We start from the raw sequence: 288,358 nt of genomic DNA, 5'->3' as shown, positions 1-288,358 counted from the left end.
TTGCAAATATTTTCTCCCAGTCCATAGGTTGTATTTTCATTTTGTTTATGGTTTTCTTCACTGTGCAAAAGCTTGTAAGTTTGATTAGGTCCCCTTTCTTTATGTATGATTTTATTTCTATTGCCTTGGAAGACTGACCTAAGAAAACATTGGTATGATTTATTTCAGAGAATGTTTTGCCTGTGATGTCTTCTAGGAGATTTATGGTGTCATGTCTTATATTTAAGTCTTTAAGCCATGTTGAGTTTATCTTTGTGTATGGTGTGAGGGAGTGTTCTAGCTTCATTGATGTACATGCAGCTGTCTGACATTCTCCACACCACTTGCTGAAGAGACTGTCTTTTCTCCTTTGTATATTCTTGCCTTCTTTGTTGAAGATTAATTGTCCATAGGTGTATGGGTTTATCTCTGGACTCTATTCTATTGCATTGATGCATATGTCTGTTTTTGTGCCAGGACCATGCTGTTTTGATTACTATAGTTTTGTAGTATTGTCTGAAGTCTGGGAGGGTTATGCCTTCTGCTTTCTTTTTCCTCAGGATTGCTTTGACAATTCTGGGTCTTTTATGGTTCCATATAAATATTAAGATTATTCTAGTTCTGTGAAAAATGTCATGAGTATTTTGATAGGTATTGCATTAAATCTGTAGATTTCTTTGGGTAGTATGGCCATTTTAACAATACTAATTCTTCCAATTCAAGAGCATGGGATATCTTTCCATTTCTTTGTGGCATCTTCAATTTCCTTTATTAATGTTTTGTAGTTCTCAGCATATAAGTCTTTCACCTCCTTGGTGAGATTTACTCCTAAATAATCTTTTTTTGTGTGATTTTATGTTCCCTTTCTGATATTTCATTGTTAGTGTAAAGAAATGCAACTTACTTCTGTATGTTAATCTTGTATCCTGCTACCTTGCTGAATTCATTTATCAATTCTAGTAGTTTGTGTTGAGTTTTTGGGGTTTTCTATATAGAGTATCAGGTCATCTGCATATAATGACAAGTTTACCTCTTCCCTGCCAATTTGAATACAGTTTATTTCTTCTTCTTGTCTGATTGCTGTGCTTAGGACTTCCAATACTATGTTGAAGAGAAGTGGTGAGAGTGGGCATCCTTGTCTTGTTCCAGATGTTAGCAAGAAGGTTTTCAGCTTTTCAGCATTGAGTATTATATTGGCTGTGGGTTTATCATAAATAGCTTTTATTATGTTGAGATATGTTCCCTCTATATCTACTTTCATAAGGGTTTTTATCATGAACTGATGTTGAATTTTATCAAATGATTTTTCTGCATCTATTGAGATGATCATATGGTTTTTATCTTTTCATGATGTGGTGTATCACATTGTTTGATTTGCATATGTTGAACCATCCTTGTGACCCTGGGGTAAATCCAGCTTGGTTGCAGTATATGATCATTTTTATGTGTTGTTGGATTTGGTTTGCTAATATTCAGTTGAAAATATTTGCATCTATATTCATCAAAGTTATTGGCCTGTAATTTTGTTTTTTGGTAGTGTCTTTGGTTTTGGTATCAGGGTGATGATGGCTTCAAAGAATGTCTTTGGGAGTGTTCCTTCCTCTTTAATATTTTGGAAGAGTTTCAGAAGGATCAGCATAAGTTCTTCTTTGTATGTTTCGTAGAATTTACCTATGACTCCATCTGGCCCTGGACTTTTATTTGTAGGGATTTTTTTTTTTTTTTTTTTTTTTTTTTTTACCGTACACGGGCCTCTCACTGTTGTGGCCTCTCCTGTTGCAGAGCACAGGCTCCGGATGCACAGGCTCAGCGGCCATGGCTCACGGGCCCAGCCACTCCGCGGCATGTGGGATCTTCCCGGACCAGGGCACGAACCCGTGTCCCCTGCATCGGCAGGTGGACTCTCAACCACTGCGCCACCAGGGAAGCCCGGGATTTTTTTTTTTTAAATCACAGATTCTATTTCACTTCTAGTGATCTGTCTGTTCAAATTATCTATTTCTTCTTGATTCTGTTTTGGTGGGCTCTATATTTCTCAAAAGTTGTCCATTTCTTCTAGGTTGTCAAATATGTTGGCATACAATTGTTCATAGTGTTCTCTTATGGCTTTTGGTATTTCTGTGATATCAGTTGTGATTTCTCCTCTTTCATTTCTTATTTTGTTTATTTGGGACTTCTCTCTTCTTGGTGAGACTGACCAGAGGTTTGTCAATTTTGTTTACCCTTTCAAAGAACCAGCTCTTGCTTTCATTGATTTTTTCTATTTTTTAATCTATTTTATTTTTTCCTCTCTTATTATCTCCTTCCTTCTGTTGACTTTAGGTTTTGTTTGTTCTACTTTTTCTACTGCTTTTAAGTGGTAGGTTAGATTGTTTGAGATTTTTCTTGTTTCTTAAAGAAGGTCTGTATTGCTATGAACGTCCCTCTATGCAGTGCTTTTGCTGCATCCTATAGATTTTGCATGATTATGTTTTCATTGTCATTTGCCTCAAGGTGGTTTTTTTTACTTTTTTCTTTGATTTCATTGTTGACCCACTGTTTTTTTAGTAGCATGTTGTTTAGTGGTTTAATTTCCATATAATTGGTTTTTTTCTCATTTCTTTTTCTGTGGTTGACTTCTAGTTTCATGCCATTTTGGTCAGAAAAGGTGGTTGAAATGATTTCTATACTCTTAAATTTGTTGAGGCTTGTTTCTCTGCCCTAGTATGTGGTCAATCCTAGACAATGTTCCATGTGCACTTGAAAAGAATGTATATTCTTTTTTTGGATGTAATGTCCTGAAATTTCAATTACATTACTGTTCTATTGTATCATTTATGTTCTCTGTTGCCTTACTGATTTTCTGTCTCAAAAATCTGTCCATTGATGTGAGTGGGGTGTTAAAGTATCCTACTATTATTGTATTCCTGTCAGTTTCTCCCTTTATGTCTGTTAGTATTTGTTTTATGTATTTTGGTGCTCCTATATTGGGTGTATATATGTTGATGAGTGTAATATCCTCTCCTTGTATTGATCCTTTGGGCATTATAGTGTCCTTTATCTTTCTTTATAGCCTTTGTTTTAATGCCTGTTTTGTTTGATATGAGTATTATGACTCCCACTTTCTTTTCATTTCTGTTTGCATGAAATATCTTTCTCCATTCCCTCACTTTCAGTCTATGTGTGTCCTTTGCCCTAAAGTGGGTCTCTTGTAGGGAGTATATTGTAGGCTCTTGTTTTTTTATCCACTCTGCCACTCTGTGTCTTTTGATTGGAGCATTGATTCTATTGGCATTTAAGGTAATTATTGATAGATATATATTTATTTCCCCTTTAATCTTGTTTTTCCATTGATTTTATATTTCTTCTTTGCCCCTTCTTGTTTTTCCTTTTGTGCTTCAATTTGTATTATAATTATGTTCTCTTCTTTTTGGTTTCTGTAAATCTATTGTATGTTTTTGATTTGTGCTTACCCTATTTTTCAAGTATAGTATTCCCTTCCTACATCTACTTGCCTTAGACTGGTAGTCATATAGACTCAAACATATTCTAGAAAAAAAATCTATATTTTATTACTCTTCTCCCCCACACTTTATAATTTTGATGTCTTCTTTTACATCTTCTTGTATATCCTTTTGCTGTTCATTGTGGTTATCATTGCTTTCACAGAATTTTTTTGATATTTTTTAATCTGTGTACTGGCTTATTTAAGTTACTTACTTTTCAATTGTGATTTTCTCTTTCCTATAGATTCCTACTTCTTTTCTATTTAGAGAAGACCTTTCAATATTTCCTTTAGGATAGGTTTAATATTGCTGTATTCTTTTACTTTTTGCTTGTCTGAAAAATTCTTTATCTCTCCTTCTATTCTAAATGATAATCTTGCTGGGTAGAACATCCTAGGTTGCAGATTTTTCCCTTTCAGTACTTTGAATATATCTTGCCACTCCCTTCTGGCCTGCAACATTTCTGTAGAGAAATCAGCTGATAGCTTTATGGTTCTCTTGTAATTAACTCTTTTTCTCTTGCTGCCTTAGAATCCTCTTTAAATTTTGCCATTTTTATTATAATATGTCTTGGTGTAGGTCTGTTTGGGTTTACCTTGTATGGGACCCTCTGTGCTTCCTGTACTTGGATAGCTGTTTCCTTCTTTAGGTTTGGGAAGTTTTCAGCCATAATTTCTTCAAATACATTTTCAATCCCCTTTTCTCTTTCTTCTCCTTCTGGGATCCCTATTATCAGTAGAGTGTCCTGCTTTATATTATCCCAAAAGTCTCTTATATTGCTTTCATTTTTTATCATTTGGCTTTCTGTCTGCTGTTCTGATTGGGTGATTTCCATTATTCTATCTTCCAGGTCACTTATTCCTTCTTCTGCATTATTCATTCTGCATTCATTGCCTTTAGTTCAGCTTTCATCTCTGGAAATAAATTTTCTAACTTTTCTTGACTCGTCCTTATAGTTTATAGTTCCTTTTTACAGTAATTTGCATTTCTGTTAATAGCCTTTCTAAATTCCTTCAGTATTTTTATTATCTCCTTTTTGAAATCAATGTCTATTAGACTGAAGAGGTCTGTTTCATTGTTTATTTTTTCAAGAGAATTCTCTTGATGTTTTAATTGAGAATCGTTCCTCTGATTCTTCATTTTACTTTTTTTCTCTTGCTCTATGAGTTTAGGAGAAACAGTTATCTACTGTGATCTTGGGGGACTATTTTTATGTGGGAACATCCCTGTGTCACCTGCATGGGTTTAATATATTTGGTGTGAAGGCCGTTTTTAATATAGATGCCTTGCCACCTTTTTCCTCAGTATATGCTGGCCATTATCCCCTTGATAGGAGGTGTGACTGGTGTTGTGGTGACCAGGTCCTGCACTGGAGGTTGAGCAGGTCCTCCCCTTAGCTCTGTGGTTGTCACTGCCTTGTCAGGCGCAGGATCTGTTCCCAAGGTGTTGGAGTAGAAACCCCAGATCTGTTTCTGAGCTGTGTTTGTGAGCTGCAGTGTGAGGTAGGCAGGATTGGATCACACAATGCCTCATGTCTCTCAGGCACTGTTTCCACAAGGCCACCAGTGCAATGCGCTGAAGTCAGGTCCATGGACTGCAGTAGTTACGAACCTGGACCCACTCTGGGAGCTATGGAGGCAACTCAGACCCAGGCCCAGGCCAGCCCCCCGTGTGCATGCACCCACAAAGCCCACAGCTGCTAAGGCCAGCTCTGTCCCAGCTGCAGGAGCACCCATTGTCTATTTGGTTGTCCCACAGGTGATGAATTTACAAAGCCAGAGGCAGAGGTGTAAATCCATAGTGCACGCAGCCATGTTGAGAGATTTCAGCCCTGCTTCCTGAGTCACACAGCCCCTGGGGCTCAGCTGTGGTTTCAACCCCACCTCTGTGAGTGGGCAACCCACTGATGCCTGCTCCCAGGGCCCGCTGAGGTGGTGGTTGGAACAGGAACCCTCCTAGGAGGCAGCTGGGGTGCACAGGGCAGTGACACGTGCATCCACGTAGGTCTCTCTCTTTTCTGCCTGCCATAGATAGTGGGCTGCATTCTGCAGAAGGAGCAAAAGGAGCCTCTGAAGCTCCTTTTCTGTCCTGGCTGATCTCCCTGCCAGTGAGGGGGCTTCCCAGAGTGTGGTAACCTTCCCTCTTTTTCAGCTCCCTCCCAAGTGTGCAGGTCCCGTCCTGCTTCCTCTTTTTTTTCCTGTCATCCTACCTGGTTACGTAGAGATCTTTCTTGTCCTTTCAGGTATTTGAGGTCTTCTGCTGGTGTTCAGTAGGTGTTCTGTGAGAATTGTTCCATTTGTAGGTGTATTTTTGATGTATCTGTGGGAGGAAGTGAGTTCCACGTCCTACGACTCCACTGTCTTGAGTGGAGCACTACCTTTCAATTTGATAAGTCATTTATGAAAAACCTAGAACTAGTATATATTTAATGTTGAAGGACTGAACAATTTCATTCTAAGTTTTGCAACAGGGCAAAGATGCCCCACTCTAAAACTGTCTTCAAACCATATGATAATCTTTGTAAAAAAAAAAAAACCAAAATCAAACTGAAAGAAATCTAAATATATACAATAAAGTAAAGTGATCATGGCAAGATTCAAAATAAAAGAGCAATAGATATTTTTTAATCGCAGTTTTAGACACCATGGACAAAATATTTCAATATAAAATTAACATAATGACATCATTTACAGTAGTATCAAAATCAAAATACTTAGGAATGAATTTGACAAAATAACTAAACTATAAATTACAGCTAGCTATGAACTACTTACTACTCAATAGACGAGTAACCTTGAAAAATTAAAATTTAAATAAACAGATTATTGAACTACATACATAGCTTGGAAGACTTTATAGCTTCGTTTCAATCCCAGTCATAATCTCAGCAAGAAATTTTGTAAACTTGACAAACTTTACAATTTATTGGAAATGCCATTTACCTAGAATAGCCAGAAGTATTTTGAAAAATAATTTAAAGGTGGTCAGACACTTACCTTTTCACTTTCAAGACTTACTATAAAACTGTAGTAATCATGGCATTGGCATGAGAGCATTTTATTGTATTTGACTTATATTAAAATATTTAATTAAAAATCTAAAGAATATGGGCTTCCCTGGTGGTGCAGTGGTTGAGAGTCCACCGGCCAATGCAGGGGACACGGGTTCGTGCCCCGGTCCGGGAAGATCCCACATGCCGCGGAGCAGCTGGGCCCGTGAGCCATGGCCGCTGAGCCTGTGCGTCCGGAGCCCGTGCTCCACAACGGGAGAGGCCACAACAGTGAGAGGCCCGCGTACCTCAAAAAAAAAAAAATCTAAAGAATAGTGATGTGTAATTACGGTGACAGCTTCTCTCTCCTATAATCTAGCAAAGTATCATTCCTTACATTTAAAACATGTCAGAAATATTATGTTTCATCTGAAAGGCATATTCTTGCTGGGATGGGTAAATTTTGATGTTTCCCTTTAATAACTATTTTCCCACCATTGTATTGTGCTTCTCGAATAACACTAAAAATGAGGCTGACAGAGACTCTTGCCTTCCTGTCCTCCAAACATTCATTTGCAGTTCATACTTCCTTGTGTCCTCATCCACCAATGATATACCGGTTGGACAAAGAATTAATGATCCTCAGCACTACAAGCTGTAAGCAGCATATGGAGACTGAAGAGAGCAAAAGATTTTGATAACAGGGCGACTTAAAGAACGTGCTGAAACTGTGGCCAGAGCAATAACCAACTCTTTTCTCTGTAGCCCGAGGGGGGGAAAAATTCACTTTTTAAAGTAAAATTTTAAATTTTACTGTAACTTGTATGTTATATCAAGATGAAGTAGAAACAGCCAACCTCTCAGGCCATAGAAGATGATTTAATCAGGAAAAGACTGAATTGTGAAATGAGTCTACTTTCAGTTCTTATCTAACTCATGTACTTTGTGAAGTTTTTCTCCCATACCCTTAGACCCGGTCTCTCAGGTTTCCAAATGTTGCTGCTACCAGATTGCTACAGAGACTGTTTTTTTGCCCCAGGTCCCTTCATACTGTCCTCATTCCACAGCTGCAGGTTCTGACCATCTGGCAGGCTCCTTCTAAATAGTATCAGTGTGTCATCTGTCACATCTCACATCCCCTGAGGATATCTTGAACAATTGCTCATCCTAAGCAATAATCACACCTCTTAAGGCCAAGAACAAGTTGTTTATATATCTGCACTGCCCCCAGCATTATCTATGCATTTAAATTGAAAACTTAAATAAGCATTCTACAGCTAGCTATTAACTGCTACTCAATAGACCAGTAACCCCTAGGTGTGTCGGCCAGATAATATTAATGCAAACTACAAGAAACCATCCCAGGTTATTTTGTTCTGGTGGGCATTAATCAAGAAACGTGATATATCGCTTCGGGTACAGAGATGAATTATGTGGAAATGTTAGGACATCTTTGTATAACAGGCTTCCCCTTCAAGTGACGTCTTCTTTTGAGCAATGAAAGTGTTGAGTAATGAGCACAGATTTCATGGAATTTTAAGAGAGAAAATTAAACTTAGAAGCCAATCGTGTCCAAATGTCCTCACCTAGTTCTCTCCTGTATAATCGAGCAAACCATTAAATCTGACCTCGTGTGACCTTCTAAGAACTTTATAAATATAATATTGTATTGAGAATGAAAAGGTGTTCTAGCAAATCTATGAATAAAGAGAATAAGTTCTTAAACACCCCCAGATAATACTGATGACATTTTGCACAGGGTTGATATGGAAGCAGAGGTGTGAGGTTTGAGAAACCACTGGTGATAGCAGTAAAGCATCTAACCTAAAAGCTCTGACCCCCTTGGTAGAATGAATGTCGTATCAGAACAGAAAAAGTAAATATGTGTGTACATATATGATTACATATGTCTACATGTTGTGCTTTAACAGAAATGGTACTTTTCAACAATGGATTCTTTTCCACCAGAATTACTCATATTTGATTTTAAAACTAAATGCCAACAATTTGCTACTTGGTTTGCATCCCCTTGCCAAATTCATTGCCTATAAAATGAGTTGCAGGCTGCACAGAGGGGGCGCTTTCCAGTTGTGTCTTCCTTTGCCACAGCCACAGCCATCACACACATACACACAGGCCCACACCAATGTATCTTCCATCTCCCTAGCCGACAAAACCTTCTTCAGGGTAGATTCTCCAATTGCTGAGTCTGAATTGAGCACGGTAGAGACAGTGGTGCAGGCGGTGGAAATGTCTTCATCATGAGATGACAGGAGTAAAAATATTTTCTGTGTATAAAACGCTTTTTTAAACAGAAGGCAGAATATCTATAATTGTAATCCATTTACTCATTATAAAATATTTTGTAATTAGGAATTGAGTAACAAAATATTTTTAATTTTGCCAATGAATGTAGGTATCATTAGCCGGATTATGGGAAAGGAGAATTACATGTCGAAGCTATTTTGCAGCATTAAAATCCTCCCTTTGGAGGTCAATCCTTAATTTCATGAATATTATACTTGATTTTATAACTCCCCATCAGTGATATGATCCGAGGTCTTGGTGATAGCATTAGGCAATATGGCTTTGTGTGTAGCCACATTACCACAATTATGCAAAGACTACATTGTCTAATCTTCCAGTTTCCTAAGTCAGTTCATCTTGAGTGATCTTTTATGTAGCTATGAGTGTGGTCACTTTAGTCACTGAAAGATGTCTCCTATTTTCAGGAACTTTGTTGAAATATTATTTGCAATATTATTCAGACTTGATGATATAAAACACAAGTAAATTATTCATAAAAAATAACAAAAACAAAAAAGCAACACTATCCATATGCATATGTCTGCAATCAGTTTGACCTATGAAAGTAGAGGTCAGAAAACTGAAAGTAGAGTTGGCTGTCATTCACATAAAGTGTTGTACTATTTGGACTCTTGGAGCCACTCTTTTATTTATTAGATAGAATCCATAGATAGAAGAAAGAAATGGTGGAATACAGTTCTAGTAAAGAATATGTGTATTTACTGGAAGATAGAATAGAAATAAAAAAAATAAAGAAATGAGGGAAATAGTTTTCAGAAGAAATAGAAGAGGGGTCAATCATAAACCTAGGCAGGTAAGCATTTAAAAAAAAAAACCAAAAATATATGGTTCATGGGGTGGAATACCAGGTTGAAAGTGAAGTGATAGGACTTGAAAAATGTCATTATCGTTGGTGTCTGTTTTCAGTTGTCCTTCATAAACCATAGAATAAATTCACCACTGAATGTTAATAACACCTTACCATCTACCTTCTGGTAACACCAAACACAAATCTAGGTAATCGCATTTCCTTAACGGTGCACTTATTGGTTTTTCAATGTCATGTTCTTAAGTGCTATACTATGTTGGAATTTCCTGTTGAACAGAGCTATAGCCTTTTGAAACAAATTGTTTCATGAGAGCAGAGACGTAGACTGGAACCAAAATAACAGTTTACTGATGGTGATAAAAATTGAAAACAGGTTGCAAGAAATAAATTTGGACACCTAAAGATATATTTCTATACTCTTACCCAAATCCTCATAATGAAACTGGAAAACATGGGGCAAATACACATTATTTCCTATGGAGAATAAAGAATTATTTTACATACATACCTGTGTACATACACAAATATGAAAATATATATACATAGTATAAATTGAAAATGTCATAAATATATTAATTTTATAAACATAATGAGGGATCTTAAGGACAAGGCAAATGGAAAAAGCTATTCACTAATTCATAATAAAATATTATTAAATATTGTATCCTTCTGCAATATTAATTACATAATCCCTCAATTGTAAGATGCACATTTTCCCATATCTTTATGTATCTGTAGGTAGGACACATCTTAAGTTCAATGGCATATTAAAATTGTCATTGGCAGGTGATAGTCACAATGACACCAGTGTCACAGCCTGCATATGGGGGAAACCTTACTATTTTTGTTAGTGTGACTAGACACCCTCAGCCATTTGAAATTTCAATCAACAATAATTTAAGGATTATTTGAAGAGAAACCATGAGTCTTGCCTACTGTCCTGCAAACATTTCATTGTCACATTTAGAGGAGGTAAAAAATCAGGATCTCAAAAATTGGGGGACAGATATAAATGTATTGGGGAGAAAAAATCTCAGCTATTATAAAACATTTTTTTTAATGCCATACCACTAACAGTACTGACAGCACAGAGGAGGATATGGAATGGAAAACAGACGTTAAAAACTTTAGGAGAAAAATTATTTGGAAGAGTTGGATTCTATAAGTGAAAAAATATATGAGTTGATTATATTATAGAAATCTATGTCTAAATATAAATGAGTTATTTTGTAAATAAGTCATAAGAAAGCACCATGTTATAGATAATTGTCATTTTTGTCCCTTTTTTCAATAATCTTAGCCCTACATAAAATAATTGTGTATTTTAAAATGATGGTATCTAAGATTTGATAAAACGTGTCTAACAGCCTAGAATTTTTCACTCAGGACAAAATGGTGTTTTAAACTCATAAGTACAAATGTAGTAGTCAAAAAGCAAGAAGAAGAGTATCAACTGAAGAGAAAACACAACCTAAAAGTTGCATATTAAGTTTTATTTGGATGTCTTACTGAATACTATAGCCTGGGAGACAGGCCTCTCAGGTATCTCTTTGGAGCAGTTCCTTAGAGTTAAGGGAGGAGTCAGGAGTTTTTTGCTGGGGGGAAAAAAACATGTAGTTGAAGATCAAAAGATTACTGCTAATCACAAAGAACAGACATCTCAAGTTAATAATTTTAGTGCTTTTCTATGTAGAGGAAGATGCAAGATTCTGGATTCATTGGAACTATTCCTTAGATATGAAGCTTAACTATCTAGGGCCAGTATCCAAAGTCCAGAATGCTTCCTGTTTGTCTCCATCCTGAATTCCTTTCAGGGCATACCATGGGTGGAAGGGAGCAGCTGTAGTGGCTGATGGCTTGATCCTTGTAGAAGAAAGATAGGCAACATTCTTTCTTTACTGGAATGGCAGGTAACAATCCCTGTCTGCAAGAGAAGTCAGAAAACTATTATCCTGCACTAAAATGTTTCCAGTTTTTAACTAAAGTTAAAAGTTGTGAAGTTTGAAATGGATAACATTTTATGTTGTATTTTAAACAGTTATATTGTAATATGGGTATGAGAATTTCTTGTACTAATTATATTGAATTATGGTTATTTTCATCAATTACCTATTTTTCAGGGGCATTGGGAGACTACCTGTTAAAAAATTTAATTTTTGTTACACCACCTGAAGTTTAATTACAGCTAGCCGCTCAATAACCTGTTGTTTTATTACAATGTTTGCAAATTTCATTTTAAGAAATTAATACATCCAAGTCTCAGAATCAGCAAATAGTATTGCAATACAATTCACATGTTAATGTAATATTTATATAGTAATATAAGAACAGATTTAACATAATTTATAGATATAACTCCAAGAAGCTAATGATATTTGAATCATCTAAAATAATTATATATGCACATGTATGTCTTCAGGTGGAACTTCTTTTTCTTTTGTCATTTTTAACTAATATTTTTAAAGTTTTTTACTGGTTCATATTTAATCCCAGTTAATTAATGTTTATTTTTAAATCACTGTAAGAAGAAACACTGCTTTTTGCATATAGTTTAAGTCTAACACCTGCCAATTATTTATATATATACACTTAATTTTAGCTCCAATTATGCCAACTTCTTGAGAAAATTGCTTGTAAAAGGTATCACTGGCACTTGAAAATCAAGGGAAGACTCAACCCTAAAATATTCATTAACCCACTGGTTAAATTTCAGAGAATAGTTTGAAAACTTTTACTAGATCAATTTGTTATTTTCAGAATAACCTAGGTAATTACTATAGCGGAGAAAATTTGGCACCCCAAAATGTCTGTTTGGCATGTGAATTATTTTGAGCTGAAAACAAGGCCAAACAGACTCAGGAAGAGACTTTGACCTTTCCCCTAACTGCCTAAAGAATGTAGATAGAGGACTTGTTCCAGGAAGGGAGCTAACACCGTACATAAGTATAGGATGAGCTAGGTGTTTAGACAGGGAAGAGTCTATCAAAATTTATTTAAAATTCCTATGTCCCATTGTCTTTGTATGGCCCACCAAACGCTTATTTACGGAACACTTGCTTATGAAATATTTGCTTTTCCATCTCCTTGTGAATTCCCTTCCTTCCCAAACCACTGCCCCCAACATCTTTTGTCTTTAGCTCAAGATGGTATTTAAGGTATTTCAGTCATTTTGGTGAGTTACTCTGGAATTTTTCTGGGTCTCTCCAAAGTATGTATGTTATTAAGCTTTTGTTTGACTTTCTCCTGTTAAACTCTGTCACATCAATTTAAGTCTTAGACCTGCCAGAAGAATCCAGAAGGGTAAAAGAAAATTTCTTTCTCCCCAACATTACCTTTCTAGAAATTTTTGAAGGATTTTGAAGGGCAAGACTAACGGCAGGTCAAGCTGAAAGTAATCGGAGTTCCCTGTCTGTGTTTCTGTTACCGAACTCAGGTTCAGCTGCTCACTGCTTGAAAGCCAATATTCGGAAAGACAAGTGTTGGTTGGAAACAAAAGTTTGCTTTCTTCAGGAGGCTGGCAACCTGGAGAGAAGGCAGACTCATGTCCAAAAATCAACTCCATGAGCTGTTTGTAAATTTTGGAGACTAATCCCTTGTCAGATCATTTGCAAATATTTTCTCCCAATCTGTGGGTTGTCTTTTCATTTTGTTCATGGTCTCCTTTTGGCCATGCAAAAGCTTTTGAGTTTAATTAGGTCCCATTTGTTTATTTTTGCTTTTATTTCTATTATTCTGGGAAATGGATCAAAAAAGATATTGTTGTGATTCATGTCAGAGAGTGTTCTGCCTATGTTTTCCTCTAGGAGTTTTATAGTGTCCAATCTCACATTTAGGTCTTTAAACCATTTTGAGCTTATTTTTGTGTATGGTGTTAAAGGATGATCTAATTTCATTTTTTTAGATGTAGCTGTCCAGTTTTCCCAAAACAATTTGTTGAAGAGACTTTCCTTCTACCACTGTGTAGTCTTGTCTCCTTTGTTGTAGATTAATTTACCATAGGTGCATGGGTTTATTTCTGGGCTTTCTATCCTGTTCCAGTGATCTATATTTCTATTTTTGTGCCAGCACCATACTGTTTTTATGACTATAGCTTTGTAGTATACTCTGAAGTCAGGGAGCCTGATTCCTCCAGCTCCATTTTTCTTAAGATTGCTTTAGCTCTTTGGAGTCTTTTGTGTCTCCATACAAATTTTAAGATATTTTTGTTCTAGTTCTATGAAAAATGCCATTGGTAAGAGGCTTAATATCATCAAAACAAACAACCCAATCAACAACTGGGCAGAAGACCTAAATAGACATTTCTCCAAAGAAGACATGCAGATGGCCAAGAGACACATGAAAAGATGTTCAACGTCGCTAATTATTAGAGATGTGCAAATCAAAACTACAATGAGGTATCACCTTAACCAGTCAAAATGGCTATCATCAAAAAATTCACAAACAATAAATGCTGGAGAGTGTGTAGACAGAAGGGAACCCTCCTACACTGTTGGTGGGAATGTACATTGGTACAGCCACTATGGAGAACAGTATAGGGGTTCCTTAAGAAACTAAAAATAGAGCTACCATATGACACTGCAATCCCACTCCTGGGCATATACCTGGAGAAAAACATGGTCTGAAAGGATATATGCACCCCAGTGTTCATTGCAGCACTTTTTACAAATAGCCAAGACATGGAAGCAACCTAAATGTCCATCAACAGAGGAATGGATAAAGAAGATGAAGATGTGGTACATACATATAATGGACTATTACTCAGCCATTAAAAAGAATGAAATGCCATTTGCAGCTACATGGATGGACCTAGAGACTGTTATACTGACTGAAGTAAGTCAGAGAAAGAGAAATATTGTATGATATCCCTTATATGTGGAATCTAAAAAGAAATGATACTAAGGAATTTACTTACAAACAGAAACAGACTCACAGACTTAGAGAACAAACTTATGGTTACTGGGGGGATGGAGTGGGGGAAAGCATAGTTAGGGAGTTTGGGATCGACTGCTGTGTTTAAAGTGGATAGCCAACAAGGACCTACTGTATAGCACAGGGAATTCTGCTCGATGTTATGTGGCAGCCTGGATGGGAGCCGAGTTTGGAGGAGAATGGATACATGTATATGTATGGCTGAGTCGCTTTGCTGTGCACCTGAAACTATCACAACTTTATTAATAGGCTGTACTCCAACATAAAATAAAAGGTTAAAAACAAACTAAAAAACAAAAATCAACTCCAAAGATTCTGCTGAACCATGAATGTTTTTACAGGGAGAATCATTTGCGGAGGGGATCAGAGTCTTCCTTATCTTCCACTGTTTGCAGACTTTCTTTTGATTGGTTTGTGGTGAGGTAAGAGGGCAGTGCTCCAGGAATCTTGTGCTCAGTCTGAAGTTATCATCCTCCACCTGGGCTGGGACCTTTGTTCCCACAGAAGAACTTAAAGATATTGTTATGTATATTCCTTGAAGAGGAACCAGGACCCTGCCCCATGACTGAACTATTGTTTCTTTACTGCTGCTACTTTGTTTCTGCATTCCTGCCCTTCCCTGATAAGCAACTATTTGAATATTCCCTTTGGAACTCAAGGAAGGTCAAGGAGGGTGAAGCCTTTTCTCTACAGACAAGAAAATGGGGGACCTGGAAAGGATTTGTACCCAGGAGGGCCCCATATGGTCCTGCTCCATTTCATTTCTTCAACAACTTCAGAGCTTTTCTTTCTCTCTTTTAGAGTATTCACGGATTGGATAGGACTAAATTTTAGGAGACCACACACCTAGTGATTTATCTTTTGTTTGCAACATGTGTATTCCCAGCCCTGGTGAGGAAGAAAGTAAAGCCAGGTATTTGTCAAATTGACTTGATTCACCTGATTGTTTTTTCCTACTTTTCCTAGGTGTTGACCATTCTTAAAGTTAGGTAGGTAATATAGTATAGGTAACCAGTAAGTAAAAGCTTTCCAGAAGCTAATTTTTCAATGTCAATTCAAATTCCTCTGTTGGAAGATTTAGGCAGTGATTGTATATCCCACATCTGCTATTATTTCTTCGCTTCCCTGTCTTTTATTTTCCACTTTGTACCTTTCTCCGCTAATGAATCATGTAAACAAAATGAAAGCAACAAGAATTTGTTTTGTTCCAGTTTCCCAGGTTGGCCATTCATTTCAATTCAGTGAATGAGTAGGTCAAGTCAGTAAAAAATACCTAATTTTACTAAAAGACTGTCTTAGAAATCACCGTATAAAAACACACTTCAGGGCTTCCCTGGTGGCGCAGTGGTTGAGAATCCGCCTGCTGATGCAGGGGACACGGGCTCGTGCCCGGTCCGGGAAGATACCACATGCCGCGGAGCGGCTAGGCCCGTGAGCCATGGCCGTTGAGCCTGCGCTGCGGAGCCTGTGCTCCGCAACAGGAGAGTCCACAACAGTGAGAGGCCCACATACCGAAAAAAACAAGCAAGAAAAACCACTTCAAAAAGAATAATGGATGCTTAATCCACTAGTTTGAGTGTCAGAGCTATTGGACCATAGTGTACAAGAAAGTTTATATTAGGGTATTTCTGTTACAGCATCACTGGAGAGAAAATATTTACATAAAGAAACACTTAAGTGAATATGGACTTATGCATTCTGTAATTCTGTTTAAAGGTGTTCAAATTCTTTGAATCCATATAAATTGGCATGTCTACTGTTTAAATTTTACTACCAGAACATGCAAAGCCCTTTACAAACTCCTGTTTTTTCCAAGCTGACCCCACCTTATACTTTATGAAATATTACTTATCTTTCAAGACATAGCTCAGGTATCACATCCTCCAGCACATCTTCTGCAAGCTAGAATGGATTGTCAATCTTTACATTTAATCTGTGACCCATTTGAATTCATCTCCCTTCTCTTATACTCTTTAAATGCTTTATAAATATGTCTTTTCCTACTATACAGCCTTTAAGGTATTGCATCCTAACCTTTATCTAGTCATGGGTTTATTTGAGATAGCCATCCTTGAAGTGGATGCCTCTTTGAAGTGGATGCCTTAGCAATCAAAGCATAAGTCAGGCACTTGCATTACCCCAAAAAACCCCCCAAAACAACCTGCCAAGGCGTACACTACAACCATGCACTACTCCTTTAAAAACACTGAATGAGGGCTTCCCTGGTGGTGCAGTGGTTGAGAGTCCGCCTGCCAATGCAGGGGATACGGGTTCGTGTCCCAGTACGGGAAGATCCCACATGCCGTGGAGCGGCTGGGCCCGTGAGCCATGGCCGCTGAGCCTGCGGATCCGGAGCCTGTGCTCCGCAACGGGAGAGGCCACAGCAGTGAGAGGCCCGCGTACCACAAAAAAAAAAACAAACAAACACACTGAATGATAAAGAATCCCAGGGGCAACACACATTATTTCTCTAAATATTGGAAAAAGAAGTTTTGATTTCCAATAACTGACATTTCAAGAACACTATGGTCAGTACATAAGCAAGATGATCTGAAAAGTTAATATAGACTATTTGATTGCTTCAGTTTTACCTTTTATGTAAAAAGCTTTTTCAGGAAATGCAACAAACCGAGAGGAACTGGTAATCTACTCTTTATAGCCTGGCTAATACCTTCTTCATAATCTCAGTTTTAGAGTTCAGCAAGGCAGAGTAAATATCGCTATAAAATGGAAATCAGTATACATTTACTCTTTTGCCACAAAATTATTTGAATTTGCCAACATTCAGCCATGATTTAGTGATGTATGCTTTGAACTTACTAGTTATTAAGCAGACTTATGAGAACAATGAGAATCTCATCCTTTTGAAGGTGAAAGAACCCAGAAGAAAAATTGTTCACATTCTAACAGTGAGAAACAGTCAGTTAATCTACAGAATCATGTTTCCTTGAACCTGTAGAGAACTGATATTTCAAGGCAAACAAGTAAAATAAATTCCAGAGGGTGTTGAGTCTCCTCAAAGATAAGGCACATAAGCTTTTTCACTTTGGTAGATAATGAGCCTGCCTAAGGCTGGAGAAAGAAAACCAAGAAACTACTCCTGTCTCACCATGAGCCTTCAGTTAATAAGAAGAAACCATTATCTACTGTTGGCTCAGGTAGAAGAATGCAAGAGAATCACTTTCTGGTGCATGTGTGTTAGACCTGCTGAAAGCTGAGGGTAGGAAAGGAAAAGTGAGAAAAATGCTCTGGATCTCTAAAACTCCACAAAATGCAATATAAAGTGGAATTTTTAAATAGCAGTAATCTCAAAGCAATTGTAGCTCATGCCATCTCCCCCCAAATAAGAAGCTTAATTGACTATATTGACCTTGCACTTCACGAAAAAGTTCCATCAAAGGAGAGATGGGTGTGCACATTACCAAGTATAATATTTTTCTCAGCCTCTCTAATTTGATACACATTTTTGGCATTTATTCAAAAATTGAAACACTGAAAAAGAAAACAGCATCAAAACTGACTTATTAAGACATAAAGCCATTAATAGCTCTAGAGCCATAGAAGAAAAAGATTTTGGAAGTGACAGACAAGAAAATTAAAATAACTCTGAACTATGTTAAAGTGCCAAGTGGGAATGATAGGAGAAAAAAGAGATGAGGAATTTTAAGACAAATGGAAATTGTAGATAAAGAATAAAATGAAAACACAATTTTTTAAAAGCACTATTTCAGAGGTGAATTCCTACCATGGACTACTTTGGATACCTCAGAGAAAATCTGTATACTTGAAAACAGGACAACAGAAATTACAAAAACAAACACAAAGCAAAAGAGAGGGAAAAGACAAAAAAATAAATAAAGAGCATCCAAGAGCTGTGGAACAATATCAAATAATCTAACATATAGTTGAAGTCCAGGAAGATGATGGTTAGGAATCCAAGCTGACTAAGACAGTTTGCAAATATTTATTTTTGTAGAAACTACCCAACTATCTTCAAAATTGGCTGTGCCATTTTGCATTTCCACTAGCAGTGAATGAGAGAGAATTCCTGGTGCTCCAAATCCTTGCCAGCATTTGATGTCAGTGTTCTGGATTTGGGCCATCTAATAGGTGTGTAGTGGTATCTCATTGTTTTAATTTGCATTTCTGTAATGACGTATGATGTGGAGTATCTTTCAATGTGCTTATTTTCCATCTGTATATCTTCTTTGGTGAGGTGCCTGTTAAAGTATTGGGCCCATTTTTAAATGCGGCAGTTTGTTTTCCTATCGTTGGTTTTAAGAGTTCTTTGTATATTTGGAATAAGAGTCCATAAGATGTGCTGCACATATTTTTGCCCAGTCTGTGGCTTGTCTTGACATTTTCTTTACATTGTATTTTATAGAACAGAAGCTTTTAATCATAATGAAGTTTAGTTTATCCTTTCTTTCATAGATTGTACTTCTGGTGTCATATCTAAAAAGTCATCTCCATACCCAAGGTTCTCTAGATTTTCTAAGTTACCTTCAGGAGTTTTATAGTTGTGCATTTTACTTTGAGGTCCATGACCCATTTTGAGTTAATTTTTGGGACAGTCTTAAGTTCTGTATCTAGATCCATTTTTTGGATGTCGATGTCATGTTGTTTCAGCACCATTGTTGGAAAATTCTTTGAACCATTGTGTTGCCTTTTTTTCCTTTGTCAAAGATAAGTTAACTATATTAATAGGGGTTTATTTCTGGGCTCTCTATTTTGTTCAGTTGATCTGTTTGTATATTCTTTTGCCAACACCACACTTGTCTTGGTGAGTCTTGAATATGGGTACTATCGGCCTTCTAACTTTGTTGTTTTCCTTAGTCTATTCTGGGTCTCTTGCTTTTCCATATAAACTTTAGTATCAATTTATGAATATTAACAAAATAACTTGATGGCATTTTGATTGAGATATATTGAAGCTATAGGTCAACTTCAGAAGAGCTGACATCTTGGCAGTATTGAGTCATCATATTCATAAACATAGAGTATCTCTCCATTTATTTAGTTCTTTTCATTTATTTCAGTAGTTTTGCAGTTTTCCTCAAATAGATCTTGTATCTATATTGTTAGATTTTTATATAAGTATTTCATTTGAGAGGGCTGCTAATACAACTGGTATCATGTTTTTAACTTCAAACTCCACTTGTTTATGTCTCATATATAGGTAGGTCATTGAGTTTTATAAATTAACCTTGTGTCTTGCAACCTTGCTATAATTGCTTATTAGTTCCAGAAGTTGTTTGTTGATTCTTTCAAATTTTCTACATAGCTAATCAAGTCATTTGTGAACAAAGACAACTTCATTTCGTCCCAATATGTATAACTTTTATTTCCTTTTCTTGTCTTTCTGCATTAGCTAGTTATTCCAGTATGATGTTGAAGGACAGTAATGAGAGGGGATATCCTTGTCTTGTTCCTGATATTAGTGGGAAAGCTTGAAATTTTTCATCACTAAGTAGGATTTTAGCTGTAAGTTTTGGCAGATGTTTTGTCAAGTTAAGGATGTTTACTAAGAGTTTTTGTGAATGAGTGTTGGATTTTCTCAAATTCTGTTTCTCCATCTGTTGATATGATCATGTGATTTTTCTTCTTTAGTGTGTTGATATGATGGATTACATTAATTCATTTTCAAACATTAAACCAGTCTTGCATACCTGGAATAAACCCCACTTGTTTGTAGTGTATAATTCTTTTTACATATTGTTGGATTTAATTTGCTAAAATTTTGTTGAGGATTTTTTGCATCTGTGTTAATTTCATTATCATATCTTTGTCTAGTTTAAGTATTAGTGTAATGCTGACCTCATCAAATGAGTCAGTATTTTTTCTGCTTCTATCTTTTTAAAGAGGTAAGAGAACTGGTATCATTTCTTCCTTAAGTGTTTGGTGGAATTCATCAGTGAATCCATCTGGACCTGGTGCTTTCTGTTTTGGAAGTTTATTAATTATTGACTCAATTTCTTTAATGTTATAGGCCTATTCATATTGTCTAATTTTATGTGAGTTTGTCAGATTATCTTTCAAGAAATTAATCCACTTCATCAAGGTTATTAAATTTTTTCACTGAATTGTTCATAATATTACTTTATTATCCTTTAATGTCCATGGAATCTGTAGTGATGTCCCCTTTCATTTCTGATATTAATAAGTTGTGTCCTCTCCCTTTTTTTCTTAGTTACTTGGCTGGAGGCTTATTGATTTTCTTCATCTTTTCAGAGAACCAGCTTTTGGTTTCATTGATATTTCTCAACTGGTTTCCTGTTTTTAATTTTATTCATTTCTGCTCTAATTTTACTAATTCTTCTGCTTACTTTGGAGTTAATTGCTCTTCATTTTTCAGTTGCCTTAGGTAGAAGCTTAGATTATTAATTTCATTTCTTTCTTCTTCTCCAATATGTGTATTCAATGCTTTAAATTCCCAATTAAGTACTGACTTTGCCACATCTCATGTTTCTTTGATTTTTAACAAATGATTTGTCATTCTTCGTGACATAATTCTAAATTCTAAATTTTTTTTTCAGTTTATATACTTGAAAATAAATTTGTTTTTCAGAAATAGCCATTCCTTTTTCTCAGTTATGTTGTTTTTTTTTTTTTTTTTTTTTTTGCGGTACGTGGGCCTCTCACTGTTGTGGCCTCTACCGTTGCGGAGCACAGGCTCCAGACGCTCAGGCTTAGCGACCATGGCTCACGGGCCTAGCCATTCCGTGGCATGTGGGATCTCCCTGGACTGGGGCACGAACCTGTGTCCCCTGCATCGGCAGGCAGACTCTCAACCACTGCGTCACCAGGGAAGCCCTCAGTTATGTTTTTATTTGAAATTTGGAAATACATTTTTTTTTTTTAGTTCTGGGTGTTTGCTTTTGTTTTTGCTCTAATTGTATTTTCTTGATAATTCTTTATTTCATTTTTCTGTCTCTTTAATTATTTCATTTTGGCCTTTCTCCATTAGGTTACAATAGATAAGATTTTTCTCTACTTACTCAGGATGACATGGTTTCCTAATACCTGTAGAACTCAATTTGTTGACATTATGGAGCAATAGCCAAGCAGCAGGAGTAAGAGGAATAGAAGCTTCTGCTCTTATAGGCTGGGAAAAAATTAACCAGTGTATTGTATTCCTCCAGCATGTTCTCTTTTCTCAGGTTCATCCAGATGCAAAAGACAGTTCATTCAAAACTTAAACGTTTGTGAAGAATTTACATTACCAATGCAAGTTTTGGTTTATCCATGTTAGGCAGATTGAGTGCTTTCCCTTTCCCCACCCCCAACAAATCCTGTACACTTGATTAGAAAAAGGTTTCTTAAACCACCATGCATTCTATTACCTATCATGTCACCAAAATTTTGGTCCTGTGTCAGCTTTCTTACCCTTGAGTTCCTGGATATGTTGATTCTTGATGCCTTAGAAAGCCCACTCAATTTTCTGCCACTGTCCCCTTATTTATGGTATTACATCCATAAAGGTAATTGGCAGAAAAAGGGTGTCTTGACTGCACATTTAATCTCTTTTTCCAGAATGTTTTAAAAAATAAGTCCATTTGGTGTATTAGCTTATCTGCTGTCTTAATAAATTTTCACAAACTTAGTGTCTTAAAAAACACGAATTTATTATCTTACTGTTCCATAGGTAATAAGTCTGATATGAGTCTCACTGGGCTATAAACAAGGTGTCTGCGGGGCTGCATTCCTTCCTAGAGTTTCTGGGGACAAATCTGTTTCCCTGTCTTTTCTAGCTCCTAGAACCCCCTTCTTCCATTTCTGAAACCAGAAATATTGCATCATTCTCTGCCTTTCTTCCATAGTCACTCTTCTGTTTCCCTCTTCCACTTTTAAACAACCTTGTAATTATATTATGTTTATCTGAATAATCTGCAAAAATCTCCCTATTTCAAGGTCAATTGATTATCGACCTTAATTTCATTTGAAGCCTGAATTATTTTGTAATGTAGCCTAAAGTATTCACAATTATAAGATTTAATATATAGGCCGTTTCAGGAGGCCATTATTTTCACTATCACATTTTAATTTTAAAATATATTTAATTTGTACACACACACATATATGTATATGACTTATATAATCATAACTTTGTGTTACGTAATTATAGTGAATTTAAATTGGTTAAAAAGATAGATTTAAAAATTGAGAATATAACAATCTATAAATTGATAACTAGTCAGTATTAATTTATGGGTTGGAAAATCATATTGTTATAAAAATATAACCAATAAAAAGAGTTCAAAAGCCTTTCTCTAATATCATAAAATTTCTCTATAGTTGAAATTAATCACTCATAATTTTAGTTTTGTATTTCTTTTCTGTTTTCAAATACAGTAAATTGATAAAATAATATTAAATAGAAATTATTGATAGTCAACTTAGCCTTAATGTAAATATAAGGTAATAGTTCATGGTATTTTAAATTTTCTAGGCATGTATTGCTAAAAGGCTTTCTTTACTCAAAGCTGATAATTTATAAAATAAAACACTGTGTACTCATTTTTATTGCTTGACACTTCCTAATTTATGGTAAGTGATAAGTCACAAGCCATGTTAAAACATAGCATCAACATTGCAGTCTATAACAAGATGACAAAGATATAAAGATAACATTATTTGGCATTGATGTTGTGCTTTCAGCATTTGTTTAGAAAATGTAATCTAAAAGCCCATTAATTACATTGTTAACAAAAGAGCAGGCTTAAAAAAAAAGTTTTTTTTAGGAGTGGCAAATGCAGATAATATATTGGAGAAAAGAATAGCATATATTGAAGAATAATTATGTTATCTTCATTAGCTCTTTGGAGTTACACTAATTATATCGACTAATTTTGTTGACTTTAAAAAAATAGACACATCAGTACTAATTAGATATTTTAAAGAATTCTAAGCCTAAAGGAGGTAAAGGCTATTACCTCCTCTACATTGCTATTTTCCTAAACACTTGACTTTCCTATGTTAACACTATATGATCACATGGAGAATTATAAGTTTGGTGAATAAAAAGGAAAATTCAATGTAACACCTCTCATATTATTTCAAAATATAAATCACAGTTTCAGGTTATTTATAGCTCTCATTTGATCTATAGGATTTGACATCATTTTGGCAGTAAGGAACTAAACTTCTCTCCCATCATGAATGGCCCTTCCAGGGAATTTCTGTGAACATCATTTTATGTCAGATGTACTAAAGTTATAAATGGGCATCCTGAAAGAAAGTGGCAGAGAGTAAATGTAATTATGTACCATAAAATATGAGAGAATAGACAGGGAATTTTTTATTACTCATCCAAATATTTATATATAATGTGGAATTATTATTTGAAAGTTTAACTTAAGCAAATGTTAGTTTGTAAATAATAATAAGGAATCATTTAACTAATGGGGTATATTTTATATTGTGTTATTATTTATTGACCTAAAGTTTGATTAGGGAAAATGGTTCTAAAAAATAAATCTGGATTGCATGCAGAGGCACATTTTTAGTTGACTGTTATTATTTGGTATGTTGGAAGTTGAAGTAGCCATGAATGTTGTAGAATGTAATAATATATATATATATTTATAATATAATAATGTATGTAATAATATTACATGTATATGATAATATATATATATAATTGACATATACATGTTCCTGGTGTACAACATAATGATTCAATATTTGATATATTGTGTGAAGGATTATCACAATAAGTCTAGTTTATATCCATCACCATACATAGTTACAAAAGTCTTTTTCTTGAGATGAGGACATTTAAGATTTACAGTTAAGTCCCCTACATATGAACCTTCAAGTTGCGAACCTTCAAAGATGCAGACGTGTGTTCACATGTCCAATCATGTGAGTTCTATTTGTGGAGGCACCGTTAGTTTTTGAGGCACAGGACCTAAATGTAGAATGGTACACGAAGGCTGAAGCCACTGTTTGGAATGTAATACAGTGCTACCGTGTCATCTATGATGGGAAAAAAAGAGCCTAGTATTCAGACATCACTGGATTGTTTTTTCAAGAGGGTAGATAGAATTGAATCCAGCAAGGAACCAGAACCTGTGCCATCAACGTCAGGCGTGAGTGAAATTGCAGCTTGCCCTCTGTCTCCTATTGCTGACGATCCTTCAGCTCTACCATCTCCCACCTCCTCTCCTTCCTCCAGTCAGTAACTCTTCTTGCCTGTTCACTCAATGCCAGCCCCTGTATGCCAGCTGTTGTACTGTACTACTGTACTTTCCAAGGTACTGTACTGTAAGATTAAAAGTGTTTATATTTTGTGTTTGTTTTTTATGTATTATTTGTGTGAAAAGTATTATAAACCTATTACGGTACAGTACTGTATAGCCAATTGTGTTGTGTACCTAGGCTAACTTGGTGGACTTATGAACAAAATGGACTTATGAATGTGCTCTCGGAATGGAACTTGTTCGTATGTAGGGGACTTACTGTATGCTCTTAGCAATTTTCCAATATGCAATACAGTATTATTAACTATAGTCACCAGGTTGTACATCCCCATGACTTATTTATTTTATAACTGGAAGTTTGTACCTTTGATCCCCTTCACTCATTTCACATATCTCCCACCCACTGTCTCTGGCAACCACCAATCTGTTCTCTGTATCTATGAGCTTGTTTTAGTTGTTGTTTATTCATTCATTCGTTTTAAATTCCAGATATAACTGAGGTCACTTGGCATTGGTCTTTCTCTGTCATTTAGCATAATACCCTCAAAGACCATGTGTGTTATTGCAGATGGCAAGATTTCATTCTTTTTAATGGCTGAGTAGTATCTCGTGTGTGTGTGTGTGTGTGTGTATATATGTATGTATGTATACCACTTCTTCTTTAACCATTCATCCATTGATGGACATCTAGGTTGTTTCCATACCTTGGCTATTGTAAATAATGCTGCAATGAATACTGGGCTTGTATATCTTTCTGAGTTAATGTTTTCATTTTCACTGGATAGATACCCAGAAGTAGAATTGCTGACTCTATTTTCAGTTTTTCAAGGAACTGTTTTCCATATTGGCTGTACCAATTTATATTCCCACCAACAGTGCATGAGGGTTCCCTTTTTCCACATCCTGGCCAACACTTATTTCTTGTCATTTTGATAATAGCCATTCTAACAGGTGTGAGGTGACATCTCATAGTTTTGATTTGCATTTCCATGAAGATTAATATTTTGAGCATCTTTTCTTGTATATATTGGCACATCTGTGTTTCATCTTTGAAAAGTCTGTTTAGATCTGCCCAGTTTTTAAACAAATTGTTTGGGATTATTTCTATTGAGTTGTATGAGTTGTTTATATATTGTAGATATTAGCCCCTTACCAGATATAGGATTAGCAAATATTTTCTTCCTTTTAGTAGGTTGGCTTTTCATTTTGTTCATGGTTCCCTTTGCCTTGCAAAAGATTTTTAGTATGATATAGTCCATTTGTTTGTTTTTCCTTTTGGTTGTCAGATTGAAAAATCTTTACCAAGGCTTATGTCAAGTAGCTTACCATCTATGTTTTCTTCTACAAGTTCTATGGTTTCAGGTCTTACATTCAAATCTTTAATCCATTTTGAGTTAATCTCCATGTATAGTGTAAAGTAGTGGTCAAGTTTCATTCTTTTTCATGTTGTTTATCAATTTTCTCAACACCATTTATTGAAGAGATTGTCCTTTGCACATTGTATAATCTTGGCTCCTTTGTCATAAATTAATTGATCACATATGCATGGGTTTATTTCTGGGCTGTCCATTCTGTTCCATCTATCTATGTGTCTGTTTTTATGCCAATACCATACTGTTTTAATTACTATAGCTTTGTAATATAGTTTGAAATCAGGGAGCAAGATGCCTTCATCTTTGTGCCTCTTTCTCAAGATTTCTTTATCTCTTTGAGGTCTTTTGTGGTTTCTTACAAGTTTTAGGAATATATGTTCTGTTTCTCTGAAAAATGCCATTTGAGTTTTGATAGAAATTGCATTGAATCTGTAGATTGCTTTGGAGTACACATATTTTATCAATATTGATTCTTTCAATCCAAGAGCACAGAATATCTTTCCATTTATTTGTATCTTTTTCAATTTATTTCATTAAGGACTTGTTTTCAATATGCAAGTCTATTATCTCCTTGGTTAAATTTATTCCTAGGTATTTCATTCTTTTTGATGCAGTTGTAAATGGGATCATTTTCTTCATTTCTCTTTGATAGTTTGTTTTTAGTGTATAAAAATACAACAGATTTTTGGATATTGATTTTGTTCCCTGTGGCGTTAGTGAATTTGTTTATTCTAATAGTTTTTTTTGGTGAAGTCTTTATTATTTTGCTGTATATAAAATTATATTGTCTGCAGATAGTGACAGTATTACTCCCTTCTTTCTGATTTGGATGACTTTTATTTCTTTTTCTTGTCTAATTGCTCTGTCTTAGGACTTCTGATACTAAGTTGAATAAAAGTGGCAAGAGTGGACATTTTTGTTGGTTTCTGATCTTAGAGGAAAAGCATTCAGCGTTTCTTTGTTGAGTATGATGTTAGCTGTGTACTTGGCATATATTGCCTTTATTATTGTTGAGTTATGTTTCTTCTATACCCACTTTGTTTAGAGGTTTTTTATCATAAATGAATGTCAAAGGCTTTTTCTTCATCTATTGAGATGATCATATGATTTTTACCTTTCATTTTGTTAATGTGGACTATCATCTTGATTTGTGGCTGTTGAACCATCCTTGTATCCCTGGAATAAATCCCACTTGATTTTGGTGTATGATCTTTTTAATGTATTGTTTTGGTTGCTAATATTTTTATTGAGGATTTTTACATCTATATTCATCAGCAGTATTTTCCTATAATCTTTTTTGTGTGTGGTGTCCTTGTCAAGTTTTGGTATTGTGGTAATGCTGGACCCATAAAATGAGTTTGGGAGCATTCCCACTACAATTTTTTGGGATTGTTTGTGAGGGATAGTTATTAACTCTTCTTTGAATATTTGGTAGAATTCACCTGTGAAACTGTTTGATCCTGGACTTTGTTTGATGGGGGTCTTTTTCTTACTGATTCAATCTCCTTACTAGTAACTGGTCTATTTAGATTTTCTGTTTCTTCAAAATTCAGTCTTGGAAGATTGTATGTTTTGGGAATTTATCTATTTCTTCTGCATTGTCCAATCTGTTGGTGTGTAATTATTCATGTTAGTCTCCTATGAGTCTTTGAATATTTTGGTTTTCAGTTATAATTTTTCCTTTTTCATTTCTAATTTTATCCTCTTTTTTTGTTTGTTTTAGTGAGTCTAGTTAAAGGTTTGTCAATTTTATCTTTCAGAGAATCAGCTCTTAATTTTAAAATTTTTTTCTACTCTTTAAGACTCTATTTCATTTATTTTCTCTTTTTATTATCTTCTTACCTTTATTATTTCCTTTCTTCTACTAACTCTGGCTTCATTTTTTCTTCCTTTTCTAGTTTCTTGGGTTGTAATGTTCAATTGTTTTTTTGAGACTTTTCTGGTCATTTGAGGTAGTCTGTATCACTATGAATGTCCCTCTTAGAATTGCTTTTGCTGCATCACATAGATTTTGGCATATGGTATTTTCATTTTTATTTCTCTCGAGTTATAGTTTGACTTCTCTTTGATTTCTTTGACTCATTGCTTTTTCAGTAGCATGTTGTTTAACCACATATTTATTATTTTTTTCAAGTTTTTTCTTGTTATTGATTTCTAGTTTATTACCTTTATGGATGGAAAAATGCTTGATATGATTTCAGTCATCTTAAATTTGCTGAGACTTTTTTTGTGGTCTAACATGTGATCTATCCTAAAGAATGTTCCATGTGTACGTGAAAAGAATGTGTATTCTGCTTTGGGATGGAATATTCTGTATATATCTATTAAGTCTCTCTAGTCTAATTTGTCATTTAAGGCCTGTGTTTCCTTGTTGACTTTTCAGTCTGGGTGTCCTATTTGCAGTCTGGGTGTCCTAAGATTTGCTGTCAATTTCTCCCTTTGTCTGTTAATATTAGCTTTATATATACGTACATCAATACTGGGTGCATGAAAATTTACAAATGTTATATTTCTCGTTGGATTGACCCCTTTATTATTATGTAATGCAAATCTTTGTTTTTAATGACAGTCTTTGTTTTAAAGTGAATTTTGTCTCTGATATAAATACAGCTATCCCAGATTTCTTTTAGTTTCAATTTGCATGAAACATCTTTTTCCATCTTTTCACTTTAAGTCTGTGTGTCCTTATATCTGAAGTAAGTCCCTTGTAGGCAGCTACAGATGGCTCTTTTTAAAATTCATTTAGCCACTGTATCTTTTGATTCAAGAATTATTCCATTTTTATTTAAAGTAGTTATTGTTAGTTATGTACTTATTGCCATTTTGTTAATTATTTTCTGGCTGTTTCATAATTCTTGTTTCTTTCTTCTCTTGCTCTCTTCCTTTTTGTTTGATGCCTTTTTTTAGTGTTGTGCTTAGATTTCTTTCTCATTATCTTTTTTGTTTCTACTATAGGTTTTTGCTTTGTGGATACCCTAAGGCTCACATAACAGCTTTCATTTAACAATCTATTTTAAATTGATAGCAAGTTAAGTATGAACACATTCTAAAACTTTACATTTTTACTCCCTATCCCTGTGTTTTATGTTTTTGATGTCATTTTTATATCTTTGTATTTTGTGTATCCCTTAACTAATTATTTAGTTACAGTTTTTTTTTTACTTTTGTCTTTGAACCTTCCTACTAGCTTTATAGTTAATCCACTATCTTTACTATAAATTTACCTTTACCAGTGAGATTTTTACTTTTCTTGTTGTTGTTACTAATTAGTGCTCTTTTTTTCCAGCTTAAAGAAGTCACTTTAACATTTCTTATTAAAGTCTTGTTTAGTGGTGATGAACTCCTTTAGCCTTTCCTTTATGGAAAACTCTTTTCTCTCCAATTCTGAATAAGAAGTTTGCTGAGTAGAATATTCTTGGTTGGAAGGTTTTTCTTTCAGCATTTTGAATATATTGTGCCACTTCCTCTGATATACAAAGTTCTGCTGAAAAAATCTGCTCATAGGCTTATGGGAGTTTCCTTGTACATAACAAGAAGTTTTTCTCCTGTTGTTTTTAATATTCTCTCTTGTCTTTACCTTTTGACACTTTAATTATAATATGTCTTGGCTTGTGTCTCTTTGGGTTTATCTTATTTGGAACTTTCCAGTTCCTGGATATGAATGTTTGTCTTCTTTCCCCAGTTAGGGTAGTTTTCAGTCATTATTTCTCCAAATAATATTTCTACTCCTTTCCCTCTCTCTTCTCCTTCTGGGAGCCCTATGATGTGAATGGTAGTCTGTTTTAAGTGGTGCGATATGTCCTTTGAGCTATCTTTACTTTTTTAAAAAAATTCTTTTCTCTTTTTCTGCTCTGACAGGGTGAGTTCTACTGCCTTGTCTTGAGATGACTGGTGCTTTCTCCCGTTTCATCTAGTCTGCTCTTGAACCCTTTTAGTGTGTTTTTCAGTTTAGTTATTACATTTTTCAGCTCTGTGACTTCTGTTTGATACTTTCTTATATTTTCCATCTCTTTGTTCATGCTCTTACTATGTTCATCTATTCTGTCCATTCAGTGAGCATCTTTATGTCTATAACTTTGAATTCTTTATCAGATGAATTACTTATCTCTGTTTCATTAAGGTTTTTTTCTAGAGTTTTATCTGGTTCTTTCATCTGGAACATATTGCTTTGTTTCTTCATTTTGCTTTACTTTCTGTGTTTGTTTCTGTGTATTAGGTGGAAGAGCTACCTTTCCCAGACTTGAAGGAGTGGCTTTGTGTAGGAGATGAAACTTGTCATTCAACCTTGTTCTTACTCTTGGTTGTCTCTGAAATCTATGTGATTGTCCAAGCTTCCTGATTTATTCTTCATAGATTCCAGTAGTTAAGGATGTGCAACACCTGTCAGTGTTCAAAAAAAATTTTTTTTTTAGTCTGTACTTAATTTCAGTCTGTTTGGGAGCCAGTTTCTCAGGCAGCAGCTTCTAAATTATGCAAATATATACAGTCCTCTGGGACCTCAATTTTAAACCCTGCTGACCTCCAGACCAGTTGATCCAGAAGTGTTTCCTTGACAGTGGTTGCAAAAATCAGGGTTTTAGACAAGTGTAAAAGCTCGTTTCTGGGAGGTACCAGTGAGCTGTAGCAAGGCCAAGGGAGAGTGCGAAGATCATGTTCCCTGGGCTATGTTTCCTGAGACCTCTTCTGTAGCCTCTAGATGTGTGGTAAACCTGAAGCCTGCCCCTCAGGTTGAAGCTCCAGGACAAGTAAATAAATTCCTTTTTCATAGGAAGACTGGGATTATGTCTCATTTTGCTTTCTGTGGTATGCCCTGTGGGGTGGTAGCCTGCCAAGAACTCTCTCTCCAATTGTTTCAGTCCTGTAGGGCTCAGAAACACTAACTCTGCTGGCTACTAGTGCCAGATGCTCAAGGGACATTCCCTGTGTGGACTGTGTGTGCCTGCCAGCTTTAGCAGTGACACAGGAGAATGTGGAGGTACAGCCTGCCTGCTGGTTTTGGCAAGGCTGCAAAAGAGTATGGGGGGAGGGCATGCCCCCTGGCTTAACAGGGCTGCAGGAGAGTATGGAGGCAGGGTGTGCCTGCTGCTGTTAACAAGGTAGAAGGAGAGTGCAAAACTGGTACCCACCACCACCTCCATCCCTAGAGAGAACCCCAACAGGCCCTTGCCCCTTCAGCACACACTTTAAGATTAGCAAATGAATCTCCTTTGCATATAGTCTAGGTGCTTTTCAAATTGTTGTTTTTGTGCTGGGTCCTGGGGTGAGTAAGCCTGCACACAAGCCCTTTAAGAGAGCAGGATCTCAATTCCATATAGCTCTTTGGGTCTCCTGGACATAAGCCCCACTGGTTTTCAAAGCCAGACAATTTGGGGGCTTATCTTTCCAGTGCAGGTCCCAAGGTTTGGAGTGCCTGACATGGGGAAAAAGTCCCTCACTCCTCAGGGAAAAGCTCTTTACTTGTGAGATTCCTCCTGATTGTAGGTCACTGTGCTGGGCGTGAGGTTTTGGCAATCTACCTCTCTTACCTGTCTCAATGTGGCTCTTTTTTCCTTTGTTCTGGAAAAACTATTCAGCTAGTTTTCAGGTCTTTTCAAAGGGAATTTTTCCATATGTAACTAGATTTGGTGTGTCCATGGGAGGAGTTCAGGATCTTCCTACACCCCTGTCTTGAACAGCTGCCTCTGAGTAAAAGTTTTAGAGGACAATGCATCGTTCACTCAGACATTATGGAGTATGTGTGCAGGTAGATCACAGTTCATTCTGGGTCTCTGGGTCCTCCAACCATTGCTGACCTTATATAGCATAAGTAAAGTGTAACTTTTTTGTGTTGCCACTGAGATTTGGGGGTGTTTATTATACTTCAGCCTACACTAGCCCATTCTGAGTGCTACAGTTGGTGATACAGGTTTGAAATAGTAAAGTTAAAATGTCTCCATATTTCAGAAGATAGAAGAATTTCATAGTGACAGACATCTGTTAGTAAGAGCTAACTCCTAGTGATAAAGTGAATGTAGATACCAAAGAGCCAGTAGAGTCACAGTAGTCTGAACCAGAAATATTTTGTTGGTCTTAATTGTGGAGTTTCCAGAATCAAAAGTTATGAATGGCCACTTAAGTTTCAACTTAGCTTATATAACCTCAAATTTCCATGTTTGTAAGGTATATCCTAAGCCACCACAACAGACCCTTGACCCCTAAGCCAATTTCTAGCTCTAGATAAGTTAATAGACCTAAAATCAATTGAGAAATGGAAGTTTAGACACACCTGAAGGAGACCACACAGTAACACTATAAATATATACTAAGGTTATTTCTCTTAATTATTACCAAGGGACTCTAGACAACTGTCAAAGTCATTGGATATGGAAAAAAAATTCAGCACTTTGAGGAAATATTAGACCTGAATCTGAGCTATTATAAATTCTTGTGAACTAAAGAAAATTTGTAGTTTATAACTAAGTTTGAGAGCATATGGGACTTAGGTGATAATTACAATTTTGAGAGAAATGCCTCAGTATGTTGTAAATCAACTATACTCTAATAAAAATTCAAAAAAAAAACCTGTAGCCATACCCATACACAACTATTCAGATTTTCCATTTTTATGATAATATTTCATCTGATTTAAGTGGAAACTATCAACTCTTTAGATTTTTCTATATACACTCAATTGTGTACTGAAATTTAAGAGCTAATTTTTTTTTTTTTTTTTTGCGGTACACGGGCCTTTCACTGTTGTGGCCTCTCCCGTTGCAGAGCACAGGCTCCGGACGCACAGGCTCAGCGGGCATGGCTCATGGGCCTAGCTGCTCTGTGGCATGTGAGATCTTCCTGGACCGGGGCACAAACCCGTGTCCCCTGCATCGGCAGGTGGACTCTCAACCACTGCACCACCAGGGAAGCCCCAAGAGCTAATTTTTTTTTTTTTAAGAGCTAATTTTTGATGCTTTAAAAACAAAAAAAAAAGAAGAAATGCCTCAGTATGTCCAAATATATCACCACATATATTCTCACTGTAATTTCTGGGACTTTGTAATTGTAAACATATATAAATATATAAATATAAATATATATAGCTTATTTTGGAATCTGTATTTTGGAAGAAGAGTCAGATGGAAATCCCTAGAGTTTACAGTCCATTTAAAAAAACAACAAACCAAAACAAACAACACACATACAACCCTCTACAAATGGATCATTCTTGGAGGAACTGCAGAGATCTGTCCACATTAAAACCTTGAAATACATGAAAATGATGATTGCTAACACAGTCTCATTAAATTATCCACTTCAATTGGCTCAATAGACAGATGGGAATTAGAGAATGACAGATAATCATCAGTTTAATTGGGTGATGAATCTGCTTACAGATGCTGTCCAGATGTAGTCTCCCTACTTGAGCAAATTAATAAAGCTACTTTTATCTTGTATTATATATCTATTGATGAGATTAGTTTTTTTCCCACCCTTGTGATAAGAATTAAGAGGAGGAAATGTTCTCAAAAGACAGTGACAAAAGTACATATTTCATTCTACTCTTAGGGAATGAATTACCCCTCTAGTTTTGTACCAAAATTGAGTCTCTAGGAAGGATAATTGCTCATCATCACAGATATTCTGTTCAACATGTTGATGACATCATCCCTCACGACCTGAAGGGCAAGTATCCGACCTTCTAAGAGAGCTATGATTAAGTCAATTGTCACAAAAGAGAGAGATGCTTTAGGGATAATTCAGTGGTCTGACACTTCTTTAAAGTTTCTTGTCCAACCAGTGGTGTAGACAGGGTAAAATATTACCTTATAATTGAAGGAAAAAGTTATACTCTATCCCTTCCAGCACTAAGAGGACTAAGTTTTAGTTGGACTGCCTTTGAGGAAAAATATATTCTATTTAGATATGCTATTTTTACCTATTTAGTAAGTAACTAAAGAAGTTTCCAGCTCTGAATGCATTCAGAAGGGTTTCCAGCTTTTCACACAGTGGTAGAAGCATTTGACTACGTGGACTATATGGACTAGTTGTGGAGACATGATTAATTCAGTGTCTAAGGCAAATTCTGTTGCAGCATGGGACCCATAGCAATCATACAACTGTGCTTTACTGTTTTTGGTCAATAAATCTTCTCATTTATTTTTAAATCTTATTTTTAAATCTTCTCATTTATATTAGGGCCAGTGGTTTTCCACTGGCCCTAATATAACATGAAGCCCAAGTGAACATGAAATCCAGGCTGCCTCTCCCAAACTTACTCTGACCCACCTAGCCGTTACATTAGGTAAATCTAATTAACAATGCCAATTAAAGTGTACAAAAGAGATTGGGCACAAGAATGTCCTGAAGCCATATGTATACTGTGTAAGCAGATTCTTCACCTTCCCACAGTGACTTTTCCTGCTGAAATATCCTATACGTGTGCTGCAATGGGGGTTATTTTTAACTAGTTGCCTGCTGAGGGTAAAAAACAATTGGAGTTTGGTAAACGGAGAGTTATTTAATTTATTCCCATCAGCCAGAGTGACCTGCTACAAATTTATATCCCGGCTCATTAGAATCTCTGAAGCACCACAAAGCTGTCAAATACAAAGATTTATCTTTAAACAGTACATCTCTACTCTGCTTAGAGTGTGAGCTCCTGTATATAAAGAACAAATGAATTCATAGGAAGGTGGAGTTTGGGGACATCTCAGAATAAGTTAAGGGTTTGCCCCTTAGGACTTCTATAGTGAAGATACCTTGAATAGAAAGGTTAGCAAAATGACTTACTGCCTGAATGTTAGTAAGCTTTTATCCCAGTTCTAGATAGTCTTGTCCAATGAGCTCATGATCAAATTGTCATGATGGTAAAAATGAAAACTGAATAATATGCATGGGTTAAGTACATTTAACTTGTACTTAATTTTACTGCTAAATGTTTCATTTGCTGGCAGAAGGACAATTCATTGGTTTCTATACTTAATCATACTTTGGAAATGCCAGCCATTTACCTACCAGCAAATCGACAGTACCAAACTCCTCCCATCGTGAAATGGAGTATTATTTACTCTTACTGAAAGAGACACTTACTCTAAACTAAGGTGTGATTTCCATCTGTGCATTAATCTACCATCTGTGAGCATACTAAATATCACTAATACAAAATATATTTTCCTATATAACGTTTCCCTGACCAAAGATATGTAAAGCGTCCAATTAAAAAATTCCATTAATTGGTATCTTGGAGACAGTATTTCGTGAAGTTGAGATATACAAATGTATGCTATGCTCTGACCCAACACACAAGATTTCTTTTCTTCCATTATCAGAATATTTAGGTATGGAACAAAGAAACATAAATAGGGGGGAAAATCTCTTAAGATTACATCTAATGACCCACTTACAAAAAGTGCTTTCGTTTTCAGATACTCTGGGCTCTGATAGTTACAATATTTTATGTTTTAATAAATGCTTAATATTTTATTAAATAAATGCAAGCATTCAAGGAGACAAATATTGCCAAGAGTCAAAGAACAGAGATGTGTGAAAATGTTTGCCCAGTTTAAAAATTTTAAAGTAGTTCAATATTGATAGATAATTTATAACCATTCAAAATATATATTGAATACATACTGAATGATAAACATTATTAGATGCTTAAAAATGACTACTGAACAAAAAAATTCGAAGATCCACATCTGTTAGAATAATAAAATTGTTTTATACCAGAGTTTTGGGGTGGTTTATTATGTAGCATTAGATAATGAAGGTTTTTTTTTAAAGTTAATGAAAAGCCATCATTTTTCAAGACACATATTTTGTGTATAGGATAATAGTCAAATTGAATATGGCTGTGGTAGAAATCACTACTCTTGCATCTTTCAAGTCCTTCAAGGCAGCATTACTCTTTGGAGTCCCTCTATATTTGCCTTTAACTTACTACTTGTGTAGATAAAGGCATTTGGCCTTCCCTACAGTATAAATCATCATTCCATGGATCATAAAAACCAATGAGAAATTGCTGCCAGTTGTTTAGTATGTCTGTTGAAACAATACATTCTGGAACTGGGGAAATAACCACAGAGAGGTTTGAGGAAGACCTGGGCCAACTGTAAAATGAACCCCAGTTGAAACTCTATTGATTACCAGATATTCGTAAAGCTGTTCTCTGACTGGTTGAATACAATGACAGTTTTGGTCTCCAGATAGTAGTTTCAGTTTAAAGCCAGCATTTCATAAACTCTGTTTATTTCCCCTTCGCTAATGTACAATTACCCTTGTAAATTGTCCTCAGGTGCCTCTTTTGTAACTGTGGTAAGAACATGGGGTATGAAATCTATCCTATTAAAAAAAAATTTAAGTGTATGATACAGTATTGTTAACTATAGGCACAATGTTGCACAGCAGATCTCTAAAACATTCACCTTGCATAGGAATTTTATATGTGTTGAATAGCAACTCTGTATTTTTACTTCCCTTAGCCCCTAACAACAACCATTCTACACTGTTTCTATTATTTTGATTACTTTAGATACCTCGTATAAATGAATTATGCAGTACTTTTCCTTCTGTGACTGGCTAATTTCTCTTAGCATAATGTCCTCAGGGTTCATCTGTGTTGCTATCTATGGCTGGATTTTCTTTTAAGGTCTACTAAAGGGAAAATTACAGGGTAACACATGGTTAAGTAGCAGGATACTTCTGTAAGAGGATATAACTTCACCTTTATTTAAAGTTCTTTGACTCTGTTAGCTGGCTCAAGTCTTGGAATTAAGTACTATAATTGTAACCAGTATGGTGATTCTAGTCAATTCTGTTGAACAGATATGGATATTTCCTGCATATGCAAAACAAATATAACTTCTGTAGGCTGCCCATCTGTTTCCATTGTTGGGATCTTGGTCAACCAGCCACATCAAAAATCTCTGTGACCCAAACGATTCTAATTCTTTGACTCTGCTGCCCATTATGGTAACCATGCCATTTGGCCACAGCCACCACAGATTCTGTCATCTCCATTCATTTCAGTGAGCTCAGTTTCATGGCATCACTTCCACTGGCATTCTCTGCCTGCAGATAGTAGCCCCGTGTTGTTTGAAAATGCTGAGAAATCTCAATCACAGTCTTTATAAAGAACTCTTTTTTCCTTCTAGAGAAAATGGGTAGAGAATGATTAAACAAGTTTTGTATGACAGATCCACTTTAAATTTCTGATTTCTCTCACTCCCTCTTTTTCTCTTGACATCTTTTTCTACAGAATAACAAGGAAGTTCAGGAGTTTCAACTATATTTTGTTAAATCACCTTTGGGTTTATGATTACATCAGCCAACCAAGAAAAACGCTAATCATTCCCAGGCACTTGAGTCAACACATGGAAACCAGAATTTCTCCTTGTTCTGCATAAATCAGCACATTTCAAGCTGATCCAACACTACATTCCTTAGATCCTGATACAACTCCTTTAAGACCTGTTCCTATATTTTTTCCACAGGCTTAGTATTAAAAACATATTCAGAAAAAGGTAAAATTTGAAATAAATTGTTAATTATAATTTTATGAATTTGGATGATATAAGCAAATGATAAGCAAATCCCAGGGAAGTAGAAAATCGAAAATAATTATATGACTAAAAATTAAAGAATTTGAAAAGAAGAATTAATAGAAAAAACAATCAAAAACATTAGAAATTCTTTAAAAATACCAATAAATTTGAAATAGGAATTAAAAATTAAACTAAAAAGGATTGTCAAAATACCAAACTCAGGAATGCAGGTTTTATTCCTCCAGATTCTACTGATACTAAAAAGATAAAAAATAATAATAAACGTGTGTAAGTAAATCAATTTAAAAATTAAATAAAATTACAAATCCAGAAAAAAAGAGAACTTAAAACCAACAAAATAATAAATTTAACACACACATGTGCATGTGTGCACACCCACACACATATATAATTCCAGACCAAAATTATTTAAATGATTTAAGGGTGAATTGTGTCAAACATTTAATAAGCAAATAACACAAAACAATGAAATATGGAAAATGAAGCATTTTCCAACAAATTTTATGAAAACCCAATAACTTTGCTAAAACTAAACAAATAAAATAAACAAAAGACAAACCTGAAAAAGGTAGATCATTTTGGTTAATAGCTCAATTTCTGTCATGAACATGATATAAAAATCCTAAGCAAAATATTAACATATCAAACTTATTGATACATAGGACACTATGCCATGGCAACTCTAGTTTCCAAGAACTTAAGGAACCTAAAAGAACCTCAGGAACCTAAATAAGACATTAGGAATAGCTAAGTAAATGGAATATATGAAGTTCATAAAGCTGAAGCTTTTAAATGGAAACAACTTTAATCTTCTTCAAACATGAATAATTACTTTAGTCCCAGTAAAAGTCTTAGCAGGTGTGTGTATTCACAATCCAAATTACATATCAAATTGCGAGCATCCCATGATAACCTAAACATGTTTGAAAGAACAAATTTGAGGGCTTAGGGTAGCTTTTTGAAAATTGTTAATATCTATTTAAGATAGTGTGGTTATTGTCACAGGAATAGCTAATTAGATCAAAGACACCAAATATAGAGATCAGTACACATAAGGTGGCACTACAATACATTGTGAAAGGGATGGTACTGATACATTCGATTTCCATATGGAAACAGTGAATGGTGTATCAAAGATTCTAGAAAGCAATAGTATAGCCTCTTCAAGTTCAGATGGACAAGTATTTCTTTAAAAGGACTCAAATTTCTTGCTGTAAAAAAAGATAAATGAATTCCATTAAAAAATTTTAAGAATTTTGGTGCATCAAAAGGCATACAGAAAAAAATAATAAAAAGGGCAAAGAATAAAAGTGGAAGAAATATATATGTAATGTTTTATATATATGTATAATGTATAAATGTATGTTATATATGTGTGCATATGTACACACACACATTGGGAAAAAATGGTTATTATTACTTTAATTTTTCTTCTCATCCCCACACTGTCCTCTGTTGCTTGGTCTGCAATCACACATATGTTGGACAAATGGAAATTTCCTCATGGATTACAGAGGCTCTGGTACTTTTTAAAAAATACTTCTATTTTATTATCTTGCTATGCCTTTACATTTACTGATACACTTTTGGGAAATTTTCTGCCTCTTGTCATATTTTGGTAGGATACTGGTCATGGTATTTTCTTGTTGAGTGACTGGATTTTGTTTTCTTTCTTAAAGAGTGCTGTAGTTTGTTTTGTCTGGCTGTTAAATTATTTGCAAGTCAATGTGATACTAGCTGTTGTAGAGAATATAAACTGTAACATTTACTCCAGGGATAGTTCAGCCCTATTACTAAGACATGAGTCTTCTGGTGTCTCCACTAAAGGGCCCAGGTGGTCACCAAAAACTATTCATTTGGCCTGTAAATACCTCCAATAGCTACTTGCCCTGCATGATTAGTGAAGATAGTTTTAAGTTTACAATTTTTCACTTTTTCTTTTCCTGGGCTTTTAGAATTATTCTCCACACTTGCATAATTTCATATTCAGCAAATATCAATTGGGACACTAAGCATATTTCTGGATTTATTTTTCTTCGTAGTTCCCTTTTTCTAGAACCTAACTTTGTAAGTTTCAGCCATCTCAGCCTCTCCAGATTTCTAGTCTCTACCTCCTCATCTCAGTAAGGCTTTGGACTCTGCTTGGTTTCCCATACCTGATCTTAGAATAAAAAAAAAAACAATGTAATAGGCAGAAAACCTGAGTTAATATCAAAGATAACATTTGTTTTCTTTGTGTCTGTAATCAAAATCATACTTTAGTGTCTAGTGCCTGAAACATTCGTTTGTCTCTTGTCAAGCTTTTTTTGTTTGTTTTTACTATAGTTATTTTTAGGGCATAAGTATGTCTTGTTCTTGTTACTTAATCATGATGTAATTGGATAAATTACCTTAAATGTAGACAAATAAAATGAGAATTAAAAGTATGGTTTCACAGTATTTTATATTTTATAAATACAAGTGCAATGCAGTCATTATTCTCAACATAAATGTTATTAATTCTCCTAAAAGCTAGCATGACAGAATTTTGGCAATTGGCATGTCACCTAAGTAAATAAGTAATACCTGAGGCATATTAATTTTTTATGGTTTTTATTGTAACTAATGACAAACCTGTGAGTAACTTGGTGGAAAAAAAATTTTTTTAATGAAATATCACTGTTTTATGTGATCTTCATGTGAAGAGAAACTATATCATTTCCCATCACGTATTATATTTTAATAAAGTCAAGAAAAAATAAGCATAACATTGGTTAAAAAGTAATCATTCTTTTCAAAAATCTTCATGTTAATTCATAGATTTTACACTGCAGTCAAACAGAAACATATATATATATATACATAAATATATGTATGTATAGTTGAAATGTCAGAATAACCCAGAACAGTACACAGTAGGCAAACTACATTATTCTTTATTGTTAAAATATTGGTTTCCTACTTAATAACATATTTAAGGTTCTTACTTAATCCCTCAAATAATTTTAAGTGAGTGTATTTATTTGTTCTGATGGTTTTATAAATATGATAATTTAAACCAATACATTTCTTCTTTTTGCATTAAAATGTCATTTATTTGTTAAATTTGTCTAACACGCTGGTAAAAGTAAGAAATCATTTTGTGTAGCATGCTGGTAAAAGTAAGAAAAGCTCAGTTTGAAAGAACTATGTTATTTCACATTAATGTTTTTAAGAAGCTAAGCCTTGCAACTATACTACTTGTGGCAGATTGACTCATCTTTCTTTAAAGAGCATAATTAGATATTACAAGCACTCCTTTTTTGTTTTTCCTTTTTTTAAACATTTTTATTGGAGTATAATTGCTTTACAATGGTGTGTTAGTTTCTGCTTTATAACAAAGTGAATCAGTTATACATATACATATATCCCCATATCTCTTCCCTCTTCTGTCTCCCTCCCTCCCACCCTCCCTATCCCGCCCTTCTAGCTGGTCACAAAGCACCGAGCGGATCTCCCTGTGCTATGTGACTGCTTCCCACTAGCTATGTATTTTACATTTGGTAGTGTATATGTCCATATATACGCTACCACTCTCTCACTTTGTCCCAGCTTACCCTTCCCCCTCCCCCTGTCCTCAAGTCCATTCTCTAGTAGGTCTGCGTCTTTATTCCCGTCTTGCCTCTAGGTTCTTCATGACATTTTATATATATGTGTTAGCATACGGTATTTGTTTTTCTCTTTCTGACTTACTTCACTCTATATGACAGACTCTAGGTCCATCCACCTCACTACAAATAACTCAATTTCGTTTTTTTATGGCTGAGTAATATTCCATTGTATATATGTGCCACATCTTCTTTATCCATTCATCTGTTGATGGACACTTAGGTTGCTTCCATGACCTGGCTATTGTAAATAGAGCTGCGATGAACATTGTGGTACATGACTTTTTGAATTATGGTTTTCTCAGGGTATAGGCACAGTAGTGGGATTGCTGGGTCGTATGGTAGTTCTATTTGTAGTCTTGTTTTTGTTTTTGTTTTTTTGTGGTACGCAGGCCTCTCACTGTTGTGGCCTCTCCTGTTGCGGAGCACAGGCTCCGGACGCGCAGGCTCAGCGGCCATGGCTCATGGGCCTAGCCACTCCACAGTATGTGGGATCTTCCCAGACCGGGGCACGAACCCGTGTCCCCTGCATTGGCAGGCAGACTCTCAACCACTGTGCCACCAGGGAAGCCCTAATCATTTGTTTTTATATGTAGTCTGGAACTTTTCCACAAGTAAATCATGTATATTAGAATATTTCTGTCCCCATTGGCATAAAGTAAAGGGAATCCTTTATGATATTTGGCTACCCTTTTCAGTGTTTCACAAAGGTATTGGAATCTATGATATCTTCTCTGTGTCTTGCATCCTTACAAATTTTAGGTGGATTCTGTCTGTCTGGATAACTATATAACAGTGATGGTGATGACAGCAGTTATGAATGCCAATCCTCTTAACAAACATAATTTACTTTTTCTCAATTTATTCATACTTTGCTTTCAGATTTATCCAATATGCATATAGGAAAGATAATAGCACATGGACAAATTAATATGAGCACAGTGCATTCCAGGTGGCTTACTCTGGGAGGAAAGAATTGTGACCAGAAATGAGTTTTCTCAAATCTGTACAAAAAGAGCATTTCAGAACAATACAATTTAATGTAATGTAATGGACATATATGGTTATAGAATTTTAAAATTAGTATTCGTATTAAAAAAGATTGATTTTAAAATTAGTATTCGTATTAAAAAAGATTGATTAAATAATGCAAGAAGGGCTTCCCTAGTGGCGCAGTGGTTGAGAGTCCGCCTGCTGATGCAGGGAATGCGGGTTCGTGCCCCGGTCCAGGAGGGTCCCGCCTGCCGCAGAGCGGCTGGGCCTGTGGGCTGTGGCCGCTGGGCCTTTGCATCTGGAGCCTGTGCTCTGCAATGGGAGAGGCCGCAGCAGTGAGAGGCCCAAGTACCGAAAAAATAAAAAATAAAAAAACATAATGCAAGAAAAGGACTCAATGAGTTAATTACTGACATTAAAAATAAATGTATATATGCAAGTCTTACTATACAAGGCATAAAAGAAAATACACTATAAAATTCTGATTATAAATATTCAGATATAAATCTAAATTCCATTTTCCCCAAAGGCTTGTGGTTTTGATGGCATTATTTTGGATAGCACATTAATTTTAATCAACATGTATGTCAGGTTTTAGCAAAGCTGGATGTAATTGTTATGAATTTGCTGAAATGAAGTGATAAATGAAAGAAATAGAGGAAGAGAGGATGAAGCAGAATGGAAGACAGGAGAGAGGAATGGAGAGAAATGTAGAAAGAAAGTTCCAGGCACTGTGGTAGGGAACTTAGCATGTATTAGTTTATAGAGACAGAGGGACAAATAACTTAAGTATTGATGGATATATATTAGATAGGTAGAGAGTAATGTGGAGGGTGTTAGTGGTGGGATGAGCATCATGATCAATATTTGGGAGTTGAAATGAGTACTGTAGAAAGATCAGCTCTCTAATCAGTGCACCTTTACTCCCAGAGCATGGGATTTTTCTAAGAGCAGTTGTTAAGCTTTGAGAATATTGTTGATTTAGTTCTGTCTTCCTGTTGAATATCAGCTTTCCGAAGGAGTAACACATTTATCTGAATTTCTATCTTCAGTGTGTAACATTTCAGTGTCTTGTAAAATCAGTGTCTGATGTATAGAATATCAATAGATTGATAGTGAGCAAATTAATGGGAGAGTCAACATAGGGAAGCAATGTTGAATAATTTTGAAATGCAAACTGACTTCTAGTTTTGGAAGCCTTTAATGTAACATTAAATGTTTAGCTCCATTAATCTATAACGATTGACCAGCTGACATATATTGAGACTCTGATGTGCCAAGCAGCTAGCTACTAGACAAAGTTAAAAGAGAAAACAAGATTCCTCCTAGAGTAGTGGGAAAAAAACATACAAATAGAAAAGTTCAATAAATTCCCATATGGGCTATGAATCATTTATGTAGTTGCCATATTAGGACACTCTTATGGGTTGAATTATGTTTCCCTAAAATTCATATGTTGAAGTCCTAAACTCCAGTATCTCAGAATGTGACTTGATCTGGAGATAGGATCTTTATAGACTTAATAAAATTAAAATGAGGTCATTAGGATGGGCCCTAATCCAATATAGAAGGGAAAAGTTGGACATACACACACAGAGGGAAGATAATGTGAAGAGACATAGGAAGAAGACAGCCATCTACAGGTCAAGGAGAAAGCTCTAGAACAGAAACTTCCCTCACAGCTCTCAGAAAGAACTAACCCTGCCGACACTTTGGTTTTGAAATTTTGGTCTTCAGAATGGTGAGAAAATAAATTTCTGTTGTTTAAGGCCATACAGTCTGTAATACTTTGTAACAACAGCCCTAGACAATTAGTACAGGCACTCTGACAGATATTGTGTATTGGTTCCAAGTTCTGTTCCCATCCTCCTTAGCTCTCCACAGTTTCACAGGGGACCTAAAAACCACACTGCCTAGACTCCCTCAACAGCTGTTTTCTACTCAGTTGCTGTTATTGGGATTCCCTGATAGGAAATAAGGGAATATAAAAGAGAAAGTGTCATTTCTCACTCTGACTGCAGTAGAAGAATCAGCAGATTTGGGTACCTCCAGGAAACTGTGGGCTGCAACACCATTGGCAGTACAACAGGGGAGGCTCCAGATGAAAAGGTAGACTAGTGGGCTCCAGCTAGGATGGTAGCATCTTCCACATTTCTATGAAATCTTCATTTTTCCTTTTTGCAATTTTAGGCCATCTAAAATAATTTGTGACTAAATGTTTATGTGCTTGAAACATCCAGAAGATGTTTTAGTTCTCCTGTCTGTACACTGACTGATACAGAATAGGCTACAGAAATGAGTAGAAGAGAGAGAAATTCAGATGAAGAAACACCTTCAATGGGGAAATAGGATTACAGGCTAGAAGGTGTGAAAGTTTCCAACTGGTTGTGGTAACAGTACATAATATAATAAAATTACAATAGCCTACTTTGTTGAATAGAATGTGTTTGGAGGTGAGGATGGTAATATAGGGGTAGGCCAAATCAAAAAGGGCAGCACAGATAGATTAAGGAGGTTTGATTTCTCCATAGTAGTTTATATTTTCATATTTGTCAACAGCTTTGATGTTGTAAAATTTTTGTGAGGAAGGACAGGCAGGCATTATTATTTCCATGTTACAAAAAAGCAAATTACAGGTCAGTTGAAGTTAGCCAGTTGTATGGCTAATTTAATATTCGAGTTTTACTATTTTTTTTCACAATTTTTAAAAAAATTAACAAAAACATATTTTTGAGGCATTACAACTGTCTTATATTGATTTGGTTCTGAATATCATTCCCTGTGATGTTATCCAACATGTTTTAGCCTGTTTCTCAATATTATTTTTTAAGAAGATATTACAGCTTCTTTCTTATTCAACTACTTTAAAAAGTAGTTGAAACATGTTAATCTTAAATCTCAATTCTCTGTTTTCTTCAAATTTTATTTAAAAAATCTTATTTACACAGATGTTATAAAGTAAATTCAAATGCAAACTATCAGTAGAGAATATACAAGGGAAGGATGGAGAGTCTCTTTTATGCTAAAAATGAATGTCTAGATATTAGTCCGTTCAAGAAATATTTAACTCTATTACAAACTAATTTATGGTAGCATTCAAGAAATGATGTGGAAGCTGAAAGTCATTCTGCTTTACAAACTTCAATCCACATAATTAAACTTACTTGAGACGATATAGTTTGACAAAGAACATCCTTGAATATCAGAGACCACAAACTATATACCTGGGGAAAAGCCAAGCTCAAAAGAATTTCAGAGCATAAGAAGTGTATAAAAATGAGCAGGAATTAATTACATTTCTGTGATTGTGTGTCTGACTGCCAGCACAGACTGCCCTGCATTTGATCTCTTCTTTATAAATTATGTCAGTGTACATAAAAACACATTTGACATCCTGGGAAGCAATTAAATCAATAGAAAAGGTAATAATTATATTAGACTTAGGCTAATATTTTAAAACATTTAGGAAGATGGACATTGTGAAATGACACTAGCCACAGTAATAAATATTCTTAGGTTAACTGATATGTACACATGGGTTTTCATTTCTCAGTAATGAGAATGGGTGGGAGAAATTTGGGGATGTCAGTGGGCAATGAGCTCATTCTCTAGTGGAAGAAAATATTGAATTTATATTCTGGATAAGTCACTTACTAACTGGATAAACTTCAGTGAGACATTTATACTCTGTAAATTGAATTACTTATTTATAAAAATATGGGATAAAAAACCTCAAACATTTGTGATGACTGAGATCTTATTTAACATATTAAGATTTAGGAAGTGCTCAATAAATATTTGTTAATAGCCTATTTTCAAAATGCTTTCATCTTTTATGAAAGGAATTATATATGGTAAAAAACTGTTTGGAGGAGAAATAACAGTGAGCCTGATAATGGTAATAAAAATGTCAATTGTTAATGTTCATTATATTTACTTTATTTTGTCGCTAAAATCAGCCTTAAAAAATTGGAAATTTCTACCTCAGTCTATCCTTAGCTTTGCAGTACAAATTCAAGTGTTTTCACTTATCACAATTTAGAATTCTTAGTAAATATTTCACAGTAAACTCGAGGAAAAGGCTACCCATAAATTAAAGAGTGATTAAGATACATAAAATTTAACTTTTATTATTTCCTAAATTAAAAATTTTATTTTCCTCTCTGTTTTTTTCTACATGACACCAAAATAAACTAAGTGCAACTAATTAGAGGGTGATAGGTTTATGGACAAAACCTATGGTGATAGGTTTTGTGTGGATCTATAGTGGTGTAAGGCCAGGGGAGGGGGATGTTGAAATTTTCGATAAAGGCAAGATAGATCTGAGTGAGAAGGCAACATTTGAGTGAAGTTATGTAATAAGAGTGTGATCCAAATGAATTTCTGGTACAGGAAAGCTCTAGTAGGAGGGAAGAGCCAGTGCAGGAGGAGGGCCTGATGCAGAATTATGCCTGGAATCTTTGGGGAATATCAAGTTCAGTTTGAACAAATGGGAAACTAAAAGGAGAATGAAGTAAGAGAAGTCAGTGGGAAGTAGGGAGAGAATGGGTGCAAACATTTAGGGCTTCTTAGGTACCTGCTACTGAGAGATAATATATTATCATGGCTGGAAGCGTAGACTCTGCAAAAAGACTTCCTGGCCTCAAATCATATACTACCATTATTAGCCAGAGAGTATGGGTCAAGAAAATGACCCTTTTGTGCTTTAGTTACTCCATTTGTAAAATTGTGATAATGCTGCCAACATAATAAGATTGTTCTTAGCTATTATTTTATACTAGAGACATAGGGAGTCATAGACTTTTTAGCAGAGCAGCAATATAATCTGACTTATTAAAAATTTACTCTGGTTCAAGTATTGATAATATGCAGTAGGAAGGAAGCATGAAAAAGTAAAACTAGGAACACTCAGGAAGCTATTACAATAATTCATGTGAGAGACAATTGAATACCTTGTGCTGATAGTGGGGGTATTGAGAAGTTTTAGATTTTAGACATATGTTGATGAAATGTAAACAGGAGTTAATGACTGATTGGATATGGAACTATGATAAACAAGAGTCAAGGAAAACTTCAGTATTTTTCACCTGAGCAACAGAAATGATGGGACCACCTGAAATGGAAAAGAGTGGTATAGAACAAAAAATGAGATATAAAGCCAGTAAGTTTTGAAAGTAGAAAATTTGAGCTTTCTATCACATACTGATTGGACAGTTGGATATAAATATTGACTAGACAGTTGGATTGTATGAGTGGAGAGGGAATAAGGCTTGAAATATAAATTCTTAAATGTCAGAATATTGATGATATTTAACCCATGAAACTATATGAATTCACGGACTAAATCAACATGCACACACATGCTATATATATATATATATATATATATATATATATATATATATATATATATATATGTAATTTCCTAAGGAGATATATACCCACACACTTTCTTGAACATAATTGATGAACTGATGTGTTTTATAATATACACCTGGAAGAAAACCCTTAACAATATAGTGACTTCTGTTATGAATCAGTCATTAAATTATACAAGTTTCTTCCTGGGCAAACTTGTCTTGTATATATTATTTGGCAAGTGGTAGATACTTGAAAAACAGAGAAAGCCAGTATCTATTTCTGAATCATGGCTTATAGCATGAAAGGACAAATTGAGTGAAGTGTCAATAGAGCAGAGCTGAGCACAAGATCTCTCCTGCTGTGAACACAGACTTGCCATGGATGTCACATTCAGCTTCTTGAGTAGCTTCAAAGTGTCACTATGAGCCATCCTCACCATCAACTGAAAAAGACAGCCTCACAAATCAACCAGACCTCTAATGCTGAATTCCTAAGGAGGTGCATGAAAGTAGGTAAAGCTAGAAATTGTTTCTCGGTTTATTACAGAGAATCCGCTAAAGGATAAGCTGGGAGCACAATGTCAAGCAAAAAGATATAACTTAAGACACATTAGAATATTTCCACCTGGTAGATGAGAAGATAGAAAAAAACAGAGTTTATTTTGAGGACTGAGAAAATCTTTGCCTAGTGCAGCAAACCAATAACCAATGTAAATATAGGTCTAAAGGATTGATTGAGATGTGAACAAATATAGTAGCACTAAAAGCTTAGAGATTTTCATAAAGGGTAATGAAAAAGGAAATACACCCCAGTCCTATTTAGTAAGTTCTTTATCTTGATGAACACATATCACTATTAAGAAATATAAATTATGGTTTCTTTATAACATTACTTAAATTGTGTGTTGGACTTCAGTAATAGAATTGCAATTATTTATTTTTATTCTGAAAAACTAGATTACAGATAAAATGATTTAAAAATTTATGCAATAGTTTGCAAAAAAAAAGGGGGGGGCATTCTAAATGCCAGAAGTGAAGAATGCACTGAGCACTAGACAGAGGTAAATAAGATGATACAGCAACAGTCCTGTGAAATTATTGAAATAGTGATGGTTTGAGTACTGTGCTTTCAGGCGTACAAAATTCCTATAGAGTAGATTCTGTCAAAGGCCTTTAGTATTAGTGGTAAGGGAACTAACTAAATCTGCCACCAGAGAAAATTAAGCTTGCCTTTGTCATAACTCTGTGTGGGGCAACAATTCTCACAAGAAATCAAAAGAGTAGCCCTGCAACTTTGATGTGTTTGAACATGAATTTACACTATGCTCATAATATGGGGATATCCTAAGCTGAGAAAGTAGCAATTAAAAAATGATCCTGGTGTCATGAAAATCCTAGGGAGTCTAGAAATCAAATGCAAAATTGTTCTGGAGGGACACATTGGTCCATGTAGGATTTATAAAGGGGAAAATCAAAAGAGGCCAGATTAAGATGAGCTCACAAGCTCAAAATCAGAAATTACAAAGTTCATAGTAAGTGAAAGTCATCAGTCACAAGCACCAGGAGAACTCAAGCTATTGGATTTAAAACCTCAAAGTAAAACCCAAGAGCATGAGATCATGGGATGACAGAAAAACTGCACACACATGTATACATACATATAGCCTAAATGTCTAAAAGGATTAAAGAGATAGCAGTGCCTTCTGCTTACATGCAGTAAGCTTGGGAAGACAGAACCTTAATTTAGCAGTGGGGAAATTTAAGAATGAAGTAAACCTATCCCCATAGAGCTTCCAGAAGCCATACTAATTGGTGGCAGTAAACTCTGAAAGGTAAAGGAAGGTGACCTTTACAGCAGGTGGACTGGTTGAAAGTCTAAGTGAGAAGAAATTATACCCAAGTATCCTCCCCCATTCCAAGCAGGCAGGAGATTGTAACTTCCCTACTTAAGAGAAGACTCAGAATTATACTCTAGAGTGTAAAATATAAATTTTCTTTCTTGGAGGAAAAGTTGAAGCTTGGGAGACAATCACATGAGGATTAAGGAACACCCAAGGGCTTTTTCTGCTACTTGGTATTCTAACTGGGACAAAGGTATTCACACTCAAGGCAGGAGACGGACATTATCTTCTCTACAATATATGGGAAGTCCAAGCAAATGAAAAAATAACTAAATAAAAAATATTATCACCAGGGATTTCTACACTAAGTGCCAGCAAGATCAGTCTACAGTAAGGATAGAGAGGCCAAGTATTCCCACACACCTGTTAGTTGACCTTGCTTTTTAGTATCCCTATCTTATACATAAGATGCTTGATCAAGATCACCAGGAAAGAAAATAATATGAAAACAAACCAAAGCAACTTGAGAGAATCAATTTATTTATGGGGAAGAAATACTGCTATTATCCTTAAAGATATGAGAGAATACTGCATCCTTCAAAAGTCAGATGTAATATACCTTTATATTAATATATAATACATATATATGGCATAAATATATATATGTGTGTGTGTATATATATATATACACTTCTGATACAATGCTGAATAGAAAGCAGACAGTCTTGTTCCTGAGCTCAAGGGGAAAGTATTCGATCTTCCATCGTAAGGAAGATATTTGTTGTAGCCTTATCAAAGATGCTCTATATCAGGATAAGGATGTCTCTGTGGCAGCCAGGGGAGTGCTCCACTCAGAACTCTCTTCAAGAGAGAATCTGTGTTGGAAAGAGTAAAGTTACTTGAGAGCCTCCAATTGCCATAACTTAAGGATCTTCCAGAACATTTTATCAAACCACACTCTTCCCAGACTACTCCCAGCCAATGACTGAACATTGTTCAGGTACTTGAGCTATGATACATATTCCTGCCTAATATGTGATTCCTTAAATGGGACATCTTTGTCCTGAGGCTCTGATCATCCTGGCCAATACTTTGTCAGAGCTGCATTACAGGCTGAAGCTCTTTCTATCCTTCCTTTTCTTCTCTCCCTGCATTTAGGTTTGAGGGTCCATTTTTCTCTATGCTCCATTTTTCCACTACTGCTCCATTTTTCTCTATGCTCCCCAGTGTAGAATTCTATACCTAGTTAAATATCATTTAAAATGGAAACAAAATAAATATTTTATAACATGAAATATGAGATAATTATCTCCAGGAGATCCATACTGAAAAATGTTAAATGTTGTTCTTCAGACAAAAAGAAAGTAACAACCAAATGGAAATAGGGATCTACACAAAAGAATAAAGAGTACTTGGAATAAACATGGGTCAGAAAATAGACTCTGCTTAAATTATACTAATATAGAGTTGTTTTTATGGTCCATCTTATTAATTACCTTAGTTAATTGTACTATGTACACTTGAGAGGAATATTTAAGCTTCAGTGGTAAGTTGTATTTGTCCTTTAGATGTCAGTTAGGTCAATTAGATCCACAGAACTTAAGTTGGTTGATAGTACTGATCAAATATCTGTATCTTTACTCATTTGTCTACACTTTCTCTATCAATTACTAAGAGAGTATTATTGAAATATTTAACATTTATTATGGATTTGTCTACTATTTTTAGCTTTGTCAATTTTTCTTCAAGTATCTTATAGCTCTGTTAGTGGGTAAACACTTAAGATTGTTAGATCTTCTTGAATAATTGATCCTCCTTTAATTATAAAATACCCTTTTTAACTCTGGTAATACATTTGACTTGAAATCTACCTTGTCAGGTATTATTATAGCCACTACAGCCTACTTTAGCTTAGTGTTTTCATAGTATGTAATTTTCAACATTTTAGTTTCAGCCACTATGTCTTTTTTTTTTAATGTGTTTCTTATAAGCAACATATAATGTGGTCTTACTTCATCATCTGGTCTGAAAATCCTTGCCTTTTCATGAAGAATCTTAATTCAAACATATAAAATTAATAATGGATTTGTCTGGGTTAAGACTCCTGTCTTGGTATTTGGTTTTAATTTATCCCATTTGTTTTTGTTTTTGATTTTTTTTTGTTCATCCTCTTGAACAATTTTATACAAGTTTCCTGGTTAAATATTTTATTCTTCTTCATTAACAATCTTGTCTCTTACTTTCCTGGCAATACCTTTTTTTTAAAAAAAAATTTAATTTTTTATACAATTTTTAAAAGTTACTTTCCATTTACAGTTATTACAAAATATTGGCTATATTCCCTGTGTTGTACAATACCTCTTTGATCCTATCTTACACCCAATAGTTTGTACCTCCCACTCCCCTACCCCTACATTACCCTTCACCTCTCCCACTGGTAACCACTAGTTTATTCTCTTTATCTGTGAGTCTGCTTATTTTTTTAATATTCACCAGTTTGTTGTATCTTTTAGATTCCACATATAAGTCATCTCATACCATATTTGTCTCTCTGTCTCACTTGTTTTACTTAGCATAATGCTCTCCAAGTCCATCGATGTTGCTGCAAATGACAAAATTCTGATCATTTTTATGGCTCAGTAGTATTCCATTGTGTGTATATATATACCATATCTTCTTTATCCATTCATCTGTTGATGGACACTTAGGCTGCTACCATATCTTGGCAATTGTAAATAATGCTGCTATGAACATTGGGGTACATGTATCTCTTCAAATTAGTGTTTTTGTTTTTATTTCTTTGGTTTTTGTCCTCTGCCTATTTGTGGTGAGTGTACCCTTTATTGACTTATTATCTATATATTTTTGAGTTTGCTACGCTAGAGATATTAATACATAATAATATGATATTTCATAATCATTTTACAAAACATCAAACCATATCACAGTAAAATATATTTACTTCCCTTCAAATATTTGTGGACATCTTATATTTTACTTCCTTCTGTATTATAAACCCTCTAACATATTTTACTCTAAAGAGTCACTAGGTTTTTAACAATTTAAAAAATATAAAAATACAAATACTAAAACAATGATGTTCTGTTATTTCCCTAGAGATATTCTTTTTCTGGGTCTTCATCACATATATAAATCTGGCTTTTTATCTGTTTTCCATTCCACTTGAAGAATTTAGTTTAACCATTCATTATAGTGCATTCACTAGATGCAAATACTTTCAGGCTTTGTCTGGAAATGTCCTTTAAAATCCATTAAAATTTAAGCAATATTTTTACTGAATATAAAATTGTAGCTAAAAATTAGTATTTATTTTCTATTTATTTATGTTTTATTTTTTATTTATTTATGTTTTCCCTGATGGGATGTTGACATCATTAGTCACTCGTTTTGTTGTTCTACTATATGTAATGAGTATTTTTAGCCTTGTCCCTTAAGATTTATCCTTTTTTGGTTTTAAATAATTAATTTATAACATGCTGGGTGTGGTTTCCTTTGTATATTATTTGCTTGGAGTTTTGCTGAATTTCTTGCACATATACAATAATATCTTTCATCAATCTGGAAATCCCCAACTCTTTATTTCTTCAAAAAGTTCTTCTGGTTTATCCTATCTTTCCTCTCCTTCTTGGATACTAGTTACATACAAGTTTTTCATTTGCTGATGTAACACATATCAGCCATGCTCTATTCTTCTTTGTTTCTCACTCTTTTTTCTCTTTCTGTTCCACTTTGACTAGTTATTTTCAACCTGTCTTCAAGTTTTCTGGCCTTCCTATTTCAAATCCAGTCTGAAGTTAAGGCTATCTAGTGGAAAATATTCAAAATGAAACACAGAGAGGAAAGAATAAGGCAGCACAGAAAGGAGCATTATAGACAAGTGCAAAGTGGTGAAAAAGTTTAGCCTGCATACAATTTGATTTATAGGGGAAAAGGAGAGAAGAAAATGGAGTAGAAGTAATATCTGAAGATATATTCACCATGAATTTTCTAAAACTGAAGAAAGATACCAAAACACAGATTCATAAAGCATTGTGAACACCAAGTAGTATAAATGAAAATAAAATGACATCTATAAACATCATAGTAAAATATTTGGGAAAAACAGGGAAAATATTCAAGAAAACAATTTTTTAAAGACAGTATTTTAAATTAAGAACCAGTAAAACTGACATCTGACTTCTCAGCAAAATCAGTGGAATCCAGAAGACAGTGGAATTATATCATTAAAGCAGTGCAATAAATATAAAATTCTACAAATAGTAATCTTCAAAAATTAAGATATTTTATAATACTTTAAAACAAACAAAAATAAAAGTAATATTTCATCAGCATTCCTATACTACAACACAATTCTGTAGAGTGAAGGAAAAATGATCCCAGTCAGATATGGGGATTAAGGGGAAAAAAGTGTACTTGACAAGGAATTGAATGTCAGGGTAGACAAGTTTGAAATTTTTAAATTAATGTGCCAAGTAGATGAATGGATTGATAAAATGAATTTAAAGCAGACAAAGATAAATTAACAGAGAACTAATATACAAAGAAGATAGCTGTATAAAGGGAATAGAAACAATTATTCTACCACTTTATATTTTTAACTATCCCAACTTTAAAAAGTGATGAGATTATGTGAATTGAAAGGGACCATTCGTTTTCAGGGAAGTGAAATGTTGAGGAGCAATGTCCAGGCTGCCAGTATATTGTTCCAGGGAAAGTTAATGAAAAGTGAAGCAGGTTGAAACCAATCTTATTTTTTTGGTTTTTTGTTTAATTAAAGTGCATTTTAAATAGTTGATCATAAACAAGGGGAAGGGAAGCACAATAGCAAAATAAAAGCAAAACTATCATAGCTTTCTGAAAATCTTCTTCAAAATATTTCTGGTTTAGTACCTTCTGATTTACTCATATCCAAGATGAGAGATGGGTCTCAAAATTTCAAGTTTGTTTTCTTAAGTCCATTAGTGTCCATTTATTGGATTCTGTTGAAATGTGACACTAGTATTGCCCACCCTTACTTAATTGCACTCTCCATAACTACCAGCTGATCTACTTGACAATCTAAAATTGTCATCATTCTTACGATACTAAAGTTTTGACTGCATTTATCTCTACATTCAGTATTTCTCAGGTGGATCAACCTCCCAGAATGCAATGTTACATTATTGGCCCCTCTCACTCACATCCTGTCTTGTTTCTTAAAGTGTCACCACACAGGGACATAAAATAAAAGAGCTACTAATAAAGGATAGGTACAAAATCCATTTTTGAAGAAAAGTGTGGCTGCCATACAGCAGCAATTGCAAGAGAGGTGTGGCTATTTGGGTTTGTAACCAGCTTGAAGGCAGTAGAAAAGCTTTTTTTTTTTCAAGCAGCAAAATTTCTGTATAGATTAATTAGTCAATTGTATCCTTTATTTATTGCCTATAAAATGTATTTATCTATGAAACCTTGAAAAACTGTTTAACACTTTTCATTGTATCTGTGCCTTTGTGTGCCTTAATTTATCATTTTTCAAGTGTATTTAAAATATGTCTTTTATCTCATTTGATTCTTACTCAATGCTCTGAGATAAACTAAGTGTTACTAGCCACATTTTAAACATAAAGAAACTAGAGACTAGTGAGGTTTTAATAGCTTGCCCTGGTGAAAGAAAGAAAACGGGATTGCAGAGGTTGTTGTCATTTCTATTGGGTTGGCCAAAAAGTTCATTTGGGCTTTTCTGAAACATCTACTCCTGCCTCTCTGTCTTAAGAATAAAATGAGGCCAACTGCTTTTTTTGAAACATATTTGGATAAAATATAGATCCAGTTTTTAAAGTCTATACTTCTAATTGCATCTATTGATATTGTCATTTAATTTGCTTTTAGTAGGCTACAGTTTGAATATATGGGAGACTTTTTGTGTATTCTTATGTTTCGATTATTTCCCCCAGGATTCCTTCCTTCCAGAGTATGATCTTATTTAATCAAAGAGAAATAGTCCATCATCTCAGTACTTAACCCTAATATAATGTGCATCCTCAGCAAACAATATATAAAACATGATGCCAATATAATACATACTGGTTTCTATCATGAGAATAATGTTATGGAAAAGTAGCAATGACAATGTTTTACTGAGTGCTTACTATGTGTCAGAATATTTCTATGTCTTTTACATACATTAGATCATTTAATTCTAAAAAAAAAGAGCAAAATAAATTAGAAAGGTATTATTGATTGGTATCCATCCTCTAGAGATGAGGAGTCATTGGGAGGAAAGCAAATAATTTGCCCAAGGTCATCCAGCTAGTAAGGACAAGGTTAGGATCAAAACCTAGGCAGTCTGGTCCCTGCTCCTCTACCTTCACACTCATCCACATTTCCATGTCCAGCTCCCAAATCTGCTTCTCCCCAACTTGTCTTATAAGCAGATTGAAAAGGAATTCCTTGATACTCCTATAAAACTCAGCAGTTTCCTCTAGGTTGCAACAAGATGTGTTGTATTTCCTGTTTTTGGCTTCATCACACTAAGCTCCTTGACCTTATTTATACTTTGCAACCCAAGCACATCCCTAGGTAAGAATTCTTACTCAATAAACTATGGTTGAATAATAAATGATAGGATGAACACATTATCAAATTTTATTGAACACCTGCTATGTACTGGGCGTGATCTAGATACAGTGAAAGCAGCATTAAACAAAAAACTAGCAAAATATTTTGTTGCCATGGAGATTATAATTGTTCCAAAGGTCTTAAACAGCTTCATATGATCCTGAAAGACTAAATCCTATTTCAAATTAGTTGAGTTTCCTGGCATCTGAGGCTGAAATAGACAATATTTACTAATTTCAAAATGATGCAAATGTCAGTTCATTTAATTTTTTTAAAAGTCTAAACCTGTGAACCAAGCTTGTCAAGATGGTGCAACATAAGTCTTTCTCCATACAGTTTAATTAGACTTTGTTAAGTAGAGTCATTTGTGCTTTTACTTACCACTTTTTTTAATCCCACATTAAATAGGGCTACTCTGCTGTCCTTATCTACTTTTTCTTTCTGTATTTTGTTTCCACTCTGTATAAACACCTAGTCTTTGACTATTTCAATTCAATCATAAATTTAGTTAAAAAAAATCTTCTTCTGCATGATCAAACCTATTTGAAGTGCAGGAATCAGAAATCATCCTGGTCGATCTTATAGTTTTTGTCAGAACTGAATTTACCTCTGAGAAGGGAGCTAAGTGATTCATTGAAATATTGTAGAGTTGTCTCCTAAAAACCTCAGTATACTTGTGTGATTCAACTCATCACAAAAATCATCTATTATTTAAAAAATATATGTACTTACCAAAGGAAATAATTTATTATATCATCTCTGAATAGATAAGTTCAGTTTTTACTACCTTTAATATCACTTGTATATATATGAACGTTTGCTAATTTATTTATAAAAATACATTTTAAAAAATGCTTTAATTTTTCTATGCTTTGTCATTTTACGTTCTATAGCAATAGGGTGCTACAAACTACGAGCCAAATTATGTGTCTGAATTTACTTAGCGTTTGTGTACTTTCTGTGATACCTTGTGTGTTCTTTCTTTTTAAAGTTATCTGGTTGATTCCCGTTGGTGTGTTGAAAGACTTACCATTTCTCAACCATATAATTTTAGGCCTTTTACTTAATATCGTAATGGCTTATTCCCTACTGCCACCACTAATGTAGAGATAATAATACTTGCCTCAAAAGGTTATGGAAAATGTCATCATATTAAACAACTAAATGTGTGAAGTATTGCCTAACATGTAGTTAAGTATTTATTAAATCTAGTTTTATTTTCATATCCTGATTTCATTCATTCATTCATGAAATCTTTTTGGATAACTTTTCATGCCAAGAACTGCATAATGGTTGGAAATTTTAAAAATACATATATATATAATAAAGCATTCTCTACTTCATGGTGCTCCCTGGGTATCATAGGCGTTTAAGATGATGACACAATACAATATGCTGAATGTCAGAAGTGGAATTATCTGCAGTCCCAAAGTAGGCCATTCCATGTGTATGGGCACACAAAGAAGGGGCATTGATCCCAGTTAGAGAACTAGAGGGAAAGGAAGGAGAGGAATTGGGATTGGTAGGAAAGAACAAGAAAAGCATGTACGTAGGATGAAAATGTGGTGACCACTAAAATCGCTGATGTAAATAGAGAAATCTAGAAAGCAGTTGAGATACATGTCAGAATCTAGAGAATTATTCTAAGCATGAAGTATACTTGGAGATGTAATCAACATCTAGAGTGAATAATAGCATCAGGGGAGGGGGGCAAGTAGAGTGAAACAGCCAGTTAGTGGCTAGCGAAGGGAAAGCTAGGGAACCCTAGCCTTTAAGGAGCATGGAGAGGAACTCTTGAAGAGTGAGAGGAGGCAGCCAGAGCTGTCTCAAAACTACATGATGGGGCTTCCCTGGTGGCACAGTGGTTGAGAGTCTGCCTACGAATGCTGGGGACAGGGGTTTGTGCCCCGGTCTGGGAAGATCCCACATGCCGCGGAGCGGCTGCGCCCGTGAGCCATGGCCGCTGAGCCTGCGTGTCCGGAGCCTGTGTCCGCAATGGGAGAGGCCACAACAGTGAGAGGCCTGCGTACTGCAAAACAAAAAACAAAAAAAACAAAACAAAAAAACTACAAGATGGGTATAAAGTTTCCAAATTCATAAGAACTGAGGAGCAAAAAATTTTGCAAAAAGGTCAGTTGATTTATATAAGGATTGAAAACCTTTTCAGATTTAGAATTAGAAGTTCCCCAGAGACTTCATTTTTTTTAGTAGTAATTTTTAAAAATTTTATTGGAGTATAGTTAATTTACAGTGTTGTGTTGGTTTCAGGTATACAGCAGATTGATTCAGTTATACGTATGTTCATTCTTTTTCAAATTCTTCTCTCATATAGGTTATCACAAAATATTGAGTAGAGTTCCTTGTGCTATACAGGAGGTCCTTGTTAGTTATCTATTTTATATTTAGTAGTGTGTGTATGATAATCCCAAGCTCCTGATTTATCCCCCCCCCCCCATTTTTCCTCTTTGGTAAACATAAGTCTGTTTTCAATATCTGTAAGTCTGTTTCTGCTTTGTAAATAAGTTATTTTGTGTCATTTTTTAAAAATTAGATTCCTTATATAAGTGATATCACATGATATTCGTCTTTGTCTGACATACTTCACTTAGTATGATAATCTCTAGGTCCATCCATGTTGCTGCAAATGGCATTATTTTGTTCCTTTTTATAGCTGAGCAATATTCCATTGCATACATGTACCACATCTTCTTTATCCATTCCTCTGTCAATGGACATTTAAGTTGCTTCCCTGTCTTGACTAGTGTAAATAGTGCTGCAACGAACACTGAGGTGCATGTATCTTTTCGAATTATGGTTTTCTCCAGATATATGCCCAAGAGTGGGATTGCTGGCTCACACATTTGTTCTATTTTTAGTTTTTTAAGGAACTTCCATACTGTTCTCCATAGTAGTTGTACCAACTTACATTCCCACCAACAATGTAGGAGGATTCCCTTTTCTCCACACCCTCTTCAGCATTTATTGTTTGTAGACTTTTTGGTGATGGCCATTGATTTTACATTTCTCTGATAATTAGTGATGTTGATCATCTTTTCATGTACTTTTTGGCCATCTATATGTCTTCTTTCGAGAAATTCCATAATGATGAATATAAAAGCATCAAATCTCTTTGGACAAAAAAGTGTAGAGACTGTGAATGGCCTGTGTAGTGGAAAATACAAAACAGTGGAGGAAAGTGTAAGATATGGCATTCACAAAAACTGATCTAATTATATGCATAGAAGGATGGTTTATTATTGCCAAGTAAAGGACCTGACAATTATCATCCTGTTTTTCTTTCTTTTTATCCTCTCTCCAGAGACTTTAAAATTTGAAAATTTCAGTAAGATTATTTTCTAGATTATTTCAGTAGAGTAAATGTAAACTACTCTCTCAAAACACAAGATAAAAAGAGAACATATAGGTAAATTTTTCCATTTGGGTTATCAGTCAATATTATCACTAAATATTGACCACATGCAATTTAAAAGCCTGTTTCTATATTTTTTCTATTTAATGTTTCTAAATATGAATATGTAAATTGTAAATGTAAATTTTTAAAAATTGTTATTAAATCTAAATATTTTCTGAAAAGTGAAGATATTCCTTTTAAGTTCTTTGCTCAAACTCTCCTATTTGATAAATTCTCTAGTTGGATTTTAATGGAATTTTTCTTCCAAATTGTGCATTTTTCCTATATAAAATTCAGGTCATTATCATTCATTTCTGCATTAAATTTCTTAATCTTTGAAAATTTTTTCATTTAAAAATTAATAACCTATATTCTGTATAAAATTCATATTCAATTTTTCAGAATAAAGAAAAAATTGAGTATTAGGACTTCAAATTGTAAAAATTTACATATACATTTTAAAATGTTTATCTTTGCTATGATTTTTTCACAATCTATTGTTTTTTTCTTTACAGGTACCCACTTACTTCCTGACCTAGTAAGGCAGCTATTCTATTTCATATACAAATGAAGAGAGGAAGGACGAGCAAATCTGAAATGTTAATTGTATGTGCTTTAAAAAGTCAAACAAAAACCCTTAAATGATCTTGGTGCTTAGACTATAAATTCAGTGACCCTATTTTGGTCTTTTTGGTGGTTAGTTTCTTAAAGTCTGAATATCATGTATGCTGAGTTGATAGTTATGGATTTTTTAAAAATCATAAACCACTCAGGTGATTGTGGGCTTCTATACTTTTTCTGCACCTATTATTCCTATATTCTACCCTGTCTTAATTTTTTTTTAAGTTATAAAAGGAATTCTTTGTATCATCTTTTTGTATTCTCTCTCCCACGTCTGCCTCTAACTGTAACCCATTCTCTCTCTATTATCACTTAATTTTAGCCTCTAATTATGTCCCTGCTGTCTTTTTATTTCTCCCTCTTTGTCCATATTAGCCCTTTGAACCATAACTTTCTGAGAAGATGGAAATGCCCTCCATCTGCACTGTTCAATATGGTAATGAGTAGCCATGTGTAAATACTGAGCACCTGAAATGAGGCTAGCAAGTCTGAGGAAGTGAATTTTTAATTTTATTTAATTTTAATTAATTGAAATTTGAATAACTTCACATGGCTAATGGTTACCATATAGGACAGTGCAGCTTTATACCCCTTATTCGTTCTCATTTTCTCATTCTTTCTCCTCTGCCTTGGTATATATTTCTTCTTTGTCTCTGTCTCTAATTCTAACTGTAGTTATTTTTTTTTTTCAGAACTTAGGGTCACTTGCTTAACCCAAATGAAAGGCAGAAGCTATACTTCAAGTGCAACCACAAGGCAATGATCCTGTTCATAACATTAACTCCTCTTCCAGCACCTCCAGGGGCTGCTGACTGGAGCTGTTTGAATCTTTTGCTGGTTCAGTTGTGATAAACTCTGAGGGGGTTTATCATACACTACTTTTTTTTTTGGTTATTGTTCTTGAACTCCACAAAAATCAGAAGCCATTAGGACACTTTCAAGTTTATGATTCTTGAAGTGAGTTGAAGGCAAGGAAATGTTGCAAATGACTTTAAGCTTGAACAATGTAGGCCTTTACTCTCATGATCTTTTACTCTTTCCAACATTGTTCCTCGCATTATTTGCCCTAACTCACTTATCGATCTTATACATTTTGCATCTCCTTTCAGATACTACTCTATTAAAATACATCTTCAGTCTATTCTTTCAATACTTAAGCCATGTCCAAAATTTGATATATCCCATATTTTAGAGATCAGGTGAAGCCTCAACTGAAGCAAAGACCATTCAGTTTTAACTTTTACAGCATTATTTCTAAAACCACTGTATTATAAAGCTGTTTACTTTTCAAATTCTTAGATCCATGGGAAATTTTATTTTTGCTTATATACATTGTAGGATTTACTGCTTCGTTTAAGAAAAGTTAACTTACTAATCAGGAAAATGAATCAAAAGCCTTTAAGTATTTTGTATAACACTAGTAAGAACAGGCTAAGGATTTTTTAAAAGGGCTGGCTAAGCTTGGTCCCAGAAAACTTGTGAGCACATTACAATTGCATGTTAAATTGTAATCTCTCAGTAAACTGATTCTGTCATTTTAAATTGTGTGAATCTGTGCCTTCCTAATGATTTTATTTTTCTTTGTGATAGAATGCCTCCTTTTCCCTTTCTGTCACATATACATGTGCAGACACACACACAAAGGTTTTCAAATTCTTGTGCTGGATTTGAAAAGCTCTGAAAGCCAACCAAACTAGTTTCACTCCCTTTGAAATAAAATAAGCAACCTGTCATCTACTGAGTTTAAAGCACTATTCCAAAAATATGTTCAATAAAATTTATATGTTTTAAAGTTTAACTTTGGATTTTTTTCTTTTTGTTTTGTTGCTTTTTAAAAATGGAGACATTCATATTTCATGACTATTTTTTTGGAAGAATTTTCAGAAACATTTTAAAGAAGAAACTTTAAATTTAATTCAAAATTAATTTATTTATACATTCACATTTATAGACAAGTTTTAAGATTCCTGAGAAGCCCCAGTTTCCCAAACAATACTAACGCATTTATTTTCACCACAAAATGAAATCGATCCAAAAAAATGACTTTTATGATTCTATAAAACCAATGCTTATCATCTTACCAACAATGACCAAAACTATATTTGCCTCTGAGAGGTGGGATAGGGAGGGTGGGAGGGAGGTGCAAGAGGGAGAAGATATAGGGATATATGTATATGTATAGCTGATTCACTTTGTTATACAGCAGAAACTAACACACCATTGTAAAGCAATCATACTCCAATAAAGATGTTAAAAATAATAAAAGCTAAAGTGATATACACAGTGTTTCACTGCTCCAACTTCAGGTAGTGGGTAAATAAGAACGACAGTAAAATACAGTGTGTGACAGGATGAAGTCAGGTAACAGGAATCCAGTAGATCTTACTGAAGTCACCATTCATCCTGCTTATACAGGTAACAAAGCTTGGCTGACATGCAGGTGATAGATGGCTGGCTCTATCCACTCACTGAGTGGAACATGTAGATGAATAATCGTGATTCAGATCTGTGCCTTAGTTATTCAACAAGTTACTCTGTATAGTGATTTTGGGGGGTATCTTGTGGGTATCACAAGAATAAACACAAAAGTAAAATCTGCCAATATTAAATATGTAAATTCTAATTTTTTCTTATCTGGACTATTGTCTCCTGTAAATAAGAAAATTTAAAAACTGTCAGTGTTGGCTAAGAGAGTTTCATATATACTGTATCCATACTTTTTGTGCTCTTATTGTTGTTTTAAGATTTTATGATTTTTCTTGTTTCTGTTAACTCAGGCCAATTAAAGCAATTCCTTTTGTGGGCATTTGGGTCATTGTTTTCAAGTTTATTGATTCAATCGCATTCTATAAATATTTGTGAAAAATCACTTCTTGTCATACTCCATGCCAGATGCTGGCAAAATAAAGATAAATGAGGCACAATTACTATGGTGAAGGAAGTAACTAGATACCATAGTAGATGATGGAGTTCTACAACTTGAGTATGGAAGAGGGCTGCAGTCTGTAGTACCTTATTACCCACAGAATTATGAAGACAGAACACATCAGTGTGGAGATTTTGGTGTGTATATTAGATGTCACCTCCAGAAAGAATTGCAGTCTTTTTTTCCAGTTTGCCTGGTGCTATTAAGAAAGTACAGATCCACTGAATTCTGAATACTAATCTTGTGACAAGTACTTTCAAATGTATGACAACTATAGGTTTCATGTTGTGGACAGCTTGGCTACAAAACACTAAATAAATGGAGAGCCTAAGTATAGTGACACTAGGTGGGAACACTTAGGCTTTCCTGAGAGTAGAGTAATGAGTATCCACACAGATCTGCATTGCTATCAAGGAGCAAGGCTAACAGTTTCATTGATGTCACTCCCCACTCCTTGATTGCAAGTCTGTTAAATAAAACAATGTAGGCTGTCTTGGACACATCATGTGCTATGTAAGATATTAAGTTTCAATTCCTTGTCCCATAAAGTTGACAGGTTCTTATATTATACCATAAAAAATCCTCTGTCTCTAGCAGAAACCAATCGACATATAGGAAAGAGAAGATACTTAATATTATAAAAAGAATGTAAAGTTAAAGGCAATGTAGTAAAGAATTATTGGCAAACAGTTGCTATTTGTGTTGATCTTTCCTTTCTTTCCAAGTTTTGATTTTAGATTTTAAGGATTTTTAGGTTAGCAACATCATATCTAGGTTTTCTCATATTTTTGTATATCAGCAAGATTTCACACTTCTTGATATGTTATGATTTTAGACGTTTGTGCTTTAAGAGTCCCCCCAAAATGTATCTTGGGTATTGAAATTCACAGAACAGGGACCATGTCTTATTTTTTTTTGTATCCCTCACAGATTGCTTTGTAAATAACTATTTATTTACTAAGATATAGGGTTTACTAAATAATATCTGAATGACAAGTCAAAAATAAGTAGTTTTTTTTTCTAATTTGTCCAGGCACTTAGGAAAAATTCTCGCTAACAATTTATAGCATAACACCAAATGTAACACGTAGGGAACATAATGCATATTTAAATGCTATATGTAAGCGGGATTAGACATGAATTATCTGTGGAAAGATCATGTTTTCCTTAATTTACAATCCCTAGGTACATATTATTTATTATATGTGAAACAGTGTTCTAACACACTGTTTTTCCAAATAGTCTGAGACTTGGTAGGTAAATTAAATTTCACTGGTGCTACTTTCCTAGTGATGACTCACACTCCTGTTTCTTGAATTCAATGCTGCCCACAACCTGGGGTTATGCTTTTGTTATTTGATAAAGCAATGACCATGTTATTGAGGAATAAACATCTAAGTCCCTAAAATAAGCTCATATTTTTCTCCACTTACCCCAAACATAACTACCGTGTAATATAATAGATGCTGAAGAACTGAACATTTCCCACTGACCCTTGCTAAACACTAGACCCAACTATTCCTCACTACCCCTCTTTCTTAAAATTAATTTTTTATACTGGAGTATAGTTGATTTACAATGTTGCATTAGTCTCAGGTGTATACCTATTCAGTTATACAAATACATATATCCATTCTTTTTCAGATTCTTTTCCCATATAGGTTATTACAGAATATTGAGTAGAGTTCCCTGTGCTATACAGGAGGTCCTTGTTGGTTATCTATTTTATATATAGTAGTGTGTATATGTTAATCCCAAACTCCTAATTTATCCCTACCCCACCACGTTTCTCCTTTGGTAAGCATAAGTTTTCAAAGCCTGTGAGTCTGTTTCTGTTTTGTAAATAAGTTAATTTGTATCATTTTTTAAGATTCCACATATAAGTGATATCATATGATATTTGTCTTTATCTGACTGACTTCACTTAATATGATAATCTCTAGGTCCATCCATGTTGCTGCAAATGGCATAATTTTGTTCTATTCTATGGCTAATATTCCATTGTATATATATACCACATCTTTATCCATTCCTCTGTCAGTGGACATTTAAGTTGCTTCCATGTCTTGACTATTGTAAATAGTGCTGCAGTGAACACTGGGGTGCATGTATCTTTTCGAATTATGGTTTTCTCCAGATATATGCCCAGGAGTGGGATTGCTGGCTCACATGTTAGTTCTATTTTTAGTCTTTTAAGGAACTTCCATACTGTTCTCCATAGTGGTTGTACCAATTTACATTCCCACCAACAGTATAGGAGGATTCCCTTTTCTCCACACCCTCTCCAGCATTTATTTTTTGTGTGTAGAACTTTTGATGATGGCCATTCTGACCGGTGTGAGGTGATACCTCATTGTAGTTTTCATTTGACCACTCCTCTTGTTATACCCAAGTTGACTCACCAACAGAGGCTAAGCCTGGCTTCAGACATAATGTCTTTATATATGATCCTGTATTTGTCATAACCACATACAAATACTCAGAACAAACAAATCTGACTGATCATCTTCAATCTAAGGTATATAGATTTGGCTGAGAATCAGAGCATGGCCAAGGAAGACAGAAGGAGAAACCAGAAAGTAGTTAGCTGAAATACAGGGCAAAGCTGATGAAATTGGAAACTTGAATTTATGTGGTTTTCAAGGTCACATATAATCTTTATCAAAATTGTCTATATTGGTTGCTGAGAAGTTATTAACAAAGATTGAAATCAGATATATATATATATTAATCTATATTTATCCCCTTTTCTATAAGTTATTTACATGTTAAAATGACCAAAAATTTTTGTTATATAAAGGAATGATCAGGGTTGAATCTGGAAACAATTTTAACTTTTATCTTTTGCACCCTCCTATATAGTAATATACACATATGTATATCTTTATTTTACCATGTATATGTTTATATACATATATGTACATATATAAAATATATCCATATGTGTGTCTATATACACACACATATATGCAAAGATGCACATTTTCTAGAAATATATCCCAAAATTTCTATCCCTGTGCTTCTCCTAAGTGTATAGTACCCCAAGTTAGTTTTCTTTGACTCTTAGAAGCATGTAATCTGTTGGAAGAGAAGATATTGCATTAATAAGTAATTTTTATCTTTAAATGTATAACTTCCTATGGATACTTACATTTGTATACTCAAAAATAGTTCAAGTCAACAAAACCCAGTAGCAAAAACTACAGTTGATGGCCAGATCTTGTTCCGTAATACCATTCTCCAAAATGCAACCAGTACTCTTTGGAGAAATGGCTGTTTCTAGGACTGGGACAGAAAATGTGTATGATGATTGTAGAGTATTTTGTAGTGCCAGAGAGTAAGGAAGTGACACACACACACACACACACACAATGATGAAGAAATACAAAAGTGATACAGGGGCCAGCCAAAAGACCTGGCACAATTTGAGAAACAAAATAGAATACTTTTAGATTATAAGGTATAAAATATCCATGCATTCATGTTGATATAAAGAAATGGTTGAATAAATGAGGAATAATAGACAAATTTCCTGCACAGAAGAATTTAAAACCATTTATGTAGATATGCTACCCTTCAGAAGGTACAGATTAACTCCCCACAGCTTAAGTGTGAGCTGTGCATAGTGACTGTTTTCAGGAGTACAGTATGGAAAGGGAAGAAAGTTACTTGACAGTGGAGAAACCTAATAAACACTACCTCAAGTTACATGAACAAGGTTAGCATCAAAAATGGTGTCATATTGACAGTATATACTCATGAAGCAATGTGCTAAGGATGGCATTTTACTTCTGAGATCTTCCTCCAAAAAATACACAACCCCAGTCTAATCATGGGACAAAAGTCAGACAAATCCCAATTGAGAGACATTCTACAAAATGGTGAACAGTAATCAAAACTGTTAAGATCATCAAAACCAAGGAATGTCTGAGAAACTGTCATAGACAAGAGGACTCTAAAGAAACAACACTATTAGATGCAAGATGGTATCCTGGATGAAATCCTGAAACTGAAATGGGGCATTAAGAAAAAAATGAGGAAATCATAATAAAGCATGAACTTCAGTTAATAAAATATATCAATATTAATTGTGACAAATGTATCATACTAATATAAGATTTTAATAATATGGGGGACTGGGCATGGGGTATATGGGAACTCTTTATCTTCACAATAATTCTGTAAATCTAAAATTGTTCTAAGTTTATTAACACAAATAACTCAATTTACCAGAAAAATTATATTTATATCAGTCCTTAAAGCATATTTTTGTGTATATGTATTAGTTCATAATGTTATTTGCTTTCACCCACTATTCCATATCCCTTGGGGTATAGTATGCTTTTCTTCTGCACAGATTAGGGATTTGCCTTTGACTTGGTTTGTTCAATGATCTGTGAGTGGTGTTGGTTCTTGTGTGGTTTGGCTTGAACTCTTTTACTCCTGGGTCGACCATGAAAGTAATATCCCTGGGTAGTGCTTGCCCACGGAGAATGCGAACACATGTGGAATATATCTGAACCCTACTCAAATCCCAGAGCCAAGTTGAGCTCACTGAAATATGATGCAGTGTCACCCAGTTGTTAAACAGACCATGAGTAGAAGAATAAATGCTTGCTAGATAGGCCACTGAATTTTCTGGTGGCCTGTTAGTTTATTGCAACAATAACAGAATAATTTAGTGTGTAACACAAATCTTCATGGAGATGACCGTTGCTCTTTGCTGTAATGTATGTGCATCCCTATTAATTGTGTGTGTGTGTGTTCAGTATGAGCACAAGTCAAATTTCTAAAAAACTTGTTCTACTGGGAAAATGCCAGCTAAGTGTATAATACTATTATAACTAGTATTCAATAAATCAGTAAAACCATATGTAACTGACATACTTTGATTATAGTCTTTTATTTAGGAAATAATTTTAGTTCATCATAGTTACGTGGTTTTTTTATTCAAGATTTTGTGAAGCAGACCCAGTCCAATTTCACAGTCATGCCATTTGTAAAATGGTGTAATCCAGTGAATTATGAATGTTGGAATGGACTCATATATTAGGGGCTCTCTCTCTCTGTGAATATTGAAATGTATTTTGCTGATATAAGTGATAATTGTTTAAAAAGAAATTTAACAGCATCAGCAGTAAATGAAGTACTATTTGAATATATGTATATGTCTTGATTTTTTAAACACATGGTGCATACCCACGATATGTTTTTGTGCATATATAACGTCATGCATTTAACACACAGAGATATATAAAATCTCATGTACGCCTCCCTCCAAATATGTATAAATGAGTAAATACCTAGGCAGTGAGCTAGATGGCGATATAGCATATAAAAATGTAATTTTACTTTAGAATCCATGGATTATGACCCCATAGGTCTAGGTCTTGAGAAACTCTAGCAACAATAGTCTGTATGAAATGCATTAAGTATTATTTTTCTCTTATTGAATAGAATTTAATTGTAAATATATGGAATATAATCTTCCTGAGTCACATAAAAATGGCACTGATAGTAAAGGAAAAAGTTTTAGCAAAGAGTATTTCTGTTATGCTCCTTATATGTTGAAACATTTTTCATAAGAGTTTATATAGTTAAATACTGAACTATCAAAATGTGTTATTTTTGGCAATGTGCTTTGCTGATGAGATAAGCATATGTTTATTGTTTTAATTTATATATTTCACTTTTTATTTTTACAAGCTTCTTTCTTTGAATAATGAAAAATATTGGGGGCATAATATTTAACTTAATATATGATATTACGTTGAATGGCAAGTAAAGTGTTTAAAAGTTTTTCTTACTGTGGTTATTATATTAGCCATAATTTCAGGTTTCAGGGCCAAAAGAAGGATATCCTAAAAAGCACAGAATGTTTCATAGCTTTCCATCCTTCTTAACCTTCTACATTGTCCTCCTGGTAACACATCACCTGTCAGGAGATCATTAGGCAAATGCAGATAGTTGGCAATTTTGATTAAACGTGAAAAAAACTATTTTGTAAAGAAATAAAAACATGTATCATAGTGGACTAAGTGTCCCTAATAACTGTGAGTAGGTTGACACATATAGTAACTAGAAAATGACTCTAAAATAAGACATTCTGTACACACACAGACACACACCCATAATTCCATTGATTTTTAAGTTACATGTAGCATCCTGAAGGAAAACTAACAAGAATAGTAAGTCAATACTTTTACAAAGGTCTGAAAATTTAAGGGACAAACTTAACAGTAATATCCAACATCAAATGTATGTGTGCAAAGCATTTCCTGAACAGAAAGGAAAGAAAAGCCATGGTGAGAACAGGTTGAGGATGGAATAATAATATTTGTGGACAGGGAAATTATTTGTCCAGTACTGTGTTAGTTTTCTTAATATTGACTATAATTGTATCAAAACTCCTTTCATATTTATTTTCTAGCCATCTTTCAAATATGCCACTGAGAATTATTCTATTCCCAAAGTGATTTTCAATGTGTTTATTGAGATGTCAAATACCATAAAATTTGTGGCCCTTGTTTTCTAACAGTCACCATCGTGGAGGGTAAAAGTAGTTGGCTCTGTACTTTCATGATGCTGGATGTCAGCAGTGGAGGATTCCATGCTTTATAGTAGGAGATATGAACCTCCCTCCCCATTTTTAAAAAAATATTTATTTATTTATTTTTGGCTGCGTTGGGTCTTCATTGCTGCACGCAGGCTTTCGCTACTTGCGGCAAGAGGGGGCTACTGTTCGTTGCAGTGCACGGGCTTCTCATTGCGGTGGCTTCTCTTGTTGTGGAGCACAGGCTGTAGGTGCACAGGCTTCAGTAGTTGTGGCACGTGGGCTCAGTAGTTGTGGCTCGCGGGCTCTAGGGCGCAGGCGCTCAGCAGTTGTGGTGCACGGGCTTAGTTGCTCCGTGGCATGTGGGATCTTCCTGGACCAGGGCTTGAACCCGTGTCCCCTGCATTGGCAGGCGGATTCTTAACCACTGCGCCACCAGGGAAGCCCTCCCTCCCCATTGTTTTTACCCACTCTGTTATCTTATCACTCTTAGTCTTCAGTTGGCTCTATACTTAGGGCCACACGGAGACAATTCAGGTATCCCTTTTAAGTTGCACCCTATTAACAGAGCCTACTGAATTGAGAAGTAGGAGTGTAAGGCCAATTAATAATCAAATGCTTTTGCTTTTTGTTTTTGTTCATGTTTGATGTTTTTCTCTGTTGAGAATCTCAGGAGAAGGAGTGTTGTCTTATCTGGTAACAATCCAGTATTCAGTAGTCTTAGGATCATCATATCTTATATTACATTTTGCCTAAAATGTATAATTGTGGGCTCTAAAAATAAATCTAAGATTAAAATATGATTGAAGTAAAAAATATATATATAAACAACATTTTTGAATGCTGTCAGAGACAATTTTCTTAAATAATTTTCTCTAAAAGAGAATAATAATGGTGGTTGAAAATGTTGTTTCATGATCCAGGCAACGCAGGAAAGCAAAATTTTAGAATTGCTTAGAAAATAACACATTGATTAGAATTAAAAATTTTATTTTCTGCTTTTTAAAAAAATTTTGGGTTTTAGTGTCTTCACTCCTTTATGTCTTGCCTACTTTTGACTTTTTCTTTTTACCTGGATTCAGTTGTCATCTCCTAGATGAACCAATCTTGCTTACCTAAACAAGTTATACTTAATTAATTGTAATATTTGTACTAGTGTTATAAGCTGAACTGTGTTCCTCCAAATTCATATGTTCGAGTCCTAACCTCCAGTACCTCAGGAAATGACTATATATGGAGGTAGGGTCTTTAAAGAGGTAGTTAAGTTAAAAATGAGGCTGGTTTGGTGGGCCCTAATCTATTCTGACTTGTGTCTTTATAAAAAGAGGAGATTATAACATACAGAGAGACACCAGGGGCACATGTGCACAAAGGGAAGACCAGGTGAAGACACAGAGAGAAGGTGGCTATTTGCAAGCCAAGGAAAGAGATCTCAGAAGAAATAAGACCTGACCATATATTGATCATGGCTTCTAGCCTCCAGGATAGTGAAAAAATAAATTAGTCTTCTTTAAGCCACCTAGTCGGTGGTATGTTGTTATGGCAGCCCTTGCAAACTAATACAAATAGTAAGCATTAACCTTAACATTTTGGAAAGTTGACTAATACTTTATGCATTTTACGAGTCAATGCTCATGTGAAAAGTAGTTTTTCAATCACATAGCACATTTCTCTTCTTAGGAAATAGTAAGATGGGCTGTTTTGCCCAAGAATCATGGTAGTTCAATATTACTGGCATGGTGCACATTTGATCATGCTCTTGAGTTTCCTCCAGTTAAATATTATGAAAATGTAGATGTCCAACATGACTAATGATATCACTAGTTTATTCCTTTTGTATGTCCTGAATTTACGTTTTACAATTTGATTGTATTAATCAGTAAATATATATATATATATACATTTAAAAAATTCTCTCTCTATATATAGATATAGATAGAGTTTTAATACTTTCAAAGCAAACGAAAACCCTGCCGCCCTCCACATAAAAGAGTTTGTTTCCTTATTGAACAATTTGTTTTCTGCTTTGTTTACTAAGTTCCTAAAATATCACAATAATATAAGGCAGGTCATAGAGGAATTAATTTCTAATATAGCAAAATTAACTTTAGTGTTAAATAAAACCCACCAATATTCATTCATTTATTCAAAAAAATACTCAGCACCTCTTAGGTACTAAGCACTGTGTTTTACATTGCAGATACAATTTTGAACCAGACAGAAATGGCCCCTAATCCCCTAGAGTACAAACCATATTGACTGAATAGAGTGTGATTTTCTTTTCCCGACACTGATAAGTAAAAAAGTTTTGAAACAGTGCCATTTATTAATAGTCTTTTATACCTAATGATTATCTAATTTATACGTGTACCTCAGAAAATCAAACATTAATAATTTAACCTGTTATTATGATTTAATAGAAGAGATTGCAAAATTTGGAACGAAGACATTCCTTAGTTTACAACCTAGCTTTGCTGTGTCATAGTTTTATTATTTTGGGCAAATTACTTAAACTATTCAAACCTGTTTGCTTATGTGTAAGCCCTCATTATTAATATTTACTTTGAAGCTTGACTTAAAGTCAGAGATCATAAGAAGTACATGGTGGGCCTATAATAATTATTACCTTTATTTTTATATTAAAATTAATAGTATTAGGTTTAATCAGATAAAATTATGTCAGAACACATATGTCAGAATTACTTTCAAAGCAATCTTGGGTTCCAGATCAAGCTACTTGTTTTTTGATGGTCAGGCTTTTAACCATTGTGCATTTTACTTAGCAAATATATAAATTTTTTAAGAGACAAACAAAAAAACCTTTTATTATATTCACCAGAATTAAACACAGTATCCGATATGGCAATATGGTTCCAGTTTTTCATTTCCAAGTGTCATTCTAACAAGATTCAAATATAATATTTGTTAGTGAGGTTCTATATAAATTCACTAATGAGAACAGTTGTGTTGTTTTAGCTTAATTTTTTTTCTGCCTCACATTGTGCCTGAGAATTCTTTTTTATTCTTATGGTGTGTGTGTGTGTGTGTGTGTGTGTGTGTTCATGCATGCATGCATGTGTTTGTGTGTGTTTAGTGTCCTGTTCTGATTCTATTACCCTAGGGCTTGATTTTCTTTTGTGAGTTTTGAGATTCCGTAGAAAGAAGACTGCTTTCAACATGTAAATGCTTCTGCCACTTTACATTTAGTGAAGCAGGTCGTTTTAGCTTCCTTCCTGCAGTAAGATTCATTATTTTAGTGAGTTTTGACATAGGCTCTGATTGGTTAAAAAATCCATGTTCATCATTTGCAGTTTTACTTTTGTTTTGGTATTAGGAAGAATATAGAACATATTCAGCAGTAAAACCCTAGTCAAGTGATTTAATCTGTAAGAAAAATAAGCCTTACCTTGAAATGCTTTTAAATATGTTTTTTGTTTATTTAGGGGTTGGAGGAGGGAAAGGTCACTGTTAATAGAGAGCTTTAACCAATTCTGACAAATCTGTAAACTAAAGTGATGGTTCATCGTAAGATTATGAAAACTCCTAAAAAGGACACAATGAAATATTTAAACTTTCTACTTTAGGATAAATGGTATTAAATCATGACCCTCATAGTCATCCTACATAAAGTTATGCTGCGATCACTGATCTTTCCTCAATCTCCTCTGGAAAGTGGTATCAACAACATTGACACATTAAAAAAGGAAAGATAAACCCACTAGCATTTGATGAGTTAATGTGATAATAATTGGCATTATGCTATTCATTTAGAAGTATTTAGAAAAAGAGTAAAAACCTGCAGAAACCTATCACCTTTATATGAGGCTCCCAAGCTGTCTCTAAGCAGACTGGCTGTGCCTCAGTGGTCACATGAAGCCCCCTTTGTCATATGACTTTAGGGGCATGAACATATAACTACCCTCTTGAAAACTGTATCTGAATTTAAGTTTTAAATGATACTAATTAAAATGGTACTAATTAAACGTAAATGGTACAATTACTCTCACAAGAATAGGTACAAAATATTTTTGAAGTAATCTGCACTTCTCAAATTTAGGACTATGTTTCTAGTTATTTTTGTATATTTTCTTGAACATTCTTGTTTTTCTTATCTTCCAAATGATGCGCCACTGGTTCTTTTTTTTTTTTTTTATCTTTATTTTTGGCTGCGTTGGGTCTTTGTTGTTGCGCGTGGGCTTTCTCTAGTTGCAGCGAGCGGAGGCTACTCTTTGTTGTGGTCCGCAGGCTTCTCATTGCGGTGGCTTCTCTTGTTGCAGACCATGGGCTCTAGGCATGCGGGCTTCAGTAATTGTGGCATGGGGGCTCAGTAGTTGTGGCACATGGGCTTAGTTGCTCCGTGGCATGGGAGATCTTCCCGGACCAGAGCTCAACCCCATGTCACCTGCATTGGCAGGCGGATTCTTAACCACTGTGCCACCAGGGAAGTCCCATTCCACTGGTTCTTGTTTTGGATTTTCATATTACCATTACTCGTTTTAGTGACTCTAATTCTTATTGAAAAAATTAAAAAGCTACATACCCATTCCTAACAAAAACAATTGGACTTCCCAAAAAACATAAATGGACTCCATAGATCAAGAATCCCAACTTTGACAACCTTTAATAAACTTAGAAAATGATAACCCATTTGTCTTAATATATTTATTCTAATATTTTCTACAATATACATTTTTGAGGCTGCTAAATACTCTGTGTGTGTGTGTGTGTGTGTGTGTGTATACACACACACACATATATATTTCTGAGATTAAATTTGACCAGCTCCTAAATCTGAGACTTGGAAGATTTGGATATACTTTTCTCTCTCTCTTTTTTTTTTTTTTTTGCGGTATGCGGGCCTCTCACTGTTGTGGCCTCTCCCATTGCAGAGCACAGGCTCTGGACGTACAGGCTCAGCGGCCATGGCTCACGGGCCCAGCCGCTCCACGGCATGTGGGATCCTCCCGGACCAGGGCACAAACCCGTGTCCCCTGCATCGGCAGGCAGACTCTCAACCACTGCGCCACCAGGGAAGCCCCTACTTTTCTCTTTATGTTAGAAGATGAAAGTCCCTTTGCATGCCGTGGAAAAATACACAATTCCCAGGCTTTTAAAATACTATATCCCATATAGTAGTATTTATTGATTTATTACAATATAACACAATTTCCACTTCATTGAGTGGACATTTATTACTATCTAGCCTTCAAGTTAATTTCAGTGATATTATTAGGTCAGTTTTAACTTTTTGCACAAAATGTGAGCCCATATCCATTATTGGATGTCATTAACGTATCTAAAGGTGTAATCTGGCCATTGAATGTGAAAATAGGTATGCTTTTCATCGCCTGTCAGTGCTATTAAACTACAGTATTTTTCACTTCCATAGTAATTTAACTGTATTTTTTTACTTGATGTTTCTACTATGATTTTTTTTAATTGAGCTTCATACTATGTCTGCCATCAAATTTCATCCAAAAACCTATCTCTGCCAGACTCAAATGGATACAACTATTTTCCTAGAAAAAATGTGAGCCTGGAATATGTCCACTTTGCTTCCGTTTGAACTAATCTAAGCTTTTATGATTTTAAAGTTCTCCATGGATATTCTTGGGCATGTCAGAGATCTTTTACCTTTGTTCATCAGTATATGTTGCTGTGAGTTGGTTCTGGTTTGTTAAGCACTTTAAAGAAATGGAAAACTTTAAATTCTACAGGGTTAAGAAAGGGAATCTTATAGAAGAAAATATGCTTTACTGTTATCCATGAATTTAATCTTTATCTTTTAAATATTTATTATTTATACTAAGTGAATTTAACAATATATGTGATCAATAATGAACTTTTAAATATAGAAAGATGTGTGGAGAACATGAACTGAACATTTTATGACTATTTGACCAATGTGAAACTATCCCTGGCTAAAGAAATTTCATTTTCTGGCTCCTAAATCTTGAAATAAAGAATGTTTAACATAAAAACATCTTTATAATTGGCTCTAATATGGGCAGAAGGAGACCGAACACACAATTAATACATAATCTCAATTTAGGAATGATTTCAGAAATTTCTGGAAAAACAAGTGATTTCACAAGAAAAATAATAGTTGTAGAGCATCTTGGTCTGATTTCTCTGAGCTTTATTTGCAAAGGAAAGAAGTTATGAACGACTGTTGAAAGAAGGTAAAGTCCTATCTGATCCAAAAAGACTAAGCTTCCTGAAACACTATTTTTTATAATACAGTCAGGCCACCATTCAGTATGGTGTTAAAATAACAATCTGAACTCTTTTATTTAACTGAATATTCGCAAATAATAGATTTTCCTGTGACCTCACCAAGCTCTACAATGTCAAGGCTACCTCCTTAAGAAAGGAGGCAGAATTAATGCCCAAGCATGCCTTCCAGTTATACCTCACTTTGGCTTTCCTGTGTCCAAGGAAATACATTTCTGTCTCTTGTACCCTGCTTTGAGTGGCATTAATTTCTATTGATTGATTATTCCATTTCTAATTATTTCCATAAATGATACAGGGAAAAACATTAAATACATTTTATCTTCTAATTTGTGTCTGTAAGATATTTCGAGTAATCCACCTATTTGTTATTTGTGTTAAAATTTGACAGGTCAATTTGCCCAAATAAGGGTAACCTGGATGCCTCAGGATCTGAAAATAATATCAAATGAAAAATGATTTAAGAGTTGGAAAAGGCATTTAATCAAAAATCATGTGACATATATGGACACCTTATCTTTGATAAGGGTGCCAGGAAAGTACAGTGGAGAAAGGACAGCCTCTTCAATAAATGGTACTGGGAAAACTGGACAGGTACATGTAAAAGTATGAGATTAGAACACTCCCTAACACCATACACAAAAATAAGCTCAAAATGGATTAAAGACCTAAATGTAAGGCCAGAAACTATCAAACTCTTAGAGGAAAACATAGGCAGAACACTCTATGACATAAATCACAGCAAGATCCTTTCTGACCCACCTCCTAGAGTAATGGAAATAAAAACAAAAATAAACAAATGGGACCTAATGAAACTTAAAAGCTTTTGCACAGCAAAGGAAATGATAAACAAGACCAAAAGACAACCCTCAGAATGGGAGAAAATATTTGCAAATGAAGCAACTGACAAAGGATTAATCTCCAAAATTTACAAGCAGCTCATGCAGCTCAATAACAAAAAAACAAACAACCCAATCCAAAAATGGGCAGAAGACCTAAATAGACATTTCTCCAAAGAAGATATACAGAATGCCAACAAACACATGAAAGAATGCTCAACATCATCAATCATTAGAGAAATGCAAATCAAAACTACAATGAGATATCATCTCACACCAGTCAGAGTGGCCATCATCAAAAAATCTAGAAACAATAAATGCTGGAGAGGGTGTGGAGAAAAGGGAACACTCTTGCACTGCTGGTGGGAATGTGAATTGGTTCAGCCACTATGGAGAACAGTATGGAGGTTCCTTAAAAAACTACAAATAGAATTACCATATGACCCAGCAATCCCACTACTGGGCATATACCCTGAGAAAACCAAAATTCAAAAAGAGTCATGTACCAAAATGTTCATTGCAGCTCTATTTACAATAGCCCGGAGATGGAAACAACCTAAGTGCCCATCATCGGATGAATGGATAAAGAAGATGTGGCACATATATACAATGGAATATTACTCAGCCTTAAAAAGAAACGAAATTGAGCTATTTGTAATGAGATGGATAGACCTAAAGTCTGTCATACAGAGTGAAGTAAGTCAGAAAGAAGAAGACAAATACCGTATGCTAACACATATATATGGAATTTAAGAAAAAAAAAAGGTCATGAAGAACCTAGGGGTAAGACAGGAATAAAGACACAGACCTACTGGAGAACGGACTTGAGGATATGGGGAGGGGGAAGGGTGAGCTTTGACAGGGGGAGAGAGAGTCATGGACATATACACACTAACAAACGTAGTAAGGTAGATAGCTAGTGGGAAGCAGCCGCATGGCACAGGGATATTAGCTCGGTGCTTTGTGACAGCCTGGAGGGGTGGGATACGGAGAGTGGGAGGGAGGGAGACGCAAGAGGCAAGACATATGGGAACATATGTATATGTATAACTGATTCACTTTGTTATAAAGCAGAAACTAACACACCATTGTAAAGCAATTATACCCCAATAAAGATGTTAAAAAAAATCATGTGACATAAAAACCATGACTTTTTATCATCTGGAATCCTAAATTCCTGCTTCCAGCTCCACTATCTAGAGCCAAACCTGGCTAGTTCAAATCAGACAGGTTTAATTTTTCCCATATTGTGGAAGAGATACTCATATGCCTAAGAAGTTCAGTAAAAGACTGATGCAAAATAAAATCTTACCACATGGTGAGGGACATGAATATATCCTGATAAATTGTGGGAAGAAGGCAGAGGTTAAGCAAACAGTAAAATAGTGACCCCGTCTGCTCATATTACCTATGTAACTTGGAAGAGAATTAAAAGTTATCAAATGCTTTACAGAACATTGTCTTTAATATCCTATTCAAAATCAGTGCTTCAACTTGTCTTAGTAACAGAATATCTATTCCCATTTCCCAAATCTATGTTATAGAAAGGCAGCAGGGCTCCATGCACTTAAACACAGCTGTACAATAATACTTATTGGTTTACTATTCAGTATTAGCCACCTGAATAATATTTGGGATTTCTTAGAAGCTCTATTTGGTTTTAGTATATATTACACTAAAGACACAAAGTTAAAATGTTGTATTCTAAAGTCATTTGAAATAATTATCTTTTGTGCATGTATGTTTAGGTCCCCAATATGATATATGGTTGGATTAATTTATTTTAGTTAGTTTTCAATTAGAGGAAATTGCTTTTGTAATTAATTTGGTTTTTATTTTTTTAATTGAAATACATTTAACATACATTGTTTAAGATGTATTACATGTTAAATATGTATTGTAATATGACTGACATTGTAGTGATAATTAGTAGCTCTTTCACATCACATAAGTATTTCTTTAGTTGGAATAATTAAGATAAGTTTGATGATTATAATACAGTATTGTTGTCTATATTGACTATACTGTGCACTAGATCTCTAGGGCTTATCTACTACTGGTTGCAAGTTTGTACCTTTCAACAACATCTATCCTATCCCTCCCACCTCCATTCTTAGCCCCACCCCCTGGTAACCACCATTTCACTCTCTGTTTTTACAAGTTTGGCTTTTTTAGATTCCACATATAAGTGATATCATATGGTATTTATCTTTGTCTGACTTGTTTCACTTAGCATAACATTCTCAAAGTCTATCCATGTCACACATGGCAGAATATTCTTATTTCTCATGGCTGAATAATATTATATATATATATATATATATATACACACACCCCCACACACCCACACACCACATCCTCTTTATTCATTCTTCCATCGATGGACACATAGGTAGTTTCTGTATCTTGGCTCTTGTGAATACTGCTGCAATAACATGGGAATGCATATATCTCTTCAATGTCATGTTTTTATTTGGGTATTTACCCAGGAGTGGAATTGCTGGATCATATGGTAGATCTATTTAATTTTTGGATAAACCTCCATATTGTTTTCCATAGTGGTTGAACCACTTTATATTCCCACCAACAGTGCAGAAGGGTTTCCTTTTCTCTATATCCTTGCCAACATTTGTTATCTCTTGTCATTTTGATGATAACCATTCTAACAGGTGTGAGGTGATATCTTATTGGGTTTTGATTTGCATTTCCCTGATGATTAGTGATGCTGAGCATACTTTCATGTACCTGTTGGTCATTTGGATGTCTTCTTTGGAAAATGTCTATTTAGTTCTTCAGGGCATTAAAAATTTTTTTGTTGTTATAGAGGTGTATGAGTTCTTTTTATATTTTGGATATTAATTCCTTATTGGATATACAGTTTACAAACATTTTCTTCCATTCTGTATGTTGCCTTTTCATTTTATTAATTGTTTCTTTTGCTGTGCAGAAGTTTTTGGTTTTATATAGTCCCATTTGTTGAATTTTGCTTTTGTTTGTGTTTTTGGTGTCTTATCCAAAAACTCATTGCCAAGATCAATTATTTTCTTCTAGGAGTTTTGTGGTATCAGGTGTCATGTTTAAGTTTTTGAAATTTCAAGTTAATTTTTGTGAGTGGTGTAATACAGGGGTCCAATTTTATTTTTCTGCCTGTGTTTATCCAGTTTTCCCAGCACCATTTGAGGAAGAGACTATCCATTCCACAATGGGTGTTCTTGGTTCTCTTGTCATATATGAGTTGACTGTATATATGGGGGTTTAATTCTGGGCTCTCTGTTCTGTTTATTTGTCTATGTCTATTTTTATGTCAGCATCATACTGTTATAATCACTATAGCTTTATAGTATAGTTTGAAATCAGAAAGTGTGATACCATAATTTGGTTTTTAAATATGTAAAATTATACCATTCCAAAGGCAAAACTATAAAATGATATTTAGAAAAACAAACGCCATATTTCTCTTCCTATTCTCTCCAATCTATGCCTTTCACTCTTTAAAAGAAACAATTTGTATTATAATTGTGGTTATTTCAGTGTTTCCTTTTTCAAATATATATTTGCATATTTTCCTTCATTTCTTTCATAAAATACAGCTAATATGTGTACATACACATACAAACTCTCTTGCACCTTTTCCTTGTCTTCTTAAGAATATTTGCATGAAGGTATGACTCCATACCAATGTATAAAAATTTTCCCCATTCATTTTTATGGATTCTTTGTATTCAATTGGGCAGGTATACCAAAACTTATTCATTTAAGCCCTTCCATTAATTTGGGGTTGTTTTAAAATTTTAATGTCATAAATAACGCCAAAATGAACATATTTGTGTATAAGTCATTCTTGGAGAAGAGATCAGTATTATCTTTTACAGCTTAAATTTTTTAATTTATTTTAGGTTTGAGAAGAGAAAATAAAATTTATATATTTGAGGTCAGTGTGTACAGACAAAAATGGTTAACAGGCTGATTTTATCTCTTGCAGCCTAGGTTAAGTTGGAGGTCCAATATTTAGGTGGACACTGTGATAATGCTTTTCTTGCATTAGACTTGTGTCTCCATTGTTACACTGTAGTATTCGTATATTGAGTAGAAGTACCCATATAATATTCATATACTGAGTATAAGTACCATAGAATAACTAGTCCAAAGATAGAAGTTATACAGTGTTCAATTGCCAAAGACACTCCAAAAGTAAGCATTAAATGCCCTAACATAAGAAGAATGAGGTCATGTTGTTGAGTACAGAAATTCCCTATGCACTAAATCACTTACAAGATTGTATTTAGTGAATTCTTAATTTTATAAAAGGAAGTTTTCAAGAAAAGATGAAGAAAATGTTGCACAAATATATATCTCATTATAAAAAGCAGAATGAGTAGATTCTTAGAATTGAAATTGCTAGGTGAAAGGGTAAATGTATATATTGTTGATATCATCAAAGGAATATAACATTTTTCATTTTATTGTGGAAAAATGCCTATTTTCCCATAGTCTTGTCATTACAGTATATTCTCAAACTTGGATTTTTCCAGTCACATAGGTAAATTTAATATTTATATGAGTTTAATATTTTTAAATTCTATATTCAGTTCTAAATATATACTTAATTTACATAATCTCATTTTCTTTATTGATATTACAGATTCTAAGTGTGTGACATAAATTACAAATACTTTTCCTTTGTTTCCTATTTGTGATTTCCGTTTTGATTTTTATTTTTAATGCATGTAAAGTCTGATTTGGTTTGTTTGTTTGCTTTTTAAATGAGTTGTATTTATCAATCACTATTACTATTGCTTTGGAACTTTACAATGGTATTACGCATTCCAAGATTACAAAGGAATTTAACCATTTTTAACATCTGTATTATTTCACTGTTTACTATTTAGATCACTCATCCATCTGGAATTTATCCTTTATACAATACCATACAGGTTCAATTCTATACTCATCTGAATATCTATTAAATAATTTATTTAAAAAGTTAAGCTTCTTTCATTGTAATGTGATGCCAAGTTTATCAGCTAGCAAATTTTACTATCTTCTGTGTATATTCCTGGTATTTTAAATTTTGATATGTTGCTCTTATATTTGTGCATTAATACCACACACAATTAATTATAGAAGCTATACGTTTAAATAGCTGGAAGAACAACCCCTAATATTGCTTTTCTACTTTTTCTTTATTTATTTTGCTTACTCATGTTTTCCAAATGAACATCATAATCAAGTTAGCTGGCTCCATGAAAAGCAATTGTTGGAAATTTTATTTTATATGAATTTAATTAAATCTATAAATTAGGTTATGGAAAATTGACTGTTTATGAAGTTACAACTTCCTATTCAAGAGCATAGACATTTCTTTCTGTTTAATAATATATACTCTTTGCGTTCCAGTTTTGCACATTACTGTTTAGGTTTGTACTGAGGCACTTTTCTGTAACTGTTTTTTGTTGTTAACTCAAATTGAATCTTCTCTCTCATTACATCCCGTATTTACTGTTTTACTTTTATTGTCACATTTCTGGTAGTTATTGTGTTGATATTGGTTTTATCCTAATATTCAGTCATATACTCTGATGATGAATGTAGTTTTATTTCCTAATTATTTAGATTAGAACTGAATTTTCTTACCTAACTGCGTTAGTTAATACCTCGAATGCTGAGTAAAACTGTACTAGTCATAGTGAACATCTTTGTCTTATTCTTTAGTGAGGTAAGGGTTTTGTTTCTGACACTTGAAAAACAAAACAAGTATTTTCCTTTTCTCTTGACAAAAATAGTAATTACATTTTTATTGACAGATTTTGGAAGGAGCAAAGAAAAAGGCTTTATTAAAGAAACCAGTGAGCTTTATCCAAGGAATTTTATTATATACAGGAATTTATCTCTCCCTATCAGAATCCATTTCAAATGGCAGAACAAGTATAAAAATATTAAATCCGCAATAGTTCTAGAATTAAAAATCAGAACCCATTTGTTCTTGCTTTTAGCAGTATTTCATTTCTGTTAAGTTCTACAGCAAATTGGACCAGAAGGTGCTCAAATCCAAAGACCTATAAAATCTACCACTCAACACCAATAAGAATAAGTCCATCAAAAAAAATACTCTTAGTATAATTCCTCATTATTAGCAAAATATATGTGGGAGAGTTGAGAGCTGGGCAATGGAATGAGCCTTGGATTTTCATTCCCAAACAATTGACTAAAGAACAATGAAACCACTCTGATATAATGAATGTGAGAGTAGGATTAAAAAGTAGTTCCCCCTCTTTAAACAAAAGGGAGAGAGAATTCAATGGAAGAACCTGTTCAAATGTGAGTCCTCTCAACTCTCATGTAGAATCATGGAGCAAAGACATTTTATTTCTTATCAGAATTGTCTCCATACTCAGGAAAACATCCCTCCTTTAACTAAGGAAACTAACTAGAGTGATATCCCTCTAGATATCTGTGCTGATCAAGCAAAGGTCTGGATTACAATAAGAAAAACACATATCTGAGGTAGCATAACTATCAAAGAAACAAAGTATCATACTTAAAGACATGAGCAATACTCAAAATATCTTTTAGAGAAAAGAATATTTGAAAAGTACATACAGTATTATTATCTATATTGTATTATAAACAGAAAAGCAAAAATAGATGAATAAGCATTTATTTTGGAAAGAGGCAGGTAGAGGTTTCAGATGATAAAGCCAAATGTTTTTTGATGTGGACCATTTTTAAAGTCTTTTATTGAATTTGTTACAGCATTGCTTCTGTTTTATGGTTTTTTGGTTTGTTTGTTTTTTGTTTTTGGCCACGAGGCATGTGGTATCTTAGCTCCCTGACAGGGGATTGAACCCACACCCCCTGCATTGGAGGGCAAAGTCTTAATCACTGGACTGCCAGGGAAGTCCTAATAAAGACAAAAATGAAAACAAAAAATCTACATGTAGTGTGAATAACAGAATGCACAATCCAGAAAAAGAATTAGAAAGCCAGAAGGTAGTCGAGACTTATTTCTCTAACATACCACAGAAACAAATAAACACACCATATAGGATAAATAATTATGGTAGAAAATAAATTCAGAGTTCTTCATATATACTTGGTAGGAAATACAGCAAAATATATCAGACATAGAGGAAAGTAATATTTAATGTAATAGAATGTCAAAAAACATTCATTTTTGTTTGAACTTTTTACAACAATCAAGTGGTCAAATGTTCCAGTAAAAATTTTACAATGTAAGCTTATACCCCTGTGGTACTTGAATGGTATCAAAAGTAGATTATGCTGCTTCCTGACACTATAGATATAATCCTTCTAGAAAAGGAACATTAGCCTCTCAAACTCCTACATTACAAAGGGCTTAACAAAAGAGATTGTTATATATGGGATACTGCTTAAAAATAATTTTTAAAATGAATAAATTCTAAAGATTTTTAAAATCTTAGAAATAGTATCTCAATAAATTTCCATGTATGTTGTAGTTCACACTACTTTTGATGTTTCATTTTTTGTTGTTATTTATCACTATATGAAACATGCCCTCATCCTTTAGCACAGCCTAAGGCTTTCTCTGGAAAAAAAGTGTTACAAGCAGCTTCTTCACAAACAGGAAAAATACTGCAAATTTGTGATTGATATTCTTAAAAAGGTATGTATTAGTTAGTGTGCTATATAGCACTAAAAATGTACCTTTAGGGCTTCCCTGGTGGCATAGTGGTTGAGAGTCCACCTGCCGATGCAGGGGACGCGGGTTCGTGCCCAGGTCCAGGAAGATCCCACATGCCGCGGAGCAGCTGGGCCCGTGAGCCATGGCCGCTGGGCCAGCGCGTCCGGAGCCTGTGCTCCACAACGGGAGAGGCCACAGCAGTGAGAGGCCCGCGTACAGCAAAAAAATAAACAAATTTAAAAAAATAGTACCTTTATTACTAAATTAAGATGATTATTCTGTCAGTAATATTTATTGGGCCCAGAATTTTGAAGTTTTTGGTTAGCTATGATTCATAAAGATAATTTAGAAATATATGAATTAATTGTAAAAAAAAATCATTTGATCTTTCCTAATTCTGAAACCATAATATTTTAGACATCTTTAAAGCATGATAAGGAAATAATTTATAACTAACTGTAAAAAGAATCATACATGACAATTACTTCTCTTAAACAGCCACATTGCTAGTAATAAAAATACAATATACATTTAATACATATACATTTAATAAGTATGTACTGAAGCTACTACTCTTAGCTTATTTATTGCTTTTATTATTCAATAAACATATCCATTACTATCACTTAAGATCATTTATCATTTTAATAGAGAAAAATGTGCCAGTCTACCCAATTTCTAAGGAACTAGAAATCATGAAGTGTGATATAAATACATTGATTATCATCAAAAACAGTAACAAGTTGTTCACCATCTAAATTATAATTTTTTCTTAATTTGTACAAATAATTTTATAATTTTTGCATTCTTCTTTTCCCGAGACTAAATAACTTTTATTATCATTGTATCGTTACATGATGAAGCAAAAAAAAAAAGGGGAGGTAGGTCAATGTAACTCATTTTTTCTCATTTTAAAGGCAGGATTATTGTGATTTAATATACCTAAAGTAAATTTCGTTCTTTAAAGATGTACATTTCTATGAACATGTAGATACTTTTCTCTTACTAATGTTTCAGATATATCACAAAAACTTAAAAGGCCCAAAAGACAAAACTACTTCAGTTTCCTACCCTCAATCCCCACAGCACATGCTCTTGTTTTTTCTTTATCACTTCCTGAACAGGAGGGGACGTCTGTCTTCTTACCAAACACTTTCCTGTCTTCCCCTCCACTTCCACTCCCTGGCTGTGGATCCCATTGTACCTGACATCTCAACAAAGTTATGCCATTATTTTTTCTTTCTTTTCTTTGGTATTGCTACCTTTTCCTTCTCTACCATTTCCATTAACATGTATACAGGCATACCTTGTTTTCTTGTGCTTCGCTTTATTGCCCTTTGCAGATATTGCATGTTTTACAAATTGAAGGTTTGTGGCAAGCCTCCATCAAGCAAGTCTATTGGCACCATTTTTCAACAGTATTTGCTCACTTTGAGGCTCTGCATCACATTTTGGTAATTCTTGCATATTTCAAAATGTTTTATTATTTGTTATGGTGATCTGCGAATAGTGATCTTTGACATTACTATTGTAATTGTTTTGAGGTGCCACAAACCACACCTATATGACAGCAAATTTAATCAATAACTGTGTGTGTTCTGACTGCTCCACTGATGGGCCATTCTCCATCTCTCCTTCTCCTTGGGCCTCCCTATTCCTTGAGACACAACAATACTGAAATTAGGTCAGTAAATAACCCTTCAATGGCCTCTAGGTTTTCAAGTGAAAGGAAGAGTTACATGTCTCTTACTTTAAATCAAACTCTAGAAATGATGCAGCTGGGTGAGGAAGGCACGTTAAAAGCAGATAGACTGAAAACTAGGCCTCTTGCGCTGCCAGTTAATCAACTTGTGAATGCAAAGGGAAAGTTCTTGGAAGAAACTACAAATGCCACTCCAGTGAACACAAGAAAGCAAAGCAGCCTTATTGTTTATATGGAAAAAGTTTTAGTGGTCTGCATCAAAAAATCAAACCAGTCACAACATTCCCTTAAGCTAAAGACTAATCCAGAGGAAGGCCCTAAATCTCTTCAGAGGAAGGCCCTAAATCTCTTCAATTCCATGAAGGTTGAGAGAGGTGAGGAAGCTGCTGAAGGAAAGTTTGAAGCTAGCAGAGACTGGTTCATGAGGCTTAAGGAAATAAGTTGTCTCCATTAATGTTAAGTGCATGCAAGATGAAGCAGCAAGTACTGATTTAGAAGCTGCAGCAAGTTATCAAGAAGATCTAGCTGAGGTCCTTAAGGAAGGTGGCTACCCTAAACAACAGATTTTCAATGTAGACAAAACAACCTTATATTGGAAGAAGATGCCATCTAGGACTTTCATAGCTAAAGAGGAGAAGTCAATGCCTGGTTTCAAAGAACAGGCTGACTATCTAGCTAGGGTCTAAGGCAGCTGGTGACTTGAAGCCAATAATTTACCATTCTGAAAATCCTAGGGTCCTTAAGAATTATGCTCAATCTACTCTGCCTGTGCTCTATAAATAGAATACCAAAGCTTGGATGACAGCACATCTGTTTATAGCATGGTTTGCTGAATATTTTAAGCCCACCTTTGAAGCCTATTGCTCAGAAAAAGATTCGTTTCAAAATACTACTGTTCATTGACAATGCATCTGGTCACCGAAGAGCTCTGATGGAGATATACAATGAGATTCGTGTTGTTTTCATGCCTGCTAACACAACATCTATTCTGTAGCCAATGGATTAAAGAGAAGTTTTGACTTTCAAGTCTTATTTAAGAAATACACTTCATAAAGCTATAGCTGACATAGATAGTGATTCCTTTTAGGGACCTGGGCAAAATAAATTGAAAACCTTCTGGAAAAAATTCACCACATTCTAGATGCCATTAAGAACAGTTGTGATTTATGAGAAAAGGTCAAAATATCAACATGGGTTTGAAAGAAGTTGATCCCAACCGTAATGGGTGACTTTGAAAGTAGCAGGAGAAGTGGAATTAGAAGTGGAGCCTGAAGATGTGACTGAATTGCTGTAATCTCAGGATAAATCTTTAACAGATAAAGAGTTGCTTCTTATGGATGAGCAATGATAGTGTTTTCTTGAGGTGGAATCTCCTCCTGGTGAAGATGCTCTGAAGATTGTTCAAATGACAACAAAGGATTTAGAATATTAGATAAATTTAGTTGATAAAGCAGTGGCAGGGTTTGAGAGGATTGACTCCAATTTTGAAAGAAGTCTACTGTCGGTAAAATGTTGTCAAACAGCATTGCATGCTATCGAGAAATTGTTCATGAAAGGAAGAGTCAGTTGATATGGGAAACTTCATTGTTGTCTTATTTTAAGGAATGCCACAGCCATCCCAACCTTCAACAACCACCACCCTGGTCAGTTGGTAGCCATCAACATCAAGGCAAGACCCCCCACTAGCAAAAAGATTACAACTTGTTGAAGGCTCAGATTATGTTTAGCATTTCTTAGCAATAAAGTATTTTTCAATTAAGGTATGTACATTGTCTTTTTAGACATAATGCTACTGCAATTTAACAGATTATAGTGTAAAAATAACTTTTATATGAACTGGGAAATTTTTTTAAATTTGGGACTCACTTTATTGTGATATTTTCTTTATTGCAGTGGTCTGAAACCAAAACACAATACCTCCGAGGTATGCCTGTACATGTTCCATTCTCTTTGATCTAAAGACAAGCAATCACAAACTCTAAACCGCAGAACCACATATACATCTTTAGCTCAAATCTAACTTGCTGAAAGCATTGTTTCCATTTAGGGTTCTGACTGCTGACTGCCTAACCTCCCATTTAGTAGTTCCACCCTCCTCTCCATTTTTCCCCGTCTCTCCAATTAAAATATCTACATCCCTTCCTTCAAATAATTGCTCCCTCTTTCAATCCTTTCTTCCCTTGACTTATATAGCACTAGAGTCTCTCACTTCTCCTACAAATGTTTTGTCTGAACTTTCTATCTGATAGATTTCTTTTCCATGATCTTATTTTGTAAATTGAGATTCTCACCTCACCAAAAATAGTTCAATGATGACAGAATGCCCAGATATTATGTGCAGCATCTGGCAGAGTATAGATGGAAATATTTGTTGAAAGAGTAAAAGAAAAAATAAGGAAGGCAGGCAGGCAGACAGGTGAAGGAGAGGAAGAATTAATGAAGCTAATTTCCTAATTTTCCCATCAAAAGATAAAGTTTATTTCCTTTTCTTTTAAGAAAAAGTAAGTCTCTTTTTCTATTAATTACTGTGACTGAATGTGCATATTGTCATTGCATTGAACCAAGCACTAGTTAGGACACAAGATTTTGTCTCCTAACATTGACAAATGGAAAATTTTAACTATTAGTGGCATATTTACTAAAGTCAGACATACAGAGTTCACAAATTGTATATTTTCACAAGGAAGGACACCATCTAGCTATCAGTGGATGGAGAAATTGGTCATAACTAGCATACCAGATTCTTCTCATATGAACCCTCCTGTGAACTAAACCTCATTCTCTTTAAAATAATTACTCCTACCAACAAAAAATCCTTTAAATTTATATAAGTGTACTCATGCCTTATGTGTTCTTTTTTCTCTAGCTTCTTTGGCCAAGATTTAATTGGCTGTGGTGGTGAGATAGATCTATATTACTGTGTTTTGATAATTTGGCTTATGAATTGGCAGTTACCTAAGTGAAAAAGTGGTGCAGAGTATCAGACTCACAATGATGCATTTCCTTCTTTTAGGACTTAGTCCATCAAATCTACTCTAGCTTTGTATCTCTCTGATGCCCACAAATAATATTCTTTTAATTTAACGAACTTACCTATTTTTTTCCAGCAGTTGAATTCATCTGTTACAAGCTATTCCAGTATTGTAAAAAGCAGAAAATACCTAAATCCATTCTTACCTCCACAATTTTGCTATGTATCTTCCTCCCTGAAATGTTTCTTATGCAAGTCTTCAAATGCTTTCTGAAGTGACATCATTCAGTATGAGTAAAGGAAAGGCTGGTGTCAGATTTAATATAAAAGACATTCTTAGAAATAATACAGTGATGTATTCTTGCCCTTTGAGAAAGAAAAGCACAGCTCATACCAAAGAGGATTCAAACTTGCAGTAGGTTTAAGTCTAGAAAACCCAATATATCAGAGGCAGCTTGCCCAGTGAAATGTTGTGAGTTTTATCATTGTCATAAATATTTCTAAGAAACACTGAAGGATCTGAACTAAAAAGGATAAGCTCTCTATTTATAATAGTAATATGATAAAGTTAAAGAGGATATTGTATTGAAACCTGGCTTTGCTCCAGTCATTAGAAAAAGAAGTTGCAGACAGAAATACAGAATGACTGAGAGAACCCCCACGAATATTATTGTTTTCTTTTTACTTTTATTGAGCATGCCACTCACTCTTATAAGGATATTACTTGTATTAACACCTTTGCATGCATTAACCTTCTACAGTAGTTGTCCCCATTTTGCAGATAGAAAAAAATGGCACAGAGACAGACAAAGTCAGAGCTGGGGTTAAAACCAATCTCAGGGATTGTAACAGCTCTGACATACTAAATCTGGCATTGCATTGAGACAAAACTCAACCAGTACACTGACCCTTTGAGAGCAGATCTAACAAATGAAGTAATGAAACTAGAAAAGTAATGACCCAGTGGGGCCATAACACCAACATACACACACTTCCAGTAATATCAATCCTAAGGGAGAATTCAGGAAGCATGAAGATTACCTACCTTGTCATCAAGTGGAAAAGGGGTTCCACTTATTTGCTGAATTTAATGAATATCTTTATTTACTAGCTCTTCAGTGCCAAGTTTTAGACTACTAAATTCAGTTGAAACATTTCAAAGGCTAGAAGGAAATAAAATAATATTTCTTAGTTTATGTTGCATTAAACTCCCTTCCCCAACAGTTATCAACTTGCAAGTCAAGTTCAAAGTAATTCTTTCTCAAAATGTCTCCCCTCCTTGCATTGGCCTCCATGGAACTCGCTCTATAAAAATCTATGTCTACACATTTTTTTGTTTCCATTTTAATGTTAATTCCCATCTTATAAAATAATATTCAAATAAATAAAAGGTATGGCTGGTAACTTTCAGGCACATACCAACTATGAGATTTTAAAAATTATTGGCATTTATATGCCTGTAAAAAAAAAAAGGAAGAAAAATTAGAGTTAGCAATTACAGTTCCTTTCACTCTCATAGATTTTAGATAACTACTCCTCTACAATTCCCCTCATTTCTATAAATTTCCATGTTTTTCATCTTCTTGGGAATTCACCAGACAATTTATATATTGTTATTACTATAAATATATATAAATGTATATAAATATTAATAAAGAGTAACTTAATGAACTCATATATAAATAACGTTAATTAAAATACATAGTAGGCTTCTATTAATTTATAAACTTTATATGAATAATATATTGTTGATATCCTTCTGGAACATGGGATATTTTTCGGTATTTTAATGTCGAGATGTGTATGTTTTATTTTTTTAAAGGAATCTCATTATCTTTATTTTTTTAATTTTTATTTATATTGGAGTATCATTGATTAACAATGTTGTGTTAGTTTCAGGTGTACAGCAAAGTGACTCAGTTATACATATACATGTATAAGTTCTTATTCAACTTCCTTTCCCATTTAGGTTATTACGGAATATTGAGCAGAGTTCCCTGTGCTATACAGTAGGTCCTTGTTAGTTATGTATTTTAAATACAGCAGTGTGTACGTGTCAATCTCAAACTCCCTATCTTTCCCTCCCCCCTCCCCTCCCTCCCCAGTAACCAAAAGTTCATGCTCTAAGTCTGTCAGTCTGTTTCTGTTTTGTAAATAAGTTCATTTGTATCATTATTTTAAGATTCCACATATAAGCGATATCATATTATATTTGACTTTGTCTGACTTACTTCATTTAGTATGATAATCTACAGGTCCATCTATATTGCTGCAAATGGCATTATTTCATTCTTTTTTTATGGCTGGGTAATATACCATTGTATATATGTACCACTTCATCTTTATCCATTCCTCTTTTGGTGGACATTTAGGTTGCTTCCATGTCTTGGATATTGTGGACAGTGCTGCCATGAACATTGGGAGCATGTATAATTTCGAACCATGTTTTTCTCCAGACATATGCCCAGGAGTGGGATTGCTGGATCATATGGTAGCTCCATTTTTAGTTTCTTAAGGAACCTCCATAGTGTTCTCCATAGTGGCTGTACCAATTTACATTCCCACCAACAGTGTAGAAGGTTCCCTTTTCTTCACACCCTCTCCAGCATTTATTGTTTGCAGATTTTTTGATGATGGCCTTTCTGACTGGTGTGAGGTGATATCTCATTGTAGTTTGCTTTGCCTTTTTCTAATACTTAGCAATGTTGAGCAAATTTCATGTGACTCTTGGCCATCTGCATGTCTTCTTTGCAGAAATGTCAATTTAGGTCTTCTGCCCATTTTTTGATTGGGTTGTTTGCTTTTTGATATTGAGACACATGACCTGCTTGTAAATTCTGGAGATTAATCCCTTGTTGGTCACATTGTCTGCAAATATTTTCTCCCATTCTATGGGTTGTCTGTTCATTTTGTTAATGGTTTCCATTGATGTGCAAAAGCTTTTGAGTCTAATTAGGCCCCATTTTTTTATTTTTGTTTTTATTTCCATTACTCTAGGAGATAAGGAAAAATATTACTGAAATTTATGTCGCAAAGCATTCTGCCTATGTTTTCCCCTAAGAGTTATACAGTATCTGGTCCATTTAGGTCTTTTATCCATGTTGAGTTTTTTTTTTTTTTAATTTACATGAAGCTGTCCAGTTTTCCCAGCACCATTTATTGAAGAGACTGTCTTTTCTCCATTGTATAGTCTTGCCTTCTTTGTCATAGATTAGGTGAGCATAGGTGTGTAGGTTTATCTCTGGACTTTCTATCCTGTTCCATTGATCTATATTTCTGTTTTTGTGCCACTACCATACTGTTTTGATGACTGTGGCTTTGTAGTATAGTTAGAAATCAGGGAGCCTGATTGCTCCATCTCTGTTTCTCTTTCTCAAGATTGCTTCGGTTATTCAGGACCTTTTGTGTCTCCATACAGATTTTAAGACTTTTTTGTTCTAGCTCTGTGAAAAGTGCCATTGGTAATTTGATAGGGATTACACTGAATCTGCAGATTGCCTTGGGTAATATAGTCATTTTGATAATATTCTTCCAATCCAAGAACATGGAATATCTTTCCATCCGTTTGTGTCACCTTTGATTTCTTTCATCAGTGTCTTATAGTTTTTGGACTACAGGTCTTTTGTCTTCTTAGGTAGGTTTATTCCTAGGTATTTTATTCCTTTTGAGGTGATGGTAAATGGGATTGTTTCTTTAATTTCTCTTTTCAATCTTTCATTGTTAGTATGTAGAAATGCAACAGACTTCTGGGTATCCTGCAAATTTACTGATTCATTGATAAGCTCTAGTAGTTTTCTGGTAGCATCTTTACGATTTTCTATGTATAGTATCATGTCATCTGCAAACAGTGATAGTTTTACTTCTTCTTTTATAATTTGGGTCCATTTATTCGCTTTTTCTTTTCTGATTGCTGTGGCTAGGACTTCCAAAACTGTTGCATAAAAGTGGCAAGAGTGGACATCCTTGTCTTGTTCCTGATTTTAGAGGAAATGATACACACTTGCGTATGTATTTATATGTGTATGTACATGCACATATTTACATATAGGTGTGTATGTGTGTGTATACATTGTATATATGTATGTGTATGTATCCTATATATGATATGGGTATGTATATATACGACGAATTTATACATGCAGTACATACATATTTTTATTCTACATGCTTTTATATGTAGGTGTATATGTGTGTCTATATATGTACGTGTATGTATTGCATATATTATATGTGTATGTATGTATACTGTATATATACACACCTAAATATCTTTCTGTGTGTATATATGTATGATATAGACATACCTAGTTGTGTATATTGCATGTTATATGTATGTGTACATACTGTATATATATACAAACGATGCATTTCATGTGTGTATGTATAGTGTATATGTATGTGTCTATTGTATATATTATGTGTATATGTGTGTATACATACTGTATATATACAAACTATGCATTTCATATATGTGTGTATATATGTATTTGTGTATTGTATATACTATATGTGTATATGTATGCGTACTGCATATATACACAGCTGTATATTTTTGTATGCGTGTACATATGTACGTGTGTGTGTATATACACACACACCCTATGGATTCTGTTTGTCTGGAGAACCCTCACTGATACGGACACTTATGACAATTGAGCACCTGCTCTTTGCCAGCCAGGGAGCCAAACGCTTCTCCTTTCTGTGTCTCCCTTAAGTGTCACAAGTCCCGGGAGGGAAGGTGATGCCGCTCCTACCAGTTGAGGTGCCTCAGGGTCAGAGAGGTGCACAGGGCGGGGGACTGGAGCCTGGTGGAGCCCAGGTGGAGTTCTAGCAGCAGTACAGCCTAGCAGTCCCACTTCCCCGCGTGCCTCTCACAAAGACACCGAGGGAGAGACGGGGTCTGAAGGAGGGGATGAGGAAGCTTCCGTGGGTCTGCAAGCCCAGATCAAGGCTGACTCGTCAAGGGTGTTAGAGGTCAGGACTCTGGTTACCCTGGGGATGGGGTTACACAGAGCCATTCCCATTCGGAAAAAGTATCCATTCTGCTCTTGTTTGTATGTTTACCCCCCTCCCCCAAATCTCTTAAAAAGAGATTCTCTTGGTTGCTGGGAGCACACAAGGGGAAGTCGTGTGTGAGGGGGTGTGATCCAGGGGACAGGGAGGATAAGCCCCCCACTCGTAGGGCCAGGAGTGGCTCAGCTTTGTGAGCTAAGGATGGCCCGCGAGGTCCCAGAGAGAAAGGTCCCTGCTCCGTCCCTGCTCCGTGCACCCCATTCCCAGCCTGAGAAGTCCAGAGCCCCCCCACCCCCCACAAACACACCAGGGAGGAGAGACAGTCACCCTGACTCCCAGGCTCCGGCTCCAAGGCTCCCGGCACTAGGAGCTATTTTCAGCTTTCATGCCCTAGGACACGGCCAGAGCTATTGTCTCCGGAAACTCTCTGTCTGTCTCTGTTTCTCGCCCACCCGCCATCCCTCCCTCCCTCCCTCCCTCCTCCGCCTCTTCCCCTCCCGCTCCAGCTGTCCTGCCCTCCACCCTGCATTTCTACACAGGATGGCTCACAGACAGCTGCTCCCCGTGCCCACCCGCCACCATTCGATGGATGTCAAAGCAAGCCCTGGGGACTTCCCTGGAGGTCCAGCGATTAAGACTCCGAGCTTCCACTGCAAGGGGTGCGGGTTCAAAGCCTGGTCAGGGAAATAAGGTCCCACATGCCGCCGGCACGGCCAAAGAAATAAATGAATAAAAAAAAAAGTTATAGTGATGAAACAGCACTAGTGGTGCAAGAATGGGACGTATAGCTCTATGGTAGAGAATAAAGGTCCAGAAACAGATAGATGAGAACTTGATATGACAGAAAGTGAGGAAATTAAGGAGTTTTCAATAAATGGCATTAGGACAATTGCATATCCATGTGGGAAAAAGTAAATTAGAAAAAAAGAAAACAAGCAAGCCCTGGTCAGGTGTGACCTTGGGCCCAGGGCCATTGGCACACGTTGTCGTGTGGGACGTTCTTCCTTAGACTCCTCCCTCCCTCCTGTGTCACTGTCACTTCCTCCAGAACCTTCCTGGACTCCCCTACACAAGCCCGGGGTGTGCCCTCACCCGCCCACCCTGGATCACCGGAATTCCAATCCTGGCCCACCCTTCCCCGCCAGGTAAAGAACTGTGCCTGGTCAATAAGACCGTAGAGGTCCTTGGCCATTGCTATTGCAGTTGGAATTGTTACTGTGTTTACACAGGGTGACCAACACCCGCCCCCAGTTTGCCCAGGACCGCTCAGATTTGAGCGCTGGAACTGTACGGAAACCCTCATTTCCGGGGAACCCCAAAAGGCTGGTCAGCCTATTTAGGATGGATCTTTCACTTGATATCCCAACCCCCGAGAGCCAGAAAGGGAATCTCGCCCCTCCTTCCATGGTAACCTTCATTCATTCATCCACTCATCCCTTTATTCAACTCCTTTATTCAGCAAGTATTTATGAAGCATCTACTACATAGCAGACACTCTTCTAGGTGCTGGGGACAGTAAACTGAGAAGGTGTGATTTCTTACATGGGGATGATGTCTCGGAGACCACTGCAGGGCATGGGAGGTGGGAGAGGGAAGGGGCAGTTCTAAATGCAGGCCGTGACGGGATTGGGGCAGACCTTGCCCTAAGCCAAGCTGGTTGCTTCAACACAGCTGTCCTCACCCAGGACCATCCTGTTTCCGCCTCACCCAGTTCTTCAGTGATGTCTGGGGAAAATCTGTGGTTCTCACAACTGGGGGGGAGGGGACCCTGGAATCAAATGGGTGGGGACAGGGATGCTGCTGAATCCCACACAGTGCCCAAGAGGGGCCCCCAGCAGAGAATGACCCGCCCCAAATAAACCCAGTGCCATGGGGGAGACGCTGCACTAATATTATTCAGACCCGCTGGTGCCCCGAGATTCCTGCACAGGCTGGGACTCTAACCGGGTCACCTCTGTATCCCGAGGTGACCTAGAGTGGGGCAGCCAGGAGGGCTGAGTATCAGGGATGAAATGACCAATCTCTGTGCCCACTCTTACCGCCGCACCCCAGGGTCGATGGCCTCTATCTCCTCCCTGTGCAGCTAGCTTTTCCCTGAGCCATTTCTTCTTGTCAAGGTCCCTGTCGCAGGTTGTGTTCCCCGAAGATGACGTTGAGAGCAAGGATTGGAGTGCACGTGGTTGATGTGAGACGTGCAGAGAACAGATACAGCTGCCATAGGGTCCCGCAATTCCACTCCTGGGCATAGATCTGGAGAAAACTCTAATTCAAAAATATACATACACCCCTGGGATTTCCCTGGTGGTCTAGTGGTTAAGACTCTGTGCTTCCAGTGCAGGGGGCATGGGTTCCATCTCTGGCCAGGGATCTAAGATACCACATGCTGTGTGACAAAAAAATAAAGAGAGAGAGAAAGAAAGAAAGAGAAAGAAAGAAAGAAAGAAAGAAAGAAAGAAAGAAAGAAAAAAAGAAAAGATACATGTACCCCAATGTTCATTGCATCACTATTTATAATAGGCAAGATGTGGAAACTACCTAAATGTCCACTGATGGGTGAATGGATAAAAAAGATGTGGTACATATATACAATGGAATATATTCAGCCATAAAAAAAATGAAATAATGCTATTTGCAGCAATGTCGTGGATGGACCTAGAGATTATCATACTAAGTGAAGTAAGTCAGAAGAGAAAGACACATATATGATCTCTCTTGTATGTGAAATCTAAAATACAACACAAATGAACTTGTCTACGAAACAAAAACAGACTCACAGACATAGAGAACAGACTTGTGGTTGCCAAGGGGGAGAAAGAGTGAGGGAGGGTTGGATTGGGAGTTTGGGGTTAGCAGACGCAAACTATTAAATATAGGATGGATAAGCTACAAGGTCCTACTGTCTAGCACAGGGAACTATATTCAATATCCTGTGATAAGCCATAATGGAAAAGAAAAAGTTTTATTTATAGGTTCCATCCCTAACTGAGCTGGCCCATCCCCTCCCATGGTTCTAAGTGCAGCCCGAGGCTGCAGACTTCCCACCGTGGTCTTCAGCTCCAGAGCAAGCCACCTGCAAACCAGCCGCATCTTCCCAGGGGCTGGCAACTCTCCTTTGCTACTGATTCCAAAACACATCCAGATAGCACAAATGTGACCATGAAAACAAACTCAGGCATGTTCAAATCAGGGAAATAACATTCTTATCTCTGTTTAGTAGTTGCTTAATTTTAGAATGGCTTAGAGTTACAAAAAAGTTGCAAAGATCTGTACAGAGTGTGCAGAGTGCTGTGGACCCCCGACCCAGTACCCCTATTTCCAACACGTTAGTACTTTAGTACGTTAGTACGACATGCTTATCCAACTAAGGAACCGAGATGGATACGTTATTATTAACTAAAGTCCACACTTTATTAGAATTTCCCTAGCTTTCCCCTAACATCCTTTTTCTGTCCCAGTCTCCTCTGGGCTGTGACATTTCTCAGACGTCCCTGGGTTTTGATAACTTGAAAGTATTGAGGACGACTGGTCAGGTATTTTGTCCCTCAATTTGTTGGTTTTCTGATGTTTTTCTTATGCTTGGGCTGGAGTTATGGGGTTTGGGGCAGGAGATCCAGACAGAGATAAAAATGTCATTCTCCTCAGGTCACATCATCAAGGATACACACATCAAGGATACACACCATCAACAGGACTTGTAACAAACAATTTTACCCTTGATCACCTGGCCAGTAGCGTCTTTTTTTTTTTTTTTTGCTGCGTTGGGTCTTCATTGCTGCACACGGGCTTTCTCTAGTTGCGGCGAGCAGGGGCTCCTCTTTGCTGCGGTCACGTGCGTCTCATTACAGTGGCTTCTTTTGTTTCGGAGCACGGTCTCTAGATGTGCGGGCTTCTGTAGTTGTGGCATGGGGGCTCAGTAGTTGTGGCTCCCAGGATCTAGAGCGCAGGCTCAATAGCTGTGGCACACGGGCTTAGTTGATCTGCGGCACATGGGATCTTCCCGGACCAGGGCTCGAACCCGGGTCCCCTGCATTGGCAGGTGGATCCTTTTTTTGTTTTCTTTGTTCCGTTTGGAACCAAAACTTTAATCCCAAGGAGTCTCACAAAACATATTACAAATGACAGCATGAAAAAAAAATTGCACAGTAACTCAAAGTTCAGCTCTACAATATACTGTTTATCTGGCAGGACATTGGTATCTTGGTAATCTCAACTTCCAAAACAACTTTACAAAGAGCTATGTATTCATGTACAGCAATCACAGAGGGGACTTATGACCTAACTCAAAGGTAAACTAATTTCCTTGAAACTTCTTAGATTCTAAACTCACTGGACAACCTCTTGTCCAGGGTGAAGACTAGTGGAATTCTTAAACCTCTAATCTAGGGTAAGGGTGCGGCTTTCATTTCTACCTGCTGGCTTGTGTTCACAGTACCTTTTAAAGACTGCTTGCTTGACTGCAGCTGCATACCATATTCCAGCTACAGAAAGTCTTTTCAATGTTTGCCAGTGTTGTTTCCATAATAATAAACATCACACTTCTTTAGGTGGGCAGGAGTTAGAGTTTTATTATCAGTCTAGGCAAGACCAAAAATTCAAAGCAAATTCAATTCTGCTTAAGAGAACATTGTAAAGAAACAATTCTTCATATTACATGCCTCATACGACCCATTTCAAACCACAGAGAATGACACCTTTATGTGTAACTGTCCCAAGAGACAAACAAACGGGAACAGCTAAAACATTTAAAAAGTGCATCAAGCTTCGGAAGTCTCAAACGAAACTTGAATTTTCTGTACATACTCCTGTCAAATGAAGGTATTTCCTGTGCACCGCTCCTCTTGCAAAGTGGTCTGCTATTTCCTTTCATTTGACCTGGATCGGCTAGGAGACCTAGAGAAAGATCGGGACGGCTTGCGATTTCTCTCCTGGGACAGTGATCTCTCTCTTCTCCTATTATCTACTAAAGGGACCTGCTCCGGCTGCGGGAGAAGCTTCTCCGTCTTGGAGATCTGTGGTGAGGGGGAGGACTCCTCCTCCGATAATCATCTCGAGGGCGACGACCCCAAGAAGGAGGCGGCCACGATTTCAACTTCTCCCTTCCCCATTCGACAGGTCCACTCTTACTCGGCAGCCACAGAGTGTTCTCCCGTCTACTTCTCAGACAGCATCCGCTGCATCTCGGGGATCTTCATTTTCAACAAGAGTGAAGCCGGGAGGGTTTTTAGCAACCCACACACATCGGAGTGGTCCATAATATCCTAAAGCTCGTTCGAATTCAGTCTTGTTACCACTGTTTCCAAGACTCCTTACATAAACGTTCCAGTCCAACGGACAGGAATCCCGATGCAAGACCCTCCTGGCTCCTGGCTTTCATGGGCCACAGGGTGATCCCGGGCCTCTAGAATCTGGCAGCTGAATCGGCACGCACAAGCTGGCCTGTGGGGATGCTTTTCCCCCTATGTGTCCAGCCCGGGGCCATGCTGTCTAGGCCCGACCTCCAGGGTGACAGGGTGAACCCCAGGTCCCTGGAGCAAACACTCAGAGCCCTGGTGACCAGACTCAGGGGGCTGGGGCTGCAGCTGGACATGTGTGGCCACCCTGGTGGTGTTTGGCCCCATCTGCAGTTCCAGTTTCAGCTGAGAAAGAGCCTCGCTGTGTTATTTTCTCCTGGTTGTGTAAGGATCCCCGGTGTCATTTGACAGAAATGTAGATGGTGTGTTCTTTCTTTTCTCCCTGCTTCCTCTCGTCCCTCTCCTCCTCCCTCTCTCCCTCTCCCTCTGTCCCTCTCTCTCTTCCCTCTCCCTCTTTCCTCTGCATCTCTCTCTTTCCCTCTCTCCCTCCCCCCTCCCTCTCCCCCCTCCCCGTCCCTCTCCCCGTCCCTCTCCCAACTCCCTCTCCACCTCCGTCTCCCCCTTGCTCTCCCCCTTCCCTCTCCCTCTCCCCTCCCCCTCCCTCTACCTCCTCGCTCTCCCCCGTCTCTCTCCCTCCTCCCCCCTCCCTCTTCCCGCCTCCCCCGTCCCTCTTCCCTCTCTCTCTCTTCCTTCCTGTCTCCCTGTCCCTGTTTCCCTGTTCCGCACGCTCTCCCTCTACCTCTTTCCCTCTCTCTGTCCCTCCACCTCCTTCCCTCTCCGGAGAGGGAAGGAGGTGGAGGGACAGGGAGAGAGACCAGGAGAGGGAGGAGGGAGAGGGAGAGAGAGGGGTGAGAGGGAGAGAGGGAGAGAGGGAGGGAGCGAAAGACCGTCTCTCCCTCCCTCCCTCTCTCCCTCCCTCCCTCTCTCCCTCCCTCTCTCCCTCCCTCCCTCTCTCCCTCCCTCCCTCTCTCTCTCCCTCCCTCCCTCTATCCCTCTCTCCCTCCCTCCCTCTATCCCTCTCCCTCCCTCCCTCCCTCTCACCCTCTCCCTCCCTCCAACTCTCCCACTCCCTCCATCTCTCCATCTCCCTCACTCCCTCCCAGAGAGGGAGAGATAGAGAGGCAGAGACAAGGGAGAGGGAGAGAGGGAGAGGAAGAGAGGGAGAGAGATATGGAGAGGAGAGGGAGAGAGAGGGGGGGAGAGGGAGATGGAAAGAGGTCTCTTGCTCCCTCCCTATCCCTCCCTCTCTCCCTGTCCCTGTTTCCCTGTTCCGCTCTCCCTCTCCCTCCACCTCCTTCCCTCTCCAGAGAGGGAAGGAGGTGGAGGGAGAGGGAGAGGGAAAGAGGGAGAGGGAGAGCAGGAGAGGGAGGGGGAGAGGGAGAGAGAGGGGGGAAAGGGAGAGAGGGATAGAGGGAGGGAGCGAAGACGTCTCTCCCTCTCTCCCTCTACACCTCTCTCCCTCCCTCTCTCCTTCTCCTCCCCCTCCCTCCATGTCTCCATCTCCCTCACTCTTTCCCAGAAAGGGAGAGATGGAGGGAGAGGGAGAGAGGGAGAGGGAGAGATGGAGGGAGAGGGAGAGAAGAGAGAGAGGGACAGAGGGAGAGAGAGATAGAGAGGGAGAGCGGGAGAGGGAAAATGGTCTCTTCTTCCCTCCCTCTCCCTCTCTCCTCCGTCTCCCCCTCTCCTTCCCTCGCCCTTTCCCTTCCTCTCTCCCTCTTCCTCCCTCTCCCTGCATCTCTCCCTCGCCCTCACTCCCGCTCCCTCCCTCTCTCCCTCGCCCTCACTCCCTCTCCCTCCATCTCTCCCTCGCCCTCACTCCCTCTCAGAGAGGGAGAGATGGAGGGAGAGGCAGAGACAAGGGAGAGGGAGAGAGGCAGAGGGAGACCGGAACAGGGAAACAGGGACAGGGAGAGAGAGAGGGAGAGGGAGAGAGGGAGAGAAGGAGGAGAGAGGGAGAGGGAGGGAGGAAGAGACCTATTTCCCTCTCCCTCTCTCTCTCCCTCTCCCTCTCTCCCTCTCCCTCCCTCTCCCTCTCCCTCTTCCTCTCTCCCTCTGCCTTATCTCTGCCTCTCTGGGAGGGAGTGAGGGAGAGGGAGAGATGGAGGGAGGAGAGTTGGAGCCAGAGGGAGAGGGAGGAGAAGGAGGGAGGGAGAGAGGGAGGGAGAGAGGGAGGGAGGGAGAGACATCTTTCGCTCCCTCTATCACTCTCTCCCTCTCCACCCTCTCTCTCCCTCTCCACCCTCCCTCTCCATCTCTCTCTCCCTCTCCCCCCTCCCTCTCCATCTCTCTCTCCCTCTCCCTCCACCTCCTTCCCTCTCCAGAGAGGGAAGGAGGTGGAGGGAGAGGGAGAGGGAAAGAGGTAGAGCCAGAGCGTGCGGAACAGGGGAACAGGGACAGGGAGAGAGGAAGGGAGAGAGGGAGAAGGGGAGAGGGAGAGGGAAAGGGGGAGAGGGAGAGGGGGAGGGAAAGAGGGAGAGAGAGAGAGGGACAGGGAGAGAGGGAGGGAGAGAGGCAGAGGGAGAGATGGAGGGAGAGGGAGAGTGAGAGGCAGCGAGGTAGAGGGAGAGAGGGAGAAAGGGGGAGAGAGAGAGAGAGAGAGAGAGAGAGGGAGAGCGGTAGAAGTGCTGAGGAGGGGGGCTCCCTCCCCCTCCCACTCCCATCCACTCCCTACTGCTTTCTCCTTTTTCTGCTTCAACAAACACCAGGCGCCTTTTAGATCAGCCCTGAAGTCAACGTTGATGCTTGGACAGCCTGACCTCCCCGCTGACTTCCAGCCCAGGACCACCGCTGGGAGATGAAGTCTGCGGGGCCCTGGGCGCAGGCTGCACAGGCACCTCCTCTGATGCCCAATCTCTCCTCGTTTACGAGGCAGCCGACACTCCCCTCCCTGACTCCCCAAGATTTGGGGCCTTTTTTAGTATGTGTCGATAATGCCATGAGCGACTATTTAACTCTTCCACGAGGACCCATCTCCCAAAATGCCGTGGTTTTCAGCCTTAGCTGCACTAGAGAACCCCCAGGGAAGGGAGAGACGTCTCTCCCTCCCTCTCTCTTTCTCTCCCTCTGTACTTCTGTCTACCTCTCTCCCTCTCCCTCTCCCTCTGGGGTGATGCCCGATGGGCTCAGAATCGCAGATGGACCCCCCCCATCCCCTCTCTGTGGCTTGCATGGGGGATGCACCTTCTCACTGTGGCCCGGGCATGGCCTTGACATTCAGACATCGGGTCCTGCATGGACACTTGTGTTTGTTCCATAGCGCATGTGGCTGCAGTCTGTGCTTCTGTAGATGGGGGCTGTGCGTGAGCCCTTCACCTTCCCCGCAGACACCACTGGTGCTCGCTCGGCCTCGCGGGGGATGCGGGGGGCACGGGGGACAGTCTTGCGTCCCCACCTTCTTGGGCTACAGACAGGCCACGCTGGTGCTGTGGTGACGGGGGGCTCCCAGGAGAACCCCACTGCAGACCGGAGAGGTGGCCCCCGAGAAGGTGGCGTACGCCTGGGGCCGGGCCTCATCAGTGAGCCACGGGCCACCTGCAGCAACAGGTGTCTCACCGTCCAGGGGCTGGGTGTTCGGGCGCCGTGGGGTTGAGCTACTGTCTGCACGGCAGCCGTGTTTGTCTTGTTGAGCCCGGGGAGGCCCCTTGGTGGCTCCTGGAGAGCCTGGCCGCATTTCTTCCTGCCCTTGGCCTTAGAGCCCATCACGTTCATGCCGTTTCTGCTTCCAAAAGGACCTGTGTTAATAAAGGCCACGTGTTAGGACAGCACCAAAGTGTCTAGAAATCCGGGCCAGGAGGAGGAGGGAGGGGGATTGGCTGTGCCTGCCAGTGGCCTGGGAGCCCTGCCCGCCTGCAGAGACCTGGCCCGGGGCCCGTGGGGAGGGCGTGGCCCTCGGTCCCCAGCGCCTTCCGTCTCTGGCTTCCAGGAGAACTGCGTGATCCTCAGGGAGCTGGTGAGGCTGCAGGCCCTGAAGTCCCGCCTGCTGGGGTTCCGCACCATGCCGACTCTGTGCTGGAGATGAACACGGACAAGACCAGCCAGGTGGTGGCCACTGTCCTAGGTAACACCGCCTCCCCCTGAGTCCCAGTGGGGACGGGGTCAGGCGGACCTTGACCGGACGTGGTGCTGCCTGAGACCCCACTGTGTCAGCCCTTGGGGGTCACCATCCCAGACCCTTCATTCTGCCTCGAGGGGCGCAGGGTCGGGGGTGGCTGGGGGGCCGCCCCAGGGACGTAGCCGAGCCTCTCCCCTCCGCCCGCAGGTGAGCTGGCCCAGAAGCTGAAGCCCCTCGGGGAGCAGGAGCGGCCGTGATCCTGGAGCTAAAGAAGGCCGAGTGCCAGAGGCGGGGCCTGCACTTTGACGGCCCCATCAACGCCTGGGACCTGCGCGCTACTACATGAACCAGGGGGAGGAGACGCGCTACCACGTGGACCAGTACCTGCTCAAGGAGTCTTTCCCCGTGCAGGCAGTCACGCGCGGGCTGCTGGGCATCTCCCAGGAGCTGCTGGGGCTGACCTTCGACCTGGAGGAGGGCACGAGCACGTGTCACGAAGACGTGAGGCTCTAAACGGTCTGGGACGCGGCCTCGGGCAAGGTCATCCATCGGCAAGTTCTACCTGACCTCTATCCTCGGTGCGTGCGTGGTGGGGGAACCTGTCGGCCGTGGGCCGGGGCTCCTCTGTGGAAGCGGGGCCCCATCCACGTCCCTCCGCAGGGTGGGGAAGTCCGGGCACGCGGCCTGCTTCGGCCTGCCTACAGCACGATGGGAGCTGCCAGATCGCCATCGCGGCCATGGTGGCCAACTTCGCCAAGCCTACGCCCAACCTGCCCTCCCTGCTGCGGCATGATGAGCGGGAGACCAACTTCCACGACGTCGGGCACGCGATGCACCAGCTCCGCTCCCAGGCGCAGGGCTGCAGGCGGGGGCGGGGAGGGCCCGGGCATGCGTGGTCCTCAGGCAGGCCCTCGCCACGGGATTCTTTCACTGACATCACCCCACACGTGGTGACGCCCTCGGTGTCAGCTTCCATCATCAAACCCCAGGCACTGGGCGCGTAAATAACGGAAATGGATGTCCTCGAGGCTCTAGAGGCTGGAAGACCCAGATCAAGGAGTCAGGGCTGGTTCCCTGCATGTTAAATACATGTACTCAAGAGTTGCCTTTAAAAAAGACAAAAGAAAAGAAAGGAACGTTGCCTGCAAGTCTGCTGACAGCCGGTGATGAGAACCAGAGGGAAGGCTCTGGGGCCGGGGGCGCAGTGCCCTGTGAGCTCGGGGGCTGCTGCCAGTCTCCGTGGAGGCTCAGCAAGTCCCAGTGACTTCCCCACGTGGGGGGGCGCCAGCTGAGAGTCTGGGCCCAGGACCCACTGCTCGTTCAGTCTTCCTGTGGTCAGCCCTTCATCCTGAGAGCGATGCTCTCACAGGCTGCACCGGGGCGTGTGGGGACAGTTTACTGAGCCGTACAGACGTCACTACTGCTTTGGACCATTTCCATCATCCCGAAAATGTCCCTCACGCCCTTAGCTATCACTCCGTCCCCTCGCCAGCCCCTGACAACCAGGAACCCACTCGCTGACTCTGTGGATCTACCTGCTCTGGACGTTTCTCCTCAGTGGGGTCACGCCCTGTGTGTCCTTCTGTGTATGACTTTGCTCGCTGAGCATCGTGTTCTCAGGGTGTACCGACGCGGCAGCGAGCGTCAGGGCTTCACCGCATTGCGTGGCTGAGGGACGTAAAGAAGACAAGAGAAAAGAAAAGCACGTTGCATGCAAGTCTGGTGACAGCCGGTGATGAGAACCAGAGGGAAGGCTCTGGGGCCGGGGGCGCCGTGCCCTGTGAGGCCCTGGCGCTGCTGCCAGTCTTGGTGGGGCACGGGCAGCACCGTCCCTCAGGAGCTGCTGGACAAGCTCATCAAGTCCCGGGAGGCCAACCCAGATGCGGCCGGACCGAGGGAAGGGAAGGGGGCTTCCGGTCTGCCCGGCTGGCAAGCGCGGCCTGGACACGGTGCCAGCCCCCCGTCTCCTTCAACCTGTGCCAGATCGTCCTGGCCAAGGTGGTTCAGGCCCTGCACACGCAGACGCCCGCGGACCCGGCCCAGGAGAATGCCCGCCTCTGCCAGGAGATCCTGGGGTTCCCAGCCATGCCAGGTAGCCAAGCGCGCGCCGGGCTCACCTTAGCGGTCGGTTGGCGGCTACTGCCCAGGTCAAGAGGATCGTCTGGTGGTGTGTGAATGGGGACCGACTGACGGGCTCCGGCCGAGGCCCGCTGCCCTCTGGCCTCCTCCTGCCACGGCTCCTTGGCTGGTCCCTCCAGCTGTGGCCCACGGAGTCCGAGGGTGGAGTGGGAGGCTCTGCACATGCTTTCTAGAGAGCCTGGAAGAGGCAGGAGAGGGCTTCGTACCCCGGACAGAAGGCATCGACGAGGTCTGCCCATGCGTGTCGGTGCGGACACGCGGTTCACTCCCTCGTGAGCGCTTTAACCAGCGATCTCCCCGTGGTGGAGGGAGAGCCCTGACTCATCTCTCGCAGCCTCGGCAGCTGACCCTGTAAGAGGCTTAGGAGTGAACCCTCGTGAGCTTCAGCAGAAAGTCGGCAAAGATTTATTTGTGTCCCTCCACTGAACTGCCAGCAAGGTCCCCGTTTTCTACAAGTGTTGGGCCAATACTCTCTCTAGTGGCAGGGGACTCAGACAAGGCTGCTTTGAGGCCCCCACCCCCGCTCTGGGGCAGGGGCGCTGAGCGGCCAGGGGGCCGGCCAGGAGCCCCTCCGCGTGTGTCCCAGTGACCCACCTGCCTGCGACCTTCGGTCGCCTGGCAGGAAGCTACGACGCCCAGTCCTGTGGCCAGTCATTCCTGCAAGAAACACTGGAACCAGTTTCTGCCAACCCACCAAAAAAAACGACTTCAAAGGCAACGTGGTGTCACAGGAAGGGCTTGTTTCTGTGCTGGTTTGTTTTTAGTTCATTAGGCCTCACTTAAAATTCTGATTCCACAATGCACTTGCTTTGGGATCTTGAGCAACACTCATAACCTCTGCAAGTTTCAGTATAGTAAGTTTATGTGATTACCTTCATCTGTAATATCCCTGTGTTGCAATCTTAATTAATTCAGATTAATTCATCTTAATCTTAATCTCAAATTCAGATCAATGACTAGTTCCTCTGTGACTTCTCCTCTGAACGGATTGAAAAGCCGCCTCTCCCGTCCTCATTTGGCTTCTCTTCTCTTCTGGAATCTCATAAGAACTTCTATGACCTCTTTGGTTTTTTGTTGTTGCTGTTGTCTGTTTGTTTGTTTTTTAATTGAAATATAGTTGATTTACAATGTCGTGTCCGTTTCAGGTGTACGGCGCAGTGATTCCGTTTTCAGAGTCTTTTCCCTTATAAGTTATTACAAAATATTGAGTACAGTTCCCTGTGCCATAGGGGAGATCCTTGTTGTATCAATTCTATGCCTTCTTTGAATGACCGTAGCACTTGTTGTCTGTATCATTTTTATGTCTGTTGTGGCTTTGTGACTGAAAATGAAAATTTTCTATTTGTTCATGCCCTGGCCCTTCCTTAAAAATGTGTTCATTTACCTATTTCATATTTATTGACTACATCTTAGACACCGTGTTAGCTGCTTGTTCTAGATGTTAATAAAACATAGACCTTCCTGCTCAAAGGGTCACAGTATTTGTGGAAAAACAAAAAAATGAACAACTTACGTCTCAAATAGCTTTGTACTTCCCAAAGAGAGCACACCTCGTAGGTACAATAAATATATGTATTATACATAAAGGTATAAAGAGTTAATGGCATTAAAAACGTGAGATAGCTGCTTTTCTATTCTGAGGAAATGAGGATTACATTTCACCAGGAGCTCAATACCACTCTGAGAATGAGGGCTTAACCCCCGACCTGGCTCACTGCATCGCTTTCGTATATGAAAATAGACAAGTCTGTACACGCTCTCTACAAAAAGGCTTATCTGGCATGAATTTCAGATAGCAAGAAGAAAAATTCAAGAGGTTCAGAGAAGCATCCAGAAGCTCAGATGATTGTCTGGCACTGATACAACTTGCTTGACAGGAAAATAGAGCTGTAAATCTCACAAAATTCGATGATCTTCTAAGAATTTCAAAACCGCCTGCTATTAATTAGAAATCCTAGAAGAACCGCTTCTTTTAAAGCACACTGATAATATGCTTTACAGCTTAATATTCAGAAGCCTATGTTTCGGCTAAGTGAGCTTCAGGAATGAAGGAAACTTGTGGTTCAGTTCCCTCTACTCTGGAACCTCTGGTCAAAACACCTACTTCTGTGCTCAGCCATCTTATCATCTGAAAAATGGAGGCAACTCTAAGAAAACATAGTTACAGAGATGTTGCACAGTTTCCTGTGTCACTGTCTTCATTTGTTTCAGAAAACCAATAACGTCTAAGCTACTACTGCAAAGAGCGCAGTGTTACTTGGGGTCATCTAGTGCAGCTCTGTCAAAGTAAAGAAAAGGAAAGGGGCCTAGAACAACTATAATTTTCCCAAGAGGACACTATTATTTTATGGTAAATCTGAGTCAAGAACCCTGATCTCTTTGATGCCATTCCATTGTTCTTTCGTTGGGTTCTCAAGAACCCAGAGAAAGAAAGAGAAATAAAACTCCTATGTGCTGTGTCACTGGTACAGGACGTGGCAAGATTGGAATCGGAGAACTACATATTAACAGGTATTTGGGAAATTCTTCAAACTGGTTAAGATATACACCAGGTACCTAAAAAACAGTATGTTTTCCCAAGATGATTCTGTGGAATGAACAGAACTGGTAACTGAAGGTGCCTGTGTGCTGCACTTCCAAACAGGATGGGTGAATGCTTGTTTTCTGGCACCTTTAAGACTCCACCCCAATATACACATTAAAATAAAATTAACATTTCAACTGGGTCATATTTAATTCTGCATGCTCTTCTAAGTCAGCAAAATATTCCATATATCATTTAAGTTGTCACTCACTCTCTTTTCTTTTCTTTCTTTTTCTTCTTTTTTTTTTTTTTTTTTGCGGTACACGGGCCTCTCACTGCTGTGGCCTCTCCCGTTGCGGAGCGCAGGCTCAGCGGCCACGGCTCACGGGCCTAGCCGCTCCGCGGCATGTGGGATCTTCGCGGACCGGAGCACGAACCCGTGTCCCCTGCATCGGCAGGCGGACTCTCAACCACTGAGCCACCAGGGAAGCCCGTCACTCACTTTTTAACTTGAGTTTTAATTTCTAAAAGTCTTTCCAAACACAAAACAGAGGTGGGAAAATGGTATATGGGAAGCTGCAGAGATGAAATAAGCTTACTTCATTCGGCATAAAGATGAATACCCAAACAACTTCTGCATAGCTGCAAGTGTCCAAATCTACTATCTTCGTTTCGTAGTCAAGGCTTCCGGAAAAATATGCTAACGGATTCCTAATTACCCAAATGCCCCATATCCGTTTCAGTAAGTATCGTTATACATTACGGAAAATTTTCTCAGTGACACAGAAAGACATCCTGGCCGAGCATCCCCCTTCCCATGACACAGAGATGATGGGTCTCAAGCTACGTTGAAGGCGTTGGAGCCCACTTTATCCATTACTAATATTAATGGAGGACAAACCTTCATATTCTGTTTGTTTGCTCTGTGTTTGTTAAATCACTTCTTCCCTTCATTAAAATGGATGACACATAATTGAGTCTGTAGTGTGTGAATCACTGGAACCTGAACACATTTTTGTTGGTTTTTTTAACGTCATAGGTTTCTAGGGAGGGTCTACTAAATAACTAAGTCTAGTTTCACAGTTACAAATAAATTAGGATGTAATTTTGAATAAATTAAGCTCATCATAAAGGAAGGATACTGATAGTTGCTACTACCCCTTCCTTGAGGGGCTCTTGTAAAGCACTAAATAAAGTAACAGAGGTTTATATGCATGCATATATTTTCAATGATATTTGAACACACTCGAAAAGAACTCTACAGAATGCATTATAAAACCTCGATGCTGTGTGTCCCTAGTTCCCAGCTCTCTCGTTAAAACTATTTAAATGAACAAAATGTTATCTATTAGGAGAGCTATCAGAGTACTCCAAATACTACTTCTTGCAGTACCCTGTCCCAACCATTTGCCTTCCTCTTCCCATTAGTCCTTAATTCAGAAACCCCAGAGATTTGTTCATTAATTTATGAGCATATTTCTTCATTCAGCCAAGAAAACTGATGGCTCCCTTACCAAATTTCAGGCACCCTTCTTCAGTATGTTTTCTAGGCATGTTCAGGAAACACAGCAGTGATTAACACAGATGAATATAGCCTCTCTCGAGCTGAGGGGAGAGACAAAAGTAAAGAAGCAAATATAAAATCGTAAGTGTAAATACGTAAATAAAAATTGAATAAATGGGTAGAATAACTAGTATATCAGGTAAGTGCTGGAGAAAAACAGCAAGCAGGGAAGGGGGATGGAGATTGTTAGCTGGTAGGAGGAGGCTGCGATCTGAAACTAAGTGATCACTGAGGGCTTTCTGGGGAAGATAAAATTTAAGAGGGAACCTAAGGTTGTGAGAGGGAGCAAGGTGCATATCTGGGAAGTGAATAGTACAAGCAGAGGGAACAGTCAGATGGAAAGGCAATGAGGCAAGAGTGGGCTTGGAGTATCCAAGGAGCAGAAAGGATGTCAGTGTGTGGAAAACAGAGGGAGCAAAGTGGAGAGGAGAAGGAAACAGTCAGAGAGGAAACAGAGGCCCAGATTTCTAGGGCTGTGGAGGCACTTTGAGGACTTTGCTTTTCCTGTGAAGAAGCCACTGAAGAGCCTGGAGTGACATGATCTGACTTACGTTTTAACAGGATCTCTCTGGATGCCATGTTGATTAGAGACTGCAGGAGAATAAGGACAAGCCCCAGAAGACCAATAGTTGATTCAAATGTCAAGAAACATTTATGCCTTCACCCTTCAACTTCACAAATGATGCCATTTCCATTGAGCTATTGAAAAATATAATCTGGCTTTCAAAACAATAAACCAGAAGGCATTTTCTCACATAAGCAAGGTCACAAACAACTGTCAGCTAAAGTTGAAATAGCAACAAATCAAATAATAACAAAAAACATTTTTTATAGATTTTAAAACCTTACCAAGCATTTTCTTGTCCATTATCTAAGTTAATCCTCAAATCAACGCCATGAGATAGTTACTATTTTCCCATTAGAAGTGACCGCATATTAAATCCTTAGTGATTGCTCAAGAAAAGCTGAAATCTTGAGTGTACATCTATTAATGCCAAGGTTGGGTTTTTTACCCATGGGAACATTGGATGCTAAAATCCACAGGGATTTTCAGCTCAAGATGGCAGACTAGGAAATATATTTACTTTCTGGTCCTCCTGAAACCAGGTTTAAATAAAACTGTAGAAATACCCAAATTAATCAACCAATAAGAGCCAAGACACTGTGGAAGTCATCAACCACAGAAAGATTTCAACACATTTCGAGAAGGCAAACAATGAAATGGAGGGGCCATGAATAAAATAATGAAGAAAAGACTACCCTAAGTAGGGTCTGCACAAAGCCAGTCAGCTTTTGCTGAGCCCTGGTTATAGTAAAGGACAGAGGAAAGAAGAGGGGCTGAAAACAAGGAGACAAAAGTCATTTCAGGAAAACACGTTCATTTAATGAGCTCCAGGGAACACTCAGCCTGCTGCCATACTCACTCACGTATTACAGTGGATTGTTGGCACGCAAGACAAGAAAACAGGGAACCAACGAACAAAACTCAAGACACTGTTTCTTACTGAACTCTTCTCAAACGAGATCAAGAAATTATGGTTCAATGCCATAGCTGTAAATCATTTCTGCTCCTGGAGAGGTTAGAAAGGGCTTATAATAGTTACCCTTTTTTTTTCAGACAGAATTTAGGTCTGAGCAAAAGCTTTTGTGTCCTCCAACCTCAAAGTTTATTGGGGATGGAAGTCCAAATTTGCTTCGACATACCATAAAAAGAATCTCATGAGCAGAGGGTCAAACTACTTTTGGAATATATGAATTATGCCCAGTGTGATTTTAAATAGATTTTAAACAAAAATATATAGATTTTTACTGATCTATACGATTCTGGGTTCTGAAACTTCTACATGTCACATGCCTGATACAGAACACACAATGTCAGTCCCAGGAGAGAGAAAACACTCCAATGAAGCAAGCCAAAGAAACAAGATTCGGACAAGGTAAAGTGACGTGTAGACCAAGACCAGGATTTTTCAATTCTTTCCTGTCATGCTGTAGCTTCCAGCTCCTGAATAACAACACATGTTTCCCTTGTCCTAGACACACAAGAGTATGTCTCCTCTATGGGGCATAAGAAGCTCTAGAGTTACATATGTGTAGTAAAGAGTGGACCCAGCCGGCATACTCACAATGACCAAATTGTGTTGCTCGTACTTTATTTTAAACCAATACATCGCTCCACGCTGAAGTTGCAATAAATGATATATTTGCTTTCTAGACATGAATGAGATGCCTTACTGGATATACTCCAGGAAGGCCAGAGAAACTGGCTTCTAATCCATACAGAATAATTCATTGATGAATTCCTTTCAGGATAGCCCATGATTTATCTAGAATATAAGCTTTACATACCTGGATCCTTCAAACTAGACCAAAGGGAAAAATCTAGGCTCCAAGCCTCAATTAGAAATGTGGGATGGTGCTATGCTGACAACTGGTGGTCCCTGACCTATCTTCTGAGATTAGAACCCAGTGTGGTGGATGACCAATTCACGCGTTGAACAAAAGAACACCTCCTACAGGGCAGTGGATGTGTTCATTACAGGTATGGCACTTAGGGCTAAGTATCATAAGGACTTCAAGAAACAAAAGAAAAAGTAACACATGAAGCATATATGATAAGGAGGCGCCAGAGTCCAGAGCACGAGCTCTGGAATCACACAGGCTTGCTTCGAATCCCGGCTAAGCCACTACCATCTGTATACCCTGAAGAACAGTCGAAGGTTGAAATGTTCTTTTACCAAATTTCGAAAAACAAGTGAAAAAAGAACCTACCTGCCAGGAAGGGACATCGTGGGGTGCAGCATCCAGTCGGGTCAGGGCTCTGCATCCCCTGCTCAGAAACCTTCACCGCCTGGCTCACGGTGATGCTGGCAGCTCAGCAGCCCTGGAGAAGGCGCTCCTGCTCCTGTCTCCAGGGCTCGCGGACAAGCTGGGGAGGTCCACGGAGGAGGCGGGCCACAGCCTGGCAAGCTCTGGGTGCCTCCTGCACTCAGCTCTGGGCAGGCTCTGGCCTCTGGGCCCCGTTGCGGGGAAGGGCTGGCCGATACATACCCAGGGCTGAGGGGTCTGCAGAGCCGGTGCCCAGGCAGCGTGAGCTCTGGAGGACAAGGCTTCCACAGTCCCCAACAGTCTCCGCATGGTGGCCCATCCGGTGCCAAACACCTGCCACCCACAGCGACAAGTCCCAGCCGCTACAAAGTCCAGAAGGGCTCGGGCTCTTTGCCCTCGGGCCGGGTTTCTCCAGGGGCTGGGCTTGTGTGGGGCCCCCAGCCCACCCCCTTACCCGCCCGCCCTTGCTCTGTGACACGTACAATGCAATGGCAACACCCAGGCTGAGCCGGCAGGCCAGTGTTCAGTGCGTGCTAGACCTTGAGAAGAGTTAGCAGCTAGGGAGAAGCTCTCCCACTTTCACTCGCTTTTCTCAGATCAGCCAGGCAGCCCATCTCACCCCAAAGCGATGGACACCACACCTCCTTCCCAGGCTATCGTTTTCCGTTCTGCCCGTTTTCCCTTTCCATTCTGCCCCTCTTTTCCCCAGCACCCCATCTACGGCTTCGGGTGTCATCGGTGCTGCAGCAGGCAGCACCTCTGACCCCGAAGCTATGGACACCACACCACCTTCCTGGGCTTTCGTTTTCCGTTCTGCCCCTGTTGTCCCTTTCCATTCTGCCCCTCTTTTCCCCAGCACCCCATCTACGGCTTCGGGTGTCATCGGTGCTGCAGCAGGCAGCACCTCTGACCCCGAAGCTATGGACACCACACCACCTTCCCGGGCTTTCGTTTTCCGTTCTGCCCCTGTTGTCCCTTTCCATTCTGCCCCTCTTTTCCCCAGCACCCCATCTACGGCTTCGGGTGTCATCGGTGCTGCAGCAGGCAGCACCTCTGACCCCGAAGCTATGGACACCACACCACCTTCCCGGGCTTTCGTTTTCCGTTCTGCCCCTGTTGTCCCTTTCCATTCTGCCCCTCTTTTCCCCAGCACCCCATTTACGGCTTCGGGTGTCATTGGTGCTGCTCCCGGCAGCACCTCTGACCCCGAAGCTATGGACACCACACCACCTTCCCGGGCTTTCGTTTTCCATTCTGCCCCTGTTTTCCCTTTCCATTCTGCCCCTCTTTTCCCCAGCACCCCATCTACGGCTTCGGGTGTCATTGGTGCTGCTCCCGGCAGCACCTCTGACCCCGAAGCTATGGACACCACACCACCTTCCCGGGCTTTCGTTTTCCGTTCTGCCCCTGTTGTCCCTTTCCATTCTGCCCCTCTTTTCCCCAGCACCCCATCTACGGCTTCGGGTGTCATTGGTGCTGCTGCAGGCAGCACCTCTGACCCCGAAGCTATGGACACCACACCACCTTCCCGGGCTTTCGTTTTCCGTTCTGCCCCTGTTGTCCCTTTCCATTCTGCCCCTCTTTTCCCCAGCCCCCCATCTACGGCTTCGGGTGTCATTGGTGCTGCTCCCGGCAGCACCTCTGACCCCGAAGCTATGGACACCACACCACCTTCCCGGGCTTTCGTTTTCCGTTCTTCCCCTGTTTTCCCTTTCCATTCTGCCCCTCTTTTCCCCAGCCCCCCATCTACGGCTTCGGGTGTCATCGGTGCTGCAGCAGGCAGCACCTCTGACCCCGAAGCTATGGACACCACACCTCCTCCCTAGGCTATCTTTTTCCGTTCTTCCCCTATTTTCCCTTTCCATTCTGCCCCTGTTTTCCCCAGCGCCCCCCCCCATTTACGGCTTAGGCCGGCATCAGTGCTTCAGCAGGCAGCAGCTCTGACACCAAACCTATGGACACACCTCCAGGGCTGTCATTTTCCAGTCTGCCCCGTCTCCAAGTAGAACCACTACCTATTTCACACGGCTGTTCCTAGTTCTGGGAACACACCACGCACTGGTAGCAATGCCTCAGCCCATGCCTCGACTCATTTCCCTGCAACGCTAGCCAACAGATAGACCAACACTTCAAAGTTATGACAGAAAGTTGAGTAAGTTATACGCTTGGAATTGCATTTATTATTACTAACAAGCACAACTGTAGTGCTTAGACTATAACAAGTAATATTCTAAGTGCTTAGCAAATATTAACTCACTTAATCCTCATAATGGCAACCCTATAGGTAGGTAATGTTCATAATATTCACCTTTTTGGGGGGAAACTGAGGCCCAGGGGGGGTTGAATAGCTTGCCTAATGCCACACAGTAAGTAGCGGGCAGAAACCCAGGATGAAAACCAGACCGTCTAGACTTTCATCACTTTGCTGTGTCACCTTAATAGATGTTGTGGTTAGGGAAGGGACTAAACTGACAAGACTCTGAACTTGAGAAGGGAGAAATTAGAAAGTGACTGATCCTAGAAACTAGAGAGGATTTCAGCTCAGAAATTTCTGGTGGTGAGACCCAGAAGAACAAGAACATGGTTGGAATATTAACTTGGGGTAGTATCTGAATCCATTGAGAAATGGTTTTGTTTTGTTTTGTTTTTTTTAACTTAGAAAGGCCAGCTGGATGAAGATTAATGAAACAAAAAGCAGAAAGGGAAAGAGGAAGGTGCCTGAAGTGAGACATAACCTCTTCCCTGTAAGTACTAGGGGTGGGCGTCCTGTGGGAAAGGATGGAGCTCTCTCTACAGCTTTGTCACCAGGATGAACAAGGAGAAACATGGCAACCATTGTACTGGTTTTGATGATTCCTCAAAAACCAAGGCTTTACTTTCCAAGAACTACCCACAGTAGCATACCTACCGTGTGTCAGACATGCCACCAAGTGTGTTTCCAGTCACACATTTTAATTGGAGAAATAGTTCCTATGAGGTACGCATTAGTTCCCTATGGCTGCTGTAACAAATGACTACCAATGAGCTTGCGTAAAACAAAACACACTCATTCTCTTATGGTTCTGGAAGGCGGAGGTCCAAAACCAGTTTCCCTGGGCTGGAACCAGGAGTTGACAAGGCCGTCCATCCACCTTCTAGAGGCTCTAAGGGAGAATCTGTTTCCTTGACAGCATTCCTTGACTTCTGGCCACATCAATCCAACCCCAACTTCATCATCACATTCTCTTTGGAGTAAACACTCCCTCTGCCTCTCTCTTACGAGAACACCAGTGGTTACATCTGGGTCCATCCAGGTAGTCCAGAAGAATCTCCCCATCTCAAAACCCTTACTTTCATCCCATTGGCAAAGTCCCTTCTGCCATTTAAGGTGACATTCATAGGTTCTGGGGATTAGAAGGTGGACATTTGGGGGCAATGGTACTATTCAGTCTACTACAAGGTAGATACTATTAGCTTTCTCAGATGTAGGAAATGAAGTTTAGGGAAGTAATTTGTCTCAGGTCTACAATTTCCAGAGGAGAGATTTAAATTCTGCCAGGGAGACTTTAGGACACACTCTAAACAACTTTAACCTGTGTCCTTAATTACTGCATACTCCTTGGTTAAGAGTCACACTTAGGTATCAAGACCCAACTGAATATAACACAAGTACTGTCTCCTCTTTCACTATGTTTGCCTGGTGTATTTATGAATCTTGCCCAGAGCAGAAGAGTTCAGAAAATCGTTATACACGTTTACTAGGAGAAAGCATTTACCGTTTGATGTGCACGGAGTAATGGAAGGCTATTTAAAATAAAATAAAGTAAAATATGCCACCAAATCGTCAAGTGTCACAACAGAGGTAACCCCGTGGGAGTCTTGAGGAGACTAAAATTATCTCCAATTGTGCAGGTGAGAAAAGTGTCACTAAAGGCAGTTGTAGTTCAGCCAAGCCCTACGGCACAGAAGTAGGAATCTGGATATGTACGAATGGGAAAAAAGACATTTTAGGCATGGGAAACAGTTGAATGCTGAATGGATGAGAAATATGCATTAGACCTTTCTAAATCAACTGGCTTATTAACTCAGTACATCAGATTTGGTCAGTCAAACTAGCTTTAGCTGATTACTTATCCAGGGCATAGCTGTTGAGAGTCATTTTTGTCATAGAACAGTAAATAAAATTGTTGAACTATAGCTTTAGGCTTGCTAAGTGATAACAGATTGCTCTAGCTGATGTTCAAGTGACTTACTTGGTACTATTCACGAAATTGGGGGTTAACAACTGCTTAAGACAACATAGAGAATTGATCTTAAATAGTACTTGAAGTAGTTACTGTGTAAAGTATCTGTTCAGTAGCTCACGGTAAATGGATGTTTATAATCCCCGTTGGACAACCAACTGCTTTTTTGCAAATGGTAATGTGAATTGCTGTTGCATAAACTATAGTAATGACCACCTATCTAATCTGTTGTCCAAACCAGAAATCTTCTAACAATACTGGTCTCCTAATAAAAAGTAAGCATGAAGCTAACACACACTGGGTGTCTCCCGTGTGCCTGTGCATGCATCTATAGCTCACTGAACCCCCATAACAGCCCCCAAGAGAGGGACTCTGAGTGTCCCCATGCTGCTGGTGGAGAAACAGGCACAGGAAGGTTCAATAGTCTATCTACCTAAGATAACACAGAGGGCGGGAGAGCCTGTTTTTAAACCATCTGCCTCCAATTCCAGGTGCCAGGAGCCAGATTCAGCCTACAGGCCTCTTCTGCTCATCTGGAGGTGAAACCATGTGTAAGGATTAGTCAAATCCTGTCTTCACTCCTCAAGGTAGCTTGAACACTTGCACGTCCTCCAAGTAGCACGTAGCATAAGCAATAAGATGTTTGCCCCGGGTATTGTCCAGGAACTTGGAATCAGCTGTGTCTAGTTAGGCTGAGCTGGTTAAGACTGGAGAGGACCACCGATCTTCCACCTGGCCCAGTGCCTTTTGACCTCCTGCCATCAGAGGGCCGAAAACTACAGCCTGAGAATGTGCTGAGCCCCGCAGCCTAGTTACGCCAGCTCAGGACAATGATGGGCACACCTTTTCCCAATCACCTTTCCTCATGCTCCCCGTGCCTCATACTGCCCTGCTTCTTTATTCTTTATCCCATAGATACCCCAAGCCCCTTGCCTTTGGGGAGGCGGATTTGAGAGCTATTGTCACGTCACTTCCTCGCTTGGCTGCCTTGTGAATAAACCTCCTCTTTGCTGCAAACCTCAGCATGTCAGTGTTTTGGCTTGCTGCGCCTCAGACAAAATGGTAGGGAGCAGTGGTAAAGGTCCCTTGCCTGTGAGGGAAGCTGGTTGCTAGTAGTCACGTTGCAGATGTTTTCTCCTCCCGGGGGGGCAGACGTCCTGCTCTTCCAGAAAGAAGGGAGAAAGGCAGGAGCTGGACCCTTGCTCTCAGGGTCACCGTCACCTAGGAGCTCGTTAGAAACACAGAATCCAGGCCCCACCCAGAACTACTGAATTACAGCCTGCATTTAACAAGATCCACAGGAGAGGCATACCCATATTAAAGTTGGAGAGGCACCAAGCTGGAGTCCACGTAGCAGAGAAGCAGACAGGATTCTAGACCACGCAGAGTGTTAAAGGCCAACAGTTTGTTTTCTATTCTCAAAACAATGTTTTTGAGCCATGTTGATGAGCAATGTCCCAACTTGCTTCTAAGGTTTCTTGTGTGAAGAATGGATTGGAAGGAAACAAGATATATGGACACTAGTTAGGACCTCATTGCAACAGACAGGCAAGTTCAGTATTAGGATGTTGAGGAAGAGTTGACAGATTCAGAAGAAATTCAGGAGATAAACTGAAGCGGGCTTAATGGGGTATGAGACGGAGGAAAGGAAGGTCTTAGGGAATTTAAGGGTTTACTCCACGTATGAGCAAAGCCTCAAAATTCATCATTTGAACGTACAGAGGTAGAGCTCTCAAAGGACACTGGTTAGGAAGCAACAGTACGCCCTTTATAATTCCAAGAGACAACACGGATCAACTGTCTCGATGGAAAACTCGGCGGTACCGGTGCGTTTTTTCACTCAAACTTAGTTCCAGTGCCTATTACTCACATTTTCTGTGCCTAAACAACACAGCTTGAGGAACTGAAGGGGATTCCATCCTGGTAATTAAGGAGGGTCCCCAACACTGACAGTCCCATCTTAAAAAGCAGTCCCGCTGCATTTTACCCAAGGAGCAATGGCCAGAGCCTCCCTTTTAAAACGATGGGGAGAAATCAGAACATCACACACTGTCCCTTTCAGCTACTATGAACTGAGCCGCGAGACGACCAGCACCCCCTAGCACAGCGCCGGGGGGCCACTGTGACAGGCGACAGCACAAGAGACGGAAGCCCAGGCCCAGGGGCTCCGAGCTCCACCGGCAACGCCCAGGGGCCAAGGCGCATTACCTTTCCGGGATGTGCTTTCCGCCCTTCCTCGTGGCCGACGAACTGGCTCATGTCACCCCCGCCAGGAGTGCCAAAGTCGCCAACCCGGCATCCCCGGTGCCAGCACAAGGCCACGAACCACAGGCGCCTAGGCACAAGCCCACGCAGCTCGCGGACCTCCTTCTACCGCGCATGCGCCACCGCGTGGCGTGTCGAGATGACTGTCATCACGCAGGCGGATTAACGCGCTTGATCGGTAAAGAGGATTCTGATGCCTGCAATTTCCCTCCTTAGCCGGAGGCTGGTAGCACACGTCCATTAGTTCGTGTGTGTACCCTTCAGCATTCCAATCATACGGGACATGGAAAGTTGTCCGACTCTCCCAGTTTCTTGTGTGGTTCTTTCAGATATTTCCCAAGTGCTTACATTCACACTTGTATCTTGTATGTAAGTATTTGTACGTAACAGGTATCCTGTAGTTTATAGAAGAGCAGCACACTATACACGTACTACATACCTAGTCTACAATGTGTCTTGGATAGTGACGCTGTTATCTTTCTAAAATATAAACTTGGCTGGATTGCTCTGTCGCTTGAACATCTTCACTTAGCACAGAATACAGCCCAGGTTGTTAGCACAGCATTGAGAACTCTTTATAAACAAATATCAGTCTGTCTCTCCAACTGAATTATAAGTTCAAACTATGACTTACAAGGACCTACATCATCCACCTCCCTCCTTTGCCCTGCCAGCCTCCCCTGATCTCATTCTCTACTGCCCTGCCCTCACTCACTTTCCCCTGTCCAGCCACACTGGCTTCCTTACTATTCCTCAAACATGCCAAGCACAGGCGTGCCTCAGGGACTTTGCACCTACTATTCCTTCTGCTTCAGAACACACCCTCCCACCCCATCTCCACTCTCCCAGAACACACCCTCCCACCCCATCTCCACTCTCCCAGATATCCAATGGCTTGTTTCTCACTGCAAGGCTCTGCTCAATCGACATCTTAATAGAGGGGAGACTTCCCTGATCACCTACCACATTCCCTCACCTCTTCATCTTCTTTTGTTATTCTCCAAAGCATTTACCACCGCTTGACACTCCACATATTGACTTATTTATTCATCTCTCTCCCCCACTAGAATGGAAAGTACGTAAGGGCAAGAACTTTGTTCTCTTCCTACTTCCTAGAACAGTGCCTTCAACTTAGAAGGTGTTATACAAATATTTGCTGAAAATGAATGTATGACTTCTTTGCCCTTTCACACTACCCTCTAGTCACACCAGAGGCTGCCCCTCCAGAGCACAAGTTCAAGCCCTGGGCCTTTTGTACCTGTCCCCAATACCTGGGCTGTCCTTTCCTCATTCCGGCAAAATCCTCTTCCCCCAAGCCCAGCTCAAACGCTGTCTCCTCAGTCAGGCCTTCCTCAATTTCTCCTCTATATTCCTGCTGCACTTGATTCTTTTATCATAATTAACCCACTTAGACTCACTACATGTTTCTCTTCCTAGACAACTGGAAGTTGCTACTGAACAAAGACTTCTACTCACCTCTGTATCCCCGTGCCCTAACAACAAACCTATAAGGCTCTCGGTGTTTACTGCAACAATTCATTTTCTGAGTCTCTACCAATTCTAGGGAGTGCGTAGTATAGTCTCCTCCTCGTTATCAGTGAGCCTGGCATCTGTGGGAGGGCCTTACAGCAGAGGAAGTCACCAATGGATCATAACTAAGGTCCTGAGACTGCAATGGCAGACAGCATGGTGAAGTTAGCCCACTGCATGCAGAAGACCCACAGAGGAGTCAGCATATGCAATGGACTACACTTGGTATAACATGTGAACAATCAAGGTTTACAAACGTGTTCTCATGCACTTGTAAGGATCTTCTAGCCCACGCGGAACAGACAGAACACACACAAAGGAGCCTGGAGGAAGTGAGTAGGCCGGCAGCTGCGCCCTAACGTCTTAAGAGGTAACATTTCTGTGACTACAGTTTAAACACATCAGATAATTTGCCTCCTTTCTAGACACCCTGGTTATCACAGGACAGGCCAAGCCTCTCAAGTTTTAAAGCTAAAGTACACGGAAGATCTGTGAATAGGGCTGAAGATATTTAAGAGCTAGTACCTGCATTAAGCAACCAGGTTATAGAATGAACATTTATCTTGAAATTCCAGTCTCTCCCTCTCTCTCTCGCCTCCTATCCCCTATCTTCCCACCTCCATCTCTATCCCCTCTCCCCTACTCCCTGTTTTATGTATATACGTGCATCATTTTATATATACACGGAATATTTACTGTCTGTTACATTGATTTAATAAAGTGCACACTCCTCAGGCTAAATTTAGAAAGAGGACAAAATGAACACTTTCACATGGGCGTCAGTGGTGTTCCAAAGACAAAAGATTCCTCAGTCTTAAAACATGGCAAACACCATGTTCCTTCTGATAGTTAGATGCTAGAAAAAGGCAAGTGGATCCTTAAAATTCACACGCTATTAACACCTACTATCAACAGAGTAGATCTTAAAGCGGAAACAAGAAAACACCAGCCTTTTAAGTTCTTCCTGTCTGAAGATAAGAGTAAGAGGTGGTAGTGTTCTTCCTCACTTGCACCCGAAGGGTAAAAGCAGCAAAAATATCTTAAACACATATATGATGAGGAAGCCACTCTACCTGGTCCACTCTGTTTTGTTTTGCTTCTAGGGATCTGTCTCACTCTGAACCTTTGCTTTTTGTTTTCTCTTTTATGTACGCTAAGAACCTGAGAGTCTAAACCTTTTCTTCCACCTCTCAACCAATAAACAGGACAAAAGAACATTTTTATGTTTTTATGTATTTTCCATTCAAATTTTTCAAAAAGAGATAAGTAAGCTAGCTCAGTTCATATTTCTCACAAAGATCACTTTCCAAACTAAACTCAATTGTTTGTGACCATAAACAGGAAAAACACCGTACTCTAGTAGCACCATCTGACATTTCCACCTTAATGTTACCAAACACAACTTGACACTAATGTCAGAACTATTAAAAATGTTAAAAATCCCCAACCCCACTCAAAATGCATACCAAAGTTCAGGTAAAGGAAAAACAAAAACAAACACAAAAGCAACTCACCGTTATCTTTATGTTCTTTCAGAAACCCATTAACAGCACACTGGAATTTAAAACTAGTGTCGTCATCTGACACCTGATGCCCAATTGTACACATTTTTAAATAAGGAAGAGTTTCTGGTAAGTCCTATAAGGCAAAACCATGAAAATATGTATTATTTCCTTTGTAGGGAAAGAATAAAAAATTAATTAGAGAAGGCAGAATATAAACCAGGAGAGTACATTAAACTTTGTATGTCAGTCATTCTGATGAGAGCCATTTTTTCCAAAGCTGCTTTAACCAGTAATTATCACTTGATTTTCATTCAAACTGCAGAACGGACAGTTACCAGGCATGCAAAAGGAAAAGCAAATCTATGTGAATGAATGCACATGTAACTCAAAATGATATAAACAGTTCTGCCTACATTTATGTTCTATCTTACATTTCAAGGGCCATAAAGCGGCTGTGATTTAAGGAGAGTAGTAGAATAGAGTCAGAAGAACTTGGATTCGAATTAGGAAACAGAGGCAATTTCAGGCATTGTTGAGAACTGGTATTCTTGAGGTGGGAGAAAGTAGACTATCAATAGAAGACAGAAAAGGATAAGTGAAAATTCTCTAGTTCTGAATTTAAATGGAAAGTAGCAGTAGGAACCTATGACATATTTTAAAAATATTAAAAACAAACGTACATATTTCCTAGCTCTGACCACTGAAAAAGTCTAGAAACAACTGATGTCATGTCCAAAGGACTCAGGAGTCACCGAGAAGCTCCAACTGGCCAAAGATAGGGCCTCAGTTAGAATAATAACTGTAACGGAGTCCACGGTGAGAGGAATAAATAAAATTTTACAAAACTGGTCGACACTGGAGGATATTTGTGAATCAACTCATTATTTTGAAAACTGTTAAATAAAAGAAGAGAATCATGCCTCTACAACTGAGCAACCAAACAGCTGATGAGGGGAATCTTCTCCTCGTACAAATATACCCAGCTAATAAGTGAAAAAAAGAACAACAGAATTCACCATTCTTTGAAGCCTCAACTGAATTAATGGATGTAGGTATGAATCATCAGTGACTGCTAATACCACAGAAAGACACAACTATATACGTCTCCATGGAAGAACACATCATCACCCATGAAACTGTCTTGCCAAAACAAAACATGCAAGCTTCATTCAGATCAACTACCGATTTACAGGAAATAAAAGGACTGAAGAATATGTTACCAACACATGGAATGTAATCATCGGCATCTAGATGGGACAAATTACCTGGTTTCTTTAAAAACAAAATTCAAGGAGGAAAAAAAAAGTGAGAGAGACATGGAGGGAGAACCTATAGATTAAACAAGACTTCAGAGACCTAACAATCCACGGCAAAGTGTGGACCTTATTTGGATCTAATTCAAAATTCTTATAGACAATTTTTTATGACGTTTAGGAGACAACTGCAAATTTGAGCACTCCCTGGGTATTTAATATTAAAAAATGATATTAAGGAATAAAAGTCCTATATTTTAAATGCACGTACCAAAAACGTACAGGTGTAATTTACATGTTGTCTCGGAGCTGCTTCAAGATAATACGGAATGGGGTGAAACAGGTGGGGGTATAGATAAAACATGACAGCCATCAGTTGGTAAATAAGAAAGCTGGATGAGTTCCTGGGTATACAAGGAACACTCACAGTAGTTTTATACTTTTGTATATGCTTAAAATTTGTGATAGTTGTTTAAAAACAAGACGACACTGTAGAAAACAGTTTGGCACTTTCTCACAGGTTAAGCGTAGAGCTTAGTATTTGGCAGTAGGCTATGATCCAACAACTCTGCTACTACCTACGCTGCACATCTAACAGAACTGAAAGCAGGGATTTGAACAAATATCTGTACACCAATGATCACAGCAGCATGATTCACAATACCTACAAGGTGGAAAACAACCAAGTGTCAATCAACCGTTGAATAACAAACTGTGGTCTATATACACACAATGGGATTTTCTAAGCCAAAAAAGAAATGGCATTTCGTTACGTGCTATAACATGGATGAACCTTGAAAACACGACGTTTAGTGCAATAAGCCAGACACAGAAGGACAAATACTGCAGATTCCACTTACACGAGGTACCTAGAATAGGCCAATTCACAGAGACAGAAAATAGAATAGAGGTTACCAAGGGTTGGTGGGAGGGAAAATGGGGTTGTTACTGTTTGATGGTTACAGAGTTTTTGTTGAGGATGATGAAAAAGTTTTGGTTCTAGACAGCGGTGATGGTTACACAGCACTGTGACTGTACTTAATGCCACTGAACTGCATATTTATAAACGGTTAAAAGAAATATGATTTCTCTATATTTTACCACAATAAAAAAAAAGCAATAACAGAGCTGAAATTTCAATTCTTCCTTTTCCGAGAGTCAGTTTCATCGTCCGTAAAATTAGTAATTGTAGTTGTCTATCCTCTGAGCTTAGTGCAGGGTAAGCACTCAGTAGGAGATAATCAGTACTACTTCCACTTCAAGAGCAAAGGATTGCTGTGAAGATTAACTAAGTCAATGGATATGAAAGAACTTTCTAAATGGCAAACTGCTCTACAAATATTAAAAGACATTAGGTGTTACTGTCTCCCAAGGCCATGGAACAGGTCAGGAGGAGGATAATTCTTTTGCACTGGAATGTCCTACATGGGCCAAGAGAATAGATGGGTTTCTGTACTATATCAGAAGGCATCAGGAAAAGGAAGCATAAAACTTAGAGAACAATTGTCTTTTACACTGATGCTTAAACATGCTCAGGCAACTGCTTAACATAAGTGCTAAAGACATAATGGACATACCTTTCTTTCTTTTTAGGATACTACTGTAACTACTAAAAGTTTACTTCATTTTCAAAATGTAGAACATGGAAGCTTATAGAATTTCTTAAGCATATCTAGAGCCTACTGCCAAATACTATAGTTCAATTCATATCTTTCATCTCATTTTGAAACAGCAATTACAAATGTGTATTTAAGGAAACCACTAGCTTCCCTTTTTGAACCCACGAGAGAAGGCCAGGACTCACCTTAGCATAAGATGATAACTACTGAACTACTATGAATTATTACAGTATCAGAAAGAAGGTCATTTTCAATTACGCCTTCCATTTACCTCTGGCTTGTAAGAGCGGCGAGTATTTGCTAAGTCAATAATCAGCCCAAGTTCTTCATTCTGTCCTTGGATTTTGTTAAGAGATCCAAGGGGGAGAAACGTTCTTCTGGAGCAAGATTCTTTTCAAAACTCTGTCAGAAAGAATAAAATAAGGAAGAACATATGTTTAAAATCCTTTACTATGTTATCCATTTATTCAAACCCTGGGATGCTAACATATGAGATTCAAAGTCAAGTTTCCTCCTCTGCAGCTTACAAGCGATATTACAATCCTTTCTTCCAGAGAGATTAGACCGAAGAAAATAAGCTCACTTCTATATAGTTATTTCTATGTTTGTTTATTTCATGTTGGTCTCCTAACCTGACTCTAAACTCCCAGAAGGCAGGGACCACATCAATTTTGCCTACCACTGTATTGCCAGCTCCAAGCGGAGTGCCTGAAAATAGACACAGAGATAAATACTTCTTGAATATCTACATATAGGAAGGATGGCTTTCACTGCTAAATATTCTTTCATGTATTTGGCTTATACATGTACCCTGTTCCATTGATCTCTTTGGTTATTCAAGTGTCAGCAACACACACTTTTTTTCTTAATTAGTAGACTAGTTTTAGAGCAGTTTGAGATTCACAGCAAAACTGAGCAAAATGTACACAGTTCCCACTTACACCCTCTCTCCTTCATCCCACACAGCCTTCCCCACTATCAACATGCCATACCAGTGTGCTTCATTTGTTAGAATTCATGAACCAACACTGACACATCGTTATCAATCAAAGTCCACAGTTTATTGCATTCATGGTACAAGTAACCGACTATTTCTTTATTTCTAGTATAGTCATCCCCAAACATTTACATACTGAGATACATATTACTTTCTTATAAATTACTTTATTCTTTATTTATAGTTAGGGCATTGCATTGTTTTTTTTTGTTTTTTAATTAAGTACAAAAGTTGGTTGTATTTGTCTATGAATCCCATTTCTGGATAGTAAAAGAGGTATTAAAAAGTATTTGCTATAAAAAGGGAAAATGGAGTACGACGGGGTTGAGAGCCAGGGCTCTCTATATGGTGAATTCAGATTTCTGGAAGAATACGGTATTAACTTTTGCTCACCTTTTTTAAAGGAACTTTGAAAGCAATGAAACGAGTCCCAGGCATCCGCTGTTCAACTGGGAGATAGTCTTTCCACCTGTTAATATAGTTTTTGTTAGGCAAATTTTATGTTAGGCTGTCTCCCTGCACAGGATGAATGCGCCTTGAAAATGGAAATCATATCCCTCTACACCGGCTCCCAGGTGGTCCCAGCGTCCCGACCCCGACCCCGGCCGCGCGCGACACACTTTCCACAAACTGACACACACGGAGCCCGCGCGAGGGCCGGGTCGCGCGGGCTTCCCCGCCGGGTCGCCTGGAGGCCGGTCCCCCGCAAGCCGAGCGCACGAAAGGGCGCCCCAAAGGCGCCGGCCCAAGGCGCCCGCTGCGCTTTCCCTTTGGAAGCTGGGCTGCGGGGCCCAAGCGTAAACCCTGAGACAAGGAACACGCGCACCACGCCGCCACGGGGGACGACAGGCCGGGCGCCCACCTAGCCGGACACCCTGCATTTCTGGAATCACCGGACGCCTGTGTAAATTTCCGTCTGGCCTGTCATTTTCCAAAGGCCACTCAAGATCAGGGGACAGAACGCCTCCTCTCCAAGTGTCCTGCCAGCCCACCCACTCAAGATCAGAGGGACAAAATGCCTCACTAAAACAAAACAAAACAGAAACACAAAAAAACTGGAGAGAGGGAGGAAAGGGTGCCCTGAAAAATAAAAAAAAATTAAAAACACTAAGCACGTTGACAGCGCTAAGAATAAACTACCAGGAAAAAGAAACCCTACATGTCAGATCCTAAAGTACAGAAGGGCAAGCCCGCCGACATTCCAGGACCGGGGGGACCGGGGTCCCCAGCCCTGCAGAGCCAACCGCAGACCGGCTCGGGCGCCCCTCGGAAGCGCGGGATCCCCGCGGCCGAGTCTGTGACCCCCGGCCGGCGCCGGCTCCCCTCTGCCCACCCTGCGCGCGGGGGCTGGAAACTGCCGCGGAGAACCACGGCGGGGCGGGAAGGGGGGCTCCAAAGAGGGTCTGGCGACTCGAGTCGCTCCGTTTCTCGGTGGGCTCAGCGCGCGCCGTGGGGGAACAGGAGCGGGGGTCCGGGAGGAGGGGACGGACGGCACTTACGTAGACCGGCAGCGGCCACGGGTAGACGGCGGGCTCGGTCCCCAAGAGCGACTCCAGCCTCAGCTCCAGCTTCTCCCCCATGTCTTCGCGCGCGCGGGCCCCGCACCGCGCTAGTCTGGCGGTTGGGGGAGGGGCGCGGCGCCGCCGGCGGGGGCGGGGCAGACGGGCAGGCGGGAGGCTGAGGGGGGCCTGGTCTGGGCCTCAGCTGCCGCCGCAGCGCTCCCGTCCGACCCCCGGCTCCCTCTTTGTGGTCACAGGCCCGGGGCCTCCAGCGCTGCTGCGAACTCGGGCCGGCGTGAGGCGACCACAATGAGCCGGGGGCCGGGCTGAAACACTCCCGGCGCGCGCGGCCCGCCCCGTGGACTCGCAGGCTCGCACGCACGCACGTACGCACGTCTTCGGCTGCCCCTGGCCACCCTCACCGGCCTGAAGTGGGGACCCGGGAAAACCCCTCATGGACAGTCGTGGCGGGTTTGACTCCCGACCTTGACGTAGCGTGACACACCCCCTCCCCCCCCCAATAAAAGAAAAGGAGCATAGGAGGCAATCTCATACATTATTGATAAACACATACAAAGACACTATTGGTACAAAACTATTTCTCCATACAGCAACTTTGAATTTTAATAATAAATACATATATGTATCAAACATTAATAAAAGAATAAAATTATCCAATATGAGTACATTTGCTCTTGTTTTGCAATTAGTTCCAGGATTCTATTTTAGATTACTACTTCATATCTGAGAGAGTTGGGTGTGTGTTTGGTTTTGTGGAAGCTGCATTGTGCTAAATTTTACCTTTCTTTCTTGAATTAAATGGCTTTTGTTATCCCTTGGGAATACTGAAGACAGCAACAGCAGATTACTACCTACCAGTGGAAAAGTATAAATAGCAATTTTAGCCACTAGTGATTCTGAAATTGCCCTTAACTTTGTCCTTATAAAAATGCTCCAAGAATTACGTTTTGCAAATCCACAGATTTACTATCCATATTCAAGTCATTTATGTGGAGAAAGAATGTAGCCAGCCTTATCAGTAACACAGGATGTTATAGCCATCAAGCCATCAGCCGCTGAAGCCACACCCAAAGCCGCACCCTGAGGGGATTCAGGATGGAGAAAACAGGATACTGGCCCTAGATAATTAAAGTGCAAATCAAGGGAATGATTTCCAGGAGACCAGATTCTTGCATCTCACCATATATAGAAAAGTGCTACATTTATTAACTTAAGATGTCTAGTTTCTTTAATTAACAGTAATCTTTTGATGTTCCAACTACCTGTCTTTTTTTTTTTTTTGCAAGAACCTCTAAATACCCTGTGCCCTCCCTTAGCTCTTCAGAACAGTCCCTCAGAGCTATCTGAGAGGCTGTCTCCTGATTTCAGTCCTCAGTATGTCTTCCACATAAAACATAATTCTCAACTTCTAGGTTGTGCATTGTTTTTCAGTCAACATTTAATTGTATGGCTCATGTAGGTACTATGCCTAAATGTAATGGGATGAGCTGTAAATTATTAAAACTAGATAAATCCTGTCAGCTCTACCACTAGCTGAGATCCAGGCTTTCACCTCTGGATACCTCTGGCAGATATGGGGTCTGTGTTGGTCTTAAAATTATTCTTAGAATAGTGGGGACTCATTCATTCTTTCAACACATTTTATTGCTTATATTCTATGTGTCAGTTACAGTGCTGGGTCTTGAAATACAGAAGTCAACACACGAAAATACAAGGATAAAACACATTTTCTACCATATTAACTTTTTTCATTCATCAATTCATCCCTAAATCATTCAACACGCATCTTCTTATTGAATACTGATGAGGGGTCAAATGCTATGCTAAACACTCAGTATATAGCTGCAAACGAGATGGACAGGCCCTGATTTTGATGTCACTACTATCTTTTGTCCTGCCATATAATGGGACAGCTTCATTATTCCCTTTACCCTAAGTTTTTATCACAAATTGCTAATGAAAATAAAGCTGTTAGTGGAGTTTCAACATGCATAGGTAAATGAGAACACAGAACTCCCCTTTCTCATGTCCCGTTCTCCTCCTTCTAACTCCCTATGTGAAGTCACTTTGTGCCAAGGCCAAGAAGCTGTGCCCCAATAAGAACCAAGCTGATTTCCTCACACTGACTGGGGCTATTGCACACTTAGAAGGCTTGATGCTTAATTTTGATAAGCAACTAGAAGACCATGGAGACAACCTATAAAAATGATTTGTCTTGGGAGAAAATACTAAAGAGGGTTAATGTGCTGTTCCACATGTCTAACCCCCTGGATTAAACCACAGGCACCAAGGTCACCAAGTGTACTTGGCAACAATGAGCTAATAATAAAAAAAAGCATCATACTGTTATTGTATTCATTTTCCCCCAAGGCGCTCTCTGATAAACACCACAACCTCTAAGAGAATTGAGAACAGCTTCCTTGTGGGGTAGGTCATATAATATATATGCATCTTTTTCCAAGCAGTTAAATCATATCCAGCTATCAGCACACCTTACTTAAGGCGATCGTAATGTATGAGATTAAATGTTCCTACCTGATCGGAAAACTTCTTGTCCTCAATTCATTGGCTGTACTGGATTTTTTTCTTCTTGGGTCAGACCTTCAGACTTCTACCAGAAATCCTTCCTTTGGGGAAACCAGGCCTTCCCAGAAACTCAGGAAACTGAAATGGAGACAGCAAGAGAGAAGGAAATTATTTGGACACATAGACCTCAATTGTTTGGTTTTAAGTAAACGTCCAAGCAAACATCTTCTAGATGGTATAATAACTTTAGGGAAATTCACGGTTTATAAGTTTGGGTACTCATAAACTGAACATATTATGATAAGAGTACAGGTTGCATTTTGTGTCTTCAACTCAAGCAAAGGCTTCAAAAAAGGCCCAGTTATCCTTTGTTCATTAAGACACAAAGAGAGGGCGAAAAGGGCAAGTTTCGAAGTCTTTTTCTTTACAATTTACTTCCTTTCTTCAGTCTTCAACAAGATCTTCAGGAAATTAACTTTACTAAAGTTAATTATTCATAAAATAAACATAGGAACCTGCAGAAGACTATTTCACAGAGACCTGTAATGTACAATATCCATTGCATACATGCACCATGAGCTTGTCTTTTCTAGCACTGGCATACACAAAACTCTGTGTGTGTGTGTGTGTGTGCGCGCGCGTGTGTGTGTGTGCGCACGTGTGTGTCTTTTTCTGTGATGGAGCCATAGGGAGAAAATAAATCTATTGGCTGCAATTCAGTGATGTACGAAGATTTAAAGGTAAAGGAGAAGGTTACATCAAGTGAAACTATAAAGTCATGAGGTTGTGGTTCCAAAATAATAACAATAGCAGTCTTCTGTAACCAAGGGAGCAGGCTCCTCAAATTATAGTCACACCTGTTAGACCATCTGCCCATACATTTCACACTATCATTAATGGAAAACAAATGGCACTGTCCCTCCTTCCCTTTATCCATTGGCCATCCTCATATGAACTCTTTTTCTCTTCAAGGTCATGCTCTTTCCTATCTGTTTAAAAATATTAGGATTTAGGAGGAGTGATACGTAATGTGCCGTGCCTTGGTACTTGTACCAGTGACGGCTCTGTAAGGAGCACTGGGTTGTTAGGAGGCTATCAACTGAGTTCCCCTAGAAGCAGAACTTGAGGCGATAATTTGAGTGCAAACTGCTCATCTGGGAGGTGCTTCCAGAAAACTCAGAAGTGGAGTGGGAATTGAGAATGGAGGCATGGAAGGAAGCCAACAGAGGTGTATTACCGAATAAATTACTCCTGCAGGGAACTGCTGCCAGTACTTCAGGCGAGTTCTGTGAAACTCTACAGAACATGTCTCAGAGTTATCCCAAGAATCGGTGAGAAACTTGAAGTACTTATCTTCCAGTCCCCTCTGTCCTTGGTTGAAAGCTACACCCAGATACATTAACTCCTGTACACTTCTGGCCTGCCCTAAGGTGGATAATTGCAGGCGGCAGCATGATTCTATCAGCATATACTGGAATGATGAGTGCTGGGGAGATATGAGTGGAGCATCGAAACCATCTAATACAGTCGGGGCAGGAGATATTAATTATTGGCTTGAAAGTCCAAATGGATAACCTTAAATTCCTGGGTTTATGGTTTTACTTTGAGGTATTTAAGCAGGATGTATGAGTAAAAATTTCCTCTGTTAAATCAAGTTTAAGGTCCTAACTCCCTAATCTTCTGGAAAACTGTGGTATCTTTTAACAGATTTTTGAAAAGTAACATGATTAAGATTTCAAATTGACCATTCATTCATTCACTCATTCAACACACATTTATTGAACACCTAAAGTATGTCATGGGATAAAGTAGGCACCAGTGTTACTGTTACTAAAATCATTATAGTGCCACCTAGAATTCAATGTATTGTGACACTCAAGTAAGAAAATCCACAGTTACCGTAAAAGATATTACAGAGTGCTATAGGAAGACACAGTAAGACCTTAATTCATGCTGTGGACAGTAGTATATGGGCGATATCAGTAGGGCTTCCTGTAGAAGGCAATTGAAATGGATATGTAACATGAAGGAAGGGTGAAGTTTTGAAGAAAAGAGAAGATAAATTCACACTTACCAGAAAATGAATGGTTAAGGATCAGTCCAGAAAGGAGTTCCATTCATAATCAGTATAAGAAATGCTCACTGGGGCTTCCCTGGTGGCGCAGTGGTTGAGAGTCCGCCTGCCGATGCAGGGGACACGGGTTCGTGTCCCGGTCCGGGAAGATCCCACATGCCGCGGAGCGGCTAGGCCCCGTGAGCCATGGACACTGAGCCTGCGCGTCCGGAGCCTGTGCTCCGCAACGGGAGAGGCCACAACAGTGAGAGGCCCGCGTACCGCAAAAAAAAAGAAAAAAAAAAAAAAAAGAGAAATGCTCACTGGCGTGTAGGAAAAGAAGACAATGGAGAGGGGCGTAGAAGCCAGATCATGCATGGTCCATGTATGTATAGTAAGTGCTATGGTCTAGTCTTTGTGTTCCCCTCCAAATTCATACGTTGAAATCTTACTTTCCGTAGCTGATAGTATTAGTAGGTGGGGCCTTTGGGAAATGATTATGGTATTAGTGCTCTTATAAAAGAGACCCCACAGAGCTCCCTAAGCTCTTCTGCCATGTGAGGATACAATGAGAAGTCTGTGATTCAGAAGAGGGCCCTCATCTGACCATACTGGCAACCTATTCTTGAACTCACAGCCTCCGGAGCCGTGAGAAAAAAAATTCCTGGTGTTTATGAGCCACCCAACCTGCAGTATAATCTTACAGCAGCCCAAAAGGACAAAGAGAGTTTGGATGTGAGATTTTCCTCCAAGAAAGATGGGAATCCATTGAAGGATTTTACCTGGTAACTTAGAAGAGAGAAAAGTTTCATAACACAATCAGGTACTTTTATAAGAAAAATTTGTTTCTTTTTCAGAAAGATCACTCTGGAAATACTGTGACTAGATTTTTGGAGAAGTGTGATGGCAGGCCCGGATATAGAAAGATGAGTTGGTAGTCCATTAATATAAGTCAAACAAGAAAGTGGATATAAAAAGTGTGAATTTGTGGCTGAGAGTTCTTTTCTTTTACTACTTGAAAAATGTTATGTCAATGCTTCTGACTCCATAATTTTAGACAAGAAATATGCTGTCATTGGAATTGGTTTCTCAATAAGTGATGCATCGTTTCTGCCTGTCCACTTTCGAGATTTGTTTTGTCTCTACTTTTCAGAAGTTTAATTATGACGCGTCTTGACAAGGATACCTTTGTGTTTTTCCTCTTTGGATTTGCTCAGATCCTTGGATGTGTGCTTATGTCTTCTAAAAAATTGGGAACGTTTCAGTCATTATTTCTCTGAATACTTTGTCAGTCCTACGTGCTCTCTGTTTTCATTCTGGAACCTTGATGATATGAATGTTAGTGCTTTTGTTACTGTTTACAGGTTCTTGAGATCCTGTTCTTTCTCCCATCTCTACCCCTCAGCCTATTTTTCTCTGTACATGTGGTACATTGTATTGATCTCTTCTAAGTTCATGATTCTGTGCTTTGTAATCTCCACTCTACTCTTGAGCAAAGTTTTTTGATTGTTGTATTTTTCAGTTCTACTGTTCTCATTTGTTTTTATTCTTATAACTTCTAGTTCTTTGTTCACATTTTCTATTTTTCCCATTTCCGTCAAGGAACACATAATTGCTAATTGAAGCATTTATGTGACAGCTTATTTAAAACCCCTGTCTGATAATTTCAATAGATGTTTTATCTCAGTGCTGGTGTAGGTCTATTGTCTTTTCTCATTTATTCTGTGATTTCCTGCTTCTTGGTGCCATGAGTATTTTTCAATTGGATTCTAAACATTGTGAGTTATTATATGACTCTGTATCCCATTTAATTTTATTATTACTTTTTAGAAGGAAGTCATCCTATTGGAGGTGGAGTATGAGGACTGGGGGGTTACGTACAGATTTCCACTGGGCCCTACTGTCAAAACCCCAGCAAAAGTGGGCACTTACATTCTCTCACTGCAGACAGATCAAGTAGAAGTTCAGCTATCCTACTGGCCCTTCTGACACCTTCCCCCCAAAAGTGGGAACATTAATATCATTCTGTTGCCTTTTAGTAGGAGTGGAAGTTCATCTCCCCAGTAGATTTCTTGACACCAGGGGAGGGGAGAGGTGAAGTGTTTGCTGTGTTTGCTGTCCTTCCTCCCACTTCATTCCTTCTTGTTGATGCCGGGTGTGGGTAGAGGGTCAGCTACCTGCTGGCCCCACTGACACCAGGGTAAGAGGAAGAGAACTGCCAACTAGCCCTGCTTGTGCCATCTCATTCTGTCTTACTGCCTCAGGACGGTTATGGGGATTCAGCACCCCATTGGGTCTCACGGACACCATGTGTTGGGGGTTAGTGGGGTGCCTACTCCCTCCAACCTGTAACATCCTATTCTTATCGATGTCAGGGAGAGAGGGAGGCTAGGTCCCACCATTGGACCCCACGACTGTGTGAGGGCAGCCCAGTGTTAACTAGCCTGTCAGGCACCACCTTTGAAAGTCTCTTTGCTAATGCAAAGGGGTGGAGGCTCAGCTCACCACTGCACCACACTGAAACAGCCCTGGTGGCGAATCAGAGCGCTGCCTCTTCTGGAGGGCAGGAGTGGGGTGGTGTGGAAGATCAAATCGTAGCTTGGCCCAACTGAAACCACAGGACATAGGGGATGGGTGCAATATTCCACTGGCACTTGGCTCGAGTAGTGTGTATATTATTGCCCAAATGGTTTTCTGTCTTTGACAACCCCTTTCCTCATACCTTGGCTAGGGGGAACGGGGGTTTTGTGTTTTCTTTTTTGAAGCTTTTTTGTCTGTTGTTCTGTTGGTGGTTATTGATTGGGGGTTCCTGTAATACCCTCTCCAGGATGTATGGGAAGCAACAGGAAACACAGGGGACTCATCACCATGTTATTCCTCAAGTCCCAAAGTCCCTAGTTAAGTCTGCCTTCTCATTTCCACCTTTCAGTGTCTTCCTATGTTTGTCTGTTGTTATGTTCAGGGTTTTAGTTTTAAGTGGAAGAACCTGGGAGAAATGGGCTACTTCATCTTCTTGGAAGCAGAGGTCTGGAGGCCTATGGATGTTACAAAGTACTGCTGACTGTAAATTAAAATTTGATGATATACACCTTGCCCTTTAAGAATTCTTCTGCTAGATGATGTGGCTTCCCAAAGTAGCTACAATTTGATTTTCATACTTCTAAAAGTCAAGTGTTTTGCCGCAGTTGAAATTTAAAGATAAGCAAGAGATGAGGCTAAGATGATCTATGTGGTAACAGATTAAAGTTGGAAACATCAATATACATTCATGCTTAGCTTAATATTGCTTCATATTACCTTAACACACATGGTTATGTAGAGAGATACTTATAGATATGTCCATATACGTGGGGAATGTACACACATGTTATCTCTTTGCTCTGTCAGCTGAGAAGATCTAGAAGCAATGACATCCGGGCAGCAATTAGCACACCCCACACCCAGATCCTGCTGTCTAATGCTGTTCTCCACTAAAAAGACCTAGTTATCCTTGAAGAAATAGCTGATTCTAGGACTGGGGCAGTAAATATACAAGATTTATATACAAGGCCATCTTATAGTGTCAGAAAGTAAGGAAGTTCCAAAAAAATATATAGCATGGGGATACCTCAGAGTGGCACACGAGCCACTGAACTGAAAAGAGTTCACAAGGGTCAGGACTAGAGCAATTTGAGGAACAAAGTAACTAACGTAGAATTAGATTATGACCCAAAGTATAAAATAAAAATCCGTGAGTTCTTCTGATATAAATAAATAATTGGATACATAAATAAATGCGGGAGAATAGATAAATCTCCAGTGCAAAAGAATTCCAAATAGTTTATGTAGTACTCCATCGTAAGCATAACTCTCTATTCCTTAGTTGTGGGCTGAGCATATTGACTTCCTTCCAAAAAGTACAATATGGAGAAGGGAAAACAGTAATTTTACAATGGAGAAACCTGAAAAACACTACCTCAGCCTGGTGATCAAGGTCGACCTCAGCATTCATAATGCATATTGATACTTTGTACACTTGATGTGATCTGACAAAATAACCCTTCTACTCTTGTGGTCTTCCTCCCCCAAACACATAATCCCAATATTATCAATGAAACATGCATCAAACAAATTCTAGTAGCGGGCATCCTACACAAGCCTAACTACTCAAAATTGCCAAGGTCATGCAAGGAAAATCTGAGAAGCTATCAAACCCAAGAGGAGCCTAAGGAAACATGGCAACTAAATGTAATGTGATGTTTTGGATGAAATCCTGGAATAGAAAAAGGACATTAGGTAAAAACTAAGGAACTGGACTAATGTATGGACTATAGTAAACAATAATGTATCAATATTTGTTCACTGATTGTAACAATGTAACATACTAATATAAGTTGATCGTCACAGAGGGAAATGGGTATAGTGTATATGGAAACACTTTATACTATCTTCTCAATTTTTCTGGAAAATTAAAACACTTCTAAAAAATAAAGTCTATAAAAACGTTGTGTTTTCTTGTTTTATGATTATGTGCCTGTATTTCCTAATAAATATGTAAATTTGCTTTGCCTTCCTTGATACTGATATTAAAGAAAATACTAAGTAACTCTGAAAGAATTTGTAACTCCAATTTAACAAGCAATAATTCTGGGTATTAACTTTTTAGGAGAACCCACTGAATAAATCAAAGCAAATTGTCTTTAAAGGCTGAATTTCTTTTCAGTGTTTAATCTTTTCTATGATTAATGCATACCACAAGCATGGTTCTCTTTCAAAGGGCAGAAAACATTGCTTGTAGGCAAGGTCTAAAATACAGTGAAATATTCATGTATGATGCTATAACAACTTTAATGTATTTTATGTTTTCAAAATGATGAAGTGTTATTTCAGTCAATAAAGTATTCACTTTTATACATTTCCTACCCACCTTTTCCCAGAACACCCACAAGGAAATGATACTATCATCTGATATTAGGCTCATCAATTTAAATTGGAGTTTTTGGTAGCTGTGGTTGCCAACGGTACTGGAATGTGTGATACTTTTACAAATCCTCTCCATGGCAAAATCTGATCTTCACAAGGTACATCACAGTACGTGCCTAAGGCCAATGACATAGAGCTTTGTAGCTAGATTACCAAGCATTTTACTTAGAGGCACAATAGAATGTAGAAAAGGCCATTTCTCCTTCTGTCTTTTTCTGCTCAAAGGTCACTCACCATCTCAGAAGTTTTCCATAAACTCAGACTATATAATGTCACTTAATGTGAATGTAGCTCAACATTCTGTTTCAGTACAGCTAATCTCACATTATTTTATTGGTCCTAAATATGTAAATCATCAGCAAAGTTTTGTACTTAACTTTTTTTTTGGATGTGGACCATTTGTTAAAGTCTTCATTGAATTTGTTACAATACTGCTTCTGTTTTATGTTCTGGTTTTTTGGCTGCGAGGCATGTGGGACCATAGCTCCCCGACTAGGGATTGAACCCACACCCCCCTGCATTGGAAGGCGAAGTCTTAACCACTGGACCGCCAGGGAAGTCCCTGTACTTAACTTTTAAAAATAATTAAAATAAGCTATTCAACACATTTTTCCTAAAAAAAAAAAAAAAAAGTAATTCCTCTTAGGCTGGCCCTGGACACATACATGACTTTGCCATTTTTTCCATGGATTATTTTCTTATCTGTTCTACTGTGTCACATTTGTTCTACCTTCTCAAAAAGAAGCATTTAAAAATTCATCTACGCGTTCATGCATTCATACATTTATTAAATAAATCTACTGAACACCTACATATGGCACAGAAAAGGAGGCAGAAAACTAATCTGGGTTGCACAGAAAGTAATGAACTCAGTTAAAATTTTTGGTGAAAACAGGTGTTACTCAATCTACTGGAAATTACATTTCATTATGGGGACTCACACACTCAAGGAAAACCAAGACCTAAATAATAATAAAGTAATAAAAGCACTAGCCATTTACTGAGTGCCTGCTTTTACCTGACTCTGAAACTCTAAAATCATTACGGATGTTTTGAGGATTGTCTGATATAATTGTAATTTCTATTTTACAGATGAAAATAACAAGGTTCAGAGACATTAGGTTACTTGCCTAAAGTGAAGTGGCCCAGAAACTACACAACTGGAAATTGAACCTTAGATTTCATAATGCCAAAATCTGTGCTTTTAATCACAATGTGTGTGTGTGTGTGTGTGTGTGTGTGTGAGAGAGAGAGAGAGAGACAGAGAGAGAGAGAGAGAGACAGAGAGAGACAGAGAGATAGAGAGAGAGAAAGAGAGAGAGTGTGTTTAATAGAGAACTTCTGAGAAATGGCAAGAAAACTGCCAGGTACCCATAAAACAATAATTTAGGAGCTTCTTACTATACAAGTAATCGTTAATCATATGGCTGAACTAAGGATCTCTCACTTTTGAACTAAGAAATCAAAAGCTTCCAGAAGTTGAGTCTAAATTTTACACTTACATAAGATACTTCATACAGAATGCTAAAGTATACTAACTAAAGAGTTCTGAAAATACTGGAAGCATTCATACTAGTATGATTTCATAATGTGGATAATAGAGGATTTAAGAAATTGGCAGATGCAACTGCAGACTCATTTCTTATCATTTCTGTGAAGGGCAAGATAAATCAATAAAATGAGAAAAATGAAAAAAGAATGGCTAGCAATTTTAGGTAGTTTGCTTCATCTCCATACTAGGAAAGACTAAGCAAAAAAAAAAAACTTCTCGAAATTTTATTTTGAAAGCACCTACAAGTGTATATGGTCTTTTTATACCAAATAACTTGGAATTATGAACTGTCCAATAAGTCTAATCTTCTCTGATGATAAAATTGCTGGCTTTATTTGAAACTATGAAATGAAAAGTGAGGTAATAATCAGAAATTCTTAAGAAAAGGAGTAGACAAAACAAAATTCTAAGAGTTGTGTCAAAAAATATTTTGAAACGAACATAAAATCCCCATTACTGGTACAGAGCTTTTAAAACTTTATCTTGGTTTTAAGCTTTAATAAACATTGATATGTTTACATAATTACTGTCATAAGGAAGACACAATTTTAGGTCAGCTTTCTTCATTCTTTCTTTATTAAGCATTATTTTATTTTGCTCCATCATCTTGTAATTATAATATAGTAACTGTGTCACTTTCTACTAAGTGGATATAATTTCCTAAACTGTTTTCCTATTCTTAACAATTAAAGGTGTTTCCAATGTTTTGTTATTACAAATGACATGACAATGAGCATCTTTATATAATAATTTTCTGGATTATAAATTATTTATCGGCATAAGCTTCCAGAATTAGAATTAATGTGTAAAAAGCTATTAACATTTTTATCTTGCTAGACATTGCCAAATTACTTGTCAAAAGATGGAACCAAATTATATTGCAAAAATCTTTGCCAACAGAAATCATTATATACAATTTTTGATTTTGCTGAATTATTAAGTTGGAAATCTATGTTCCATTTCTTTGAATTCTTTGATAACAGCGTGCTGCTGCAGGCTGCGAGGGCAGCCATGTCCATGAAGGCTCCCCAGAGTTGGAGCGGGGAAGTGGAAAAAGGTAAAAAAAAAAAATACTAATTGTATTTTCCCTCGATTGTTATCTCTCATTCTTTTCTGCCTCTGTGTAACTTATATCCAGGTAGCTGGAGAAACATCATGTGGCAGGGAAAATTGGTATTCCAATAAATTAATAAACACCAACTTCAAATGGATTTTCAAGACTGGAAATATTGCTCTGACTTACAGTAAGTTCTTTCTAATTCTCCTTAAGGACTATTTTCTTAGAAGCTTTCCCTACCCTCCTCAAATTTTCCTCCATCCTCTCTACTTCCTTCACTCTGAGCTGGTGAGGCGCTTCCTAACTCATTAGGAACACAGAAGTCAGTAAATAGTCCACTGCCAAATCCGTTAATTCATTAGCATTTGCATTGATCTTTGTATTCCCTTGCACTACAGGAGTTCAAGTTCAAAGGCCACGTGCACTACAGATAGCATTTCATTTTCTCTCATCTTCTCAAGTACTTCACAGCACTGCATTTTCTACAACCCATCTACTCCTTATGAATGATTCTTGCCAAAATTCAACCTCATTCTAGACTAGTAACTCCAACTTAAAATGTTAAAACTATACGTGTAACACGAAAGCCTCCCTCCTCCTCTAATCCCTGCATATCTTCTTTAGCCAATTCATGTCTGAACTTTTCAAAATTGTTATCATCATATATTGTTTCCATTTCCTCACGTCCCATCTACTCTATAATTTACATCCATCTGACTTCCCTCACCGTAATCTCTCTGCCCACTGTCCTGAAATTTTACTTATGAAGGTCACCAGCGATCTCCATGTCAGTATAGCCAATGAATAGTTTTTCTCCTATTTCTAGGCTCTTTCCTTCTTTAAAAAAGAAAAAGAAAAACAAAAACCATTTTTTTTCCTCTATCCTTTCACACTCTCATCATCTTCTGTCCTGGTATATTTTACTGGCTTTCCGTGTTTAATCTGATTTCTAACATTCTATGAGTTTCCTTTATCTTCAGTGGAATAAACCACTATATGAAGGATTATTCTCAACAGTTAGTTCTCATAATAACAGTACTAGTAGCAGCAGTCAATACTTCTATAATGCTTATCATCTGCCAGACACTATTCTAAGACACTGTTTAAATACATATATATAGACACACACACACACACACACACACACGAAGTTTTCCTCCTCATAGGCGTATGAAATAAGCCGATTATTATACCCATGTTACAAATGAGAAAACGGAGGCAATGAGAGGCCAAGGTCACATGATCAGTACTTGGTGAAGCCCCGCCTGAGTTAATGCTGGAACTTTAGAGGAGACAAGTTAAATAATGTCTCACAGATTGGCCTTAAAAGTGAGCAACACTTAATTAATGACTTGTGAAAGTATCAGAAAAAAAGGGGACATTTTAAATTGAATGGGATCTACTAAGTCATGGATCAGTAACTAAGAATGACTCTTATTGAATGAAATTATTTTTCATTATTCTTTTGAAAGAAGAATAATCTTGTGTTAGTGTTTCACAGTTTTTTTTTTCATTCACATATTTATTCTTTATTAGACACACATTTCCTACACACCTACGTGCCAGTGTCCGCTGCAAGCCTTGGAAGCAAAAAATTACAAAGTCCCTGCTCTTAAGCAAATGTCCAGTGGTGGAGGAAGACAGAGTAAACATGTAAATAAATGTGGTACAGTGACAGAAATACGACTGGACAAAGGGATGGAGAGGCACTGAGGAGGCAGGTCTCTTTGGTCAAGATAGTAGTGGTGGCGTTTGAACCGAGACCTTAACGATTAAGAGGGAAATTGGTCTGGGTAGATGGATTAGCCAATCTAAAGCTGGGAGAGCAAGAAGTAGAGCTTGTTGCATCTGAGGGACTGAAAAGGACAACTGTGCCTCGAGCCCCATGAAGGTCAGGGAAAGATGTAGTAAGTGACCAGAGCACACGATCCCTGTGAGCCTGGCTAAGTAGTTGAAAATTTCATCTCTTTACAATAGATAGCCTTTAGAGGTTAGAAGCAGTGCAATAATAGCGTCTGATTTGTGCTTTTTAAAAGACTACTTTGACTGTTGAATGTCCTACAAAAGCAAAATACCTGTGTCTCTATGAAGCGCAGATAGTAAATTTTAAAAAGCCCAATGAGCTCATAAGCAGTTGGTTGACTAACTGTTATCATTTATCTTAACTAGACTTCATTAATAGAAGCTTGGTGACCTTGGGGTCCTGGGACATATTAGATTAGGGCAACCCAGCTATTTTCAAATAGTGTGATTTGAAGAATCCTTGAAATTGTTAGGGTCCAGGAAGATTATTTTATTGCTGGGGCTGGATGGGAAGTTTAGAATAAGAAAAGAAGGTATGATGGCTGGCTTCCATCTATTCTCCCTTTCTCTGGGAGAAATGATGGTGGGGTGACTACTTTGCTGTTGACCCAATGCTTCAATTTCAGAGCTGGTTCAATCCAGTAACTATTTGCTGAACAACTATTATATGTTAGGCACCCAGCTGGAACTGGGAATATAAAGAGAATAATTAATAAGAAAAGCAGGTATTACTAACAAGAGACAGGCACTGTGCTAATGCTTAACACGCACCATCTCAAGTTACATTAATTTACACACTAACCATAGGAGGTAGATGCATTTATTATACCATTTTCCAGGTGAGAAATCTAATCCCTTTAAGGGGCTTAAGTTACTTCTCCAAGGTTACACAGCTAGTTAGGGGCATAGGCAGTATTTGGACTCAGGTCTGGTATCAGCACCAATTCTCTTAGCCATTATGCTCTCTAAGGACCTTACTTGAGAAGTTCAGATTATACATATATGGGTACAACCAACCCTAAGACCATCTGGCAAAACTGGCTGCTTGAGAAGTCCTGGATTTATGTAAGATGCTCTTGGAATGGAGAAGATCGTGAAGGAGGGTCCCCAAAACACACTCTCTATACTAAGGGGCAACAGAAGAGAGAAAGAATTAGCCTACAGCAGTATGATATTGAGGACCAAGAAACAGTGTTTCTCTCTTTTGTGAACAGTTATTAAATTATTTCTACTTCAGAATATCAGAAAGAAATCACAGGACTATGGACAGTTTGCTGAGCCACCCTATCTATCTTAGCGTGAATCCTGGCAGGTGTAGAGCTCATAGCATGACCCTGGCACCTAAGTGTAGTTAAGTAAGCTTTCATTTTTCTTCGGCCTTAAAGCAAAGCAGCTTTCTGATAGGTATAATTTAGGAAAGTCTTCCAAGAAAATAGTTAAAGTCCACTTTAAATATCTCAGAGAAAAGCAATTTTGCAAAAGATCTATCAGCAAAAGCAAGGCCAAACACACCAATTATTTAGTGAGACTTGTATTGTTATATCATTGCTCATGTTGTTTCTTTATGCATTTACCTGGAAGAAGGCTTTTAATGTTCAACAATTCTCAAAGAGATAAAGACCCACACTGATGTGCCAGAAAGAGCTTTGCCCTGGAATTAGATCAGTTTAGGTTCGGCTACTTACTAGAATTAGGTAACATTCTTAATCTTTCTGAGCCTGTCTCCTATCTGCAAATAGGGATACCACTATCTATTACAGAGGGATGTGGTTAAATTAAATGACACATGTAAGTGAAATATATCCTTCCAGGCTGAGAACATACCTAGTAAATGTTAAGTGATCTGCAAATATTCTGCTTTCTTGAAACGGATGAAACCTGTTATCATGATTTTAACCAATGGTCTAAATATCAAGACAATATTTAGTTAAAAGTTATAGTTGTTCTTTCACTGTCCACCCGCATTTTAACGTATTCTAACCTATTCTCCTTGATAAATTGTGTCAATATTAGTAACATTTGTCATTTCAGCTATTACTGTTCATATGTTTAAAATATTTCAATGTGATATAAGTCGTTACTCAAAGGGATGCCTAGCTGGCTTTGTCAAAGATTTATTTTAAGTAAAAATAAAAGACTCATTTTCACCAAGTTTGACTGAACAGTGTATTCATTAACTGTATGAACTTTCTGGCCAACCCAATACAGTAGCCAAGACATGGAAACAACCTCAGTGTTTTCTTGTGGATGAATGGATGAAGAAAATGGGGGTGCATACGACCTACTATTAGTCAGCCATGATAAAGAAGGAAATCTGGCTATTTGTGACCACATGGGTGGGTTTGGGGGGCATTATGCTAAATGAAATGTCAGACAGAGAAAGATAAATACTTTATGATCTCATATGTGAAATCTAAAATACTGAACTCATGATAGAAAGAATGGAATGACGGTTGCCAGAGCTGGGGGTTGGAGGTGACGAAAATGAGGGAAGATGATCAAAAGGTAAAAACTTCTAGTTATAAGACAAGTGAGTAATGGTGATGTAATGTACAGCTCGGTCACTACAGTTAACAATACCGTATTTTATGTTTGAAAGTTGCTAAGAGAGTAGATCTTGAAAGTTCTCATCACAAAGATAACATTTGTAATTATGTGAATTAAGGTTAACTAAACTTATTGTGGTAATCATTTCACACACACTATATATATATTAATCATCACATTGTACACCTTGGACGGATACAATATTATATATCAATTAAATGTAATTTCCGTCTGGCCCGTCATTTTCCAAAGGCCACTCAAGATCAGGGGACAGAACGCCTCCTCTCCAAGTGTCCTGCCAGCCCACCCACTCAAGATCAGAGGGACAAAATGCCTAACTAAAACAAAACAAAAGAGAAACACAAAAAAACTGGAGAGAGGGAGGAAAGGGTGCCCTGAAAAATAAAAAAAAATTTTAAAAACTAAGTACGTTGACAGAGCTAAGAAGAAACTACCAGGAAAAAGAAACCCTACGTGTCAGATCCTAAAGTACAGAAGGGCAAGCCCGCCGGCAGTCCAGGCCCGGGGGGACCGGGGTCCCCAGCCCTGCAGAGCCAACCGCAGACCGGCTCAGGCGCCCCTCGGAAGCGCGGGGTCCCCGCGGCCGAGTCGGCGCCCCCGGCCGGCGCCGGCTCCCCTCTGCCCACCCTGCGCGCGGGGGCTGGAAACTGCCGCGGAGAACCACGGCGGGGCGGGAAGGGGGGCTCCAAAGAGGGTCTGGCGACTCGAGTCGCTCCGTTTCTCGGTGGGCTCAGCGCGCGCCGTGGGGGAACAGGAGCGGGGGTCCGGGAGGAGGGGACGGGTGGCACTTACGTAGACCGGCAGCGGCCACGGGTAGACGGCGGGCTCGGTCCCCAAGAGCGACTCCAGCCTCAGCTCCAGCTTCTCCCCCATGTCTTCGCGCGCGGGCCCCGCACCGCGCTAGTCTGGCGGTTGGGGGAGGGGCGCGGCGCCGCCGGCGGGGGCGGGGCAGACGGGCAGGCGGGAGGCTGAGGGGGGCCTGGTCTGGGCCTCAGCTGCCGCCACAGCGCTCCCGTCCGGCCCCCGGCTCCCTCTTTGTGCTCACAGGCCCGGGGCCTCCAGCGCTGCTGCGAACTCGGGCCGGCGTGAGGCGACCACAATGAGCCGGGGGCCGGGCTGAAACACTCCCGGCGCGCGCGGCCCGCCCCGTGGACTCGCACGCTCTCACGCACGCACGCTCCCACGCACGCACGCACGTACGCACGCACATACGCACGTCATCGGCTGCCCCTGGCCACACCCACCGGCCCGAAGTGGGGACCCGGCAAAACCTCTCAGGGCCAGTGGTGGCGAGTTCGACTCCCGACCTCGACGTACCGTGACACAACCCCTGCCCCCCAATAATAAGACTATAATTCCTATTAAATATGACAGCTGGAATCCCGGCTTCTGTTCACAAAATTGCCGTGTATTTAGCCTATGCTAGGCACCAGACCGCGGACGCTCAGTACTGGCCAAAAAGGAAATGCCCTGCCCTCATAGCACTGCCATTTTAATTGGAATAGTAGTGACAATGGTCAAGGGAGAAAATAAAGTGTCATCATCGCCACGGGGATGGTTAATCTCATGTGCGCACTGCGTGGGGCCCCGGCAACCACAAACATTATTCCAGATGTGGCCAGGAAGGGATTTTTCAGAAGAGATTAACACTGAAATTGGTCCACTTTGCGTAAAGGAGGAACGAATACAAGGAATTTATATATGCAGTACATATATATTTTTATTCTACATGCTTTTCTATGTAGGTGTATATGCGTGTCTATATGTATGTACGTGTATGTATTGCATATATTATATGTGTATGTATGTATACTGTATATATACACACCTAAATATCTTTCTATGTGTGTATATATGTATGATATAGACGTACCTAGGTGTGTACATTGCATATGTTATACGTATGTGTACATACTGTATATACACAAACGATGCATTTCATATGTGTGTATGTATAGTGTATCTGTATGTGTCTATTGTATATATTACGTGTATATGTGTGTATACATACTGTATATATACAAACTATGCATTTTATATATATGTGTGTATATATGTGTTTGCGTATTGTATATACTATATGTGTATATGTCTGTATGCGTACTGCATATATACACAGCTGTATATTTTTGTATGCGTGTACATATGTACGTGTGTGTGTATATACACACACACCCTATGGATTCTGTTTGTCTGGAGAACCCTCACTGATACGGCCACTTATGACAATTGAGCACCTGCTCTTTGCCAGCCAGGGAGCCAAACGCTTGTCCTTTCTGTGTCTCCCTTAAGTGTCACAAGTCCCGGGAGGGAAGGTGATGCCGCTCCTACCAGTTGAGGTGCCTCAGGGACAGAGAGGTGCACAGGGCGGGGGGGCTGGAGCCTGGTGGAGCCCAGGTGCAGTTCTAGCAGCAGTACAGCCTAGCAGTCCCACTTCCCCGGGTGCCTCTCACAAAGACGCCGAGGGAGAGACGGGGTCTGAAGGAGGGGATGAGGAAGCTTCCGTGGGTCTGCAAGCCCAGACCAAGGCTGACTCGTCAAGGGTGTTAGAGGTCAGGACTCTGGTTACCCTGGGGATGGGGTTACACAGAGCCATTCCCATTCGGAAAAAGTATCCATTCTGCTCTTGTTTGTATGTTTACCCCCCTCCCCCAAATCTTTTAAAAACAGATTCTCTTGGTTGCTGGGAGCACACAAGGGGAAGTCGTGTGTGAGGGGGTGTGATCCAGGGGACAGGGAGGATAAGCCCCCCCCTCGTAGGGCCGGGAGTGGCTCAGCTTTGTGAGCTAAGGATGGCCTGCGAGGTCCCAGAGAGAAGGGTCCCTGCTCCGTCCCTGCTCCGTCCTTGCTCCGTGCGCCCCATTCCCAGCCTGAGAAGTCCAGAGCCCCCCGCCCCCGCACACACACACACCAGGGAGGAGTGCCAGTCACAATGGCTCCCAGGCTCCGGCTCCAGGGCTCCCGGCACTAGGAGCTATTTTCAGCTTTCATGCCCTAGGACACGGCCAGAGCTATTGTCTCCGGAAACTCTCTGTCTGTCTCTCGCCCGCCCGCCATCCCTCCCTCCCTCCCTCCTCCGCCTTTTCCCCTCCCGCTCCAGCTGTCCTGCCCTCCACCCTGCATTTCTACACAGGGTGGCTCACAGACAGCTGCTCCCCGTGCCCACCCGCCACCATTCGATGGATGTCAAAGCAAGCCCTGGGGACTTCCCTGGAGGTCCAGCGATTAAGACTCCGAGCTTCCACTGCAAGGGGTGCGGGTTCAAAGCCTGGTCAGGGAAATAAGATCCCACATGCCGCCCAGCACGGCCAAAGAAATAAATGAGTAAAAAATAAAGTTATAGTGATGAAACAGCCCTAGTGGTGCAAGGATGGGACGTATAGCTCTATGGTAGAGAATAAAGGTCCAGAAACAGATAGATGAGAACTTGATATGACAGAAAGTGAGGAAATTAAGGAGTTTTCAATAAATGGCATTAGGACAATTGCATATCCATGTGGGGAAAAGTAAATTAGAAAAAAAGAAAACAAGCAAGCCCTGGTCAGGTGTGACCTTGGGCCCAGGGCCATTGGCACACGTTGTCGTGTGGGACGTTCTTCCTTAGACTCCTCCCTCCCTCCTGTGTCACTGTCACTTCCTCCAGAACCTTCCTGGACTCCCCTACACAAGCCCGGGGTGTGCCCTCACCCGCCCACCCTGGATCACCGGAATTCCAATCCTGGCCCACCCTTCCCCGCCAGGTGAAGAACTGTGCCTGGTCAGTAAGACCGTAGAGGTCCTTGGCCATTGCTATTGCAGTTGGAATTGTTACTGTGTTTACACAGGGTGACCAACACCCGCCCCCACTTTGCCCAGGACCGCTCAGGTTTGAGCGCTGGAACTATGGGGAAACCCTCATTTCTGGGGAACCCAGAAGGCTGGTCAGCCTATTTAGGATGGATCTTTCACTTGATATCCCAATCCCCGAGAGCCAGAAAGGGAATCTCCCCCCTCCTTCCATGGTAACCTTCATTCATTCATCCACTCATCCCTTTATTCAACTCCTTTATTCAGCAAGTATTTATGAAGCATCTACTACATAGCAGACACTCTTCTAGGTGCTGGGGACAGTAAACTGAGAAGGTGTGATTTCTTACATGGGGATGATGTCTCGGAGACCACTGCAGGGCATGGGAGGTGGGAGAGGGAAGGGGCAGTTCTAAATGCAGGCTCTGACGGGATTGGGGCAGACCTTGCCCTAAGCCAGGCTGGTTGCTTCAACACAGCTGTCCTCACCCAGGGCCATCCTGCTTCCGCCTCCCCCAGGTCTTCAGTGATGTCTGGGGAAAATCTGTGGTTGTCACAACTGGGGGGGAGGGGACCCTGGAATCAAATGGGTGGGGACAGGGATGCTGCTGAACCCCACACAGTGCCCAAGAGGGGCCCCCAGCAGAGAATGACCCGCCCCAAATAACCCCAGTGCCATGGGGGAGACCCTGCACTAATATTATTCAGACCCGCTTGTGCCCCGAGATTCCTGCACAGGCTGGGACTCTAACCGGGTCACCTCTGTATCCCGAGGTGACCTAGAGTGGGGCAGCCAGGAGGGCTGAGTATCAGGGATGAAATGACCAATCTCTGTGCCCACTCTCCCCGCCACACCCCAGGGTCGATGGCCTCTATCTCCTCCCTGTGCAGCTAGCTTTTCCCTGAGCCATTTCTTCTTGTCAAGGTCCCTGTCGCAGGTTGTGTTCCCCGAAGATGACGTTGAGAGCAAGGATTGGAGTGCACGTGGTTGATGTGAGACGTGCAGAGAACAGATACAGCTGCCATAGGGTCCCGCAATTCCACTCCTGGGCATAGATCTGGAGAAAACTCTAATTCAAAAATATACATACACCCCTGGGATTTCCCTGGTGGTCTAGCGGTTAAGACTCTGTGCTTCCAGTGCAGGGAGCATGGGTTCCATCTCTGGCCAGGGAACTAAGATCCCACATGCTGTGTAACAAAAAAATAAAGAAAGAGAGAGAGAAAGAAAGAAAGAAAAAGAAAGAAAGAAAGAAAAAGAAAGAAAAAAGAAAGAAAAAAAGAAAGAAAAAGAAAGAAAAGATACATGTACCCCAGTGTTCATTGCATCACTATTTATAATAGGCAAGATGTGGAAGCTGCCTAAATGTCCACTGATGGGTGAGTGGATAAAGAAGATGTGGTACATATATACAATGGAATATATTCAGCCATAAAAAGAATGAAATAATGCTATTTGCAGCAACGTCGTGGATGGACCTAGAGATTATCATACTAAGTGAAGTAAGTCAGAAGAGAAAGACACATATATGATCTCTCTTATATGTGAAATCTAAAATACGACACAAATGAACTTGTCTACGAAACAAAAACAGACTCACAGACATAGAGAACAGACTTGTGGTTGCCAAGGGGGAGAAAGAGTGAGGGAGGGTTGGATTGGGAGTTTGGGGTTAGCAGACGCAAACTATTAAATATAGAATGGATAAGCTACAAGGTCCTACTGTCTAGCACAGGGAACTATATTCAATATCCTGTGATAAGCCATAATGGAAAAGAAAAAGTTTTATTTATAGGTTCCATCCCTAACTGAGCTGGCCCATCCCCTCCCATGGTCCTAAGTGCAGCCCGAGGCTGCAGACTTCCCACCCTGGTCTTCAGCTCCAGAGCAAGCCACCTGCAAACCAGCCGCATCTTCCCAGGGGCTGGCAACTCTCCTTTGCTACTGATTCCAAGACACATCCAGATAGCACAAATGTGACCATGAAAACAAACTCAGCCATGTTCAAATCAGGGAAATAACATTCTTATCTCTGTTTAGTAGTTGCTTAATTTTAGAATAGCTTAGAGTTACAAAAAAGTTGCAAAGATCTGTACAGAGTGTACAGAGTGCTGTGGACCCCCGACCCAGTACCCCTATTTCCAACACGTTAGTACTTTAGTACGTTAGTACGACATGCTTATCCAACTAAGGAACCGAGATGGATACGTTATTATTAACTAAAGTCCACACTTTATTAGAATTTCCCTAGCTTTCCCCTAACACCCTTTTTCTGTCCCAGTCTCCTCTGGGCTGTGACATTTCTCAGACGTCCCTGGGTTTTGATACCTTGAAAGTTTTGAGGAGGACTGGTCAGGTATTTTGTCCCTCAATTTGTTTGTCTGTTGGTTTTCTGATGTTTTTCTTATGGTTGGGCTGGAGTTATGGGGTTTGGGGCGGAAGATCCAGACAGAGATAAAAATGTCATTCTCCTCAGGTCACATCGTCAAGGATACACACCATCAAGGATACACACATCAAGGATACACACCATCAACGGGACTTGTGACAAACAATTTTACCCTTGATCACCTGGCCAGTAGCGTCTTTTTTTTTTTTTTTTTTTTTTTTTTTGCTGCGTTGGGTCTTCATTGCTGCACACGGGCTTTCTCTAGTTGCGGCGAGCAGGGGCTCCTCTTTGTTGCGGGCATGTGCTTCTCATTACAGTGGCTTCTTTTGTTTCGGAGCACGGACTCTAGATGTGCGGGCTTCTGTAGTTGTGGCATGGGGGCTCAGTAGTTGTGGCTCCCAGGATCTAGAGCGCAGGCTCAATAGTTGTGGCCCACGGGCTTAGTTGATCTGCGGCACATGGGATCTTCCCGGACCAGGAATCGAACCCGGGTCCCCTGCATTGGCAGGTGGATCCTTTTTTTGTTTTCTTTGTTCCGTTTGGAACCAAAACTTTAATCCCAAGGAGTCTCACAAAACATATTACAAATGACAGCATGAAAAAAAAATTGCACAGTAACTCAAAGTTCAGCTCTACAATATACTCTTAATCTGGCAGGACACTGGTGTCTTGATAATCTCAACTTCCAAAAAACTTTACAAAGAGCTATGTATTCATGTACAGCAATCACAGAGGGGACTTATGACCTAACTCAAAGGTTAACTAACTTCCTTGAAACTTCTTAGATGCTAAACTCACTGGACAACCTCTTGTCCAGTGTGAAGACTAGTGGAATTCTTAAACCTCTAATCTAGGGTAAGGGTGCGGCTTTCATTTCTCCCTGCTGGCTTGTGTTCACAGCACCTTTTAAAGACTGCTTGCTTGACTACAGCTGCATACCACATCCCAGCTACAGAAAGTCTTTTTAATGTTTGCCAGTGTTGTTTCCATAATGATAAACATCACACTTTAGGTGGGCAGGAGTTAGAGTTTTATTATCAGTCTAGGCAAGACCAAAAATTCAAAGCAAATTCAATTCTGCTTAAGAGAACATTGTAAAGAAACAATTCTTCATATTACATGCCTCATATGACCCATTTCAAACCACAGAGATTGACACCTTTATGTGTCACTGTCCCAAGAGACACACAAACGGGAACAGCTAAAACATTTAAAAAGTGCATCAAGCTTCGGAAGTCTCAAACGAAACTTGAATTTTCTGTACATACTCCTGTCAAATGAAGGTATTTCCTGTGCACCACTCCTCTTGCAAAGTGGTCTCCTATTTCCTTTCATTTGACCTGGATCGGCTAGGAGACCTAGAGAAAGATCGGGACGGCTTGCGATTTCTCTCCTGGGACAGTGATCTCTCTCTTCTCCTATATCTACTAAAGGGACCTGCTCCGGCTGCGGGAGAAGCTTCTCCATCTTGGAGATCTGTGGTGAGGGGGAGGACTCCTCCTCCGATAATCATCTCGAGGGCGACGACCCCAAGAAGGAGGCGGCCACGATTTCGACTTCTCCCTTCCCCATTCGACAGGTCCACTCTTACTCGGCAGCCACAGAGTGTTCTCCCGTCTACTTCTCAGACAGCATCCGCTGCAACTTGGGGATCTTCATTTTCAACAAGAGTGAAGCCGGGAGGGTTTTTAGCAACCCACACACTTCGGAGTGGTCCATAATATCCTAAAGCTCGTTCGAATTCAGTCTTGTTACCACTGTTTCCAAGACTCCTTACATAAACGTTCCAGTCCAACGGACAGGAATCCCGATGCAAGACCCTCCTGGCTCCTGGCTTTCATGGGCCACACGGTGATCCCGGGCCTCTAAAATCTGGCAGCTGAATCGGCTCGCACAAGCTGGCCTGTGGGGATGCTTTTCTCCCTATGTGTCCAGCCCGGGGCCATGCTGTCTAGGCCCGACCTCCAGGGTGACAGGGTGAACCCCAGGTCCCTGGAGCAAACACTCAGAGCCCTGGTGACCAGACTCAGGGGGCTGGGGCGGCAGCTGGACATGTGTGGCCACCCTGGTGGTGTTTGGCCCCATCTGCAGTTCCAGTTCCAGCTGAGAAAGAGCCTCGCTGTGTTATTTTCTCCTGGTTGTGTAAGGATCCCCGGTGTCATTTGACAGAAATGTAGATGGTGTGTTCTTTCTCTCTTTTCTCCCTGCTTCCTCTCGTCCCTCTCCTCCTCCCTCTCTCCCTCTCCCTCTTTCCTCTGCGTCTCTCTCTTTCCCTCTCTCCCTCCCCCCTCCCTCTCCCCCCTCCCCGTCCCTCTCCCTGTCCCTCTCCCAACTCCCTCTCCACCTCCGTCTCCCCCTTGCTCTCCCCATCCCTCTCCCTCTCCCCTCCCTCTCCCTCTACCTCCTCGCTCTCCCCCGTCTCTCTCCCTCCTCCCCCTCCCTCTTCCTGCCTCCCCCGTCCCTCTTCCCTCTCCCTCTCTTCTTTCCTCTCTCCCTGTCCCTGTTTCCCTGTTCCGCACGCTCTCCCTCTACCTCTTTCCCTCTCCCTGTCCCTCCACCTCCTTCCCTCTCCGGAGAGGGAAGGAGGTGGAGGAACAGGGAGAGAGAGCAGGAGAGGGAGGGGGGAGAGGGAGAGAGAGGGGTGAGAGGGAGAGAGGGAGAGAGGGAGGGAGCGAAAGACCGTCTCTCCCTCCCTCCCTCCCTCCCTCCCTCCCTCTCACTCCCTCCCTCCATCCCTCTCTCCCTCCCTCCCTCTATCCCTCTCCCTCCCTCCCTCTATCCCTCTCTCGCTCCCTCCCTCTATCCCTCTCTCGCTCCCTCCCTCTATCCCTCTGTCCCTCCCTCCCTCTATCCCTCTCCCTCCCTCCAACTCTCCATCTCCCTCACTCCCTCCCAGAGAGGGAGAGATAGAGAGGCAGAGACAAGGGAGAGGGAGAGAGGGAGAGGGAGAGATGGAGGGAGAGGGAGAGGGAGGGAGAGAGATATGGAGAGGAGAGGGAGAGGGGGGGTGAGAGGGAGATGGAAAGAGGTCTCTTCCTCCCTCCCTCTCTCCCTGTCCCTGTTTCCCTGTTCCGCTCTCCCTCTCCCTCCACCTCCTTCCCTCTCCAGAGAGGGAAGGAGGTGGAGGGAGAGGGAGAGGGAAAGAGGGAGAGGGAGAGCAGGAGAGGGAGGGGGAGAGGGAGAGAGAGGGGGGAAAGGGAGAGAGGGATAGAGGGAGGGAGCGAAGACGTCTCTCCCTCTCTCCCTCTACACCTCTCTCCCTCCCTCTCTCCTTCTCCTCCCTCTCCCTCCATGTCTCCATCTCCCTCACTCTTTCCCAGAAAGGGAGAGATGGAGGGAGAGACAGAGAGGGAGAGGGAGAGATGGAGGGAGAGGGAGAGAAGAAGAGAGAGAGGGACAGAGGCAGAGAGAGATAGAGAGGGAGAGCGGGAGAGGGAAAATGGTCTCTTCTTCCTTCCCTCTCCCTCTCTCCTCCGTCTCCCCCTCTCCTTCCCTCGCCCTTTCCCTTCCACTCTTCCTCTTCCTCCCTCTCCCTCCCTCTCTCCCTCGCCCTCACTCCCTCTCCCTCCATCTCTCCCTCACCCTCACTCCCTCTCAGAGAGGGAGAGATGGAGGGAGAGGCAGAGACAAGGGAGAGGGAGAGAGGCAGAGGGAGACTGGAACAGGGAAACAGGGACAGGGAGAGAGAGAGGGAGAGGGAGAGAGGGAGAGAAGGAGGAGAGAGGGAGAGGGAGGGAGGAAGAGACCTATTTCCCTCTCCCTCTCTCCCTCTCCTTCTCTCCCTCTCCCTCCCTCTCCCTCTCTCCCTCTCCCTCTCTCCCTCTCCCTCCCTCTCCCTCTCCCTCCATCTCTCCCTCTTCCTCTCTCCCTCTGCCTTATCTCTGCCTCTCTGGGAGGGAGTGAGGGAGAGGGAGAGATGGAGGGAGGAGAGTTGGAGCCAGAGGGAGAGGGAGGAGAAGGAGGGAGGGAGAGGGAGAGAGGGAGGGAGAGAGGGAGGGAGGGAGAGACATCTTTCGCTCCCTCCATCACTCTCTCCCTCTCCACCCTCTCTCTCCCTCTCCCCCCTCCCTCTCCATCTCTCTCTCCCTCTCCCTCCACCTCCTTCCCTCTCCAGAGAGGGAAGGAGGTGGAGGGAGAGGGAGAGGGAAAGAGGTAGAGCCAGAGCGTGCGGAACAGGGGAACAGGGACAGGGAGAGAGGAAGGGAGAGAGGGAGAAGGGGAGAGGGAGAGGGAAAGGGGGAGAGGGAGAGGGGGAGGGAAAGAGGGAGAGAGAGAGAGGGACAGGGAGAGAGGGAGGGAGAGAGGCAGAGGGAGAGATGGAGGGAGAGGGAGAGTGAGAGGCAGCGAGGTAGAGGGAGAGAGGGAGAAAGGGAGAGAGAGAGAGAGAGAGAGGGAGAGCGGTAGAAGTGCTGAGGAGGGGGGCTCCCTCCCCCTCCCACTCCCATCCACTCCCTACTGCTTTCTCCTTTTTCTGCTTCAACAAACACCAGGCGCCTTTTAGATAAGCCCTGAAGTCAACGTTGATGCTTGGACAGCCTGACCTCCCCGCTGACTTCCAGCCCAGGACCACCGCTGGGAGATGAAGTCTGCGGGGCCCTGGGCGCAGGCTGCACAGGCACCTCCTCTGATGCCCAATCTCTCCTCGTTTACGAGGCAGCCGACACTCCCCTCCCTGACTCCCCAAGATTTGGGGCCTTTTTTAGTATGTGTCGATAATGCCATGAGCGACTATTTAACTCTTCCACGAGGACCCATCTCCCAAAATGCCGTGGTTTTCAGCCTTGGCTGCACTAGAGAACCCCCAGGGAAGGGAGAGACGTCTCTCCCTCCCTCTCTCTTTCTCTCCCTCTGTACTTCTGTCTACCTCTCTCCCTCTCCCTCTCCCTCTCCCTCTGGGGTGATGCCCGATGAGCTCAGAATCGCAGATGGACCCCCCCATCCCCTCTCTGTGGCTTGCATGGGGGATGCACCTTCTCACTGTGGCCCGGGCATGGCCTTGACATTCAGACATCGGGTCCTGCATGGACACTTGTGTTTGTTCCATAGCGCATGTGGCTGCAGTCTGTGCTTCTGTAGATGGGGGCTGTGCGTGAGCCCTTCACCTTCCCCGCAGACACCACTGGTGCTCGCTCGGCCTCGCGGGGGATGCGGGGGGCACGGGGGACAGTCTTGCGTCCCCACCTTCTTGGGCTACAGACAGGCCACGCTGGTGCTGTGGTGACGGGGGGCTCCCAGGAGAACCCCACTGCAGACCGGAGAGGTGGCCCCCGAGAAGGTGGCGTACGCCTGGGGCCGGGCCTCATCAGTGAGCCACGGGCCACCTGCAGCAACAGGTGTCTCACCGTCCAGGGGCTGGGTGTTCGGGCGCCGTGGGGTTGAGCTACTGTCTGCACGGCAGCCGTGTTTGTCTTGTTGAGCCCGGGGAGGCCCCTTGGTGGCTCCTGGAGAGCCTGGCCGCATTTCTTCCTGCCCTTGGCCTTAGAGCCCATCACGTTCATGCCGTTTCTGCTTCCAAAAGGACCTGTGTTAATAAAGGCCACGTGTTAGGACAGCACCAAAGTGTCTAGAAATCCGGGCCAGGAGGAGGAGGGAGGGGGATTGGCTGTGCCCGCCAGTGGCCTGGGAGCCCTGCCCGCCTGCAGAGACCTGGCCCGGGGCCCGTGGGGAGGGCGTGGCCCTCGGTCCCCAGCGCCTTCCGTCTCTGGCTTCCAGGAGAACTGCGTGATCCTCAGGGAGCTGGTGAGGCTGCAGGCCCTGAAGTCCCGCCTGCTGGGGTTCCGCACCATGCCGACTCTGTGCTGGAGATGAACACGGACAAGACCAGCCAGGTGGTGGCCACTGTCCTAGGTAACACCGCCTCCCCCTGAGTCCCAGTGGGGACGGGGTCAGGCGGACCTTGACCGGACGTGGTGCTGCCTGAGACCCCACTGTGTCAGCCCTTGGGGGTCACCATCCCAGACCCTTCATTCTGCCTCGAGGGGCGCAGGGTCGGGGGTGGCTGGGGGGCCGCCCCAGGGACGTAGCCGAGCCTCTCCCCTCCGCCCGCAGGTGAGCTGGCCCAGAAGCTGAAGCCCCTCGGGGAGCAGGAGCGGCCGTGATCCTGGAGCTAAAGAAGGCCGAGTGCCAGAGGCGGGGCCTGCACTTTGACGGCCCCATCAACGCCTGGGACCTGCGCGCTACTACATGAACCAGGGGGAGGAGACGCGCTACCACGTGGACCAGTACCTGCTCAAGGAGTCTTTCCCCGTGCAGGCAGTCACGCGCGGGCTGCTGGGCATCTCCCAGGAGCTGCTGGGGCTGACCTTCGACCTGGAGGAGGGCACGAGCACGTGTCACGAAGACGTGAGGCTCTAAACGGTCTGGGACGCGGCCTCGGGCAAGGTCATCCATCGGCAAGTTCTACCTGACCTCTATCCTCGGTGCGTGCGTGGTGGGGGAACCTGTCGGCCGTGGGCCGGGGCTCCTCTGTGGAAGCGGGGCCCCATCCACGTCCCTCCGCAGGGTGGGGAAGTCCGGGCACGCGGCCTGCTTCGGCCTGCCTACAGCACGATGGGAGCTGCCAGATCGCCATCGCGGCCATGGTGGCCAACTTCGCCAAGCCTACGCCCAACCTGCCCTCCCTGCTGCGGCATGATGAGCGGGAGACCAACTTCCACGACGTCGGGCACGCGATGCACCAGCTCCGCTCCCAGGCGCAGGGCTGCAGGCGGGGGCGGGGAGGGCCCGGGCATGCGTGGTCCTCAGGCAGGCCCTCGCCACGGGATTCTTTCACTGACATCACCCCACACGTGGTGACGCCCTCGGTGTCAGCTTCCATCATCAAACCCCAGGCACTGGGCGCGTAAATAACGGAAATGGATGTCCTCGAGGCTCTAGAGGCTGGAAGACCCAGATCAAGGAGTCAGGGCTGGTTCCCTGCATGTTAAATACATGTACTCAAGAGTTGCCTTTAAAAAAGACAAAAGAAAAGAAAGGAACGTTGCCTGCAAGTCTGCTGACAGCCGGTGATGAGAACCAGAGGGAAGGCTCTGGGGCCGGGGGCGCAGTGCCCTGTGAGCTCGGGGGCTGCTGCCAGTCTCCGTGGAGGCTCAGCAAGTCCCAGTGACTTCCCCACGTGGGGGGGCGCCAGCTGAGAGTCTGGGCCCAGGACCCACTGCTCGTTCAGTCTTCCTGTGGTCAGCCCTTCATCCTGAGAGCGATGCTCTCACAGGCTGCACCGGGGCGTGTGGGGACAGTTTACTGAGCCGTACAGACGTCACTACTGCTTTGGACCATTTCCATCATCCCGAAAATGTCCCTCACGCCCTTAGCTATCACTCCGTCCCCTCGCCAGCCCCTGACAACCAGGAACCCACTCGCTGACTCTGTGGATCTACCTGCTCTGGACGTTTCTCCTCAGTGGGGTCACGCCCTGTGTGTCCTTCTGTGTATGACTTTGCTCGCTGAGCATCGTGTTCTCAGGGTGTACCGACGCGGCAGCGAGCGTCAGGGCTTCACCGCATTGCGTGGCTGAGGGACGTAAAGAAGACAAGAGAAAAGAAAAGCACGTTGCATGCAAGTCTGGTGACAGCCGGTGATGAGAACCAGAGGGAAGGCTCTGGGGCCGGGGGCGCCGTGCCCTGTGAGGCCCTGGCGCTGCTGCCAGTCTTGGTGGGGCACGGGCAGCACCGTCCCTCAGGAGCTGCTGGACAAGCTCATCAAGTCCCGGGAGGCCAACCCAGATGCGGCCGGACCGAGGGAAGGGAAGGGGGCTTCCGGTCTGCCCGGCTGGCAAGCGCGGCCTGGACACGGTGCCAGCCCCCCGTCTCCTTCAACCTGTGCCAGATCGTCCTGGCCAAGGTGGTTCAGGCCCTGCACACGCAGACGCCCGCGGACCCGGCCCAGGAGAATGCCCGCCTCTGCCAGGAGATCCTGGGGTTCCCAGCCATGCCAGGTAGCCAAGCGCGCGCCGGGCTCACCTTAGCGGTCGGTTGGCGGCTACTGCCCAGGTCAAGAGGATCGTCTGGTGGTGTGTGAATGGGGACCGACTGACGGGCTCCGGCCGAGGCCCGCTGCCCTCTGGCCTCCTCCTGCCACGGCTCCTTGGCTGGTCCCTCCAGCTGTGGCCCACGGAGTCCGAGGGTGGAGTGGGAGGCTCTGCACATGCTTTCTAGAGAGCCTGGAAGAGGCAGGAGAGGGCTTCGTACCCCGGACAGAAGGCATCGACGAGGTCTGCCCATGCGTGTCGGTGCGGACACGCGGTTCACTCCCTCGTGAGCGCTTTAACCAGCGATCTCCCCGTGGTGGAGGGAGAGCCCTGACTCATCTCTCGCAGCCTCGGCAGCTGACCCTGTAAGAGGCTTAGGAGTGAACCCTCGTGAGCTTCAGCAGAAAGTCGGCAAAGATTTATTTGTGTCCCTCCACTGAACTGCCAGCAAGGTCCCCGTTTTCTACAAGTGTTGGGCCAATACTCTCTCTAGTGGCAGGGGACTCAGACAAGGCTGCTTTGAGGCCCCCACCCCCGCTCTGGGGCAGGGGCGCTGAGCGGCCAGGGGGCCGGCCAGGAGCCCCTCCGCGTGTGTCCCAGTGACCCACCTGCCTGCGACCTTCGGTCGCCTGGCAGGAAGCTACGACGCCCAGTCCTGTGGCCAGTCATTCCTGCAAGAAACACTGGAACCAGTTTCTGCCAACCCACCAAAAAAAACGACTTCAAAGGCAACGTGGTGTCACAGGAAGGGCTTGTTTCTGTGCTGGTTTGTTTTTAGTTCATTAGGCCTCACTTAAAATTCTGATTCCACAATGCACTTGCTTTGGGATCTTGAGCAACACTCATAACCTCTGCAAGTTTCAGTATAGTAAGTTTATGTGATTACCTTCATCTGTAATATCCCTGTGTTGCAATCTTAATTAATTCAGATTAATTCATCTTAATCTTAATCTCAAATTCAGATCAATGACTAGTTCCTCTGTGACTTCTCCTCTGAACGGATTGAAAAGCCGCCTCTCCCGTCCTCATTTGGCTTCTCTTCTCTTCTGGAATCTCATAAGAACTTCTATGACCTCTTTGGTTTTTTGTTGTTGCTGTTGTCTGTTTGTTTGTTTTTTAATTGAAATATAGTTGATTTACAATGTCGTGTCCGTTTCAGGTGTACGGCGCAGTGATTCCGTTTTCAGAGTCTTTTCCCTTATAAGTTATTACAAAATATTGAGTACAGTTCCCTGTGCCATAGGGGAGATCCTTGTTGTATCAATTCTATGCCTTCTTTGAATGACCGTAGCACTTGTTGTCTGTATCATTTTTATGTCTGTTGTGGCTTTGTGACTGAAAATGAAAATTTTCTATTTGTTCATGCCCTGGCCCTTCCTTAAAAATGTGTTCATTTACCTATTTCATATTTATTGACTACATCTTAGACACCGTGTTAGCTGCTTGTTCTAGATGTTAATAAAACATAGACCTTCCTGCTCAAAGGGTCACAGTATTTGTGGAAAAACAAAAAAATGAACAACTTACGTCTCAAATAGCTTTGTACTTCCCAAAGAGAGCACACCTCGTAGGTACAATAAATATATGTATTATACATAAAGGTATAAAGAGTTAATGGCATTAAAAACGTGAGATAACTGCTTTTCTATTCTGAGGAAATGAGGATTACATTTCACCAGGAGCTCAATACCACTCTGAGAATGAGGGCTTAACCCCCGACCTGGCTCACTGCATCGCTTTCGTATATGAAAATAGACAAGTCTGTACACGCTCTCTACAAAAAGGCTTATCTGGCATGAATTTCAGATAGCAAGAAGAAAAATTCAAGAGGTTCAGAGAAGCATCCAGAAGCTCAGATGATTGTCTGGCACTGATACAACTTGCTTGACAGGAAAATAGAGCTGTAAATCTCACAAAATTCGATGATCTTCTAAGAATTTCAAAACCGCCTGCTATTAATTAGAAATCCTAGAAGAACCGCTTCTTTTAAAGCACACTGATAATATGCTTTACAGCTTAATATTCAGAAGCCTATGTTTCGGCTAAGTGAGCTTCAGGAATGAAGGAAACTTGTGGTTCAGTTCCCTCTACTCTGGAACCTCTGGTCAAAACACCTACTTCTGTGCTCAGCCATCTTATCATCTGAAAAATGGAGGCAACTCTAAGAAAACATAGTTACAGAGATGTTGCACAGTTTCCTGTGTCACTGTCTTCATTTGTTTCAGAAAACCAATAACGTCTAAGCTACTACTGCAAAGAGCGCAGTGTTACTTGGGGTCATCTAGTGCAGCTCTGTCAAAGTAAAGAAAAGGAAAGGGGCCTAGAACAACTATAATTTTCCCAAGAGGACACTATTATTTTATGGTAAATCTGAGTCAAGAACCCTGATCTCTTTGATGCCATTCCATTGTTCTTTCGTTGGGTTCTCAAGAACCCAGAGAAAGAAAGAGAAATAAAACTCCTATGTGCTGTGTCACTGGTACAGGACATGGCAAGATTGGAATCGGAGAACTACATATTAACAGGTATTTGGGAAATTCTTCAAACTGGTTAAGATATACACCAGGTACCTAAAAAACAGTATGTTTTCCCAAGATGATTCTGTGGAATGAACAGAACTGGTAACTGAAGGTGCCTGTGTGCTGCACTTCCAAACAGGATGGGTGAATGCTTGTTTTCTGGCACCTTTAAGACTCCACCCCAATATACACATTAAAATAAAATTAACATTTCAACTGGGTCATATTTAATTCTGCATGCTCTTCTAAGTCAGCAAAATATTCCATATATCATTTAAGTTGTCACTCACTCTCTTTTCTTTTCTTTCTTTTTCTTCTTTTTTTTTTTTTTTTTTTTGCGGTACACGGGCCTCTCACTGCTGTGGCCTCTCCCGTTGCGGAGCGCAGGCTCAGCGGCCACGGCTCACGGGCCTAGCCGCTCCGCGGCATGTGGGATCTTCGCGGACCGGAGCACGAACCCGTGTCCCCTGCATCGGCAGGCGGACTCTCAACCACTGAGCCACCAGGGAAGCCCGTCACTCACTTTTTAACTTGAGTTTTAATTTCTAAAAGTCTTTCCAAACACAAAACAGAGGTGGGAAAATGGTATATGGGAAGCTGCAGAGATGAAATAAGCTTACTTCATTCGGCATAAAGATGAATACCCAAACAACTTCTGCATAGCTGCAAGTGTCCAAATCTACTATCTTCGTTTCGTAGTCAAGGCTTCCGGAAAAATATGCTAACGGATTCCTAATTACCCAAATGCCCCATATCCGTTTCAGTAAGTATCGTTATACATTACGGAAAATTTTCTCAGTGACACAGAAAGACATCCTGGCCGAGCATCCCCCTTCCCATGACACAGAGATGATGGGTCTCAAGCTACGTTGAAGGCGTTGGAGCCCACTTTATCCATTACTAATATTAATGGAGGACAAACCTTCATATTCTGTTTGTTTGCTCTGTGTTTGTTAAATCACTTCTTCCCTTCATTAAAATGGATGACACATAATTGAGTCTGTAGTGTGTGAATCACTGGAACCTGAACACATTTTTGTTGGTTTTTTTAACGTCATAGGTTTCTAGGGAGGGTCTACTAAATAACTAAGTCTAGTTTCACAGTTACAAATAAATTAGGATGTAATTTTGAATAAATTAAGCTCATCATAAAGGAAGGATACTGATAGTTGCTACTACCCCTTCCTTGAGGGGCTCTTGTAAAGCACTAAATAAAGTAACAGAGGTTTATATGCATGCATATATTTTCAATGATATTTGAACACACTCGAAAAGAACTCTACAGAATGCATTATAAAACCTCGATGCTGTGTGTCCCTAGTTCCCAGCTCTCTCGTTAAAACTATTTAAATGAACAAAATGTTATCTATTAGGAGAGCTATCAGAGTACTCCAAATACTACTTCTTGCAGTACCCTGTCCCAACCATTTGCCTTCCTCTTCCCATTAGTCCTTAATTCAGAAACCCCAGAGATTTGTTCATTAATTTATGAGCATATTTCTTCATTCAGCCAAGAAAACTGATGGCTCCCTTACCAAATTTCAGGCACCCTTCTTCAGTATGTTTTCTAGGCATGTTCAGGAAACACAGCAGTGATTAACACAGATGAATATAGCCTCTCTCGAGCTGAGGGGAGAGACAAAAGTAAAGAAGCAAATATAAAATCGTAAGTGTAAATACGTAAATAAAAATTGAATAAATGGGTAGAATAACTAGTATATCAGGTAAGTGCTGGAGAAAAACAGCAAGCAGGGAAGGGGGATGGAGATTGTTAGCTGGTAGGAGGAGGCTGCGATCTGAAACTAAGTGATCACTGAGGGCTTTCTGGGGAAGATAAAATTTAAGAGGGAACCTAAGGTTGTGAGAGGGAGCAAGGTGCATATCTGGGAAGTGAATAGTACAAGCAGAGGGAACAGTCAGATGGAAAGGCAATGAGGCAAGAGTGGGCTTGGAGTATCCAAGGAGCAGAAAGGATGTCAGTGTGTGGAAAACAGAGGGAGCAAAGTGGAGAGGAGAAGGAAACAGTCAGAGAGGAAACAGAGGCCCAGATTTCTAGGGCTGTGGAGGCACTTTGAGGACTTTGCTTTTCCTGTGAAGAAGCCACTGAAGAGCCTGGAGTGACATGATCTGACTTACGTTTTAACAGGATCTCTCTGGATGCCATGTTGATTAGAGACTGCAGGAGAATAAGGACAAGCCCCAGAAGACCAATAGTTGATTCAAATGTCAAGAAACATTTATGCCTTCACCCTTCAACTTCACAAATGATGCCATTTCCATTGAGCTATTGAAAAATATAATCTGGCTTTCAAAACAATAAACCAGAAGGCATTTTCTCACATAAGCAAGGTCACAAACAACTGTCAGCTAAAGTTGAAATAGCAACAAATCAAATAATAACAAAAAACATTTTTTATAGATTTTAAAACCTTACCAAGCATTTTCTTGTCCATTATCTAAGTTAATCCTCAAATCAACGCCATGAGATAGTTACTATTTTCCCATTAGAAGTGACCGCATATTAAATCCTTAGTGATTGCTCAAGAAAAGCTGAAATCTTGAGTGTACATCTATTAATGCCAAGGTTGGGTTTTTTACCCATGGGAACATTGGATGCTAAAATCCACAGGGATTTTCAGCTCAAGATGGCAGACTAGGAAATATATTTACTTTCTGGTCCTCCTGAAACCAGGTTTAAATAAAACTGTAGAAATACCCAAATTAATCAACCAATAAGAGCCAAGACACTGTGGAAGTCATCAACCACAGAAAGATTTCAACACATTTCGAGAAGGCAAACAATGAAATGGAGGGGCCATGAATAAAATAATGAAGAAAAGACTACCCTAAGTAGGGTCTGCACAAAGCCAGTCAGCTTTTGCTGAGCCCTGGTTATAGTAAAGGACAGAGGAAAGAAGAGGGGCTGAAAACAAGGAGACAAAAGTCATTTCAGGAAAACACGTTCATTTAATGAGCTCCAGGGAACACTCAGCCTGCTGCCATACTCACTCACGTATTACAGTGGATTGTTGGCACGCAAGACAAGAAAACAGGGAACCAACGAACAAAACTCAAGACACTGTTTCTTACTGAACTCTTCTCAAACGAGATCAAGAAATTATGGTTCAATGCCATAGCTGTAAATCATTTCTGCTCCTGGAGAGGTTAGAAAGGGCTTATAATAGTTACCCTTTTTTTTTCAGACAGAATTTAGGTCTGAGCAAAAGCTTTTGTGTCCTCCAACCTCAAAGTTTATTGGGGATGGAAGTCCAAATTTGCTTCGACATACCATAAAAAGAATCTCATGAGCAGAGGGTCAAACTACTTTTGGAATATATGAATTATGCCCAGTGTGATTTTAAATAGATTTTAAACAAAAATATATAGATTTTTACTGATCTATACGATTCTGGGTTCTGAAACTTCTACATGTCACATGCCTGATACAGAACACACAATGTCAGTCCCAGGAGAGAGAAAACACTCCAATGAAGCAAGCCAAAGAAACAAGATTCGGACAAGGTAAAGTGACGTGTAGACCAAGACCAGGATTTTTCAATTCTTTCCTGTCATGCTGTAGCTTCCAGCTCCTGAATAACAACACATGTTTCCCTTGTCCTAGACACACAAGAGTATGTCTCCTCTATGGGGCATAAGAAGCTCTAGAGTTACATATGTGTAGTAAAGAGTGGACCCAGCCGGCATACTCACAATGACCAAATTGTGTTGCTCGTACTTTATTTTAAACCAATACATCGCTCCACGCTGAAGTTGCAATAAATGATATATTTGCTTTCTAGACATGAATGAGATGCCTTACTGGATATACTCCAGGAAGGCCAGAGAAACTGGCTTCTAATCCATACAGAATAATTCATTGATGAATTCCTTTCAGGATAGCCCATGATTTATCTAGAATATAAGCTTTACATACCTGGATCCTTCAAACTAGACCAAAGGGAAAAATCTAGGCTCCAAGCCTCAATTAGAAATGTGGGATGGTGCTATGCTGACAACTGGTGGTCCCTGACCTATCTTCTGAGATTAGAACCCAGTGTGGTGGATGACCAATTCACGCGTTGAACAAAAGAACACCTCCTACAGGGCAGTGGATGTGTTCATTACAGGTATGGCACTTAGGGCTAAGTATCATAAGGACTTCAAGAAACAAAAGAAAAAGTAACACATGAAGCATATATGATAAGGAGGCGCCAGAGTCCAGAGCACGAGCTCTGGAATCACACAGGCTTGCTTCGAATCCCGGCTAAGCCACTACCATCTGTATACCCTGAAGAACAGTCGAAGGTTGAAATGTTCTTTTACCAAATTTCGAAAAACAAGTGAAAAAAGAACCTACCTGCCAGGAAGGGACATCGTGGGGTGCAGCATCCAGTCGGGTCAGGGCTCTGCATCCCCTGCTCAGAAACCTTCACCGCCTGGCTCACGGTGATGCTGGCAGCTCAGCAGCCCTGGAGAAGGCGCTCCTGCTCCTGTCTCCAGGGCTCGCGGACAAGCTGGGGAGGTCCACGGAGGAGGCGGGCCACAGCCTGGCAAGCTCTGGGTGCCTCCTGCACTCAGCTCTGGGCAGGCTCTGGCCTCTGGGCCCCGTTGCGGGGAAGGGCTGGCCGATACATACCCAGGGCTGAGGGGTCTGCAGAGCCGGTGCCCAGGCAGCGTGAGCTCTGGAGGACAAGGCTTCCACAGTCCCCAACAGTCTCCGCATGGTGGCCCATCCGGTGCCAAACACCTGCCACCCACAGCGACAAGTCCCAGCCGCTACAAAGTCCAGAAGGGCTCGGGCTCTTTGCCCTCGGGCCGGGTTTCTCCAGGGGCTGGGCTTGTGTGGGGCCCCCAGCCCACCCCCTTACCCGCCCGCCCTTGCTCTGTGACACGTACAATGCAATGGCAACACCCAGGCTGAGCCGGCAGGCCAGTGTTCAGTGCGTGCTAGACCTTGAGAAGAGTTAGCAGCTAGGGAGAAGCTCTCCCACTTTCACTCGCTTTTCTCAGATCAGCCAGGCAGCCCATCTCACCCCAAAGCGATGGACACCACACCTCCTTCCCAGGCTATCGTTTTCCGTTCTGCCCGTTTTCCCTTTCCATTCTGCCCCTCTTTTCCCCAGCACCCCATCTACGGCTTCGGGTGTCATCGGTGCTGCAGCAGGCAGCACCTCTGACCCCGAAGCTATGGACACCACACCACCTTCCTGGGCTTTCGTTTTCCGTTCTGCCCCTGTTGTCCCTTTCCATTCTGCCCCTCTTTTCCCCAGCACCCCATCTACGGCTTCGGGTGTCATCGGTGCTGCAGCAGGCAGCACCTCTGACCCCGAAGCTATGGACACCACACCACCTTCCCGGGCTTTCGTTTTCCGTTCTGCCCCTGTTGTCCCTTTCCATTCTGCCCCTCTTTTCCCCAGCACCCCATCTACGGCTTCGGGTGTCATCGGTGCTGCAGCAGGCAGCACCTCTGACCCCGAAGCTATGGACACCACACCACCTTCCCGGGCTTTCGTTTTCCGTTCTGCCCCTGTTGTCCCTTTCCATTCTGCCCCTCTTTTCCCCAGCACCCCATTTACGGCTTCGGGTGTCATTGGTGCTGCTCCCGGCAGCACCTCTGACCCCGAAGCTATGGACACCACACCACCTTCCCGGGCTTTCGTTTTCCATTCTGCCCCTGTTTTCCCTTTCCATTCTGCCCCTCTTTTCCCCAGCACCCCATCTACGGCTTCGGGTGTCATTGGTGCTGCTCCCGGCAGCACCTCTGACCCCGAAGCTATGGACACCACACCACCTTCCCGGGCTTTCGTTTTCCGTTCTGCCCCTGTTGTCCCTTTCCATTCTGCCCCTCTTTTCCCCAGCACCCCATCTACGGCTTCGGGTGTCATTGGTGCTGCTGCAGGCAGCACCTCTGACCCCGAAGCTATGGACACCACACCACCTTCCCGGGCTTTCGTTTTCCGTTCTGCCCCTGTTGTCCCTTTCCATTCTGCCCCTCTTTTCCCCAGCCCCCCATCTACGGCTTCGGGTGTCATTGGTGCTGCTCCCGGCAGCACCTCTGACCCCGAAGCTATGGACACCACACCACCTTCCCGGGCTTTCGTTTTCCGTTCTTCCCCTGTTTTCCCTTTCCATTCTGCCCCTCTTTTCCCCAGCCCCCCATCTACGGCTTCGGGTGTCATCGGTGCTGCAGCAGGCAGCACCTCTGACCCCGAAGCTATGGACACCACACCTCCTCCCTAGGCTATCTTTTTCCGTTCTTCCCCTATTTTCCCTTTCCATTCTGCCCCTGTTTTCCCCAGCGCCCCCCCCCATTTACGGCTTAGGCCGGCATCAGTGCTTCAGCAGGCAGCAGCTCTGACACCAAACCTATGGACACACCTCCAGGGCTGTCATTTTCCAGTCTGCCCCGTCTCCAAGTAGAACCACTACCTATTTCACACGGCTGTTCCTAGTTCTGGGAACACACCACGCACTGGTAGCAATGCCTCAGCCCATGCCTCGACTCATTTCCCTGCAACGCTAGCCAACAGATAGACCAACACTTCAAAGTTATGACAGAAAGTTGAGTAAGTTATACGCTTGGAATTGCATTTATTATTACTAACAAGCACAACTGTAGTGCTTAGACTATAACAAGTAATATTCTAAGTGCTTAGCAAATATTAACTCACTTAATCCTCATAATGGCAACCCTATAGGTAGGTAATGTTCATAATATTCACCTTTTTGGGGGGAAACTGAGGCCCAGGGGGGGTTGAATAGCTTGCCTAATGCCACACAGTAAGTAGCGGGCAGAAACCCAGGATGAAAACCAGACCGTCTAGACTTTCATCACTTTGCTGTGTCACCTTAATAGATGTTGTGGTTAGGGAAGGGACTAAACTGACAAGACTCTGAACTTGAGAAGGGAGAAATTAGAAAGTGACTGATCCTAGAAACTAGAGAGGATTTCAGCTCAGAAATTTCTGGTGGTGAGACCCAGAAGAACAAGAACATGGTTGGAATATTAACTTGGGGTAGTATCTGAATCCATTGAGAAATGGTTTTTTTTTTTTTTGTTTTTTTTTTTTTTGTTGTTTTGTTTTTTTAACTTAGAAAGGCCAGCTGGATGAAGATTAATGAAACAAAAAGCAGAAAGGGAAAGAGGAAGGTGCCTGAAGTGAGACATAACCTCTTCCCTGTAAGTACTAGGGGTGGGCGTCCTGTGGGAAAGGATGGAGCTCTCTCTACAGCTTTGTCACCAGGATGAACAAGGAGAAACATGGCAACCATTGTACTGGTTTTGATGATTCCTCAAAAACCAAGGCTTTACTTTCCAAGAACTACCCACAGTAGCATACCTACCGTGTGTCAGACATGCCACCAAGTGTGTTTCCAGTCACACATTTTAATTGGAGAAATAGTTCCTATGAGGTACGCATTAGTTCCCTATGGCTGCTGTAACAAATGACTACCAATGAGCTTGCGTAAAACAAAACACACTCATTCTCTTATGGTTCTGGAAGACGGAGGTCCAAAACCAGTTTCCCTGGGCTGGAACCAGGAGTTGACAAGGCCGTCCATCCACCTTCTAGAGGCTCTAAGGGAGAATCTGTTTCCTTGACAGCATTCCTTGACTTCTGGCCACATCAATCCAACCCCAACTTCATCATCACATTCTCTTTGGAGTAAACACTCCCTCTGCCTCTCTCTTACGAGAACACCAGTGGTTACATCTGGGTCCATCCAGGTAGTCCAGAAGAATCTCCCCATCTCAAAACCCTTACTTTCATCCCATTGGCAAAGTCCCTTCTGCCATTTAAGGTGACATTCATAGGTTCTGGGGATTAGAAGGTGGACATTTGGGGGCAATGGTACTATTCAGTCTACTACAAGGTAGATACTATTAGCTTTCTCAGATGTAGGAAATGAAGTTTAGGGAAGTAATTTGTCTCAGGTCTACAATTTCCAGAGGAGAGATTTAAATTCTGCCAGGGAGACTTTAGGACACACTCTAAACAACTTTAACCTGTGTCCTTAATTACTGCATACTCCTTGGTTAAGAGTCACACTTAGGTATCAAGACCCAACTGAATATAACACAAGTACTGTCTCCTCTTTCACTATGTTTGCCTGGTGTATTTATGAATCTTGCCCAGAGCAGAAGAGTTCAGAAAATCGTTATACACGTTTACTAGGAGAAAGCATTTACCGTTTGATGTGCACGGAGTAATGGAAGGCTATTTAAAATAAAATAAAGTAAAATATGCCACCAAATCGTCAAGTGTCACAACAGAGGTAACCCCGTGGGAGTCTTGAGGAGACTAAAATTATCTCCAATTGTGCAGGTGAGAAAAGTGTCACTAAAGGCAGTTGTAGTTCAGCCAAGCCCTACGGCACAGAAGTAGGAATCTGGATATGTACGAATGGGAAAAAAGACATTTTAGGCATGGGAAACAGTTGAATGCTGAATGGATGAGAAATATGCATTAGACCTTTCTAAATCAACTGGCTTATTAACTCAGTACATCAGATTTGGTCAGTCAAACTAGCTTTAGCTGATTACTTATCCAGGGCATAGCTGTTGAGAGTCATTTTTGTCATAGAACAGTAAATAAAATTGTTGAACTATAGCTTTAGGCTTGCTAAGTGATAACAGATTGCTCTAGCTGATGTTCAAGTGACTTACTTGGTACTATTCACGAAATTGGGGGTTAACAACTGCTTAAGACAACATAGAGAATTGATCTTAAATAGTACTTGAAGTAGTTACTGTGTAAAGTATCTGTTCAGTAGCTCACGGTAAATGGATGTTTATAATCCCCGTTGGACAACCAACTGCTTTTTTGCAAATGGTAATGTGAATTGCTGTTGCATAAACTATAGTAATGACCACCTATCTAATCTGTTGTCCAAACCAGAAATCTTCTAACAATACTGGTCTCCTAATAAAAAGTAAGCATGAAGCTAACACACACTGGGTGTCTCCCGTGTGCCTGTGCATGCATCTATAGCTCACTGAACCCCCATAACAGCCCCCAAGAGAGGGACTCTGAGTGTCCCCATGCTGCTGGTGGAGAAACAGGCACAGGAAGGTTCAATAGTCTATCTACCTAAGATAACACAGAGGGCGGGAGAGCCTGTTTTTAAACCATCTGCCTCCAATTCCAGGTGCCAGGAGCCAGATTCAGCCTACAGGCCTCTTCTGCTCATCTGGAGGTGAAACCATGTGTAAGGATTAGTCAAATCCTGTCTTCACTCCTCAAGGTAGCTTGAACACTTGCACGTCCTCCAAGTAGCACGTAGCATAAGCAATAAGATGTTTGCCCCGGGTATTGTCCAGGAACTTGGAATCAGCTGTGTCTAGTTAGGCTGAGCTGGTTAAGACTGGAGAGGACCACCGATCTTCCACCTGGCCCAGTGCCTTTTGACCTCCTGCCATCAGAGGGCCGAAAACTACAGCCTGAGAATGTGCTGAGCCCCGCAGCCTAGTTACGCCAGCTCAGGACAATGATGGGCACACCTTTTCCCAATCACCTTTCCTCATGCTCCCCGTGCCTCATACTGCCCTGCTTCTTTATTCTTTATCCCATAGATACCCCAAGCCCCTTGCCTTTGGGGAGGCGGATTTGAGAGCTATTGTCACGTCACTTCCTCGCTTGGCTGCCTTGTGAATAAACCTCCTCTTTGCTGCAAACCTCAGCATGTCAGTGTTTTGGCTTGCTGCGCCTCAGACAAAATGGTAGGGAGCAGTGGTAAAGGTCCCTTGCCTGTGAGGGAAGCTGGTTGCTAGTAGTCACGTTGCAGATGTTTTCTCCTCCCGGGGGGGCAGACGTCCTGCTCTTCCAGAAAGAAGGGAGAAAGGCAGGAGCTGGACCCTTGCTCTCAGGGTCACCGTCACCTAGGAGCTCGTTAGAAACACAGAATCCAGGCCCCACCCAGAACTACTGAATTACAGCCTGCATTTAACAAGATCCACAGGAGAGGCATACCCATATTAAAGTTGGAGAGGCACCAAGCTGGAGTCCACGTAGCAGAGAAGCAGACAGGATTCTAGACCACGCAGAGTGTTAAAGGCCAACAGTTTGTTTTCTATTCTCAAAACAATGTTTTTGAGCCATGTTTATGAGCAATGTCCCAACTTGCTTCTAAGGTTTCTTGTGTGAAGAATGGATTGGAAGGAAACAAGATATATGGACACTAGTTAGGACCTCATTGCAACAGACAGGCAAGTTCAGTATTAGGATGTTGAGGAAGAGTTGACAGATTCAGAAGAAATTCAGGAGATAAACTGAAGCGGGCTTAATGGGGTATGAGACGGAGGAAAGGAAGGTCTTAGGGAATTTAAGGGTTTACTCCACGTATGAGCAAAGCCTCAAAATTCATCATTTGAACGTACAGAGGTAGAGCTCTCAAAGGACACTGGTTAGGAAGCAACAGTACGCCCTTTATAATTCCAAGAGACAACACGGATCAACTGTCTCGATGGAAAACTCGGCGGTACCGGTGCGTTTTTTCACTCAAACTTAGTTCCAGTGCCTATTACTCACATTTTCTGTGCCTAAACAACACAGCTTGAGGAACTGAAGGGGATTCCATCCTGGTAATTAAGGAGGGTCCCCAACACTGACAGTCCCATCTTAAAAAGCAGTCCCGCTGCATTTTACCCAAGGAGCAATGGCCAGAGCCTCCCTTTTAAAACGATGGGGAGAAATCAGAACATCACACACTGTCCCTTTCAGCTACTATGAACTGAGCCGCGAGACGACCAGCACCCCCTAGCACAGCGCCGGGGGGCCACTGTGACAGGCGACAGCACAAGAGACGGAAGCCCAGGCCCAGGGGCTCCGAGCTCCACCGGCAACGCCCAGGGGCCAAGGCGCATTACCTTTCCGGGATGTGCTTTCCGCCCTTCCTCGTGGCCGACGAACTGGCTCATGTCACCCCCGCCAGGAGTGCCAAAGTCGCCAACCCGGCATCCCCGGTGCCAGCACAAGGCCACGAACCACAGGCGCCTAGGCACAAGCCCACGCAGCTCGCGGACCTCCTTCTACCGCGCATGCGCCACCGCGTGGCGTGTCGAGATGACTGTCATCACGCAGGCGGATTAACGCGCTTGATCGGTAAAGAGGATTCTGATGCCTGCAATTTCCCTCCTTAGCCGGAGGCTGGTAGCACACGTCCATTAGTTCGTGTGTGTACCCTTCAGCATTCCAATCATACGGGACATGGAAAGTTGTCCGACTCTCCCAGTTTCTTGTGTGGTTCTTTCAGATATTTCCCAAGTGCTTACATTCACACTTGTATCTTGTATGTAAGTATTTGTACGTAACAGGTATCCTGTAGTTTATAGAAGAGCAGCACACTATACACGTACTACATACCTAGTCTACAATGTGTCTTGGATAGTGACGCTGTTATCTTTCTAAAATATAAACTTGGCTGGATTGCTCTGTCGCTTGAACATCTTCACTTAGCACAGAATACAGCCCAGGTTGTTAGCACAGCATTGAGAACTCTTTATAAACAAATATCAGTCTGTCTCTCCAACTGAATTATAAGTTCAAACTATGACTTACAAGGACCTACATCATCCACCTCCCTCCTTTGCCCTGCCAGCCTCCCCTGATCTCATTCTCTACTGCCCTGCCCTCACTCACTTTCCCCTGTCCAGCCACACTGGCTTCCTTACTATTCCTCAAACATGCCAAGCACAGGCGTGCCTCAGGGACTTTGCACCTACTATTCCTTCTGCTTCAGAACACACCCTCCCACCCCATCTCCACTCTCCCAGAACACACCCTCCCACCCCATCTCCACTCTCCCAGATATCCAATGGCTTGTTTCTCACTGCAAGGCTCTGCTCAATCGACATCTTAATAGAGGGGAGACTTCCCTGATCACCTACCACATTCCCTCACCTCTTCATCTTCTTTTGTTATTCTCCAAAGCATTTACCACCGCTTGACACTCCACATATTGACTTATTTATTCATCTCTCTCCCCCACTAGAATGGAAAGTACGTAAGGGCAAGAACTTTGTTCTCTTCCTACTTCCTAGAACAGTGCCTTCAACTTAGAAGGTGTTATACAAATATTTGCTGAAAATGAATGTATGACTTCTTTGCCCTTTCACACTACCCTCTAGTCACACCAGAGGCTGCCCCTCCAGAGCACAAGTTCAAGCCCTGGGCCTTTTGTACCTGTCCCCAATACCTGGGCTGTCCTTTCCTCATTCCGGCAAAATCCTCTTCCCCCAAGCCCAGCTCAAACGCTGTCTCCTCAGTCAGGCCTTCCTCAATTTCTCCTCTATATTCCTGCTGCACTTGATTCTTTTATCATAATTAACCCACTTAGACTCACTACATGTTTCTCTTCCTAGACAACTGGAAGTTGCTACTGAACAAAGACTTCTACTCACCTCTGTATCCCCGTGCCCTAACAACAAACCTATAAGGCTCTCGGTGTTTACTGCAACAATTCATTTTCTGAGTCTCTACCAATTCTAGGGAGTGCGTAGTATAGTCTCCTCCTCGTTATCAGTGAGCCTGGCATCTGTGGGAGGGCCTTACAGCAGAGGAAGTCACCAATGGATCATAACTAAGGTCCTGAGACTGCAATGGCAGACAGCATGGTGAAGTTAGCCCACTGCATGCAGAAGACCCACAGAGGAGTCAGCATATGCAATGGACTACACTTGGTATAACATGTGAACAATCAAGGTTTACAAACGTGTTCTCATGCACTTGTAAGGATCTTCTAGCCCACGCGGAACAGACAGAACACACACAAAGGAGCCTGGAGGAAGTGAGTAGGCCGGCAGCTGCGCCCTAACGTCTTAAGAGGTAACATTTCTGTGACTACAGTTTAAACACATCAGATAATTTGCCTCCTTTCTAGACACCCTGGTTATCACAGGACAGGCCAAGCCTCTCAAGTTTTAAAGCTAAAGTACACGGAAGATCTGTGAATAGGGCTGAAGATATTTAAGAGCTAGTACCTGCATTAAGCAACCAGGTTATAGAATGAACATTTATCTTGAAATTCCAGTCTCTCCCTCTCTCTCTCGCCTCCTATCCCCTATCTTCCCACCTCCATCTCTATCCCCTCTCCCCTACTCCCTGTTTTATGTATATACGTGCATCATTTTATATATACACGGAATATTTACTGTCTGTTACATTGATTTAATAAAGTGCACACTCCTCAGGCTAAATTTAGAAAGAGGACAAAATGAACACTTTCACATGGGCGTCAGTGGTGTTCCAAAGACAAAAGATTCCTCAGTCTTAAAACATGGCAAACACCATGTTCCTTCTGATAGTTAGATGCTAGAAAAAGGCAAGTGGATCCTTAAAATTCACACGCTATTAACACCTACTATCAACAGAGTAGATCTTAAAGCGGAAACAAGAAAACACCAGCCTTTTAAGTTCTTCCTGTCTGAAGATAAGAGTAAGAGGTGGTAGTGTTCTTCCTCACTTGCACCCGAAGGGTAAAAGCAGCAAAAATATCTTAAACACATATATGATGAGGAAGCCACTCTACCTGGTCCACTCTGTTTTGTTTTGCTTCTAGGGATCTGTCTCACTCTGAACCTTTGCTTTTTGTTTTCTCTTTTATGTACGCTAAGAACCTGAGAGTCTAAACCTTTTCTTCCACCTCTCAACCAATAAACAGGACAAAAGAACATTTTTATGTTTTTATGTATTTTCCATTCAAATTTTTCAAAAAGAGATAAGTAAGCTAGCTCAGTTCATATTTCTCACAAAGATCACTTTCCAAACTAAACTCAATTGTTTGTGACCATAAACAGGAAAAACACCGTACTCTAGTAGCACCATCTGACATTTCCACCGTAATGTTACCAAACACAACTTGACACTAATGTCAGAACTATTAAAAATGTTAAAAATCCCCAACCCCACTCAAAATGCATACCAAAGTTCAGGTAAAGGAAAAACAAAAACAAACACAAAAGCAACTCACCGTTATCTTTATGTTCTTTCAGAAACCCATTAACAGCACACTGGAATTTAAAACTAGTGTCGTCATCTGACACCTGATGCCCAATTGTACACATTTTTAAATAAGGAAGAGTTTCTGGTAAGTCCTATAAGGCAAAACCATGAAAATATGTATTATTTCCTTTGTAGGGAAAGAATAAAAAATTAATTAGAGAAGGCAGAATATAAACCAGGAGAGTACATTAAACTTTGTATGTCAGTCATTCTGATGAGAGCCATTTTTTCCAAAGCTGCTTTAACCAGTAATTATCACTTGATTTTCATTCAAACTGCAGAACGGACAGTTACCAGGCATGCAAAAGGAAAAGCAAATCTATGTGAATGAATGCACATGTAACTCAAAATGATATAAACAGTTCTGCCTACATTTATGTTCTATCTTACATTTCAAGGGCCATAAAGCGGCTGTGATTTAAGGAGAGTAGTAGAATAGAGTCAGAAGAACTTGGATTCGAATTAGGAAACAGAGGCAATTTCAGGCATTGTTGAGAACTGGTATTCTTGAGGTGGGAGAAAGTAGACTATCAATAGAAGACAGAAAAGGATAAGTGAAAATTCTCTAGTTCTGAATTTAAATGGAAAGTAGCAGTAGGAACCTATGACATATTTTAAAAATATTAAAAACAAACGTACATATTTCCTAGCTCTGACCACTGAAAAAGTCTAGAAACAACTGATGTCATGTCCAAAGGACTCAGGAGTCACCGAGAAGCTCCAACTGGCCAAAGATAGGGCCTCAGTTAGAATAATAACTGTAACGGAGTCCACGGTGAGAGGAATAAATAAAATTTTACAAAACTGGTCGACACTGGAGGATATTTGTGAATCAACTCATTATTTTGAAAACTGTTAAATAAAAGAAGAGAATCATGCCTCTACAACTGAGCAACCAAACAGCTGATGAGGGGAATCTTCTCCTCGTACAAATATACCCAGCTAATAAGTGAAAAAAAGAACAACAGAATTCACCATTCTTTGAAGCCTCAACTGAATTAATGGATGTAGGTATGAATCATCAGTGACTGCTAATACCACAGAAAGACACAACTATATACGTCTCCATGGAAGAACACATCATCACCCATGAAACTGTCTTGCCAAAACAAAACATGCAAGCTTCATTCAGATCAACTACCGATTTACAGGAAATAAAAGGACTGAAGAATATGTTACCAACACATGGAATGTAATCATCGGCATCTAGATGGGACAAATTACCTGGTTTCTTTAAAAACAAAATTCAAGGAGGAAAAAAAAAGTGAGAGAGACATGGAGGGAGAACCTATAGATTAAACAAGACTTCAGAGACCTAACAATCCACGGCAAAGTGTGGACCTTATTTGGATCTAATTCAAAATTCTTATAGACAATTTTTTATGACGTTTAGGAGACAACTGCAAATTTGAGCACTCCCTGGGTATTTAATATTAAAAAATGATATTAAGGAATAAAAGTCCTATATTTTAAATGCACGTACCAAAAACGTACAGGTGTAATTTACATGTTGTCTCGGAGCTGCTTCAAGATAATACGGAATGGGGTGAAACAGGTGGGGGTATAGATAAAACATGACAGCCATCAGTTGGTAAATAAGAAAGCTGGATGAGTTCCTGGGTATACAAGGAACACTCACAGTAGTTTTATACTTTTGTATATGCTTAAAATTTGTGATAGTTGTTTAAAAACAAGACGACACTGTAGAAAACAGTTTGGCACTTTCTCACAGGTTAAGCGTAGAGCTTAGTATTTGGCAGTAGGCTATGATCCAACAACTCTGCTACTACCTACGCTGCACATCTAACAGAACTGAAAGCAGGGATTTGAACAAATATCTGTACACCAATGATCACAGCAGCATGATTCACAATACCTACAAGGTGGAAAACAACCAAGTGTCAATCAACCGTTGAATAACAAACTGTGGTCTATATACACACAATGGGATTTTCTAAGCCAAAAAAGAAATGGCATTTCGTTACGTGCTATAACATGGATGAACCTTGAAAACACGACGTTTAGTGCAATAAGCCAGACACAGAAGGACAAATACTGCAGATTCCACTTACACGAGGTACCTAGAATAGGCCAATTCACAGAGACAGAAAATAGAATAGAGGTTACCAAGGGTTGGTGGGAGGGAAAATGGGGTTGTTACTGTTTGATGGTTACAGAGTTTTTGTTGAGGATGATGAAAAAGTTTTGGTTCTAGACAGCGGTGATGGTTACACAGCACTGTGACTGTACTTAATGCCACTGAACTGCATATTTATAAACGGTTAAAAGAAATATGATTTCTCTATATTTTACCACAATAAAAAAAAAGCAATAACAGAGCTGAAATTTCAATTCTTCCTTTTCCGAGAGTCAGTTTCATCGTCCGTAAAATTAGTAATTGTAGTTGTCTATCCTCTGAGCTTAGTGCAGGGTAAGCACTCAGTAGGAGATAATCAGTACTACTTCCACTTCAAGAGCAAAGGATTGCTGTGAAGATTAACTAAGTCAATGGATATGAAAGAACTTTCTAAATGGCAAACTGCTCTACAAATATTAAAAGACATTAGGTGTTACTGTCTCCCAAGGCCATGGAACAGGTCAGGAGGAGGATAATTCTTTTGCACTGGAATGTCCTACATGGGCCAAGAGAATAGATGGGTTTCTGTACTATATCAGAAGGCATCAGGAAAAGGAAGCATAAAACTTAGAGAACAATTGTCTTTTACACTGATGCTTAAACATGCTCAGGCAACTGCTTAACATAAGTGCTAAAGACATAATGGACATACCTTTCTTTCTTTTTAGGATACTACTGTAACTACTAAAAGTTTACTTCATTTTCAAAATGTAGAACATGGAAGCTTATAGAATTTCTTAAGCATATCTAGAGCCTACTGCCAAATACTATAGTTCAATTCATATCTTTCATCTCATTTTGAAACAGCAATTACAAATGTGTATTTAAGGAAACCACTAGCTTCCCTTTTTGAACCCACGAGAGAAGGCCAGGACTCACCTTAGCATAAGATGATAACTACTGAACTACTATGAATTATTACAGTATCAGAAAGAAGGTCATTTTCAATTACGCCTTCCATTTACCTCTGGCTTGTAAGAGCGGCGAGTATTTGCTAAGTCAATAATCAGCCCAAGTTCTTCATTCTGTCCTTGGATTTTGTTAAGAGATCCAAGGGGGAGAAACGTTCTTCTGGAGCAAGATTCTTTTCAAAACTCTGTCAGAAAGAATAAAATAAGGAAGAACATATGTTTAAAATCCTTTACTATGTTATCCATTTATTCAAACCCTGGGATGCTAACATATGAGATTCAAAGTCAAGTTTCCTCCTCTGCAGCTTACAAGCGATATTACAATCCTTTCTTCCAGAGAGATTAGACCGAAGAAAATAAGCTCACTTCTATATAGTTATTTCTATGTTTGTTTATTTCATGTTGGTCTCCTAACCTGACTCTAAACTCCCAGAAGGCAGGGACCACATCAATTTTGCCTACCACTGTATTGCCAGCTCCAAGCGGAGTGCCTGAAAATAGACACAGAGATAAATACTTCTTGAATATCTACATATAGGAAGGATGGCTTTCACTGCTAAATATTCTTTCATGTATTTGGCTTATACATGTACCCTGTTCCATTGATCTCTTTGGTTATTCAAGTGTCAGCAACACACACTTTTTTTCTTAATTAGTAGACTAGTTTTAGAGCAGTTTGAGATTCACAGCAAAACTGAGCAAAATGTACACAGTTCCCACTTACACCCTCTCTCCTTCATCCCACACAGCCTTCCCCACTATCAACATGCCATACCAGTGTGCTTCATTTGTTAGAATTCATGAACCAACACTGACACATCGTTATCAATCAAAGTCCACAGTTTATTGCATTCATGGTACAAGTAACCGACTATTTCTTTATTTCTAGTATAGTCATCCCCAAACATTTACATACTGAGATACATATTACTTTCTTATAAATTACTTTATTCTTTATTTATAGTTAGGGCATTGCATTGTTTTTTTTTGTTTTTTAATTAAGTACAAAAGTTGGTTGTATTTGTCTATGAATCCCATTTCTGGATAGTAAAAGAGGTATTAAAAAGTATTTGCTATAAAAAGGGAAAATGGAGTACGACGGGGTTGAGAGCCAGGGCTCTCTATATGGTGAATTCAGATTTCTGGAAGAATACGGTATTAACTTTTGCTCACCTTTTTTAAAGGAACTTTGAAAGCAATGAAACGAGTCCCAGGCATCCGCTGTTCAACTGGGAGATAGTCTTTCCACCTGTTAATATAGTTTTTGTTAGGCAAATTTTATGTTAGGCTGTCTCCCTGCACAGGATGAATGCGCCTTGAAAATGGAAATCATATCCCTCTACACCGGCTCCCAGGTGGTCCCAGCGTCCCGACCCCGACCCCGGCCGCGCGCGACACACTTTCCACAAACTGACACACACGGAGCCCGCGCGAGGGCCGGGTCGCGCGGGCTTCCCCGCCGGGTCGCCTGGAGGCCGGTCCCCCGCAAGCCGAGCGCACGAAAGGGCGCCCCAAAGGCGCCGGCCCAAGGCGCCCGCTGCGCTTTCCCTTTGGAAGCTGGGCTGCGGGGCCCAAGCGTAAACCCTGAGACAAGGAACACGCGCACCACGCCGCCACGGGGGACGACAGGCCGGGCGCCCACCTAGCCGGACACCCTGCATTTCTGGAATCACCGGACGCCTGTGTAAATTTCCGTCTGGCCTGTCATTTTCCAAAGGCCACTCAAGATCAGGGGACAGAACGCCTCCTCTCCAAGTGTCCTGCCAGCCCACCCACTCAAGATCAGAGGGACAAAATGCCTCACTAAAACAAAACAAAACAGAAACACAAAAAAACTGGAGAGAGGGAGGAAAGGGTGCCCTGAAAAATAAAAAAAAATTAAAAACACTAAGCACGTTGACAGCGCTAAGAATAAACTACCAGGAAAAAGAAACCCTACATGTCAGATCCTAAAGTACAGAAGGGCAAGCCCGCCGACATTCCAGGACCGGGGGGACCGGGGTCCCCAGCCCTGCAGAGCCAACCGCAGACCGGCTCGGGCGCCCCTCGGAAGCGCGGGATCCCCGCGGCCGAGTCTGTGACCCCCGGCCGGCGCCGGCTCCCCTCTGCCCACCCTGCGCGCGGGGGCTGGAAACTGCCGCGGAGAACCACGGCGGGGCGGGAAGGGGGGCTCCAAAGAGGGTCTGGCGACTCGAGTCGCTCCGTTTCTCGGTGGGCTCAGCGCGCGCCGTGGGGGAACAGGAGCGGGGGTCCGGGAGGAGGGGACGGACGGCACTTACGTAGACCGGCAGCGGCCACGGGTAGACGGCGGGCTCGGTCCCCAAGAGCGACTCCAGCCTCAGCTCCAGCTTCTCCCCCATGTCTTCGCGCGCGCGGGCCCCGCACCGCGCTAGTCTGGCGGTTGGGGGAGGGGCGCGGCGCCGCCGGCGGGGGCGGGGCAGACGGGCAGGCGGGAGGCTGAGGGGGGCCTGGTCTGGGCCTCAGCTGCCGCCGCAGCGCTCCCGTCCGACCCCCGGCTCCCTCTTTGTGGTCACAGGCCCGGGGCCTCCAGCGCTGCTGCGAACTCGGGCCGGCGTGAGGCGACCACAATGAGCCGGGGGCCGGGCTGAAACACTCCCGGCGCGCGCGGCCCGCCCCGTGGACTCGCAGGCTCGCACGCACGCACGTACGCACGTCTTCGGCTGCCCCTGGCCACCCTCACCGGCCTGAAGTGGGGACCCGGGAAAACCCCTCATGGACAGTCGTGGCGGGTTTGACTCCCGACCTTGACGTAGCGTGACACACCCCCTCCCCCCCCCAATAAAAGAAAAGGAGCATAGGAGGCAATCTCATACATTATTGATAAACACATACAAAGACACTATTGGTACAAAACTATTTCTCCATACAGCAACTTTGAATTTTAATAATAAATACATATATGTATCAAACATTAATAAAAGAATAAAATTATCCAATATGAGTACATTTGCTCTTGTTTTGCAATTAGTTCCAGGATTCTATTTTAGATTACTACTTCATATCTGAGAGAGTTGGGTGTGTGTTTGGTTTTGTGGAAGCTGCATTGTGCTAAATTTTACCTTTCTTTCTTGAATTAAATGGCTTTTGTTATCCCTTGGGAATACTGAAGACAGCAACAGCAGATTACTACCTACCAGTGGAAAAGTATAAATAGCAATTTTAGCCACTAGTGATTCTGAAATTGCCCTTAACTTTGTCCTTATAAAAATGCTCCAAGAATTACGTTTTGCAAATCCACAGATTTACTATCCATATTCAAGTCATTTATGTGGAGAAAGAATGTAGCCAGCCTTATCAGTAACACAGGATGTTATAGCCATCAAGCCATCAGCCGCTGAAGCCACACCCAAAGCCGCACCCTGAGGGGATTCAGGATGGAGAAAACAGGATACTGGCCCTAGATAATTAAAGTGCAAATCAAGGGAATGATTTCCAGGAGACCAGATTCTTGCATCTCACCATATATAGAAAAGTGCTACATTTATTAACTTAAGATGTCTAGTTTCTTTAATTAACAGTAATCTTTTGATGTTCCAACTACCTGTCTTTTTTTTTTTTTTGCAAGAACCTCTAAATACCCTGTGCCCTCCCTTAGCTCTTCAGAACAGTCCCTCAGAGCTATCTGAGAGGCTGTCTCCTGATTTCAGTCCTCAGTATGTCTTCCACATAAAACATAATTCTCAACTTCTAGGTTGTGCATTGTTTTTCAGTCAACATTTAATTGTATGGCTCATGTAGGTACTATGCCTAAATGTAATGGGATGAGCTGTAAATTATTAAAACTAGATAAATCCTGTCAGCTCTACCACTAGCTGAGATCCAGGCTTTCACCTCTGGATACCTCTGGCAGATATGGGGTCTGTGTTGGTCTTAAAATTATTCTTAGAATAGTGGGGACTCATTCATTCTTTCAACACATTTTATTGCTTATATTCTATGTGTCAGTTACAGTGCTGGGTCTTGAAATACAGAAGTCAACACACGAAAATACAAGGATAAAACACATTTTCTACCATATTAACTTTTTTCATTCATCAATTCATCCCTAAATCATTCAACACGCATCTTCTTATTGAATACTGATGAGGGGTCAAATGCTATGCTAAACACTCAGTATATAGCTGCAAACGAGATGGACAGGCCCTGATTTTGATGTCACTACTATCTTTTGTCCTGCCATATAATGGGACAGCTTCATTATTCCCTTTACCCTAAGTTTTTATCACAAATTGCTAATGAAAATAAAGCTGTTAGTGGAGTTTCAACATGCATAGGTAAATGAGAACACAGAACTCCCCTTTCTCATGTCCCGTTCTCCTCCTTCTAACTCCCTATGTGAAGTCACTTTGTGCCAAGGCCAAGAAGCTGTGCCCCAATAAGAACCAAGCTGATTTCCTCACACTGACTGGGGCTATTGCACACTTAGAAGGCTTGATGCTTAATTTTGATAAGCAACTAGAAGACCATGGAGACAACCTATAAAAATGATTTGTCTTGGGAGAAAATACTAAAGAGGGTTAATGTGCTGTTCCACATGTCTAACCCCCTGGATTAAACCACAGGCACCAAGGTCACCAAGTGTACTTGGCAACAATGAGCTAATAATAAAAAAAAGCATCATACTGTTATTGTATTCATTTTCCCCCAAGGCGCTCTCTGATAAACACCACAACCTCTAAGAGAATTGAGAACAGCTTCCTTGTGGGGTAGGTCATATAATATATATGCATCTTTTTCCAAGCAGTTAAATCATATCCAGCTATCAGCACACCTTACTTAAGGCGATCGTAATGTATGAGATTAAATGTTCCTACCTGATCGGAAAACTTCTTGTCCTCAATTCATTGGCTGTACTGGATTTTTTTCTTCTTGGGTCAGACCTTCAGACTTCTACCAGAAATCCTTCCTTTGGGGAAACCAGGCCTTCCCAGAAACTCAGGAAACTGAAATGGAGACAGCAAGAGAGAAGGAAATTATTTGGACACATAGACCTCAATTGTTTGGTTTTAAGTAAACGTCCAAGCAAACATCTTCTAGATGGTATAATAACTTTAGGGAAATTCACGGTTTATAAGTTTGGGTACTCATAAACTGAACATATTATGATAAGAGTACAGGTTGCATTTTGTGTCTTCAACTCAAGCAAAGGCTTCAAAAAAGGCCCAGTTATCCTTTGTTCATTAAGACACAAAGAGAGGGCGAAAAGGGCAAGTTTCGAAGTCTTTTTCTTTACAATTTACTTCCTTTCTTCAGTCTTCAACAAGATCTTCAGGAAATTAACTTTACTAAAGTTAATTATTCATAAAATAAACATAGGAACCTGCAGAAGACTATTTCACAGAGACCTGTAATGTACAATATCCATTGCATACATGCACCATGAGCTTGTCTTTTCTAGCACTGGCATACACAAAACTCTGTGTGTGTGTGTGTGTGTGTGCGCGCGTGTGTGTGTGTGCGCACGTGTGTGTCTTTTTCTGTGATGGAGCCATAGGGAGAAAATAAATCTATTGGCTGCAATTCAGTGATGTACGAAGATTTAAAGGTAAAGGAGAAGGTTACATCAAGTGAAACTATAAAGTCATGAGGTTGTGGTTCCAAAATAATAACAATAGCAGTCTTCTGTAACCAAGGGAGCAGGCTCCTCAAATTATAGTCACACCTGTTAGACCATCTGCCCATACATTTCACACTATCATTAATGGAAAACAAATGGCACTGTCCCTCCTTCCCTTTATCCATTGGCCATCCTCATATGAACTCTTTTTCTCTTCAAGGTCATGCTCTTTCCTATCTGTTTAAAAATATTAGGATTTAGGAGGAGTGATACGTAATGTGCCGTGCCTTGGTACTTGTACCAGTGACGGCTCTGTAAGGAGCACTGGGTTGTTAGGAGGCTATCAACTGAGTTCCCCTAGAAGCAGAACTTGAGGCGATAATTTGAGTGCAAACTGCTCATCTGGGAGGTGCTTCCAGAAAACTCAGAAGTGGAGTGGGAATTGAGAATGGAGGCATGGAAGGAAGCCAACAGAGGTGTATTACCGAATAAATTACTCCTGCAGGGAACTGCTGCCAGTACTTCAGGCGAGTTCTGTGAAACTCTACAGAACATGTCTCAGAGTTATCCCAAGAATCGGTGAGAAACTTGAAGTACTTATCTTCCAGTCCCCTCTGTCCTTGGTTGAAAGCTACACCCAGATACATTAACTCCTGTACACTTCTGGCCTGCCCTAAGGTGGATAATTGCAGGCGGCAGCATGATTCTATCAGCATATACTGGAATGATGAGTGCTGGGGAGATATGAGTGGAGCATCGAAACCATCTAATACAGTCGGGGCAGGAGATATTAATTATTGGCTTGAAAGTCCAAATGGATAACCTTAAATTCCTGGGTTTATGGTTTTACTTTGAGGTATTTAAGCAGGATGTATGAGTAAAAATTTCCTCTGTTAAATCAAGTTTAAGGTCCTAACTCCCTAATCTTCTGGAAAACTGTGGTATCTTTTAACAGATTTTTGAAAAGTAACATGATTAAGATTTCAAATTGACCATTCATTCATTCACTCATTCAACACACATTTATTGAACACCTAAAGTATGTCATGGGATAAAGTAGGCACCAGTGTTACTGTTACTAAAATCATTATAGTGCCACCTAGAATTCAATGTATTGTGACACTCAAGTAAGAAAATCCACAGTTACCGTAAAAGATATTACAGAGTGCTATAGGAAGACACAGTAAGACCTTAATTCATGCTGTGGACAGTAGTATATGGGCGATATCAGTAGGGCTTCCTGTAGAAGGCAATTGAAATGGATATGTAACATGAAGGAAGGGTGAAGTTTTGAAGAAAAGAGAAGATAAATTCACACTTACCAGAAAATGAATGGTTAAGGATCAGTCCAGAAAGGAGTTCCATTCATAATCAGTATAAGAAATGCTCACTGGGGCTTCCCTGGTGGCGCAGTGGTTGAGAGTCCGCCTGCCGATGCAGGGGACACGGGTTCGTGTCCCGGTCCGGGAAGATCCCACATGCCGCGGAGCGGCTAGGCCCCGTGAGCCATGGACACTGAGCCTGCGCGTCCGGAGCCTGTGCTCCGCAACGGGAGAGGCCACAACAGTGAGAGGCCCGCGTACCGCAAAAAAAAAGAAAAAAAAAAAAAAAAGAGAAATGCTCACTGGCGTGTAGGAAAAGAAGACAATGGAGAGGGGCGTAGAAGCCAGATCATGCATGGTCCATGTATGTATAGTAAGTGCTATGGTCTAGTCTTTGTGTTCCCCTCCAAATTCATACGTTGAAATCTTACTTTCCGTAGCTGATAGTATTAGTAGGTGGGGCCTTTGGGAAATGATTATGGTATTAGTGCTCTTATAAAAGAGACCCCACAGAGCTCCCTAAGCTCTTCTGCCATGTGAGGATACAATGAGAAGTCTGTGATTCAGAAGAGGGCCCTCATCTGACCATACTGGCAACCTATTCTTGAACTCACAGCCTCCGGAGCCGTGAGAAAAAAAATTCCTGGTGTTTATGAGCCACCCAACCTGCAGTATAATCTTACAGCAGCCCAAAAGGACAAAGAGAGTTTGGATGTGAGATTTTCCTCCAAGAAAGATGGGAATCCATTGAAGGATTTTACCTGGTAACTTAGAAGAGAGAAAAGTTTCATAACACAATCAGGTACTTTTATAAGAAAAATTTGTTTCTTTTTCAGAAAGATCACTCTGGAAATACTGTGACTAGATTTTTGGAGAAGTGTGATGGCAGGCCCGGATATAGAAAGATGAGTTGGTAGTCCATTAATATAAGTCAAACAAGAAAGTGGATATAAAAAGTGTGAATTTGTGGCTGAGAGTTCTTTTCTTTTACTACTTGAAAAATGTTATGTCAATGCTTCTGACTCCATAATTTTAGACAAGAAATATGCTGTCATTGGAATTGGTTTCTCAATAAGTGATGCATCGTTTCTGCCTGTCCACTTTCGAGATTTGTTTTGTCTCTACTTTTCAGAAGTTTAATTATGACGCGTCTTGACAAGGATACCTTTGTGTTTTTCCTCTTTGGATTTGCTCAGATCCTTGGATGTGTGCTTATGTCTTCTAAAAAATTGGGAACGTTTCAGTCATTATTTCTCTGAATACTTTGTCAGTCCTACGTGCTCTCTGTTTTCATTCTGGAACCTTGATGATATGAATGTTAGTGCTTTTGTTACTGTTTACAGGTTCTTGAGATCCTGTTCTTTCTCCCATCTCTACCCCTCAGCCTATTTTTCTCTGTACATGTGGTACATTGTATTGATCTCTTCTAAGTTCATGATTCTGTGCTTTGTAATCTCCACTCTACTCTTGAGCAAAGTTTTTTGATTGTTGTATTTTTCAGTTCTACTGTTCTCATTTGTTTTTATTCTTATAACTTCTAGTTCTTTGTTCACATTTTCTATTTTTCCCATTTCCGTCAAGGAACACATAATTGCTAATTGAAGCATTTATGTGACAGCTTATTTAAAACCCCTGTCTGATAATTTCAATAGATGTTTTATCTCAGTGCTGGTGTAGGTCTATTGTCTTTTCTCATTTATTCTGTGATTTCCTGCTTCTTGGTGCCATGAGTATTTTTCAATTGGATTCTAAACATTGTGAGTTATTATATGACTCTGTATCCCATTTAATTTTATTATTACTTTTTAGAAGGAAGTCATCCTATTGGAGGTGGAGTATGAGGACTGGGGGGTTACGTACAGATTTCCACTGGGCCCTACTGTCAAAACCCCAGCAAAAGTGGGCACTTACATTCTCTCACTGCAGACAGATCAAGTAGAAGTTCAGCTATCCTACTGGCCCTTCTGACACCTTCCCCCCAAAAGTGGGAACATTAATATCATTCTGTTGCCTTTTAGTAGGAGTGGAAGTTCATCTCCCCAGTAGATTTCTTGACACCAGGGGAGGGGAGAGGTGAAGTGTTTGCTGTGTTTGCTGTCCTTCCTCCCACTTCATTCCTTCTTGTTGATGCCGGGTGTGGGTAGAGGGTCAGCTACCTGCTGGCCCCACTGACACCAGGGTAAGAGGAAGAGAACTGCCAACTAGCCCTGCTTGTGCCATCTCATTCTGTCTTACTGCCTCAGGACGGTTATGGGGATTCAGCACCCCATTGGGTCTCACGGACACCATGTGTTGGGGGTTAGTGGGGTGCCTACTCCCTCCAACCTGTAACATCCTATTCTTATCGATGTCAGGGAGAGAGGGAGGCTAGGTCCCACCATTGGACCCCACGACTGTGTGAGGGCAGCCCAGTGTTAACTAGCCTGTCAGGCACCACCTTTGAAAGTCTCTTTGCTAATGCAAAGGGGTGGAGGCTCAGCTCACCACTGCACCACACTGAAACAGCCCTGGTGGCGAATCAGAGCGCTGCCTCTTCTGGAGGGCAGGAGTGGGGTGGTGTGGAAGATCAAATCGTAGCTTGGCCCAACTGAAACCACAGGACATAGGGGATGGGTGCAATATTCCACTGGCACTTGGCTCGAGTAGTGTGTATATTATTGCCCAAATGGTTTTCTGTCTTTGACAACCCCTTTCCTCATACCTTGGCTAGGGGGAACGGGGGTTTTGTGTTTTCTTTTTTGAAGCTTTTTTGTCTGTTGTTCTGTTGGTGGTTATTGATTGGGGGTTCCTGTAATACCCTCTCCAGGATGTATGGGAAGCAACAGGAAACACAGGGGACTCATCACCATGTTATTCCTCAAGTCCCAAAGTCCCTAGTTAAGTCTGCCTTCTCATTTCCACCTTTCAGTGTCTTCCTATGTTTGTCTGTTGTTATGTTCAGGGTTTTAGTTTTAAGTGGAAGAACCTGGGAGAAATGGGCTACTTCATCTTCTTGGAAGCAGAGGTCTGGAGGCCTATGGATGTTACAAAGTACTGCTGACTGTAAATTAAAATTTGATGATATACACCTTGCCCTTTAAGAATTCTTCTGCTAGATGATGTGGCTTCCCAAAGTAGCTACAATTTGATTTTCATACTTCTAAAAGTCAAGTGTTTTGCCGCAGTTGAAATTTAAAGATAAGCAAGAGATGAGGCTAAGATGATCTATGTGGTAACAGATTAAAGTTGGAAACATCAATATACATTCATGCTTAGCTTAATATTGCTTCATATTACCTTAACACACATGGTTATGTAGAGAGATACTTATAGATATGTCCATATACGTGGGGAATGTACACACATGTTATCTCTTTGCTCTGTCAGCTGAGAAGATCTAGAAGCAATGACATCCGGGCAGCAATTAGCACACCCCACACCCAGATCCTGCTGTCTAATGCTGTTCTCCACTAAAAAGACCTAGTTATCCTTGAAGAAATAGCTGATTCTAGGACTGGGGCAGTAAATATACAAGATTTATATACAAGGCCATCTTATAGTGTCAGAAAGTAAGGAAGTTCCAAAAAAATATATAGCATGGGGATACCTCAGAGTGGCACACGAGCCACTGAACTGAAAAGAGTTCACAAGGGTCAGGACTAGAGCAATTTGAGGAACAAAGTAACTAACGTAGAATTAGATTATGACCCAAAGTATAAAATAAAAATCCGTGAGTTCTTCTGATATAAATAAATAATTGGATACATAAATAAATGCGGGAGAATAGATAAATCTCCAGTGCAAAAGAATTCCAAATAGTTTATGTAGTACTCCATCGTAAGCATAACTCTCTATTCCTTAGTTGTGGGCTGAGCATATTGACTTCCTTCCAAAAAGTACAATATGGAGAAGGGAAAACAGTAATTTTACAATGGAGAAACCTGAAAAACACTACCTCAGCCTGGTGATCAAGGTCGACCTCAGCATTCATAATGCATATTGATACTTTGTACACTTGATGTGATCTGACAAAATAACCCTTCTACTCTTGTGGTCTTCCTCCCCCAAACACATAATCCCAATATTATCAATGAAACATGCATCAAACAAATTCTAGTAGCGGGCATCCTACACAAGCCTAACTACTCAAAATTGCCAAGGTCATGCAAGGAAAATCTGAGAAGCTATCAAACCCAAGAGGAGCCTAAGGAAACATGGCAACTAAATGTAATGTGATGTTTTGGATGAAATCCTGGAATAGAAAAAGGACATTAGGTAAAAACTAAGGAACTGGACTAATGTATGGACTATAGTAAACAATAATGTATCAATATTTGTTCACTGATTGTAACAATGTAACATACTAATATAAGTTGATCGTCACAGAGGGAAATGGGTATAGTGTATATGGAAACACTTTATACTATCTTCTCAATTTTTCTGGAAAATTAAAACACTTCTAAAAAATAAAGTCTATAAAAACGTTGTGTTTTCTTGTTTTATGATTATGTGCCTGTATTTCCTAATAAATATGTAAATTTGCTTTGCCTTCCTTGATACTGATATTAAAGAAAATACTAAGTAACTCTGAAAGAATTTGTAACTCCAATTTAACAAGCAATAATTCTGGGTATTAACTTTTTAGGAGAACCCACTGAATAAATCAAAGCAAATTGTCTTTAAAGGCTGAATTTCTTTTCAGTGTTTAATCTTTTCTATGATTAATGCATACCACAAGCATGGTTCTCTTTCAAAGGGCAGAAAACATTGCTTGTAGGCAAGGTCTAAAATACAGTGAAATATTCATGTATGATGCTATAACAACTTTAATGTATTTTATGTTTTCAAAATGATGAAGTGTTATTTCAGTCAATAAAGTATTCACTTTTATACATTTCCTACCCACCTTTTCCCAGAACACCCACAAGGAAATGATACTATCATCTGATATTAGGCTCATCAATTTAAATTGGAGTTTTTGGTAGCTGTGGTTGCCAACGGTACTGGAATGTGTGATACTTTTACAAATCCTCTCCATGGCAAAATCTGATCTTCACAAGGTACATCACAGTACGTGCCTAAGGCCAATGACATAGAGCTTTGTAGCTAGATTACCAAGCATTTTACTTAGAGGCACAATAGAATGTAGAAAAGGCCATTTCTCCTTCTGTCTTTTTCTGCTCAAAGGTCACTCACCATCTCAGAAGTTTTCCATAAACTCAGACTATATAATGTCACTTAATGTGAATGTAGCTCAACATTCTGTTTCAGTACAGCTAATCTCACATTATTTTATTGGTCCTAAATATGTAAATCATCAGCAAAGTTTTGTACTTAACTTTTTTTTTGGATGTGGACCATTTGTTAAAGTCTTCATTGAATTTGTTACAATACTGCTTCTGTTTTATGTTCTGGTTTTTTGGCTGCGAGGCATGTGGGACCATAGCTCCCCGACTAGGGATTGAACCCACACCCCCCTGCATTGGAAGGCGAAGTCTTAACCACTGGACCGCCAGGGAAGTCCCTGTACTTAACTTTTAAAAATAATTAAAATAAGCTATTCAACACATTTTTCCTAAAAAAAAAAAAAAAAAGTAATTCCTCTTAGGCTGGCCCTGGACACATACATGACTTTGCCATTTTTTCCATGGATTATTTTCTTATCTGTTCTACTGTGTCACATTTGTTCTACCTTCTCAAAAAGAAGCATTTAAAAATTCATCTACGCGTTCATGCATTCATACATTTATTAAATAAATCTACTGAACACCTACATATGGCACAGAAAAGGAGGCAGAAAACTAATCTGGGTTGCACAGAAAGTAATGAACTCAGTTAAAATTTTTGGTGAAAACAGGTGTTACTCAATCTACTGGAAATTACATTTCATTATGGGGACTCACACACTCAAGGAAAACCAAGACCTAAATAATAATAAAGTAATAAAAGCACTAGCCATTTACTGAGTGCCTGCTTTTACCTGACTCTGAAACTCTAAAATCATTACGGATGTTTTGAGGATTGTCTGATATAATTGTAATTTCTATTTTACAGATGAAAATAACAAGGTTCAGAGACATTAGGTTACTTGCCTAAAGTGAAGTGGCCCAGAAACTACACAACTGGAAATTGAACCTTAGATTTCATAATGCCAAAATCTGTGCTTTTAATCACAATGTGTGTGTGTGTGTGTGTGTGTGTGTGTGAGAGAGAGAGAGAGAGACAGAGAGAGAGAGAGAGAGACAGAGAGAGACAGAGAGATAGAGAGAGAGAAAGAGAGAGAGTGTGTTTAATAGAGAACTTCTGAGAAATGGCAAGAAAACTGCCAGGTACCCATAAAACAATAATTTAGGAGCTTCTTACTATACAAGTAATCGTTAATCATATGGCTGAACTAAGGATCTCTCACTTTTGAACTAAGAAATCAAAAGCTTCCAGAAGTTGAGTCTAAATTTTACACTTACATAAGATACTTCATACAGAATGCTAAAGTATACTAACTAAAGAGTTCTGAAAATACTGGAAGCATTCATACTAGTATGATTTCATAATGTGGATAATAGAGGATTTAAGAAATTGGCAGATGCAACTGCAGACTCATTTCTTATCATTTCTGTGAAGGGCAAGATAAATCAATAAAATGAGAAAAATGAAAAAAGAATGGCTAGCAATTTTAGGTAGTTTGCTTCATCTCCATACTAGGAAAGACTAAGCAAAAAAAAAAAACTTCTCGAAATTTTATTTTGAAAGCACCTACAAGTGTATATGGTCTTTTTATACCAAATAACTTGGAATTATGAACTGTCCAATAAGTCTAATCTTCTCTGATGATAAAATTGCTGGCTTTATTTGAAACTATGAAATGAAAAGTGAGGTAATAATCAGAAATTCTTAAGAAAAGGAGTAGACAAAACAAAATTCTAAGAGTTGTGTCAAAAAATATTTTGAAACGAACATAAAATCCCCATTACTGGTACAGAGCTTTTAAAACTTTATCTTGGTTTTAAGCTTTAATAAACATTGATATGTTTACATAATTACTGTCATAAGGAAGACACAATTTTAGGTCAGCTTTCTTCATTCTTTCTTTATTAAGCATTATTTTATTTTGCTCCATCATCTTGTAATTATAATATAGTAACTGTGTCACTTTCTACTAAGTGGATATAATTTCCTAAACTGTTTTCCTATTCTTAACAATTAAAGGTGTTTCCAATGTTTTGTTATTACAAATGACATGACAATGAGCATCTTTATATAATAATTTTCTGGATTATAAATTATTTATCGGCATAAGCTTCCAGAATTAGAATTAATGTGTAAAAAGCTATTAACATTTTTATCTTGCTAGACATTGCCAAATTACTTGTCAAAAGATGGAACCAAATTATATTGCAAAAATCTTTGCCAACAGAAATCATTATATACAATTTTTGATTTTGCTGAATTATTAAGTTGGAAATCTATGTTCCATTTCTTTGAATTCTTTGATAACAGCGTGCTGCTGCAGGCTGCGAGGGCAGCCATGTCCATGAAGGCTCCCCAGAGTTGGAGCGGGGAAGTGGAAAAAGGTAAAAAAAAAAAATACTAATTGTATTTTCCCTCGATTGTTATCTCTCATTCTTTTCTGCCTCTGTGTAACTTATATCCAGGTAGCTGGAGAAACATCATGTGGCAGGGAAAATTGGTATTCCAATAAATTAATAAACACCAACTTCAAATGGATTTTCAAGACTGGAAATATTGCTCTGACTTACAGTAAGTTCTTTCTAATTCTCCTTAAGGACTATTTTCTTAGAAGCTTTCCCTACCCTCCTCAAATTTTCCTCCATCCTCTCTACTTCCTTCACTCTGAGCTGGTGAGGCGCTTCCTAACTCATTAGGAACACAGAAGTCAGTAAATAGTCCACTGCCAAATCCGTTAATTCATTAGCATTTGCATTGATCTTTGTATTCCCTTGCACTACAGGAGTTCAAGTTCAAAGGCCACGTGCACTACAGATAGCATTTCATTTTCTCTCATCTTCTCAAGTACTTCACAGCACTGCATTTTCTACAACCCATCTACTCCTTATGAATGATTCTTGCCAAAATTCAACCTCATTCTAGACTAGTAACTCCAACTTAAAATGTTAAAACTATACGTGTAACACGAAAGCCTCCCTCCTCCTCTAATCCCTGCATATCTTCTTTAGCCAATTCATGTCTGAACTTTTCAAAATTGTTATCATCATATATTGTTTCCATTTCCTCACGTCCCATCTACTCTATAATTTACATCCATCTGACTTCCCTCACCGTAATCTCTCTGCCCACTGTCCTGAAATTTTACTTATGAAGGTCACCAGCGATCTCCATGTCAGTATAGCCAATGAATAGTTTTTCTCCTATTTCTAGGCTCTTTCCTTCTTTAAAAAAGAAAAAGAAAAACAAAAACCATTTTTTTTCCTCTATCCTTTCACACTCTCATCATCTTCTGTCCTGGTATATTTTACTGGCTTTCCGTGTTTAATCTGATTTCTAACATTCTATGAGTTTCCTTTATCTTCAGTGGAATAAACCACTATATGAAGGATTATTCTCAACAGTTAGTTCTCATAATAACAGTACTAGTAGCAGCAGTCAATACTTCTATAATGCTTATCATCTGCCAGACACTATTCTAAGACACTGTTTAAATACATATATATAGACACACACACACACACACACACACACACACACACACACACGAAGTTTTCCTCCTCATAGGCGTATGAAATAAGCCGATTATTATACCCATGTTACAAATGAGAAAACGGAGGCAATGAGAGGCCAAGGTCACATGATCAGTACTTGGTGAAGCCCCGCCTGAGTTAATGCTGGAACTTTAGAGGAGACAAGTTAAATAATGTCTCACAGATTGGCCTTAAAAGTGAGCAACACTTAATTAATGACTTGTGAAAGTATCAGAAAAAAAGGGGACATTTTAAATTGAATGGGATCTACTAAGTCATGGATCAGTAACTAAGAATGACTCTTATTGAATGAAATTATTTTTCATTATTCTTTTGAAAGAAGAATAATCTTGTGTTAGTGTTTCACAGTTTTTTTTTTCATTCACATATTTATTCTTTATTAGACACACATTTCCTACACACCTACGTGCCAGTGTCCGCTGCAAGCCTTGGAAGCAAAAAATTACAAAGTCCCTGCTCTTAAGCAAATGTCCAGTGGTGGAGGAAGACAGAGTAAACATGTAAATAAATGTGGTACAGTGACAGAAATACGACTGGACAAAGGGATGGAGAGGCACTGAGGAGGCAGGTCTCTTTGGTCAAGATAGTAGTGGTGGCGTTTGAACCGAGACCTTAACGATTAAGAGGGAAATTGGTCTGGGTAGATGGATTAGCCAATCTAAAGCTGGGAGAGCAAGAAGTAGAGCTTGTTGCATCTGAGGGACTGAAAAGGACAACTGTGCCTCGAGCCCCATGAAGGTCAGGGAAAGATGTAGTAAGTGACCAGAGCACACGATCCCTGTGAGCCTGGCTAAGTAGTTGAAAATTTCATCTCTTTACAATAGATAGCCTTTAGAGGTTAGAAGCAGTGCAATAATAGCGTCTGATTTGTGCTTTTTAAAAGACTACTTTGACTGTTGAATGTCCTACAAAAGCAAAATACCTGTGTCTCTATGAAGCGCAGATAGTAAATTTTAAAAAGCCCAATGAGCTCATAAGCAGTTGGTTGACTAACTGTTATCATTTATCTTAACTAGACTTCATTAATAGAAGCTTGGTGACCTTGGGGTCCTGGGACATATTAGATTAGGGCAACCCAGCTATTTTCAAATAGTGTGATTTGAAGAATCCTTGAAATTGTTAGGGTCCAGGAAGATTATTTTATTGCTGGGGCTGGATGGGAAGTTTAGAATAAGAAAAGAAGGTATGATGGCTGGCTTCCATCTATTCTCCCTTTCTCTGGGAGAAATGATGGTGGGGTGACTACTTTGCTGTTGACCCAATGCTTCAATTTCAGAGCTGGTTCAATCCAGTAACTATTTGCTGAACAACTATTATATGTTAGGCACCCAGCTGGAACTGGGAATATAAAGAGAATAATTAATAAGAAAAGCAGGTATTACTAACAAGAGACAGGCACTGTGCTAATGCTTAACACGCACCATCTCAAGTTACATTAATTTACACACTAACCATAGGAGGTAGATGCATTTATTATACCATTTTCCAGGTGAGAAATCTAATCCCTTTAAGGGGCTTAAGTTACTTCTCCAAGGTTACACAGCTAGTTAGGGGCATAGGCAGTATTTGGACTCAGGTCTGGTATCAGCACCAATTCTCTTAGCCATTATGCTCTCTAAGGACCTTACTTGAGAAGTTCAGATTATACATATATGGGTACAACCAACCCTAAGACCATCTGGCAAAACTGGCTGCTTGAGAAGTCCTGGATTTATGTAAGATGCTCTTGGAATGGAGAAGATCGTGAAGGAGGGTCCCCAAAACACACTCTCTATACTAAGGGGCAACAGAAGAGAGAAAGAATTAGCCTACAGCAGTATGATATTGAGGACCAAGAAACAGTGTTTCTCTCTTTTGTGAACAGTTATTAAATTATTTCTACTTCAGAATATCAGAAAGAAATCACAGGACTATGGACAGTTTGCTGAGCCACCCTATCTATCTTAGCGTGAATCCTGGCAGGTGTAGAGCTCATAGCATGACCCTGGCACCTAAGTGTAGTTAAGTAAGCTTTCATTTTTCTTCGGCCTTAAAGCAAAGCAGCTTTCTGATAGGTATAATTTAGGAAAGTCTTCCAAGAAAATAGTTAAAGTCCACTTTAAATATCTCAGAGAAAAGCAATTTTGCAAAAGATCTATCAGCAAAAGCAAGGCCAAACACACCAATTATTTAGTGAGACTTGTATTGTTATATCATTGCTCATGTTGTTTCTTTATGCATTTACCTGGAAGAAGGCTTTTAATGTTCAACAATTCTCAAAGAGATAAAGACCCACACTGATGTGCCAGAAAGAGCTTTGCCCTGGAATTAGATCAGTTTAGGTTCGGCTACTTACTAGAATTAGGTAACATTCTTAATCTTTCTGAGCCTGTCTCCTATCTGCAAATAGGGATACCACTATCTATTACAGAGGGATGTGGTTAAATTAAATGACACATGTAAGTGAAATATATCCTTCCAGGCTGAGAACATACCTAGTAAATGTTAAGTGATCTGCAAATATTCTGCTTTCTTGAAACGGATGAAACCTGTTATCATGATTTTAACCAATGGTCTAAATATCAAGACAATATTTAGTTAAAAGTTATAGTTGTTCTTTCACTGTCCACCTGCATTTTAACGTATTCTAACCTATTCTCCTTGATAAATTGTGTCAATATTAGTAACATTTGTCATTTCAGCTATTACTGTTCATATGTTTAAAATATTTCAATGTGATATAAGTCGTTACTCAAAGGGATGCCTAGCTGGCTTTGTCAAAGATTTATTTTAAGTAAAAATAAAAGACTCATTTTCACCAAGTTTGACTGAACAGTGTATTCATTAACTGTATGAACTTTCTGGCCAACCCAATACAGTAGCCAAGACATGGAAACAACCTCAGTGTTTTCTTGTGGATGAATGGATGAAGAAAATGGGGGTGCATACGACCTACTATTAGTCAGCCATGATAAAGAAGGAAATCTGGCTATTTGTGACCACATGGGTGGGTTTGGGGGGCATTATGCTAAATGAAATGTCAGACAGAGAAAGATAAATACTTTATGATCTCATATGTGAAATCTAAAATACTGAACTCATGATAGAAAGAATGGAATGACGGTTGCCAGAGCTGGGGGTTGGAGGTGACGAAAATGAGGGAAGATGATCAAAAGGTAAAAACTTCTAGTTATAAGACAAGTGAGTAATGGTGATGTAATGTACAGCTCGGTCACTACAGTTAACAATACCGTATTTTATGTTTGAAAGTTGCTAAGAGAGTAGATCTTGAAAGTTCTCATCACAAAGATAACATTTGTAATTATGTGAATTAAGGTTAACTAAACTTATTGTGGTAATCATTTCACACACACTATATATATATTAATCATCACATTGTACACCTTGGACGGATACAATATTATATATCAATTAAATGTAATTTCCGTCTGGCCCGTCATTTTCCAAAGGCCACTCAAGATCAGGGGACAGAACGCCTCCTCTCCAAGTGTCCTGCCAGCCCACCCACTCAAGATCAGAGGGACAAAATGCCTAACTAAAACAAAACAAAAGAGAAACACAAAAAAACTGGAGAGAGGGAGGAAAGGGTGCCCTGAAAAATAAAAAAAAATTTTAAAAACTAAGTACGTTGACAGAGCTAAGAAGAAACTACCAGGAAAAAGAAACCCTACGTGTCAGATCCTAAAGTACAGAAGGGCAAGCCCGCCGGCAGTCCAGGCCCGGGGGGACCGGGGTCCCCAGCCCTGCAGAGCCAACCGCAGACCGGCTCAGGCGCCCCTCGGAAGCGCGGGGTCCCCGCGGCCGAGTCGGCGCCCCCGGCCGGCGCCGGCTCCCCTCTGCCCACCCTGCGCGCGGGGGCTGGAAACTGCCGCGGAGAACCACGGCGGGGCGGGAAGGGGGGCTCCAAAGAGGGTCTGGCGACTCGAGTCGCTCCGTTTCTCGGTGGGCTCAGCGCGCGCCGTGGGGGAACAGGAGCGGGGGTCCGGGAGGAGGGGACGGGTGGCACTTACGTAGACCGGCAGCGGCCACGGGTAGACGGCGGGCTCGGTCCCCAAGAGCGACTCCAGCCTCAGCTCCAGCTTCTCCCCCATGTCTTCGCGCGCGGGCCCCGCACCGCGCTAGTCTGGCGGTTGGGGGAGGGGCGCGGCGCCGCCGGCGGGGGCGGGGCAGACGGGCAGGCGGGAGGCTGAGGGGGGCCTGGTCTGGGCCTCAGCTGCCGCCACAGCGCTCCCGTCCGGCCCCCGGCTCCCTCTTTGTGCTCACAGGCCCGGGGCCTCCAGCGCTGCTGCGAACTCGGGCCGGCGTGAGGCGACCACAATGAGCCGGGGGCCGGGCTGAAACACTCCCGGCGCGCGCGGCCCGCCCCGTGGACTCGCACGCTCTCACGCACGCACGCTCCCACGCACGCACGCACGTACGCACGCACATACGCACGTCATCGGCTGCCCCTGGCCACACCCACCGGCCCGAAGTGGGGACCCGGCAAAACCTCTCAGGGCCAGTGGTGGCGAGTTCGACTCCCGACCTCGACGTACCGTGACACAACCCCTGCCCCCCAATAATAAGACTATAATTCCTATTAAATATGACAGCTGGAATCCCGGCTTCTGTTCACAAAATTGCCGTGTATTTAGCCTATGCTAGGCACCAGACCGCGGACGCTCAGTACTGGCCAAAAAGGAAATGCCCTGCCCTCATAGCACTGCCATTTTAATTGGAATAGTAGTGACAATGGTCAAGGGAGAAAATAAAGTGTCATCATCGCCACGGGGATGGTTAATCTCATGTGCGCACTGCGTGGGGCCCCGGCAACCACAAACATTATTCCAGATGTGGCCAGGAAGGGATTTTTCAGAAGAGATTAACACTGAAATTGGTCCACTTTGCGTAAAGGAGGAACGAATACAAGGAATTTATATATGCAGTACATATATATTTTTATTCTACATGCTTTTCTATGTAGGTGTATATGCGTGTCTATATGTATGTACGTGTATGTATTGCATATATTATATGTGTATGTATGTATACTGTATATATACACACCTAAATATCTTTCTATGTGTGTATATATGTATGATATAGACGTACCTAGGTGTGTACATTGCATATGTTATACGTATGTGTACATACTGTATATACACAAACGATGCATTTCATATGTGTGTATGTATAGTGTATCTGTATGTGTCTATTGTATATATTACGTGTATATGTGTGTATACATACTGTATATATACAAACTATGCATTTTATATATATGTGTGTATATATGTGTTTGCGTATTGTATATACTATATGTGTATATGTCTGTATGCGTACTGCATATATACACAGCTGTATATTTTTGTATGCGTGTACATATGTACGTGTGTGTGTATATACACACACACCCTATGGATTCTGTTTGTCTGGAGAACCCTCACTGATACGGCCACTTATGACAATTGAGCACCTGCTCTTTGCCAGCCAGGGAGCCAAACGCTTGTCCTTTCTGTGTCTCCCTTAAGTGTCACAAGTCCCGGGAGGGAAGGTGATGCCGCTCCTACCAGTTGAGGTGCCTCAGGGACAGAGAGGTGCACAGGGCGGGGGGGCTGGAGCCTGGTGGAGCCCAGGTGCAGTTCTAGCAGCAGTACAGCCTAGCAGTCCCACTTCCCCGGGTGCCTCTCACAAAGACGCCGAGGGAGAGACGGGGTCTGAAGGAGGGGATGAGGAAGCTTCCGTGGGTCTGCAAGCCCAGACCAAGGCTGACTCGTCAAGGGTGTTAGAGGTCAGGACTCTGGTTACCCTGGGGATGGGGTTACACAGAGCCATTCCCATTCGGAAAAAGTATCCATTCTGCTCTTGTTTGTATGTTTACCCCCCTCCCCCAAATCTTTTAAAAACAGATTCTCTTGGTTGCTGGGAGCACACAAGGGGAAGTCGTGTGTGAGGGGGTGTGATCCAGGGGACAGGGAGGATAAGCCCCCCCCTCGTAGGGCCGGGAGTGGCTCAGCTTTGTGAGCTAAGGATGGCCTGCGAGGTCCCAGAGAGAAGGGTCCCTGCTCCGTCCCTGCTCCGTCCTTGCTCCGTGCGCCCCATTCCCAGCCTGAGAAGTCCAGAGCCCCCCGCCCCCGCACACACACACACCAGGGAGGAGTGCCAGTCACAATGGCTCCCAGGCTCCGGCTCCAGGGCTCCCGGCACTAGGAGCTATTTTCAGCTTTCATGCCCTAGGACACGGCCAGAGCTATTGTCTCCGGAAACTCTCTGTCTGTCTCTCGCCCGCCCGCCATCCCTCCCTCCCTCCCTCCTCCGCCTTTTCCCCTCCCGCTCCAGCTGTCCTGCCCTCCACCCTGCATTTCTACACAGGGTGGCTCACAGACAGCTGCTCCCCGTGCCCACCCGCCACCATTCGATGGATGTCAAAGCAAGCCCTGGGGACTTCCCTGGAGGTCCAGCGATTAAGACTCCGAGCTTCCACTGCAAGGGGTGCGGGTTCAAAGCCTGGTCAGGGAAATAAGATCCCACATGCCGCCCAGCACGGCCAAAGAAATAAATGAGTAAAAAATAAAGTTATAGTGATGAAACAGCCCTAGTGGTGCAAGGATGGGACGTATAGCTCTATGGTAGAGAATAAAGGTCCAGAAACAGATAGATGAGAACTTGATATGACAGAAAGTGAGGAAATTAAGGAGTTTTCAATAAATGGCATTAGGACAATTGCATATCCATGTGGGGAAAAGTAAATTAGAAAAAAAGAAAACAAGCAAGCCCTGGTCAGGTGTGACCTTGGGCCCAGGGCCATTGGCACACGTTGTCGTGTGGGACGTTCTTCCTTAGACTCCTCCCTCCCTCCTGTGTCACTGTCACTTCCTCCAGAACCTTCCTGGACTCCCCTACACAAGCCCGGGGTGTGCCCTCACCCGCCCACCCTGGATCACCGGAATTCCAATCCTGGCCCACCCTTCCCCGCCAGGTGAAGAACTGTGCCTGGTCAGTAAGACCGTAGAGGTCCTTGGCCATTGCTATTGCAGTTGGAATTGTTACTGTGTTTACACAGGGTGACCAACACCCGCCCCCACTTTGCCCAGGACCGCTCAGGTTTGAGCGCTGGAACTATGGGGAAACCCTCATTTCTGGGGAACCCAGAAGGCTGGTCAGCCTATTTAGGATGGATCTTTCACTTGATATCCCAATCCCCGAGAGCCAGAAAGGGAATCTCCCCCCTCCTTCCATGGTAACCTTCATTCATTCATCCACTCATCCCTTTATTCAACTCCTTTATTCAGCAAGTATTTATGAAGCATCTACTACATAGCAGACACTCTTCTAGGTGCTGGGGACAGTAAACTGAGAAGGTGTGATTTCTTACATGGGGATGATGTCTCGGAGACCACTGCAGGGCATGGGAGGTGGGAGAGGGAAGGGGCAGTTCTAAATGCAGGCTCTGACGGGATTGGGGCAGACCTTGCCCTAAGCCAGGCTGGTTGCTTCAACACAGCTGTCCTCACCCAGGGCCATCCTGCTTCCGCCTCCCCCAGGTCTTCAGTGATGTCTGGGGAAAATCTGTGGTTGTCACAACTGGGGGGGAGGGGACCCTGGAATCAAATGGGTGGGGACAGGGATGCTGCTGAACCCCACACAGTGCCCAAGAGGGGCCCCCAGCAGAGAATGACCCGCCCCAAATAACCCCAGTGCCATGGGGGAGACCCTGCACTAATATTATTCAGACCCGCTTGTGCCCCGAGATTCCTGCACAGGCTGGGACTCTAACCGGGTCACCTCTGTATCCCGAGGTGACCTAGAGTGGGGCAGCCAGGAGGGCTGAGTATCAGGGATGAAATGACCAATCTCTGTGCCCACTCTCCCCGCCACACCCCAGGGTCGATGGCCTCTATCTCCTCCCTGTGCAGCTAGCTTTTCCCTGAGCCATTTCTTCTTGTCAAGGTCCCTGTCGCAGGTTGTGTTCCCCGAAGATGACGTTGAGAGCAAGGATTGGAGTGCACGTGGTTGATGTGAGACGTGCAGAGAACAGATACAGCTGCCATAGGGTCCCGCAATTCCACTCCTGGGCATAGATCTGGAGAAAACTCTAATTCAAAAATATACATACACCCCTGGGATTTCCCTGGTGGTCTAGCGGTTAAGACTCTGTGCTTCCAGTGCAGGGAGCATGGGTTCCATCTCTGGCCAGGGAACTAAGATCCCACATGCTGTGTAACAAAAAAATAAAGAAAGAGAGAGAGAAAGAAAGAAAGAAAAAGAAAGAAAGAAAGAAAAAGAAAGAAAAAAGAAAGAAAAAAAGAAAGAAAAAGAAAGAAAAGATACATGTACCCCAGTGTTCATTGCATCACTATTTATAATAGGCAAGATGTGGAAGCTGCCTAAATGTCCACTGATGGGTGAGTGGATAAAGAAGATGTGGTACATATATACAATGGAATATATTCAGCCATAAAAAGAATGAAATAATGCTATTTGCAGCAACGTCGTGGATGGACCTAGAGATTATCATACTAAGTGAAGTAAGTCAGAAGAGAAAGACACATATATGATCTCTCTTATATGTGAAATCTAAAATACGACACAAATGAACTTGTCTACGAAACAAAAACAGACTCACAGACATAGAGAACAGACTTGTGGTTGCCAAGGGGGAGAAAGAGTGAGGGAGGGTTGGATTGGGAGTTTGGGGTTAGCAGACGCAAACTATTAAATATAGGATGGATAAGCTACAAGGTCCTACTGTCTAGCACAGGGAACTATATTCAATATCCTGTGATAAGCCATAATGGAAAAGAAAAAGTTTTATTTATAGGTTCCATCCCTAACTGAGCTGGCCCATCCCCTCCCATGGTCCTAAGTGCAGCCCGAGGCTGCAGACTTCCCACCCTGGTCTTCAGCTCCAGAGCAAGCCACCTGCAAACCAGCCGCATCTTCCCAGGGGCTGGCAACTCTCCTTTGCTACTGATTCCAAGACACATCCAGATAGCACAAATGTGACCATGAAAACAAACTCAGCCATGTTCAAATCAGGGAAATAACATTCTTATCTCTGTTTAGTAGTTGCTTAATTTTAGAATAGCTTAGAGTTACAAAAAAGTTGCAAAGATCTGTACAGAGTGTACAGAGTGCTGTGGACCCCCGACCCAGTACCCCTATTTCCAACACGTTAGTACTTTAGTACGTTAGTACGACATGCTTATCCAACTAAGGAACCGAGATGGATACGTTATTATTAACTAAAGTCCACACTTTATTAGAATTTCCCTAGCTTTCCCCTAACACCCTTTTTCTGTCCCAGTCTCCTCTGGGCTGTGACATTTCTCAGACGTCCCTGGGTTTTGATACCTTGAAAGTTTTGAGGAGGACTGGTCAGGTATTTTGTCCCTCAATTTGTTTGTCTGTTGGTTTTCTGATGTTTTTCTTATGGTTGGGCTGGAGTTATGGGGTTTGGGGCGGAAGATCCAGACAGAGATAAAAATGTCATTCTCCTCAGGTCACATCGTCAAGGATACACACCATCAAGGATACACACATCAAGGATACACACCATCAACGGGACTTGTGACAAACAATTTTACCCTTGATCACCTGGCCAGTAGCGTCTTTTTTTTTTTTTTTTTTTTTGCTGCGTTGGGTCTTCATTGCTGCACACGGGCTTTCTCTAGTTGCGGCGAGCAGGGGCTCCTCTTTGTTGCGGGCATGTGCTTCTCATTACAGTGGCTTCTTTTGTTTCGGAGCACGGACTCTAGATGTGCGGGCTTCTGTAGTTGTGGCATGGGGGCTCAGTAGTTGTGGCTCCCAGGATCTAGAGCGCAGGCTCAATAGTTGTGGCCCACGGGCTTAGTTGATCTGCGGCACATGGGATCTTCCCGGACCAGGAATCGAACCCGGGTCCCCTGCATTGGCAGGTGGATCCTTTTTTTGTTTTCTTTGTTCCGTTTGGAACCAAAACTTTAATCCCAAGGAGTCTCACAAAACATATTACAAATGACAGCATGAAAAAAAAATTGCACAGTAACTCAAAGTTCAGCTCTACAATATACTCTTAATCTGGCAGGACACTGGTGTCTTGATAATCTCAACTTCCAAAAAACTTTACAAAGAGCTATGTATTCATGTACAGCAATCACAGAGGGGACTTATGACCTAACTCAAAGGTTAACTAACTTCCTTGAAACTTCTTAGATGCTAAACTCACTGGACAACCTCTTGTCCAGTGTGAAGACTAGTGGAATTCTTAAACCTCTAATCTAGGGTAAGGGTGCGGCTTTCATTTCTCCCTGCTGGCTTGTGTTCACAGCACCTTTTAAAGACTGCTTGCTTGACTACAGCTGCATACCACATCCCAGCTACAGAAAGTCTTTTTAATGTTTGCCAGTGTTGTTTCCATAATGATAAACATCACACTTTAGGTGGGCAGGAGTTAGAGTTTTATTATCAGTCTAGGCAAGACCAAAAATTCAAAGCAAATTCAATTCTGCTTAAGAGAACATTGTAAAGAAACAATTCTTCATATTACATGCCTCATATGACCCATTTCAAACCACAGAGATTGACACCTTTATGTGTCACTGTCCCAAGAGACACACAAACGGGAACAGCTAAAACATTTAAAAAGTGCATCAAGCTTCGGAAGTCTCAAACGAAACTTGAATTTTCTGTACATACTCCTGTCAAATGAAGGTATTTCCTGTGCACCACTCCTCTTGCAAAGTGGTCTCCTATTTCCTTTCATTTGACCTGGATCGGCTAGGAGACCTAGAGAAAGATCGGGACGGCTTGCGATTTCTCTCCTGGGACAGTGATCTCTCTCTTCTCCTATATCTACTAAAGGGACCTGCTCCGGCTGCGGGAGAAGCTTCTCCATCTTGGAGATCTGTGGTGAGGGGGAGGACTCCTCCTCCGATAATCATCTCGAGGGCGACGACCCCAAGAAGGAGGCGGCCACGATTTCGACTTCTCCCTTCCCCATTCGACAGGTCCACTCTTACTCGGCAGCCACAGAGTGTTCTCCCGTCTACTTCTCAGACAGCATCCGCTGCAACTTGGGGATCTTCATTTTCAACAAGAGTGAAGCCGGGAGGGTTTTTAGCAACCCACACACTTCGGAGTGGTCCATAATATCCTAAAGCTCGTTCGAATTCAGTCTTGTTACCACTGTTTCCAAGACTCCTTACATAAACGTTCCAGTCCAACGGACAGGAATCCCGATGCAAGACCCTCCTGGCTCCTGGCTTTCATGGGCCACACGGTGATCCCGGGCCTCTAAAATCTGGCAGCTGAATCGGCTCGCACAAGCTGGCCTGTGGGGATGCTTTTCTCCCTATGTGTCCAGCCCGGGGCCATGCTGTCTAGGCCCGACCTCCAGGGTGACAGGGTGAACCCCAGGTCCCTGGAGCAAACACTCAGAGCCCTGGTGACCAGACTCAGGGGGCTGGGGCGGCAGCTGGACATGTGTGGCCACCCTGGTGGTGTTTGGCCCCATCTGCAGTTCCAGTTCCAGCTGAGAAAGAGCCTCGCTGTGTTATTTTCTCCTGGTTGTGTAAGGATCCCCGGTGTCATTTGACAGAAATGTAGATGGTGTGTTCTTTCTCTCTTTTCTCCCTGCTTCCTCTCGTCCCTCTCCTCCTCCCTCTCTCCCTCTCCCTCTTTCCTCTGCGTCTCTCTCTTTCCCTCTCTCCCTCCCCCCTCCCTCTCCCCCCTCCCCGTCCCTCTCCCTGTCCCTCTCCCAACTCCCTCTCCACCTCCGTCTCCCCCTTGCTCTCCCCATCCCTCTCCCTCTCCCCTCCCTCTCCCTCTACCTCCTCGCTCTCCCCCGTCTCTCTCCCTCCTCCCCCTCCCTCTTCCTGCCTCCCCCGTCCCTCTTCCCTCTCCCTCTCTTCTTTCCTCTCTCCCTGTCCCTGTTTCCCTGTTCCGCACGCTCTCCCTCTACCTCTTTCCCTCTCCCTGTCCCTCCACCTCCTTCCCTCTCCGGAGAGGGAAGGAGGTGGAGGAACAGGGAGAGAGAGCAGGAGAGGGAGGGGGGAGAGGGAGAGAGAGGGGTGAGAGGGAGAGAGGGAGAGAGGGAGGGAGCGAAAGACCGTCTCTCCCTCCCTCCCTCCCTCCCTCCCTCCCTCTCACTCCCTCCCTCCATCCCTCTCTCCCTCCCTCCCTCTATCCCTCTCCCTCCCTCCCTCTATCCCTCTCTCGCTCCCTCCCTCTATCCCTCTCTCGCTCCCTCCCTCTATCCCTCTGTCCCTCCCTCCCTCTATCCCTCTCCCTCCCTCCAACTCTCCATCTCCCTCACTCCCTCCCAGAGAGGGAGAGATAGAGAGGCAGAGACAAGGGAGAGGGAGAGAGGGAGAGGGAGAGATGGAGGGAGAGGGAGAGGGAGGGAGAGAGATATGGAGAGGAGAGGGAGAGGGGGGGTGAGAGGGAGATGGAAAGAGGTCTCTTCCTCCCTCCCTCTCTCCCTGTCCCTGTTTCCCTGTTCCGCTCTCCCTCTCCCTCCACCTCCTTCCCTCTCCAGAGAGGGAAGGAGGTGGAGGGAGAGGGAGAGGGAAAGAGGGAGAGGGAGAGCAGGAGAGGGAGGGGGAGAGGGAGAGAGAGGGGGGAAAGGGAGAGAGGGATAGAGGGAGGGAGCGAAGACGTCTCTCCCTCTCTCCCTCTACACCTCTCTCCCTCCCTCTCTCCTTCTCCTCCCTCTCCCTCCATGTCTCCATCTCCCTCACTCTTTCCCAGAAAGGGAGAGATGGAGGGAGAGACAGAGAGGGAGAGGGAGAGATGGAGGGAGAGGGAGAGAAGAAGAGAGAGAGGGACAGAGGCAGAGAGAGATAGAGAGGGAGAGCGGGAGAGGGAAAATGGTCTCTTCTTCCTTCCCTCTCCCTCTCTCCTCCGTCTCCCCCTCTCCTTCCCTCGCCCTTTCCCTTCCACTCTTCCTCTTCCTCCCTCTCCCTCCCTCTCTCCCTCGCCCTCACTCCCTCTCCCTCCATCTCTCCCTCACCCTCACTCCCTCTCAGAGAGGGAGAGATGGAGGGAGAGGCAGAGACAAGGGAGAGGGAGAGAGGCAGAGGGAGACTGGAACAGGGAAACAGGGACAGGGAGAGAGAGAGGGAGAGGGAGAGAGGGAGAGAAGGAGGAGAGAGGGAGAGGGAGGGAGGAAGAGACCTATTTCCCTCTCCCTCTCTCCCTCTCCTTCTCTCCCTCTCCCTCCCTCTCCCTCTCTCCCTCTCCCTCTCTCCCTCTCCCTCCCTCTCCCTCTCCCTCCATCTCTCCCTCTTCCTCTCTCCCTCTGCCTTATCTCTGCCTCTCTGGGAGGGAGTGAGGGAGAGGGAGAGATGGAGGGAGGAGAGTTGGAGCCAGAGGGAGAGGGAGGAGAAGGAGGGAGGGAGAGGGAGAGAGGGAGGGAGAGAGGGAGGGAGGGAGAGACATCTTTCGCTCCCTCCATCACTCTCTCCCTCTCCACCCTCTCTCTCCCTCTCCCCCCTCCCTCTCCATCTCTCTCTCCCTCTCCCTCCACCTCCTTCCCTCTCCAGAGAGGGAAGGAGGTGGAGGGAGAGGGAGAGGGAAAGAGGTAGAGCCAGAGCGTGCGGAACAGGGGAACAGGGACAGGGAGAGAGGAAGGGAGAGAGGGAGAAGGGGAGAGGGAGAGGGAAAGGGGGAGAGGGAGAGGGGGAGGGAAAGAGGGAGAGAGAGAGAGGGACAGGGAGAGAGGGAGGGAGAGAGGCAGAGGGAGAGATGGAGGGAGAGGGAGAGTGAGAGGCAGCGAGGTAGAGGGAGAGAGGGAGAAAGGGAGAGAGAGAGAGAGAGAGAGAGGGAGAGCGGTAGAAGTGCTGAGGAGGGGGGCTCCCTCCCCCTCCCACTCCCATCCACTCCCTACTGCTTTCTCCTTTTTCTGCTTCAACAAACACCAGGCGCCTTTTAGATAAGCCCTGAAGTCAACGTTGATGCTTGGACAGCCTGACCTCCCCGCTGACTTCCAGCCCAGGACCACCGCTGGGAGATGAAGTCTGCGGGGCCCTGGGCGCAGGCTGCACAGGCACCTCCTCTGATGCCCAATCTCTCCTCGTTTACGAGGCAGCCGACACTCCCCTCCCTGACTCCCCAAGATTTGGGGCCTTTTTTAGTATGTGTCGATAATGCCATGAGCGACTATTTAACTCTTCCACGAGGACCCATCTCCCAAAATGCCGTGGTTTTCAGCCTTGGCTGCACTAGAGAACCCCCAGGGAAGGGAGAGACGTCTCTCCCTCCCTCTCTCTTTCTCTCCCTCTGTACTTCTGTCTACCTCTCTCCCTCTCCCTCTCCCTCTCCCTCTGGGGTGATGCCCGATGAGCTCAGAATCGCAGATGGACCCCCCCATCCCCTCTCTGTGGCTTGCATGGGGGATGCACCTTCTCACTGTGGCCCGGGCATGGCCTTGACATTCAGACATCGGGTCCTGCATGGACACTTGTGTTTGTTCCATAGCGCATGTGGCTGCAGTCTGTGCTTCTGTAGATGGGGGCTGTGCGTGAGCCCTTCACCTTCCCCGCAGACACCACTGGTGCTCGCTCGGCCTCGCGGGGGATGCGGGGGGCACGGGGGACAGTCTTGCGTCCCCACCTTCTTGGGCTACAGACAGGCCACGCTGGTGCTGTGGTGACGGGGGGCTCCCAGGAGAACCCCACTGCAGACCGGAGAGGTGGCCCCCGAGAAGGTGGCGTACGCCTGGGGCCGGGCCTCATCAGTGAGCCACGGGCCACCTGCAGCAACAGGTGTCTCACCGTCCAGGGGCTGGGTGTTCGGGCGCCGTGGGGTTGAGCTACTGTCTGCACGGCAGCCGTGTTTGTCTTGTTGAGCCCGGGGAGGCCCCTTGGTGGCTCCTGGAGAGCCTGGCCGCATTTCTTCCTGCCCTTGGCCTTAGAGCCCATCACGTTCATGCCGTTTCTGCTTCCAAAAGGACCTGTGTTAATAAAGGCCACGTGTTAGGACAGCACCAAAGTGTCTAGAAATCCGGGCCAGGAGGAGGAGGGAGGGGGATTGGCTGTGCCCGCCAGTGGCCTGGGAGCCCTGCCCGCCTGCAGAGACCTGGCCCGGGGCCCGTGGGGAGGGCGTGGCCCTCGGTCCCCAGCGCCTTCCGTCTCTGGCTTCCAGGAGAACTGCGTGATCCTCAGGGAGCTGGTGAGGCTGCAGGCCCTGAAGTCCCGCCTGCTGGGGTTCCGCACCATGCCGACTCTGTGCTGGAGATGAACACGGACAAGACCAGCCAGGTGGTGGCCACTGTCCTAGGTAACACCGCCTCCCCCTGAGTCCCAGTGGGGACGGGGTCAGGCGGACCTTGACCGGACGTGGTGCTGCCTGAGACCCCACTGTGTCAGCCCTTGGGGGTCACCATCCCAGACCCTTCATTCTGCCTCGAGGGGCGCAGGGTCGGGGGTGGCTGGGGGGCCGCCCCAGGGACGTAGCCGAGCCTCTCCCCTCCGCCCGCAGGTGAGCTGGCCCAGAAGCTGAAGCCCCTCGGGGAGCAGGAGCGGCCGTGATCCTGGAGCTAAAGAAGGCCGAGTGCCAGAGGCGGGGCCTGCACTTTGACGGCCCCATCAACGCCTGGGACCTGCGCGCTACTACATGAACCAGGGGGAGGAGACGCGCTACCACGTGGACCAGTACCTGCTCAAGGAGTCTTTCCCCGTGCAGGCAGTCACGCGCGGGCTGCTGGGCATCTCCCAGGAGCTGCTGGGGCTGACCTTCGACCTGGAGGAGGGCACGAGCACGTGTCACGAAGACGTGAGGCTCTAAACGGTCTGGGACGCGGCCTCGGGCAAGGTCATCCATCGGCAAGTTCTACCTGACCTCTATCCTCGGTGCGTGCGTGGTGGGGGAACCTGTCGGCCGTGGGCCGGGGCTCCTCTGTGGAAGCGGGGCCCCATCCACGTCCCTCCGCAGGGTGGGGAAGTCCGGGCACGCGGCCTGCTTCGGCCTGCCTACAGCACGATGGGAGCTGCCAGATCGCCATCGCGGCCATGGTGGCCAACTTCGCCAAGCCTACGCCCAACCTGCCCTCCCTGCTGCGGCATGATGAGCGGGAGACCAACTTCCACGACGTCGGGCACGCGATGCACCAGCTCCGCTCCCAGGCGCAGGGCTGCAGGCGGGGGCGGGGAGGGCCCGGGCATGCGTGGTCCTCAGGCAGGCCCTCGCCACGGGATTCTTTCACTGACATCACCCCACACGTGGTGACGCCCTCGGTGTCAGCTTCCATCATCAAACCCCAGGCACTGGGCGCGTAAATAACGGAAATGGATGTCCTCGAGGCTCTAGAGGCTGGAAGACCCAGATCAAGGAGTCAGGGCTGGTTCCCTGCATGTTAAATACATGTACTCAAGAGTTGCCTTTAAAAAAGACAAAAGAAAAGAAAGGAACGTTGCCTGCAAGTCTGCTGACAGCCGGTGATGAGAACCAGAGGGAAGGCTCTGGGGCCGGGGGCGCAGTGCCCTGTGAGCTCGGGGGCTGCTGCCAGTCTCCGTGGAGGCTCAGCAAGTCCCAGTGACTTCCCCACGTGGGGGGGCGCCAGCTGAGAGTCTGGGCCCAGGACCCACTGCTCGTTCAGTCTTCCTGTGGTCAGCCCTTCATCCTGAGAGCGATGCTCTCACAGGCTGCACCGGGGCGTGTGGGGACAGTTTACTGAGCCGTACAGACGTCACTACTGCTTTGGACCATTTCCATCATCCCGAAAATGTCCCTCACGCCCTTAGCTATCACTCCGTCCCCTCGCCAGCCCCTGACAACCAGGAACCCACTCGCTGACTCTGTGGATCTACCTGCTCTGGACGTTTCTCCTCAGTGGGGTCACGCCCTGTGTGTCCTTCTGTGTATGACTTTGCTCGCTGAGCATCGTGTTCTCAGGGTGTACCGACGCGGCAGCGAGCGTCAGGGCTTCACCGCATTGCGTGGCTGAGGGACGTAAAGAAGACAAGAGAAAAGAAAAGCACGTTGCATGCAAGTCTGGTGACAGCCGGTGATGAGAACCAGAGGGAAGGCTCTGGGGCCGGGGGCGCCGTGCCCTGTGAGGCCCTGGCGCTGCTGCCAGTCTTGGTGGGGCACGGGCAGCACCGTCCCTCAGGAGCTGCTGGACAAGCTCATCAAGTCCCGGGAGGCCAACCCAGATGCGGCCGGACCGAGGGAAGGGAAGGGGGCTTCCGGTCTGCCCGGCTGGCAAGCGCGGCCTGGACACGGTGCCAGCCCCCCGTCTCCTTCAACCTGTGCCAGATCGTCCTGGCCAAGGTGGTTCAGGCCCTGCACACGCAGACGCCCGCGGACCCGGCCCAGGAGAATGCCCGCCTCTGCCAGGAGATCCTGGGGTTCCCAGCCATGCCAGGTAGCCAAGCGCGCGCCGGGCTCACCTTAGCGGTCGGTTGGCGGCTACTGCCCAGGTCAAGAGGATCGTCTGGTGGTGTGTGAATGGGGACCGACTGACGGGCTCCGGCCGAGGCCCGCTGCCCTCTGGCCTCCTCCTGCCACGGCTCCTTGGCTGGTCCCTCCAGCTGTGGCCCACGGAGTCCGAGGGTGGAGTGGGAGGCTCTGCACATGCTTTCTAGAGAGCCTGGAAGAGGCAGGAGAGGGCTTCGTACCCCGGACAGAAGGCATCGACGAGGTCTGCCCATGCGTGTCGGTGCGGACACGCGGTTCACTCCCTCGTGAGCGCTTTAACCAGCGATCTCCCCGTGGTGGAGGGAGAGCCCTGACTCATCTCTCGCAGCCTCGGCAGCTGACCCTGTAAGAGGCTTAGGAGTGAACCCTCGTGAGCTTCAGCAGAAAGTCGGCAAAGATTTATTTGTGTCCCTCCACTGAACTGCCAGCAAGGTCCCCGTTTTCTACAAGTGTTGGGCCAATACTCTCTCTAGTGGCAGGGGACTCAGACAAGGCTGCTTTGAGGCCCCCACCCCCGCTCTGGGGCAGGGGCGCTGAGCGGCCAGGGGGCCGGCCAGGAGCCCCTCCGCGTGTGTCCCAGTGACCCACCTGCCTGCGACCTTCGGTCGCCTGGCAGGAAGCTACGACGCCCAGTCCTGTGGCCAGTCATTCCTGCAAGAAACACTGGAACCAGTTTCTGCCAACCCACCAAAAAAAACGACTTCAAAGGCAACGTGGTGTCACAGGAAGGGCTTGTTTCTGTGCTGGTTTGTTTTTAGTTCATTAGGCCTCACTTAAAATTCTGATTCCACAATGCACTTGCTTTGGGATCTTGAGCAACACTCATAACCTCTGCAAGTTTCAGTATAGTAAGTTTATGTGATTACCTTCATCTGTAATATCCCTGTGTTGCAATCTTAATTAATTCAGATTAATTCATCTTAATCTTAATCTCAAATTCAGATCAATGACTAGTTCCTCTGTGACTTCTCCTCTGAACGGATTGAAAAGCCGCCTCTCCCGTCCTCATTTGGCTTCTCTTCTCTTCTGGAATCTCATAAGAACTTCTATGACCTCTTTGGTTTTTTGTTGTTGCTGTTGTCTGTTTGTTTGTTTTTTAATTGAAATATAGTTGATTTACAATGTCGTGTCCGTTTCAGGTGTACGGCGCAGTGATTCCGTTTTCAGAGTCTTTTCCCTTATAAGTTATTACAAAATATTGAGTACAGTTCCCTGTGCCATAGGGGAGATCCTTGTTGTATCAATTCTATGCCTTCTTTGAATGACCGTAGCACTTGTTGTCTGTATCATTTTTATGTCTGTTGTGGCTTTGTGACTGAAAATGAAAATTTTCTATTTGTTCATGCCCTGGCCCTTCCTTAAAAATGTGTTCATTTACCTATTTCATATTTATTGACTACATCTTAGACACCGTGTTAGCTGCTTGTTCTAGATGTTAATAAAACATAGACCTTCCTGCTCAAAGGGTCACAGTATTTGTGGAAAAACAAAAAAATGAACAACTTACGTCTCAAATAGCTTTGTACTTCCCAAAGAGAGCACACCTCGTAGGTACAATAAATATATGTATTATACATAAAGGTATAAAGAGTTAATGGCATTAAAAACGTGAGATAACTGCTTTTCTATTCTGAGGAAATGAGGATTACATTTCACCAGGAGCTCAATACCACTCTGAGAATGAGGGCTTAACCCCCGACCTGGCTCACTGCATCGCTTTCGTATATGAAAATAGACAAGTCTGTACACGCTCTCTACAAAAAGGCTTATCTGGCATGAATTTCAGATAGCAAGAAGAAAAATTCAAGAGGTTCAGAGAAGCATCCAGAAGCTCAGATGATTGTCTGGCACTGATACAACTTGCTTGACAGGAAAATAGAGCTGTAAATCTCACAAAATTCGATGATCTTCTAAGAATTTCAAAACCGCCTGCTATTAATTAGAAATCCTAGAAGAACCGCTTCTTTTAAAGCACACTGATAATATGCTTTACAGCTTAATATTCAGAAGCCTATGTTTCGGCTAAGTGAGCTTCAGGAATGAAGGAAACTTGTGGTTCAGTTCCCTCTACTCTGGAACCTCTGGTCAAAACACCTACTTCTGTGCTCAGCCATCTTATCATCTGAAAAATGGAGGCAACTCTAAGAAAACATAGTTACAGAGATGTTGCACAGTTTCCTGTGTCACTGTCTTCATTTGTTTCAGAAAACCAATAACGTCTAAGCTACTACTGCAAAGAGCGCAGTGTTACTTGGGGTCATCTAGTGCAGCTCTGTCAAAGTAAAGAAAAGGAAAGGGGCCTAGAACAACTATAATTTTCCCAAGAGGACACTATTATTTTATGGTAAATCTGAGTCAAGAACCCTGATCTCTTTGATGCCATTCCATTGTTCTTTCGTTGGGTTCTCAAGAACCCAGAGAAAGAAAGAGAAATAAAACTCCTATGTGCTGTGTCACTGGTACAGGACGTGGCAAGATTGGAATCGGAGAACTACATATTAACAGGTATTTGGGAAATTCTTCAAACTGGTTAAGATATACACCAGGTACCTAAAAAACAGTATGTTTTCCCAAGATGATTCTGTGGAATGAACAGAACTGGTAACTGAAGGTGCCTGTGTGCTGCACTTCCAAACAGGATGGGTGAATGCTTGTTTTCTGGCACCTTTAAGACTCCACCCCAATATACACATTAAAATAAAATTAACATTTCAACTGGGTCATATTTAATTCTGCATGCTCTTCTAAGTCAGCAAAATATTCCATATATCATTTAAGTTGTCACTCACTCTCTTTTCTTTTCTTTCTTTTTCTTCTTTTTTTTTTTTTTTTTTTTGCGGTACACGGGCCTCTCACTGCTGTGGCCTCTCCCGTTGCGGAGCGCAGGCTCAGCGGCCACGGCTCACGGGCCTAGCCGCTCCGCGGCATGTGGGATCTTCGCGGACCGGAGCACGAACCCGTGTCCCCTGCATCGGCAGGCGGACTCTCAACCACTGAGCCACCAGGGAAGCCCGTCACTCACTTTTTAACTTGAGTTTTAATTTCTAAAAGTCTTTCCAAACACAAAACAGAGGTGGGAAAATGGTATATGGGAAGCTGCAGAGATGAAATAAGCTTACTTCATTCGGCATAAAGATGAATACCCAAACAACTTCTGCATAGCTGCAAGTGTCCAAATCTACTATCTTCGTTTCGTAGTCAAGGCTTCCGGAAAAATATGCTAACGGATTCCTAATTACCCAAATGCCCCATATCCGTTTCAGTAAGTATCGTTATACATTACGGAAAATTTTCTCAGTGACACAGAAAGACATCCTGGCCGAGCATCCCCCTTCCCATGACACAGAGATGATGGGTCTCAAGCTACGTTGAAGGCGTTGGAGCCCACTTTATCCATTACTAATATTAATGGAGGACAAACCTTCATATTCTGTTTGTTTGCTCTGTGTTTGTTAAATCACTTCTTCCCTTCATTAAAATGGATGACACATAATTGAGTCTGTAGTGTGTGAATCACTGGAACCTGAACACATTTTTGTTGGTTTTTTTAACGTCATAGGTTTCTAGGGAGGGTCTACTAAATAACTAAGTCTAGTTTCACAGTTACAAATAAATTAGGATGTAATTTTGAATAAATTAAGCTCATCATAAAGGAAGGATACTGATAGTTGCTACTACCCCTTCCTTGAGGGGCTCTTGTAAAGCACTAAATAAAGTAACAGAGGTTTATATGCATGCATATATTTTCAATGATATTTGAACACACTCGAAAAGAACTCTACAGAATGCATTATAAAACCTCGATGCTGTGTGTCCCTAGTTCCCAGCTCTCTCGTTAAAACTATTTAAATGAACAAAATGTTATCTATTAGGAGAGCTATCAGAGTACTCCAAATACTACTTCTTGCAGTACCCTGTCCCAACCATTTGCCTTCCTCTTCCCATTAGTCCTTAATTCAGAAACCCCAGAGATTTGTTCATTAATTTATGAGCATATTTCTTCATTCAGCCAAGAAAACTGATGGCTCCCTTACCAAATTTCAGGCACCCTTCTTCAGTATGTTTTCTAGGCATGTTCAGGAAACACAGCAGTGATTAACACAGATGAATATAGCCTCTCTCGAGCTGAGGGGAGAGACAAAAGTAAAGAAGCAAATATAAAATCGTAAGTGTAAATACGTAAATAAAAATTGAATAAATGGGTAGAATAACTAGTATATCAGGTAAGTGCTGGAGAAAAACAGCAAGCAGGGAAGGGGGATGGAGATTGTTAGCTGGTAGGAGGAGGCTGCAATCTGAAACTAAGTGATCACTGAGGGCTTTCTGGGGAAGATAAAATTTAAGAGGGAACCTAAGGTTGTGAGAGGGAGCAAGGTGCATATCTGGGAAGTGAATAGTACAAGCAGAGGGAACAGTCAGATGGAAAGGCAATGAGGCAAGAGTGGGCTTGGAGTATCCAAGGAGCAGAAAGGATGTCAGTGTGTGGAAAACAGAGGGAGCAAAGTGGAGAGGAGAAGGAAACAGTCAGAGAGGAAACAGAGGCCCAGATTTCTAGGGCTGTGGAGGCACTTTGAGGACTTTGCTTTTCCTGTGAAGAAGCCACTGAAGAGCCTGGAGTGACATGATCTGACTTACGTTTTAACAGGATCTCTCTGGATGCCATGTTGATTAGAGACTGCAGGAGAATAAGGACAAGCCCCAGAAGACCAATAGTTGATTCAAATGTCAAGAAACATTTATGCCTTCACCCTTCAACTTCACAAATGATGCCATTTCCATTGAGCTATTGAAAAATATAATCTGGCTTTCAAAACAATAAACCAGAAGGCATTTTCTCACATAAGCAAGGTCACAAACAACTGTCAGCTAAAGTTGAAATAGCAACAAATCAAATAATAACAAAAAACATTTTTTATAGATTTTAAAACCTTACCAAGCATTTTCTTGTCCATTATCTAAGTTAATCCTCAAATCAACGCCATGAGATAGTTACTATTTTCCCATTAGAAGTGACCGCATATTAAATCCTTAGTGATTGCTCAAGAAAAGCTGAAATCTTGAGTGTACATCTATTAATGCCAAGGTTGGGTTTTTTACCCATGGGAACATTGGATGCTAAAATCCACAGGGATTTTCAGCTCAAGATGGCAGACTAGGAAATATATTTACTTTCTGGTCCTCCTGAAACCAGGTTTAAATAAAACTGTAGAAATACCCAAATTAATCAACCAATAAGAGCCAAGACACTGTGGAAGTCATCAACCACAGAAAGATTTCAACACATTTCGAGAAGGCAAACAATGAAATGGAGGGGCCATGAATAAAATAATGAAGAAAAGACTACCCTAAGTAGGGTCTGCACAAAGCCAGTCAGCTTTTGCTGAGCCCTGGTTATAGTAAAGGACAGAGGAAAGAAGAGGGGCTGAAAACAAGGAGACAAAAGTCATTTCAGGAAAACACGTTCATTTAATGAGCTCCAGGGAACACTCAGCCTGCTGCCATACTCACTCACGTATTACAGTGGATTGTTGGCACGCAAGACAAGAAAACAGGGAACCAACGAACAAAACTCAAGACACTGTTTCTTACTGAACTCTTCTCAAACGAGATCAAGAAATTATGGTTCAATGCCATAGCTGTAAATCATTTCTGCTCCTGGAGAGGTTAGAAAGGGCTTATAATAGTTACCCTTTTTTTTTCAGACAGAATTTAGGTCTGAGCAAAAGCTTTTGTGTCCTCCAACCTCAAAGTTTATTGGGGATGGAAGTCCAAATTTGCTTCGACATACCATAAAAAGAATCTCATGAGCAGAGGGTCAAACTACTTTTGGAATATATGAATTATGCCCAGTGTGATTTTAAATAGATTTTAAACAAAAATATATAGATTTTTACTGATCTATACGATTCTGGGTTCTGAAACTTCTACATGTCACATGCCTGATACAGAACACACAATGTCAGTCCCAGGAGAGAGAAAACACTCCAATGAAGCAAGCCAAAGAAACAAGATTCGGACAAGGTAAAGTGACGTGTAGACCAAGACCAGGATTTTTCAATTCTTTCCTGTCATGCTGTAGCTTCCAGCTCCTGAATAACAACACATGTTTCCCTTGTCCTAGACACACAAGAGTATGTCTCCTCTATGGGGCATAAGAAGCTCTAGAGTTACATATGTGTAGTAAAGAGTGGACCCAGCCGGCATACTCACAATGACCAAATTGTGTTGCTCGTACTTTATTTTAAACCAATACATCGCTCCACGCTGAAGTTGCAATAAATGATATATTTGCTTTCTAGACATGAATGAGATGCCTTACTGGATATACTCCAGGAAGGCCAGAGAAACTGGCTTCTAATCCATACAGAATAATTCATTGATGAATTCCTTTCAGGATAGCCCATGATTTATCTAGAATATAAGCTTTACCTACCTGGATCCTTCAAACTAGACCAAAGGGAAAAATCTAGGCTCCAAGCCTCAATTAGAAATGTGGGATGGTGCTATGCTGACAACTGGTGGTCCCTGACCTATCTTCTGAGATTAGAACCCAGTGTGGTGGATGACCAATTCACGCGTTGAACAAAAGAACACCTCCTACAGGGCAGTGGATGTGTTCATTACAGGTATGGCACTTAGGGCTAAGTATCATAAGGACTTCAAGAAACAAAAGAAAAAGTAACACATGAAGCATATATGATAAGGAGGCGCCAGAGTCCAGAGCACGAGCTCTGGAATCACACAGGCTTGCTTCGAATCCCGGCTAAGCCACTACCATCTGTATACCCTGAAGAACAGTCGAAGGTTGAAATGTTCTTTTACCAAATTTCGAAAAACAAGTGAAAAAAGAACCTACCTGCCAGGAAGGGACATCGTGGGGTGCAGCATCCAGTCGGGTCAGGGCTCTGCATCCCCTGCTCAGAAACCTTCACCGCCTGGCTCACGGTGATGCTGGCAGCTCAGCAGCCCTGGAGAAGGCGCTCCTGCTCCTGTCTCCAGGGCTCGCGGACAAGCTGGGGAGGTCCACGGAGGAGGCGGGCCACAGCCTGGCAAGCTCTGGGTGCCTCCTGCACTCAGCTCTGGGCAGGCTCTGGCCTCTGGGCCCCGTTGCGGGGAAGGGCTGGCCGATACATACCCAGGGCTGAGGGGTCTGCAGAGCCGGTGCCCAGGCAGCGTGAGCTCTGGAGGACAAGGCTTCCACAGTCCCCAACAGTCTCCGCATGGTGGCCCATCCGGTGCCAAACACCTGCCACCCACAGCGACAAGTCCCAGCCGCTACAAAGTCCAGAAGGGCTCGGGCTCTTTGCCCTCGGGCCGGGTTTCTCCAGGGGCTGGGCTTGTGTGGGGCCCCCAGCCCACCCCCTTACCCGCCCGCCCTTGCTCTGTGACACGTACAATGCAATGGCAACACCCAGGCTGAGCCGGCAGGCCAGTGTTCAGTGCGTGCTAGACCTTGAGAAGAGTTAGCAGCTAGGGAGAAGCTCTCCCACTTTCACTCGCTTTTCTCAGATCAGCCAGGCAGCCCATCTCACCCCAAAGCGATGGACACCACACCTCCTTCCCAGGCTATCGTTTTCCGTTCTGCCCGTTTTCCCTTTCCATTCTGCCCCTCTTTTCCCCAGCACCCCATCTACGGCTTCGGGTGTCATCGGTGCTGCAGCAGGCAGCACCTCTGACCCCGAAGCTATGGACACCACACCACCTTCCTGGGCTTTCGTTTTCCGTTCTGCCCCTGTTGTCCCTTTCCATTCTGCCCCTCTTTTCCCCAGCACCCCATCTACGGCTTCGGGTGTCATCGGTGCTGCAGCAGGCAGCACCTCTGACCCCGAAGCTATGGACACCACACCACCTTCCCGGGCTTTCGTTTTCCGTTCTGCCCCTGTTGTCCCTTTCCATTCTGCCCCTCTTTTCCCCAGCACCCCATCTACGGCTTCGGGTGTCATCGGTGCTGCAGCAGGCAGCACCTCTGACCCCGAAGCTATGGACACCACACCACCTTCCCGGGCTTTCGTTTTCCGTTCTGCCCCTGTTGTCCCTTTCCATTCTGCCCCTCTTTTCCCCAGCACCCCATTTACGGCTTCGGGTGTCATTGGTGCTGCTCCCGGCAGCACCTCTGACCCCGAAGCTATGGACACCACACCACCTTCCCGGGCTTTCGTTTTCCATTCTGCCCCTGTTTTCCCTTTCCATTCTGCCCCTCTTTTCCCCAGCACCCCATCTACGGCTTCGGGTGTCATTGGTGCTGCTCCCGGCAGCACCTCTGACCCCGAAGCTATGGACACCACACCACCTTCCCGGGCTTTCGTTTTCCGTTCTGCCCCTGTTGTCCCTTTCCATTCTGCCCCTCTTTTCCCCAGCACCCCATCTACGGCTTCGGGTGTCATTGGTGCTGCTGCAGGCAGCACCTCTGACCCCGAAGCTATGGACACCACACCACCTTCCCGGGCTTTCGTTTTCCGTTCTGCCCCTGTTGTCCCTTTCCATTCTGCCCCTCTTTTCCCCAGCCCCCCATCTACGGCTTCGGGTGTCATTGGTGCTGCTCCCGGCAGCACCTCTGACCCCGAAGCTATGGACACCACACCACCTTCCCGGGCTTTCGTTTTCCGTTCTTCCCCTGTTTTCCCTTTCCATTCTGCCCCTCTTTTCCCCAGCCCCCCATCTACGGCTTCGGGTGTCATCGGTGCTGCAGCAGGCAGCACCTCTGACCCCGAAGCTATGGACACCACACCTCCTCCCTAGGCTATCTTTTTCCGTTCTTCCCCTATTTTCCCTTTCCATTCTGCCCCTGTTTTCCCCAGCGCCCCCCCCCATTTACGGCTTAGGCCGGCATCAGTGCTTCAGCAGGCAGCAGCTCTGACACCAAACCTATGGACACACCTCCAGGGCTGTCATTTTCCAGTCTGCCCCGTCTCCAAGTAGAACCACTACCTATTTCACACGGCTGTTCCTAGTTCTGGGAACACACCACGCACTGGTAGCAATGCCTCAGCCCATGCCTCGACTCATTTCCCTGCAACGCTAGCCAACAGATAGACCAACACTTCAAAGTTATGACAGAAAGTTGAGTAAGTTATACGCTTGGAATTGCATTTATTATTACTAACAAGCACAACTGTAGTGCTTAGACTATAACAAGTAATATTCTAAGTGCTTAGCAAATATTAACTCACTTAATCCTCATAATGGCAACCCTATAGGTAGGTAATGTTCATAATATTCACCTTTTTGGGGGGAAACTGAGGCCCAGGGGGGGTTGAATAGCTTGCCTAATGCCACACAGTAAGTAGCGGGCAGAAACCCAGGATGAAAACCAGACCGTCTAGACTTTCATCACTTTGCTGTGTCACCTTAATAGATGTTGTGGTTAGGGAAGGGACTAAACTGACAAGACTCTGAACTTGAGAAGGGAGAAATTAGAAAGTGACTGATCCTAGAAACTAGAGAGGATTTCAGCTCAGAAATTTCTGGTGGTGAGACCCAGAAGAACAAGAACATGGTTGGAATATTAACTTGGGGTAGTATCTGAATCCATTGAGAAATGGTTTTGTTTTGTTTTGTTTTTTTTAACTTAGAAAGGCCAGCTGGATGAAGATTAATGAAACAAAAAGCAGAAAGGGAAAGAGGAAGGTGCCTGAAGTGAGACATAACCTCTTCCCTGTAAGTACTAGGGGTGGGCGTCCTGTGGGAAAGGATGGAGCTCTCTCTACAGCTTTGTCACCAGGATGAACAAGGAGAAACATGGCAACCATTGTACTGGTTTTGATGATTCCTCAAAAACCAAGGCTTTACTTTCCAAGAACTACCCACAGTAGCATACCTACCGTGTGTCAGACATGCCACCAAGTGTGTTTCCAGTCACACATTTTAATTGGAGAAATAGTTCCTATGAGGTACGCATTAGTTCCCTATGGCTGCTGTAACAAATGACTACCAATGAGCTTGCGTAAAACAAAACACACTCATTCTCTTATGGTTCTGGAAGACGGAGGTCCAAAACCAGTTTCCCTGGGCTGGAACCAGGAGTTGACAAGGCCGTCCATCCACCTTCTAGAGGCTCTAAGGGAGAATCTGTTTCCTTGACAGCATTCCTTGACTTCTGGCCACATCAATCCAACCCCAACTTCATCATCACATTCTCTTTGGAGTAAACACTCCCTCTGCCTCTCTCTTACGAGAACACCAGTGGTTACATCTGGGTCCATCCAGGTAGTCCAGAAGAATCTCCCCATCTCAAAACCCTTACTTTCATCCCATTGGCAAAGTCCCTTCTGCCATTTAAGGTGACATTCATAGGTTCTGGGGATTAGAAGGTGGACATTTGGGGGCAATGGTACTATTCAGTCTACTACAAGGTAGATACTATTAGCTTTCTCAGATGTAGGAAATGAAGTTTAGGGAAGTAATTTGTCTCAGGTCTACAATTTCCAGAGGAGAGATTTAAATTCTGCCAGGGAGACTTTAGGACACACTCTAAACAACTTTAACCTGTGTCCTTAATTACTGCATACTCCTTGGTTAAGAGTCACACTTAGGTATCAAGACCCAACTGAATATAACACAAGTACTGTCTCCTCTTTCACTATGTTTGCCTGGTGTATTTATGAATCTTGCCCAGAGCAGAAGAGTTCAGAAAATCGTTATACACGTTTACTAGGAGAAAGCATTTACCGTTTGATGTGCACGGAGTAATGGAAGGCTATTTAAAATAAAATAAAGTAAAATATGCCACCAAATCGTCAAGTGTCACAACAGAGGTAACCCCGTGGGAGTCTTGAGGAGACTAAAATTATCTCCAATTGTGCAGGTGAGAAAAGTGTCACTAAAGGCAGTTGTAGTTCAGCCAAGCCCTACGGCACAGAAGTAGGAATCTGGATATGTACGAATGGGAAAAAAGACATTTTAGGCATGGGAAACAGTTGAATGCTGAATGGATGAGAAATATGCATTAGACCTTTCTAAATCAACTGGCTTATTAACTCAGTACATCAGATTTGGTCAGTCAAACTAGCTTTAGCTGATTACTTATCCAGGGCATAGCTGTTGAGAGTCATTTTTGTCATAGAACAGTAAATAAAATTGTTGAACTATAGCTTTAGGCTTGCTAAGTGATAACAGATTGCTCTAGCTGATGTTCAAGTGACTTACTTGGTACTATTCACGAAATTGGGGGTTAACAACTGCTTAAGACAACATAGAGAATTGATCTTAAATAGTACTTGAAGTAGTTACTGTGTAAAGTATCTGTTCAGTAGCTCACGGTAAATGGATGTTTATAATCCCCGTTGGACAACCAACTGCTTTTTTGCAAATGGTAATGTGAATTGCTGTTGCATAAACTATAGTAATGACCACCTATCTAATCTGTTGTCCAAACCAGAAATCTTCTAACAATACTGGTCTCCTAATAAAAAGTAAGCATGAAGCTAACACACACTGGGTGTCTCCCGTGTGCCTGTGCATGCATCTATAGCTCACTGAACCCCCATAACAGCCCCCAAGAGAGGGACTCTGAGTGTCCCCATGCTGCTGGTGGAGAAACAGGCACAGGAAGGTTCAATAGTCTATCTACCTAAGATAACACAGAGGGCGGGAGAGCCTGTTTTTAAACCATCTGCCTCCAATTCCAGGTGCCAGGAGCCAGATTCAGCCTACAGGCCTCTTCTGCTCATCTGGAGGTGAAACCATGTGTAAGGATTAGTCAAATCCTGTCTTCACTCCTCAAGGTAGCTTGAACACTTGCACGTCCTCCAAGTAGCACGTAGCATAAGCAATAAGATGTTTGCCCCGGGTATTGTCCAGGAACTTGGAATCAGCTGTGTCTAGTTAGGCTGAGCTGGTTAAGACTGGAGAGGACCACCGATCTTCCACCTGGCCCAGTGCCTTTTGACCTCCTGCCATCAGAGGGCCGAAAACTACAGCCTGAGAATGTGCTGAGCCCCGCAGCCTAGTTACGCCAGCTCAGGACAATGATGGGCACACCTTTTCCCAATCACCTTTCCTCATGCTCCCCGTGCCTCATACTGCCCTGCTTCTTTATTCTTTATCCCATAGATACCCCAAGCCCCTTGCCTTTGGGGAGGCGGATTTGAGAGCTATTGTCACGTCACTTCCTCGCTTGGCTGCCTTGTGAATAAACCTCCTCTTTGCTGCAAACCTCAGCATGTCAGTGTTTTGGCTTGCTGCGCCTCAGACAAAATGGTAGGGAGCAGTGGTAAAGGTCCCTTGCCTGTGAGGGAAGCTGGTTGCTAGTAGTCACGTTGCAGATGTTTTCTCCTCCCGGGGGGGCAGACGTCCTGCTCTTCCAGAAAGAAGGGAGAAAGGCAGGAGCTGGACCCTTGCTCTCAGGGTCACCGTCACCTAGGAGCTCGTTAGAAACACAGAATCCAGGCCCCACCCAGAACTACTGAATTACAGCCTGCATTTAACAAGATCCACAGGAGAGGCATACCCATATTAAAGTTGGAGAGGCACCAAGCTGGAGTCCACGTAGCAGAGAAGCAGACAGGATTCTAGACCACGCAGAGTGTTAAAGGCCAACAGTTTGTTTTCTATTCTCAAAACAATGTTTTTGAGCCATGTTTATGAGCAATGTCCCAACTTGCTTCTAAGGTTTCTTGTGTGAAGAATGGATTGGAAGGAAACAAGATATATGGACACTAGTTAGGACCTCATTGCAACAGACAGGCAAGTTCAGTATTAGGATGTTGAGGAAGAGTTGACAGATTCAGAAGAAATTCAGGAGATAAACTGAAGCGGGCTTAATGGGGTATGAGACGGAGGAAAGGAAGGTCTTAGGGAATTTAAGGGTTTACTCCACGTATGAGCAAAGCCTCAAAATTCATCATTTGAACGTACAGAGGTAGAGCTCTCAAAGGACACTGGTTAGGAAGCAACAGTACGCCCTTTATAATTCCAAGAGACAACACGGATCAACTGTCTCGATGGAAAACTCGGCGGTACCGGTGCGTTTTTTCACTCAAACTTAGTTCCAGTGCCTATTACTCACATTTTCTGTGCCTAAACAACACAGCTTGAGGAACTGAAGGGGATTCCATCCTGGTAATTAAGGAGGGTCCCCAACACTGACAGTCCCATCTTAAAAAGCAGTCCCGCTGCATTTTACCCAAGGAGCAATGGCCAGAGCCTCCCTTTTAAAACGATGGGGAGAAATCAGAACATCACACACTGTCCCTTTCAGCTACTATGAACTGAGCCGCGAGACGACCAGCACCCCCTAGCACAGCGCCGGGGGGCCACTGTGACAGGCGACAGCACAAGAGACGGAAGCCCAGGCCCAGGGGCTCCGAGCTCCACCGGCAACGCCCAGGGGCCAAGGCGCATTACCTTTCCGGGATGTGCTTTCCGCCCTTCCTCGTGGCCGACGAACTGGCTCATGTCACCCCCGCCAGGAGTGCCAAAGTCGCCAACCCGGCATCCCCGGTGCCAGCACAAGGCCACGAACCACAGGCGCCTAGGCACAAGCCCACGCAGCTCGCGGACCTCCTTCTACCGCGCATGCGCCACCGCGTGGCGTGTCGAGATGACTGTCATCACGCAGGCGGATTAACGCGCTTGATCGGTAAAGAGGATTCTGATGCCTGCAATTTCCCTCCTTAGCCGGAGGCTGGTAGCACACGTCCATTAGTTCGTGTGTGTACCCTTCAGCATTCCAATCATACGGGACATGGAAAGTTGTCCGACTCTCCCAGTTTCTTGTGTGGTTCTTTCAGATATTTCCCAAGTGCTTACATTCACACTTGTATCTTGTATGTAAGTATTTGTACGTAACAGGTATCCTGTAGTTTATAGAAGAGCAGCACACTATACACGTACTACATACCTAGTCTACAATGTGTCTTGGATAGTGACGCTGTTATCTTTCTAAAATATAAACTTGGCTGGATTGCTCTGTCGCTTGAACATCTTCACTTAGCACAGAATACAGCCCAGGTTGTTAGCACAGCATTGAGAACTCTTTATAAACAAATATCAGTCTGTCTCTCCAACTGAATTATAAGTTCAAACTATGACTTACAAGGACCTACATCATCCACCTCCCTCCTTTGCCCTGCCAGCCTCCCCTGATCTCATTCTCTACTGCCCTGCCCTCACTCACTTTCCCCTGTCCAGCCACACTGGCTTCCTTACTATTCCTCAAACATGCCAAGCACAGGCGTGCCTCAGGGACTTTGCACCTACTATTCCTTCTGCTTCAGAACACACCCTCCCACCCCATCTCCACTCTCCCAGAACACACCCTCCCACCCCATCTCCACTCTCCCAGATATCCAATGGCTTGTTTCTCACTGCAAGGCTCTGCTCAATCGACATCTTAATAGAGGGGAGACTTCCCTGATCACCTACCACATTCCCTCACCTCTTCATCTTCTTTTGTTATTCTCCAAAGCATTTACCACCGCTTGACACTCCACATATTGACTTATTTATTCATCTCTCTCCCCCACTAGAATGGAAAGTACGTAAGGGCAAGAACTTTGTTCTCTTCCTACTTCCTAGAACAGTGCCTTCAACTTAGAAGGTGTTATACAAATATTTGCTGAAAATGAATGTATGACTTCTTTGCCCTTTCACACTACCCTCTAGTCACACCAGAGGCTGCCCCTCCAGAGCACAAGTTCAAGCCCTGGGCCTTTTGTACCTGTCCCCAATACCTGGGCTGTCCTTTCCTCATTCCGGCAAAATCCTCTTCCCCCAAGCCCAGCTCAAACGCTGTCTCCTCAGTCAGGCCTTCCTCAATTTCTCCTCTATATTCCTGCTGCACTTGATTCTTTTATCATAATTAACCCACTTAGACTCACTACATGTTTCTCTTCCTAGACAACTGGAGGTTGCTACTGAACAAAGACTTCTACTCACCTCTGTATCCCCGTGCCCTAACAACAAACCTATAAGGCTCTCGGTGTTTACTGCAACAATTCATTTTCTGAGTCTCTACCAATTCTAGGGAGTGCGTAGTATAGTCTCCTCCTCGTTATCAGTGAGCCTGGCATCTGTGGGAGGGCCTTACAGCAGAGGAAGTCACCAATGGATCATAACTAAGGTCCTGAGACTGCAATGGCAGACAGCATGGTGAAGTTAGCCCACTGCATGCAGAAGACCCACAGAGGAGTCAGCATATGCAATGGACTACACTTGGTATAACATGTGAACAATCAAGGTTTACAAACGTGTTCTCATGCACTTGTAAGGATCTTCTAGCCCACGCGGAACAGACAGAACACACACAAAGGAGCCTGGAGGAAGTGAGTAGGCCGGCAGCTGCGCCCTAACGTCTTAAGAGGTAACATTTCTGTGACTACAGTTTAAACACATCAGATAATTTGCCTCCTTTCTAGACACCCTGGTTATCACAGGACAGGCCAAGCCTCTCAAGTTTTAAAGCTAAAGTACACGGAAGATCTGTGAATAGGGCTGAAGATATTTAAGAGCTAGTACCTGCATTAAGCAACCAGGTTATAGAATGAACATTTATCTTGAAATTCCAGTCTCTCCCTCTCTCTCTCGCCTCCTATCCCCTATCTTCCCACCTCCATCTCTATCCCCTCTCCCCTACTCCCTGTTTTATGTATATACGTGCATCATTTTATATATACACGGAATATTTACTGTCTGTTACATTGATTTAATAAAGTGCACACTCCTCAGGCTAAATTTAGAAAGAGGACAAAATGAACACTTTCACATGGGCGTCAGTGGTGTTCCAAAGACAAAAGATTCCTCAGTCTTAAAACATGGCAAACACCATGTTCCTTCTGATAGTTAGATGCTAGAAAAAGGCAAGTGGATCCTTAAAATTCACACGCTATTAACACCTACTATCAACAGAGTAGATCTTAAAGCGGAAACAAGAAAACACCAGCCTTTTAAGTTCTTCCTGTCTGAAGATAAGAGTAAGAGGTGGTAGTGTTCTTCCTCACTTGCACCCGAAGGGTAAAAGCAGCAAAAATATCTTAAACACATATATGATGAGGAAGCCACTCTACCTGGTCCACTCTGTTTTGTTTTGCTTCTAGGGATCTGTCTCACTCTGAACCTTTGCTTTTTGTTTTCTCTTTTATGTACGCTAAGAACCTGAGAGTCTAAACCTTTTCTTCCACCTCTCAACCAATAAACAGGACAAAAGAACATTTTTATGTTTTTATGTATTTTCCATTCAAATTTTTCAAAAAGAGATAAGTAAGCTAGCTCAGTTCATATTTCTCACAAAGATCACTTTCCAAACTAAACTCAATTGTTTGTGACCATAAACAGGAAAAACACCGTACTCTAGTAGCACCATCTGACATTTCCACCGTAATGTTACCAAACACAACTTGACACTAATGTCAGAACTATTAAAAATGTTAAAAATCCCCAACCCCACTCAAAATGCATACCAAAGTTCAGGTAAAGGAAAAACAAAAACAAACACAAAAGCAACTCACCGTTATCTTTATGTTCTTTCAGAAACCCATTAACAGCACACTGGAATTTAAAACTAGTGTCGTCATCTGACACCTGATGCCCAATTGTACACATTTTTAAATAAGGAAGAGTTTCTGGTAAGTCCTATAAGGCAAAACCATGAAAATATGTATTATTTCCTTTGTAGGGAAAGAATAAAAAATTAATTAGAGAAGGCAGAATATAAACCAGGAGAGTACATTAAACTTTGTATGTCAGTCATTCTGATGAGAGCCATTTTTTCCAAAGCTGCTTTAACCAGTAATTATCACTTGATTTTCATTCAAACTGCAGAACGGACAGTTACCAGGCATGCAAAAGGAAAAGCAAATCTATGTGAATGAATGCACATGTAACTCAAAATGATATAAACAGTTCTGCCTACATTTATGTTCTATCTTACATTTCAAGGGCCATAAAGCGGCTGTGATTTAAGGAGAGTAGTAGAATAGAGTCAGAAGAACTTGGATTCGAATTAGGAAACAGAGGCAATTTCAGGCATTGTTGAGAACTGGTATTCTTGAGGTGGGAGAAAGTAGACTATCAATAGAAGACAGAAAAGGATAAGTGAAAATTCTCTAGTTCTGAATTTAAATGGAAAGTAGCAGTAGGAACCTATGACATATTTTAAAAATATTAAAAACAAACGTACATATTTCCTAGCTCTGACCACTGAAAAAGTCTAGAAACAACTGATGTCATGTCCAAAGGACTCAGGAGTCACCGAGAAGCTCCAACTGGCCAAAGATAGGGCCTCAGTTAGAATAATAACTGTAACGGAGTCCACGGTGAGAGGAATAAATAAAATTTTACAAAACTGGTCGACACTGGAGGATATTTGTGAATCAACTCATTATTTTGAAAACTGTTAAATAAAAGAAGAGAATCATGCCTCTACAACTGAGCAACCAAACAGCTGATGAGGGGAATCTTCTCCTCGTACAAATATACCCAGCTAATAAGTGAAAAAAAGAACAACAGAATTCACCATTCTTTGAAGCCTCAACTGAATTAATGGATGTAGGTATGAATCATCAGTGACTGCTAATACCACAGAAAGACACAACTATATACGTCTCCATGGAAGAACACATCATCACCCATGAAACTGTCTTGCCAAAACAAAACATGCAAGCTTCATTCAGATCAACTACCGATTTACAGGAAATAAAAGGACTGAAGAATATGTTACCAACACATGGAATGTAATCATCGGCATCTAGATGGGACAAATTACCTGGTTTCTTTAAAAACAAAATTCAAGGAGGAAAAAAAAAGTGAGAGAGACATGGAGGGAGAACCTATAGATTAAACAAGACTTCAGAGACCTAACAATCCACGGCAAAGTGTGGACCTTATTTGGATCTAATTCAAAATTCTTATAGACAATTTTTTATGACGTTTAGGAGACAACTGCAAATTTGAGCACTCCCTGGGTATTTAATATTAAAAAATGATATTAAGGAATAAAAGTCCTATATTTTAAATGCACGTACCAAAAACGTACAGGTGTAATTTACATGTTGTCTCGGAGCTGCTTCAAGATAATACGGAATGGGGTGAAACAGGTGGGGGTATAGATAAAACATGACAGCCATCAGTTGGTAAATAAGAAAGCTGGATGAGTTCCTGGGTATACAAGGAACACTCACAGTAGTTTTATACTTTTGTATATGCTTAAAATTTGTGATAGTTGTTTAAAAACAAGACGACACTGTAGAAAACAGTTTGGCACTTTCTCACAGGTTAAGCGTAGAGCTTAGTATTTGGCAGTAGGCTATGATCCAACAACTCTGCTACTACCTACGCTGCACATCTAACAGAACTGAAAGCAGGGATTTGAACAAATATCTGTACACCAATGATCACAGCAGCATGATTCACAATACCTACAAGGTGGAAAACAACCAAGTGTCAATCAACCGTTGAATAACAAACTGTGGTCTATATACACACAATGGGATTTTCTAAGCCAAAAAAGAAATGGCATTTCGTTACGTGCTATAACATGGATGAACCTTGAAAACACGACGTTTAGTGCAATAAGCCAGACACAGAAGGACAAATACTGCAGATTCCACTTACACGAGGTACCTAGAATAGGCCAATTCACAGAGACAGAAAATAGAATAGAGGTTACCAAGGGTTGGTGGGAGGGAAAATGGGGTTGTTACTGTTTGATGGTTACAGAGTTTTTGTTGAGGATGATGAAAAAGTTTTGGTTCTAGACAGCGGTGATGGTTACACAGCACTGTGACTGTACTTAATGCCACTGAACTGCATATTTATAAACGGTTAAAAGAAATATGATTTCTCTATATTTTACCACAATAAAAAAAAAGCAATAACAGAGCTGAAATTTCAATTCTTCCTTTTCCGAGAGTCAGTTTCATCGTCCGTAAAATTAGTAATTGTAGTTGTCTATCCTCTGAGCTTAGTGCAGGGTAAGCACTCAGTAGGAGATAATCAGTACTACTTCCACTTCAAGAGCAAAGGATTGCTGTGAAGATTAACTAAGTCAATGGATATGAAAGAACTTTCTAAATGGCAAACTGCTCTACAAATATTAAAAGACATTAGGTGTTACTGTCTCCCAAGGCCATGGAACAGGTCAGGAGGAGGATAATTCTTTTGCACTGGAATGTCCTACATGGGCCAAGAGAATAGATGGGTTTCTGTACTATATCAGAAGGCATCAGGAAAAGGAAGCATAAAACTTAGAGAACAATTGTCTTTTACACTGATGCTTAAACATGCTCAGGCAACTGCTTAACATAAGTGCTAAAGACATAATGGACATACCTTTCTTTCTTTTTAGGATACTACTGTAACTACTAAAAGTTTACTTCATTTTCAAAATGTAGAACATGGAAGCTTATAGAATTTCTTAAGCATATCTAGAGCCTACTGCCAAATACTATAGTTCAATTCATATCTTTCATCTCATTTTGAAACAGCAATTACAAATGTGTATTTAAGGAAACCACTAGCTTCCCTTTTTGAACCCACGAGAGAAGGCCAGGACTCACCTTAGCATAAGATGATAACTACTGAACTACTATGAATTATTACAGTATCAGAAAGAAGGTCATTTTCAATTACGCCTTCCATTTACCTCTGGCTTGTAAGAGCGGCGAGTATTTGCTAAGTCAATAATCAGCCCAAGTTCTTCATTCTGTCCTTGGATTTTGTTAAGAGATCCAAGGGGGAGAAACGTTCTTCTGGAGCAAGATTCTTTTCAAAACTCTGTCAGAAAGAATAAAATAAGGAAGAACATATGTTTAAAATCCTTTACTATGTTATCCATTTATTCAAACCCTGGGATGCTAACATATGAGATTCAAAGTCAAGTTTCCTCCTCTGCAGCTTACAAGCGATATTACAATCCTTTCTTCCAGAGAGATTAGACGGAAGAAAATAAGCTCACTTCTATATAGTTATTTCTATGTTTGTTTATTTCATGTTGGTCTCCTAACCTGACTCTAAACTCCCAGAAGGCAGGGACCACATCAATTTTGCCTACCACTGTATTGCCAGCTCCAAGCGGAGTGCCTGAAAATAGACACAGAGATAAATACTTCTTGAATATCTACATATAGGAAGGATGGCTTTCACTGCTAAATATTCTTTCATGTATTTGGCTTATACATGTACCCTGTTCCATTGATCTCTTTGGTTATTCAAGTGTCAGCAACACACACTTTTTTTCTTAATTAGTAGACTAGTTTTAGAGCAGTTTGAGATTCACAGCAAAACTGAGCAAAATGTACACAGTTCCCACTTACACCCTCTCTCCTTCATCCCACACAGCCTTCCCCACTATCAACATGCCATACCAGTGTGCTTCATTTGTTAGAATTCATGAACCAACACTGACACATCGTTATCAATCAAAGTCCACAGTTTATTGCATTCATGGTACAAGTAACCGACTATTTCTTTATTTCTAGTATAGTCATCCCCAAACATTTACATACTGAGATACATATTACTTTCTTATAAATTACTTTATTCTTTATTTATAGTTAGGGCATTGCATTGTTTTTTTTTGTTTTTTAATTAAGTACAAAAGTTGGTTGTATTTGTCTATGAATCCCATTTCTGGATAGTAAAAGAGGTATTAAAAAGTATTTGCTATAAAAAGGGAAAATGGAGTACGACGGGGTTGAGAGCCAGGGCTCTCTATATGGTGAATTCAGATTTCTGGAAGAATACGGTATTAACTTTTGCTCACCTTTTTTAAAGGAACTTTGAAAGCAATGAAACGAGTCCCAGGCATCCGCTGTTCAACTGGGAGATAGTCTTTCCACCTGTTAATATAGTTTTTGTTAGGCAAATTTTATGTTAGGCTGTCTCCCTGCACAGGATGAATGCGCCTTGAAAATGGAAATCATATCCCTCTACACCGGCTCCCAGGTGGTCCCAGCGTCCCGACCCCGACCCCGGCCGCGCGCGACACACTTTCCACAAACTGACACACACGGAGCCCGCGCGAGGGCCGGGTCGCGCGGGCTTCCCCGCCGGGTCGCCTGGAGGCCGGTCCCCCGCAAGCCGAGCGCACGAAAGGGCGCCCCAAAGGCGCCGGCCCAAGGCGCCCGCTGCGCTTTCCCTTTGGAAGCTGGGCTGCGGGGCCCAAGCGTAAACCCTGAGACAAGGAACACGCGCACCACGCCGCCACGGGGGACGACAGGCCGGGCGCCCACCTAGCCGGACACCCTGCATTTCTGGAATCACCGGACGCCTGTGTAAATTTCCGTCTGGCCTGTCATTTTCCAAAGGCCACTCAAGATCAGGGGACAGAACGCCTCCTCTCCAAGTGTCCTGCCAGCCCACCCACTCAAGATCAGAGGGACAAAATGCCTCACTAAAACAAAACAAAACAGAAACACAAAAAAACTGGAGAGAGGGAGGAAAGGGTGCCCTGAAAAATAAAAAAAAATTAAAAACACTAAGCACGTTGACAGCGCTAAGAATAAACTACCAGGAAAAAGAAACCCTACATGTCAGATCCTAAAGTACAGAAGGGCAAGCCCGCCGACATTCCAGGACCGGGGGGACCGGGGTCCCCAGCCCTGCAGAGCCAACCGCAGACCGGCTCGGGCGCCCCTCGGAAGCGCGGGATCCCCGCGGCCGAGTCTGTGACCCCCGGCCGGCGCCGGCTCCCCTCTGCCCACCCTGCGCGCGGGGGCTGGAAACTGCCGCGGAGAACCACGGCGGGGCGGGAAGGGGGGCTCCAAAGAGGGTCTGGCGACTCGAGTCGCTCCGTTTCTCGGTGGGCTCAGCGCGCGCCGTGGGGGAACAGGAGCGGGGGTCCGGGAGGAGGGGACGGACGGCACTTACGTAGACCGGCAGCGGCCACGGGTAGACGGCGGGCTCGGTCCCCAAGAGCGACTCCAGCCTCAGCTCCAGCTTCTCCCCCATGTCTTCGCGCGCGCGGGCCCCGCACCGCGCTAGTCTGGCGGTTGGGGGAGGGGCGCGGCGCCGCCGGCGGGGGCGGGGCAGACGGGCAGGCGGGAGGCTGAGGGGGGCCTGGTCTGGGCCTCAGCTGCCGCCGCAGCGCTCCCGTCCGACCCCCGGCTCCCTCTTTGTGGTCACAGGCCCGGGGCCTCCAGCGCTGCTGCGAACTCGGGCCGGCGTGAGGCGACCACAATGAGCCGGGGGCCGGGCTGAAACACTCCCGGCGCGCGCGGCCCGCCCCGTGGACTCGCAGGCTCGCACGCACGCACGTACGCACGTCTTCGGCTGCCCCTGGCCACCCTCACCGGCCTGAAGTGGGGACCCGGGAAAACCCCTCATGGACAGTCGTGGCGGGTTTGACTCCCGACCTTGACGTAGCGTGACACACCCCCTCCCCCCCCCCAATAAAAGAAAAGGAGCATAGGAGGCAATCTCATACATTATTGATAAACACATACAAAGACACTATTGGTACAAAACTATTTCTCCATACAGCAACTTTGAATTTTAATAATAAATACATATATGTATCAAACATTAATAAAAGAATAAAATTATCCAATATGAGTACATTTGCTCTTGTTTTGCAATTAGTTCCAGGATTCTATTTTAGATTACTACTTCATATCTGAGAGAGTTGGGTGTGTGTTTGGTTTTGTGGAAGCTGCATTGTGCTAAATTTTACCTTTCTTTCTTGAATTAAATGGCTTTTGTTATCCCTTGGGAATACTGAAGACAGCAACAGCAGATTACTACCTACCAGTGGAAAAGTATAAATAGCAATTTTAGCCACTAGTGATTCTGAAATTGCCCTTAACTTTGTCCTTATAAAAATGCTCCAAGAATTACGTTTTGCAAATCCACAGATTTACTATCCATATTCAAGTCATTTATGTGGAGAAAGAATGTAGCCAGCCTTATCAGTAACACAGGATGTTATAGCCATCAAGCCATCAGCCGCTGAAGCCACACCCAAAGCCGCACCCTGAGGGGATTCAGGATGGAGAAAACAGGATACTGGCCCTAGATAATTAAAGTGCAAATCAAGGGAATGATTTCCAGGAGACCAGATTCTTGCATCTCACCATATATAGAAAAGTGCTACATTTATTAACTTAAGATGTCTAGTTTCTTTAATTAACAGTAATCGTTTGATGTTCCAACTACCTGTCTTTTTTTTTTTTTTTGCAAGAACCTCTAAATACCCTGTGCCCTCCCTTAGCTCTTCAGAACAGTCCCTCAGAGCTATCTGAGAGGCTGTCTCCTGATTTCAGTCCTCAGTATGTCTTCCACATAAAACATAATTCTCAACTTCTAGGTTGTGCATTGTTTTTCAGTCAACATTTAATTGTATGGCTCATGTAGGTACTATGCCTAAATGTAATGGGATGAGCTGTAAATTATTAAAACTAGATAAATCCTGTCAGCTCTACCACTAGCTGAGATCCAGGCTTTCACCTCTGGATACCTCTGGCAGATATGGGGTCTGTGTTGGTCTTAAAATTATTCTTAGAATAGTGGGGACTCATTCATTCTTTCAACACATTTTATTGCTTATATTCTATGTGTCAGTTACAGTGCTGGGTCTTGAAATACAGAAGTCAACACACGAAAATACAAGGATAAAACACATTTTCTACCATATTAACTTTTTTCATTCATCAATTCATCCCTAAATCATTCAACACGCATCTTCTTATTGAATACTGATGAGGGGTCAAATGCTATGCTAAACACTCAGTATATAGCTGCAAACGAGATGGACAGGCCCTGATTTTGATGTCACTACTATCTTTTGTCCTGCCATATAATGGGACAGCTTCATTATTCCCTTTACCCTAAGTTTTTATCACAAATTGCTAATGAAAATAAAGCTGTTAGTGGAGTTTCAACATGCATAGGTAAATGAGAACACAGAACTCCCCTTTCTCATGTCCCGTTCTCCTCCTTCTAACTCCCTATGTGAAGTCACTTTGTGCCAAGGACAAGAAGCTGTGCCCCAATAAGAACCAAGCTGATTTCCTCACACTGACTGGGGCTATTGCACACTTAGAAGGCTTGATGCTTAATTTTGATAAGCAACTAGAAGACCATGGAGACAACCTATAAAAATGATTTGTCTTGGGAGAAAATACTAAAGAGGGTTAATGTGCTGTTCCACATGTCTAACCCCCTGGATTAAACCACAGGCACCAAGGTCACCAAGTGTACTTGGCAACAATGAGCTAATAATAAAAAAAAGCATCATACTGTTATTGTATTCATTTTCCCCCAAGGCGCTCTCTGATAAACACCACAACCTCTAAGAGAATTGAGAACAGCTTCCTTGTGGGGTAGGTCATATAATATATATGCATCTTTTTCCAAGCAGTTAAATCATATCCAGCTATCAGCACACCTTACTTAAGGCGATCGTAATGTATGAGATTAAATGTTCCTACCTGATCGGAAAACTTCTTGTCCTCAATTCATTGGCTGTACTGGATTTTTTTCTTCTTGGGTCAGACCTTCAGACTTCTACCAGAAATCCTTCCTTTGGGGAAACCAGGCCTTCCCAGAAACTCAGGAAACTGAAATGGAGACAGCAAGAGAGAAGGAAATTATTTGGACACATAGACCTCAATTGTTTGGTTTTAAGTAAACGTCCAAGCAAACATCTTCTAGATGGTATAATAACTTTAGGGAAATTCACGGTTTATAAGTTTGGGTACTCATAAACTGAACATATTATGATAAGAGTACAGGTTGCATTTTGTGTCTTCAACTCAAGCAAAGGCTTCAAAAAAGGCCCAGTTATCCTTTGTTCATTAAGACACAAAGAGAGGGCGAAAAGGGCAAGTTTCGAAGTCTTTTTCTTTACAATTTACTTCCTTTCTTCAGTCTTCAACAAGATCTTCAGGAAATTAACTTTACTAAAGTTAATTATTCATAAAATAAACATAGGAACCTGCAGAAGACTATTTCACAGAGACCTGTAATGTACAATATCCATTGCATACATGCACCATGAGCTTGTCTTTTCTAGCACTGGCATACACAAAACTCTGTGTGTGTGTGTGTGTGTGCGCGCGCGTGTGTGTGTGTGCGCACGTGTGTGTCTTTTTCTGTGATGGAGCCATAGGGAGAAAATAAATCTATTGGCTGCAATTCAGTGATGTACGAAGATTTAAAGGTAAAGGAGAAGGTTACATCAAGTGAAACTATAAAGTCATGAGGTTGTGGTTCCAAAATAATAACAATAGCAGTCTTCTGTAACCAAGGGAGCAGGCTCCTCAAATTATAGTCACACCTGTTAGACCATCTGCCCATACATTTCACACTATCATTAATGGAAAACAAATGGCACTGTCCCTCCTTCCCTTTATCCATTGGCCATCCTCATATGAACTCTTTTTCTCTTCAAGGTCATGCTCTTTCCTATCTGTTTAAAAATATTAGGATTTAGGAGGAGTGATACGTAATGTGCCGTGCCTTGGTACTTGTACCAGTGACGGCTCTGTAAGGAGCACTGGGTTGTTAGGAGGCTATCAACTGAGTTCCCCTAGAAGCAGAACTTGAGGCGATAATTTGAGTGCAAACTGCTCATCTGGGAGGTGCTTCCAGAAAACTCAGAAGTGGAGTGGGAATTGAGAATGGAGGCATGGAAGGAAGCCAACAGAGGTGTATTACCGAATAAATTACTCCTGCAGGGAACTGCTGCCAGTACTTCAGGCGAGTTCTGTGAAACTCTACAGAACATGTCTCAGAGTTATCCCAAGAATCGGTGAGAAACTTGAAGTACTTATCTTCCAGTCCCCTCTGTCCTTGGTTGAAAGCTACACCCAGATACATTAACTCCTGTACACTTCTGGCCTGCCCTAAGGTGGATAATTGCAGGCGGCAGCATGATTCTATCAGCATATACTGGAATGATGAGTGCTGGGGAGATATGAGTGGAGCATCGAAACCATCTAATACAGTCGGGGCAGGAGATATTAATTATTGGCTTGAAAGTCCAAATGGATAACCTTAAATTCCTGGGTTTATGGTTTTACTTTGAGGTATTTAAGCAGGATGTATGAGTAAAAATTTCCTCTGTTAAATCAAGTTTAAGGTCCTAACTCCCTAATCTTCTGGAAAACTGTGGTATCTTTTAACAGATTTTTGAAAAGTAACATGATTAAGATTTCAAATTGACCATTCATTCATTCACTCATTCAACACACATTTATTGAACACCTAAAGTATGTCATGGGATAAAGTAGGCACCAGTGTTACTGTTACTAAAATCATTATAGTGCCACCTAGAATTCAATGTATTGTGACACTCAAGTAAGAAAATCCACAGTTACCGTAAAAGATATTACAGAGTGCTATAGGAAGACACAGTAAGACCTTAATTCATGCTGTGGACAGTAGTATATGGGCGATATCAGTAGGGCTTCCTGTAGAAGGCAATTGAAATGGATATGTAACATGAAGGAAGGGTGAAGTTTTGAAGAAAAGAGAAGATAAATTCACACTTACCAGAAAATGAATGGTTAAGGATCAGTCCAGAAAGGAGTTCCATTCATAATCAGTATAAGAAATGCTCACTGGGGCTTCCCTGGTGGCGCAGTGGTTGAGAGTCCGCCTGCCGATGCAGGGGACACGGGTTCGTGTCCCGGTCCGGGAAGATCCCACATGCCGCGGAGCGGCTAGGCCCCGTGAGCCATGGACACTGAGCCTGCGCGTCCGGAGCCTGTGCTCCGCAACGGGAGAGGCCACAACAGTGAGAGGCCCGCGTACCGCAAAAAAAAAGAAAAAAAAAAAAAAAAGAGAAATGCTCACTGGCGTGTAGGAAAAGAAGACAATGGAGAGGGGCGTAGAAGCCAGATCATGCATGGTCCATGTATGTATAGTAAGTGCTATGGTCTAGTCTTTGTGTTCCCCTCCAAATTCATACGTTGAAATCTTACTTTCCGTAGCTGATAGTATTAGTAGGTGGGGCCTTTGGGAAATGATTATGGTATTAGTGCTCTTATAAAAGAGACCCCACAGAGCTCCCTAAGCTCTTCTGCCATGTGAGGATACAATGAGAAGTCTGTGATTCAGAAGAGGGCCCTCATCTGACCATACTGGCAACCTATTCTTGAACTCACAGCCTCCGGAGCCGTGAGAAAAAAAATTCCTGGTGTTTATGAGCCACCCAACCTGCAGTATAATCTTACAGCAGCCCAAAAGGACAAAGAGAGTTTGGATGTGAGATTTTCCTCCAAGAAAGATGGGAATCCATTGAAGGATTTTACCTGGTAACTTAGAAGAGAGAAAAGTTTCATAACACAATCAGGTACTTTTATAAGAAAAATTTGTTTCTTTTTCAGAAAGATCACTCTGGAAATACTGTGACTAGATTTTTGGAGAAGTGTGATGGCAGGCCCGGATATAGAAAGATGAGTTGGTAGTCCATTAATATAAGTCAAACAAGAAAGTGGATATAAAAAGTGTGAATTTGTGGCTGAGAGTTCTTTTCTTTTACTACTTGAAAAATGTTATGTCAATGCTTCTGACTCCATAATTTTAGACAAGAAATATGCTGTCATTGGAATTGGTTTCTCAATAAGTGATGCATCGTTTCTGCCTGTCCACTTTCGAGATTTGTTTTGTCTCTACTTTTCAGAAGTTTAATTATGACGCGTCTTGACAAGGATACCTTTGTGTTTTTCCTCTTTGGATTTGCTCAGATCCTTGGATGTGTGCTTATGTCTTCTAAAAAATTGGGAACGTTTCAGTCATTATTTCTCTGAATACTTTGTCAGTCCTACGTGCTCTCTGTTTTCATTCTGGAACCTTGATGATATGAATGTTAGTGCTTTTGTTACTGTTTACAGGTTCTTGAGATCCTGTTCTTTCTCCCATCTCTACCCCTCAGCCTATTTTTCTCTGTACATGTGGTACATTGTATTGATCTCTTCTAAGTTCATGATTCTGTGCTTTGTAATCTCCACTCTACTCTTGAGCAAAGTTTTTTGATTGTTGTATTTTTCAGTTCTACTGTTCTCATTTGTTTTTATTCTTATAACTTCTACTTCTTTGTTCACATTTTCTATTTTTCCCATTTCCGTCAAGGAACACATAATTGCTAATTGAAGCATTTATGTGACAGCTTATTTAAAACCCCTGTCTGATAATTTCAATAGATGTTTTATCTCAGTGCTGGTGTAGGTCTATTGTCTTTTCTCATTTATTCTGTGATTTCCTGCTTCTTGGTGCCATGAGTGTTTTTCAATTGGATTCTAAACATTGTGAGTTATTATATGACTCTGTATCCCATTTAATTTTATTATTACTTTTTAGAAGGAAGTCATCCTATTGGAGGTGGAGTATGAGGACTGGGGGGTTACGTACAGATTTCCACTGGGCCCTACTGTCAAAACCCCAGCAAAAGTGGGCACTTACATTCTCTCACTGCAGACAGATCAAGTAGAAGTTCAGCTATCCTACTGGCCCTTCTGACACCTTCCCCCCAAAAGTGGGAACATTAATATCATTCTGTTGCCTTTTAGTAGGAGTGGAAGTTCATCTCCCCAGTGGATTTCTTGACACCAGGGGAGGGGAGAGGTGAAGTGTTTGCTGTGTTTGCTGTCCTTCCTCCCACTTCATTCCTTCTTGTTGATGCCGGGTGTGGGTAGAGGGTCAGCTACCTGCTGGCCCCACTGACACCAGGGTAAGAGGAAGAGAACTGCCAACTAGCCCTGCTTGTGCCATCTCATTCTGTCTTACTGCCTCAGGACGGTTATGGGGATTCAGCACCCCATTGGGTCTCACGGACACCATGTGTTGGGGGTTAGTGGGGTGCCTACTCCCTCCAACCTGTAACATCCTATTCTTATCGAGGTCAGGGAGAGAGGGAGGCTAGGTCCCACCACTGGACCCCACGACTGTGTGAGGGCAGCCCAGTGTTAACTAGCCTGTCAGGCACCACCTTTGAAAGTCTCTTTGCTAATGAAAAGGGGTGGAGGCTCAGCTCACCACTGCACCACACTGAAACAGCCCTGGTGGCGAATCAGAGCGCTGCCTCTTCTGGAGGGCAGGAGTGGGGTGGTGTGGAAGATCAAATCGTAGCTTGGCCCAACTGAAACCACAGGACATAGGGGATGGGTGCAATATTCCACTGGCACTTGGCTCGAGTAGTGTGTATATTATTGCCCAAATGGTTTTCTGTCTTTGACAACCCCTTTCCTCATACCTTGGCTAGGGGGAACGGGGGTTTTGTGTTTTCTTTTTTGAAGCTTTTTTGTCTGTTGTTCTGTTGGTGGTTATTGATTGGGGGTTCCTGTAATACCCTCTCCAGGATGTATGGGAAGCAACAGGAAACACAGGGGACTCATCACCATGTTATTCCTCAAGTCCCAAAGTCCCTAGTTAAGTCTGCCTTCTCATTTCCACCTTTCAGTGTCTTCCTATGTTTGTCTGTTGTTATGTTCAGGGTTTTAGTTTTAAGTGGAAGAACCTGGGAGAAATGGGCTACTTCATCTTCTTGGAAGCAGAGGTCTGGAGGCCTATGGATGTTACAAAGTACTGCTGACTGTAAATTAAAATTTGATGATATACACCTTGCCCTTTAAGAATTCTTCTGCTAGATGATGTGGCTTCCCAAAGTAGCTACAATTTGATTTTCATACTTCTAAAAGTCAAGTGTTTTGCCGCAGTTGAAATTTAAAGATAAGCAAGAGATGAGGCTAAGATGATCTATGTGGTAACAGATTAAAGTTGGAAACATCAATATACATTCATGCTTAGCTTAATATTGCTTCATATTACCTTAACACACATGGTTATGTAGAGAGATACTTATAGATATGTCCATATACGTGGGGAATGTACACACATGTTATCTCTTTGCTCTGTCAGCTGAGAAGATCTAGAAGCAATGACATCCGGGCAGCAATTAGCACACCCCACACCCAGATCCTGCTGTCTAATGCTGTTCTCCACTAAAAAGACCTAGTTATCCTTGAAGAAATAGCTGATTCTAGGACTGGGGCAGTAAATATACAAGATTTATATACAAGGCCATCTTATAGTGTCAGAAAGTAAGGAAGTTCCAAAAAAATATATAGCATGGGGATACCTCAGAGTGGCACACGAGCCACTGAACTGAAAAGAGTTCACAAGGGTCAGGACTAGAGCAATTTGAGGAACAAAGTAACTAACGTAGAATTAGATTATGACCCAAAGTATAAAATAAAAATCCGTGAGTTCTTCTGATATAAATAAATAATTGGATACATAAATAAATGCGGGAGAATAGATAAATCTCCAGTGCAAAAGAATTCCAAATAGTTTATGTAGTACTCCATCGTAAGCATAACTCTCTATTCCTTAGTTGTGGGCTGAGCATATTGACTTCCTTCCAAAAAGTACAATATGGAGAAGGGAAAACAGTAATTTTACAATGGAGAAACCTGAAAAACACTACCTCAGCCTGGTGATCAAGGTCGACCTCAGCATTCATAATGCATATTGATACTTTGTACACTTGATGTGATCTGACAAAATAACCCTTCTACTCTTGTGGTCTTCCTCCCCCAAACACATAATCCCAATATTATCAATGAAACATGCATCAAACAAATTCTAGTAGCGGGCATCCTACACAAGCCTAACTACTCAAAATTGCCAAGGTCATGCAAGGAAAATCTGAGAAGCTATCAAACCCAAGAGGAGCCTAAGGAAACATGGCAACTAAATGTAATGTGATGTTTTGGATGAAATCCTGGAATAGAAAAAGGACATTAGGTAAAAACTAAGGAACTGGACTAATGTATGGACTATAGTAAACAATAATGTATCAATATTTGTTCACTGATTGTAACAATGTAACATACTAATATAAGTTGATCGTCACAGAGGGAAATGGGTATAGTGTATATGGAAACACTTTATACTATCTTCTCAATTTTTCTGGAAAATTAAAACACTTCTAAAAAATAAAGTCTATAAAAACGTTGTGTTTTCTTGTTTTATGATTATGTGCCTGTATTTCCTAATAAATATGTAAATTTGCTTTGCCTTCCTTGATACTGATATTAAAGAAAATACTAAGTAACTCTGAAAGAATTTGTAACTCCAATTTAACAAGCAATAATTCTGGGTATTAACTTTTTAGGAGAACCCACTGAATAAATCAAAGCAAATTGTCTTTAAAGGCTGAATTTCTTTTCAGTGTTTAATCTTTTCTATGATTAATGCATACCACAAGCATGGTTCTCTTTCAAAGGGCAGAAAACATTGCTTGTAGGCAAGGTCTAAAATACAGTGAAATATTCATGTATGATGCTATAACAACTTTAATGTATTTTATGTTTTCAAAATGATGAAGTGTTATTTCAGTCAATAAAGTATTCACTTTTATACATTTCCTACCCACCTTTTCCCAGAACACCCACAAGGAAATGATACTATCATCTGATATTAGGCTCATCAATTTAAATTGGAGTTTTTGGTAGCTGTGGTTGCCAACGGTACTGGAATGTGTGATACTTTTACAAATCCTCTCCATGGCAAAATCTGATCTTCACAAGGTACATCACAGTACGTGCCTAAGGCCAATGACATAGAGCTTTGTAGCTAGATTACCAAGCATTTTACTTAGAGGCACAATAGAATGTAGAAAAGGCCATTTCTCCTTCTGTCTTTTTCTGCTCAAAGGTCACTCACCATCTCAGAAGTTTTCCATAAACTCAGACTATATAATGTCACTTAATGTGAATGTAGCTCAACATTCTGTTTCAGTACAGCTAATCTCACATTATTTTATTGGTCCTAAATATGTAAATCATCAGCAAAGTTTTGTACTTAACTTTTTTTTTGGATGTGGACCATTTGTTAAAGTCTTCATTGAATTTGTTACAATACTGCTTCTGTTTTATGTTCTGGTTTTTTGGCTGCGAGGCATGTGGGACCATAGCTCCCCGACTAGGGATTGAACCCACACCCCCCTGCATTGGAAGGCGAAGTCTTAACCACTGGACCGCCAGGGAAGTCCCTGTACTTAACTTTTAAAAATAATTAAAATAAGCTATTCAACACATTTTTCCTAAAAAAAAAAAAAAAAAAAGTAATTCCTCTTAGGCTGGCCCTGGACACATACATGACTTTGCCATTTTTTCCATGGATTATTTTCTTATCTGTTCTACTGTGTCACATTTGTTCTACCTTCTCAAAAAGAAGCATTTAAAAATTCATCTACGCGTTCATGCATTCATACATTTATTAAATAAATCTACTGAACACCTACATATGGCACAGAAAAGGAGGCAGAAAACTAATCTGGGTTGCACAGAAAGTAATGAACTCAGTTAAAATTTTTGGTGAAAACAGGTGTTACTCAATCTACTGGAAATTACATTTCATTATGGGGACTCACACACTCAAGGAAAACCAAGACCTAAATAATAATAAAGTAATAAAAGCACTAGCCATTTACTGAGTGCCTGCTTTTACCTGACTCTGAAACTCTAAAATCATTACGGATGTTTTGAGGATTGTCTGATATAATTGTAATTTCTATTTTACAGATGAAAATAACAAGGTTCAGAGACATTAGGTTACTTGCCTAAAGTGAAGTGGCCCAGAAACTACACAACTGGAAATTGAACCTTAGATTTCATAATGCCAAAATCTGTGCTTTTAATCACAATGTGTGTGTGTGTGTGTGTGTGTGTGTGTGAGAGAGAGAGAGAGAGACAGAGAGAGAGAGAGAGAGACAGAGAGAGACAGAGAGATAGAGAGAGAGAAAGAGAGAGAGTGTGTTTAATAGAGAACTTCTGAGAAATGGCAAGAAAACTGCCAGGTACCCATAAAACAATAATTTAGGAGCTTCTTACTATACAAGTAATCGTTAATCATATGGCTGAACTAAGGATCTCTCACTTTTGAACTAAGAAATCAAAAGCTTCCAGAAGTTGAGTCTAAATTTTACACTTACATAAGATACTTCATACAGAATGCTAAAGTATACTAACTAAAGAGTTCTGAAAATACTGGAAGCATTCATACTAGTATGATTTCATAATGTGGATAATAGAGGATTTAAGAAATTGGCAGATGCAACTGCAGACTCATTTCTTATCATTTCTGTGAAGGGCAAGATAAATCAATAAAATGAGAAAAATGAAAAAAGAATGGCTAGCAATTTTAGGTAGTTTGCTTCATCTCCATACTAGGAAAGACTAAGCAAAAAAAAAAAACTTCTCGAAATTTTATTTTGAAAGCACCTACAAGTGTATATGGTCTTTTTATACCAAATAACTTGGAATTATGAACTGTCCAATAAGTCTAATCTTCTCTGATGATAAAATTGCTGGCTTTATTTGAAACTATGAAATGAAAAGTGAGGTAATAATCAGAAATTCTTAAGAAAAGGAGTAGACAAAACAAAATTCTAAGAGTTGTGTCAAAAAATATTTTGAAACGAACATAAAATCCCCATTACTGGTACAGAGCTTTTAAAACTTTATCTTGGTTTTAAGCTTTAATAAACATTGATATGTTTACATAATTACTGTCATAAGGAAGACACAATTTTAGGTCAGCTTTCTTCATTCTTTCTTTATTAAGCATTATTTTATTTTGCTCCATCATCTTGTAATTATAATATAGTAACTGTGTCACTTTCTACTAAGTGGATATAATTTCCTAAACTGTTTTCCTATTCTTAACAATTAAAGGTGTTTCCAATGTTTTGTTATTACAAATGACATGACAATGAGCATCTTTATATAATAATTTTCTGGATTATAAATTATTTATCGGCATAAGCTTCCAGAATTAGAATTAATGTGTAAAAAGCTATTAACATTTTTATCTTGCTAGACATTGCCAAATTACTTGTCAAAAGATGGAACCAAATTATATTGCAAAAATCTTTGCCAACAGAAATCATTATATACAATTTTTGATTTTGCTGAATTATTAAGTTGGAAATCTATGTTCCATTTCTTTGAATTCTTTGATAACAGCGTGCTGCTGCAGGCTGCGAGGGCAGCCATGTCCATGAAGGCTCCCCAGAGTTGGAGCGGGGAAGTGGAAAAAGGTAAAAAAAAAAAATACTAATTGTATTTTCCCTCGATTGTTATCTCTCATTCTTTTCTGCCTCTGTGTAACTTATATCCAGGTAGCTGGAGAAACATCATGTGGCAGGGAAAATTGGTATTCCAATAAATTAATAAACACCAACTTCAAATGGATTTTCAAGACTGGAAATATTGCTCTGACTTACAGTAAGTTCTTTCTAATTCTCCTTAAGGACTATTTTCTTAGAAGCTTTCCCTACCCTCCTCAAATTTTCCTCCATCCTCTCTACTTCCTTCACTCTGAGCTGGTGAGGCGCTTCCTAACTCATTAGGAACACAGAAGTCAGTAAATAGTCCACTGCCAAATCCGTTAATTCATTAGCATTTGCATTGATCTTTGTATTCCCTTGCACTACAGGAGTTCAAGTTCAAAGGCCACGTGCACTACAGATAGCATTTCATTTTCTCTCATCTTCTCAAGTACTTCACAGCACTGCATTTTCTACAACCCATCTACTCCTTATGAATGATTCTTGCCAAAATTCAACCTCATTCTAGACTAGTAACTCCAACTTAAAATGTTAAAACTATACGTGTAACACGAAAGCCTCCCTCCTCCTCTAATCCCTGCATATCTTCTTTAGCCAATTCATGTCTGAACTTTTCAAAATTGTTATCATCATATATTGTTTCCATTTCCTCACGTCCCATCTACTCTATAATTTACATCCATCTGACTTCCCTCACCGTAATCTCTCTGCCCACTGTCCTGAAATTTTACTTATGAAGGTCACCAGCGATCTCCATGTCAGTATAGCCAATGAATAGTTTTTCTCCTATTTCTAGGCTCTTTCCTTCTTTAAAAAAGAAAAAGAAAAACAAAAACCATTTTTTTTCCTCTATCCTTTCACACTCTCATCATCTTCTGTCCTGGTATATTTTACTGGCTTTCCGTGTTTAATCTGATTTCTAACATTCTATGAGTTTCCTTTATCTTCAGTGGAATAAACCACTATATGAAGGATTATTCTCAACAGTTAGTTCTCATAATAACAGTACTAGTAGCAGCAGTCAATACTTCTATAATGCTTATCATCTGCCAGACACTATTCTAAGACACTGTTTAAATACATATATATAGACACACACACACACACACACACACACGAAGTTTTCCTCCTCATAGGCGTATGAAATAAGCCGATTATTATACCCATGTTACAAATGAGAAAACGGAGGCAATGAGAGGCCAAGGTCACATGATCAGTACTTGGTGAAGCCCCGCCTGAGTTAATGCTGGAACTTTAGAGGAGACAAGTTAAATAATGTCTCACAGATTGGCCTTAAAAGTGAGCAACACTTAATTAATGACTTGTGAAAGTATCAGAAAAAAAGGGGACATTTTAAATTGAATGGGATCTACTAAGTCATGGATCAGTAACTAAGAATGACTCTTATTGAATGAAATTATTTTTCATTATTCTTTTGAAAGAAGAATAATCTTGTGTTAGTGTTTCACAGTTTTTTTTTTCATTCACATATTTATTCTTTATTAGACACACATTTCCTACACACCTACGTGCCAGTGTCCGCTGCAAGCCTTGGAAGCAAAAAATTACAAAGTCCCTGCTCTTAAGCAAATGTCCAGTGGTGGAGGAAGACAGAGTAAACATGTAAATAAATGTGGTACAGTGACAGAAATACGACTGGACAAAGGGATGGAGAGGCACTGAGGAGGCAGGTCTCTTTGGTCAAGATAGTAGTGGTGGCGTTTGAACCGAGACCTTAACGATTAAGAGGGAAATTGGTCTGGGTAGATGGATTAGCCAATCTAAAGCTGGGAGAGCAAGAAGTAGAGCTTGTTGCATCTGAGGGACTGAAAAGGACAACTGTGCCTCGAGCCCCATGAAGGTCAGGGAAAGATGTAGTAAGTGACCAGAGCACACGATCCCTGTGAGCCTGGCTAAGTAGTTGAAAATTTCATCTCTTTACAATAGATAGCCTTTAGAGGTTAGAAGCAGTGCAATAATAGCGTCTGATTTGTGCTTTTTAAAAGACTACTTTGACTGTTGAATGTCCTACAAAAGCAAAATACCTGTGTCTCTATGAAGCGCAGATAGTAAATTTTAAAAAGCCCAATGAGCTCATAAGCAGTTGGTTGACTAACTGTTATCATTTATCTTAACTAGACTTCATTAATAGAAGCTTGGTGACCTTGGGGTCCTGGGACATATTAGATTAGGGCAACCCAGCTATTTTCAAATAGTGTGATTTGAAGAATCCTTGAAATTGTTAGGGTCCAGGAAGATTATTTTATTGCTGGGGCTGGATGGGAAGTTTAGAATAAGAAAAGAAGGTATGATGGCTGGCTTCCATCTATTCTCCCTTTCTCTGGGAGAAATGATGGTGGGGTGACTACTTTGCTGTTGACCCAATGCTTCAATTTCAGAGCTGGTTCAATCCAGTAACTATTTGCTGAACAACTATTATATGTTAGGCACCCAGCTGGAACTGGGAATATAAAGAGAATAATTAATAAGAAAAGCAGGTATTACTAACAAGAGACAGGCACTGTGCTAATGCTTAACACGCACCATCTCAAGTTACATTAATTTACACACTAACCATAGGAGGTAGATGCATTTATTATACCATTTTCCAGGTGAGAAATCTAATCCCTTTAAGGGGCTTAAGTTACTTCTCCAAGGTTACACAGCTAGTTAGGGGCATAGGCAGTATTTGGACTCAGGTCTGGTATCAGCACCAATTCTCTTAGCCATTATGCTCTCTAAGGACCTTACTTGAGAAGTTCAGATTATACATATATGGGTACAACCAACCCTAAGACCATCTGGCAAAACTGGCTGCTTGAGAAGTCCTGGATTTATGTAAGATGCTCTTGGAATGGAGATCGTGAAGGAGGGTCCCCAAAACACACTCTCTATACTAAGGGGCAACAGAAGAGAGAAAGAATTAGCCTACAGCAGTATGATATTGAGGACCAAGAAACAGTGTTTCTCTCTTTTGTGAACAGTTATTAAATTATTTCTACTTCAGAATATCAGAAAGAAATCACAGGACTATGGACAGTTTGCTGAGCCACCCTATCTATCTTAGCGTGAATCCTGGCAGGTGTAGAGCTCATAGCATGACCCTGGCACCTAAGTGTAGTTAAGTAAGCTTTCATTTTTCTTCGGCCTTAAAGCAAAGCAGCTTTCTGATAGGTATAATTTAGGAAAGTCTTCCAAGAAAATAGTTAAAGTCCACTTTAAATATCTCAGAGAAAAGCAATTTTGCAAAAGATCTATCAGCAAAAGCAAGGCCAAACACACCAATTATTTAGTGAGACTTGTATTGTTATATCATTGCTCATGTTGTTTCTTTATGCATTTACCTGGAAGAAGGCTTTTAATGTTCAACAATTCTCAAAGAGATAAAGACCCACACTGATGTGCCAGAAAGAGCTTTGCCCTGGAATTAGATCAGTTTAGGTTCGGCTACTTACTAGAATTAGGTAACATTCTTAATCTTTCTGAGCCTGTCTCCTATCTGCAAATAGGGATACCACTATCTATTACAGAGGGATGTGGTTAAATTAAATGACACATGTAAGTGAAATATATCCTTCCAGGCTGAGAACATACCTAGTAAATGTTAAGTGATCTGCAAATATTCTGCTTTCTTGAAACGGATGAAACCTGTTATCATGATTTTAACCAATGGTCTAAATATCAAGACAATATTTAGTTAAAAGTTATAGTTGTTCTTTCACTGTCCACCCGCATTTTAACGTATTCTAACCTATTCTCCTTGATAAATTGTGTCAATATTAGTAACATTTGTCATTTCAGCTATTACTGTTCATATGTTTAAAATATTTCAATGTGATATAAGTCGTTACTCAAAGGGATGCCTAGCTGGCTTTGTCAAAGATTTATTTTAAGTAAAAATAAAAGACTCATTTTCACCAAGTTTGACTGAACAGTGTATTCATTAACTGTATGAACTTTCTGGCCAACCCAATACAGTAGCCAAGACATGGAAACAACCTCAGTGTTTTCTTGTGGATGAATGGATGAAGAAAATGGGGGTGCATACGACCTACTATTAGTCAGCCATGATAAAGAAGGAAATCTGGCTATTTGTGACCACATGGGTGGGTTTGGGGGGCATTATGCTAAATGAAATGTCAGACAGAGAAAGATAAATACTTTATGATCTCATATGTGAAATCTAAAATACTGAACTCATGATAGAAAGAATGGAATGACGGTTGCCAGAGCTGGGGGTTGGAGGTGACGAAAATGAGGGAAGATGATCAAAAGGTAAAAACTTCTAGTTATAAGACAAGTGAGTAATGGTGATGTAATGTACAGCTCGGTCACTACAGTTAACAATACCGTATTTTATGTTTGAAAGTTGCTAAGAGAGTAGATCTTGAAAGTTCTCATCACAAAGATAACATTTGTAATTATGTGAATTAAGGTTAACTAAACTTATTGTGGTAATCATTTCACACACACTATATATATATTAATCATCACATTGTACACCTTGGACGGATACAATATTATATATCAATTAAATGTAATTTCCGTCTGGCCCGTCATTTTCCAAAGGCCACTCAAGATCAGGGGACAGAACGCCTCCTCTCCAAGTGTCCTGCCAGCCCACCCACTCAAGATCAGAGGGACAAAATGCCTAACTAAAACAAAACAAAAGAGAAACACAAAAAAACTGGAGAGAGGGAGGAAAGGGTGCCCTGAAAAATAAAAAAAAATTTTAAAAACTAAGTACGTTGACAGAGCTAAGAAGAAACTACCAGGAAAAAGAAACCCTACGTGTCAGATCCTAAAGTACAGAAGGGCAAGCCCGCCGGCAGTCCAGGCCCGGGGGGACCGGGGTCCCCAGCCCTGCAGAGCCAACCGCAGACCGGCTCAGGCGCCCCTCGGAAGCGCGGGGTCCCCGCGGCCGAGTCGGCGCCCCCGGCCGGCGCCGGCTCCCCTCTGCCCACCCTGCGCGCGGGGGCTGGAAACTGCCGCGGAGAACCACGGCGGGGCGGGAAGGGGGGCTCCAAAGAGGGTCTGGCGACTCGAGTCGCTCCGTTTCTCGGTGGGCTCAGCGCGCGCCGTGGGGGAACAGGAGCGGGGGTCCGGGAGGAGGGGACGGGTGGCACTTACGTAGACCGGCAGCGGCCACGGGTAGACGGCGGGCTCGGTCCCCAAGAGCGACTCCAGCCTCAGCTCCAGCTTCTCCCCCATGTCTTCGCGCGCGGGCCCCGCACCGCGCTAGTCTGGCGGTTGGGGGAGGGGCGCGGCGCCGCCGGCGGGGGCGGGGCAGACGGGCAGGCGGGAGGCTGAGGGGGGCCTGGTCTGGGCCTCAGCTGCCGCCACAGCGCTCCCGTCCGGCCCCCGGCTCCCTCTTTGTGCTCACAGGCCCGGGGCCTCCAGCGCTGCTGCGAACTCGGGCCGGCGTGAGGCGACCACAATGAGCCGGGGGCCGGGCTGAAACACTCCCGGCGCGCGCGGCCCGCCCCGTGGACTCGCACGCTCTCACGCACGCACGCTCCCACGCACGCACGCACGTACGCACGCACATACGCACGTCATCGGCTGCCCCTGGCCACACCCACCGGCCCGAAGTGGGGACCCGGCAAAACCTCTCAGGGCCAGTGGTGGCGAGTTCGACTCCCGACCTCGACGTACCGTGACACAACCCCTCCCCCCCAATAATAAGACTATAATTCCTATTAAATATGACAGCTGGAATCCCGGCTTCTGTTCACAAAATTGCCGTGTATTTAGCCTATGCTAGGCACCAGACCGCGGACGCTCAGTACTGGCCAAAAAGGAAATGCCCTGCCCTCATAGCACTGCCATTTTAATTGGAATAGTAGTGACAATGGTCAAGGGAGAAAATAAAGTGTCATCATCGCCACGGGGATGGTTAATCTCATGTGCGCACTGCGTGGGGCCCCGGCAACCACAAACATTATTCCAGATGTGGCCAGGAAGGGATTTTTCAGAAGAGATTAACACTGAAATTGGTCCACTTTGCGTAAAGGAGGAACGAATACAAGGAATTTATATATGCAGTACATATATATTTTTATTCTACATGCTTTTCTATGTAGGTGTATATGCGTGTCTATATGTATGTACGTGTATGTATTGCATATATTATATGTGTATGTATGTATACTGTATATATACACACCTAAATATCTTTCTATGTGTGTATATATGTATGATATAGACGTACCTAGGTGTGTACATTGCATATGTTATACGTATGTGTACATACTGTATATACACAAACGATGCATTTCATATGTGTGTATGTATAGTGTATCTGTATGTGTCTATTGTATATATTACGTGTATATGTGTGTATACATACTGTATATATACAAACTATGCATTTTATATATATGTGTGTATATATGTGTTTGCGTATTGTATATACTATATGTGTATATGTCTGTATGCGTACCGCATATATACACAGCTGTATATTTTTGTATGCGTGTACATATGTACGTGTGTGTGTATATACACACACACCCTATGGATTCTGTTTGTCTGGAGAACCCTCACTGATACGGCCACTTATGACAATTGAGCACCTGCTCTTTGCCAGCCAGGGAGCCAAACGCTTGTCCTTTCTGTGTCTCCCTTAAGTGTCACAAGTCCCGGGAGGGAAGGTGATGCCGCTCCTACCAGTTGAGGTGCCTCAGGGACAGAGAGGTGCACAGGGCGGGGGGGCTGGAGCCTGGTGGAGCCCAGGTGCAGTTCTAGCAGCAGTACAGCCTAGCAGTCCCACTTCCCCGGGTGCCTCTCACAAAGACGCCGAGGGAGAGACGGGGTCTGAAGGAGGGGATGAGGAAGCTTCCGTGGGTCTGCAAGCCCAGACCAAGGCTGACTCGTCAAGGGTGTTAGAGGTCAGGACTCTGGTTACCCTGGGGATGGGGTTACACAGAGCCATTCCCATTCGGAAAAAGTATCCATTCTGCTCTTGTTTGTATGTTTACCCCCCTCCCCCAAATCTTTTAAAAACAGATTCTCTTGGTTGCTGGGAGCACACAAGGGGAAGTCGTGTGTGAGGGGGTGTGATCCAGGGGACAGGGAGGATAAGCCCCCCCCTCGTAGGGCCGGGAGTGGCTCAGCTTTGTGAGCTAAGGATGGCCTGCGAGGTCCCAGAGAGAAGGGTCCCTGCTCCGTCCCTGCTCCGTCCTTGCTCCGTGCGCCCCATTCCCAGCCTGAGAAGTCCAGAGCCCCCCGCCCCCGCACACACACACACCAGGGAGGAGTGCCAGTCACAATGGCTCCCAGGCTCCGGCTCCAGGGCTCCCGGCACTAGGAGCTATTTTCAGCTTTCATGCCCTAGGACACGGCCAGAGCTATTGTCTCCGGAAACTCTCTGTCTGTCTCTCGCCCGCCCGCCATCCCTCCCTCCCTCCCTCCTCCGCCTTTTCCCCTCCCGCTCCAGCTGTCCTGCCCTCCACCCTGCATTTCTACACAGGGTGGCTCACAGACAGCTGCTCCCCGTGCCCACCCGCCACCATTCGATGGATGTCAAAGCAAGCCCTGGGGACTTCCCTGGAGGTCCAGCGATTAAGACTCCGAGCTTCCACTGCAAGGGGTGCGGGTTCAAAGCCTGGTCAGGGAAATAAGATCCCACATGCCGCCCAGCACGGCCAAAGAAATAAATGAGTAAAAAATAAAGTTATAGTGATGAAACAGCCCTAGTGGTGCAAGGATGGGACGTATAGCTCTATGGTAGAGAATAAAGGTCCAGAAACAGATAGATGAGAACTTGATATGACAGAAAGTGAGGAAATTAAGGAGTTTTCAATAAATGGCATTAGGACAATTGCATATCCATGTGGGGAAAAGTAAATTAGAAAAAAAGAAAACAAGCAAGCCCTGGTCAGGTGTGACCTTGGGCCCAGGGCCATTGGCACACGTTGTCGTGTGGGACGTTCTTCCTTAGACTCCTCCCTCCCTCCTGTGTCACTGTCACTTCCTCCAGAACCTTCCTGGACTCCCCTACACAAGCCCGGGGTGTGCCCTCACCCGCCCACCCTGGATCACCGGAATTCCAATCCTGGCCCACCCTTCCCCGCCAGGTGAAGAACTGTGCCTGGTCAGTAAGACCGTAGAGGTCCTTGGCCATTGCTATTGCAGTTGGAATTGTTACTGTGTTTACACAGGGTGACCAACACCCGCCCCCACTTTGCCCAGGACCGCTCAGGTTTGAGCGCTGGAACTATGGGGAAACCCTCATTTCTGGGGAACCCAGAAGGCTGGTCAGCCTATTTAGGATGGATCTTTCACTTGATATCCCAATCCCCGAGAGCCAGAAAGGGAATCTCCCCCCTCCTTCCATGGTAACCTTCATTCATTCATCCACTCATCCCTTTATTCAACTCCTTTATTCAGCAAGTATTTATGAAGCATCTACTACATAGCAGACACTCTTCTAGGTGCTGGGGACAGTAAACTGAGAAGGTGTGATTTCTTACATGGGGATGATGTCTCGGAGACCACTGCAGGGCATGGGAGGTGGGAGAGGGAAGGGGCAGTTCTAAATGCAGGCTCTGACGGGATTGGGGCAGACCTTGCCCTAAGCCAGGCTGGTTGCTTCAACACAGCTGTCCTCACCCAGGGCCATCCTGCTTCCGCCTCCCCCAGGTCTTCAGTGATGTCTGGGGAAAATCTGTGGTTGTCACAACTGGGGGGGAGGGGACCCTGGAATCAAATGGGTGGGGACAGGGATGCTGCTGAACCCCACACAGTGCCCAAGAGGGGCCCCCAGCAGAGAATGACCCGCCCCAAATAACCCCAGTGCCATGGGGGAGACCCTGCACTAATATTATTCAGACCCGCTTGTGCCCCGAGATTCCTGCACAGGCTGGGACTCTAACCGGGTCACCTCTGTATCCCGAGGTGACCTAGAGTGGGGCAGCCAGGAGGGCTGAGTATCAGGGATGAAATGACCAATCTCTGTGCCCACTCTCCCCGCCACACCCCAGGGTCGATGGCCTCTATCTCCTCCCTGTGCAGCTAGCTTTTCCCTGAGCCATTTCTTCTTGTCAAGGTCCCTGTCGCAGGTTGTGTTCCCCGAAGATGACGTTGAGAGCAAGGATTGGAGTGCACGTGGTTGATGTGAGACGTGCAGAGAACAGATACAGCTGCCATAGGGTCCCGCAATTCCACTCCTGGGCATAGATCTGGAGAAAACTCTAATTCAAAAATATACATACACCCCTGGGATTTCCCTGGTGGTCTAGCGGTTAAGACTCTGTGCTTCCAGTGCAGGGAGCATGGGTTCCATCTCTGGCCAGGGAACTAAGATCCCACATGCTGTGTAACAAAAAAATAAAGAAAGAGAGAGAGAAAGAAAGAAAGAAAAAGAAAGAAAGAAAGAAAAAGAAAGAAAAAAGAAAGAAAAAAAGAAAGAAAAAGAAAGAAAAGATACATGTACCCCAGTGTTCATTGCATCACTATTTATAATAGGCAAGATGTGGAAGCTGCCTAAATGTCCACTGATGGGTGAGTGGATAAAGAAGATGTGGTACATATATACAATGGAATATATTCAGCCATAAAAAGAATGAAATAATGCTATTTGCAGCAACGTCGTGGATGGACCTAGAGATTATCATACTAAGTGAAGTAAGTCAGAAGAGAAAGACACATATATGATCTCTCTTATATGTGAAATCTAAAATACGACACAAATGAACTTGTCTACGAAACAAAAACAGACTCACAGACATAGAGAACAGACTTGTGGTTGCCAAGGGGGAGAAAGAGTGAGGGAGGGTTGGATTGGGAGTTTGGGGTTAGCAGACGCAAACTATTAAATATAGGATGGATAAGCTACAAGGTCCTACTGTCTAGCACAGGGAACTATATTCAATATCCTGTGATAAGCCATAATGGAAAAGAAAAAGTTTTATTTATAGGTTCCATCCCTAACTGAGCTGGCCCATCCCCTCCCATGGTCCTAAGTGCAGCCCGAGGCTGCAGACTTCCCACCCTGGTCTTCAGCTCCAGAGCAAGCCACCTGCAAACCAGCCGCATCTTCCCAGGGGCTGGCAACTCTCCTTTGCTACTGATTCCAAGACACATCCAGATAGCACAAATGTGACCATGAAAACAAACTCAGCCATGTTCAAATCAGGGAAATAACATTCTTATCTCTGTTTAGTAGTTGCTTAATTTTAGAATAGCTTAGAGTTACAAAAAAGTTGCAAAGATCTGTACAGAGTGTACAGAGTGCTGTGGACCCCCGACCCAGTACCCCTATTTCCAACACGTTAGTACTTTAGTACGTTAGTACGACATGCTTATCCAACTAAGGAACCGAGATGGATACGTTATTATTAACTAAAGTCCACACTTTATTAGAATTTCCCTAGCTTTCCCCTAACACCCTTTTTCTGTCCCAGTCTCCTCTGGGCTGTGACATTTCTCAGACGTCCCTGGGTTTTGATACCTTGAAAGTTTTGAGGAGGACTGGTCAGGTATTTTGTCCCTCAATTTGTTTGTCTGTTGGTTTTCTGATGTTTTTCTTATGGTTGGGCTGGAGTTATGGGGTTTGGGGCGGAAGATCCAGACAGAGATAAAAATGTCATTCTCCTCAGGTCACATCGTCAAGGATACACACCATCAAGGATACACACATCAAGGATACACACCATCAACGGGACTTGTGACAAACAATTTTACCCTTGATCACCTGGCCAGTAGCGTCTTTTTTTTTTTTTTTTTTTTTTTTTTTTTGCTGCGTTGGGTCTTCATTGCTGCACACGGGCTTTCTCTAGTTGCGGCGAGCAGGGGCTCCTCTTTGTTGCGGGCATGTGCTTCTCATTACAGTGGCTTCTTTTGTTTCGCAGCACGGACTCTAGATGTGCGGGCTTCTGTAGTTGTGGCATGGGGGCTCAGTAGTTGTGGCTCCCAGGATCTAGAGCGCAGGCTCAATAGTTGTGGCCCACGGGCTTAGTTGATCTGCGGCACATGGGATCTTCCCGGACCAGGAATCGAACCCGGGTCCCCTGCATTGGCAGGTGGATCCTTTTTTTGTTTTCTTTGTTCCGTTTGGAACCAAAACTTTAATCCCAAGGAGTCTCACAAAACATATTACAAATGACAGCATGAAAAAAAAATTGCACAGTAACTCAAAGTTCAGCTCTACAATATACTCTTAATCTGGCAGGACACTGGTGTCTTGATAATCTCAACTTCCAAAAAACTTTACAAAGAGCTATGTATTCATGTACAGCAATCACAGAGGGGACTTATGACCTAACTCAAAGGTTAACTAACTTCCTTGAAACTTCTTAGATGCTAAACTCACTGGACAACCTCTTGTCCAGTGTGAAGACTAGTGGAATTCTTAAACCTCTAATCTAGGGTAAGGGTGCGGCTTTCATTTCTCCCTGCTGGCTTGTGTTCACAGCACCTTTTAAAGACTGCTTGCTTGACTACAGCTGCATACCACATCCCAGCTACAGAAAGTCTTTTTAATGTTTGCCAGTGTTGTTTCCATAATGATAAACATCACACTTTAGGTGGGCAGGAGTTAGAGTTTTATTATCAGTCTAGGCAAGACCAAAAATTCAAAGCAAATTCAATTCTGCTTAAGAGAACATTGTAAAGAAACAATTCTTCATATTACATGCCTCATATGACCCATTTCAAACCACAGAGATTGACACCTTTATGTGTCACTGTCCCAAGAGACACACAAACGGGAACAGCTAAAACATTTAAAAAGTGCATCAAGCTTCGGAAGTCTCAAACGAAACTTGAATTTTCTGTACATACTCCTGTCAAATGAAGGTATTTCCTGTGCACCACTCCTCTTGCAAAGTGGTCTCCTATTTCCTTTCATTTGACCTGGATCGGCTAGGAGACCTAGAGAAAGATCGGGACGGCTTGCGATTTCTCTCCTGGGACAGTGATCTCTCTCTTCTCCTATATCTACTAAAGGGACCTGCTCCGGCTGCGGGAGAAGCTTCTCCATCTTGGAGATCTGTGGTGAGGGGGAGGACTCCTCCTCCGATAATCATCTCGAGGGCGACGACCCCAAGAAGGAGGCGGCCACGATTTCGACTTCTCCCTTCCCCATTCGACAGGTCCACTCTTACTCGGCAGCCACAGAGTGTTCTCCCGTCTACTTCTCAGACAGCATCCGCTGCAACTTGGGGATCTTCATTTTCAACAAGAGTGAAGCCGGGAGGGTTTTTAGCAACCCACACACTTCGGAGTGGTCCATAATATCCTAAAGCTCGTTCGAATTCAGTCTTGTTACCACTGTTTCCAAGACTCCTTACATAAACGTTCCAGTCCAACGGACAGGAATCCCGATGCAAGACCCTCCTGGCTCCTGGCTTTCATGGGCCACACGGTGATCCCGGGCCTCTAAAATCTGGCAGCTGAATCGGCTCGCACAAGCTGGCCTGTGGGGATGCTTTTCTCCCTATGTGTCCAGCCCGGGGCCATGCTGTCTAGGCCCGACCTCCAGGGTGACAGGGTGAACCCCAGGTCCCTGGAGCAAACACTCAGAGCCCTGGTGACCAGACTCAGGGGGCTGGGGCGGCAGCTGGACATGTGTGGCCACCCTGGTGGTGTTTGGCCCCATCTGCAGTTCCAGTTCCAGCTGAGAAAGAGCCTCGCTGTGTTATTTTCTCCTGGTTGTGTAAGGATCCCCGGTGTCATTTGACAGAAATGTAGATGGTGTGTTCTTTCTCTCTTTTCTCCCTGCTTCCTCTCGTCCCTCTCCTCCTCCCTCTCTCCCTCTCCCTCTTTCCTCTGCGTCTCTCTCTTTCCCTCTCTCCCTCCCCCCTCCCTCTCCCCCCTCCCCGTCCCTCTCCCTGTCCCTCTCCCAACTCCCTCTCCACCTCCGTCTCCCCCTTGCTCTCCCCATCCCTCTCCCTCTCCCCTCCCTCTCCCTCTACCTCCTCGCTCTCCCCCGTCTCTCTCCCTCCTCCCCCTCCCTCTTCCTGCCTCCCCCGTCCCTCTTCCCTCTCCCTCTCTTCTTTCCTCTCTCCCTGTCCCTGTTTCCCTGTTCCGCACGCTCTCCCTCTACCTCTTTCCCTCTCCCTGTCCCTCCACCTCCTTCCCTCTCCGGAGAGGGAAGGAGGTGGAGGAACAGGGAGAGAGAGCAGGAGAGGGAGGGGGGAGAGGGAGAGAGAGGGGTGAGAGGGAGAGAGGGAGAGAGGGAGGGAGCGAAAGACCGTCTCTCCCTCCCTCCCTCCCTCCCTCCCTCCCTCTCACTCCCTCCCTCCATCCCTCTCTCCCTCCCTCCCTCTATCCCTCTCCCTCCCTCCCTCTATCCCTCTCTCGCTCCCTCCCTCTATCCCTCTCTCGCTCCCTCCCTCTATCCCTCTGTCCCTCCCTCCCTCTATCCCTCTCCCTCCCTCCAACTCTCCATCTCCCTCACTCCCTCCCAGAGAGGGAGAGATAGAGAGGCAGAGACAAGGGAGAGGGAGAGAGGGAGAGGGAGAGATGGAGGGAGAGGGAGAGGGAGGGAGAGAGATATGGAGAGGAGAGGGAGAGGGGGGGTGAGAGGGAGATGGAAAGAGGTCTCTTCCTCCCTCCCTCTCTCCCTGTCCCTGTTTCCCTGTTCCGCTCTCCCTCTCCCTCCACCTCCTTCCCTCTCCAGAGAGGGAAGGAGGTGGAGGGAGAGGGAGAGGGAAAGAGGGAGAGGGAGAGCAGGAGAGGGAGGGGGAGAGGGAGAGAGAGGGGGGAAAGGGAGAGAGGGATAGAGGGAGGGAGCGAAGACGTCTCTCCCTCTCTCCCTCTACACCTCTCTCCCTCCCTCTCTCCTTCTCCTCCCTCTCCCTCCATGTCTCCATCTCCCTCACTCTTTCCCAGAAAGGGAGAGATGGAGGGAGAGACAGAGAGGGAGAGGGAGAGATGGAGGGAGAGGGAGAGAAGAAGAGAGAGAGGGACAGAGGCAGAGAGAGATAGAGAGGGAGAGCGGGAGAGGGAAAATGGTCTCTTCTTCCTTCCCTCTCCCTCTCTCCTCCGTCTCCCCCTCTCCTTCCCTCGCCCTTTCCCTTCCACTCTTCCTCTTCCTCCCTCTCCCTCCCTCTCTCCCTCGCCCTCACTCCCTCTCCCTCCATCTCTCCCTCACCCTCACTCCCTCTCAGAGAGGGAGAGATGGAGGGAGAGGCAGAGACAAGGGAGAGGGAGAGAGGCAGAGGGAGACTGGAACAGGGAAACAGGGACAGGGAGAGAGAGAGGGAGAGGGAGAGAGGGAGAGAAGGAGGAGAGAGGGAGAGGGAGGGAGGAAGAGACCTATTTCCCTCTCCCTCTCTCCCTCTCCTTCTCTCCCTCTCCCTCCCTCTCCCTCTCTCCCTCTCCCTCTCTCCCTCTCCCTCCCTCTCCCTCTCCCTCCATCTCTCCCTCTTCCTCTCTCCCTCTGCCTTATCTCTGCCTCTCTGGGAGGGAGTGAGGGAGAGGGAGAGATGGAGGGAGGAGAGTTGGAGCCAGAGGGAGAGGGAGGAGAAGGAGGGAGGGAGAGGGAGAGAGGGAGGGAGAGAGGGAGGGAGGGAGAGACATCTTTCGCTCCCTCCATCACTCTCTCCCTCTCCACCCTCTCTCTCCCTCTCCCCCCTCCCTCTCCATCTCTCTCTCCCTCTCCCTCCACCTCCTTCCCTCTCCAGAGAGGGAAGGAGGTGGAGGGAGAGGGAGAGGGAAAGAGGTAGAGCCAGAGCGTGCGGAACAGGGGAACAGGGACAGGGAGAGAGGAAGGGAGAGAGGGAGAAGGGGAGAGGGAGAGGGAAAGGGGGAGAGGGAGAGGGGGAGGGAAAGAGGGAGAGAGAGAGAGGGACAGGGAGAGAGGGAGGGAGAGAGGCAGAGGGAGAGATGGAGGGAGAGGGAGAGTGAGAGGCAGCGAGGTAGAGGGAGAGAGGGAGAAAGGGAGAGAGAGAGAGAGAGAGAGAGGGAGAGCGGTAGAAGTGCTGAGGAGGGGGGCTCCCTCCCCCTCCCACTCCCATCCACTCCCTACTGCTTTCTCCTTTTTCTGCTTCAACAAACACCAGGCGCCTTTTAGATAAGCCCTGAAGTCAACGTTGATGCTTGGACAGCCTGACCTCCCCGCTGACTTCCAGCCCAGGACCACCGCTGGGAGATGAAGTCTGCGGGGCCCTGGGCGCAGGCTGCACAGGCACCTCCTCTGATGCCCAATCTCTCCTCGTTTACGAGGCAGCCGACACTCCCCTCCCTGACTCCCCAAGATTTGGGGCCTTTTTTAGTATGTGTCGATAATGCCATGAGCGACTATTTAACTCTTCCACGAGGACCCATCTCCCAAAATGCCATGGTTTTCAGCCTTGGCTGCACTAGAGAACCCCCAGGGAAGGGAGAGACGTCTCTCCCTCCCTCTCTCTTTCTCTCCCTCTGTACTTCTGTCTACCTCTCTCCCTCTCCCTCTCCCTCTCCCTCTGGGGTGATGCCCGATGAGCTCAGAATCGCAGATGGACCCCCCCATCCCCTCTCTGTGGCTTGCATGGGGGATGCACCTTCTCACTGTGGCCCGGGCATGGCCTTGACATTCAGACATCGGGTCCTGCATGGACACTTGTGTTTGTTCCATAGCGCATGTGGCTGCAGTCTGTGCTTCTGTAGATGGGGGCTGTGCGTGAGCCCTTCACCTTCCCCGCAGACACCACTGGTGCTCGCTCGGCCTCGCGGGGGATGCGGGGGGCACGGGGGACAGTCTTGCGTCCCCACCTTCTTGGGCTACAGACAGGCCACGCTGGTGCTGTGGTGACGGGGGGCTCCCAGGAGAACCCCACTGCAGACCGGAGAGGTGGCCCCCGAGAAGGTGGCGTACGCCTGGGGCCGGGCCTCATCAGTGAGCCACGGGCCACCTGCAGCAACAGGTGTCTCACCGTCCAGGGGCTGGGTGTTCGGGCGCCGTGGGGTTGAGCTACTGTCTGCACGGCAGCCGTGTTTGTCTTGTTGAGCCCGGGGAGGCCCCTTGGTGGCTCCTGGAGAGCCTGGCCGCATTTCTTCCTGCCCTTGGCCTTAGAGCCCATCACGTTCATGCCGTTTCTGCTTCCAAAAGGACCTGTGTTAATAAAGGCCACGTGTTAGGACAGCACCAAAGTGTCTAGAAATCCGGGCCAGGAGGAGGAGGGAGGGGGATTGGCTGTGCCCGCCAGTGGCCTGGGAGCCCTGCCCGCCTGCAGAGACCTGGCCCGGGGCCCGTGGGGAGGGCGTGGCCCTCGGTCCCCAGCGCCTTCCGTCTCTGGCTTCCAGGAGAACTGCGTGATCCTCAGGGAGCTGGTGAGGCTGCAGGCCCTGAAGTCCCGCCTGCTGGGGTTCCGCACCATGCCGACTCTGTGCTGGAGATGAACACGGACAAGACCAGCCAGGTGGTGGCCACTGTCCTAGGTAACACCGCCTCCCCCTGAGTCCCAGTGGGGACGGGGTCAGGCGGACCTTGACCGGACGTGGTGCTGCCTGAGACCCCACTGTGTCAGCCCTTGGGGGTCACCATCCCAGACCCTTCATTCTGCCTCGAGGGGCGCAGGGTCGGGGGTGGCTGGGGGGCCGCCCCAGGGACGTAGCCGAGCCTCTCCCCTCCGCCCGCAGGTGAGCTGGCCCAGAAGCTGAAGCCCCTCGGGGAGCAGGAGCGGCCGTGATCCTGGAGCTAAAGAAGGCCGAGTGCCAGAGGCGGGGCCTGCACTTTGACGGCCCCATCAACGCCTGGGACCTGCGCGCTACTACATGAACCAGGGGGAGGAGACGCGCTACCACGTGGACCAGTACCTGCTCAAGGAGTCTTTCCCCGTGCAGGCAGTCACGCGCGGGCTGCTGGGCATCTCCCAGGAGCTGCTGGGGCTGACCTTCGACCTGGAGGAGGGCACGAGCACGTGTCACGAAGACGTGAGGCTCTAAACGGTCTGGGACGCGGCCTCGGGCAAGGTCATCCATCGGCAAGTTCTACCTGACCTCTATCCTCGGTGCGTGCGTGGTGGGGGAACCTGTCGGCCGTGGGCCGGGGCTCCTCTGTGGAAGCGGGGCCCCATCCACGTCCCTCCGCAGGGTGGGGAAGTCCGGGCACGCGGCCTGCTTCGGCCTGCCTACAGCACGATGGGAGCTGCCAGATCGCCATCGCGGCCATGGTGGCCAACTTCGCCAAGCCTACGCCCAACCTGCCCTCCCTGCTGCGGCATGATGAGCGGGAGACCAACTTCCACGACGTCGGGCACGCGATGCACCAGCTCCGCTCCCAGGCGCAGGGCTGCAGGCGGGGGCGGGGAGGGCCCGGGCATGCGTGGTCCTCAGGCAGGCCCTCGCCACGGGATTCTTTCACTGACATCACCCCACACGTGGTGACGCCCTCGGTGTCAGCTTCCATCATCAAACCCCAGGCACTGGGCGCGTAAATAACGGAAATGGATGTCCTCGAGGCTCTAGAGGCTGGAAGACCCAGATCAAGGAGTCAGGGCTGGTTCCCTGCATGTTAAATACATGTACTCAAGAGTTGCCTTTAAAAAAGACAAAAGAAAAGAAAGGAACGTTGCCTGCAAGTCTGCTGACAGCCGGTGATGAGAACCAGAGGGAAGGCTCTGGGGCCGGGGGCGCAGTGCCCTGTGAGCTCGGGGGCTGCTGCCAGTCTCCGTGGAGGCTCAGCAAGTCCCAGTGACTTCCCCACGTGGGGGGGCGCCAGCTGAGAGTCTGGGCCCAGGACCCACTGCTCGTTCAGTCTTCCTGTGGTCAGCCCTTCATCCTGAGAGCGATGCTCTCACAGGCTGCACCGGGGCGTGTGGGGACAGTTTACTGAGCCGTACAGACGTCACTACTGCTTTGGACCATTTCCATCATCCCGAAAATGTCCCTCACGCCCTTAGCTATCACTCCGTCCCCTCGCCAGCCCCTGACAACCAGGAACCCACTCGCTGACTCTGTGGATCTACCTGCTCTGGACGTTTCTCCTCAGTGGGGTCACGCCCTGTGTGTCCTTCTGTGTATGACTTTGCTCGCTGAGCATCGTGTTCTCAGGGTGTACCGACGCGGCAGCGAGCGTCAGGGCTTCACCGCATTGCGTGGCTGAGGGACGTAAAGAAGACAAGAGAAAAGAAAAGCACGTTGCATGCAAGTCTGGTGACAGCCGGTGATGAGAACCAGAGGGAAGGCTCTGGGGCCGGGGGCGCCGTGCCCTGTGAGGCCCTGGCGCTGCTGCCAGTCTTGGTGGGGCACGGGCAGCACCGTCCCTCAGGAGCTGCTGGACAAGCTCATCAAGTCCCGGGAGGCCAACCCAGATGCGGCCGGACCGAGGGAAGGGAAGGGGGCTTCCGGTCTGCCCGGCTGGCAAGCGCGGCCTGGACACGGTGCCAGCCCCCCGTCTCCTTCAACCTGTGCCAGATCGTCCTGGCCAAGGTGGTTCAGGCCCTGCACACGCAGACGCCCGCGGACCCGGCCCAGGAGAATGCCCGCCTCTGCCAGGAGATCCTGGGGTTCCCAGCCATGCCAGGTAGCCAAGCGCGCGCCGGGCTCACCTTAGCGGTCGGTTGGCGGCTACTGCCCAGGTCAAGAGGATCGTCTGGTGGTGTGTGAATGGGGACCGACTGACGGGCTCCGGCCGAGGCCCGCTGCCCTCTGGCCTCCTCCTGCCACGGCTCCTTGGCTGGTCCCTCCAGCTGTGGCCCACGGAGTCCGAGGGTGGAGTGGGAGGCTCTGCACATGCTTTCTAGAGAGCCTGGAAGAGGCAGGAGAGGGCTTCGTACCCCGGACAGAAGGCATCGACGAGGTCTGCCCATGCGTGTCGGTGCGGACACGCGGTTCACTCCCTCGTGAGCGCTTTAACCAGCGATCTCCCCGTGGTGGAGGGAGAGCCCTGACTCATCTCTCGCAGCCTCGGCAGCTGACCCTGTAAGAGGCTTAGGAGTGAACCCTCGTGAGCTTCAGCAGAAAGTCGGCAAAGATTTATTTGTGTCCCTCCACTGAACTGCCAGCAAGGTCCCCGTTTTCTACAAGTGTTGGGCCAATACTCTCTCTAGTGGCAGGGGACTCAGACAAGGCTGCTTTGAGGCCCCCACCCCCGCTCTGGGGCAGGGGCGCTGAGCGGCCAGGGGGCCGGCCAGGAGCCCCTCCGCGTGTGTCCCAGTGACCCACCTGCCTGCGACCTTCGGTCGCCTGGCAGGAAGCTACGACGCCCAGTCCTGTGGCCAGTCATTCCTGCAAGAAACACTGGAACCAGTTTCTGCCAACCCACCAAAAAAAACGACTTCAAAGGCAACGTGGTGTCACAGGAAGGGCTTGTTTCTGTGCTGGTTTGTTTTTAGTTCATTAGGCCTCACTTAAAATTCTGATTCCACAATGCACTTGCTTTGGGATCTTGAGCAACACTCATAACCTCTGCAAGTTTCAGTATAGTAAGTTTATGTGATTACCTTCATCTGTAATATCCCTGTGTTGCAATCTTAATTAATTCAGATTAATTCATCTTAATCTTAATCTCAAATTCAGATCAATGACTAGTTCCTCTGTGACTTCTCCTCTGAACGGATTGAAAAGCCGCCTCTCCCGTCCTCATTTGGCTTCTCTTCTCTTCTGGAATCTCATAAGAACTTCTATGACCTCTTTGGTTTTTTGTTGTTGCTGTTGTCTGTTTGTTTGTTTTTTAATTGAAATATAGTTGATTTACAATGTCGTGTCCGTTTCAGGTGTACGGCGCAGTGATTCCGTTTTCAGAGTCTTTTCCCTTATAAGTTATTACAAAATATTGAGTACAGTTCCCTGTGCCATAGGGGAGATCCTTGTTGTATCAATTCTATGCCTTCTTTGAATGACCGTAGCACTTGTTGTCTGTATCATTTTTATGTCTGTTGTGGCTTTGTGACTGAAAATGAAAATTTTCTATTTGTTCATGCCCTGGCCCTTCCTTAAAAATGTGTTCATTTACCTATTTCATATTTATTGACTACATCTTAGACACCGTGTTAGCTGCTTGTTCTAGATGTTAATAAAACATAGACCTTCCTGCTCAAAGGGTCACAGTATTTGTGGAAAAACAAAAAAATGAACAACTTACGTCTCAAATAGCTTTGTACTTCCCAAAGAGAGCACACCTCGTAGGTACAATAAATATATGTATTATACATAAAGGTATAAAGAGTTAATGGCATTAAAAACGTGAGATAACTGCTTTTCTATTCTGAGGAAATGAGGATTACATTTCACCAGGAGCTCAATACCACTCTGAGAATGAGGGCTTAACCCCCGACCTGGCTCACTGCATCGCTTTCGTATATGAAAATAGACAAGTCTGTACACGCTCTCTACAAAAAGGCTTATCTGGCATGAATTTCAGATAGCAAGAAGAAAAATTCAAGAGGTTCAGAGAAGCATCCAGAAGCTCAGATGATTGTCTGGCACTGATACAACTTGCTTGACAGGAAAATAGAGCTGTAAATCTCACAAAATTCGATGATCTTCTAAGAATTTCAAAACCGCCTGCTATTAATTAGAAATCCTAGAAGAACCGCTTCTTTTAAAGCACACTGATAATATGCTTTACAGCTTAATATTCAGAAGCCTATGTTTCGGCTAAGTGAGCTTCAGGAATGAAGGAAACTTGTGGTTCAGTTCCCTCTACTCTGGAACCTCTGGTCAAAACACCTACTTCTGTGCTCAGCCATCTTATCATCTGAAAAATGGAGGCAACTCTAAGAAAACATAGTTACAGAGATGTTGCACAGTTTCCTGTGTCACTGTCTTCATTTGTTTCAGAAAACCAATAACGTCTAAGCTACTACTGCAAAGAGCGCAGTGTTACTTGGGGTCATCTAGTGCAGCTCTGTCAAAGTAAAGAAAAGGAAAGGGGCCTAGAACAACTATAATTTTCCCAAGAGGACACTATTATTTTATGGTAAATCTGAGTCAAGAACCCTGATCTCTTTGATGCCATTCCATTGTTCTTTCGTTGGGTTCTCAAGAACCCAGAGAAAGAAAGAGAAATAAAACTCCTATGTGCTGTGTCACTGGTACAGGACGTGGCAAGATTGGAATCGGAGAACTACATATTAACAGGTATTTGGGAAATTCTTCAAACTGGTTAAGATATACACCAGGTACCTAAAAAACAGTATGTTTTCCCAAGATGATTCTGTGGAATGAACAGAACTGGTAACTGAAGGTGCCTGTGTGCTGCACTTCCAAACAGGATGGGTGAATGCTTGTTTTCTGGCACCTTTAAGACTCCACCCCAATATACACATTAAAATAAAATTAACATTTCAACTGGGTCATATTTAATTCTGCATGCTCTTCTAAGTCAGCAAAATATTCCATATATCATTTAAGTTGTCACTCACTCTCTTTTCTTTTCTTTCTTTTTCTTCTTTTTTTTTTTTTTTTTTTTGCGGTACACGGGCCTCTCACTGCTGTGGCCTCTCCCGTTGCGGAGCGCAGGCTCAGCGGCCACGGCTCACGGGCCTAGCCGCTCCGCGGCATGTGGGATCTTCGCGGACCGGAGCACGAACCCGTGTCCCCTGCATCGGCAGGCGGACTCTCAACCACTGAGCCACCAGGGAAGCCCGTCACTCACTTTTTAACTTGAGTTTTAATTTCTAAAAGTCTTTCCAAACACAAAACAGAGGTGGGAAAATGGTATATGGGAAGCTGCAGAGATGAAATAAGCTTACTTCATTCGGCATAAAGATGAATACCCAAACAACTTCTGCATAGCTGCAAGTGTCCAAATCTACTATCTTCGTTTCGTAGTCAAGGCTTCCGGAAAAATATGCTAACGGATTCCTAATTACCCAAATGCCCCATATCCGTTTCAGTAAGTATCGTTATACATTACGGAAAATTTTCTCAGTGACACAGAAAGACATCCTGGCCGAGCATCCCCCTTCCCATGACACAGAGATGATGGGTCTCAAGCTACGTTGAAGGCGTTGGAGCCCACTTTATCCATTACTAATATTAATGGAGGACAAACCTTCATATTCTGTTTGTTTGCTCTGTGTTTGTTAAATCACTTCTTCCCTTCATTAAAATGGATGACACATAATTGAGTCTGTAGTGTGTGAATCACTGGAACCTGAACACATTTTTGTTGGTTTTTTTAACGTCATAGGTTTCTAGGGAGGGTCTACTAAATAACTAAGTCTAGTTTCACAGTTACAAATAAATTAGGATGTAATTTTGAATAAATTAAGCTCATCATAAAGGAAGGATACTGATAGTTGCTACTACCCCTTCCTTGAGGGGCTCTTGTAAAGCACTAAATAAAGTAACAGAGGTTTATATGCATGCATATATTTTCAATGATATTTGAACACACTCGAAAAGAACTCTACAGAATGCATTATAAAACCTCGATGCTGTGTGTCCCTAGTTCCCAGCTCTCTCGTTAAAACTATTTAAATGAACAAAATGTTATCTATTAGGAGAGCTATCAGAGTACTCCAAATACTACTTCTTGCAGTACCCTGTCCCAACCATTTGCCTTCCTCTTCCCATTAGTCCTTAATTCAGAAACCCCAGAGATTTGTTCATTAATTTATGAGCATATTTCTTCATTCAGCCAAGAAAACTGATGGCTCCCTTACCAAATTTCAGGCACCCTTCTTCAGTATGTTTTCTAGGCATGTTCAGGAAACACAGCAGTGATTAACACAGATGAATATAGCCTCTCTCGAGCTGAGGGGAGAGACAAAAGTAAAGAAGCAAATATAAAATCGTAAGTGTAAATACGTAAATAAAAATTGAATAAATGGGTAGAATAACTAGTATATCAGGTAAGTGCTGGAGAAAAACAGCAAGCAGGGAAGGGGGATGGAGATTGTTAGCTGGTAGGAGGAGGCTGCGATCTGAAACTAAGTGATCACTGAGGGCTTTCTGGGGAAGATAAAATTTAAGAGGGAACCTAAGGTTGTGAGAGGGAGCAAGGTGCATATCTGGGAAGTGAATAGTACAAGCAGAGGGAACAGTCAGATGGAAAGGCAATGAGGCAAGAGTGGGCTTGGAGTATCCAAGGAGCAGAAAGGATGTCAGTGTGTGGAAAACAGAGGGAGCAAAGTGGAGAGGAGAAGGAAACAGTCAGAGAGGAAACAGAGGCCCAGATTTCTAGGGCTGTGGAGGCACTTTGAGGACTTTGCTTTTCCTGTGAAGAAGCCACTGAAGAGCCTGGAGTGACATGATCTGACTTACGTTTTAACAGGATCTCTCTGGATGCCATGTTGATTAGAGACTGCAGGAGAATAAGGACAAGCCCCAGAAGACCAATAGTTGATTCAAATGTCAAGAAACATTTATGCCTTCACCCTTCAACTTCACAAATGATGCCATTTCCATTGAGCTATTGAAAAATATAATCTGGCTTTCAAAACAATAAACCAGAAGGCATTTTCTCACATAAGCAAGGTCACAAACAACTGTCAGCTAAAGTTGAAATAGCAACAAATCAAATAATAACAAAAAACATTTTTTATAGATTTTAAAACCTTACCAAGCATTTTCTTGTCCATTATCTAAGTTAATCCTCAAATCAACGCCATGAGATAGTTACTATTTTCCCATTAGAAGTGACCGCATATTAAATCCTTAGTGATTGCTCAAGAAAAGCTGAAATCTTGAGTGTACATCTATTAATGCCAAGGTTGGGTTTTTTACCCATGGGAACATTGGATGCTAAAATCCACAGGGATTTTCAGCTCAAGATGGCAGACTAGGAAATATATTTACTTTCTGGTCCTCCTGAAACCAGGTTTAAATAAAACTGTAGAAATACCCAAATTAATCAACCAATAAGAGCCAAGACATTGTGGAAGTCATCAACCACAGAAAGATTTCAACACATTTCGAGAAGGCAAACAATGAAATGGAGGGGCCATGAATAAAATAATGAAGAAAAGACTACCCTAAGTAGGGTCTGCACAAAGCCAGTCAGCTTTTGCTGAGCCCTGGTTATAGTAAAGGACAGAGGAAAGAAGAGGGGCTGAAAACAAGGAGACAAAAGTCATTTCAGGAAAACACGTTCATTTAATGAGCTCCAGGGAACACTCAGCCTGCTGCCATACTCACTCACGTATTACAGTGGATTGTTGGCACGCAAGACAAGAAAACAGGGAACCAACGAACAAAACTCAAGACACTGTTTCTTACTGAACTCTTCTCAAACGAGATCAAGAAATTATGGTTCAATGCCATAGCTGTAAATCATTTCTGCTCCTGGAGAGGTTAGAAAGGGCTTATAATAGTTACCCTTTTTTTTTCAGACAGAATTTAGGTCTGAGCAAAAGCTTTTGTGTCCTCCAACCTCAAAGTTTATTGGGGATGGAAGTCCAAATTTGCTTCGACATACCATAAAAAGAATCTCATGAGCAGAGGGTCAAACTACTTTTGGAATATATGAATTATGCCCAGTGTGATTTTAAATAGATTTTAAACAAAAATATATAGATTTTTACTGATCTATACGATTCTGGGTTCTGAAACTTCTACATGTCACATGCCTGATACAGAACACACAATGTCAGTCCCAGGAGAGAGAAAACACTCCAATGAAGCAAGCCAAAGAAACAAGATTCGGACAAGGTAAAGTGACGTGTAGACCAAGACCAGGATTTTTCAATTCTTTCCTGTCATGCTGTAGCTTCCAGCTCCTGAATAACAACACATGTTTCCCTTGTCCTAGACACACAAGAGTATGTCTCCTCTATGGGGCATAAGAAGCTCTAGAGTTACATATGTGTAGTAAAGAGTGGACCCAGCCGGCATACTCACAATGACCAAATTGTGTTGCTCGTACTTTATTTTAAACCAATACATCGCTCCACGCTGAAGTTGCAATAAATGATATATTTGCTTTCTAGACATGAATGAGATGCCTTACTGGATATACTCCAGGAAAGCCAGAGAAACTGGCTTCTAATCCATACAGAATAATTCATTGATGAATTCCTTTCAGGATAGCCCATGATTTATCTAGAATATAAGCTTTACATACCTGGATCCTTCAAACTAGACCAAAGGGAAAAATCTAGGCTCCAAGCCTCAATTAGAAATGTGGGATGGTGCTATGCTGACAACTGGTGGTCCCTGACCTATCTTCTGAGATTAGAACCCAGTGTGGTGGATGACCAATTCACGCGTTGAACAAAAGAACACCTCCTACAGGGCAGTGGATGTGTTCATTACAGGTATGGCACTTAGGGCTAAGTATCATAAGGACTTCAAGAAACAAAAGAAAAAGTAACACATGAAGCATATATGATAAGGAGGCGCCAGAGTCCAGAGCACGAGCTCTGGAATCACACAGGCTTGCTTCGAATCCCGGCTAAGCCACTACCATCTGTATACCCTGAAGAACAGTCGAAGGTTGAAATGTTCTTTTACCAAATTTCGAAAAACAAGTGAAGAAAGAACCTACCTGCCAGGAAGGGACATCGTGGGGTGCAGCATCCAGTCGGGTCAGGGCTCTGCATCCCCTGCTCAGAAACCTTCACCGCCTGGCTCACGGTGATGCTGGCAGCTCAGCAGCCCTGGAGAAGGCGCTCCTGCTCCTGTCTCCAGGGCTCGCGGACAAGCTGGGGAGGTCCACGGAGGAGGCGGGCCACAGCCTGGCAAGCTCTGGGTGCCTCCTGCACTCAGCTCTGGGCAGGCTCTGGCCTCTGGGCCCCGTTGCGGGGAAGGGCTGGCCGATACATACCCAGGGCTGAGGGGTCTGCAGAGCCGGTGCCCAGGCAGCGTGAGCTCTGGAGGACAAGGCTTCCACAGTCCCCAACAGTCTCCGCATGGTGGCCCATCCGGTGCCAAACACCTGCCACCCACAGCGACAAGTCCCAGCCGCTACAAAGTCCAGAAGGGCTCGGGCTCTTTGCCCTCGGGCCGGGTTTCTCCAGGGGCTGGGCTTGTGTGGGGCCCCCAGCCCACCCCCTGACCCGCCCGCCCTTGCTCTGTGACACGTACAATGCAATGGCAACACCCAGGCTGAGCCGGCAGGCCAGTGTTCAGTGCGTGCTAGACCTTGAGAAGAGTTAGCAGCTAGGGAGAAGCTCTCCCACTTTCACTCGCTTTTCTCAGATCAGCCAGGCAGCCCATCTCACCCCAAAGCGATGGACACCACACCTCCTTCCCAGGCTATCGTTTTCCGTTCTGCCCCTGTTTTCCCTTTCCATTCTGCCCCTCTTTTCCCCAGCACCCCATCTACGGCTTCGGGTGTCATCGGTGCTGCTGCAGGCAGCACCTCTGACCCCGAAGCTATGGACACCACACCACCTTCCCGGGCTTTCGTTTTCCGTTCTGCCCCTGTTGTCCCTTTCCATTCTGCCCCTCTTTTCCCCAGCACCCCATCTACGGCTTCGGGTGTCATCGGTGCTGCAGCAGGCAGCACCTCTGACCCCGAAGCTATGGACACCACACCACCTTCCCGGGCTTTCGTTTTCCGTTCTGCCCCTGTTGTCCCTTTCCATTCTGCCCCTCTTTTCCCCAGCACCCCATTTACGGCTTCGGGTGTCATTGGTGCTGCTCCCGGCAGCACCTCTGACCCCGAAGCTATGGACACCACACCACCTTCCCGGGCTTTCGTTTTCCATTCTGCCCCTGTTTTCCCTTTCCATTCTGCCCCTCTTTTCCCCAGCACCCCATCTACGGCTTCGGGTGTCATTGGTGCTGCTCCCGGCAGCACCTCTGACCCCGAAGCTATGGACACCACACCACCTTCCCGGGCTTTCGTTTTCCGTTCTGCCCCTGTTGTCCCTTTCCATTCTGCCCCTCTTTTCCCCAGCACCCCATCTACGGCTTCGGGTGTCATTGGTGCTGCTGCAGGCAGCACCTCTGACCCCGAAGCTATGGACACCACACCACCTTCCCGGGCTTTCGTTTTCCGTTCTGCCCCTGTTGTCCCTTTCCATTCTGCCCCTCTTTTCCCCAGCCCCCCATCTACGGCTTCGGGTGTCATTGGTGCTGCTCCCGGCAGCACCTCTGACCCCGAAGCTATGGACACCACACCACCTTCCCGGGCTTTCGTTTTCCGTTCTTCCCCTGTTTTCCCTTTCCATTCTGCCCCTCTTTTCCCCAGCCCCCCATCTACGGCTTCGGGTGTCATCGGTGCTGCAGCAGGCAGCACCTCTGACCCCGAAGCTATGGACACCACACCTCCTCCCTAGGCTATCTTTTTCCGTTCTTCCCCTATTTTCCCTTTCCATTCTGCCCCTGTTTTCCCCAGCGCCCCCCCCCCATTTACGGCTTAGGCCGGCATCAGTGCTTCAGCAGGCAGCAGCTCTGACACCAAACCTATGGACACACCTCCAGGGCTGTCATTTTCCAGTCTGCCCCGTCTCCAAGTAGAACCACTACCTATTTCACACGGCTGTTCCTAGTTCTGGGAACACACCACGCACTGGTAGCAATGCCTCAGCCCATGCCTCGACTCATTTCCCTGCAACGCTGGCCAACAGATAGACCAACACTTCAAAGTTATGACAGAAAGTTGAGTAAGTTATACGCTTGGAATTGCATTTATTATTACTAACAAGCACAACTGTAGTGCTTAGACTATAACAAGTAATATTCTAAGTGCTTAGCAAATATTAACTCACTTAATCCTCATAATGGCAACCCTATAGGTAGGTAATGTTCATAATATTCACCTTTTTGGGGGGAAACTGAGGCCCAGGGGGGGTTGAATAGCTTGCCTAATGCCACACAGTAAGTAGCGGGCAGAAACCCAGGATGAAAACCAGACCGTCTAGACTTTCATCACTTTGCTGTGTCACCTTAATAGATGTTGTGGTTAGGGAAGGGACTAAACTGACAAGACTCTGAACTTGAGAAGGGAGAAATTAGAAAGTGACTGATCCTAGAAACTAGAGAGGATTTCAGCTCAGAAATTTCTGGTGGTGAGACCCAGAAGAACAAGAACATGGTTGGAATATTAACTTGGGGTAGTATCTGAATCCATTGAGAAATGGTTTTGTTTTGTTTTGTTTTTTTAACTTAGAAAGGCCAGCTGGATGAAGATTAATGAAACAAAAAGCAGAAAGGGAAAGAGGAAGGTGCCTGAAGTGAGACATAACCTCTTCCCTGTAAGTACTAGGGGTGGGCGTCCTGTGGGAAAGGATGGAGCTCTCTCTACAGCTTTGTCACCAGGATGAACAAGGAGAAACATGGCAACCATTGTACTGGTTTTGATGATTCCTCAAAAACCAAGGCTTTACTTTCCAAGAACTACCCACAGTAGCATACCTACCGTGTGTCAGACATGCCACCAAGTGTGTTTCCAGTCACACATTTTAATTGGAGAAATAGTTCCTATGAGGTACGCATTAGTTCCCTATGGCTGCTGTAACAAATGACTACCAATGAGCTTGCGTAAAACAAAACACACTCATTCTCTTATGGTTCTGGAAGGCGGAGGTCCAAAACCAGTTTCCCTGGGCTGGAACCAGGAGTTGACAAGGCCGTCCATCCACCTTCTAGAGGCTCTAAGGGAGAATCTGTTTCCTTGACAGCATTCCTTGACTTCTGGCCACATCAATCCAACCCCAACTTCATCATCACATTCTCTTTGGAGTAAACACTCCCTCTGCCTCTCTCTTACGAGAACACCAGTGGTTACATCTGGGTCCATCCAGGTAGTCCAGAAGAATCTCCCCATCTCAAAACCCTTACTTTCATCCCATTGGCAAAGTCCCTTCTGCCATTTAAGGTGACATTCATAGGTTCTGGGGATTAGAAGGTGGACATTTGGGGGCAATGGTACTATTCAGTCTACTACAAGGTAGATACTATTAGCTTTCTCAGATGTAGGAAATGAAGTTTAGGGAAGTAATTTGTCTCAGGTCTACAATTTCCAGAGGAGAGATTTAAATTCTGCCAGGGAGACTTTAGGACACACTCTAAACAACTTTAACCTGTGTCCTTAATTACTGCATACTCCTTGGTTAAGAGTCACACTTAGGTATCAAGACCCAACTGAATATAACACAAGTACTGTCTCCTCTTTCACTATGTTTGCCTGGTGTATTTATGAATCTTGCCCAGAGCAGAAGAGTTCAGAAAATCGTTATACACGTTTACTAGGAGAAAGCATTTACCGTTTGATGTGCACGGAGTAATGGAAGGCTATTTAAAATAAAATAAAGTAAAATATGCCACCAAATCGTCAAGTGTCACAACAGAGGTAACCCCGTGGGAGTCTTGAGGAGACTAAAATTATCTCCAGTTGTGCAGGTGAGAAAAGTGTCACTAAAGGCAGTTGTAGTTCAGCCAAGCCCTACGGCACAGAAGTAGGAATCTGGATATGTACGAATGGGAAAAAAGACATTTTAGGCATGGGAAACAGTTGAATGCTGAATGGATGAGAAATATGCATTAGACCTTTCTAAATCAACTGGCTTATTAACTCAGTACATCAGATTTGGTCAGTCAAACTAGCTTTAGCTGATTACTTATCCAGGGCATAGCTGTTGAGAGTCATTTTTGTCATAGAACAGTAAATAAAATTGTTGAACTATAGCTTTAGGCTTGCTAAGTGATAACAGATTGCTCTAGCTGATGTTCAAGTGACTTACTTGGTACTATTCACGAAATTGGGGGTTAACAACTGCTTAAGACAACATAGAGAATTGATCTTAAATAGTACTTGAAGTAGTTACTCTGTAAAGTATCTGTTCAGTAGCTCACGGTAAATGGATGTTTATAATCCCCGTTGGACAACCAACTGCTTTTTTGCAAATGGTAATGTGAATTGCTGTTGCATAAACTATAGTAATGACCACCTATCTAATCTGTTGTCCAAACCAGAAATCTTCTAACAATACTGGTCTCCTAATAAAAAGTAAGCATGAAGCTAACACACACTGGGTGTCTCCCGTGTGCCTGTGCATGCATCTATAGCTCACTGAACCCCCATAACAGCCCCCAAGAGAGGGACTCTGAGTGTCCCCATGCTGCTGGTGGAGAAACAGGCACAGGAAGGTTCAATAGTCTATCTACCTAAGATAACACAGAGGGCGGGAGAGCCTGTTTTTAAACCATCTGCCTCCAATTCCAGGTGCCAGGAGCCAGATTCAGCCTACAGGCCTCTTCTGCTCATCTGGAGGTGAAACCATGTGTAAGGATTAGTCAAATCCTGTCTTCACTCCTCAAGGTAGCTTGAACACTTGCACGTCCTCCAAGTAGCACGTAGCATAAGCAATAAGATGTTTGCCCCGGGTATTGTCCAGGAACTTGGAATCAGCTGTGTCTAGTTAGGCTGAGCTGGTTAAGACTGGAGAGGACCACCGATCTTCCACCTGGCCCAGTGCCTTTTGACCTCCTGCCATCAGAGGGCCGAAAACTACAGCCTGAGAATGTGCTGAGCCCCGCAGCCTAGTTACGCCAGCTCAGGACAATGATGGGCACACCTTTTCCCAATCACCTTTCCTCATGCTCCCCGTGCCTCATACTGCCCTGCTTCTTTATTCTTTATCCCATAGATACCCCAAGCCCCTTGCCTTTGGGGAGGCGGATTTGAGAGCTATTGTCACGTCACTTCCTCGCTTGGCTGCCTTGTGAATAAACCTCCTCTTTGCTGCAAACCTCAGCATGTCAGTGTTTTGGCTTGCTGCGCCTCAGACAAAATGGTAGGGAGCAGTGGTAAAGGTCCCTTGCCTGTGAGGGAAGCTGGTTGCTAGTAGTCACGTTGCAGATGTTTTCTCCTCCCGGGGGGGCAGACGTCCTGCTCTTCCAGAAAGAAGGGAGAAAGGCAGGAGCTGGACCCTTGCTCTCAGGGTCACCGTCACCTAGGAGCTCGTTAGAAACACAGAATCCAGGCCCCACCCAGAACTACTGAATTACAGCCTGCATTTAACAAGATCCACAGGAGAGGCATACCCATATTAAAGTTGGAGAGGCACCAAGCTGGAGTCCACGTAGCAGAGAAGCAGACAGGATTCTAGACCACGCAGAGTGTTAAAGGCCAACAGTTTGTTTTCTATTCTCAAAACAATGTTTTTGAGCCATGTTTATGAGCAATGTCCCAACTTGCTTCTAAGGTTTCTTGTGTGAAGAATGGATTGGAAGGAAACAAGATATATGGACACTAGTTAGGACCTCATTGCAACAGACAGGCAAGTTCAGTATTAGGATGTTGAGGAAGAGTTGACAGATTCAGAAGAAATTCAGGAGATAAACTGAAGCGGGCTTAATGGGGTATGAGACGGAGGAAAGGAAGGTCTTAGGGAATTTAAGGGTTTACTCCACGTATGAGCAAAGCCTCAAAATTCATCATTTGAACGTACAGAGGTAGAGCTCTCAAAGGACACTGGTTAGGAAGCAACAGTACGCCCTTTATAATTCCAAGAGACAACACGGATCAACTGTCTCGATGGAAAACTCGGCGGTACCGGTGCGTTTTTTCACTCAAACTTAGTTCCAGTGCCTATTACTCACATTTTCTGTGCCTAAACAACACAGCTTGAGGAACTGAAGGGGATTCCATCCTGGTAATTAAGGAGGGTCCCCAACACTGACAGTCCCATCTTAAAAAGCAGTCCCGCTGCATTTTACCCAAGGAGCAATGGCCAGAGCCTCCCTTTTAAAACGATGGGGAGAAATCAGAACATCACACACTGTCCCTTTCAGCTACTATGAACTGAGCCGCGAGACGACCAGCACCCCCTAGCACAGCGCCGGGGGGCCACTGTGACAGGCGACAGCACAAGAGACGGAAGCCCAGGCCCAGGGGCTCCGAGCTCCACCGGCAACGCCCAGGGGCCAAGGCGCATTACCTTTCCGGGATGTGCTTTCCGCCCTTCCTCGTGGCCGACGAACTGGCTCATGTCACCCCCGCCAGGAGTGCCAAAGTCGCCAACCCGGCATCCCCGGTGCCAGCACAAGGCCACGAACCACAGGCGCCTAGGCACAAGCCCACGCAGCTCGCGGACCTCCTTCTACCGCGCATGCGCCACCGCGTGGCGTGTCGAGATGACTGTCATCACGCAGGCGGATTAACGCGCTTGATCGGTAAAGAGGATTCTGATGCCTGCAATTTCCCTCCTTAGCCGGAGGCTGGTAGCACACGTCCATTAGTTCGTGTGTGTACCCTTCAGCATTCCAATCATACGGGACATGGAAAGTTGTCCGACTCTCCCAGTTTCTTGTGTGGTTCTTTCAGATATTTCCCAAGTGCTTACATTCACACTTGTATCTTGTATGTAAGTATTTGTACGTAACAGGTATCCTGTAGTTTATAGAAGAGCAGCACACTATACACGTACTACATACCTAGTCTACAATGTGTCTTGGATAGTGACGCTGTTATCTTTCTAAAATATAAACTTGGCTGGATTGCTCTGTCGCTTGAACATCTTCACTTAGCACAGAATACAGCCCAGGTTGTTAGCACAGCATTGAGAACTCTTTATAAACAAATATCAGTCTGTCTCTCCAACTGAATTATAAGTTCAAACTATGACTTACAAGGACCTACATCATCCACCTCCCTCCTTTGCCCTGCCAGCCTCCCCTGATCTCATTCTCTACTGCCCTGCCCTCACTCACTTTCCCCTGTCCAGCCACACTGGCTTCCTTACTATTCCTCAAACATGCCAAGCACAGGCGTGCCTCAGGGACTTTGCACCTACTATTCCTTCTGCTTCAGAACACACCCTCCCACCCCATCTCCACTCTCCCAGAACACACCCTCCCACCCCATCTCCACTCTCCCAGATATCCAATGGCTTGTTTCTCACTGCAAGGCTCTGCTCAATCGACATCTTAATAGAGGGGAGACTTCCCTGATCACCTACCACATTCCCTCACCTCTTCATCTTCTTTTGTTATTCTCCAAAGCATTTACCACCGCTTGACACTCCACATATTGACTTATTTATTCATCTCTCTCCCCCACTAGAATGGAAAGTACGTAAGGGCAAGAACTTTGTTCTCTTCCTACTTCCTAGAACAGTGCCTTCAACTTAGAAGGTGTTATACAAATATTTGCTGAAAATGAATGTATGACTTCTTTGCCCTTTCACACTACCCTCTAGTCACACCAGAGGCTGCCCCTCCAGAGCACAAGTTCAAGCCCTGGGCCTTTTGTACCTGTCCCCAATACCTGGGCTGTCCTTTCCTCATTCCGGCAAAATCCTCTTCCCCCAAGCCCAGCTCAAACGCTGTCTCCTCAGTCAGGCCTTCCTCAATTTCTCCTCTATATTCCTGCTGCACTTGATTCTTTTATCATAATTAACCCACTTAGACTCACTACATGTTTCTCTTCCTAGACAACTGGAGGTTGCTACTGAACAAAGACTTCTACTCACCTCTGTATCCCCGTGCCCTAACAACAAACCTATAAGGCTCTCGGTGTTTACTGCAACAATTCATTTTCTGAGTCTCTACCAATTCTAGGGAGTGCGTAGTATAGTCTCCTCCTCGTTATCAGTGAGCCTGGCATCTGTGGGAGGGCCTTACAGCAGAGGAAGTCACCAATGGATCATAACTAAGGTCCTGAGACTGCAATGGCAGACAGCATGGTGAAGTTAGCCCACTGCATGCAGAAGACCCACAGAGGAGTCAGCATATGCAATGGACTACACTTGGTATAACATGTGAACAATCAAGGTTTACAAACGTGTTCTCATGCACTTGTAAGGATCTTCTAGCCCACGCGGAACAGACAGAACACACACAAAGGAGCCTGGAGGAAGTGAGTAGGCCGGCAGCTGCGCCCTAACGTCTTAAGAGGTAACATTTCTGTGACTACAGTTTAAACACATCAGATAATTTGCCTCCTTTCTAGACACCCTGGTTATCACAGGACAGGCCAAGCCTCTCAAGTTTTAAAGCTAAAGTACACGGAAGATCTGTGAATAGGGCTGAAGATATTTAAGAGCTAGTACCTGCATTAAGCAACCAGGTTATAGAATGAACATTTATCTTGAAATTCCAGTCTCTCCCTCTCTCTCTCGCCTCCTATCCCCTATCTTCCCACCTCCATCTCTATCCCCTCTCCCCTACTCCCTGTTTTATGTATATACGTGCATCATTTTATATATACACGGAATATTTACTGTCTGTTACATTGATTTAATAAAGTGCACACTCCTCAGGCTAAATTTAGAAAGAGGACAAAATGAACACTTTCACATGGGCGTCAGTGGTGTTCCAAAGACAAAAGATTCCTCAGTCTTAAAACATGGCAAACACCATGTTCCTTCTGATAGTTAGATGCTAGAAAAAGGCAAGTGGATCCTTAAAATTCACACGCTATTAACACCTACTATCAACAGAGTAGATCTTAAAGCGGAAACAAGAAAACACCAGCCTTTTAAGTTCTTCCTGTCTGAAGATAAGAGTAAGAGGTGGTAGTGTTCTTCCTCACTTGCACCCGAAGGGTAAAAGCAGCAAAAATATCTTAAACACATATATGATGAGGAAGCCACTCTACCTGGTCCACTCTGTTTTGTTTTGCTTCTAGGGATCTGTCTCACTCTGAACCTTTGCTTTTTGTTTTCTCTTTTATGTACGCTAAGAACCTGAGAGTCTAAACCTTTTCTTCCACCTCTCAACCAATAAACAGGACAAAAGAACATTTTTATGTTTTTATGTATTTTCCATTCAAATTTTTCAAAAAGAGATAAGTAAGCTAGCTCAGTTCATATTTCTCACAAAGATCACTTTCCAAACTAAACTCAATTGTTTGTGACCATAAACAGGAAAAACACCGTACTCTAGTAGCACCATCTGACATTTCCACCGTAATGTTACCAAACACAACTTGACACTAATGTCAGAACTATTAAAAATGTTAAAAATCCCCAACCCCACTCAAAATGCATACCAAAGTTCAGGTAAAGGAAAAACAAAAACAAACACAAAAGCAACTCACCGTTATCTTTATGTTCTTTCAGAAACCCATTAACAGCACACTGGAATTTAAAACTAGTGTCGTCATCTGACACCTGATGCCCAATTGTACACATTTTTAAATAAGGAAGAGTTTCTGGTAAGTCCTATAAGGCAAAACCATGAAAATATGTATTATTTCCTTTGTAGGGAAAGAATAAAAAATTAATTAGAGAAGGCAGAATATAAACCAGGAGAGTACATTAAACTTTGTATGTCAGTCATTCTGATGAGAGCCATTTTTTCCAAAGCTGCTTTAACCAGTAATTATCACTTGATTTTCATTCAAACTGCAGAACGGACAGTTACCAGGCATGCAAAAGGAAAAGCAAATCTATGTGAATGAATGCACATGTAACTCAAAATGATATAAACAGTTCTGCCTACATTTATGTTCTATCTTACATTTCAAGGGCCATAAAGCGGCTGTGATTTAAGGAGAGTAGTAGAATAGAGTCAGAAGAACTTGGATTCGAATTAGGAAACAGAGGCAATTTCAGGCATTGTTGAGAACTGGTATTCTTGAGGTGGGAGAAAGTAGACTATCAATAGAAGACAGAAAAGGATAAGTGAAAATTCTCTAGTTCTGAATTTAAATGGAAAGTAGCAGTAGGAACCTATGACATATTTTAAAAATATTAAAAACAAACGTACATATTTCCTAGCTCTGACCACTGAAAAAGTCTAGAAACAACTGATGTCATGTCCAAAGGACTCAGGAGTCACCGAGAAGCTCCAACTGGCCAAAGATAGGGCCTCAGTTAGAATAATAACTGTAACGGAGTCCACGGTGAGAGGAATAAATAAAATTTTACAAAACTGGTCGACACTGGAGGATATTTGTGAATCAACTCATTATTTTGAAAACTGTTAAATAAAAGAAGAGAATCATGCCTCTACAACTGAGCAACCAAACAGCTGATGAGGGGAATCTTCTCCTCGTACAAATATACCCAGCTAATAAGTGAAAAAAAGAACAACAGAATTCACCATTCTTTGAAGCCTCAACTGAATTAATGGATGTAGGTATGAATCATCAGTGACTGCTAATACCACAGAAAGACACAACTATATACGTCTCCATGGAAGAACACATCATCACCCATGAAACTGTCTTGCCAAAACAAAACATGCAAGCTTCATTCAGATCAACTACCGATTTACAGGAAATAAAAGGACTGAAGAATATGTTACCAACACATGGAATGTAATCATCGGCATCTAGATGGGACAAATTACCTGGTTTCTTTAAAAACAAAATTCAAGGAGGAAAAAAAAAGTGAGAGAGACATGGAGGGAGAACCTATAGATTAAACAAGACTTCAGAGACCTAACAATCCACGGCAAAGTGTGGACCTTATTTGGATCTAATTCAAAATTCTTATAGACAATTTTTTATGACGTTTAGGAGACAACTGCAAATTTGAGCACTCCCTGGGTATTTAATATTAAAAAATGATATTAAGGAATAAAAGTCCTATATTTTAAATGCACGTACCAAAAACGTACAGGTGTAATTTACATGTTGTCTCGGAGCTGCTTCAAGATAATACGGAATGGGGTGAAACAGGTGGGGGTATAGATAAAACATGACAGCCATCAGTTGGTAAATAAGAAAGCTGGATGAGTTCCTGGGTATACAAGGAACACTCACAGTAGTTTTATACTTTTGTATATGCTTAAAATTTGTGATAGTTGTTTAAAAACAAGACGACACTGTAGAAAACAGTTTGGCACTTTCTCACAGGTTAAGCGTAGAGCTTAGTATTTGGCAGTAGGCTATGATCCAACAACTCTGCTACTACCTACGCTGCACATCTAACAGAACTGAAAGCAGGGATTTGAACAAATATCTGTACACCAATGATCACAGCAGCATGATTCACAATACCTACAAGGTGGAAAACAACCAAGTGTCAATCAACCGTTGAATAACAAACTGTGGTCTATATACACACAATGGGATTTTCTAAGCCAAAAAAGAAATGGCATTTCGTTACGTGCTATAACATGGATGAACCTTGAAAACACGACGTTTAGTGCAATAAGCCAGACACAGAAGGACAAATACTGCAGATTCCACTTACACGAGGTACCTAGAATAGGCCAATTCACAGAGACAGAAAATAGAATAGAGGTTACCAAGGGTTGGTGGGAGGGAAAATGGGGTTGTTACTGTTTGATGGTTACAGAGTTTTTGTTGAGGATGATGAAAAAGTTTTGGTTCTAGACAGCGGTGATGGTTACACAGCACTGTGACTGTACTTAATGCCACTGAACTGCATATTTATAAACGGTTAAAAGAAATATGATTTCTCTATATTTTACCACAATAAAAAAAAAGCAATAACAGAGCTGAAATTTCAATTCTTCCTTTTCCGAGAGTCAGTTTCATCGTCCGTAAAATTAGTAATTGTAGTTGTCTATCCTCTGAGCTTAGTGCAGGGTAAGCACTCAGTAGGAGATAATCAGTACTACTTCCACTTCAAGAGCAAAGGATTGCTGTGAAGATTAACTAAGTCAATGGATATGAAAGAACTTTCTAAATGGCAAACTGCTCTACAAATATTAAAAGACATTAGGTGTTACTGTCTCCCAAGGCCATGGAACAGGTCAGGAGGAGGATAATTCTTTTGCACTGGAATGTCCTACATGGGCCAAGAGAATAGATGGGTTTCTGTACTATATCAGAAGGCATCAGGAAAAGGAAGCATAAAACTTAGAGAACAATTGTCTTTTACACTGATGCTTAAACATGCTCAGGCAACTGCTTAACATAAGTGCTAAAGACATAATGGACATACCTTTCTTTCTTTTTAGGATACTACTGTAACTACTAAAAGTTTACTTCATTTTCAAAATGTAGAACATGGAAGCTTATAGAATTTCTTAAGCATATCTAGAGCCTACTGCCAAATACTATAGTTCAATTCATATCTTTCATCTCATTTTGAAACAGCAATTACAAATGTGTATTTAAGGAAACCACTAGCTTCCCTTTTTGAACCCACGAGAGAAGGCCAGGACTCACCTTAGCATAAGATGATAACTACTGAACTACTATGAATTATTACAGTATCAGAAAGAAGGTCATTTTCAATTACGCCTTCCATTTACCTCTGGCTTGTAAGAGCGGCGAGTATTTGCTAAGTCAATAATCAGCCCAAGTTCTTCATTCTGTCCTTGGATTTTGTTAAGAGATCCAAGGGGGAGAAACGTTCTTCTGGAGCAAGATTCTTTTCAAAACTCTGTCAGAAAGAATAAAATAAGGAAGAACATATGTTTAAAATCCTTTACTATGTTATCCATTTATTCAAACCCTGGGATGCTAACATATGAGATTCAAAGTCAAGTTTCCTCCTCTGCAGCTTACAAGCGATATTACAATCCTTTCTTCCAGAGAGATTAGACCGAAGAAAATAAGCTCACTTCTATATAGTTATTTCTATGTTTGTTTATTTCATGTTGGTCTCCTAACCTGACTCTAAACTCCCAGAAGGCAGGGACCACATCAATTTTGCCTACCACTGTATTGCCAGCTCCAAGCGGAGTGCCTGAAAATAGACACAGAGATAAATACTTCTTGAATATCTACATATAGGAAGGATGGCTTTCACTGCTAAATATTCTTTCATGTATTTGGCTTATACATGTACCCTGTTCCATTGATCTCTTTGGTTATTCAAGTGTCAGCAACACACACTTTTTTTCTTAATTAGTAGACTAGTTTTAGAGCAGTTTGAGATTCACAGCAAAACTGAGCAAAATGTACACAGTTCCCACTTACACCCTCTCTCCTTCATCCCACACAGCCTTCCCCATTATCAACATGCCATACCAGTGTGCTTCATTTGTTAGAATTCATGAACCAACACTGACACATCGTTATCAATCAAAGTCCACAGTTTATTGCATTCATGGTACAAGTAACCGACTATTTCTTTATTTCTAGTATAGTCATCCCCAAACATTTACATACTGAGATACATATTACTTTCTTATAAATTACTTTATTCTTTATTTATAGTTAGGGCATTGCATTGTTTTTTTTTGTTTTTTAATTAAGTACAAAAGTTGGTTGTATTTGTCTATGAATCCCATTTCTGGATAGTAAAAGAGGTATTAAAAAGTATTTGCTATAAAAAGGGAAAATGGAGTACGACGGGGTTGAGAGCCAGGGCTCTCTATATGGTGAATTCAGATTTCTGGAAGAATACGGTATTAACTTTTGCTCACCTTTTTTAAAGGAACTTTGAAAGCAATGAAACGAGTCCCAGGCATCCGCTGTTCAACTGGGAGATAGTCTTTCCACCTGTTAATATAGTTTTTGTTAGGCAAATTTTATGTTAGGCTGTCTCCCTGCACAGGCGGAATGCGCCTTGAAAATGGAAATCATATCCCTCTACACCGGCTCCCAGGTGGTCCCAGCGTCCCGACCCCGACCCCGGCCGCGCGCGACACACTTTCCACAAACTGACACACACGGAGCCCGCGCGAGGGCCGGGTCGCGCGGGCTTCCCCGCCGGGTCGCCTGGAGGCCGGTCCCCCGCAAGCCGAGCGCACGAAAGGGCGCCCCAAAGGCGCCGGCCCAAGGCGCCCGCTGCGCTTTCCCTTTGGAAGCTGGGCTGCGGGGCCCAAGCGTAAACCCTGAGACAAGGAACACGCGCACCACGCCGCCACGGGGGACGACAGGCCGGGCGCCCACCTAGCCGGACACCCTGCATTTCTGGAATCACCGGACGCCTGTGTAAATTTCCGTCTGGCCTGTCATTTTCCAAAGGCCACTCAAGATCAGGGGACAGAACGCCTCCTCTCCAAGTGTCCTGCCAGCCCACCCACTCAAGATCAGAGGGACAAAATGCCTCACTAAAACAAAACAAAACAGAAACACAAAAAAACTGGAGAGAGGGAGGAAAGGGTGCCCTGAAAAATAAAAAAAAATTAAAAAAACTAAGCACGTTGACAGCGCTAAGAATAAACTACCAGGAAAAAGAAACCCTACATGTCAGATCCTAAAGTACAGAAGGGCAAGCCCGCCGACATTCCAGGACCGGGGGGACCGGGGTCCCCAGCCCTGCAGAGCCAACCGCAGACCGGCTCGGGCGCCCCTCGGAAGCGCGGGATCCCCGCGGCCGAGTCTGTGACCCCCGGCCGGCGCCGGCTCCCCTCTGCCCACCCTGCGCGCGGGGGCTGGAAACTGCCGCGGAGAACCACGGCGGGGCGGGAAGGGGGGCTCCAAAGAGGGTCTGGCGACTCGAGTCGCTCCGTTTCTCGGTGGGCTCAGCGCGCGCCGTGGGGGAACAGGAGCGGGGGTCCGGGAGGAGGGGACGGACGGCACTTACGTAGACCGGCAGCGGCCACGGGTAGACGGCGGGCTCGGTCCCCAAGAGCGACTCCAGCCTCAGCTCCAGCTTCTCCCCCATGTCTTCGCGCGCGGGCCCCGCACCGCGCTAGTCTGGCGGTTGGGGGAGGGGAGCGGCGCCGCCGGCGGGGGCGGGGCAGACGGGCAGGCGGGAGGCTGAGGGGGGCCTGGTCTGGGCCTCAGCTGCCGCCGCAGCGCTCCCGTCCGACCCCCGGCTCCCTCTTTGTGGTCACAGGCCCGGGGCCTCCAGCGCTGCTGCGAACTCGGGCCGGCGTGAGGCGACCACAATGAGCCGGGGGCCGGGCTGAAACACTCCCGGCGCGCGCGGCCCGCCCCGTGGACTCGCAGGCTCGCACGCACGCACGTACGCACGTCTTCGGCTGCCCCTGGCCACCCTCACCGGCCTGAAGTGGGGACCCGGGAAAACCCCTCATGGACAGTCGTGGCGGGTTTGACTCCCGACCTTGACGTAGCGTGACACACCCCCTCCCCCCCCCAATAAAAGAAAAGGAGCATAGGAGGCAATCTCATACATTATTGATAAACACATACAAAGACACTATTGGTACAAAACTATTTCTCCATACAGCAACTTTGAATTTTAATAATAAATACATATATGTATCAAACATTAATAAAAGAATAAAATTATCCAATATGAGTACATTTGCTCTTGTTTTGCAATTAGTTCCAGGATTCTATTTTAGATTACTACTTCATATCTGAGAGAGTTGGGTGTGTGTTTGGTTTTGTGGAAGCTGCATTGTGCTAAATTTTACCTTTCTTTCTTGAATTAAATGGCTTTTGTTATCCCTTGGGAATACTGAAGACAGCAACAGCAGATTACTACCTACCAGTGGAAAAGTATAAATAGCAATTTTAGCCACTAGTGATTCTGAAATTGCCCTTAACTTTGTCCTTATAAAAATGCTCCAAGAATTACGTTTTGCAAATCCACAGATTTACTATCCATATTCAAGTCATTTATGTGGAGAAAGAATGTAGCCAGCCTTATCAGTAACACAGGATGTTATAGCCATCAAGCCATCAGCCGCTGAAGCCACACCCAAAGCCGCACCCTGAGGGGATTCAGGATGGAGAAAACAGGATACTGGCCCTAGATAATTAAAGTGCAAATCAAGGGAATGATTTCCAGGAGACCAGATTCTTGCATCTCACCATATATAGAAAAGTGCTACATTTATTAACTTAAGATGTCTAGTTTCTTTAATTAACAGTAATCTTTTGATGTTCCAACTACCTGTCTTTTTTTTTTTTTTGCAAGAACCTCTAAATACCCTGTGCCCTCCCTTAGCTCTTCAGAACAGTCCCTCAGAGCTATCTGAGAGGCTGTCTCCTGATTTCAGTCCTCAGTATGTCTTCCACATAAAACATAATTCTCAACTTCTAGGTTGTGCATTGTTTTTCAGTCAACATTTAATTGTATGGCTCATGTAGGTACTATGCCTAAATGTAATGGGATGAGCTGTAAATTATTAAAACTAGATAAATCCTGTCAGCTCTACCACTAGCTGAGATCCAGGCTTTCACCTCTGGATACCTCTGGCAGATATGGGGTCTGTGTTGGTCTTAAAATTATTCTTAGAATAGTGGGGACTCATTCATTCTTTCAACACATTTTATTGCTTATATTCTATGTGTCAGTTACAGTGCTGGGTCTTGAAATACAGAAGTCAACACACGAAAATACAAGGATAAAACACATTTTCTACCATATTAACTTTTTTCATTCATCAATTCATCCCTAAATCATTCAACACGCATCTTCTTATTGAATACTGATGAGGGGTCAAATGCTATGCTAAACACTCAGTATATAGCTGCAAACGAGATGGACAGGCCCTGATTTTGATGTCACTACTATCTTTTGTCCTGCCATATAATGGGACAGCTTCATTATTCCCTTTACCCTAAGTTTTTATCACAAATTGCTAATGAAAATAAAGCTGTTAGTGGAGTTTCAACATGCATAGGTAAATGAGAACACAGAACTCCCCTTTCTCATGTCCCGTTCTCCTCCTTCTAACTCCCTATGTGAAGTCACTTTGTGCCAAGGCCAAGAAGCTGTGCCCCAATAAGAACCAAGCTGATTTCCTCACACTGACTGGGGCTATTGCACACTTAGAAGGCTTGATGCTTAATTTTGATAAGCAACTAGAAGACCATGGAGACAACCTATAAAAATGATTTGTCTTGGGAGAAAATACTAAAGAGGGTTAATGTGCTGTTCCACATGTCTAACCCCCTGGATTAAACCACAGGCACCAAGGTCACCAAGTGTACTTGGCAACAATGAGCTAATAATAAAAAAAAGCATCATACTGTTATTGTATTCATTTTCCCCCAAGGCGCTCTCTGATAAACACCACAACCTCTAAGAGAATTGAGAACAGCTTCCTTGTGGGGTAGGTCATATAATATATATGCATCTTTTTCCAAGCAGTTAAATCATATCCAGCTATCAGCACACCTTACTTAAGGCGATCGTAATGTATGAGATTAAATGTTCCTACCTGATCGGAAAACTTCTTGTCCTCAATTCATTGGCTGTACTGGATTTTTTTCTTCTTGGGTCAGACCTTCAGACTTCTACCAGAAATCCTTCCTTTGGGGAAACCAGGCCTTCCCAGAAACTCAGGAAACTGAAATGGAGACAGCAAGAGAGAAGGAAATTATTTGGACACATAGACCTCAATTGTTTGGTTTTAAGTAAACGTCCAAGCAAACATCTTCTAGATGGTATAATAACTTTAGGGAAATTCACGGTTTATAAGTTTGGGTACTCATAAACTGAACATATTATGATAAGAGTACAGGTTGCATTTTGTGTCTTCAACTCAAGCAAAGGCTTCAAAAAAGGCCCAGTTATCCTTTGTTCATTAAGACACAAAGAGAGGGCGAAAAGGGCAAGTTTCGAAGTCTTTTTCTTTACAATTTACTTCCTTTCTTCAGTCTTCAACAAGATCTTCAGGAAATTAACTTTACTAAAGTTAATTATTCATAAAATAAACATAGGAACCTGCAGAAGACTATTTCACAGAGACCTGTAATGTACAATATCCATTGCATACATGCACCATGAGCTTGTCTTTTCTAGCACTGGCATACACAAAACTCTGTGTGTGTGTGTGTGTGTGTGCGCGCGTGTGTGTGTGTGCGCACGTGTGTGTCTTTTTCTGTGATGGAGCCATAGGGAGAAAATAAATCTATTGGCTGCAATTCAGTGATGTACGAAGATTTAAAGGTAAAGGAGAAGGTTACATCAAGTGAAACTATAAAGTCATGAGGTTGTGGTTCCAAAATAATAACAATAGCAGTCTTCTGTAACCAAGGGAGCAGGCTCCTCAAATTATAGTCACACCTGTTAGACCATCTGCCCATACATTTCACACTATCATTAATGGAAAACAAATGGCACTGTCCCTCCTTCCCTTTATCCATTGGCCATCCTCATATGAACTCTTTTTCTCTTCAAGGTCATGCTCTTTCCTATCTGTTTAAAAATATTAGGATTTAGGAGGAGTGATACGTAATGTGCCGTGCCTTG

Source organism: Delphinapterus leucas, unplaced genomic scaffold, assembly GCF_059928025.1.
Source record: "Delphinapterus leucas isolate spDelLeu-1000000601 "Yukka" unplaced genomic scaffold, BTC_Dleu_Yukka2 spDelLeu_asBTCV2_sq49, whole genome shotgun sequence".
NCBI lineage: Eukaryota > Metazoa > Chordata > Mammalia > Artiodactyla > Monodontidae > Delphinapterus > Delphinapterus leucas.
The sequence above is the reverse complement of the archived record's forward strand: the minus strand, read 5'-3'. Positions refer to the sequence as shown.